The 213,151-nt window shown below is 45.8% G+C and overlaps 2 protein-coding genes, 1 long non-coding RNA gene and 4 other non-coding genes across 15 annotated transcripts; 1 reads left to right on the forward strand and 6 right to left on the reverse strand.

Moving 5' to 3' along the window:
• Positions 1 to 33,572: 33,572 nt before the first annotated feature.
• On the reverse strand, positions 33,573 to 79,217 carry NR1H2 (nuclear receptor subfamily 1 group H member 2). Of its 4 annotated transcripts, none has more exons than XM_077259688.1 (10): positions 79,088 to 79,217; positions 62,654 to 62,745; positions 53,859 to 53,937; positions 53,533 to 53,694; positions 51,875 to 52,141; positions 51,490 to 51,710; positions 42,697 to 42,876; positions 42,226 to 42,325; positions 40,620 to 40,828; positions 33,573 to 37,601 (listed from the first exon to the last, which is right to left on the reverse strand). In XM_077259688.1, the coding sequence occupies exons 3-10, from the start codon at positions 53,896 to 53,898 to the stop codon at positions 37,455 to 37,457; spliced, it is 1,326 nt and encodes a 441-aa protein (XP_077115803.1). In that variant the 5' UTR covers positions 53,899 to 53,937; positions 62,654 to 62,745; positions 79,088 to 79,217; the 3' UTR covers positions 33,573 to 37,454. The 4 variants fall into 4 exon arrangements, with proteins under 4 accessions (XP_077115803.1, XP_077115804.1, XP_077115801.1 ...); XM_077259689.1 differs by lacking the exon at positions 79,088 to 79,217 and adding an exon at positions 65,057 to 65,297; XM_077259686.1 differs by lacking the exon at positions 33,573 to 37,601 and adding an exon at positions 37,679 to 37,957.
• Positions 79,218 to 79,271: 54 nt separating this feature from the next.
• LOC143770245 (testicular acid phosphatase homolog) lies at positions 79,272 to 191,797 on the forward strand. Of its 6 annotated transcripts, none has more exons than XM_077259695.1 (12): positions 79,272 to 79,393; positions 136,427 to 136,522; positions 138,072 to 138,158; positions 156,394 to 156,546; positions 160,013 to 160,111; positions 177,184 to 177,279; positions 178,015 to 178,147; positions 178,989 to 179,071; positions 179,760 to 179,866; positions 182,525 to 182,700; positions 185,234 to 185,306; positions 191,539 to 191,793. In XM_077259695.1, the coding sequence occupies exons 3-12, from the start codon at positions 138,114 to 138,116 to the stop codon at positions 191,657 to 191,659; spliced, it is 1,086 nt and encodes a 361-aa protein (XP_077115810.1). In that variant the 5' UTR covers positions 79,272 to 79,393; positions 136,427 to 136,522; positions 138,072 to 138,113; the 3' UTR covers positions 191,660 to 191,793. The 6 variants fall into 6 exon arrangements, with proteins under 6 accessions (XP_077115810.1, XP_077115807.1, XP_077115806.1 ...); XM_077259691.1 differs by lacking the exon at positions 79,272 to 79,393 and adding an exon at positions 82,882 to 83,039 and having other exon boundaries at positions 182,528 to 182,700; positions 191,539 to 191,796; XM_077259690.1 differs by lacking the exon at positions 79,272 to 79,393 and adding an exon at positions 82,882 to 83,039 and having other exon boundaries at positions 191,539 to 191,794.
• Positions 191,786 to 196,988, reverse strand: LOC143770247 (uncharacterized). Its single transcript, XR_013214581.1, has 6 exons — positions 196,838 to 196,988; positions 195,456 to 195,530; positions 193,651 to 193,696; positions 193,148 to 193,191; positions 192,812 to 192,846; positions 191,786 to 191,856 (listed from the first exon to the last, which is right to left on the reverse strand). It is a non-coding gene; the product is annotated as an uncharacterized LOC143770247 (long non-coding RNA).
• LOC143770882 (small nucleolar RNA SNORD88) lies at positions 192,683 to 192,773 on the reverse strand. The gene has a single exon (XR_013214789.1). It is a non-coding gene; the product is annotated as a small nucleolar RNA SNORD88 (small nucleolar RNA).
• Positions 193,024 to 193,109, reverse strand: LOC143770881 (small nucleolar RNA SNORD88). The gene has a single exon (XR_013214788.1). It is a non-coding gene; the product is annotated as a small nucleolar RNA SNORD88 (small nucleolar RNA).
• Positions 193,532 to 193,622, reverse strand: LOC143770883 (small nucleolar RNA SNORD88). The gene has a single exon (XR_013214790.1). It is a non-coding gene; the product is annotated as a small nucleolar RNA SNORD88 (small nucleolar RNA).
• On the reverse strand, positions 195,231 to 195,320 carry LOC143770880 (small nucleolar RNA SNORD88). Its single transcript, XR_013214787.1, has one exon. It is a non-coding gene; the product is annotated as a small nucleolar RNA SNORD88 (small nucleolar RNA).
• Positions 196,989 to 213,151: the final 16,163 nt, after the last annotated feature.

Below are 213,151 nucleotides of genomic sequence, written 5' to 3' on the forward strand. Positions count from 1 at the left end.
ATATTTTTTTTTTATGTTTTATGCCTTTTTTTATAGTTTTCATTGGTCCCATTCTTGACTTATGTACAACTCTTTGACCACTTTTTGTTTTGGAGCCCGGATGAATTTTGTGGGGTTTTGTTTTTTAACAGCGTTGCCTTTGTGTCTTATCTTTACGTCAGTACATTTATGGCGATCTTAGAATTTTATAGGTTTTTTTCCATTTTACCATTTTTGCACAATAAAAATTTTGAAAAAATAATAGTTGTGTAACTTTTTTCTATTTTTCTGTCCATGGAGATGATTTGGGGGCTTGTAGTCTTTACTGATACCAATGAATACATCAAGGGCACAGTAATTGACGTCTACCAGTGTTGGGTGCGGTCTCACCAATTAATGCAATGGGGGCCACATGTATTTATTTGCCAAATGTATTTATTTATTTTTTATTAATGAACAGGAAATAAGTTCAGAAAGTGCTGGAAGTTCCTCTTTTCGTACCACAGCATTAATTACAGTGCACCAAAAAAGTGACGTAGGATATAAATGATAACAAAAAGCAGAAAGATTTGATTGTGGCTTAAAAAAGTACCACAATTATATATGCAAATCAGGCATTAACGGGGAGAATGGGCAGGAGGGAAATTCAGGGAAGAGGAGAGGAGCTGCCATGCCAAAGAGATCAGATGCCTCCACATGTACAGGGGCTTCTCACAAAATTAGAATATCATCACAAAGTTACTTTATTTAAGTTCTTCAATTCAAAAAGTGAAACTCATATTATATAGAGTCATTACAGAGTGATCTATTTCACGTGTTTATTTCTGTTAATGTTGATGATTATGGCTTACAGCCAATGAAAACCCAAAAGTCATTGTAGCGTCCCCACTGCCGCAGGGCCGAGGGGTACCCGGTACCGGGCCTCTGAGTCTCTGCTCTGGGGTTGTCACGGTGGCTAGACCCGGTCCGTGACCCTGCTGAGGGGTGTACAGTAATAGATGTGGATGGTGGTGGTGGTGCGGTGCAGTAAATAACGAGGACACCAGGTTGCAGTCTCTTTACCTCTTTACTGAAGGCTTCTGGGTCCTCAGTCCGGAATACGGTTAGCCGGGCTGCGCAAGTCCGGCCGGTCCGATGGCACTTCCAGAGTTCCCTTCGCAGGTGGAAATCTGTGCCTTCCTTCTAGCGCTTATGTGTTGTGGTCCTCCCCTGCTGTGCTTACGGGATAGTCCCCACAACTGTTGTGTCTGTTTCTCGTGTTCCCTCACAACTCGATTCTGATGTTCTTCTTAATCTCGTCCCCCAGATCTTATGGTAGGACGCACCCGTATGACGGGAAGGCTCGGAGCTCTTCTGGGACCCTAGAGTCGCCCCTCTCCACAAGTTGCCCCCTATGTCTGCGTAGGTGATGTAGGTGAGACAGCCAGCCTATAGCTCTCTGTCCTGCCGTTGGTTTGAAGTAATGCTTAGAGCTCTGTACTTCCTCGGCGTTCCGGCCACCGGTTAGTTACGCCTCAGTAGGATGTTGCCTCGGTCTAACAGCACGACTCCTACTGGTATTTCTCCCTGTTGCATTGATCTCGTTTCTCACTCAGCACAATAAATCTCGCTTCTTGTCCTTTCTTAGGGCACCGCCGCTATGAAGTGCAGGCGCGGTCCCGTAGCTTTCTCTCCGTTTGCCAGGCCTCTGTCAGGATCCCACCCCTGACAGGGACCCTACCGAATCTTCCCCAACAACACCCTCTGCCACAAGGTGTTGCCTGGTTCCAACCCAGTCAGCGTTCTCTCTAACTTCCTGCCTAACCCCCAGTTTTACCAGACTGTGAGGAGTGGCCTAATGAATAGTACCCTTAGCTCCCCCTGGAGGCCAGACCGTGAAATGTATTGGTGTATGTGATACCTGGTCAGATGAACTCCTTCAGTGCCATCAGACGTACCATAGCCCCCCTTAGTGGCGGAGCCACAGTACTGCAACGACCAGGACTCTGGGGCGCTGCACCCCCCCCCCCCCCCCGGTTAAATCCAGTACTCCTGGACTGGGAAGAAAACAACAATACATGTCAGCAAAAAGACATACAATTTTGAAAATGCAAGTACAAGTCAACTTTTTAACAGAGCTTCCCTTTATGGGAGGTGAGGACACTTGAACGTTACGAACATGGTTAAACACTTTTAAATAACTTTACTATGAATAACTTTTCTTATCCAACCGGGTATTCTACTGAGTGCAAATTCTGAACAATAATCCAACTTTGCCTTTAAGGACGTACTCGCTAAATCCACTAAAAACCTTCTTATATCACATATAAGGCTAATTAACTTTTATGCATTCTCCTACTTTACGTCTGCAGGACCGCCTGTCCTAACTGCTCCAGACCTACTGCCTCTCCTTTCTGTTACAGGACCGCTCCTTTCCGCCCGAGCCTACTGTCCTTCCACTACTATACACAGTATAGAACATATTTTTGTTTCAGTTCAAGATCACTGAGCCATCCCTATATGGCTCCTAGGAGGACTCACTACTAACCCCTACGGGTTCACTTCCTGTCCTCATTCTTCTATTAACATTATCAAACATTTCTTACAATCAACTAGTTAGTTACATTTAACTTTCACATATCAACATCATCAATACTTTCTTTTCAAGACATTATTGCCATTCAACCATCTTAAGGCAACACCGTTCATAAGTGCAGGATATGAACATCCCCTTTAAGAGGGGACCAAGTCTCTACGTGGTAGTGCAACTTCTCAAGCCGCAAGTCCGTATGCAGCAAGGACTCCAGTGCAGGTTCCAAGAACCGTATCTTCGCAAAGAGTCCGTCTTTTATGTAAAACCAGTAGAGAGCACCTTTAAGAAGGTGCAAACTATATACAAGGAGTTTGTATCATGCATTGTTCATGATTCAGCAGTTCTTTGATAACGTGCAAACGTAGAAAACAAACAAAAACAAGAGGGATCCCGGGTCAACAAAGGGATCCCTTTAAGAGTAAAGGCCCCGTCTCACATAGCGAGATCGCTAGCGAGATCGCTGCTGAGTCACAAGTTTTGTGACGCAACAGCGACCTCAGTAGCGATCTCGCTATGTGTGACACGTACCAGCGACCAGGCCCCTGCTGCGAGATCGCTGGTCGTGTCGGAATGGCCTGGACCTTTTTTTGGTCGTTGAGGTCCCGCTGACATCGCTGAATCGGTGTGTGTGACACCGATCCAGCGATGTCTTCACTGGTAACCAGGGTAAACATCGGGTTACTAAGCGCAGGGCCGCGCTTAGTAACCCGATGTTTACCCTGGTTACCAGTGTAAATGTAAAAAAACCAAACAGTACATACTCACCATCTGATGTCCGTCAGGTCCCTTGCCGTCTGCTTCCTGCTCTGAGTGCGGCCGTACAGTGAGAGCAGAGCGCAGCGGTGACGTCACTGCTGTGCTGTGCTCTCACTGTACGGCGGCAGTCAGTCAGAGCAGGAAGCAGACGGCAAGGGACCTGACGGACATCAGATGGTGAGTATGTACTGTTTGTTTTTTTTGGTAGCCAGGGTAAACATCGGGTTACTAAGCGCGGCCCTGCGCTTAGTAACCCGATGTTTACCCTGGTTACCCGGGTGCTGCAGGGGGACTTCGGCATCGTTGAAGACAGTTTCAACGATGCCGAAGTCGTTCCCCTGATCGTTGGTCGCTGGAGAGAGCTGTCTGTGTGACAGCTCCCCAGCGACCACACAACGACTTGCCAACGATCAAGGCCAGGTCGTATCGCTGGTCGTGATCGTTGGTAAATCGCTATGTGAGACGGGGCCTTTAACCCTGGACGGGTTTTAGCAGCAAAATAGCAGAGAAAAACAATGAACTATTTACAGTCATTAACCCCTTTCTGTCATTAGACGTACTATTCCGTCCATGTGGGGTGGGCCCTACTTCCCAAGGACGGAATAGTACGTCCAGCACGATCGGCCGCGCTCACGGGGGGAGCGCGGCCGATCGCGGCCGGGTGTCAGCTGACTATCGCAGCTGACATCCGGCACTATGTGCCAGGAGCGGTCACGGACCGCTCCCGGCACATTAACCCCCGGCACACCGCGATCAAACATGATCGCGATGTGCCGGCGGTGCAGGGAAGCATCGCGCAGGGAGGGGGCTCCCTGCGGGCTTCCCTGAGCCCCCCGCAGCAACGCGATGTGATCGCGTTGCTGCGAGGGTCTTACCTCCCTCCCTGCCTGCTCCAGACCCGGATCCAAGATGGCCGCGGATCCGGGTCCTGCAGGGAGGGAGGTGGCTTCACAGAAGCCTGCTCAGAGCAGGCACTGTGAAGCAGCCTGCACTTCTCTCAGATCGGTGATCTGTCAGAGTGCTATGCAAACTGGCAGATCACTGATCTGTATTGTCCCCCCCGGGGCAAAGTAAAAAAGTAAAAAAAAAAATTTCAAAATGTGTAAAAAAAAATAAAAAAAAATATTCCAAAATAATGAAAAAAAAAATATATATTATTCCCATAAATACATTTCTTTATCTAAATAATAAAAAAAACAATAAAAGTACACATATTTAGTATCGCCGCGTCCGTAACGACCCGACCTATAAAACTGGCCCACTAGTTAACCCCTTCAGTAAACACCGTAAGAAAAAAAAAAAAAAAACGAGGCAAAAAACAACGCTTTATTATCATACCGCCGAACAAAAAGTGGAATAACACGCGATCAAAAAGACAGATATAAATAACCATGGTACCGCTGAAAGCGACATCTTGTCCCGCAAATAACGAGCCACCATACAGCATGATCAGCAAAAAAATAAAAAAGTTATAGTCCTGAGAATAAAGCGATGCAAAAATAATTATTTTTTCCATAAAATAGTTTTTATCGTATAAAAGCGCCAAAACATAAAAAAATAATATAAATGAGGTATCGCTGTAATCGTACGGACCCGAAGAATAAAACTGCTTTATCAATTTTACCAAACGCGGAACGGTATAAACGCCTCCCCCAAAAGAAATTCATGAATAGCTGGTTTTTGGTCATTCTGCCTCACAAAAATCGGAATAAAAAGCGATCAAAAAATGTGACGTGCCCAAAAATGTTACCAATAAAAACGACAACTCGTCCCGCAAAAAACAAGACCTCACATGACTCTGTGGACCAAAATATGGAAAATGTATAGCTCTCAAAATGTGGTAACGCAAAAAATATTTTTTGCAATAAAAAGCGTCTTTCAGTGTGTGACGTCTGCCAATCATAAAAATCCGCTAAAAAACTCGCTATAAAAGTAAATCAAACCCCCCTTCATCACCCCCTTAGTTAGGTAAAAATAAAAAAAATGTATTTATTTCCATTTTCCCATTAGGGCTAGGGTTAGGGCAAGGGTTGGGGCTAGGGTTAAGGCTACAGTTAGGGTTGGGGCTAAAGTTAGGGTTAGGGTTGGGGCTAAAGTTACGGTTAGGGTTTAGATTACATTTACGGTTGGGAATAGGGTTGGGATTAGGGTTAGGGGTGTGTCAAGGTTAGAGGCGTGGTTAGGGTTACTGTTGGGATTAGGGTTAGGGGTGTGTTTGGATTAGGGTTTCAGTTATAATTGGGGGTTTTCCACTGTTTCGGCACATCAGGGGCTCTCCAAACGCGACATGGCGTCCGATCTCAATTCCAGCCAATTCTGCGTTGAAAAAGTAAAACAGTGCTCCTTCCCTTCCGAGCTCTCCCGTGTGCCCAAACAGGGGTTTACCCCAACATATGGGGTATCAGCGTACTCAGGACAAATAGGACAACAACCTTTGGGGTCCAATTTCTCCTGTTACCCCTGGGAAAATACATAACGGGGCTAAAAAATAATTTTTGTGGGGGAAAAAAAAAAGATTTTTTATTTTCACGGCTCTGCGTTATAAACTGTAGTGAAACACTTGGGGGTTCAAAGTTCTTACAACACATCTAGATAAGTTCCTTGGGGGGTCTAATTTCCAAAATGGGGTCACTTGTGCGGGGCTTCTACTGTTTAGGTACATTAGGGGCTCTGCAAATGCAATGTGACGCCTGCAGACCATTCCATCTAAGTCTGCATTCCAAATGGCGCTCCTTCCCTTCCGAGCCCTTCCATGCATCCAAACGGTGGTTCCCCCCCACATATGGGGTATCAGCGCACTCAGGACAAATTGGACAACAACTTTTGGGGTCCAATTTCTCCTGTTACCCTCGGGAAAATACAAAACTGGGGGCTAAAAAATAATTTTTGTGGGAAAAAATTTTTGTTTTATTTTTACGGCTCTGCATTATAAACTTCTGTGAAGCCCTTGGTGGGTCAAAGCGCTCACCACACATCTAGATAAGTTCCTTAGGGGGTCTACTTTCCAACATGGTGTCACTTGTGGGGGGTTTCTACTGTTTAGGTACATTAGGGGCTCTGCAAACGCAATGTGACGCCTGCAGACCGTTCCATCTAAGTCTGCATTCCAAATGGCGCTCCTTCCCTTCCGAGCCCTTCCATGCGTCCAAACGGTGGTTCCCCCCCACATATGGAGTATCAGCGCACTCAGGACAAATTGGACAACAACTTTTGGGGTCCAATTTCTCCTGTTACCCTCGGGAAAATACAAAACTGGGGGCTAAAAAATAATTTTTGTGGGAAAAAATTTTTGTTTTATTTTTACGGCTCTGCATTATAAACTTCTGTGAAGCCCTTGGTGGGTCAAAGCGCTCACCACACATCTAGATAAGTTCCTTAGGGGGTCTACTTTCCAACATGGTGTCACTTGTGGGGGGTTTCTACTGTTTAGGTACATTAGGGGCTCTGCAAACGCAATGTGACGCCTGCAGACCATTCCATCTAAGTCTGCATTCCAAATGGCGCTCCTTCCCTTCCGAGCCCTTCTATGCATCCAAACGGTGGTTCCCCCCCCACATATGGGGTATCAGCGCACTCAGGACACATTGGACAACAACTTTTGGGGTCCAATTTCTCCTGTTACCCTCGGGAAAATACAAAACTGGGGGCTAAAAAATAAATTTTGTGGGAAAAAATTTTTGTTTTATTTTTACGGCTCTGCATTATAAACTTCTGTGAAGCCCTTGGTGGGTCAAAGCGCTCAAAACACATATAGATAAGTTCCTTAGGGGGTCTACTTTCCAAAATGGTGTCACTTGTGGGGGGTTTCAATGTTTAGGCACATCAGTGGCTCTCCAAACGCAACATGGCGTCCCATCTCAATTCCTGTCAATTTTGCATTGAAAAGTCAAATGGCGCTCCTTCCCTTCCGAGGTCTCCCATGCGCCCAAACAGTGGTTTACCCCCACATATGGGGTATCAGCGTACTCAGGACAAATTGTAAAACAACTTTTGGGGTCCAATTTCTTCTCTTACCCTTGGGAAAATAAAAAATTGGGGGTGAAAAGATAATTTTTGTGAAAAAATATGATTTTTTATTTTTACGGTTCTGCATTATAAACTTCTGTGAAGCACTTGGTGGGTCAAAGTGCTCACCACACCTCTAGATAAGTTCCTTAGGGGGTCTACTTTCCAAAATGGTGTCACTTGTGGGGGGTTTCAATGTTTAGGCACATCAGGGGCTCCCCAAACGCAACATGGCGTCCCATCTCAATTCCAGTCAATTTTGCATTGAAAAGTCAAATGGCGCGCCTTCGCTTCCGAGCTCTGTCATGCGCCCAAACAGTGGTTTACCCCCACATATGGGGTATCGGCGTACTCAGGACAAATTGTACAACAACGTTTGGGGTCCATTTTCTCCTGTTACCCTTGGTAAAATAAAACAAATTGGAGCTGAAGTAAATTTTTTGTGAAAAAAAGTTAAATGTTCATTTTTATTTAAACATTCCAAAAATTCCTGTGAAGCACCAGAATGGTTAATAAACTTCTTGAATATGGTTTTGAGCACCTTGAGGGGTGCAGTTTTTAGAATGGTGTCACACTTGGGTATTTTCTATCATATAGACCCCTCAAAATGACTTCAAATGAGATGTGGTCCCTAAAAAAAAATGGTGTTGTAAAAATGAGAAATTGCTGGTCAACTTTTAACCCTTATAACTCCCTAACAAAAAAAAATTTTGGTTCCAAAATTGTGCTGATATAAAGTAGACATGTGGGAAATGTTACTTATTAAGTATTTTGTGTGACATATCTCTGTGATTTAATTGCATAAAAATTCAAAGTTGGAAAATTGCGAAATTTTCAAAATTTTCGCCAAATTTCCGTTTTTTCACAAATAAACGCAGGTACTATCACAGAATTTTTACCACTATCATGAAGTACAATGTGTCACGAGAAAACAATGTCAGAATCACCAGGATCCGTTGAAGCGTTCCAGAGTTATAACCTCATAAAGGGACAGTGGTCAGAATTGTAAAAATTGGCCCGGTCCATAACGTGCAAACCACCCTTGGGGGTGAAGGGGTTAAAGCATTTTTGCTTACTCTGATGGTGGCTGTGCAGGGGGTGGTCTTTGGTCCCCGGCCGATGCAATGTCTGTGCTGGTGGTTGGTCTCTCAGGTGCCATCAGATCAGCCGGTGTCTGGATTTGAAGGCTAATCCTGCTTGCAAGCTCGGCGGCTGCTACAAGGCGGACGGTGGTGATAGTAACGAGACCTGTCAACTCTGGATCAATCGGGGTCGCGGCAACAGGTGACGCTCCCTCAGGCTCACACCGGGGGACGTTCCGAGCGCACCATCCTTGTGCATTCCGGCGGCGAGTGTAGGTCACCTGATCCCCCCTTTGCAATGGGTCACCATCTCGACTGCAGCAAGGAGTTTTTACGTTGTAGCTAGTAACGAAGACGTCAGTTGGTAGTCCCGGTTCCTGTATGGAGCCCCAACCTCTCTTCGGGTGAAAGGCTAGCACAGTCCCCCGCTTTACCACGTCGTTCCTGTTGTGCGCAGGCTTCCTGCGTTGCGTCTTCGGCATATCAGATTGCTCTGTTTAGTCTCGTTTTTTCCAGTGTTGGATCAGACATTGCTTATACTGTTCCCAAGTGAGCACAGCAAGGGTGAGGCTCTCCCCCGGAGCTCCATACGGCTCGTTCCAGGGGGTGTCCCACCGGAGGATCACTCCATCTGGGCCCACATCTATGGGTTCCCCCATCTTGGTCGGTAGGGGAGGTACCAGCTTCCCCATCACGTCGGGGGTGAGGACCACCCGTTCTACCGTAAAGGCGCGGTTATTGTTGCTGAGGTGAGGAGCGGTCACAGGAGCGGGATCGGTCAGGGGAACCGGATCGGTCGGGAGAGCAGAATCGGCCGGGGGAGTAGGGGTGCCGTCCATACCTGCGCCTGATGTGATTCCACCGATGTCGATCTGTTCCGTTGATGAGGGCACTGGAATCGTCTGCAGCCCGGACTGCGGCTCTTCCGGAGTGGCCTCTTGATGTGGTTCCGCCCTCCATGGCTCCGTGGCTTGGATAGGTAGGCTCAGCTCCTCCACTGGCGGCTCCAAGGAGTTCAGGTCCTTCACCGGCGGTGGACGCGAGTCCGCCTCTGATGGGTGAGGGCAAGCCGGGATCACCTCGCCGTTGCTCGGGCACTTGCTGCTCATCGTCGCTGTCTGGCATTCGGCGGCAACGCATGCACCTGGCTCCGCCATTTCTCCGAGGTCGAGCTCCTTCTTCCCCTCGTTCCCGCCGTTGCAAATCAGGGGGCGGTTCTCCTCTGCTGCTGGGCAAGTCGTCATCCCACAGCAGAAGTCGGAAGGGGCGGTCGCTACTTCTGGCGCCGCTTTGGTAGTCTCCTCCCATGACACGCCCTTCTGCTTCCGCTGCACTCCCTGTGGCGCTGCAATGGCGGCGACTTTTGGCGGGAACTTTTGGCGGTAAATGGCAGCACACAGTCTTTGCAATAAATGACAGTCCAAGTACAATAAATCAAAGTTCCAAGGCACACATGACCCGATTTTTCAGGCTTAAGTAGATCCTGTTCGTGACGCCAAGTTGTAGCGCCCCCACTGCCGCAGGGCCGAGGGGTACCCGGTACCGGGCCTCTGAGTCTCTGCTCTGGGGTTGTCACGGTGGCTAGACCCGGACCGTGACCCTGCTGAGGGGCGTACAGTAATAGATGTGGATGGTGGTGGTGGTGCGGTGCAGTAAATAACGAGGACACCAGGTTGCAGTCTCTTTACCTCTTTACTGAAGGCTTCTGGGTCCTCAGTCCGGAATACGGTTAGCCGGGCTGCGCAAGTTCGGCTGGTCCGATGGCACCTCCAGAGTTCCCTTCGCAGGTGGAAATCTGTGCCTTCCTTCTAGCGCTTATGTGTTGTGGTCCTCCCCTGCTGTGCTTAAGGGATAGTCCCCACAACTGTTGTGTCTGTTTCTCGTGTTCCCTCACAACTCGATTCTGATGTTCTTCTTAATCTTGTCCCCCAGATCTCATGGTAGGACGCACCCGTATGACGGGAAGGCTCGGAGCTCTTCCGGGACCCTAGAGTCGCCCCTCTCCACAAGTTGCCCCCTATGTCTGCGTAGGTGATGTAGGTGAGACAGCCAGCCTATAGCTCTCTGTCCTGCCGTTGGTTTGAAGTAATGCTTAGAGCTCTGTACTTCCTCGGCGTTCCGGCCACCGGTTAGTTACGCCTCAGTAGGATGTTGCCTCGGTCTAACAGCACGACTCCTACTGGTATTTCTCCCTGTTGCATTGATCTCGTTTCTCACTCAGCACAATAAATCTCGCTTCTTGTCCTTTCTTAGGGCACCGCCGCTATGAAGTGCAGGCGCAGTCCCGTAGCTTTCTCTCCGTTTGCCAGGCCTCTGTCAGGATCCCACCCCTGACAGGGACCCTACCGAATCTTCCCCAACAACACCCTCTGCCACAAGGTGTTGCCTGGTTCCAACCCAGTCAGCGTTCTCTCTAACTTCCTGCCTAACCCCCAGTTTTACCAGACTGTGAGGAGTGGCCTAATGAATAGTACCCTTAGCTCCCCCTGGAGGCCAGACCGTGAAATGTATTGGTGTATGTGATACCTGGTCAGATGAACTCCTTCAGTGCCATCAGACTTACCATAGCCCCCCTTAGCGGCGGAGCCACAGTACTGCAACGACCAGGACTCTGGGGCGCTGCATCATTATCTCAGTAAATTAGAATAATTAACAAAAAAACACCTGCAAAGGTTTCCTAAGCGTTTATAAAGGTCCCTTAGTCTGTTTCAGTAGCTCCACAATCATGGGGAAGACTACTGACTTGACAGATGTCCAGAAGGCAGTCATTGACACACTCCACAAGGAGGGTGAGACACAAAAGGTCATTGCTAAAGAAGCTGGCTGTTCACAGAGTGCTGTATCCAAGCATATTAATGGAAAGTGGAGTGGAAGGAAAAAGTGTTGGAGAAAAAGGTGCACAAGCAACCGGGATAACCACAGCCTGAAAAGGATTGTTCAGAAAAGGACATTCAAAAATTTGGGGGAGATTTACAAGGAGTGGACTGCTGCTGGAGTCATTGCTTCAAGAGCCACCACCCACAGATTTATTATTATTATTTATTATTATAGCGCCATTTATTCCATGGCGCTTTACATGTGAGGAGGGGTATACATAATAAAAACAAGTACAATAATCTTGAACAATACAAGTCAAAACTGGTACAGGAGGAGAGAGGACCCTGCCTGCGAGAGCTCACAATCTACAAGGGATGGGTGAGGATACAATAGGTGAGGGTAGAGCTGGTCGTGCAGCGGTTTGGTCGATCGGTGGTTACTGCAGGTTGCAGGCTTGTCGGAAGAGGTGGGTCTTCAGGCTCTTTTTGAAGATTTTGATGTTAGGCGAGAGTCTGATGTGTTGTGGTAGAGGGTTCCAGAGTAGGGGTGATATGCGAGAGAAATCTTGTATGCGATTGTGGGAAGAGGAGATGAGAGGGGAGTAGAGCAGGAGATCTTGTGAGGATCGGAGGTTACGTGCAGGAAAGTACCGGGAGACGAGGTCACAGATGTATGGAGGAGACAGGTTGTGGATGGCTTTGTATGTCATGGTTAGGGTTTTGTACTGGAGTCTCTGGGTAATGGGGAGCCAGTGAAGGAATTGACAGAGGGGAGAGGCTGGGGAATAGCGGGAGGACAGGTGTATTAGTCGGGCAGCTGAGTTTAGAATAGATTGGAGGGGTGCGAGAGTGTAAGAGGGGAGGCCACAGAGCAGGAGGTTACAGTAGTCGAGGCTGGAGATGATGAGGGCATGGACTAGAGTTTTTGCAGATTCTTGGTTTTGGAATGTACGGATCCGTGAAATATTTTTGAGTAGAAGGCGGCAGGAAGTGGAAAGGGCTTGGATATGTGGTTTGAAGGAGAGATCAGTGTCAAGGATTACCCCGAGGCAGCGAGCTTGTGGGACTGGGGAGAGTGGGCAGCCGTTTACTGTAATGGATAGGTCCGTTGGGGGGGGTCGCGTGAGATGGGGGAAAGACAATGAATTCTGTTTTGTCCATGTTAAGTTTTAGAAATCTAGCAGAGAAGAAGGATGAAATAGCGGACAGACATTGAGGGATTCTGGTTAGGAGAGTGGTGATATCTGGTCCAGAGATGTAGATCTGTGTGTCGTCAGCATAGATATGATACTGAAAGCCGTGAGATTCTATGAGCTGTCCCAGGACAAAAGTGTAAATGGAGCAGGGGCCCAAGGACTGAACCTTGTGGGACTCCGACAGATAGGGGGCGAGGTGAGGAGGTGGTGTCTGTGAATGGGAGACGTATCCAGTACATGGGCTACAAGTGTCACATTCCTTGTGTCAGCCACTCATGACCAATAGACAATGACAGAAGCGTCTTCTCTGGGCCAAGGAGAAGAACTGGACTGTTGCTCAGTGGTCCAAGGTGTTGTTTTCAGATGAAAGTAAATTTTGCATTTCATTTGGAATTCAAGGTCCCAGAGTCTAGAGGAAGAGAGGAGAGGCCACAATCCAAGCTGCTGGAGGTCTAGTGTGAAGCATCCACCATCAGTGATGGTTTGGGGAGCCATGTCATCTGCTGGTGTAGGTCCACTGTGTTCTATCAAGACCAAGGTTAGCGCAGCCATCTACCAGGAAATTTTAGAGCACTTCATGCTTCCCTCTGCCGACAAGCTTTTTTGAGATGAAAATTTCATTGTCCAGCAGGACTTGGCACCTGTCCACACTGTCAAAAGTACCAATACCTGGTTTACACACAACAGTATCACTTTGCTTGATTGGCAGCAAACTCACCTGATATTAACCCCATAGAGAATATATGGAGTATTATCAAGAGAAAGGTGAGAGACACCAGACCCAACAATGCAGATGAGGTGAAGGCTGCTATCACAGCAACCTGGGCTTCCATAAACCCTCAGCAGTAATTGATGCAAAAGGAGCCCCGACCAAGTATTGAGTGCATTTACTGATCACACATTTCAGTAGGCCAACATTTCAGATTTTAAAATCATTTTTCAAGCCGGTGTTATAAAGTATTCTAATTTACTGACATAATGACTTTTGGGTTTTCATTGGCTGTAAGCCATAATCATCAACATTAACAGAAATATACACTTGAAATACATCACTCTGTTTGCAATGGCTATAATATGAGTTTCACTTTTTGTATTGAAGAACTGAAATAAATGAACTTTTTGATGATATTCTAATTTAGTGAGAAGCACCTGTACTTTTTCTTGAATTTGGTTAAAAGCATATCCTCGCTGATCACAGTATGGGTTCCCTGTGTGAATGGAGCAGTTGTCAAAAACCTGTCCCATAAAAGTGAATTAAGTGGTGGTCCTGCATGCTCATTACCCCTCCAGTCATACAGGGGGCACTCTGATTAGTGGGGGAGGTCCCAACAATCATACATTTGTCACCTATCCTGTGGTTAGCAAAACCCTCTTGCATTCTACAATTCACATATAGCATATACAGGTCCTTCTCAAAAAATTAGCATATAGTGTTAAATTTCATTATTTACCATAATGTAATGATTACAATTAAACTTTCATATATTATAGATTCATTATCCACCAACTGAAATTTGTCAGGTCTTTTATTGTTTTAATACTGATGATTTTGGCCTACAACTCCTGATAACCCAAAAAACCTGTCTCAATAAATTAGCATATCAAGAAAAGGTTCTCTAAACGACCTATTACCCTAATCTTCTGAATCAACTAATTAACTCTAAACACAAGCAAAAGATACCTGAGGCTTTTAAAAACTCCCTGCCTGGTTCATTACTCAAAACCCCCATCATGGGTAAGACTAGCGACCTGACAGATGTCAAGAAGGCCATCATTGACACCCTCAAGCAAGAGGGTAAGACCCAGAAAGAAATTTCTCAACAAATAGGCTGTTCCCAGACTGCTGTATCAAGGCACCTCAATGGTAAGTCTGTTGGAAGGAAACAATGTGGCAGAAAACGCTGTACAACGAGAAGAGGTGACCGGACCCTGAGGAAGATTGTGGAGAAGGACCGATTCCAGACCTTGGGGAACCTGAGGGAGCAGTGGACTGAGTCTGGTGTGGAAACATCCAGAGCCACCGTGCACAGGCGTGTGCAGGAAATGGGCTACAGGTGCCGCATTCCCCAGGTAAAGCCACTTTTGAACCATAAACAGCGGCAGAAGCGCCTGACCTGGGCTACAGAGAAGCAGCACTGGACTGTTGCTAAGTGGTCCCAAGTACTTTTTTCTGATGAAAGCAAATTTTGCATGTCATTCGGAAATCAAGGTGCCAGAGTCTGGAGGAAGACTGGGGAGAAGGAAATGCCAAAATGCCTGAAGTCCAGTGTCAAGTACCCACAGTCAGTGGTGTGGGGTGCCATGTCAGCTGCTGGTGTTGGTCCACTGTGTTTCATCAAGGGCAGGGTCAATGCAGCTAGCTATCAGGAGATTTTGGAGCACTTCATGCTTCCTGGCACCTGCTCACAGTGCCAAAACCACTGGTAAATGGTTTACTGACCATGGTATTACTGTGCTCAATTGGCCTGCCAACTCTCCTGACCTGAACCCCATAGAGAATCTGTGGGATATTGTGAAGAGAAAGTTGAGAGACGCAAGACCCAACACTCTGGATGAGCTTAAGGCCGCTATTGAAGCATCCTGGGCCTCCATAACATCTCAGCAGTGTCACAGGCTGATTGCCTCCATGCCACGCCGCATTGAAGCAGTCATTTCTGCCAAAGGATTCCCGACCAAGTATTGAGTGCATAACTGAACATTATTATTTGATGGTTTTTTTGTTTGTTATTAAAAAACACTTTTATTTGATTGGACGGGTGAAATATGCTAATTTATTGAGACAGTTTTTTTGGGTTATCAGGAGTTGTATGCCAAAATCATCAGTATTAAAACAATAAAAGACCTGACAAATTTCAGTTGGTGGATAATGAATCTATAATATATGAAACTTTAATTGTAATCATTACATTATGGTAAATAATGAAATTTAACACTATATGCAAATTTTTTGAGAAGGACCTGTACATCTCCCGATAGAGGATCACAAAATTGCATTTTTTCGAAAGCTGCTCATTAGTGATTAGCGCAAGGGCTTGATACTCGAGTTTGGACCAAGTATCGCATGTGACCTGTTCGAGTCCCTGTGGCCGAATGTTTCAAGTTTGTTAGACAGCCACGAAACATGCGGCTATTGCCCATGTTTGTCCGGCAAATCCCCAAATGTTTTGTGGTTGTCTAACAAACTCGAAACATTCGACCGCAGGGACTTGAACAGGTCGCTGGAGCACCCGCGATACTAGGTGCAAACTTGAGTATCGAGCAGACCGGTTGATATCGGCGGGCTCGACAGACATTAGTCCAATTTGTATGGGGGGCTTTAATCCCCTCCTCAGATATTGGATGAACGTGCTTGTTCTTGTAGCATTGTAACGTTTCACCATACCATGAGAAGAAGCAGTAAATTATGTAGATATGGCACTTAGTGACCAGATAGGGCGGTATGTTTGTTTGTACGTAGTTGTGCTCCCCATCCGCATTGACTGGGCAATTACACAGGTATCCAGAGAGATAACCGCGACTTTCCCTTCAAATTATTACTGCAATAAATCAAAAGAAAAATCTATGCTAGGCTCATCTCTAAGGTGTACACACTTTTTTTTTCTAGGTTGCTTTGGGAAAACTGATGCGTTTTTGCAAACTGCAGCATGTCACTTCTTTCAGCGTTTTTTCACCCATAGAAAAAAAATGGGTAAGTGGAAAAATTCAGGTTTTGCTGCATTTTTGGTGCAGTTGTATCATGCTTTTTTTAGGGGAGCACTAAACTTTATGAGCATGCACAAGAGACAATAAAAAAGCAGCAAATACAGAGCAAAAAAAACACAGAAAAACCTGATTTTTCTAAGCCGCTTCTTTACTGCCAAGAGAGCAGGTTTTGCCCACGGGAAAAGGAAAAAAACCGCAACGTGCGAACATAGCCTTAGGTTACTTTACACAAAGCATAACAATCTACACATATGCATGAGGATTTCATTCCAGATTTAGATACGAAGTCCTTTTTTCTCTTTTTAGCGTTGTCGGCCTAGTGGTCCACTCCTCCCTATGTAGACCCACAGGTCTCTCGCCTCTCTAGATCCACCACTTTGCTTTTATTCTGTGGAGCTTTCATCAGTGAACTATGGAATGAAAAGACTATCTCCAAAGCGGCTTTTCTAGTGGCAAGAAGCGCAATGTGTCCCGTACAGCCTGGTCTAAGTAGTTTCATCATGGCCTTTCATCTAGCGTACAGGTGCAACAACTCCAGTCCTCAAGAGCCACCAATAGGTCAGGTTTTCCTTAGTATTTCACAGGTGATAATCATCTGCACAGGGAATAATTCCATCACTTTGTGCAATACTAAAGAAATCCTGAAAACCTGATCTGTTGGTGGCTCTTGAGGACTGAAGTTCAGGAACACTGATCTAGAGCCTCCAAAGGACCTCCTGGATGTCTCCTCTCAGTAGCTCTATGCCCTAAAAGTTCTCTCCAGTCTGCACAACTTAGTTATAGACGGGATAACAACTAGTTCCAATCATGGATGGCTGATCTTGCATCCAAGAAGGTTCTCCACCATCCTCTTTGTAGAACGTAGACTGGAAGATCTATCTGCCAAGGTTTACCCCCATTCTTAGAAGTTTTACAACTGATGGTGTAAACAACAGGGGCTTTTCATCCCTTGGGGTTTTCACTACTTCTCCAGTCCAGTTTGGATTAACATTAAGCCTTTCCACCTTTAAGCGATAGGTTTCTGTACTTTTCATACTCCTTCAGCACACCTTGGTCTGCAGCTAAGACAATCCTCTCTGGGGGGAGTTTCATGTGCACTTCCTTCTAAGAATCAAGTTAAATCTTGGAATCTCAACTTCAAGATTTTTCTTTTGTTCCTCTCTGGGGCATCTCTCCCGGGTTCTTTCCTTGGAAAGTCACCGTTATGGTCGCCATCATTTTCAGTTGCAGAGTTTCTGAGTTAGCTATGCTCTCCTGCGAGTCCATTTTCCTTATTCACTGTCAAGACGAGGTTGTTTTATGTCCTACACCGTACTTTCTCCCAAAGTTAGATTCTTTCATTCATCTCAGTGAGGTCATTGTTGATATCGGTTGGGTTCTCCTCGGCGATCAGGCTTCCATTGCACCAGTTCTTCAAGACTGCCACCTGGGCTTCGGTTCACACCTACAAACATTAATTTCATGGCCTCTGCCGATGGCCGCTATAGACATGAGGTTCTGCAAACCACTTTAAGCTAGGTGGTCAACGTTTTCTCTTCTCCCCATGCTGGGACTACTTTAGGACATCCCATGGTACTATGTCCTTAAGTGTCATTTAGAAAAGTAAAATTTTGCACTTACCATAAAACTATTTTCTCTTGAAATACAACGGGGGACACAAATCCAAACTAGATTTATGTTCTTCCCACTTGGGGAGAGTTCTGGTTGCTTTTAGGAATTTTCTTCCATGGGGTCAGATCTTGTTGGTTTCTGGTTGCTAGTTTGATACATTTTTGGGTTTGCCTTCTACTTTTGGCACAAATCTGAGCTGCCTAGTGTCTGAGAAGAGGGTACAGGCCACCAGAGGTAGATATTTTTTTTCTTCTGCCTATCGTTAGCCTTCAAGTCGCAGTACCTGTAATCACGTTGCTGCAACCCCCCAATGTATTTGACAAGAATGAGATTTTACATCAAGTGCTGTTACGCACCGGTCCTGGGTACACCAGGTCCCGCTTCCCTCTCCTGGGTCCGCTGCCCTCTGCTGTGGTCCTTGTCCCACAGTGAATTAATGACATCATCTTCCTAGACCTATTTAAGTTAATACAAAACCTGTACCATATCCCCCACTACCCTTCCCAAATATTACATGCCATTTATATCACCAGTTTCTTCTTAAGTGGCCATTGGTAGTCTTAAGGCACCAGTTCCCACTACTACTTTTGTCCCTGACTGTCTGCATTGATCTGCATATTTGGGCCATGATGGGCTACAACAACTGCAAAAGAGCCCCTAACCATGTAAAAACTAGAGGCCAAATTTATGATTTTAGTGATGGATGACCTAGCCGTTACATTTAATCACTATATGTAAATTTATAGTAAAACTATTCTCCAGGCTCTAAATGTTGCAATCCTTTTTTTTTGCATTTATGTTTCGCTTCTCATTATGAATTTCCATGTATTATCTGTAGATGTATAATTAGAATATGTCCAAAGTGTCCATTACTTCATCATGATAAAGTTTAGAAATAGAGAAAATAAATGCTATTCTTCTTGAAAGTATGATGGTTGTGATCCAACATGGTGTTTGGAGACAGAATTTGTGTCCTTCCTGATCAATATGATGGTTGCGAGCTCCCATGGTGGTTGGAGATGGACTATGTCTCCTTCCAGAACAGTGAGATGGTTGCGAGCGCTGATGGTGGTTGGAAATGGACTGTTTCTCCTTCCTGAACAATGTGATGGTTGCAATCACCGATGGTGTTTGAAGACAGAATGGGTCTTCTTCTGGACAAGGATAATGGTTACAAACACCCATGGTTCTAGGAGATGGGCTATGTCTCCTTCGAGAACAGTATGATGGTTGCGAGCACCAATGCTGATTGGAGATGGAATGTGTCTCCTTCCAGAACAGTGTGATGGTTGGGAGAACCAATGGTGGTTGGAAATGGAATGTGTCTCCGTCCAGAACAGTGTGATGGTTGTGAACACTGATGGTGTTTGCAGATGGGATGCGTTTCCTTCCAGAACAGTATGACGGTTGCGAGCACCGATGGTGGTTGGAGATGGGATATGTCTCCTTCCAGAATAGTGTGATGGTGGTGAGCACCAATGGTGATTGGAGATGGACAGTGTCTCCTTCCAGAACAGTGTGATGGTTGGGAGCACCAATGGTGGTTGGAGATGGACTGTGTTTCGTTCCAGAACAGTGTGATGGTTGGGAGCACCAATGGTGGTTGTAGATGGACTGTGTCTCCTTCCAGAATAGTGTGATGGTTGGGAGAACCAATGGTGGTTGGAAATGGAATGTGTCTCCTTCCAGAACAGTGTGATGGTTGTGAACACTGATGGTGTTTGCAGATGGGATGCGTTTCCTTCCAGAACAGTATGACGGTTGCGAGCACCGATGGTGGTTGGAGATGGGATATGTCTCCTTCCAGAATAGTGTGATGGTGGCGAGCACCGATGGTGATTGGAGATGGACAGTGTCTCCTTCCAGAACAGTGTGATGGTTGGGAGCACCAATGGTGGTTGGAGATGGACTGCGTTTCGTTCCAGAACAGTGTGATGGTTGGGAGCACCAATGGTGGTTGTAGATAGACTGTGTCTCCTTCCAGAATAGTGTGATGGTTGCGAGCACCAAGGGTGGTTGGAGATGGAATCTATTTCCTTCCAGAACAGTATGATGGTTGGCGATGGACTGTGTCTCCTTCCAGAACAGTGTGATGGTTGCGAGCACCGATAGTGGTTGGAGATGTAATGTGTCTCCTTCCAGACCAGTTTGATGGTTGCGAGCACTGATGGTGGTTGGAGATGTAATGTGTCTCCTTCCAGAATATTGTGATGGTTGCGAGCACCCATGGACTGTGTGTCTCCTTCCTGACTAGTACAATACTTGTATGATTAGCCTATTTGAAACTTCTACAGCAGTAACTGCGTTTTCTGAAAATGTCCAAGCACCTGGAGTTGGGATATAATTATAATGAATTATAAATAAAATGTATGATTTAAACTGTATATGTCTCTGGTGATTGTTCTACCTGTGTATAAAAGCAGTTTTTATGCAAATATCATTAGTACAATGGGAGTTCTTGGTGCAGATGGTCACATATCTGGTTAAGCTAAATCTCCCATACGAGATAACCAAACACCCCAGACAATATAAAATAGTCATATACCCAGACACGAGCCCTGCCTTTATTTAATCTCAATTAGGACTCAAAGAGCATCCAACAGAAAAGACCAGTGTAGGAAATACCCCATTGTATTTGCCAGTTTCCGAGATCTGTCATTCTTCTCTAATATATGGTGAGATGATAAGTACCAATGTACGTGTGCAAAATGCATCTCCACCGAGGAAGAGAACAGGGATCTAGTGCCACCTATTGGAGGTAACAAACCCAAAAGTAATATCGGCTACATAACGACCCCTGACAAATGATTTAGGAGATACAACTTAAGCAGAACATTTATTTGCAGACACGTTTAGGGGGTTTTGCCCCTCATCAGTGCAAAGCAAGAGAACTGGTTGACTGGGTGAGTGACCTCTGATAGGCTCTGTTGAACCTTGTGGACAGAGATAAGCTACCCTAGAGAAGCAATACTACCTTATACCTTAGTATATGAGGAATTTTTACTAATCCTTTCCATATAAAGAGGCTGAAAATGCACCAAATTTATCATAGTGACTCATTCTGGAGGAGAAACGTGGAGCGTCTTTAGCTACTTTTCTCTAACACTATAGCACCTCTTGTTTGGCTTTTTTTGGAGCACGTTGTTCAATTTTAAACTATTCGTGTCATGAAATGAACCCTAAAGAGTGTCCACCACAGAAAATAAAAAAGGTCTTAAACATCATGTACCAAAATTAGCCAAAATTTGAACTCTCTTTGCCGTTATTGCAGAGTAAAAACGTTTGTAATTCTGCCTCACAAAAGACCAAATGGACACGGAGTAGCTTTATGTTATCTCTTGCGTTTGAACAGAATCTGAAAAAAATACTCTGCATGAAATCAAGGGTTTTTAAATGGCTCATATAAGTCTATAGAAGCCTAATTACTCCTCAGTATTAATGATATCCGTTTTACTAAAGACCTGTCACATGGTCAATAGTGCCAAACAATTTTGCTTCTTTTATTCCCATTGCTCCCCTAAATTTTTTTTTTTTTAATCTGACATACGGTTCCAGGGATCTGGGCCTTTAAATACGCAAATTTTGATAGTCTTCACAAGCGGGTGTGGCTTAAAATGTAGCATAAAGACGCCCCCGAGGAGCCTGTGAGCAATGCACCTTTGTGAAGACCATAAAAATTAACATGAGAATGTGGGGTCCTAAAGTCTGTATATGAAACTGAGTGGTTGCACTCTAAGTGATATTTTTATAACCACACGGTCACACCCGGATGCAGTTTTATCACATTTTGTGGACATAATATTTTCACAGATGGAATTTTTATTTGCTTTGACTGGAAAAACCATTGGGCTGAGCGTGGCATCACAAAATCATGGCAATTCGTTGTAATGCAGTGTGTAGTTTTGACTCTAAAAAAAAAAAAAGTACACATTCACTCATGGAGCTGAAGGAGGCTGACCCATTAGTGAGACCGCTATGTATACATGCATGATTAAATAATAAAGGGATTGTCTAGTACTTGGACAATCACTTCTTAAATACTACACTGCTCAAAAAAATAAAGGGAACACTAAAATACCACATCCTAGATATCTCTGAATGAAATATTCCAGTTGCAAATCTTTATTCATTACATAGTGGAATGTGTTGAGAACTATAAAACCTAAAAATTATCAACGTAAATCACAGCTAATATCCCATGGAGGTCTGGAGTTGCAATGATGCTCAAAATCAAAGCGGACAATCAAATTACAGGCTGATCCAACTTCAGTGGAAATGCCTCAAGACAAGGAAATGATGCTCAGTTATAGTATGTGTGTGGCCTCCACGTGCCTGTATGATCTCCCTGCAACGCTTGGGCATGCGCCTGATGAGGAGGCGGATGGTCTCCTGAGGGATCTCCTCCTAGACCTGAACTAAAGCATCCGCCAACTCCTGGACAGTCTGTGGTGCAATGTGACATTGGTGGATGGTGCGAGACATGATGTCCCAGATGTGTTCAATCGGATTCAGGTCTGGGAAACGGGCGGGCCAGTCCATAGCTTCAATGCCTTCATCTTGCAGGAACTGCTGACACACTCCAGCCACATGAGGTCTGGCATTGTCTACATTAGGAGGAACCCAGGACCAACCGCACCAGCATATGGTCTCACAAGGTGTCAGAGGATCTCATCTCAGTACCAATGGCAGTCAGGCTACCTCTGGCGAGCACATGGAGGGCTGTGCGGCCGTCCAAAGAAATGCCACCTCACACCATTACTGACCCACTGCCAAACCGGTCATGCTGAAGGATGTTGCAGGCAGCAATCGCTCTCCACTGCGTCTCCAGACTCTGTCACATGTGCTCAGTGTGACCCTGCTTTCGTCTGTGAAGAGCACAGGGCACCAGTGGCGAATTTGCCAATCCTGGTGTTCTGTGGCAAATGCCAAGCATCCTGCACTGTGTTGGGCTGTGAGAACAACCCCCATCTGTGGACGTCAGGCACTCAGACCATCCTCATGTAGTCGGTTTCTAACCGTTTGTGCAGACACATGCACATTTGTGGCCTGCTGGCGGTCATTTTGCAGGGCTCTGGCAGTGCTCTTTCTGCTCCTCCTTGCACAAAGGCAGAGGTCACGGTCCTGCTGCTGGGTTGTTGCCCTCCTATGGCCCCCTCCCCATCTCCTGGTGTACTGGCCTGTCTCCTGGTAGCGATTCCAGCCTCTGGACACTACGCTGACAGACACAACCTTCTTTCCACAGCTCGCATTCATGTGCCATCCTGGATGAGCTGCACTTCCTGAGCCACTTGTGTGGGTTGTGGAGTCCGTTTCATGCTACCACGAGTGTGAAAGCACAATCAACATTCAAAAGTGACCAAAACATCAGCCAGAAAGCATTGGTACAGAGATGTGGTCTGTGGTCCCCACCTGCAGAACCTCTCCTTTATAGGAGGGTGTCTTGATAATTGCCAATAATTTCCATTTGTTGTCTATTCTATTTGCACAACAGCATGTGAAATTGATTGTCAATCAGTGTTGCTTCCTAAGTGGACAGTTTGATTTCACAGAAGTTTGATTTACTTGGAGTTATATTCTGTTGCTTAAGTGTTCCCTTTATTTTTTGAGCAGTGTATATTGTCCACTGAAACGAAAAAATAAATAAATAAATGAATAAATAAATAAACCAGATACTGCCCTCCTGCACCAGCACCCCTCCAGCATTGTTGGTACTGGGTCTCCTAAGGCTCCTATGATATTGCTATGATTAGCGGCAGCAGTTCTCACTTATTTCGGACGTCTGCACTGCATCAGAAAGGAGTGAGCGCATCAGCCTATTAGCAACTCAGGAGTTCCGGCACCAAAAATGCTGGAGATGAACACATCTTAAATATCATAATCTGCAATTAAAATTAAGGTGTAGAAGAATAGCAGACAGCCTCTGTACGTAGCCAATGCGATTGAATAGGCACCATATAATACAAAATTTAGATGTAGCAAGGGTCACGCCATAATGGCCCTATGAGACCGAAAACGAATATGTCTCCACATCGTTCTCAGAAAAAAGAATTAAATGATGGGAGAGTAATACAAAGAAAAATTATTTTCACTAGTAAAGTAATCAATCCCACATCGGGGGAATTCCAGCACTGATCCCAACCGCGGAGATGTCACCATCTGCTGATCTGGCGTATGATTCCTTTATATCAACCAGGAACACTATTTTCTGCACAGACAGTTTGGCTACTAGCACCCCTATTTCTACGTTTTATGATCACTCAGCATGGTCAGGATTGGGACTTACCCAGATTATCTGTATTCATACTTCCCCTTTAAGTGTGTGTGGGAGGTAAACCCACTCTTAGGGAAAGGTCACGTAATATGCTTCGATTGTTCAGCTGTCAGACATGTCGGATTTTATTTGATTTTCACACAAAGAACAACACAGACAATAAAAACTGAAGGTAATGTAGAGGACAAAGTTGGTGTAAGCACTACGCCTATGGAAGACTTTCTCCAGACTGCAATTATGGGAGGGATCCAACCCAATTTTGCCACCCCCAATTCTTTACCTGCACCACTGATAGACCCCAAGTAAAAAAAAACGTCCCATACATCTAGTCCGATACCCTGGACCTGAGTAGAAGATTCAGTGCAACATGTAATTTAAATCCCTACTTATTCTAAGATGGAGTCCAATGGGTGGAGTTTGCATAATTAGTTACTCCTCCCCTTGGACTCTTAGCTTGTAGTGAGCAGGGATTTAAAGAAATAAAAGACAATTTACAGTGAATGTTTTCTTCTGCTCTGTATCTAAGCCACTGAAACCACCCATCAGATCAGTTGCTGAACCTCGTTAGGTCTTGTATTGTTCATATACATTAACAGATCTTTTGGACTTGATGAGGACGGTGTAGTTATAAACATATGGTTCTAGAGATATGGGCCTTTTAATATGCTAATTTTCATAGTCTTAAGGGTGTGTGGCACAGAATGTAGTGTAGCCTAAAGACACGCCCCTGAGGATCCTGTGACCACTGCACCATTGCGAAGACCATAAAAATTAACACTAAATATGAGAATGGGGAGTCCCAAACACCCCTGTATGAATTGAGCGATTGTAGTCCAAGCGTACATTTACATGGGATTTTTTTTTAACCACAAGGTCACACTCAGATGCAGTGTTGCCACATTTAACTAATTATATATGTACTAGATGGTGGCCCGATTCTAACGCATCGGGTATTCTAGAATATGTATGTCCACGTAGTATATTGCACAGCCCACGTAGTATATTGCCCAGCCACGTAGTATATTGCCCAGTGACGTAGTATACAGCACAGAGCCACATAGTATATTGCCCAGTTACGTAGTATATTGGCCAGTGACATAGTATATTGCCAAGTGACGTAGTATACAGCACAGAGCCACGTAGTATATTGCACAGCCCACGTAGTATATTGCACAGCCCACGTAGTATATTGCACAGCCCACGTAGTATATTGCTCAGCCACGTAGTATATTGCCCAGTGACGTAGTATATTGGCCAGTTACGTAGTATATTGCCCAGTGACGTAGTATACAGCACAGAGCCACGTAGTATATTGCCCAGCCATGTATGACACAGGCTAAAAAATAAACATATACTCACCTTCCGCAGGCGCGTTGTAGCTCTGTCGCCTGTGTGGGGTGCAGGCGGCAGCTTCCGGTCCCAGGGTGTGATGACGTCGCGGTCACGTGACGACGTTGCGGTCACATGACCGTGACGTCACGGCAGGTCCTTGTCGCGCAGGACCTGTGATGACGTCGCGGTCACATGACCGTGTTGCGGTCACATGACCGTGACGTCACTGCAGGTCCTTTCCGCGCAGGACTTGTGATGACGCATTCCTTTCATTAACTGCTCAAACAGATCTGAGTAGTGAGGTCTCGGTAGCATAACTTTTCCTTTTTGGCAGCATTGAGTAAACTGATTGTCAGATGGTTTTTCATCAATAAAATTCAGAGAGTCGCATTTAGAGCAAACTGCATTCATATTCCCACAGTAGTGTTCATGAATTGTACTTTCATTGTCTGTTACGTAATGTGCAAGTTGTTGAATATTGTCCTGGTCGTATCTTAGTTGGTAGAGCATTCGTTTTTTATGAATTTGGCGATCATGTTGTTCCTGTCGTACAACAGTTTGTTGTGGGGTCTCCGGTTGGCGACGGTGTCTGTGAGATTCCGCATCCTGGGCTTGTCTGGCGGCAGTTTGTTGTGGTGTCTCCTGTTGGCGACGTTGTCTGTGAGATTCCACATCCTGGGCTTGTCGGGCGGCAGTTTGTTGTGGTGTCTCCTGTTCCCGATGTTGTCGTTTTCTTGGTGCTGCTGCTGCTTTTCTGTCATCCTCATTGGCGTATTTTCGTTTACGACCCATTCTAAGATAGAAACACAGGGAGATGCCGCCCATACAGGGAGACGCAGGCACACACCTTACACAATGGCGGCACTTGACAGCAGTGGAGGACAATGATGATTCCAGAATTTGTGGCAGTCTGTGCCCGTCGCTGATTGGTCGAGGCCGGCTGGCCTCGACCAATCAGAAAGGCGGGATTTCCAAGACAGACAGACAATTAGACCCTTAGACAACACAATGGCGGCACTTGACAGCAGTGGAGGACAATGCCCGTCGCTGATTGGTCGAGGCCCAGGCGGCCTCGACCAATCAGAGACGCGGGATTTCCAGGACAGACAGAAAATCAACTTTTATAATTAGTTGCTCCTATGAACACCTGCCTTTGGTTGGCATTTATAGGTTTGTGCACACACTGTCTATTTCAAGTGGGCAAATCTGTCGAGTGTTGCAAGAAGACGACTTTTTTTTTCTTGGAGAGTCATTACCAGAGCACTTTTTTTTTGGCCACTGGCAGTTTTTTTTTTTTTTTTTAAATCATTTTTCAACTGCATTGAACAATTAAAAAAAAACCTTTTTACGTAGAAATGCAAGTTCATTTTTTGGAGGTTAGAGTGGAATTTGTCTGAAAAAGACAGTTGTGTGCAAATACCAATAGGAGAGTGTGATTTTTAAAAAAAAAAACAGGGCATATAGTATAAGGCTATGTGCGCACGTTGAAGATTTGCCTGCGGATTTTTCCGCACCGAATCCGCATCTCTTGGCAGAAAACGCAGATGCGGTTTTGATGCGGATTTGTATGCGTTTTTGAAAGCTAAATAAAGAGTATTATTGAAAAAAAAAAAGATTTGTGATGTCATTTCTTGTCCAACCTCCTCTTTTACACTTGTCCAACCCACACAGATAGATAATAGATTGATATAAATATAGATAGATGATAGAAATAGTAATAGATAGATAGAAGGAATGAGCTAGATGATATAGATCTATAGATATATAATATCTATCGATCTATGTATAGATCTATCATCTATTTCATTCCTTCTATCTATAGATAGATAGAAGGAATGGGATAGATATATCTATTCATATATGTATCTATAGATATATAGATAGATGTAGATACATATATCTATCTATCCATATATCTAACTATCCATGTATCTATTATGGATAATAGATCTGCAATAAAATCTGCAATTTTCTGTGCCAGGGGGGGGAAAGCCGACGGCGTTATAGTTGTAGCCTGGGAATGGGGTAATACCCATGGCCCCTTCCCAGTCTATGAATATCAGCCCACAGCTGTCTGCGTAGCCTTTACTAGTTATTAAAATAGTGGGACCCCCCCAAAAAAAATGTGGTGGGGTCCCCCTATATTTTATAGCCAGAAAAGCTACGCAGACAGCTGTGGGCTGATATTCATAGCCTAGGAAGGGACCATGGATATTCCCCCCCCCCCCCCGGCTACAAATACCAGCACTCAGCCACCCCAGAAATGGAGCTGTAAGATGCGCCAATTCTAGCACTTAGCCCCTCTCTTCCCACTCCCGTGTAATGGTGGGATATGGGGTAATAAGGAGTTAATGTCACCTTGCTATTGTAAGGTGACATTAAGCCCGGTTAGTAATGGAGAGGTGTCACTAAGACACCTATCCATTACTAATCCTATAGTAGTTTAAGGGTATGTGCGGTATGTGCACACGTCCGGATTTCTTGCAGAAATTTCCTGAAGAAAACCGGAAATTTTCTGCAAGAAATCCGTTTTTTTTTTTTTTGCGTTTTTTTTCCCGTTTTTTCGCGGTTTTTTTAGCATTCTGCAAGCGTAATTAGCTTGCAGAATGCTAAAGTTTTCCAAGCGATCTGTAGCATCGCTTGGAAAACTGACTGACAGGTTGGTCACACTTGTCAAACATACTGTTTGACAAGTGTGACCAACTTTTTACTATAGATGCTGCTTATGCAGCATCTATAGTAAAAGATAGAATGTTTAAAAATAATAAAAAAAAAAAAAAAAATGCTTATAATTACCTGCAGACCTCAGCGGCGTCCGTTCCTATAGATGCTGTGTGTGCGCGCAGGACCTTCCATGACGTCGCGGTCACGTGAGCGGTCACATGACCGGTCTCGACCAATCACAGGACTGTGACGTCATCGCAGGTCCTTCACCGCACACCAGCTACAGGAACCGAAGCGGCAGCATGCACCTGAGAGGCGGGAAGACATCGAAGGTGAGTATAGGACTATTTTTTATTTTAATTCTTTTTTTTTTACCACTTATATGGTGCCCAGTCCGTGGAGGCGAGTCTCCTCTCCTCCACCCTGGGTACCAACCGCACATAATCTGCTTACTTCCCGCATGATGTGCACAGCCCCGTGCGGGAAGTAAGCAGATCAATGCACTCCTAGGTGTGCGGAATCCCCGCAATTCCGCATTTTTAATGAACATGTTGCTTTTTTTTCCGCGATGCGATTTTTTCGCGGAAAAAAATCGCAACATTTGCACAAAAAATGCGGAATACACTGTAAATAATAGGAGGCATAGGTTAGCGGTTTTTTTCACGTTTTTATAGCGAAAAAACGCGAAAAAAACGCGAAAAATCCTGAACGTGTGCACATGGCCTTAGAGTTAAAAAAATACACAGCCAGAAAAAAGTATTTTAATAGTCTTTGTTTCACCATATTTACAACTACGCCTAATTCCTGCGATGCCCTCGATTGCATACAAAAAATAAAACAACTGTATACTCCCTTTCCGACGCAGTCCAATTAATAACGAGTGTCCCACAACGATCTCCCCCATAGAACAGTGACATCGGGTGATGTCACCTCTCTATAGGGCCTCCAGTGACACACTGACAGGAGATAATGGCTCCTGCAGTGCATCACTGAAGAGGTTTCTTCAGTTCATTGCTCTCACTTTATGGCAATGCTGTGTGGGAATTTTCCCACGCAGCAGTGCCGCAAGTGAGAGTATGAACTATACTCACAGTGGCGGAGGGATACAGTGCGGAAGGATACCTTCCGTCATTGTATCCCGGAGCCCCTGGAGAGCGGTTGCATCTGCTGATGTGGCAGCTCTCCATGGGAGATTGTCGTGAGACACTCGTATTAATTGGATTTCTGCGGATTAGGAAGTATATTGTTGGTTTATTATTTTAATATTTTTTTTACAGGTGATCAATGGCTTCAAGATCAAGGTGATTGGGGAGTATGTACTGTATGATGTACTGCATATGCTGTATGTGCTGTATGATGTATGTGCTGTATCTTGTATGTATGTATGTATGTATGTATGTATGTATGTATGTGTTTGTTTTTTTGTTTCTTTTTTACATTCAACACATTAGCTGGATGATGGGACTACCACTGTCCCATCATTGGCTAGTGTGTCAATCAGTCACTGTAGCAGGCATAGCCGGATGGGACTTGTAGTCCCATCGGACGATGCCTGCACACACAGCACCGCAGACCCCCGGACAGCCACGGCAGACTCCCAGCACATCCCCGGACAGCCCCTGGCAGACACCTGCACACCCACGGATAGCCCGCACATCCACGGCCACCACCGTCGACCACACACACACACGCACATAGCTCCACCCACACACTCCCTCCTCCCGATCTGCAGAGTTTCATCCGTAGCTAAACCGCAGATCTTTTTTACAACTGCGGTTTTGCTGTGGATGTGTCTGACTCAAAGTAAGTCAATGGGTGCAGAAACACTGCAGATCCGCACAAAGAATTGACATGCTGCGGAAAAAACACCACTGCGTTTCCGTGAATTTTTTTCCGCAGCATGTGCACAACGGATTTTGTTTTCCATAGGTTAACATGCTACTGTAAAACGCATGGAAAACTGCTGCAGATCAACAGCGTCAAAAATGCTGCGGATCCGCGGGAAAATCCGCAATGTGTGCACATAGCCTAAGTGATCGGACAATTGCAGATTCAAAACCCCTAAGAGATCACAAAAAAGGGCAAAAAAAACTAAACTAAACTATAAAAGTAAAAGTAAATAAAACTCAATCCATGTGCAAAAAGTATATGGCAAATTAGCCTACAAAAAATATAAAAAATAATTAAAATTGTGTTTTTTTGGTCACAACTGTGTAAAAAAATGCAATAAAAAAGTAATATCTACCCCAAAATAGTAGCAATAAAAATGTCAACTCATCATGCAAAAAATATAAGCCCTAATACAGCGTCATCGACCGAAAAATGAAAACTATACAGGATTCGTAAATGGACTTATAGAATTCTTCCTCTTTTGGATTGCCTGGATACTGGCAGAAAGAGGGAAGGACGATCTCTTGAGACCGGTGAAATTCAGAGACAACCTTAGGGAGGAAGGATGGATCAAGATGAAGGACTATAGAGTCATCCCTTATTATTAAATAAGGCTCTCTTACTGAAAGAGCCTGTAATTCTCCTACACGCCTTGCTGTGGTAATAGCGACAAGAAATTACAGCTTTGTATGCCAGAAATTGGAGTACAGGAAGACAGAGGTTCAAATGGAGGTTGTGTAAGCCCTTTGAGGAGTATATTTAAGTCCCAAGGAGGGACAACAGTCCGCCTTCTGGGATGTGATCTGAGGGCTGAAGATATGAATCTCTTAATCCAACGGTGGTCGGCCAAATCCTGATCGAACATAGAGTTAAGGGCAGAAACCTGAACTTTCATGGTACTAGGTTTAAGGCCAAGGTCTAGCCCTTTTTGTAAGAAATTCAATACTTGTGGAATATTTGGATGGAATGGATCAGGTAGATTCGGTAGACAGAAGGATGAAAACTTTTTCCATATCTTATTATATATAGCATTTGTAACTGGCTTCCTAGATCTCTGTAGGGTAGCAATTACCATGTCTGAAAGCCCTCTAGATCTCAGCACCTGGGCCTCAGTAACCAGGCTGCTAGATTCAATTTTTGAGGTTCTGGATGAAGGGGTTCTTGAACGAGAAGGCCGGGGTCTTCCGGTAGGTGAACTGGGCAGTCTATATGCAGCTCTACAATGAGATTGAACCAACTTCTCTTCGGCCACACTGGAGCCACCAGGATGGTTGGGACCCGTTCCTCCCGGACCTTCCGAAGAGTCTTTGCTAACATCGGGATTGGTGGGAAGGTGTAAGCCAATCGAAAACGCCATTTCTCGCCATTTCTGAGCAAAGGCATCCGCTGCCCTGGCATTATCCCTGGGATTCAGGGAGAAAAAGGCCTCGACCTGAGTGTTTTGACCTGAAGCCAGTAAGTCAATTTCGGGTAGGTCCATCTGTTTACAAACATCCTGAAGACCCTCCTGCTCAGGCTCCATTCCCCTGGTTGTATGTCCCGACGGCTTAGGGTACCGTCACACAGTGCAATTTTGATCGCTACAACGGCACGATTCGTGACGTTCCAGCGATGCATTTACGATATCGTTGTGTCTGACACGCTACTGCGATCCGGATCCCCGCTGAGAATCGTACGTCGTAGCAGATCGTTTGAAACTTTCTTTCGTCGTCTAGTGTCCCGCTGTGGCGGCATGATTGCATTGTGTGACACAGGTTGTATACGATGTGCGCACAGTAACCAACGGCTTCTACATCGCAAATACGTCATGAAATTATCGCTCCAGCGCCGTGTATTGCAACGTGTGACCGCAGTATACGACGCTGGAGCGATACTTATACGACGCTGCAACGTCACGAATCGTGCCGTCGTAGCGATGAAAATGGCACTGTGTGACGGTACCCTTAGGAAATCCACCTGACAATTGGAGGATCCCTTCAGATGAACCGCTGTCAGGGATAAAAGGTGTTTTTCGGCCCAGCAAAATATTCGACCTGAAATGCCCTTTAAACTGTTGAACCTTGAGCTCCCCTGATGTTTGAGGTGGGCTACCGTAGTCGTGTTGTCCGAATAAATTCTGACATGACATCCGAGCACTAGGTCGCTTGCGGCCCAGAGAGTGTCCTCCACTGCTTTCAGTTCCCGGAAGTTTGTACTGTCTACCATTCCACATTTTGAGGATGTGGGCTTGGAGATCTCTGGGTCTGAGCCCAGGACACAGACTGAATGCAGGCTGTCATGGAGCCCAGTACTGATATGGCTTCCCGAAGACTAGGGGGATCTTTGTTTTCTGAAATCTGTGACCTTGGTCATTATAGTCAGGCGATGGTCTTCCGGAAGAAAAGACATCTGCTTCCCAGAATCTAACAGAACCCCAGAAACTTCCTTATTTTGGAGGGCTGAAGCTGGGATTTTTTCAGATTGGGCAGCAACCCCAGTGATCGCAGGATGTCGAGAGTTTTTGACACGTGGTTCCTGAGAATCTGAGCAGAGGAACCTTCAACTAGCAAATTGTCCAGATAAGGAACTATGCAGACTACTTGTTTCCGGATATAAGAAACTGCCTCTGCTATTACTTTGGAAAAAAACTGCCGGCGCGAAGAGATGCCAAAGGGGAGCACGTTGAACTGGAAGTGCTTCACCTGCTGATTTTGCTGTACCGCAAACTTCAGGTACTTCCTGTGCCGTGGATGGACTGGAATATGGATGTAGGCATCCTTGAGATCTATGGTTGCCATGAAGAAGTGTGGGCATATCAGGGGAATGGCCGACCTTACCGATTCCATGTTGAATCTGCGATAGAAGATGTGCTGATTGAGATTTTTTTGTTTTATAATTATGCGCGCCTCCCCTGAAGGTTTCTTTACTAAGAAAAGATGGGAATAGTGGCCTGTTCCCCACTGTTCCTGAGGTACCGGGATGTTTCTACCTTTCCCCTTCGCATAACTCCATCTTCCAGTTTTACCTTTTCGTCTTGTCTGGGGGGTCTGGGACTGTGGGGCACGAAAAAAACGCTTTTTGATAGGTTTTTGTTCTGGAAGGGCTTTTTTCTTGGCAGCGGCCTTCTCTAAAATTTCATCCAGAGCAGGGCCAAAAACGTATTCGCCCTTAAAGGGGATTGAGCACAATTTAACTTTTGAGGCGACGTCCCCGCTCCACATTTTGAGCCAGAGGGCTCTTCTGGCTGAGTTAGATTGAACTAGGGACCTGGAGGCAATCCGGATTGATTCCATAGACGCATCAGCCAGAAAGCATGAAGCTCTTTGGAGAATAGGAAGAGAATCCAGTAGCTCACCCCTTGAGGTACCCTGGGATAGTAATAATAAAGGTGTAATGCTTTACTTCCCCTGCGGGAGTGCTACAGGGCAATGGAACACTTACTGTTAGTTCCATCTGATCACTGACATTCCTAGGTGTAGGACAGCTCCATATCCTGTTTAGTGGCCACTCCCGATACTGCAGCTCAAGTACTATTTCAATGAATTACTGTGACTGTTCCATACATCAAAGTGGACATTTCTAAAATTTATTTCCTTGCTGCCGAAAACAACACAATTTAGAAGAATACTCTCTAACAAAAAGGGATTGTCCAGAGCAGACAGCTCCTTTAAGAAGCATGAAAACCTTTCTGGTTGGTATCAAGGCAAGGAAACGTAATATCTTTCAACATGATTTATTTTTAACAGTCCATTTAAGAGGGGAAACCACCAATGTCTCATATTCTCCAATGTAATGCAAAAATATTATGTTAAAAAGGTGTTAAAAGAGTCAAACTGGCATTCTGAGCTTTGAGGAACCTGTATCCAATTCTTACATTTCGGAGGTAAGCATTAATTATTGAATTCTTTCTGTATGGATAGATCAGACAGATGCTATCACAATGGTATAGGGCCACCCTTCAGAAAACAAATAAGAAAAAAAAAGATCAAATGAAAATTAGAATTATTAAAGTGACATGTAATAAGTCATCAGTAACGATGACAAACTTGCTCCTCCAAAAAAGGATATTGCAGGCGTAATAAAGACACTAAAATGCATTTCTGCAGTTTTAAAGGGGTTCTTCCCATCTTCATAGATGGATATTTTCAGATAGTGCGTAAAAAAACGAGAAAGTTTGCAATTTACTGCTTCTTAAAATTTGCAGCCGTTCTTGAGATATTAACACTTATTTTGTTAACAGCACGTTGCCTAGGAGACAGACTTGGTCGGTCTCCTAGGCAACATCTTGCAAACAGAAGAAAAGTGTGAATATCTCAAGAATGAATGAAAATTGTAAGAAGCAATAAATTGCGAACTTGCTTGATTTTAAAAGCTCTATTCGAAAATACTTATTTATGACGATATGAAAAATCTCTTTAAAACTCGGAAAGAACCTTGATTTTCCTTATTAATAAATAAAGTATGATGCAGGTGGTCCTGGGAAGCACAGTGGGATTTTGGGACAGTTTGTACAGAAGTAACCAGATACTGTACATGAGCAGGCATGTGTTAACACCGAATCACACATTGCAGTTTTCAAGGCTTTTCTCCTTTAAATATTGCAGCATCCGTATCCCTGGAGGTTTTTGCATATTTTTCTTCAATGGGGAAACATTAATAATGAAGCCACAAAGCTGGTTTGTCAGCCTGGAAACCTCAAAGCAAAAAGGAGATGTGGACATCCACCTGGGATGGGACTGAAGATCATATTATACATAGAAATATATACTGTATATCTCTGTAAAGTCAGCGTAGACATTTTGGAAAGTCCATAAGGGCTTTTTGTCTTTAAACAAATAAAAATCCTTTTTTAGTTTACAAACAGGTATTCCCATCTCCAAGATCCTATCCCAATATGTAAGAAGGGCAATAATAATAATATTAGTAAATATCTCCAATTAGAAATGTAGCATAGTTCTTCTGATAAGCCATGTCACTTACCCCATGTGCAGGGCATTGCAGTAGATTAGGTATCTATGGTTACGACCAGTAACAACTAGCTGTCACTATTCGTGTGGTCGTAACCATGGATACCTAAGCTACTGCAATGCCCTGCACATGGGGCAAGGGACATAGCTAACCAGAAGAACTACACATTTCTAATTTGAGTTATTTGCTAATATTACGGTATTATTACACCTACTACATATTAGATAACGAATACCTCTATAAGTACAAACATTTATTTCTCATAAAATATAAATTTACGCCATTCTTTTCTTAAAAGGTTGCATTCTATCATTCCTCTGTTATTCCTCCTGGAAACGCATATAACAAAAACTGGGTGTCCATACACAGTCCAGTAAAGTCCAGTCACAGACTATGTCGGGACGCCCTCTACTGACCAAGTTATCAATTTTTTTTCCATTCATTTCCAGGAGGAATAACAGAGGAATGTCAATAAAAAGTGAAAAAACTAAAAATAAAAAGCTGCGGCCTTGTAATTTAATGAGGGAACAAGAGTATGCACTAAATCTGACTTGTCAGTAGTAATGACAGGTGCTATGCCCTTGTGCTATTACTTAAAGGGACGGCATCTGATCACATGTGAAGAACAGGAAACCTTTTTTGCGTTACAGTAGTGCTTTAATAAAAAACAACATTTTTAAATCAAGTGGCAGATGGGATGATGTTCTGTAGAAGACGGGGCGAGCGTTACTTGCAGGGACAATTCGTCTTCCAGGAATACGATGCCCATCATACTCTGTGGCCATCTATGGGTCATGTGACCCAACAAAGTAATTAATAAGACATAATTAAGCCTATTTATGGGGAAGGCTCACTCCCAAGCTGTATCAGCCAGGAAAATTAATATTCATTTTAAGGGAACTGACTTCTAATATAATCAGCAGAATATATACAGGAGACAATATCAGTATTTCAATGTCTGTGGGTAAAAGACGAGCTATTGTATTGCAACTGGTTACATCAAGCCCCCATCATTTAGGTGCTAAATCCCAAGACTGATTGTCGAAATGTAGTAGAAAAAAAATCTGCTGCTTTAAATGGGTGTGCTCCTCTTCACAAGCATGCCGCTCCCTTGCCTCCTGCTTGCAGAGGAGCGATGTGCTACTGAAGATCGACAAGTCTCTCTTCCTTGTTGCAAGCAGAGGCAGAGCAGCACTTGCAAGTTCTATAGCAAAGAGCTTGTAATCGCTGCACTTCTTGCCTTGGAAACAAGCCACACAGAAGGCCAGTAACGTAGGCCAGAATGTGCTCCTGAAAGATGATAATTCAAACCAGTAGTATGGTCTGAACTGTGCACTCTCTTTGTTGCAAGCAGAGGGAGAGCAGCACTTGCAAGTTCTATAGCAAAAAGCTTGTAAGCGCTGCACTTCTTGCCTTGGAAACCAGCTACACAGGAGGCCAGCAACACAGGCCAGGATGTGCTCCTGAAAGTTGATCATTCGGACCAGTGGTATTGTCTGAACGGTTCTCTCTCTTCCTTGTTGCAAGCAGAGGCAGAGCAGCACTTGCAAGTTCTATAGCAAAGAGCTTGTAAGCGCTGCACTTCTTGCCTTGGAAACCAGCTACCGAGGTGGCCAGTAACTTAAGCCAGGACCTATAAAAATACTTATTTTTAATAAGAGGAAATTACAAAGTTGCTCGTTTTTAGCAACCCTTTTAAGGGCAGAGAGGAACATGCCAGTACATGTTCTTTGTTTTCTGTGCTATAGCAGTGGACAAAATTTTTTTTTCCACTGCATCAAAGTAATAGTCCAAACTATAATAAACTCAGACTAATATAGGCCTGACTCTGATCCAGCTTAAGTGCCCAAAAAAAGATATATATTTATAAAAAAAATGTAGAAGTGCAAACTAGGATGGCGAAAAAGTCCATTTAAGTGCAAGATCTGATGAAGGGAAGGCTTAAGTAGTTTCTAGCTGGTGGACGATAATTATGCATGGGGGGTAGGAGGGATATCCCAATCCATGAAGCTTTGCAAAACCGAACATAGGGATACCTGATTCACTACCATGACAGCACTAGGGAGGCTGCGGACCTCATAGCACAACGTTTCGCTGCCTCTAGTATTAGAAAATGCTACGTTCCACAACAGCAGGATTAGTGCGAAGTCCAGTGGCTCAGTCACTGCTTCACAAAACTAAAACTATCTCTGTACATTTACACCTAAGCACAAGACTGGCTTGGAAGAATCTGAAGGTCTTGCAGGGGAGTTACTTTATAAAAGTTATCATCCCAGGAGGGAGAAAGGGGGTTAAAAATCCCCCGTTTCTAACCTTGTCACCAATCTAAGGTTCACCTAAACCAAACCAGCCCCAGGTAAGACAAGAATGGTAGAAGCCCCAAGAAAAGGAGACGCATCCATTCCTACCGATACGGCCAGCTATAAATAAAGCTGTTTATAGTCCAACCAGACCCAAGACATTCAGGTCAAGAAAACCTCCTTAAGGTTAGTTGAAAAGTTTCTGTGGGGACATCAGAAAGGTCTCTGAAGAAGGTCTGGCATTCGGGTCCATATGCGGTGCCTGTATCATCCATTGCTCAGAGCAATGAGGAGGTTCTCCGACCTCAGGTACGCACTTGTCCTTTAACCCCTACTCGTGAACGTCCCAGATCTCGGACAGTAGAGGCGGCAGTTTCTTGTCCTGAAGTCGGAGGGCAAACACCTGCTCCGAGTGCACGCTGCTGAGGGTGCGGAGGCTGACCAGCTTCATCAACATGCGGGGAAACATCAGGTGATCCTGGGGAAGTACAGTAAAAGATCAAGATCAGATTAAAAAATATTATAGGTAATTATATGAGAGAAACCCCTGATAAAGCTTGAGGCGAAACGTCAGGTGCATTTTTCTTTTGACAGCAACGTGTACTCTATGCCACTGTGCGAGGTGAACCTCCATGTGAAGTCTATGTCTGACTTTTGTATGTCTATATTTATGTTTTTAATTATGCTATCCAATAAAGAATATATTTTGTATTGATTTGGAGCCTTGCATATTTCTACACACCCTTTCTGAACGGTCAGAGAAAAGTATACACACTGTATGTCTAAAGAAGCACTCAGAACATCTCTTACCTTTTCCTCTAAATTTGTCCACTCCTAAAAGGAGAGAAAAGGCTCATTAGGCCTTTAACTCCCATGCAATTTTTCATTTTTGTGCGTTCATTTTTTTTTCTTCCTCCTTTTTCGCCGGAGAGTCATAACTTTTACATATTATCCAGTCAACATAGCTGTATAGAGGCCTGTTTATTTGCAGGACGAGTTGTAGATTTAAATAAAACGTTTTTTAAAATTTTTACCAGACTTGTAACGAAGACTACGAGAAAAAGATTTTACATGGCAGGCACCAAAAAGCCTTTTTGTATTTAGGTCGAACAGATGATGTGCGGGTTATTTTTGTGCGCAGTGTGGTAACAGTTTTATCAATAGTATTTTGGGGTAGGTATAATTTTTTGATCGCTTCTTAGTGTGTGTGTGTGTGTGTGTGTGTGTGTGTGTGTGTGTGTGTGTGTGTGTGTGTGTGTGTGTGTGTGTGTGTGTGTGTGTGTGTGTGTGTGTGTGTATATATATATATATATATATATATATATATATATATATATATATATATATATATATATATATATATATATATATATATATATATATAGTCTAAGGTCCACTTCCGTCTTTTTGTAACGGAAATCCCGCGTCGTGAGTTGGCGCCTCCCCTACTCCCCTCCAGTCAGTGCCCACATAGCATTTCAGAAGTCCGTTAAACGGATTGCGTTACAGCGCGGCATAATGCGGTGTAACGCAGTCTGTTAACGCTGCCATTAACCCTGTAAGTGTGACCAACTTTAACGATGCCTATGCAGCATCGATAGTAAAAACATATAATTTTAAAAATAATAATAATAATAAAAAATTATTATATTCTCACCTTCCGGCATCCGCGTTAGCCTTTCCCGCTCCTCACGATGCTCCGGTCCCAAGAATGCATTGCGGCAACGAGCCGTGATGAAGCCGCGGTCTCGCGAGACCGCTACATGATCACGGGTTATTGCCGCAAGGCATTACTGGGAACGGAGCGTCGCGAGGAGCATCGCTAAAGGCCTGGGCTGGATCCGGGGGCCGCCGGAGGGTGAGTATATAACTATTTTTTATTTTATTTCTTTTTTTTTTTCTAACAGGGATATGGTGCCCACACTGCTATATACTGCGTGGGCTGTGCTATATACTGCGTGGGCTGTGCTATATACTGCGTGGGCTGTGCTATATACTGCGTGGGCTGTGCTATATACTGCGTGGGCTGTGCTATATACTGCGTGGGCTGTGCTATATACTGCGTGGGCTGTGCTATATACTGCGTGGGCTGTGCTATATACTGCGTGGGCTGTGCTATATACTGCGTGGGCTGTGCTATATACTGCGTGGGCTGTGCTATATACTGCGTGGGCTGTGCTATATACTGCGTGGGCTGTGCTATATACTGCGTGGGCTGTGCTATATACTGCGTGGGCTGTGCTATATACTGCGTGGGCTGTGCTATATACTGCGTGGGCTGTGCTATATACTGCGTGGGCTGTGCTATATACTGCGTGGGCTGTGCTATATACTGCGTGGGCTGTGCTATATACTGCGTGGGCTGTGCTATATTTCTGTTGCTGTTATACCATAGTATTGCAGTATATATAGTGTAAATTTCGGTCTATGAAGCTCGGCCTTTTTTTATGTGTTATGCCATTACTGCTACTTTTGGTTCTCTTTTCTGAAACCTTGAAATAATCCACTATTGCCATACATTGACGGAACTGGACTAAAACAACTTCAGACTTATACATGCAAGAATAGAAAAGCCAAGATGATGCACGTATTTATAGACATGCTGCTCTGAATTCTAATTATATAAGTCTAAAAAAAAATAAAATAAAAAAAATAATCCGAACAAAATAAAGTTTGTCACTTTTGGAAAATAATCGCACTGTACTGTATGGCCTGCACTATGTGGCCCACTGTTCATGCATGCAAATTATTTCTAGGTGCAGTAATACTTGCCGGATATAGGCAAGAATCCACATATAATATGTATCTGGGCCCTATCCTGCAATACAGTCACCTGTTTTGGAGCTCATGCAGAAAAATAAATATTTCAAAGAACACTACTGCCACCTGAAGGCACTGAGGGGTACAACACTTCCTAAATATTGAAAAAAAAAAAGGTTTTCCCGTTTCAAAAACACTTCTATCCCCTGGCTGCAGTTTTTTTTTATACAAAAAAAAAAAATTTTTTTTAGTTCTTCATTCAACCCTCCCAGGGTCCAGCGCTGAATCTCTGCCATTGTTCCAGGTGTCAATAGAAAAACAAACTGAACGTAGCAATACCTGTATCCTTAAAATTAGTATTAAAATAATTAAATCAAAGTATGCATCCATAAAAAAGGGTATAGTTGCTAGATGGAAGAATGGCAGACCATTCGGAATATACAGGTGTGTAGCACTGACATCCTGTCGACAGCACCGCAGCCAAACACTGCAGACAACAACAGATGCCGGTGACGGACCTGTGGAGGGGGAGAAAAGCTCAGATAATTTATGGGGGAAAAAAAAAAAACTGCAGTCGGGGAACAGTATTTTCCGATACTGAGAAACCCTTGTAAAGAGACTGGCTTCCTGCCGCCTTCCTCTACAGCTTGGCGCGAGTCCTGCAGTGACCGTTACAAGTTTGCGGTGGTCTAGCATATTCTCCCGTATGTGGGGGTCCCCGATGCTCCGTACCCACCTGAGGTCGCTTGATACGAGTATAGGAATGCAGCGCTTCCACGTACGGTAACTGTAGGGTCTCCACGAGCTGGTGGTTCTGCACATTTGGTCGGTCGGCGGAGAAGATATTTATCGCTATGAGGAGGGCGTACTCGGCATCGTCCAGCTGCATCTGCCTCATGCCGCGAGAGAACTCAAATATGGGGTTTATAAACTCCACCTGTAACCCTGGGGACACAAGACAGCAAGAAGTGAAGGGGTACAGTCATGGGGCTCACAGTTATGGGGCGCACAGCCATGGAGCTCGCTATGCCTCGGCTTAGTGGCAATGCACATCCACAACATCCATGATGGTGCAACGGGCCTTGGGGCCACAAATCAGAAACAGGGATGTCTCATTTAACCCCTTTAAAGGACACAGCCAATTTTTGTTTGAGGTTTATTTTTTTCCTCTCCTTCTAAAAGCCATTTTTTCCTTAATTTTTCCATCGAAAAAGCTGTATGAGGACTTGGTTTTTCTTTTGCAGAAGGAGTTGTAATTCTGATTGACACCATTCATTTTACCATATAAAGTACTTAGAAATGGGGGAGGGAACCCAAATGCGGTGAAATGGTGACCTGTGATTGTTTGGCCATGTGTTCTACATACTGCAATGGACGCCCGGGGAGGATCACGCAGTTTAAATGCCACCGTCAATGACTGGTAGCAGCATATATGTCAATAGCAGTTGTACTTTTGAATGACACCATTCATATTACCACATAATGCACTGGAAAACGGGGACAAAAAATTCCAAGTGGGGAGAAGTGGTGAAAAAAATAAAATTCTAACATTGTTTTATGGGAATGGTTTTTACAGTGTACATTTTGTGGTAAATATGATCTTGGGATAGGATTCTGCTCATCAGTACAATTGCGGCGATACCAAACATGTCCAGTTTTATTTTTAATATATTTTAGTGGTAAAGAAAATAAATAAATCAGGAGTTTGTAAAAAAAAAAAAAAACAACAAAAAAAAAACCACTTTTGGGTTGTGTCGCCACTTTCCCCAAGATCTGAAGTTTTCATTTTTCGGGCAATGGAGCTGTGTGATGTCTTACGGTTCGTGGGGCGAGACGACAATTTTATTAATACCATTTTGGAATAGATGTGATGTTTTGATTGGTTGTTACAGCATTTTTAGTGGAATTGCAGAGACCAAAAAGACCCCCAAAAAACTAATTTGGGCATTATTGATTTTTTTTTTTGTTTACCAATCAGGTTAAATATTTTTATATGTTGATATATTAGAATTTTCTGATACCATATGTGTGTATTTTTTTTATATATATATATATATATATATATATATATATATATATATATATATATATATATATATATATATATATATATATATATTTATTTTTAAATGGGGAATTTTTTTTAATTTGTTTTTTTAATTTTTCCTTTTCACTTTACTAGTTAGTCCCCTTAGGGGACTGGAAGCGGTGACTGTCTGATCGGCTTGTGCTGTATACAGTGATGCCAAGGCATAGCAGAAATCACGGTCTCCTTTGAAGCCCGGCCACAGGCAAAGTTTCAAAGGAGCTCCGTAATGGCAGGAGCACAGTACAGAACTCACCTGCTCGGTGGAAGTCGTCTTTGCTGTACGTAAAGTCTTTCAGGAAGGTTATACATTCAGTTTCGTGATTGTAACGCCTCGCCGTCTCCAACAACATGATCTGTGGAGGAATCAAAGTAGGATGCTGAAAGCAGGGGTCTGCAACATGTCTCACCAGCTACTAAGAAACTACAGGTCTCAGCACAACCTTGCCCTTGTCCTACCATTTGATAATTTGGAATATTGCATTTTTCTATTTGCACATATTGTTACGTTTTTACGCACCAGGGGTGGGATCTAAGGTGGTCCACTAGGATAACAATGGTATAGAGTAATGGAGTATTGGCCCAATAAATGGGGACTGTAGGTTACAAATGTTCGGTGATGGATGTCAGTGCCGCCATGTAATTTTCATACTGGGCAACATCAATGACGGGTGGTCGTCTCAATGTTTCCCGGTATACAGTAGTCAGCCCGACGGCGAGCATTTACCTCGATGGTGGATGCTTTAAGAAGCGCAATCTGATCCTCTCGAGACAGCTCCAAAAAACCTGGGACCTGTTTGGCAAAATCCACAATCTCCTGCACGGAGATGATGGCAAGCTCTGTAAAGTGTGCAAAGCGTTGCTGGCGGGCTTCCCTGCTGTTGGGGTCGTTTGCAAGAGGCCACGGCTGAAAAGGAAGAACAAAAAAAAAAAAAAAAGGAGAGAATATAAGGATAAAGCTCTGAGAAAGAACACGGCGCATAAGCTAAATTTGAGAGAGAGGAAAAGAAAGTGCAGAGTCAGCAGCGAGAAAAGAGGACATGAAAGTGATGTGGCCAAGATGACAACAAGGCGACATCCACGGCAGCAAAGTTTCCCCGTCATTTTATCAGTATACTGTAGATACCTGTAGCGAGATATATAGATATATGGGCCTAAAGCGTGGGCACCCTTGAAATTGTTTCAGAAAATAGGGATTTTTGCGTACTCACCGTAAAATCCTTTTCTCCGAGCCACTCATTGGGGGACACAGGACCGTGGGTGTATGCTGCTGCCACTAGGAGGCTGACACTAAGTAAGTACAAAAAGGGTTAGCTCCTCCTCTGCAGTATACACCGCCCACTGGCTGCAGATAATACCAGTTCGTAGCCATTAGGTAGGAGATTAACAATATTTAACTGTAGTAACAACATGTCAAAGACTAAAACACTCATCATAGGCAACAAGCCAAAAACAAGGGTGGGAGCTATGGCTCGGAGAAAAGGATTTTACGGTGAGTACACAAAAATACCTATTTCTCCATTGCCACATTGGGGGACACAGGACCGTGGGACGTCCAAAAGCAGTCCATGGGTGGGGAATAACAACCCAACAGTGTAAACTTATGGCACCTGTTGACTACCGGTGCGCAACCGCTGCCTGCAGAATCCGCCTACCCAGACTTGCATCTGAGGATGCCTGAGTATGGACATTGTAATGCTTTGAAAAGGTGTGCAGGCTAGACCAGGTCGCAACTTTGCAAACCTGCTCTGCAGACACCCGATTCCGAATAACCATTGAAGCACCCCTCAGACGCGGTAAGCCTCTTGAATGGTCGACCGAATCCATCTGGCGATTGTCGACTTAGAAAGCGGCCAGTCCCTTTCGGTGTCCCGCCGGGAGCACGAACAAAGCATCTGTCTGATGAAAGGATGCCATCCTGGACACGTACTTCCTGAGAGCTCTGACAAGATCCAAAAAGTGAAGAGCCTTCTCCACACAGTGCGTTGGAGCAGGGCAAAGAGACGGAAGTACGATATCTTCATTGAGGTGGAAGGAAGACACCACCTACGGGAGGAAAGTAGGGGACGGTCTGAGGACCACCTTGTCTTGGTGAAACGTAAGGAACGGCATCCGACAGGAAAGAGCAGCCAACTCTGAGACTCATCTGATCGAGGTAATAGCGACGAGGAAGGTTACCTTCCATGAAAGAAGAGATAGAGGGATGTACTGCAATGGCTCGAAGGGAGATTCCTGCAGGTCACCTAGGACCAGATTAAGGTCCCAAGCCTCTAGAGGTGCTCTGTAGGGAGGCACCATGTGAGACTCCCTGAAAAAAAAACGTTCTGACCTGAGGCTTGGAAGCGATTTTTCGTTGATAAAGGACTGACAAGGCCGAGACCTGCCCTTTAAGGGAACTCGGCAAAAGCCCCAAGTCCAGACCGGATTGGAGAAAATCCAGGATGGTAGGGATGTTGAAAACCATCAGAGGGCGACCTCTGCTTCAGCACCAATCGAAGAAGATCCTCCATATCCGATCGTAGATGCGCGATGACACCGGCTTTCGGGCATTTATCAAGGTGGAAACTACCTCACGGGAAAAAGCCACTTGAGTCAGAACCCAGGATTCAACAGCCATGCCGTCAAACACAGGGCCCCTGAGTTCTGGTGGTAAATCGGGCCCTGAGAAAGTAGTTCTGGACGATCTGGTAGGCGCCAAGGAACGTCTGCGAGGAGATGGACCAGCTCTGCATACCACGCACTGCGAGGCCAAGGCGATGAGAATCACCGGGACACCCTCTGCCCTGATCTTCCTGATTACTCTGGGAAGCAGGGGCAGGGGAGGAAACCGGTAAGGGAGGCGAAACTGACTCCAAGGAAGGACTAGCGCGTCCGCCCCGATTACTCTGAGGTCCCGGGACCGGGCTACAAACTGAGGCACCTTGGCATTGAACCAGGAAGCCATGAAGTCTACGTCCGGAGTACGCCAACGAAGGCAAATCTGTTGGAATATGTCCTGATGGAGAGACCACTCTCCTGAGGCAAGACCTTGCCGGCTGAGGAAATCCGCGGCCCAATTCTCCACTCCTGGAATGTGAACAGCCGATATGACACAGTGGTTGTTTTCGGCCCAGCGAAGGATGTGCTCTACCTCGCGCATTGCAGCTCTACTGCGGGTTCCCCCTTTATGGTTTATATAAGCCACAGCCGTGGCATTGTCCGACTGTATACGGATGGGGCGGCCTGCTAGGAGATGATTGAACCGCTTTAGGGATAGCCGAATCGCACATATCTCCAGGATATTGATGGGAGACGAGACTCGTGATGAGTCCAAGTTCCCTACGCAGTGTGATGGTGAAAAACCACACCCCAGCCTAGGAGGCTGGCGTCGGTAGTGACTACCAGTCAATGGACTGGGAGGAAGGACCTCCCTTGGAGGAGAGAGGATCGGACCATCCACCATTGGAGTCACTGCTTGACCCAAGGAGAGAGAGGACAAAGTCGGTCGAGGGAAAAGGGACTTCCGTCCCATGCGTCCAGCAGAGCATGCTGTAGGGGACGGAGGTGCAGTTGCGCAAATGGAATTGCCTCCATTGCGGCCACCATCTTCCCGAGAATCCTCATGCCGAAACGGACGGAACAAGGGGATGGCTGAAGAAGCTTCCAGACCCCCTGTTGAAGAGCCAGGACCTTGTCCCGAGGAAGAAGCACCAACCCTAGGGAGGTGTCCAGGGTCATGCCCAGGAAGGAGATCCGTTGAGCTGGAACAGGAGATGACTTTAGATTGATCAACCAGCCCAACCGAGAAAGAGTAAAGGAAATGCAGACGCCCTCCTCGCAGGCTCGGAAAGATGGGCCTTTGACCAGTAAGTCGCCTAGGTAGGGAAGCAAGACTAGACCCGGAGAATGCAGAATGGCCATGACCGCCGCCATGACCTCTGTGAAAACTCTGGGGGCGGTGGCGAGGCCGAAAGGCAAGGCCGTGAACTGAAAATGTTCTTCTCCGACGGCGAAGCGAAGAAACCTTTGGTGAGGTGGGAAGATTGGGATGTGGAGGTACGCATCCCGGATGTCGATGGATGCTAAGAATTCGCCTTGTTCCATCGAGGCAATGACGGAACAGAGGGATTCCATCCTGAAATGATGGACTTTGACAAATCTGTTCAAGAGCTTTAGGTTCAGGATGGGCCTTACTGTTCCACCCTTTTTGGGGACCATAAACAGATTTGAATAAAAACCGCAGAACCTCTCATCCTCTGGGACAGGGACAATCACTCCGTCTTGTCGGAGCGACTGAATGGCCTTGGAAAAAGCCCGAGCGCGCATTCCCGTTTCGGGAGGGAAGCAAAAAACCGGTTTTGTAACCGGAGGACACCAGATCCCTGACCCACTCGTCGTGAACGAGCGGGCCAGACATGACGAAACAAGAGAAGGTGTCCGACTACTTTGCTGTTGTCGTCCGGAAGAGATTGCGAGTCATTTAGAGGAAGACGGTTGGGGTCTGGATCCCCTGGACCTAGACTGTGTGGAGAGGCCCCTCCAGGAATGGTTGGGCCTGTATGGAGCCTGAGGGCTTTTGTCTCTGCCGGCGCGGTGCCCCGAGCCAGGGAAATTGGCTGAGGAATGCCATGCGTAAGATTCGCGAAAGGACTGAAAACGAGCCTGCGGCTGTCGTCAGAACGGTTGTTTGAACCTCTGCTGGGGAAGGGAAGTACTTTTTCCCCCCGTAGTGTCTGAAATCAGTTTGTCCAGCTTTTCGCCAAATAGACGGCCACCGAGATATGGCAGAGACGTGAGGGACTTTTTAGAGACGTGGTCCGCTCGCCAGTTCCTCAGGCATAGCGCTCTCCTAATCGCCACAGCGTTTGAAGCCGTAAAAGCAGAGCAGTTCGCCGCGTCCAGGGAAGCGTTTACTAAGTAATCACCCGCCAGGGAAATTTGATTTGCTAGCTCCGCTAAGTCAGAAGGAAGATCACTGCTTTGTAAGGCCTTGTGCAGGGAGTCTGCCCAAGAAGTCACGGCTTTGGCTACCCAGGTAGCAGCGAAGGAGGGAAAGAGTGCAGAGCCTGAAGCCTCGAAAGCTGAGCGGGCGAGACTGTCAACTAGGCGGTCTGTGGGATCTTTGATAGAAGATCCGTCCGGCACGGATAGGATAGTTTTAGAAGACAAACGTGAGACAGGAGGATCCACAGGAGGGGATTCTGTCCATTGTTTGCGGACATCAGGAGAAAAGGGGTATTTGGACTACAGAGATTTCTGGCCCTGAAAGCGTTTGTATGGACGCTCCCTATGTCGCTGGACTGTGTCCTGGAACTCTGGGTGACTGGCAAACACCCTGTGAGTACGTTTGGTCCTTTTGAAAGAGACCAAATTATCTGTACTGTAGGTCGCCAGTTCCTCATCAACCTGAAGGGACTGGTTGACGGCCTCGATAAGACTATCTATAGTGCTCTGATACCCTGGCGACTCCAGATCTAGAGGCCCATCAGACTCAGGATCAGAGTCCTGGTCGGAAGAGGTGCCTGGGGAGCGAGAGCGGGGAGCAGAGCTAACGGACGCCGAGGCACCGAAGGACCTGGGGGACGAGCTACGGACGCGCTTCCTAGATGACCACTTGTGCTTAGAATGAGAGCGGCCCCTGTAGGCTGAAGATTCCGCAGCCGTAGGGGAAACATCCTGAATAGGCGGATTAGTGGTCCTGGTTGGATCCCGGAGGGACTCGATAGCTTTGGTCAAAGAAGCCATAGATTGCGAAAGTGACAAAGCCCACTCAGGGGGACTGGTCACCACGGGCTCGTTTGCCGCGGGGGGCTACAGAGCGCATTTAAGGTCACAAGCATTACAGAGCAGAGCAGTATGCCTGCTTGGTAGGGCAGCCTGGCAGGAGGTGCAAGAAGTGAAGAACACTGTTTTTGCAGACTTTTTGGGTTTATGCAGAGACATGTTGCCAGTTAACCTCCATGCAGGGATGTGGGGCACCAGTGCAGCTAGTGAGCAGATCACTGTGTGCAAGAGTAGGAGGGCCTGTGTCAGTGTGCAGCGCACCTACCCAGATCCTGTGTCCTGATGCCGCACTGAGACCGGAGAGGGACGCACTCCTTGATTTGGTGGCGTTCTGAGGCTCCTGAGAGACACCGGGAGCTCTATCTTCCATCCAAGATGGCCGCCGAGAGTTGAGAGACGCTTCTCGCAGTGTGCGAGAAGCGCTGAAGCGGTGGGCGGGACCTCGCGCTTGACGCACGTTGTGGGCGGAACGCGGCCTAGCTGAGGCCGAAGCCGGGGACTAAATTAGCGGTGCCCGGCCCGCAAAATGCAGCAGAGCCCGCGGTGCGCTCGGGAGCCCCCACCTACCCTATCAGACTCACCGCTTGTGGTCCTCTTCAGGTGAGGTATGAGGGGAAGGTGCAGTCAACAATCCAGCACAAAGAGCTAGAAAAATCTATTCTGCTACTAATTGACCAATCAGCGAAAATTCAAACTACAGCATGGTCTACCCCAATATATGCTAAAACATAACATTTATTAAACCTTTAAAATGCAAAAACAGCATAAATAAATCATCAATTAATACATGTGCTCATAAACACCAGTGCCCAAGTAAAAAAGGGTTTTGGTTCAATCTCACCCATATGAGTATTTCTCTATCGTTTCTCACAGCTTATTCCATGGGGATAAACCGCACCAGCAGGATGGAACAAATATACAGTTATAGAGGGGGACCTTGGGGTCTATATCTCCTTGTCGTGCCGCTGTATGTCTCCTGCCCTAACAAGGGCAGTACCCAAGTGTCATCCTGCTTTAAAGGATACCCATGAATCATGTAGCCTCCCTATATGATGTATCTTCCCAACACGTTTCCTCCCCTGTTACGGGAATTCATCAGGGGAAGTTTAAAGTAGGCTTAAACAGTTGCCTGCAGTAGCATTTACAACTCGGGATATACCGACTAGTGTTGCCGGTGCCCCTCAATGGGGAAAGTGCTCTCTTTCCCCATTGAGGGGCACCGGCAACACTAGTCGGTATATCCAAGTTGTAAATGCTACTGCAGGCAACTGTTTAAGCCTACTTTAAACTTCCCCTGATGAATTCCCGTAACAGGGGAGGAAACGTGTTGGGAAGATACATCATATAGGGAGGCTACATGATTCATGGGTATCCTTTAAAGCAGGATGACACTTGGGTACTGCCCTTGTTAGGGCAGGAGACATACAGCGGCACGACAAGGAGATATAGACCCCAAGGTCCCCCTCTATAACTGTATATTTGTTCCATCCTGCTGGTGCGGTTTATCCCCATTGAATAAGCTGTGAGAAACGATAGAGAAATACTCATATGGGTGAGATTGAACCAAAACCCTTTTTTACTTGGGCACTGGTGTTTATGAGCACATGTATTAATTGATGATTTATTTATGCTGTTTTTGCATTTTAAAGGTTTAATAAATGTTATGTTTTAGCATATATTGGGGTTGACCATGCTGTAGTTTGAAGGTGCAGTCAACCTCGATCCGCCGCCCTCTTGATGAGGGGGTGGAGAGGGACTAAGGAGCTCCATGCAGCATCGCTGCTTCCACAGTGGTGGTGCAGAGGGAGGGCGGCCGGACTGTGCCCAGGAAAAGTGCCTTAAGTGTGTATCCTAAGGGTTCGCTCTCCTAGGATTTCACAGGGCTAGTTCACGGCCGAACATCCCACGTCGCAGGAAAGGATACGGGGAGTAAACTCGCCGTGCTCGCCTGTTGGTGTTTCGGGGGAGATCGGCCTCCTTAAAAGGGTCCGTCACCCCTTCGTCCTCTTGCGCAAAGATAAAAATAAAAATTAAAAAATAAAACGTCTGGAAAAAAAAAAATCAGACGCAGTGTGCCTCTTACGGACACTAAGCAAGAACTGGTATTATCCGGAGCCAGTGGGCGGTGTATACTGCAGAGGAGGAGCTAACCCTTTTGTATTTACTTAGTGTCAGCCTCCTAGTGGCAGCAGCATACACCCACGGTCCTGTGTCACACAATGTGGCGATGGAGAAATTAAGTATTTCTCCCGAAAAAATTACTTCTTCAAATGCACCTATGGCAAGTAACAGGTGTGGGCAATATGAAAATCACACCTGAAACCAGATAAAAAAGGGAGAAGCTGACTCAATCTTTGCATTGTGTCTGCCACACTAAGCATGGAGAACAGAAAGAGGAGAAGAGAACTGTCTGAGGACTTGAGAACCATAACTGTTGAACAACATCAATAATCGCAAGTAATACAAGTTCATCTCCAGAGATCTTGATGTTCCTTTGTCCATGGTGAGCAACAGAATCAATAAGTTTACAACCCATGGCACTGTAGCTAATGTCCCTGGATGTGGACAGCAGAGAAAAATTGATGAAAGGTTGCAACGCAGGATAGTCTGGAGGGCGGATAAGGAGTCCCAATCAAGTTCCAAAGAAATTCAATGTTGTCCTGCAGGCTCAGGGTGAATTAGTGAAAGGGCAAACGATCCATCCACATGTGACTGAAATGAAACGCTATGGCAGGAGATCAAGGAGGACCCACTGCTGACACAGAGACACAATAAAATTAGACTGCAGTTTGCCAATATGTACGCTAGTAAGCCAAAATCCTTCTGGGAAAGTGTCTTGTGGACAGAGGAGACCAAGACAGAGCTTTTTGGTAAAGCACATCATTCAACTATTAAGGAAAACAGAATAAAGCCTACAAAGAAAAGAACACAGTACCTACAGTCAAATATGGTGGAGGTTCAAAGAGGTTTGGGGGTTGTTTTGCCGCCTCTGGCATTGGGTGCCTTGACTGTGTGCAAGGCATCATGAAATCTGAAGATTACCAAAGGATGTTGGGATGGAATGTAGTGCCCAGTGTCAGAAAGCTGGGTGTGTCCTAGGTCATGGTTCTTCCAGAAGGACAATGACCCCAAACAGACTTCTAGATGCACTCGGAAATGGATGAATACAAAGCACTGGAGAGTTCTGAGGTGGCCAGCAATGAGTCTGGATCTAAATCACATTAATCACCTGTGGAGAGACTTGGAGCAGTTTGCAAAAGAAGAAGAGTGCTCCAAAATTCCAGCTGAGAGGTGTAAGAAGCTTGTTGATTGTTATAGGAAGCGACTGATTGCAGTTATATATTCCAAAGGGACCAAATATTAACCTGAGGGTGGCAACAATTTTGTCCAGCCTATTTTTGGGGTTTTGCGTGAAATTTTGTCCAATTTCCATTTTTTCCTCTGTTCTTTTTGTGTTACTCCAATACACAAAAACGAAATAAACATGCATATAACAAGACATCTGTAATTGCCATAATTTTCTGGGAGAAATACATCATTTTCTGAAACAATTTCAAGGGTGCCAACACTTTCAGCCATGACATGTATGTGTGTGTGTGTAAACTTTGGGTGTCCATACATTTCAGCCCTTGTCCGACTGACCGTTCTCTCTTCTGACCACCCTTACAACTATGCTACATTCGGCAGTAACTAATCGCCCAATCCTTCCGTAATTTACTGACGGAAAACCCAGCGGGCTGCTCGGCGGGGCACCTACCGTTACTTTGGGCTGGTCACTAAAGGAGCGCTTGTTGCACTGCTGCTGCGCCGAGACGAGCTGCTGGATCATTTCTTCTTGCTGGGGCGTCAGCTGTAGGACTTCCTGCGCGAGCACGCAAGGACTGGGTGGAATGAATACCGCAGAGGACCGCACCACGTCTTCCTCTTGCTGCTGTTTCCTGATCTTTTTGCTTCGGATTTGCTCTTCTGAAAGAACACCTAACAAATTCAATGAAATTAATGGCAAAATATGGCAAAACCCAGCATAAAAATGACAACATATCCAGAGGCTAAAAACTAGCACAGACATAACGCTCCACCGATGGCTCCCGCCAGACATAACACAGTGAAGCCTCCGGGCCACCAGGGCTGCCGCCACTTACACTGCTCCCGCATGCCGGCCTCTTTGCATTTCCGTAGCCGGCATTCCTGGCACTTGCGACGCATGTACATGTCCATCTGGCATTTTCCGTTGTTCTTGCAGGTATACTTGGCATTCTTGATGACGCTGCGCCTGAAGAAGCCCTTACAGCCCTCGCAGCTCAGCACGTTGTAATGGAAGCCAGAGGCCTTGTCTCCGCACACGCTGCACACCTCATTGCCCAGCATCTTGGGCGCAGGACCCTTCTTTCTTTTACGCTCGGGCTCCTCTGTGGAAGAATGAAAAATACTCTATTATGAGCTAGAACAGGTTATTTCTGTCAAAACTTTCATCTTCAGAACATAAAAATAAAAAAAAGACAGGGCGACTTCAACCATAGAGAACATCCACACGGTAAAATGTAACTCTGAACAATCGTTTTACCAGAGCGAATCATCCAACCATCCATTCTCCATCACATCCCCCATACCATCCATCCATCCATCCCACATCCATCTACCCCCATACCATCCATCCATCCACCCCCACAGCATCCATCCATCCATATCCATCAACTCACATCCATCCATTCACTCACATAGACTAATGGCCTAATATAAATATGTAATAACAAAGGATAAAAAAACTTGAATTAGTACAGGTAAAGTATGATGCCAACAAATGTGCCCCCCCAAACATAGTATGATACCCCCCACAGTGAATTCCTCCACACGAATGGTGTGATGACCCTACTGTACCCCTCAGCAAAGTATGGTGACCCCCAACACAGTAGGATGCTGCAATAGTCATCCCCACAGCCCTCCTTACAGTATAATGGTCCTCCACATATAGTCCACCATACAGTATAATGGGCCACCACATAGTCCGCCAATCAGTATAATGGGCCACCACATAGTCCGCCATACAGTATAATGGGCCACCACATAGCACTCCATACAGTATAATGGGCCACCACATAGCACTCCATACAGTATAATGGGCCACCATAGTCCTCCTTACAATATAATGGGCCACCACATAGCACTCCATACAGTATAACGGCCCACCATAGTCCTCCTTACAGTATAATGGGCCACCACAGTCCTCCTTACAGTATAATGGTCTTCCATACAGTATAATGGCCCACCACATAGACCTCTTTACAGTATAACGACCCACAACATAGTTCTCCATACAGTTTACTGGCCCAACATAGTCCCCATTGTCACAGGTCAAATATAAATCACCCTGAGGTCCAGATTTTGCTCACAGGCCAAAGTTTGACATGTGTGGTCTATGGAGTCCATTACTAGTATTGAGGCAGATCATCATTTTATTGAGTGTTGTCCTGCAAAGACTTGGAGAGAAACATCCATGACATGCTGTCACAGTCTCCTGACCACTGCGGCGGTCCTGTGACATCCAGACTGTGCAGTCATTGGTGCCTACCACCAGAGTGGCCAGCACTGGGTCCGGAGGATGTTGAGAGTACCTTTTCTGCCTCATTCAACACACCCAAATGTTAGCCACACACCCAGGAGGTGATGGCCCATGCTTAACAAAAAAAATAAAATTAGTAAATTGGACCCCCAACACATAAAAAGCTCCATCATGTAAAGCTTCACTGCCTTCCGCAGCAACCTTATGCTTAAACTTGACCTCATCTTCTGGGACACTTACCAGCGCTGTGCGAGGAGCCTTCTCCATCTGTGCCCAGGATTTCATTTTCGTTGGGTGCCGAGGAACTTTCTTGAGATTCTGGCCTTTCCTCTTTTATGTGCACCTTAATGGAGCTTGCAGAATCAAACAGTAACGTATCGGCGGGGTGAAAGGACTCTCCATCTGTTTAGAGAAAAGACCATTAAAATGTCTCCTTTACCTTCAGACCAGGTTTTGGCTCCACAGTTATGGCAGAAAATACCATTGCCCATAAATAAGTCCCTACCAAACCTAAATATTCGAGTTAAACCCCCTTTAACCCACTGGAGGTCAACCAGGTCACTTACCGAGTGAAACATCAGAGCCATTGACAGCCGTGGCTGACATATTTGGTCAGGCGTCTCCAGGCATCTTCCAGGCCAAACACTATAGAAAACACAAGCCACCAGAAAAACATTACTCACTTTCTACCGCTATGCTGCAAATGACCTCCTCTGCCCAACTATTTTAACTCCTTTCCTCCTGGGTGATTTTTCATTTTTGAGCTTCCACTCCACCAGTCTTTCAAGGGCTGCAATATTTGTAATAATTGGGTTGACATAGCTGAACGAGGGTTCATTACCCAGCACCGCAATTCTCCAGGTAAGTATGATCACAGCAATGCCAAACCTATTTTTATTCAGTGGTTGATAAAAAATATAAAATACAATATATATATATATATATATATACGGTATATATATATATATATTTGTCCAAGGTCCTCTTCCATCTGTTTGTCTGTCTGTCGCGGAAATCCCGTGTCCAGCAGAGTCCGGCCGCGAATCGGCCCCTCCCTACTCCCCTCCTGTCAGCGCCCACATGGCGCTTTAGAAGTCCGTTAAACGCACTGCGTTACACCGCGGCATAACATGGTGTAACGCACTTCGTTAACGCTGCCATTAACCCTGTGTGACCAACCTTTTACTATTGATGCTGCCTATGCAGCATCAATAGTAAAAACATATGTTTAAAATAATAAAACAAAAAATTCATTATATTCTCACCTTCCGGCGTCCGCGCCGTGACCAATCAGCGACAGGCACAGTCCGGCCGCAAATTGGCCCCTCCCTACTCCCCTCCAGTCAGTGCCCCTCCATACTCCCCTCCAGTCAGCGGCCACATAGGGTTTTAGCAGTCCATTAAAAGGACTGCTAAACACCGCAGCATAACGCGGTGTAACGCAGTCCGTTATCGCAGCTATTAACCCTGTGTGACCAACTTTTTACTATTGATGCTGCCTATGCAGCATCAATAATAAAAACTTTTTAATGTTAAAAATAATAAAAAAATCATTATAATCTCACCTTCCGGACCCTTTCCCGTTCCTCGCAAGGCTCCGATCCCAAGAATGCATTGCAACAATGACCGGAAATGACGTAGCGGTCTCGCGAGACCGCTACATCATCACATGTTATTGACGCAAGGCATTACTGGGAACAGAGCGTCGCAAGGAGCATCACTAAAGGCCTGCGCTGGATTCGGGGACCGCCGGAAGGTGAGTATATAACTAATTTTTATTTTAGCTCTTTTTTTTTTTTTTTTAAACAGGGATATGGTGTCCACACTGCTATATACCGCGTGGGCTGTGCTCTATACCGCGTGGGCTGTGCTCTATACCGCGTGGGCTGTGCTCTATACCGCGTGGGCTGTGCTCTATACCGCGTGGGCTGTGCTCTATACCGCGTGGATGGCCGCGAACAATCAGCGACAGGCGCAGTCCGGCCGCGAATTGCCGTGGGATTTGAACTACGCTTCGCTAATTGGTCCTGTGTATTCATTGCATTAATCTGAAATCTTCATAAATAAACTACATACATATTCTAGAATACCCGATGCGTTAGAATCAGGCCACAATCTAGTATGGAATTCTCTTGATGAGCTTCAAGAGGTAGTCACCGGGAATGGTCTTCCAACAATCTTGAAGGAGTTCCCAGAGATGCTTAGCACTTGTTGGCCCTTTTGCCTTCACTCTGCGGTCCAGCACACCCCAAAGCATCTCAAATGGGTTCAGGTCTGGTGACTGTGGAGGCCAGGTCATCTGGCGTAGCACCCCATCACTCTCCTTCTTAATCAAATAGCACTTACACAGCCTGGAGGTGTGTTTGGGGTCATTGTCCTGTTGAAAAATAAATAATGGTCCAACTAAACGCAAACCGGATGGAATAGCATGCCGCTGCAAGATGCTGTGGTAGCCATGCTGGTTCAGTGTGCCTTCAATTTAGAATAAATCCCCAACAGTGTCACCAGTAAAGCACCATCACACCTCCTCCATGCTTCACGGTGGGAACCAGGCATGTAGAGTCCATCCGTTCACCTTTTCTGCGTCGCACAAAGACACGGTGGTTGGGACCAAAGATCTCAAATTTTGACTCATCAGACGAAAGCACAGATTTCCACTGGTCTAATGTCCATTCCTTGTGTTCTTTAGCCCAAACAAGTCTCTTCTGCTTGTTGCCTGTCCTTAGCAGAGATTTCCTAGCAGCTATTTTACCATGAAGGCCTGCTGCACAAAGTCTCCTCTTAACAGTTGTTGTAGAGATGTGTCTGCTACTAGATCTCTGTGTGGCATTGACCTGGTCTCTAATCTGAGCTGCTGTTAACCTTCAATTTCTGAGGCTGGTGACTCGGATAAACTTATCCTCAGAAGCAGAGGTGACTCTTGGTCTTCCTTTCCTGGGGCGGTCCTCATGTGAGCCAGTTTCTTTGTAGCGCTTGATGGTTTTTGCCACTGCACTTGGGGACACTTTCAAAGTTTTTCCAACTTTTCGGACTGACTGACCTGACTGACCTTCATTTCTTAAAGTAATGATGACCACTCGTTTTTCTTTACTTAGAATTTGTTTTATGGCAAGAAAAAAGCAGCTAACAGTCTATTCAGTAGGGCTATCAGCTGTGTATTCACCAAACTTCTGCACAACACAACTGATGGTCCCAACACCATTTATAAGGCAAGAAATCCCACTTATTAAACCAGACAGGGCACACCTGTGAAGTGAAAACCATTCCCAGTGACTACCTCTTGAAGCTCATCAAGAGAATGCCAAGAGTGTGCAAAGCAGTCATCAAAGCAAAAGCTGGCTACTTTGAAGAACCTAGAATATAAGACATGATTTCAGGTGTTTCACACTTTTATGTTAAGTATACAATTCCACATGTGTGAATTCATAGTTTTGATGCCTTCAGTGTGAATGTACAATTTCCATAGTCATGAAAATACAGAAAAATCTTTAAATGAGAAGGTGCGTCCAAACTTTTGGTCTGTACACTAATATATATATATATATATATATATATATATATATATATATATATATATATATATATATATATATATATATATATATACATACACACACACATACATACATACATACATACAGGCTCGGACTGGCCCAACGGGGAACCGGAGGATTCTCCGGTGGGCCCAGGCACTGACACCTGCTGGCATACTGGCCAGCAGCTGCCTAGAACCCCCACTGCTCCAGGCCCCAAGGCCGCCCGCCTCCCACCCTCCTTGGGGACGATACTCACCCTGCTCCAGCGATGGTCTCGGCTTCTGCAGCTCGTCCTGAATGAGCAGGCACGTGGTACCGCTCATTAAGGTCATGAATATGTGCATATTCATGACCTTAATGAGCGGTATCACATGACCGCTCACGCAGGAAGAAGGAGATGCGCCGGGAGTCGGGACAGAGCAAGAGGGACGTCGGCGCGGCCGTGCAGTGTGGGACAGGTGAGTATGAGGGACGGAAGGATGAAGGAGGACATAAGCCGACGCGCCATGCAAGATGGGAGCAGGAGCAGGAGCGGGGGGCGGAGAGATAAGCCATGCATATGGGGGGGGATATATGAGCCATGCATACAGGAGGGGGAATATGAGCCATGCATGCAGGGGGGGAATATGAGCCAAGCATACAGGGGGGGAATATGAGCCAAGCATACAGGGGGGGGGGGGGGGGAGAGATATGAGCCAAGCATACAAGGGGGGGGGGGGGGGAATATGAGCCATGCATACAGGGGGGGGGGGGGGAGAATATGAGCCAAGCATACAAGGGGGGAGGGGGGGAATATGAGCCATGCATACAGGGGGGGGGGGGGAATATGAGCCAAGCATACAAGGGGGGGGGAATATGAGCCATGCATACAGGGAGGGGGGGGGGAATTTGGGCCATGCATACAGGGGGGGAATATGAGCCATGCATACAGGAGGGGGAATATGAGCCATGCATACAGGGGGGAATATGAGCCATGCATACAGGGGGGGGGGGGGGGGAATATGAGCCATGCATACAGGGGGGGGGGGGGGGAATATGAGCCATGCATACAGGGGGGGGGGGAATATGAGCCAAGCATACAGGAGGGGGAATATGAGCCATGCATACAGGAGGGGGAATATGAGCCATGCATACAGGAGGGGGAATATGAGCCATGCATACAGGAGGGGGAATATGAGCCATGCATACAGGAGGGGGAATATGAGCCATGCATACAGGGGGGGGGAATATGAGCCATGCATACAGGGGGGGGGGAAATATGAGCCATGCATACAGGGGGGGGGGGAAATATGAGCCATGCATACAGGGGGGGGAATATGAGCCATGCATACAGGAGGGGGAATATGAGCCATGCATACAGGGGGAATATGAGCCATGCATACAAGGGGGGGGGGATAAGGGCCATGCATACAAGGGGGGGATATGAGCCATGCATACAGGGGGGGGGAATATGAGCCATGCATACAGGGGGGGGGGAATATGAGCCATGCATACAGGGGGGGGGGAATATGAGCCATGCATACAGGAGGGGGGATATGAGCCATGCATACAGGGGGGGGGGATATGAGCCAAGCATACAGGGAGGGGGGATATGAGCCATGCATTCAGGAAGGGGAATATGAGCCATGCATACAGGAGGGGGAATATGAGCCATGCATACAGGAGGGGGAATATGAGCCATGCATACAGGAGGGGGAATATGAGCCATGCATACAGGAGGGGGAATATGAGCCATGCATACAGGAGGGGGAATATGAGCCATGCATACAGGAGGGGGAATATGAGCCATGCATACAGGAGGGGGAATATGAGCCATGCATACAGGAGGGGGAATATGAGCCATGCATACGGGGTGGAATATGAGCCATGCATACAGGGGGGGGGGATATGAGCCATGCATACAGGGGGGGAATATGAGCCATGCATACAGGAGGGGGAATATGAGCCATGCATACTGGAGGGGGAATATGAGCCATGCATACAGGGAGGGGAATATGAGCCATGCATACAGGAGGGGGAATATGAGCCATGCATACAGGGGGGAATATGAGCCATGCATACAAGGGGGGGGGATATGAGCCATGCATACAAGGGGGGGGATATGAGCCATGCATACAGGGGGGGGAATATGAGCCATGCATACGGGGGGGGGGGGAATATGAGCCATGCATCCAGGGGGGGGGATATGAGCCATGTATACGGGGGGGGGGTTATGAGCCATGCATACAGGGGGGGGGGGGATGTGAGCCAAGGACACAGGGAGGGGGGATATGAGCCATGCATACAGGGGGGGGGGGAATATGAGCCATACATACAGGGGGGGGGAATATGATCCATGCATACAGGGGGGGGGGAATATGAGCCATGCATACAGGGGGGGGGGGAATATGAGCAATGCATACAGGGGGGAATATGAGCCATGCATACAGGGGGGAATATGAGCCATGCATACAGGGGGGAATATGAGCCATGCATGCAGGGGGAATATGAGCCATGCATACGGGGGGGGGGGGGGGGGTGAAATGAGCCATGCATACAGGAGGGGGACTATGAGCCATGCATACGGGAGGGGGGAATATGAGCCATGCATTCGGGGGGGGGGGGGAAATATGAGCCATGCATACAGGGGGGGATATGAGCCATGCATACGTGGGGGGGGGATATGAGTCATGCATACAGGAGGGGGAATATGAGCCGTGCATACAGGGGGGTATGAGCCATGCATACAGGGGGGGGGGGGGGGGATATGAGCCATGCATACAGGGGGGGGGGAATATTTTTGTCATGCATACAGGGGGGGGGGAATATGAGCCATGCATACAGGGGGGGATATGAGCCATGCATACAGGAGGGTGAATATGAGCCATGCATACAGGGGGGGGGGGGGATATGAGCCATGCATATGGGATGGGAGGGAGATGAGCCATGCATACGGGAGGGGGGGTCATTATACAGTATTGAGCATCATGTGGGATTATTATACAGTATGGAGAACTGTGTGTGGCCATTATACAGTATTGAGCATCATGTGTGGCCGTTATACAGTATGGAGTATCATGTGTGGCCAATGGACATTATACAGTATGGAGCATCATGTGCGGCCGTTATACAGTATGGAGCATCATTTGTGGCCATTATACAGTATTGAGCATCATGTGGGATTATTATACAGTATGGAGAACTGTGTGTGGCCATTATACAGTATTGAGCATCATGTGTGGCCGTTATACAGTATGGAGCATCATTTGTGGCCATTATACAGTATTGAGCATCATGTGGGATCATTATACAGTATGGAGAACTGTGTGTGGCCGTTATACAGTATGGAGCACTATGTGTGGCCATTATACAGTATGGAGCACTGTGTGGCCATTATACAGTATGGAGCATCATGTGTGGCCATTATACACTATGGAGCATCATGTGTGGCCATTATACACTATGGAGCATCATGTGTGGCCATTATACAGTATTGAGCATCATGTGTGGCCATTATACAGTATGGAAAACTGTGTGTGGCCATTATACAGTATGGAGCATCATGTGTGGTGGCCGTTATACAGTATTGAGCATCATGTGTGGCCATTATACAGTATTGAGCATCATGTGTGGCCGTTATACAGTATGGAGCATCATTTGTGGCCATTATACAGTATTGAGCATCATGTGGGATCATTATACAGTATGGAGAACTGTGTGTGGCCGTTATACAGTATGGAGCACTATGTGTGGCCATTATACAGTATGGAGCACTGTGTGGCCATTATACAGTATGGAGCATCATGTGTGGCCATTATACACTATGGAGCATCATGTGTGGCCATTATACACTATGGAGCATCATGTGTGGCCATTATACAGTATTGAGCATCATGTGTGGCCATTATACAGTATGGAAAACTGTGTGTGGCCATTATACAGTATGGAGCATCATGTGTGGTGGCCGTTATACAGTATTGAGCATCATGTGTGGCCATTATACAGTATGGAGCACTGTGTGGCCATATTTTTGTTTGCTTATAATTATTGTATATAAAACAGTGTGATCATCAGTGCTAAATGGCTGCGGTTGGGACGTGGATATGGGTGTGACTAGTTGTGGAATGGGTGTGGTCAGAGGCGTGGCCTAAAATTTGCAAACTTTATACCTCCTTCCCTTCTTCAAAAGTTGGGAGGTATGGTACCACATTTGCCAGATCACGGCAAGTGCCGCAAATCCCATAGGGAATGAATGAGGCCGAACGCAGTGTTGCTGTAAGTGATCCGTTACGCGGCAGATGCAGAAAAACTGCCGGATCTGCTGCAAAAGGCGACTTTCACATCAGCGATTCTTGACAAAGTCACTGCCGATAGTGTCATACTCACCAAAGGGGGAGGCAGCACTAAAAGTGCCTAGGGCAGCAGAAACTCTAAATACGGCCCTGGGGGGCTACATTATATTCTGTGGGGGGACTGCATTATACTCAGAGTACTACATTATATTATGGGGGGGCTACATTATACTATATGAGGGGTTACAGTATACTCTATGGGGGGCGGCATTATATTCTGTGGTGGAACTGCATTCTCTCAGGGGACTACATTATATTCTGTGGTGGGTTGCATTATACTATATGAGGGGGGCTGCATTATATTCTATGGTGGGGACTGCGTCATACCTGAGGGGGTTGCATTATATTTTGTGGGGTGCTACATTATATTCTATGAGAGGGGACCGCATTATATTTTATGAGGGGGCTACCCCAACCCTTGCTACATAATTAAGACGTGAACTACTTTATATTATACCCTGATATTAGCGCTTTTTACCACACAATTGGTGGTCTTGTATCTATTTCTATATAGCTACACAGTGGGCCCCAAGAACTATTTTCTCTGGTGGGCCCAAGGTGCTCCAGTTGGACGCTGTATACATACATACACACACCCATATTTTTTATTTTTTTTAATTATTTCTTTACTTTTAAAGATTGAATTGCCTCTGCTTTTATCAATCTTCTATTTTTAAGTAATAAAAAAAATTAAAGTCCCCATAGGGGACTACAACTCTTAAATTGTTTGATGTGGGGATGGCAGAAACTGGGAAAGCGTAGCCACCCGACTGCCATGATAAGTCATTGGCACCCAGTGATCTTGTCCCCGGGAAGGGCAGTTAGTGGTGGTGTCCGACCACGTACCAGCAACAGACATTTAACTGTGGCACCTAAGTGGTTAAACAGCAGCAATGTTAACTAGCGCCAATCGTGGTGGTTAGAGGCAAGTGCTGGCCGCCTGCACCCACTATGTATGGAGCACACTCCATATTCCCGCATACACGTCCTACGTCAGGAAGGTGTTAAAGAGATGTTACTCTGTACATAAATGATCAACTGGATCGGTCACGATCACTAAATCACTGTGGGTCCTACTCGCAATCCCCATTATTTTCCCGGCAGCGGTAGTCAAAACGGAGCATCACAGTCCTGCAGCCAGGGTAAATCAGGGAACTCAAGTCCCAAACCTAACAATTTTTAACTTCTACATTGAGAGACTTTATATAGTTTGGAAATTGGAACACCTCTTTTAGATCTTCCTCAACTCCATTCCTCCTGCTTACTGCTGTTGGACAACTGGCTGCAGCAGGAGCCTCTCCCTAAAACAGGACAAAAATATTCTTAATCCCGCCCCGACCGCTCTACTGCTCCAGAACCAGAAATGGAACGTCCAGGAGGAAATAATGGCGCTCTCTACTTTCATCATACATTTCTAAGCTTAAGTGTCTCCTTTGAGTCAAAATCCACTAAATGCAAAAAGTTATTAAAAAAAAAAAATGTCCATGTACATACCACCAATGTTCAGCGGGGGAGCGTTATAAGCCAGTAGAAGTCTTATTCCGCCAGAGCTGTCAGATACTTGCTCTTGTCTTCAGCTCTCGAATCTACAAACAAAAAAGTATATAAAAGTATTTAAAACACTTAGAAAAAAAATAAATAAAAAAAGTTAGTACACGAGCCACAAGGGTCTTGTCTGGCATCCGAAAATAAATGGAGTGTTTCCCAACCAAGTTCCTCAAATCTAAAAAGGGAAGATGACGGCGCCTGGCACATGATGCAAAACAGCAAACACCCCAAATTTTACAAAAGACTTCTTATCGAAAAATAAATATAGACAATAATTAAAGATGTATAGCTGCGGCCTTGGAACTACGAGGTCTGGCCTAATGTGTCCTTGGCCTCACCAAGAAAAAATCCAATTAAACAGCGAGTTAATCTGAATTGAAAAAAAAAAAAAATCCCCCATTGGGAAGCGGCCACGTCTCGTTATATGGACGCACTCGCTACTCTTATCAGAGGGGGTTGAGGAAAAACAAAAATACGCCCAAACCTAAAACATCTGCAGTGTTATCGTGTGCACCACTACTGTAGGAAAGTGCCCGAAGACGGGAGGATTTTGCAGAACTGATTTCTCATTCTCGCATAGTTATAAGAAACTACTACCACCATCCTCCTCTATAAAGCGGGCTTTGACAGGTGACTGCTGTCCAAATTTTTTGGGGATGGAACCTGATGCTTATAACCCGATTGCAGTCATTTTTCCTTTTCAAACAAACTTCATTGCCAAAAAAATGACGCCCTTCTTTCCCAAATCTGTCAATCATATGACAAGGAGGCTGACTCCCCCGAGGATTCCCCCCCATTAAGTGCGGCCAACCTCCATGAGGCCCACAGCCACAGAAGCGGAGGAACAATGCGATTGCATTTAGGACACCGTTTATTGAAGCCATTTACAGATCTGCAGAATGGAAATATCAACCGTGCACATCGCGTATAGAAAGTAGCAGCAGGAGGTCATTTTCACTCTCAAAATTCTCATTTTATGGAGATAATATGTGAATACAGACTTTCCCATTAATAAAATAGATGACAGTTGGTGCCCATGAAGTTCTATGGAGAAGTATAACTGTCATTTCAGGAACTTGCAGCAGAATGTCTATCTGCCTCCAGCTCCATAGAATATTAATGGAACCAACTGTCATCTCTCTCAGTAATGGGAAAATCTGTTGCCCCGGAATCCAGATTTTACTCAAAATGGACAAAGAAAGCTCAGTCCATGGGTGAAAGACGCAGATTTCTCAGATAACATAAATTACACAGTTTGTCCACGTGTACTATTGCTTTAAGAAATAAAAATTAAAACGATGCTCACTCTTTAAAGGGATTGTCATGTTGTACCAGTACTATCTATGGGCAGCCGATTATAGAGCAGGAAGAGCTGGGCGGCTTGTTACATATGGTCGGTCAGTACGGGAAGATTCTGTATAACGTGTATTTTAGTCATTGAAATCCCTGCTTATGATGGCTTTAGGAGTCCAGTGGGCGGTCCTGTCAGTATGTAGAGAAGACTGTCAATCATACATTAGGACTGCCCACTTGACTTGAGCCAAGAATGGGAAGGCACAATAAATGAATGAATGTATGAGTATTTATATAATCAATCATAACAAAAATAATATTTATATAATCAATCATAACAAAAATAATATTTATATAATCAATCATAACAAAAATAATATTTATATAATCAATCATAACAAAAATAATATTTATATAATCAATCATAACAAAAATAATATTTATATAATCAATGATGACGATGACGATGATGATTGGCAACTCAAGCATCCTCATCACAAAAAATAAAATTAGAAAAAAATTTATATATATATATTATTTTTTTCCTATAGCCGCTTACTGTACAGTTCCTGATATATACAGACTAGCTACACAAAGACACTGGGTTAGTAAGGAATAATGGAAGACTGCAGATACACAACCAGCAGAATTGTGATTGCAGCTCTAGACTAAAGTTACATTTCTACAATGAGTTTTTGACATTGAATATTTTCTTTGTGCAAAAAAAAGGCAGCTTCTTACAGTTCCAATAAAGTGGATGGGATTTTTAGAAATCTCCAGCACACGCTGAGTAGACAGACCTACGGTGCATGGTTCAAATCCACACCATGCCAATTTCTCATGCGGGTACGCCGAGATTTCTGCGCAGGTTTTCAACATAGACTTACATTAGATGAGAAAATTCCACAGGTATAAAATACACATAATAAGCAGCGTGTGCAGGAGATTTCAGAACTCTCACTCACTTTCCTAATTCCGTAAAAATTCAAAGTGTGAATTATAAATCTGAGTGCAAACTATAATAAAAAGGTAAAAGCCAGGCTACCCTCCATATACCTTATTGATTCACATGGCTGTAGTAAGCCACATGAAGGCTTGGAGCAAGTCACTGTCCTCTGGTGATGACTGCAGATCGCCATTTGCTCCACCATCTCTGTGCTATTCCTCCCCGATACACAGATGACCGGCAGTAACCCCTGAAGGCTTCCTGAAATCATCCACTACACGAGCTGATCCGGCAGTCCGGGTTATGCTATGCACCAGCCTCTGATTCACAATATCTGTTAGACAAAGACAATGACCAAAGTCCAAGAGACACGAGGACTACGGGATTGTTTCTCAGCTGCGATGTGCAGAGGGTGGCGTCTGTTGCGTTGCACAATGTGTATGTGAACTTTTGTGACCGTGTGGTCTATAAGAGGTGACAAGTGAGCAAAACTCTGCACCCTGGAAGACGAGACCCACAACAAATCACTGCTGACGAACGTCACTCTTATCATTACCGGCTGTGGGAAGCGTTCGCTTTTCTTGTGGTCGATGAAGGATCAACCAGGTCCATTCAGAAAGTCCTATTGTCTTTGGATTGGTTTTACGGCGTGTTTGCAATGTCAAATTCCACAGACTTGGTCAACGTACGTTGTGGGTTTTCTCCTCCATTCTTATTATCTCCTGCACAAAGCTGGTACTGGTTTCCTAAATCAAATCTACTCTATTTTTCACTCCATGGAAAGTTCCCCCAAAAGTCTACAAAATGTGACTTTTGTCTTCGATGGGGCACAAAAAACAGGATATCAAAAACACTCATACTGACAACCATCAACATGATGGCCATTACTGCCCCGTACCACAAAATAAATGATCTAGTGACCCTGCACACATCCTAATGTTTCATTTGACACATGGAAAGGCGGCCCCCCTCACCAGACGCGCCCAAGAGGCGGCCGCCCTCACGAGACGTGTCCAAGAGGCTGCCCCCTCACAACATGCGCCCAAGAGGCGTAGAGGCTCTACACACCTTCAGAACAGAGGGGGATGGCATTTGATCTAGGGTGACTCTCCAAAATATTAAGATCTACTTGTACTGTATAGAAAGAGTACATACGCGGCTCCTTTTGATGTGACGCACACATGGCGTCGCTCCAGCCCTGGCTAATAATTCCGATATACTGGAAGGTTAAAGATTTGCGGGCCTTCCATCTAGCAGTCAGGTACCACTGACCTGGACCAGAGTCCCTTGGATTTATCTGCTCATCTTTACGCCTTAATGGTGCTGGATTTATACAGCGTACCCCAGTACGTATATTTAATAATTTATCCCATCTTGGCAAAGTAATGAGATTGGATCACAAGAGATAAGTTACGACTATTAGCAAAGACTGCACCTCCTCCAAAGCAACAAGGTCTCCTCATTTACTCAAGTGTGCACTTATAGTTACCAGCAGATCAATGGGGTCCGAGTCAAGAGTCCCCCCACTGATTTCTCAAAACTCCCTTGAAAAGGTGCACAGCTAAGAAAACGGGACCACACAACTTTTGCCAGAGAGCCCACACAGATCGAGGGGCAGATTCAATAGAGAGCATAGAAGCCCACAGCCTGCTGCACTCCACTCTTCTGAACACCTCTCGGGAGGGTTAAGGTACCTTCACAGGAAACGACTTTGTAACGATATCGCTAGCGATCCGTGACGTTGCAGCGTCCTCGCTAGCGATATCGTTTAGTTTGACAAGCAGCAGCGATCAGGATCCTGCTGTGATGTCGCTGGTCGCTGAATAAAGTCCAGAACTTTATTTGGTCGTCCGATCGCCGTGTATTGTTGTGTTTGAAAGCAAAAGCAACGATACCAGCGATGTTTTACACTGGTAACCAGGGTAAACATCGGGTTACCAAGCGCAGGGCCGCGCTTAGTAACCCGATGTTTACCCTGGTTACCAGCGTAAAAGTAAAAAAAACAAACAGTACATACTCACCTGCGCGTCCCCCAGCGTCTGCTTCCTGACACTTACTGAGCGCCGGCCCTAAAGTGAAAGTACAGCGGTGACGTCACCGCTGTGCTGTTAGGGCCGGAGCTCAGTCAGTGTCAGGAAGCGGACGCCGGGGGACGCGCAGGTGAGTATGTACTGTTTGTTTTTTTTACTTTTACGCTGGTAACCAGGGTAAACATCGGGTTACTAAGCGCGGCCCTGCGCTTAGCAACCCGATGTTTACCCTGGTTACCCGGGGACCTCGGCATCGTTGGTCGCTGGAGAGCGGTCTGTGTGACAGCTCCCCAGCGATCAAACAGCGACGCTGCAGCGATCGTCATCGTTGTCGCTATCGCTGCAGCGTCGCTTCGTGTGAAGGTACCTTTAGAGTGAGGTTCGATCGGTGGGGGTCTCAGGATCCAGACCACCACCAATTTGCTTGTACAGATACGTAAACGTTCAAACATTCATCTATCCGTCAGCATTAGGAATCATGCGATGTTTCCCCAAAATCAACTTCTCGGCCATTTACCAAAACTTTGGGTCACAAATAACCTAAGAGGAAATGGAAGTGAGCTCTCTGTGTGCGTCTATGGGTCTGAGTCTCCAAAATGCCCTCTGACACAGATTCTGATTGCAAAACATGTGAACTCTGACCTGCATCTACTGACACCCTCATAAACCACAAGGACGACTTTCATTATTTTATGCGTCTGTAGGTCGGTGGCCTCCTTCTTACAAAGTCAACCAAAGGATCACAACATCAAGGAAGCCCCCCACACCACCACCACCAGATCCTCATCTGCATGGTTGTCACTAGTCTGACTGTATAATTTTGCGTTTTTCTTTCTACTTCTCGTGTGCAGGGACCTTCATCTATCATCACATATGTTATAAGCAGTAAGATGCAGATCTGTTAAAATCCAATCGAAGCAAAAAGCGTGAGTGTCATACTTAATGTCCCAAAGGTCTCAGATTCAACATTTCTGTAGGGCGGCGACCATGAAGATTTTTGCTTTCGATCAGTATGGTCTTAATATTGTACAGATTTTGTGTGTAAATGACTTCCTAATTCTTATTAGTGATGTCGCTCTTTTCTCCTGGGTCCAGCGTCGGGCTCCTCATCTTTCTCCAGCCGAGGCTGGCTTCATTGTTCTTCTGTTCATTCAGTGACTTCAAGCTCCTTGGACTTATAGAGTGGCTCAGGCCGCTAGATGTCCCCTGAGCATTCAGGTACTTGGCATCCACGCCTCTACTCCAGACTTCTGCCAAACTGTTCCGCGTTGCATACATATATCTGCTTTGTTCCCGGGTTCGGCTGCACTGCAACTGTGTGCCTTCTGACATACTGAGCTCTGCTACCTTCCTCGTCTATATGGCCACTATGTGCCTTCTGACACACCGGGCTCTGCTACCTTGCTGGTCTATATGGCCACGGTGTGCCTTCTGACATACCGGACTCTGCTACCTAGCTGGTCTATATGGCCACTATGAGCCTTCTGACATACTGAGCTCTGCTACCTTCCTCGTCTATATGGCCACTATGTGCCTTCTGACATACTGAGCTCTGCTACCTTGCTGGTCTATATGGCCACGGTGTGCCTTCTGACATACCGGACTCTGCTACCTTGCTGGTCTATATCGCCACTATGAGCCTTCTGACACACCTGGCTCTGCTACCTAGCTGGTCTATATGGCCACTATGAGCCTCCTGACATACCGGGCTAGGCTACCTTGCTGGTCTATATGGCCACTAGCTCTGCTACCATACCGGCTCCTGTATGCTTCCTAGCATATCTAGCTCTGCTAACTTACTAGCCACTGTGTGCTTCCTGGCATACTAAGCTCTGCTACCTTACTAAGCTATGCTACACAGCCACTGTATGCTTCCTGACATACCGAGCTCTGCTACCTTGCTGGTGTATGCTACATGGCCACTATCTGCCTCCCGACATACCAAGCTCTGCTACCTTATTGGCCACTGTATGCTTCCTGGCATATCGAGCTCTGCTACCTTACTGGGCTATGCTACTTAGCCACTGAGCGTTCTGACACACGCAGCTCTGTACACTGTCACATTGTGCTTCCTGACATACCAAGCTCTGCTACCTTACTGGGCTATACTGCATGGCTGTGTTCTTCCCGAGAAGCAATGGAATGAAACTGAAAGGGAGAAGACACAGATTAGATATTGACTTTTTGACAGTGAGGGTGATCAATGAGTGGAACAGGCTGCCACGAGAGGTGGCGAGTTCTCCTTCATTGGAAGTCTTCAAACAGAGGCTGGACAGATATGAGATGGTTTAGTAAGTCCTGCGTTGGATCAGAGGGCCCAGGAGGTCCCTTCCAACTCTAACATTCTAGGATTCCCAGCACTTCTATATTGTCTTCTTCCTGTCATTCCGAGCTCTGCTACCTCACTGGGCTATGCTACATGGCCACTGTGAGCCTCCTGACATCCGAGCTCTGCGACACTGCTTCCTGACATACTGGACAATACCTACACAGCTTTTCAGCAGTACACGTGGGACCACGACGATGATACTGACGAGTTGTGTTTGGAGCGACAGAGGCTTCAATTCTATACAATTTCCTTGCACTCCTCCATCAGGATGCCTGCTGCCGTTTACGGCAGACGCCGCCTTACATTTGCATTCAGATGGAAAACCAATGACTGCAATAAAGATCCCGGAGATTCTACGACGGAGTAACAGACATCATGATGTAAGGAGCGGTGCTTTCCATGGCACAGCCTGAAGATACACTCCCAAGTCACATTATATCCAGAGAGAACATAGAAGTGAGTCGTGCGATGAAAGCTCCAGCGCAGATGTGAACCTCGCCTTCGAGGCATCATCTCACAAATCAAGGTGTCATCTGGATGTCAGAACGTTCAATTACGAACATTTTTCACATGTTTTAAGTCATCGCCCTAATAATGTAAGGCTGCTGCAACGAGTTATATGCAGGAGAAAAAGCACTACCTCCTCACCGGCAGCAAAAGCACCAGTAACGCAAAGATTAAAGGGAACCCGTCGTTAGATTCATGCTGCCCGAACCACATGCAGCCATGAGTCTGGCTGCACAATCACAGCCAGGTATGCTGCAACGCTGCGGCAATTCAATGGAACTATAAGGCGAGATCTAATTTGCCTACTGACGCCCCCATCCGGTTACTTCCTGCCCTGCCCGGGTTGACTGACAGGTCTCTCCCATGTGTGTACCTAGGTCAGGCAGGACGCCGGCTTGTCAAACTGCTTTTTCAGAAACACGTCAACGTTTCATAGTAAAACATACCCGGCTCAAATCGCCCCCAGCCAGGGTCCAATTCACGGCAGCATGAATCTAATGACAGGTTCCCTTTAAAAGGAATCTGTCAGCAGGTTTTTGCTACCTCATCCGAGAGCAGCCAAAAAAAGACCCCGAATCCAACGACGTATCACTTAGTTTACTAGGTGCAGCCGTTCTGACACAGAATTCTGTGTACACAGTCTATAGACAGTGAGCTACTTATCACAGTAGGAGGCAGAGGCGGACCAACATGCACGGGTTGCTTAGTCCGGACAATCAATCACCGGGTGATAAAACCTTCAGTGTAAGTAAACAATAACGCACAGCCTGACATATGATATATTGTTAAAATCCGTCATTTAACCCCTACCTTACGCTTTCCTCAGATTGTATAGCAAAAACCTGCTGACAAATTCCTTTAAAAAGACTCTTTCCCACCTTCTATAATGGATAGATATATGTATGGTAAAAACAAGCAACTTTGCGCATCACTTTAAGAAAATTTGATCCGTTTTCCCACTAGCTGTAATGTTGTTTTTATTGGATATTTGTAGTTTACAAGCTCGTTCCTACTGAGCTTGTAAGCACTGCACTAAAGCTGGGCAGGACTTGTGGAGAGAGCTGCTCCTAATCCAGGGCCAATACAGCCTCATTTAGCAGTCGTGGGAGCGCACGGTTCAGACTCGTAGGGGTCAATCATTCAGGCGCGACCCCTGATGACAAGCGGTTCCACTGCCGATCGCTGGGATACTGCTCGGCAGCTGTAGACAAGGAGGCTCAGATAAGGGAACCGCATTAACACCATGGCCCAGATTCAGCAAGACTGGCATTTTCTACTCCCGCCTTCATGAAAAGTGCGCTGGCGCAAGACGTGCCAACATTAATTTTTGGCAATATGGAGATGATCAAGATGTGGGGGGCTGAAAGGAGGAGATCCGGAGACTGTAAAGTTTATTTTATTCACTCCAACGAGTAAAGGTAAAAAAAAATAAGAAATAAAAAAAATAAAAATGAACAATTATGTAGGCGTTGTAGTTGGCGCTCGCCCACGCTCCTTGCAACATTTTTAAAAAGTGGGCAGAGCCACAGAGCTGCAAATTTTTTTTGCAAAAATTTTGCAAGATTGCGTGTTTGGCGCCGCATTAAAAATCTGCAAAAAATTTTGGGGATAAAAAAAAATTAAAAAAATAAAAAAAATAAAAAGGAGGGAGGGCAATGAGAAACCATATAAAAATGAAACATGTAGGAGATCGGTCACAAACATGAGCATTTAGCAGTGGAAAATGTGAGATAGGGGCTGAGTGTGTGGGGGAGAGGGATCTGAGTCACCGCGGCATCCAGCGCACAATCATGAGCGGCTGCTATTCACATCCAGGACGAAGGATACACTGAGCCTCTGTCTTTATTGCTTAGATACACAGTTTGATTAATAAAAGAACATTTCAATGAGTAATCAGCATATTTCACACAACTGTGCCAATTGTGCGGCAAAAGAAAAATGTCACGTGCAGTTCTGGAAATACGAGGAAAACCTCCCTATAAATAATGCAAAGAGACTTTATGTCATTGTACATATGCACAAACTAAACGCCAATTCCTCTATCCTCTTAAACTGATTTCGGTTTGCAGCCGATTCATCAACTGACACTTTGCAAAAAGTCACAATTTTTTTTATTTTGCCTCTCATACAAGCAAATCAGATATCATGCTTTGTACTGAGGAGAAGCAAATACCCTGAAACACGTGTCTGCAAATTGAGATTCTGGTTTGGCTTTTATCCTAAGTCATATTGCCAGTCTTGTAAGAGGGTCAATATTGATTTTTAGGATTACTATTACAAAAGGTGGCAGTTTAGTTTGCATATTTAATTTCCCAGATGTGCATTGCATGGCCTATAAGTCTCCTTATAAAGGCATGTCACTCTTTACAAGGAGAAACATTACCCCTTAGATCCCAGATGGTAAACTGAAATACATCTCCTGGCTCTGGCCAAATCTCATGAAACAGAACCAAAAGGGTTCCACTTTATAGATTGGTTTTGTAGAAATTTGGAAGACGTGAGAATTGATTACCATGAAAAGTGACGTCAGAATCCTAAAAGGATTTTTCAAAACAAAGTAAATATAAATATGAACCCCTTGGGGGGGCACAGTCCATCTTCTATATATATTTTCAAAAAAAGGAGAGCAGCACAAAAAAGGTTTGAAAAAAATAAGTGGACTTTAATGTCTGAATGGCGTGGCAACGTTTCGGATGTAATATCCTTTCTCAAGAGATATATATATATATATATATATATATATATATATATATATATATATATATATATACACACTCACCGGCCACTTTATTAGGTACACCTGTCCAACTTCTTGTTAACACTTAATTTCTAATCAGCCAATCACATGGCGGCAACTCAGTGCATTTAGGCATGTAGACATGGTCAAGACAATCTCCTGCAGTTCAAACCGAGCATCAGTATGGGGAAGAAAGGTGCTTTGAGTGCCTTTGAACGTGGCATGGTTGTTGGTGCCAGAAGGGCTGGTCTGAGTATTTCAGAAACTGCTGATCTACTGGGATTTTCACGCACAACCATCTCTAGGGTTTACAGAGAATGGTCCGAAAAAGAAAAAAAATCCAGTGAGCGGCAGTTCTGTGGGCGGAAATGTCTTGTTGATGCCAGAGGTCAGAGGAGAATGGGCAGACTGGTTCGAGCTGATAGAAAGGCAACAGTGACTCAAATCGCCACCCGTTACAACCAAGGTAGGCCTAAGAGCATCTCTGAACGCACAGTGCGTCGAACTTTGAGGCAGATGGGCTACAGCAGCAGAAGACCACACCGGGTACCACTCCTTTCAGCTAAGAACAGGAAACTGAGGCTACAATTTGTACAAGCTCATCGAAATTGGACAGTAGAAGATTGGAAAAACGTTGCTTGGTCTGATGAGTCTCGATTTCTGCTGCGACATTCGGATGGTAGGGTCAGAATTTGGCGTAAACAACATGAAAGCATGGATCCATCCTGCCTTGTATGGAGCATCTTTGGGATGTGCAGCCGACAAATCTGCGGCAACTGTGTGATGCCATCATGTCAATATGGACCAAAATCTCTGAGGAATGCTTCCAGCACCTTGTTGAATCTATGCCACGAAGAATTGAGGCAGTTCTGAAGGCAAAAGGGGGTCCAACCCGTTACTAGCATGTTGTACCTAATAAAGTGGCCGGTGAGTATATGAGTATATGAGTATATATATATATATATATATATATATATATATATATATATATATATATATATATATATATATATATATATATATATATATATATATATATATATATATATATATATATATATATATATATATATATATATATATATATCTCATATCAATACCACAGTAAAATAAACTGGGTATTTAAAGAAGTTTGACACCAATATATAAAACTACAAATCTTTATTACAAATAATTAAAATAAATATATATATATATATATATATATATATATATACACACACACATATATATATATATATATATATATATATATATATATATATATATATATATATATATATATATATATATATATATATATATATATATATATATATATACACATATACATACATACATACACAGTACAGAACAAAAGTTTGGACACACCTTCTCATTTAAAGATTTTTCTGTATTTTCATGACTATGGAAATTGTACATTCACACTGAAGGCATTAAAACTATGAATTAACACATGTGGAATTATATACTTAACAAAAAAGTGTGAAACAGCTAAAATTATGTTATATATTCTAGGTTCTTCAAAGTAGCCACCTTTTGCTTTGATGACTGCTTTGCACATAATTTAGTGCACTCCTTAAGGTGCAAAGGCAAAAGCTCAGCCAGGAACCTAAGCCATGGATCAATCAGACCTCAATGCACTCCATGGTTCACGCTAATTGCTGTGAGCACCAAACATTAAAATGATAGCATATCCTGCGCCCTGTACATATTACCTGGTCAGTGTCTCTCCCAATGTGCTCGGCCGAATGGCACGCTGAACCTTACAGCCCCGACGCGCGTTTCGCGTGTGCTTCTTCATTTTAATGCAATGCATTCTTGGGACCGGAGCGTCGCGAGGAGCATCGCTAACTCCTGGGCTGGATCCGTGGGGCCGACGGAAGGTGAGTATATAACTATTTTTTATTTTAAGTCTTTTTTAACAGGGATATGGTGCCCACATTGCTATATACTGCGTGGGCTGTGTTATATACTACGTCTCTGTGCTATATACTACGTGGCTGTGCTATATACTATGTATAGAATATGTATATATAGAATATGTATAGTAGTATATAACACAGCCCACGCAGTATATAGCACAGCCCACGCAGTATATAGCACAGCCCACGCAGTATATAGCACAGCCCACGCATGATCATGTAGCGGTCTCGCAAGACCGCTACGTCATCTCCGGTCATTGCCAAAATGCATTCTTGGGACCGGAGCGTCGCGAGGGGCGGGAAAGGCGCCGGAAGGTGAGAATATAATGATTTTTTTTTATTATTATTATTTTTAACATCAAAAAGTTTTTACTATTGATGCTGAATAGGCAGCATCAATAGTAAAATGTTGGTTACACAGGGTTAATAGCGTTAAAGGACTGCGTTACACCACATTATGCCGCAGTGTAATGTAAGTCCGTTTAACGGACTGCTAAAACCCTATGTGGCCGCTGACTGGAGGGGAGTATGGAGGGGGCACTGACTGGAGGGGATTAGGGAGGGGCCAATTCGCGACCTGGGATTTCCGTGATAGACAGACGGAAGTACCCCTTAGACAATTATATATATAGATTTTTTATTTTAAGTATTTTTTTAACAGGGATATACTGCGTGGCCAGTGTTATATACTGCGTGGCCAGTGTTATATACTGCGTGGCCAGTGTTATATACTGCGTGGCCAGTGTTATATACTGCGTGGCCAGTGTTATATACTGCGTGGCCAGTGTTATATACTGCGTGGCCAGTGTTATATACTGCGTGGCCAGTGTTATATACTGCGTGGCCAGTGTTATATACTGCGTGGCCAGTGTTATATACTGCGTGGCCAGTGTTATATACTGCGTGGCCAGTGTTATATACTGCGTGGCCAGTGTTATATACTGCGTGGCCAGTGTTATATACTGCGTGGCCAGTGTTATATACTGCGTGGCCAGTGTTATATACTGCGTGGCCAGTGTTATATACTGCGTGGCCAGTGTTATATACTGCGTGGCCAGTGTTATATACTGCGTGGCCAGTGTTATATACTGCGTGGCCAGTGTTATATACTGCGTGGCCAGTGTTATATACTGCGTGGCCAGTGTTATATACTGCGTGGCCAGTGTTATATACTGCGTGGCCAGTGTTATATACTGCGTGGCCAGTGTTATATACTGCGTGGCCAGTGTTATATACTGCGTGGCCAGTGTTATATACTGCGTGGCCAGTGTTATATACTGCGTGGCCAGTGTTATATACTGCGTGGCCAGTGTTATATACTGCGTGGCCAGTGTTATATACTGCGTGGCCAGTGTTATATACTGCGTGGCCAGTGTTATATACTGCGTGGCCAGTGTTATATACTGCGTGGCCAGTGTTATATACTGCGTGGCCAGTGTTATATACTGCGTGGCCAGTGTTATATACTGCGTGGCCAGTGTTATATACTGCGTGGCCAGTGTTATATACTGCGTGGCCAGTGTTATATACTGCGTGGCCAGTGTTATATACTGCGTGGCCAGTGTTATATACTGCGTGGCCAGTGTTATATACTGCGTGGCCAGTGTTATATACTGCGTGGCCAGTGTTATATACTGCGTGGCCAGTGTTATATACTGCGTGGCCAGTGTTATATACTGCGTGGCCAGTGTTATATACTGCGTGGCCAGTGTTATATACTGCGTGGCCAGTGTTATATACTGCGTGGCCAGTGTTATATACTGCGTGGCCAGTGTTATATACTGCGTGGCCAGTGTTATATACTGCGTGGCCAGTGTTATATACTGCGTGGCCAGTGTTATATACTGCGTGGCCAGTGTTATATACTGCGTGGCCAGTGTTATATACTGCGTGGCCAGTGTTATATACTGCGTGGCCAGTGTTATATACTGCGTGGCCAGTGTTATATACTGCTATACATATTCTAGAATACCCGATGCGTTAGAATCGGGCCACCATCTAGTATTTTAGATTTTTCCTTCTCGTTTTCCAAGAGCCATTACTTTTTTATTCTATTGATATTGCTGTACAATAATTTGTCTTTTGTGGGATTCCTTCAGCAATTGTGCCATTTATTTTATTTTTAGTTGTTTTTTCAGACATTCACTATATGGAAAAGCCAACGTCAACTTTTTTTTCCCCACAGGTCAGTATGCTTATAATGATGCCAAGTTGGGAGACAATTTTTTGTGTGCGTTTTACTTTTATATGTAAAAAAGTTTGAGGTTGAAGGCAACTTTTTAACCGCTTTTATTCAATTTTTTGTCAAGACCAAGTCAACAAAAAAAACAACAAAAACATCAATTCTGGCATTTCAACTTCTTTATGATAAAGTTTAAGATTTTCCAAAAACAAAATAAATAAAAAAAAAAAAAAAAACATAACATGGCAATTTAACTGCTCATTATTAAAATCACAAACAAAACACACAAGGAATGAATAGAGTCTTCAGGGCGTTTACTACGTGGAATAAATATTATATATTCGTTTGGACACAATACTAAATTGTTTTGTTTTTTTTCCAATGATTTTTATGTACTGAGGAAAAAAAGGCAATTTGAAGGATATTTAACTGTTAAACTTCTTTTTAATACACTTTTTGTTGTTGTTACAATACAGTGTTTTATCAGCAGGAGATTATAACAGGGATTCTATCAAAACGTCACTATTTAGCTCAGTAAGTGACTTATCACCGGAATCAGGGTGTCTGCCACTACATCATGCTGCTCTCAGAATATATAGGAAAAACCCGCTGACATACTCCATATAAGATGACTGGAAAGTCTTGCCATGGGCCGAGGGAAAAGGGCGCAGCGAGTCTCTCCATGGACCGAGGGAAAAGTGCTCAGCGAGTCTCTCCATGGGCCGAGGGAAAAGTGCTCAGCGAGCCTTGCCATGGGCCGAGGGAAAAGTGCTCAGCGAGTCTCACCATGGGCCGAGGGAAAAGTGCTCAGCGAGCCTTGCCATGGGCCGAGGGAAAAGTGCTCAGCGAGCCTTGCCATGGGCCGAGGGAAAAGTGCTCAGCGAGCCTTGCCATGGGCCGAGGGAAAAGTGCTCAGCGAGTCTCTCCATGGGCCGAGGGAAAAGTGCTCAGCGAGTCTCTCCATGGGCCGAGGGAAAAGTGCTCAGCGAGTCTCTCCATGGGCCGAGGGAAAAGTGCTCAGCGAGTCTCTCCATGGGCCGAGGGAAAAGTGCTCAGCGAGTCTCTCCATGGGCCGAGGGAAAAGTGCTCAGCGAGTCTCTCCATGGGCCGAGGGAAAAGTGCTCAGCGAGTCTCGCCATGGGCCGAGGGAAAAGTGCTCAGCGAGTCTCGCCATGGGCCGAGGGAAAAGTGCTCAGCGAGTCTCTCCATGGGCTGAGGGAAAAGTGCTCAGCGAGTCTCGCCATGCTGCGAGTTTTGCGTATTTTCATCCCTAGTGCGTTTTTGGTAAGAGGCAGTGTATCAATTCTTTCAGCGTTTTTCACCCATTCAATTGAATGGTTGAGAGGAAAAACAGAATGCAGAATGGTAGAACAACAATGTATGTTAAATCCCAGAAATCATTAGTGTAGCGTACCTGTCCTTACACGCAAAACCTGCAGAAAGACAAGGCATTGCTGCCCTCATCCCTCACAACAATCACACCAGGTGCCCGACCAGTCCAAATTGTACAGAAAGTGTCCCAGATCTTATTCTATATAGCTTGTGATACATTCTTTTGGAGTGGGCGACTGCTCTTCAAAATTCTGCCAGCACTATAGGCGCTGGAACTTCCTTTCCACCATTTCCCAGCATGCACTACTCTTGCCACTGTCCAATTACTTTACTGTCCTGACCTTAAAATCGTTTCTCTATTACAGCTGTTTGCAGTTTGATTGACTGTGGCGCTCATGTACAGTCTATCACTGGGGTCAGCAGTCACCGCTGATGACTGTACGTGAGCGCCGCAGACAATCACTGGGGTCAGCGGTCATCGCTGATGACTGTATGTGAGCGCCGCAGACAATCACTGGGGTCAGCAGTCACCACTGATGACTGTACGTGAGCGCCGCAGACAATCACTGGGGTCAGCAGTCACCACTGATGACTGTACGTGAGCGCCGCAGACAATCACTGGGGTCAGCAGTCACCGCTGATGACTGTACGTGAGCGCCGCAGACAATCACTGGGGTCAGCAGTCACCACTGATGACTGTACGTGAGCGCCGCAGACAATCACTGGGGTCAGCGGTCACCACTGATGACTGTATGTGAGCGCCGCAGACAATCACTGGGGTCAGCGGTCATCGCTGATGACTGTATGTGAGCGCCGCAGACAATCACTGGGGTCAGCAGTCAAAAAAAATACATTACATCATGTGATCCAAAATAGGTAAATAAATAATTTACATAATAACACAAGGTCATGTGATGAGCGACACCGTGACCTCCGACCGGAGAGAGGCCACATAATGTGACCCGGTGACAGCTTCCACCCTCCATGAGCACTGCTGTAGCTCCGCCCATCCAGGACTCCATGTCCTGCAGCTGAGAGGGTGACATGACCTGTCGTCAGGTGTCCCCAGCCCCGGGAGCCCGCTCCTCCCCGGTACTACCTGCCCTCCTCTCCCGCCGCTGCCGCCTCCTCCTCCGCGTCCTCCCATCCTCGGCTCCAAAACTCTTCTACAACAACTTCGACCTCTCTTCCGCGAACCAGCGAGACACTTCCGGCGTTAGCCCCGCCCACAGGCAGGGCGCTCAGAGTTTCCCAGGCCTCCGACAGCCAATCAGGAAATAGCAGGGCATTGACCTCGCACTAGAAGCGAAGGCGGGAGAAGTGGGCGGAGACGCCGGCAAGACTGACAGGCGACTCAGCCAATCAAACGGCGGGATGGGAGCCGTGTCGCTCTGTGGGTAACTAAGTGCGTCACTTTTCTATACTGGGGCTGTAGTCGGGGGCAGCGCTGTAATTCTGCGGTGCTGTAGTCGGGGGGCGCTGCTTCCTGACACTGGGGACTTTACAGCATTCTTTTTCTTCATTCTGGCTTAAAGGGGAGCTCCAGTTTTGGTTATGTTTCCCATTCACCAGACATATGTTGTTAAATGCTTCTATTTGGCTGAATTCTTCAGCTTCTAGCCGTTTCGATACCCAAAATTGGGACAGAGTCTAATTTCCCATTTTTTTAGGCTGCTTCTGGTTCGGATTATGGGATTGTGGCCAAATATTACAGTCCCTAGGTTAGGATTCATGTGGCGACTCTGCTCCAGGATCCCGGTGGGTGACGTGATATTGTTATGTCACGTGACAGCCGCAGCCAATCAGCGGCTGTTGATCGGCTGCAGCCTTTGATGAGCTGGCCATTGACAGACTGCAGCGGTCACTTGACACAACAATATCTGAATAGATTCCTCACTCCATTGAGGCATCCATAGCATAAGGCAAAAAAGGAAGCCCCCAACCAAGAGATCCCTTCACCATGATTAACAGGCACTGGTGGATACACCCAGAAGAGGGCCCCTATGCAAAAGCAGTATACGGGCCCAGTGGTGTACCACTAATAGCAGCAGGCCACATGGCTTCTATGAGTCAGTTGGGCCTGGTGCCAGGTCGGGCTCTCCCCCGCTGGGCATCACACTTTCCACTGTATCGGCATCCTGGATGACTGAAGACAGAGCCGCGTTCTCCTTCCTCCGTCATTCTCCCTGCGCATTTTAACTCCGAATTCTCAATGCAGTTGGTGTGATGATGTCATTACAGAACCGCCGCCATGCTAAGAAGTGCGAAGCTTCAGAACACACGCTGCCCTGAGACCAGAACAGCAGAGGAAAAGAAGAGAGGGATGTTTGTTTAATTTTTCTTGTAAATCCATGAGGTCCATTATACTGTTTGGGAGGCTATATGCGGGCAATTATACTGTTTGAAGGACTAGTGGGGCTCAGTATACTGTGTGGGCCATTATGAAATGTGGAAGGTTGTAAGGTCCATTATGCTGTATGGAGGTCTGTTTTGGGGCCATCATACTGGTGGAGGGGTAGAAGGTCCATTATACTGTATGGAGGGCTGTTTTGGGGCCATCATACTGGTGGAGGGGTAGAAGGTCCATTATACTGTATGGAGGGTTGCGTTGGGGCCATCATACTGTGTGGAGGGGTAGAAGGTCCATTATACTGTATGGAGGGTTGTGTTGGGACCATCATGCTGTGTGGAGGGGTAGAAGTTCCATTATACTGTATGGAGGGTTGTGTTGGGGCCATCATACTGTGTGGAGGGGTAGAAGGTCCATTATACTGTATGGAGGACTGTGTTGGGGCCATCATACTGTGTGGAGGGGTAGAAGATCCATTATACTGTATGGAGGGTTGTGTTGGGGCCATCATACTGTGTAGAGGGGTAGAAGGTCCATTATACTGTATGGATGACTGTTGAGGCCATCATACTGTGTGGAGAGATGTAAGGTCCATTATACTGTATGGAGGGTTGCGTTGGGGCCATGATACTATGTGGAAGGGTGTAAGGTCCATTATACTGTATGGAGGGCTGTGTTGAGGCCATTATACTGTATGGAGGGCTGTGTTAGGGCCATCATACTGTGTGGAGGGGTAGAAGGTCCATTATACTGTATGGAGGACTGTGTTGGGGCCATCATACTGTGTGGAGGGGTAGAAGGTCCATTATACTGTATGGAGGACTGTGTTGGGGCCATCATACTGTGTGGAGGGGTAGAAGGTCCATTATACTGGAGGACTGTGTTGGGGCCATCATACTGTGTGGAGGGATGTAAGGTCCATTATACTGTATGGAGGGTTGCGTTGGGGCCATGATACTGTGTGGAAGGGTGTAAGGTCCATTATACTGTATGCGGGGCTGTGTTGAGGCGATAATACTGTATAGAGGGATGTAAGGTCCATTATACTGTATGGAGGGCGGCTGTGTTGAGGCCATTATACTGTATGGAGGACTGTGTTGAGGCCATTATACTGTATGGGGGGCTGTGTTGAGGCCTTTATATTGTATGGAGGGCTATGTCGGGGCCATTACATTGTATGGAGGGCTGTGTCGGAGCCTTCATACTATGTTGTGGTCATTGTGGGGGATTATACTTTGCAAGGTGGTGGGGAATGTAGGGTCATCAAGCTATGCATCTGGAGGATGGTGGGTAGGAATTCACTGTGGGTTATTATACTGTTTTGGGGGGCACTTTTGTTGGCATCATACTTTATGGGGTCCATGAATGGGTATTTTAATGTGTGGGAACACTAAGGGGCTTTAATAGGAGGAATGTTACTTTGTAAAGAGTGAACAGTTGTGAGATAGACTTTTCTGTGACTTTGCCGATTATTAATTATTTTCTTTTTTTGTAGGGGTGGGAAGGGCAAATGGGACTTCTTCTATGGGGCCTCATGATTTCTATGTACTTCCCTGTATGCTGATTGATAGCCAGGTTCTCACAGTTAGTCAGCGGGCACCCGGCAGTCAATCAGCATGACGTCTGCAGTCATAACCCATCAACAGAGCTAAGTGGAAGCGAAGCCGCTGCTCTGTCAATGCAACATCAGCGGAAGCCACTAAATTGCCGGCAGGAGCAGCCTGTGACTGCTATGTGCCAGCAGAGGTCGGCGCCGGGCACAACAGGCAGGTAGTTCACAACTACCTGCCTGTTATTTCTTAGGCCTTTACAATTTACATGATATTAGTTTAATTAGTATGTGATGTTTATAAAGATCACATTTATATTAGCAATCATTGCAAAAATATAGGTAACTCAAAAGGGTTCACTTACTTTTTTTTGCAATTGTATAGTGTGTCCTTATTTGGATATCACTATTTTGAAGTCCAATGGAGATTTGGATGCTAGCATGACTCCAGGAGGATGGACACCAGAGGTGGAATTATTAAATAGGATCCTTCACCCACCAAAATTAAAGGGATTGTCCACCTTGAATACAAGTCTGCACTCACTCAATGTGACACAGATTCGCCGTGAGCGGTCAGTCATGTGACCTCTAGTTTGCGATTTCCATACTTCTGGCCACATGCCGACTAGACGTGTCCAGCCTCGCTCAATACGCTTGCATTGGGCAAGGCTGTGCACGTCTTGTTGGCACATGACCGCATGTATTCAGATTGTACCGAACAATCCTCACAGTGTTCAGTGTGCGCACTGTGAGGGTTCACAAGTCTGTTGTCATATAGAGTGACTTCAGACTTGTACCCTAAGGCCGGACAACCCCTTTAATTTTTTTTTGTCTTCGTTTTGGTTTAGATAGATGGCTTATATAATGCACTAGAAGAAGCCCTAAGGAGACCGTAAACATAAGGCATCACTTCCTATAACAGGATATGGCTTCTATTGAGCTAGGGAGGGATTGGTGCATACTTCCTAAAGTAAAATAAACAGAGGGATTGGACTGTCCAAGTGTCAGCAAAGTCACCTTCTGTCCGCACTCTCTCACGTTCCTCGCAGTATGCCAGCTGAACTACTATCACGTTTTCTCCTGGTCTGTTCCTGCACTCTGATATTAGGAGACTCCTCTTTGAGAATAGGTGATCTGACCTTTGTGGTTGTGGTAAGTACCTCTGTACGGCTTTTTGGCAAACTTGGGAAGACAGAGTAAGGGGGTTTCACACCATGCGTATTTTTGTGCCGTTTTGAGAGTTAGTAAGTTTGTGATGGAGTACAGGGTTGACCCTGCCAAGGAGAGTAGTGATCCTAAGATCCTATGAGGTTGTTGTAGACCTCTACCGGTGCCCTGAAGCTACTGAAGAGGGTGGCTTTGGTTAAAAAAGGTAACGGCTCCTTGACGGTCACCATACAAAACTTGTGGCCGTTAGGGCTAGTATAGTTTAGCGAGCTGCATCCTGGTGAAGTGACTTGCAAGTGTTGGCCAGGCCAGCGAGCCTGCCCTGTAGCCCCCTGAGGCACATTAGACAGTGGTCTGCACTGAAGAGGGCCCCTGTGCAAAAACAATATATGGGCCCTTTGCAGTCAAATAGCTCCTCATAATGCACAATTTCACCTGCTTTGGAGGTGAAAATGGGCCCCAGGGTGCACCAATAGTATTTCCAGCCCTTGAGGTCTGTAACCATGAGTGAGATGGTGACGTGCACCATTGTGAGTGTAAGTTTGGACTGTACCTAGTGTGCTGTGACTTGTGCCTAGTAGACGTCACTGAGGTTTGCCTTTTCGGTGACTCCCCAGTGTGAATTTTACTAAGAGACTGATCCTGTTGATAATAACCACCCAGCGAATTGACTCTACTCTGATGTGCAACCACCAAGCCTGGTGCCTCATGAATGAAGTGGAGCACTAAGCTTAGCTCCATATGTTCATCGGACACAGTGTTAGGTGGCTCATAGCAGACTGTAAAGTTTTTACCCGAAGAAATATCTCAAATTTTTACGCCATTGTTTCTTGTAAAATGATCGGCACAATGGAAACCTGATGAACATCATCGGCACCAGACAGATCCCATTGACTTACAGTATGGGTCAAGTGATGGATCTGTCCTTAATTTCATTTCTTTGTTCCAAAACCAAACAATTGTGGAGTTGATCACACATTCTATCATCTTATGTAGTGTAACCACCAAGCTAAGTGCCACTATTGTGTGTGTAACCATCAAGTTTGTGGCCTCTTGAAGAAAATATTGCTTCTCAGTTTCTGGAGCCTAAGGGTATGTCACACGTAGGAAATGTGGTGCAGAATTTTCTGCACAAAATCCGCATCTCCTGGCAGAATCCGCAGCTGCGGATTTGCCGCGGATTTTATGTGGATTTTGTGCGGAATTGCCTCAGAATTTATGCGGATTTTGCCCGGATTTTCGGCAGTTTTTACCACTGCGGATTTCTATCATGGAGGGGTGCAGAAACGCTGCAGATTTGCACAAAAGAAGTGACATGCACTTCTTTGAAATCCGCAGCCATTCCGCACCATCTGCACACCTTTTTTTTTTTACCCATTGATTTACATTGTACTATAAATCACAGTGTGGGTCTACAGCGTTTCTGCGGATCCGCAGCAAATCCGCATCGTGTGCACATAGCCTTACACTAAAAGTGACCATCTCATAAGCTGTTCTGTGAGGTGCGTTAAAGGGAGAAAGGAGCAGGCAGATCTCCTAAATTGCCTTTAATTTGACATATAATAACATCTTTTCATGTTATTCTGCACTGTGCCATTTCTCTGTTACTCCTCCTGGACATGTATAAGTACATTGACAAATAGGTGTCAAGAAGTTGTATCCCTACACGGTCTGGCATTGTCAGCATTGATTGTATTCTTGCAAAACTGTCAATGTGTTGTCATGCTTGCAAGTGGCGCTCGTGGTTTGTGGACACACTGTGCCATGGGGCCAGGCTTGCCTAGGAGGGACATAGCTAGGCGGTTACCTGGTTTTCAATGGAGGTCTTGATGGTGGAGTTAGGCTTGAACTGCAGGTAGCTACCCAGTACCATTCTTAGGCAGTCCCCAGAACTGCAGCTGCTGACCCCTGGCAGGGTACGCAGACATGGATTAGGACTCGGGCACTGTTCAGACTACTAGGTTCACAATCCTCGGGTCGAACGGCTTCTGACAGAGTTTTAGACTGGGCTGATTCGAAGACTGGTTTTAGCAGTCTGGATACATGGAATACTCGGATAGGCACAAGTTCAGACACACGGGTCTTGGATATAGGTTCAGGTACCGCCATAGTGGCTTCAGGGTTCAGGACTGGCCACACAAGGACCAGGGACTACAGGTTCAGAACTGGCTGCACAAGGACCTTGGACTTCAGGGTTCAGGACTGGCCGCACAAGGACAAGGGACTACAGGTTCAGGACTGACCACACAAAGACAAGTGACTACAGGTTTAGGACTGGCTGCACAAGGACCAGATACCAGGGCTGCCACTAGAAATTTCGGGGACCCATACTGGCAAATTTTTCGGGGCCCCCTTAAAACTCCGCCCAGGCTCCACCCCAGCCCCACCTCCACGCTCCACCCCTCGAACTGTCCACAGTCCCACTGCTCTCTCTTGGAAAAACTCCACTTCTCACCTATCACACATTAACAGTTCCCAACACCAGATCACACATATAGCCGGCAGCTTTTGTTTTGGCCAAAAGATTTTTTAAGCCGCTACCATAACACGGTATACACTTTTGGACGGGCCCTACTCTGCTGTAACCTACTAAATATTTGTTAAAATATGCAATACAATTTAGTTATATTTTTATTTATTTTTCAATTTTTAAAATGACCAATAATATCACATACAAGGAACAAATACCGCTACACCATGTCAAGACCACATATTACCGCCACAGTGATCGAATAACATCACATACAAGGAAAAAATACCACAACACCATGACCAGACACCATATTATTACCACATAGTGACCAAATAGCACATACAAGGGACAAATACCACCGCACCATGACCAGACCACATATTACCACCACAAAGTGACCGAATACTACAATACTGATCAGTAATAAAAAAAAAAAACACAATACTAATATCATCAGTGCCATTATACACAGGAGATCTGTACTTAGTATGCAGTGTCTGTGTACAGGTAATAGTGATCACTAGGGTTGAGCGAAACAGATCGGACAATTTCAAAAGTCGCTGACTTTTGGCAAAGTCGGGTTTCTTGAAACCCGACCCGATCCCAGCGTGGGATCGGCCATGCTGTCGGCGATCTTCGCGCCAAAGTCGCATTTCGTATGACGCTATCAGCGCCATTTCTCAGCCAATGAAGGTGGACGCAGAGTGTGGGCAGTATGATGACATAGGTCTCTGTCCCCACCATCTTAGAGAAGGGCATGACAGTGATTGGCTTGCTTTCTGCAGCGTCACAGGGGCTATAAAGGGGCGTGCACGCCGACCGCCATCTTACTGCTGCCGATCTGAGCATAGGGAGAGGTTGCTGCAGCTTCGTCAGAAGCAGGGATATTGTTAGGGAGGAAAGATTAACCCCCCAAACCGCTTGTGCTGTAGCGATTTCCACTGTCCAACACCACCTTTTCTTTGCAGGGACAGTGGAGGCTAGATTTCTGTGCATCAGCTCTGTAGCTTCTAAGGCTCCCTGATAGCTGCATTGCTGTTTATACACCGCTGTGCAAACCAACTGCTTTTTTGAAAGCAAAAATCCTGTTGCTTCTTTCTGCACAGTTCTCTTGTTTCTTTGTCCACATTCTTGTGTGCAGCAGTCCTTTTTATTGCTGCCATACTTGTTCTTTGATCATTGTAGGGAGATTGAAATTCTACTACAGCCCATGTATTTTTTGATATATCTGCCAGTCACTTTCTGCCAATCAAACTGTGTAGTGTAATACAGTGGGCCTGATTTTTTTCCTGCATTCTCCCACACATAAAAAGGGAGATTTATATTGCCACTGAGTGCATCTGCGTCAGTCCTGTTTGTGGCATATCTGCCAGCCACTTTCTGCCACTCAAACTGTGTAGTTTAATACAGTGGGCCTGATTTTTTCTGCTGTCTCCCACACATAAAATGGGAGATTTATATTGCCACTAAGTGTATCTGCGGCAGTCCTGTTTGTGGCATATCTGCCAGCCACTTTCTGCCACTCAAACTGTGTAGTGTAATAGAGTGGGCCTGATTTTTTTATATTGCCACTGAGTGCATCTGCGTCAGTCCTGTTTGTGGTATATCTGCCAGCCACTTTCTGCCACTCAAACTGTGTAGTGTAATACAGTGGGCCTGATTGCTTTCTGCATTCTCCCACACATAAAAAGGGAGATTTCTATTGCCACTGAGTACATCTGCGTCAGTCCTGCTTGTGGCATATCTGCCAGACACTTTCTGCCACTCAAACTGTGTAGTGTAATACAGTGGGCCTGATTGCTTTCTGCATTCTCCCACACATAAAAAGGGAGATTTATATTGCCAGTGTGTGCATCTGCGTCAGTTCTGTTTGGCGTATATCTGCCAGCCACTTTCTGCCACGTACACTGTGTAGTGTAATACAGTGGGCCTGAATTTTGCAAAAGTCCCCCACACATATAGAAAGGTAAATTTAAATTCACAACAAGTTTACATACACCTTCTACCTTGTTTTACTGTACCATATAACGGTTGTTAGTTTGGTTACATTTTCCTAAGAATGAGGAAATCTAGTGGAAGAGGTCGTGGCCGTGGGTGGTCATTGCCAGCTGGTAATGGTGGTGGTGGTGGAGCATCTGGTGGTAGTGGGAAAAGCAAAATAGCACCTAAGGCTCGAGTTGTTAAGCCAGCGTCATCGTCTGGCTACACAAGGCCTCGAAGGCTCCCTTTTCTGGGAGTAGGAAAACCGCTTTTAAAGCCGGAGCAGCAGGAAAAAGTTTTGTCTTTCCTTGCTGACTCAGCCTCTAGCTCTTTCGCCTCCTCTTCCGAAAGTTCCAAATTTAAAAGCAGCGAGTCGTCAGTGGATGCTCACGGTCAGGAACAAGTCGCTTCCTTGTGTCCTTCACCCAAAGCAAAAGTGAAGGATGCGGCAGGCGACACTACAGTTTACTCCATGGAGCTCTTTACACATTCCGTGCCAGGGTTAGAAAGGGAAATAGTTCACAGCCCATTACAAGATGAATCGGACATGGAGTGCACAGATGCACAGCCACAGCTAGATTATTATGCTGTTCCATTGACTCAGATCACAACATTGCCCTCGCAGTGTACTCAGCCAGAATCTGACCCTGATGAGACTATGGTGCCCCGTCCCGAACGCTATAGCACCTTACACGGTGACACAGAGGAAGGTGCACAGGACATTGAAGAGGAGGTGATAGATGACCCAGTTGTTGACCCCGATTGGCAGCCATTGGGGGAACAGGGTGCCGCTGGCAGTAGCTCTGAAGCAGAGGAGGATGAGCCGCAGCAGGCATCAACATCGCAACAGCTTTCATCTGGCGGGCCTGCATCAGGCCCAACACGTGTGTCAAAAACCACAACAGGTGTAGGACAGCGTTGCAATCCGATGACAGTAGCACGGCGTGCAAAGCCTGAAAAGGTATTCCATAGTAGGACGAGTGCAGTGTGGCAATTTTTGAACCAAGATCCGAATGATCAGTCCAAAGTTATATGTAAGAAATGCTCCAAGACCTTTAGCAGAGGGAAGAATCTACAAAGTTTAAATACAACGTGCATGCGTAGACATCTAACCAGCAGGCACTTGGAAGCATGGACTAACTACCAAACTTCCCGTACCGTTGATGCAGCTGCTCAAATTGAAGTTAGTCAGCAACGCAACATTGCTTCCCTCACTGGAAGCCCACCGGTTATGACACCACCAGTAACAAATGTGGAGGTATTGTCGCAAAGCCAAAGCAGTCAGGGAATCACAAGGTTCTTGGTTGGAAACACTGTAGGTAGGCCCACATCAAGAATACCATCACCAAGCCTCTCTCAATCTGCCATGTCCACCACCACCCCCGCTAGTTCCACCATATGCAGCTCTCCAGTCCAGCTCAGCCTACAAGAGACTCTCGATAGGAAAAGAAAGTACTCTTCCTCTCATCCGCGTACACAGGGTTTGAACGGCTACATTGCTCGACTAATCTCGTTAGAGATGATGCCCTACCGGTTGGTTGAAAGCGAAGCCTTCAAAGCCCTGATGGCCTACGCAGTACCACGCTATGGCCTACCCAGTCGACACTTCTTTGCGAGAAAAGCCGTCCCAGCACTCCACCAACATGTCAAAGAACGCATTGTCCATGCACTGAGGCAATCGGTCAGTAGAAAGGCGCACCTCACAACTGATGCATGGACCAGTAGGCATGGCCAGGGACGTTACATGTCCATCACGGCACACTGGGTTAATGTGGTGGATGCAGGGTCCACGGGGACAGCCATAGTGGCACAGTTCTGCCTAGCCCACGGTCTAGGAAACAGTTGGCTGTAGGCGTTTGCACCTCCTCCTCCTCCTCCAGAAGCGAAAGCTCGTCCACAGAGCTCAGTCGCACGAACACTCCATCCGCAGCTGCCAGTGTTGCACCCGTGGTGTCCCATTATGGAACAGCTAGTAGAAAGCGTCAGCAGGCTGTGCTGCAAATGAAATGTTTGGGCGACAACAGACACACCGCGGAAGTACTGGCCGAGTACTTGCAGCAAGAAACTCAGTCATAGCTGGGCAGTGTACATCTTGAGGCAGGCAAGGTAGTCAGTGATAACGGAAGGAATTTTATGGCTGCCATAGCCCTTTCCGAAATAAAACACATACCTTGCCTGGCTCACACCTTGAACCTTGTGGTGCAGTGCTTCCTCAAGAATTACCCTGATTTACCAGCCTTGCTCCTGAAGGTGGGCAGACTTTGCTCGCACATCTGCCGGTCGCCCGTCCACTCCAGCCGTATGCTTAACCATCAGCGATCGCTGAATCTTCCCCAGCACCGCCTAATAATAGACGTTGCAACAAGGTGGAACTCTACACTGCTCATGCTTCAGAGGCTTTGCGAGCAGAGGCGTGCTGTCATGTATTTGTGGGAGGATACACATACACGGGCAGGCAGTTGGATGGCAGACATGGAGTTGTCTGGTGTGCAGTGGTCGAAGCTCAAAGACCTCTGTCAAGTCCTTCAGTGTTTTGAGGAATACACACGACTGGTCAGTGCGGACGACGCCATCATAAGCATGAGCATCCCACTAATGCGTCTGCTGATGCAAAGTTTGATGCACATCAAGGAGCAGGCGTCTGCAGCCGAGGAGGAGGGAAGCCTTGATGACAGTTAGCCATTGTCTGGTCAGGGAAGTCTCCGGGATGAGGTGGCGGATGAAGAGGAGGAGGAGGAGGATGATGGGGCTTAATATTTATGGGAGGAGGATGCTTCTCAGGGGGCAATAGAAACTGGTGGCATTGCAAGGTCAGGTACAGGGTTTTTGCGGGCCACAAGTGAGGTAGATTTTCAAGAAAGTGCTCCTCAACCCAGCACAAGCAGTGAATTGACACCTGGAACTTTGGCCCACATGGCAGAGTATGCCTTGCGTATCCTAAAACGCGACCCCCGCATTATCAAAATGATGACTGATGACGATTACTGGTTGGCCTGCCTCCTGGATCCACGATACAAAGGCAAATTACAAAATATCATGCCACATGAGAACCTTGAGCAAATATTAGCTACCAAACAAGCAACTCTTGTAGACCGTTTGGTTCAGGCATTCCCAGCACACAGCGGCGCTGATGGTTCTCACACGAGCTGTAGGGGGCAACATGGCAGAGGTGCTAGAGGTGCACAAAGCCGAAGTGGCATTGGACTGAGGGGATTTCTCACCAGGTTGTGGAGTGATTTTGCAATGACCGCAGACCCGGCAGGTACTGCTGCATCGATTCAAAGTGACAGGAGATAGCATTTGTCCAGTATGGTTACCAACTATTTTTCCGCCGCCATTATCGATGTTCTCCCTCACAGGTCATTCCCCTTTGATTACTGGGCATCTAAACTAGACACCTGGCCCGAATTGGCAGAATATGCATTACAGGAGCTCGCTTGCCCAGCTGCTAGTGTGCTCTCAGAAAGAGTCTTCAGTGCTGCTGGTTCAATACTGACCGAAAAAAGGACACGCCTGGCTCCCCGAAATGTTGATGATCTAACCTTCATTAAAATGAACCAATCATGGATTTCAAATTATTTTGCCCCACCTTCCCCTGCTGACACGTAGCTTGCCAGAAAAATTTCTTATTTTTGGCCTCCTCTTACTGACTGCTCCAATTCCGCCATTTGCAGGTGCCGAATGTCCACCATAGGCCATTTGTATACCTCCCTAAATGGGCTGACTCCCCCCACAGGGCCGTGGTCACAACATGGCGCAAGCACCCGTGCGAGTGCCGTTTGCCTGGACAGGTGGGTGTGCCCACTCTTGGGCCACGGCACTGGCACAGGGTCCCTCATAGTACAATGAAGTGTCTCTGACGGTGGTGGTGCACAACCAACGTCAGACACACCGTCGTAATATGAGGGGCCATGGGCCAGTACCGCCGCCCACGAGAGAGTGTTCCCCCCCAGCTCGAACTGTGCTCTACCACTTGAAAAACTTACCTCTCCCTGCCCCACCACTGTGTAGTCTGTGCTGTTAAATCCTTAAATGGCACTGCCATAACAAATTTGTTGCAATGATAGATGATAGTAAAAATATACAGGGGCCCTGGCCTCCATTTAGACCCCTTAATACTTTGCGCCAACTACCCCTGTCTGCAACTCTGCAGAGGAGCCCACCCCTGTACCTCGCTATGCCACCAGTTTATTTATGTCCAATTCCTTGGCTGACATTTAGCCCACTTTAGTATTTTGGCCTACTAACTGTGTCAGCCACTTCTAACAGTTGTCCTCCGCTGAACAAAGCTATGCCACCTCTGTACTCCTGTTACCAATTGTGAACTGCATGTAGCCTACTTACTTATTTGTGCCTAGTAACTGTGTCAGCCTCTCATAACAGTTATCCTCCCACGCTGAAACAAGCTAGGCCGCCTGGTTAGTCCTGTTAGCAGTTTTGAACTGCATTTAGACACCTTTTTTTAGGTTAGGCCTCTGTCTGTCTTTCTGTCTGTCGGCACCACACATTACAACTGTCCCCCCCCTGAAACAAGCTAGGCCGCCTGGTTAGTCCTGCTAGCAGTTTTGAACTGCATTTAGACACCTTTTTTTAGGTTAGGCCTCTGTCTGTCTGTCTGTCTGTCTGTCGGCGCCACACATTACAACTGTCCCCCCCCCTGAAACAAGCTAGGCCGCCTGGTTAGTCCTGCTAGCAGTTTTGAACTGCATTTAGACACCTTTTTTTAGGTTAGGCCTCTGTCTGTCTGTCGGCGCCACACATTACAACTGTCCCCCCCCCTGAAACAAGCTAGGCCGCCTGGTTAGTCTTGCTAGCAGTTTTGAACTGCATTTAGACACCTTTTTTTAGGTTAGGCCTCTGTCTGTCTGTCTGTCGGCGTCACACATTACAACTGTCCCCCCCCCCCCCCCGAAACATGCTAGGCCGCCTGGTTAGTCCTGCTAGCAGTTTTGAACTGCATTTAGACACCTTTTTTTAGGTTAGGCCTCTGTCTGTCTGTCTGTCGTCGCCACACATTACAACTGTCCCCCCCCTGAAACAAGCTAGGCCGCCTGTGTACTCCTCTTACCAATGTAGAACAGCATTTAGCCTACTTATTTATTTTGTCCTAGTAACTGTGTCAGACTCTCACAACAGTTGTCCTCCACCGCTGAACCCAGCAAGGCCGCCTGTGTACTCCTCTTACCAATTGTGAACTGCATATATCGTTCTTTTTTATTTTACGCCTACTCAGTGTGTCAGAGCCACTAATTACACTTGTCCTCCTCCGCTGAACCACGCTATGCTGACTGTGTACTCCTATTACAAATTTTGAACTGCAATTAGCCACCTTTTTTAATTGTAGGCCTACTCTGTCTGTCTGAGCCACTTATTACAGTTGTCCTCCGCTGAACAAAGCTATGCCGACTGTATACTCCACTAACCAATTTTGAACTGCATTTTGCCTACTTTCTTATTTATGCCTACTAACTGTGTCTGCCTCCCATTACAGTTGTCCTCCACTCAACAAAGCTGAGCCTCAGTTTTCATCCGATGTCAGATATTAAACTGCATTTGGCCTACTTGTTTGGTTGGGCCTACTAACGGTGTCTGCCGCTCCTTGCTTGTCTCCTCCACTGAACAAAGCTGAGATTCAATCTTCAGGCTTTCGGCCTAGATCAGTTATTAAACTGCATTTGGCCTACTTGTTTGGTTGGGCCCTAGTAACGGTGTCTGCCACTCCTTGCTTGTCTCCTCCACTGAACAAAGCTGAGCTTCAATCTTCAGGCTTTCGGCCTATAGGAAATTTTAAACGGCATTTGACCTACTTGTTTGTTTGGGCCTACTAACGGTGTCTGCCGCTGCTTGGTGTTCTCCTCCACTGAACAAAGCTGAGCTTCAATCTTCAGGCTTTCGGCCTATATCAGATATTAAACGGCATTTGGCCTACTTGTTTGGTTGGGCCCTAGTAACGGTGTCTGCCGCTCCTTGCTTGTCTCCTCCACTGAACAAAGCTGAGCTTCAATCTTCAGGCTTTCGGCCTATAGGAAATTTTAAACGGCATTTGGCCTACTTGTTTGTTTGGGCCTACTAACGGTGTCTGCCGCTGCTTGGTGTTCTCCTCCACTGAACAAAGCTGAGCTTCAATCTTCAGGCTTTCGGCCTATATCAGATATTAAACGGCATTTGGCCTACTAGTTTGGTTGGGCCCTACTATCGGTGTCTGCTGCTCCTTGCTTGTCTCCTCCACTGAACAAAGCTGAGCTTCAATCTTCAGGCTTTCGGCCTATATCAGATATTAATCTGCATTTGGCCTACTTGTTTGGTTGGGCCCTAGTAACGGTGTCTGCCGCTCCTTGCTTGTCTCCTCCACTGAACAAAGCTGAGCTTCAATCTTCAGTCTTTTGGCCTATAGGAAATTTTAAACTGCATTTGGCCTACTTGTTTGGTTGGGCCCTAGTAACGGTGTCTGCCGCTCCTTGCTTGTCTCCTCCACTGAATATAGCTGAGCTTCAATTTTCAGGCTTTATCAGATATTAACCTGCATTTGGCCTACTTGTTTGGTTGGGCCTACTAACGATGTCTGCCGCTGCTTGGTGTTCTCCAATGAACAAAGCAGTGCCGCCTGTTTACTCCTGTTACCAATTTTGAACTGCATTTAGCCTACTTTATTCTTTGGAACTATATCTGTGTTTCCTCCTCATCCTGCCCATTGCCCAGCCACTGCTAGATGAGTCTGCTGGTACATTGACCCAGACCAATACATTCCCCTTGCACTCTACACAGCCAGAATCTGACCCTGCTGAAAGTCAGGTTCCCCTTCCCGCATACTATACCACCTTACACGGGGACAAAGAGGAAGGTGCAGATGAAAGTGCAGGTTTCTTCATCAGGTGGGGGAGCATACTCGTTGGCGAGGTCACTGGCACAGGGCCCCTCATAGTACGCAAAAGTGTCTCTGCCGGTGGGAGGCGCCCCCGCCGTCAAACACACCGCCGTACTTAGAGGGGCCCTGTACCAGTGCCAATGTGAACACGTGGGCCCCTCCTGCTTGCTCGGGATCACAGCACTTGCAAAGTTGAAATACTTACCTCTCCCGGCTCCACCGCCGTGACGTAGTCCGCGTTTCCTGGGTCCACAAAAAACTTGAGCCAGCCCTACCCCCCTTCCCCACAACTTTAGCCAAATGACCCTCAATTTTCAATGCCTAACTATTGTTATAAGGTAAATTAAGATTCACAAGCTTAAGTGACAAGAATTGATGTTTTTGACGTTAAAATGGGCACTGTTGGTGTTTTCCTGTCCTCCACTCACTGCCGACTTTGATTCCCCATTGACTTACATTGGGTTTCGGGTTTCGGTCGATCCCCGACTTTTCGCGATAATCGGCCGATTTCACTCGACCTAACTTTTGACAAAGTCGGGTTTCGCGAAACCCGACTCGATCCTAAAAAAGTAAAAGTCGCTCAACCCTAGTGATCACTGGTGATATTATACACAGGAGCTCTGTATATAATGTATAGGTAACACAGTGATCACTGGTGACATTATACACAGGACCTATGTATATAGTATACAGTGTATAGTGTCAGTGTATAGGTAACACTGACTCACCAGTGACGTCTCTAGGTGAAGTCCTTCATCTTTCATCCAGCACAGACCGCCATCACTTCATCCAGCCAGGGCTCCTCTTTGCAGGAAATAACAGTTATCTCGAGCTCCGCTTGCAGAACACATTACTTAATTTTTCCCAACTTCTACATTACACCACATGAAGAAAAAGAGGCGACATAGTGTCACTCTACACAGTAACAGGACCGCCCCCCCATTTAATACAGTATACTCAAAAAATAAAATAAATACATCACTGCAGTAATAATGTCCCTTAATTAGCCCCTATGGTAATAATATCCCCCATCCTGGCCCCGTGTGTCTCATTCCTGGCTCCAGCCATATGTTCTCACATCCTTCCCTCATGAGTATCCATCCTACCCCATATGATCTCCCCATCCTGCCCCATATGATCGCCATCGTATCCATCCTGCCCCATGATCCAATCCTGCCCCCATGTCTTTCATTATGCCCCGTGTCTCCAATCATGCCCGTATCTCCATTCTGCCCCAGTGTCTCCAGCATTACTGCCCCCCATGTCTCAGGCATCTCTGCCCCATGTGTCCAGCATCTCTGCCCCCAGTGTGTCCAGCATTTCTGCCCCCAGTGTGTCCAGCATTTCTGCCCCAGTGTCTCCAGCATTTCTGCTCCCAGTGTGTCCAGCATCTCTGCCCCAGTGTGTCTAGCATCTCTGCCCCAGCGTGTCCAGCATCTCTGCCCCAGTGTGCCCAGCATTTCTGCCCCAGTGTGTCCAGCATTCTGCCCCCAATGTCCAGCATCTCTGCCCCAGTGTCTCCAGCATTTCTGCCCCCAGTGTGTCCAGCATCTCTGCCCCAGTCTGTCCAGCATCTCTGCCCCAGTGTCTCCAGCATTTCTGCCCCCAGTGTGTCCAGCATCTCTGCCCCAGTGTGTCCAGCATCTCTGCCCCAGTGTCTCCAGCATTTCTGCCCCCAGTGTGTCCAGCATCTCTGTCCCAGTGTGTCCAGCATCTCTGCCCCAGTGTCTCCAGCATTTCTGCCCCCAGTGTGTCCAGCATCTCTGCCCCAGTGTGTCCAGCATCTCTGCCCCTGTGTGTCCAGCATCTCTGCCCCCAGTGTCCAGCATCTCTGCCCCCAGTGTCCAGCATCTCTGCCCCAGCGTGTCTAGCATCTCTGCCCCAGCGTGTCCAGCATCTCTGCCCCAGTGTGTCCAGCATCTCTGCCCCTGTGTGTCCAGCATCTCTGCCCCCAGTGTCCAGCATCTCTGCCCCAGTGTGTCCAGCATCTCTGCCCCTGTGTGTCCAGCATCTCTGCCCCCAGTGTCCAGCATCTCTGCCCCCAGTGTCCAGCATCTCTGCCCTAGTGTGTCCAGCATCTCTGCCCAAGTGTGTCCAGCATTTCTGCCCCAGGGTTTCCAGCATTTCTGCCTCAAGTTTGTCCAGCGTCTCTGCCCCCAGTGTGTCCAGCATGTCTACCCCCAGTGTGTCCAGCATCTCTGCCCCAGTGTGTCCAGCATTTCTGCCCCAGGGTTTCCAGCATCTCTGCCCCAGTGTGTCCAGCATCTCTGCCCCCAATGTCCAGCATCTCTACCCCCAGTGTGTCCACCATCTCTGCCCCAGTGTGTCCAGCATTTCTGCCCCAGGGTTTCCAGCATCTCTGCCCCAGTGTGTCCAGCATCTCTGCCCCCCAATGTCCAGCATCTCTACCCCCAATGTCCAGCATCTCTGCCCCAGTGTGTCCAGCATTTCTGCCCCTGGGTTTCCAGCATCTCTGCCCCAGTGTGTCCAGCATCTCTGCCCCCAATGTCCAGCATCTCTACCCCCAGTGTGTCCAGCATCTCTGCCCCAGTGTGTCCAGCATTTCTGCCCCAGGGTTTCCAGCATCTCTGCCCCAGTGTGTCCAGCATCTCTGCCCCCCAATGTCCAGCATCTCTACCCCCAATGTCCAGCATCTCTGCCCCAGTGTCTCCAGCATTTCTACTCCAGTGTGTCCAGCATCTCTGCCCCAGTGTGTCCAGCATCTCTGCCCCAGCGAGTCCAGCATCTCTGCCCCAGGGCCCACTGGATCGCCACTCTCAAAAAAAAAAAAACTACCTGGCTGCACTCCTGCAGCAAAGCTCACTCCCTCCACGCAGGTGAAGCGTGCACTCGCCGGCGGCTGACAATGACGTCAGATGCCGGCGTAGTGCGCGCTGCGGCTCAAGTCAGCTGCCAGCCTCCGATTGGCTGGCGGCTGTTAACTATTGACGTGCGGGCCCGCACGTCAATAGCGTGCCGCAGCGCCTGTAGGGGGGCCCGGTGAGCAGATGGGACGGGGCCTGATGCAGGCCCCCTCTGCCCACCGGGCCCCATACGCCTGTCAGGGCAGTAATGCCCTGATAGCGGGCCTGCCAGAGACTACAGGTTTAGGACACTGGCCACACTAGGACCAGGGGACCTCACAACTCACTAGTAGACTACCTAATGATTTAATGTTGATTCGGCATGTGGGGAGGGTGCCCTTTATACTAAATGCCTCCCAACCATTGGCTGGGGGCATTTTACTATGTGCACACACTTCCCCTTTAAGAGCAGTGGAGCCCGCATGCACTAGGCAGTCTGCCAGGAAAAGCAGTGCACATAACACAATGTAGCAGGGAGCACGCTGGGAACTACACCGCACGGCCGGGACGGTGAGTATGCCGGCATCCCTGCACGGAGGTGGGAGGAGAACTGTGCAGGGACACCGGCAAGTGTGTTACATCTATTCATACATTTTCAGGAGCAATAACAGTGGAATTGCAGCACGTTCCATGAACGCTAGAAGAACTGTCTTCTTCAGGGTGAATGCCAGTGTTTAGCAAAACAGACGTCAACGTGCAGGCAGGTCATTATAAAAGTGCTGTAGTACATGGCACAGTGAGGACACACCACATCCAGCACAAATGATGTGCTGCTATGGAGGGCGCATCTGATGCACATGCTATGTTATATTAATGCTAGTGTGTACATAACCCAATAACAGCCTCCAACATTTGCAAAAAATAATCATGTGCACTGCGAAAGTGTGTACATGCTCCTGGCTGCAGGCCATCATATATTACAACACAGAGGAACATACTGAGCCAAAGAGAAACCCATGTGATTAGACATGACAGCCATGTGATCATCATGTATATTGTCATACTACTGTATTTTACCTGCTATGTATGGAGTCCAGTTAGCAATGTTCCATGGGAAAAAAGTATGCAAATGAGCTATCACCCAGAAAGAAAGAACATCTCACCAGCGCCACCTAGTGGAGGGAGCTAGCCTATACGCCATTAGCCAGCCCTTTAGTGAACCTTAGAACATGATGAGGAATATAAGACTGGGTTGGATTTGGCTTTACTTAACCCCTTTCCAACATGTGATGTGATAATATACCACATGTCGAGAGCTGATGAATGGAGCAGGCTCAGGAACTGAGCCTGACCTATACCTTGCAGATACTGACTGTGTTAGACAGCCGGCATCCTCCTATAGCTGTAGCGACTGGAGCTAGCTCGAATTGCTGCTGTTTAACACTGGCTCCAGTTAGTGGTGCGATCGTGGGATGCCGATGGGTTGACATCCTTCAGATGTCCCCCATGGGTGCCATCTTAAGCTTTTCTGTTTTTTGTTTTCCTTTTTACATAGGAAAACGTCAGTTTGAGTAGATACGGTATAAATCAAGGTTCAAGTCTTTTCAGGGCTTAATTTTTTTTTACAAAAGTATAAAAACAAAAAAATAATAATTTTAGATCACCCCTCTTTTTCCCCTTTTAAATGGAAATAATTACATTATTTTTTATGTAATTAATAACAGAATTCTTTTAATCACTTAAAAGAAAGTATACAACTTTGGTATTGATGTAATGATACCGAACTGGAGAATCACGTTACCAGGTAATTTTACCTTGTTACATTCAGGGGCACAGTGATCTGTGCAGCAAACTCTGCAGAGATAAGCCTTGACTGAAAGATGTTGACATGAAGGTCTGACCAGATGGAGAAGAAATGAAAGAAAATGACTCTAATCATATGAGACGACAGCGGTAAATTACTGGGTGTAAATATTTTTTCTATATCTACATTGTATAACTTGCAGAGAAATGGTGACAGTAATGCTCTCTTTTTACGTATAGTGCTGTCCCTTATTACATAGTGTCCTCTCTTATTATGTAGAGTCCCATACATTATTACATAGTGCCCTCTCTTATTTTCTGTAGCTCAAAAAAATGTTACATAGTGTCTTCTCTTATACATATCTCCATACATTAATACATGGTGTCCTCTCTTAGGCATAGCCCCATACATTATTACAGTGTCCTCTCTTATTTTGCAAATCTCCATACATTATTACAGTGTTATCTCTTATCATGCATAGCCCCATACGATATTACATAGTGCCCTCTCTTATAATGTATAGCCTTATTCCTTATTACTACAGGCAATCTCTGGCTACATTGGTGGTACTTTGGTCACTGCTGTGGCTACTGATTGGCTGCAAATCATGTGATTTCTTCAGCTTTGGGAACTACAACTACAAGCATTTTTCGACATATATATGTATACACACACACAGTCATTGCCGAAAGTCGTGGGTATTGGCACCCTTGAAATTGTTCCAAAAAATAACATAATTTTCTCACAAAATTATTGCAATTACACATTTTTTAAGCACACGTTTATTGCCTTGTGTTTGCGTATTGGAACAACACAAAGAAAAAGGAAATTGGACATAAATTCACACAAAACCACCAAAAATGGGCAGGACAAAAGAGCACACCAGTCTGACCAAAGAACTGAGGCGAGCTTCCAGGGCTGCTGAGCGCAGATGGAAAAGATCCCACTCCAACGAGCACTTCATCGTATTCAAACAGTCCCTCACTACTTTCAAGACCACACTCGCCACAGCTAAACAAACCTTCTTCTCATCTCTCATCTCCTCCCTGTCTCACAACCCTAAACAGTTATTCAACACCTTCAATTCTCTCCTCCGTCCCCCAGCACCTCCTCCCTCCCCCTTATCTCCGCTGAAGACTTTGCCTCATTTTTCAAGCATAAGATTAATAGCATCAGAGACAGTTTTGGTCAACAACCCCCAGAGCCCTTCCTCCCGACTTCCCAGCCCTCCACCTCCAAAACCAACTTCTCCACCATTACAGAAGATCAACTCTCCACTCTACTCTCAAGATCACATCTCACACCTGTGCACTTGACCCGCTCAAATCCCACCTCATCCCAAACCTCACCACAGTCTTCATCCCAACCCTAACCCATCTCTTCAACCTATCACTAACAACTGGTGTTTTCCCCTCAAGCTTTAAACATGCCTCCATCACACCTATCCTCAAAAAGCCCTCTCTTGACCCATCCTCTGTATCTAGCTATCGCCCTATATCACTTCTCCCTTATGCCTCCAAACTACTGGAACAACATGTTTACCTTGAACTGTCCTCCCATCTCTCTTCTTGCTCCCTCTTTGACCGCTTACAATCTGGCTTCCGGTCACACCATTCCACTGAAACTGCCCTAACTAAGGTCACCAACGACCTCTTAACCGCCAAGAGCAAGCAACACTACTCTGTCCTCCTCCTCGACCTGTCGGCTGCCTTTGACACAGTGGACCATTCCCTATTATTACAGACCCTCTCATCCCTTGGCATCACAGACTTGGCCTTATCCTGGATCTCATCATACCTAACAGACCAGACATTCAGCGTCTCCCACTCACACACCACCTCCTCACCTCGTCCCCTGTTGTGAATTAGACTTTTTGGCTCCCTCTTGTGGTCACTAGTGGTATGACTCTGGGATTGTCTTTTTTCTGTTTGGCACTCACCTGGGTCGTTAGTCCAGGGGTGTCGCTATATTAACTTCCTGGTTCCTTAGTCCAGTGCCTGGCATCGTTGTAATCAGATCCTTCTGTTGCTCCTGTCTGCTGGTCCTGTCTCTTGCAAAATTAAGCTAAGTCTTGCTTCTTTGTTTTTTTAGTTACTTGCTTTGCTACTATTTTTGTCCAGCTTGTACTAAATGTGATTTCTGACCTTGCTGGAAGCTCTAGGGGGCTGGTGTTCTCCCCCCGACCGTTAGACGGTTCGGGGGTTCTTGAATATCCAGCGTGGATATTTTAATAGGGTTTTTGCTGACCATATAAGTCACCTTACTATATTCTGCTATTAGCTAGTGGGCCTCTCTTTGCTAAATACCTAGCTCATTCTTATGTTTGTCTTTTCCTCTTACCTCACCGTTATTATTTGTTGGGGGCTTGTATCCAACTTTTGGGGTCTTTTCTCTGGAGGCAAGAAAGGTCTTTCTTTTCCCTTCTAGGGTTAGTTAGTTCTCCGGCTGGCGCGAGACGTCTAGAACCAACGTAGGCACGTTCCCCGGCTACTTCTATTTGTGGTGCTAGGATTAGATATATGGTCAGCCCAGTTACCACTGCCCTATGAGCTGGTTTTTTGTGTTTGCAGACTTGGTATTTATTCCTGAGACCCTCTGCCATTGGGGTCATAACAGTATGCCAGGCCAACATTGAATGTTTAATGCATTGCAGAAGTGGGATATAAGAAAGGAAATTCTGAATTTTTTTTTTCTTTTCCTCTCTTCCTCCCCTTTACCTCTGAGTGGCTTGAGCTTGCTGCAGACATGAATGTCCAGACCTTGATTACAAGTGTGGACCAGCTTGCTGCTCGTGTGCAAAGCATACAAGATTTTGTTACCAGTAGTCCTATGTCTGAACCTAAAATACCTATTCCTGAACTGTTTTCTGGAGACCGATTTAAGTTTAGGAATTTCAGGGATAATTGTAAATTGTTTCTATCTCTGAGACCCCGTTCATCTGGAGACTCAGTTCAGCAAGTTAAAATTGTTATCTCTTTTTTACGGGGCGACCCTCAGGATTGGGCCTTCTCGCTAGCGCCAGGAGATCCGGCATTGGCAAATATTGATGCGTTTTTTCTGGCGCTCGGATTGCTTTACGAGGAACCCAATCTTGAGGTTCAGGCAGAAAAAGCCTTGCTGGCTATTTCTCAGGGCCAGGATGAAGCTGAAGTGTATTGCCAAAAATTTCGGAAATGGTCCGTGCTTACTCAGTGGAATGAGTGTGCTCTGGCCGCAAACTTCAGAAATGGCCTTTCTGAAGCCATTAAGAATGTGATGGTGGGTTTCTCCATTCCTACAAGTCTGAATGATTCCATGGCGCTGGCTATTCAAATTGACCGGCGTTTGCGGGAGCGCAAAACCGCTAATCCTCTGGTGGTGTTGTCTAAACAAACACCTGATTTGATGCAATGTGATAGAATTCAGACCAGAAATGAGCGGAAAAATCATAGACATCAGAATGTGTTGTGTTTTTACTGTGGTGATTCTACACATGTTATATCAGCATGCTCTAAACGCCTAACAAGGGTTGTTAGTCCTGTCGCCATTGGTAATTTGCAACCTAAATTTATTTTGTCTGTGACTTTAATTTGCTCATTGTCCTCTTACCCTGTTATGGCGTTTGTGGATTCAGGTGCTGCCCTGAGTCTTATGGATCTGTCATTTGCCAAGCGCTGTGGTTTTGTTCTTGAGCCGTTGGTTAATCCTATCCCTCTGAGGGGTATTGATGCTACGCCATTGGCGGAAAATAAACCGCAGTTTTGGACGCAGGTAACCATGTGCATGACTCCTGAACATCGGGAGGTGATTCGTTTTCTTGTTCTGCATAAAATGCATGATTTGGTCGTTTTGGGGTTGCCATGGTTACAGACTCATAATCCAGTCTTGGATTGGAAGGCAATGTCTGTGTCAAGTTGGGGCTGTCAGGGTATTCATGGTGATTCCCCGCCGGTGTCTATTGCTTCCTCTACTCCTTCGGAAGTTCCTGAGTATTTGTCTGATTATCAGGATGTGTTCAGCGAGTCCAGGTCCAGTGTTCTGCCTCCTCATAGGGACTGTGACTGTGCCATAGATTTGATTCCAGGTAGCAAATTTCCTAAGGGAAGACTATTTAATCTGTCTGTACCTGAGCATACCGCAATGCGTTCGTATATCAAGGAATCTCTGGAGAAGGGGCATATCCGTCCTTCCTCTTCCCCTCTTGGTGCGGGATTTTTTTTTGTGGCCAAGAAGGACGGATCTTTGAGACCTTGTATTGACTATCGGCTTTTGAATAAAATCACTGTTAAATTTCAGTATCCTTTGCCTCTGTTGTCAGACTTGTTTGCCCGAATTAAAGGTGCCAAGTGGTTCACCAAGATACATCTTCGTGGTGCGTACAACCTTGTGCGCATTAAGCGAGGAGATGAATGGAAAACCGCGTTTAATACGCCCGAAGGTCATTTTGAGTACTTGGTGATGCCTTTTGGACTCTCTAATGCTCCTTCAGTGTTTCAGTCCTTTATGCATGATATTTTCCGGAAGTATCTGGATAAATTTATGATCGTTTATCTGGATGATATTCTGGTTTTTTCTGATGACTGGGACTCGCATGTAGAGCAGGTCAGGATGGTGTTTCAGGTTTTGCGTGAGAATGCTTTATTTGTTAAGGGCTCAAAGTGTCTCTTTGGAGTACAGAAGGTTCCCTTTTTGGGGTTTATTTTTTACCCTTCTGCGGTGGAGATGGACCCAGTCAAGGTCCGTGCTATTCATGATTGGACTCAACCCACGTCAGTTAAGAGTCTTCAGAAGTTCTTGGGTTTTGCTAACTTCTACCGTCATTTTATTGCTAATTTTTCTAGCATTGCTAAACCTTTGACGGATATGACCAAGAAAGGTTCTGATGTTGCTAACTGGGCTCCTGCAGCCGTGGAGGCTTTCCAGGAGTTGAAGCGCCGGTTTACTTCGGCGCCTGTTTTGTGCCAGCCTGATGTCTCACTTCCCTTTCAGGTTGAAGTGGATGCTTCTGAGATTGGGGCAGGGGCCGTTTTGTCGCAGAGAGGCCCTGGTTGCTCTGTGATGAGACCTTGTGCCTTTTTCTCGAGGAAGTTTTCGCCTGCTGAGCGGAATTATGATGTTGACAATCGGGAGTTGTTGGCCATGAAGTGGGCATTTGAGGAGTGGCGTCATTGGCTCGAGGGTGCTAAGCATCGTGTGGTGGTCTTGACTGATCACAAAAATCTGATGTATCTCGAGTCTGCTAAACGCCTGAATCCTAGACAGGCCCGCTGGTCATTGTTTTTCTCCCGTTTTGACTTTGTGGTCTCGTTTTAACCAGGTTCAAAGAATGTGAAGGCTGATGCTCTTTCAAGGAGCTTTGTGCCTGACTCTCCGGGAGTCGCAGAACCAGTTGGTATTCTTAAAGAGGGAGTTATCTTGTCAGCCATTTCTCCGGATTTGCGACGTGTGTTGCAGAGATTTCAGGCTGGTAGACCTGACTCTTGTCCACCTGACAGACTGTTTGTTCCTGATAAGTGGACCAGCAGAGTCATTTCCGAGGTTCATTCCTCGGTGTCGGCAGGGCATCCGGGAATTTTTGGCACCAGGGATCTGGTGGCTAGGTCCTTTTGGTGGCCTTCCTTGTCACGGGATGTGCGGTCGTTTGTGCAGTCCTGTGGGACTTGTGCTCGAGCTAAGCCTTGCTGTTCTCGTGCCAGTGGGTTGCTCTTGCCCTTGCCTGTCCCGAAGAGGCCTTGGACACACATTTCCATGGATTTCATTTCAGATCTCCCGGTGTCTCAGGGCATGTCTGTCATCTGGGTGGTATGTGATCGCTTTTCTAAGATGGTCCATTTGGTACCTTTGCCTAAGCTGCCTTCCTCTTCCGATCTGGTTCCTGTGTTCTTTCAGAATGTGGTTCGTTTACACGGCATTCCTGAGAATATTGTGTCTGACAGAGGATCCCAGTTTGTTTCCAGGTTCTGGCGATCCTTTTGTGCTAGGATGGGCATTGAGTTGTCGTTTTCGTCTGCCTTTCATCCTCAGACTAATGGACAAACAGAGCGAACTAATCAGACTCTGGAGGCTTATTTGAGGTGTTTTGTTTCTGCGGATCAGGATGATTGGGTGACCTTCTTGCCGTTGGCTGAGTTTGCCCTTAATAATCGGGCTAGTTCCGCTACATTGGTTTCGCCATTTTTCTGCAACTCTGGTTTCCATCCTCGTTTTTCCTCGGGACATGTGGAGCCTTCTGACTGTCCTGGGGTAGATTCTGTGGTGGATAGGTTGCAGCAGATCTGGAATCATGTGGTGGACAACTTAAAGTTGTCACAAGAGAAGGCTCAGCGTTTTGCCAACCACCGCCGCGGTGTGGGTCCCCGACTTCGTGTTGGGGATTTGGTATGGCTGTCTTCTCGATTTGTTCCTATGAAGGTCTCCTCTCCTAAATTTAAGCCTCGCTTCATCGGTCCTTACAAGATATTGGAAATCCTTAATCCTGTGTCCTTTCGCTTGGATCTTCCTGTGTCGTTTGCCATTCACAACGTGTTCCATAGGTCTTTGTTGCGGCGGTACGTTGTACCTGTGGTTCCTTCTGTTGAGCCTCCTGCTCCGGTGTTGGTTGAGGGCGAGTTGGAGTACGTGGTGGAGAAGATCTTGGATTCTCGTCTCTCCAGGCGGAGGCTTCAGTATCTGGTCAAGTGGAAGGGCTATGGTCAGGAGGATAATTCCTGGGTGGTTGCCTCTGATGTGCATGCGGCCGATTTAGTTTGTGCCTTTCACGCTGCTCATCCTGATTGCCCTGGTGGTCTTGGTGAGGGTTCGGTGACCCCTCCTTAAGGGGGGGGTACTGTTGTGAATTAGACTTTTTGGCTCCCTCTTGTGGTCACTAGTGGTATGACTCTGGGATTGTCTTTTTTCTGTTTGGCACTCACCTGGGTCGTTAGTCCAGGGGTGTCGCTATATTAACTTCCTGGTTCCTTAGTCCAGTGCCTGGCATCGTTGTAATCAGATCCTTCTGTTGCTCCTGTCTGCTGGTCCTGGCTCTTGCAAAATTAAGCTAAGTCTTCTTTGTTTTTTTTAGTTACTTGCTTTGCTACTATTTTTGTCCAGCTTGTACTAAATGTGATTTCTGACCTTGCTGGAAGCTCTAGGGGGCTGGTGTTCTCCCCCCGGCCGTTAGACGGTTCGGGGGTTCTTGAATATCCAGCGTGGATATTTTAATAGGGTTTTTGCTGACCATATAAGTCACCTTACTATATTCTGCTATTAGCTAGTGGGCCTCTCTTTGCTAAATACCTAGCTCATTCTTATGTTTGTCTTTTCCTCTTACCTCACCGTTATTATTTGTTGGGGGCTTTTCTCTGGAGGCAAGAAAGGTCTTTCTTTTCCCTTCTAGGGTTAGTTAGTTCTCCGGCTGGCGCGAGACGTCTAGAACCAACGTAGGCACGTTCCCCGGCTACTTCTATTTGTGGTGCTAGGATTAGATATATGGTCAGCCCAGTTACCACTGCCCTATGAGCTGGTTTTTTGTGTTTGCAGACTTGGTATTTATTCCTGAGACCCTCTGCCATTGGGGTCATAACAGTCCCCTATCTGTCGGAGTCCCGCAAGGTTCAGACCTTGGGCCCCTGCTCTTCACCATTTACACCTTTGGCCTGGGACAGCCCATAGAATCTCATGGCTTTCAGTATCACCTCTATGCTGATGACACACACGCAGATCTACATCTCTGGACTAGATATCACCTCCCTACTAACCAGAATCCCTCAATGTCTGTCCACTATTTCATCCTTCTTCTCCGCTAGATTTCTGAAACTTAACATGGACAAAACATAATTCATCATCTTTCCCCCATCTCACGCGACCCCCCCAACGAACCTAACGATTACAGTAAATGGCTGCCCACTCTCCCCAGTCCCACAAGCTCGCTGCCTCGGGGTAATCCTTGACGCTGATCTCTCCTTCAAACCACATATCCAAGCCCTTTCCACTTCCTGCCGACTTCAACTCAAAAATATTTCACGAATCCGTACATTCCTCAACCAAGAATCTGCAAAAACCCTAGTCCATGCCCTCATCATCTCTCGCCTTGACTACTGCAACCTCCTGCTCTGTGGCCTCCCCTCGAACACTCGCACCCCTCCAATCTATTCTAAACTCTGCTGCCCGACTAATCCACCTGTCCCCCCGCTATTCCCCGGCCTCTCCCCTCTGTCAATCCCTTCACTGGCTCCCTATTGCCCAGAGACTCCAGTACAAAACCCTAACCGTGACGTACAAAGCCATCCACAACCTGTCTCCTCCATACATCTGTGACCTCGTCTCCCGGTACTTACCTACACGCAACCTCCGATCCTCACAAGATCTCCTTCTCTACTCCCCTCTTATCTCCTCTTCCCACAATCGTATACAAGATTTCTCTCGCGTATCACCCCTACTCTGGAACCCTCTACCACAACACATCAGACTCTCGCCTACCATCGAAACCTTCAAAAAGAGCCTGAAGACCCACCTCTTCCGACAAGCCTACAAACTGCAGTAACCACCGATCGACCAAACCGCTGCATGACCAGCTCTATCCTCACCTACTGTATTCTCACCCATCCCTTGTAGGCCGGTTTCACACGTCAGTGGCTCCGGTACGTGAGGTGACAGTTTCCTCACGTACCGGAGACACTGACACACGTAGACACATAAAAATCAATGCATCTGTTCAGATGTCATTGATTTTTTGCGGACCGTGTCTCCGTGTGCCAAACACGGAGACATGTCAGTGTTCGTGGGAGCGCACGTTTTACACGGACCCAATAGAGTCAATGGGTCCGCGTAAAACACGGACCTCACACGGACATTCTCCGTCTGGGGTCCGTGTGCGTGCCGGAGACAGCGCTACAGTAAGCGCTGTCCCCCCCACATGGTGCTGAAGCCGGTATTCATATCTTCCCTGTAGCAGCGTTTGCTATAGAGAAAATATGAAGAATAGTGTTAAAAATAAAGATCCATGTGTCCGCCGCCCCCCCACCCCCTGTGCGCCCCCCCCGCTGGTCAGAAAATACTTATCCGCTCCCTCGCTCCTTCCTGGTCTGGCCGCGCCTCCTACTGTATGCGGTCACGTGGGGCCGATCATTTACAATCATGAATAGTCGGCTCCGCCCCTATGGGAGGTGGAGCCACATATTCATGACTGTAAATGATCGGGCCCACGTGACCGCATGCAGGAGAAGCCGCGGCCAGACCAGGAAGGAGCGACAGCCGACGGGGGACCCGGGTAAGTATTTTCTGACCAGCGGGGGGGGCGCACAGGGGGTGGGGGGGCGGCGGACACATAGATCTTTATTTTAAACACTATTCTTCATATTTTCTCTACAGCAAACGTTGCTGCAGGGATGATATGAATCGCAGCTTCAGCACCATGCAGAGTGGGTACCACACGCTCCGTGTGGTACCCACTCGCCATACGGGCGGCACACGTGTCCCGCTCGTATGGCCTCCGTGAGTTCCCAGGCACACGGACACGGATAACTCCGGTACCGATTTATTCCGGTACCGGAATTATCTGGACGTGTGGGACAGCCCGTAGATTGTGAGCCTTCGCAGGCAGGGTCCTCACTCCTCCTGTTCCAGTTATGACTTGTATTGTTTAAAGATTATTGTACTTGTTTTTATTATGTATACCCCTCCTCACATGTAAAGCGCCATGGAATAAATGGCGCTATAACAATAAATAATAATATCTATTATCCTGGCTGTTTAACCCCTCAGATGCCAGTGTAATATTTTTCGTGTACAATAGGTACAGTAGGTCGGGTCCCCAAAATCCATTCCACCTGCTTTGCCCCAGTCTGACACTGCCGAAACCATTAAGCAGTTTTCCTAATAAGATTTCTAAGCCAGGTCTCCGAGGACGGGGTTTGGGTGCGAGGACACAGCTGTGTTTGCTTACACCGTATACGCCTTGTCCATATTCTGTGCAGCTCCTGGGAGAAGATCCAGACGCGGAGATCAATGTGCACAGCTTGTCCCAACAGCTACAAGCACTAACAAAAACCGAGCCATCTTCAGCCACAGCCCTCGTGTTCTGCTCCGAAGCCTCACTATGATTATTTCATATTTTATTAGGACTTGTCTATGTAGTAAATCCTACAGTCTACTGAATAATGTTACATAATAAACCTAAAAACATCAGCAATATTATCATCAATAATATTATTTTTTATACCCTAAACATTAAGCATTGTTTTCATCTTTATTTGATAATCAATAATACACGTGAAAATAATCAGTATTATAATATATGTTAGATCAATCTGCTTCTTTCTCCTCCTGGACTGATCTTTTTGTCTGAATTCAGGGGTAAAAGCAGTAAAATCTGGATTACGGATTTTTCCCATTGCTGAGATAGGAGATGACAGTTGGTGATTTTAAAGTTCTATGGAGGAAGGAGGAGCTAAAAAGGAGCATCAGCCAATAGCACCAAAGATGGATCTATCCTGACTTGTGATAAATCACAAAAGTTATTAGCGAGTAACAGGCAGCCTCTATCTCCTCTCCAGGGAAAGCTTTCCTGTAGGAAGACACAGACATTCTCTCCTGAAATGAAGGTTCTCTCCATAGAACTTTATGAGCACCAACTGTCATCTCCTATCTCAGTAATGGGAAAATCTGTGTTCACAGAAGACAGATTTTACCCATGAATGGAGAATTTTGAGAATGAAAGATCAGTCCAGGAGGAGAAAGAAGATACATTATTTTGATGTCTTTGACATCTTGGCTGGATCTTTTCACCAGCTGAGTGGTACTTGTTCCTATGTTTATGAACCCACTATTTATATATGTTAAATCTCCACTGTAGACAACATCGTCAACTATTCGTATATTTATGACCTCTGACCTGCGGCTCCGGTGTAGTTGTCACCTCAGATTATCCCCTTTGTTAGGTATTATTGTGTATGTATTTTAATCAATAAAATTATGGCTTTTGGTATGGTTCCCAGTTTGTGCAGTAGTTTCTTGTAGGATTTATTCTGGTAATTGCATGGGATTTTGTAGCTCATCAATCCCCTATAGGGCACAGGTGTAATTTTTTACAGACTGTGTATTGTGGTTCTATCTTTGGTTTTCATTATTTTGACGTGTACACAGGCTCGGACTGGCCCACAGGGGATCCGGAGAATCCTCCGGTGGGCCCCTCTGAAGGAGTGCAAATGAGCAGTGCTATTATACTTGATTCACAATTTGCAGAAAAAGGTATCATCTAATCAATCATTAAACAAGCTAGCCAAATTAATATTACATAGAAGGAAAAGTACATTTGTGTACTAGGGTCTGGTTATGTTTGCATGTAGCTGAACAGTGGGCCCTAAGAATCAATATTACCTGCGGACCTCCGCCGACCCATTCCGGCACAGTACTGTGCTATTGATTTATTGGGAGGGGGGAATTAAATAAGGATGACTGTTTAAATGAGTTTTTATTAAAAACTTTTAAACTTGCTTTTTTACGCCCAACAGTGGTGCATGTGGATTTGTTGACCCACCAAAGGGGGCCTGCATAAAAAGGAGCATAGCTGAGCAGCTACCTGGTGTTCGGTGGAGCTCCTGATGGTGGAGACAGACTGGCATGCAGGTAGCCACCAGGTACCGCTCCTGGGCAGATCCCGGTACTGCGACTGCTGACCACAGGGGTCAGGTTCGCTGACACAGAATAGGGCTAAGTTTAGGCCTACCAGTCTAGGATACCGGATCAGGATCTGGCAGCACATGGACCGGGGGACAATATTCAAGCCTTGGTCGTACTGGGACCAGGGGACTTCGGGAACAGGACTGGCCGCACCAGGACCACGGGATAACGTTTAAGCTCATGTCACACATGGACCAGGAGACTTTTGGAACAGGATAGGCCGCTCCAGGACTAGGGGACAACATTCAGGACTCTGACAGCATCGGGACCAGGTATTCGGGTTTAGGACATTGGCACCGCCAGAACCATGGATTCGGGTTCAGGACACTGGCCGCAATGGTACCAGGGATTCGATTTCAGGACACTGCCGTATCAGGACCAGAGGACCTCAATACTGCACTGGTAGAACACCAACTACCTAATGACTCAACTCGTTGCTTGGCAGGAGCATGCCGCAGGGCTGGGGTAGTGAGGAATCCAGCTTCCCTGCATGAAACACCTCGCATCTTTGTGTTCCGAGTATGGGAGGCATCATAGCAGCTCTTCTTCATCCACTAGGGTCTCGAGGCCCAGACCCCCATTGGTCTTCTTGTAACTATCAGTACAATAAAATATGAACATACATTAGAAAAGTTTAGTTACTCTTTAGGAAGCATTCACCACTTTAATCAATTTGGCACCTTTTTCTGTGCAAACATGAGAAAGTTACAACAGCCAGGGGCTTAAATGTATAATGAATTTGTCAGATGCACATTTGCGCCGCCCACATTATAAAACCTGTCGAAACTGGACAGACCTGGTGTAAAAATGCTAATAGTCACAAAAAATTGTGTGCAACTTTTTAAAAAATATAAATGGCGCTATAATAATAATAATTATTGTTCTCAGAAACGTTTCAGACAAAATATACTTTGTAGATCTGGTAGGAAACCATAATCAGAGATGATACCGGACCCTGGCCGGCTCTTCCCAGCGCTGCTCTAGGTGATTGACTGTTCCCTATGTACATACATGTGTGAGACCATTCATGAATTGCAGCAGCGTTGGGCAGAGCCGGCCAGGGATGGTGCTGATCTAGCTTTAAAGTCTCTGGCTGGCTCTTCCCAGCTCTACTCTAGGTGATTGACTGTTCCCTATATACACACATATGTGAGACCATTCATTAACTGCAGAGGTGCTGGGAAGAGCCGGCCAGGGACGGTCCTGAACTAGCTTTATAGTCTCTGGCCGGCTCTTCCCAGCGCTGCTCTAGGTGATTGACTGTTCCTTATTTACACACATGTGTGAGACCATTCATCAACTGCAGTGGCGCTGGGAAGAGCTGGCCAAGAACAGTGCTGAACTAGTTTTATAGTCTCTGGCCGGCTCTTCCCAGCGCTGCTCCAGGTGATTGACTGTTCCTTATGTCCACACATGTGTGAGACAATTCATCAACTGCAGCGGTGCTGGGTAGAGCCGGCCAGGGATGGTGATGAACTAGCTTTATACTCTCTGGCCGACTCTTCCCAGCGCTGCTCTAGGTGATTGACTGTTCCCTATGTACACACATGTGTGAGACCATTTAACAACTGCAGCGGTGCTAGGAAGAGCCGGCCAGGGATGGTGCTGAACTAGTTTTATAGTCTCTGGCCGGCTCTTCCCAGTGCTGCTCTAGGTGATTGACTGTTCCCTATGTACAAACATGTGTGAGACCATTCACCAACTGCAGTGGGGCTTGGAAGAGCCAGCCCGGGATGGTGCTGAACTAGTTTTACAGTCTCTGGCCGGCTCTTCCCAGCGCTGTTCCAGGTGATTGACTGTTCCCTATGTACACACGTGTGAGATCATTCAAGACCTGCAGCGGCGCTGGGAAGAGCCGGCCAGGGAGGGCGTTGAACTAGTTTCAGATGTCCACATCTGAGTCTTCTGTATTATGAAGATCTGAAATATGAGGATGCATTGGACTTAAATGGCAAAGTGGTCCGAACGTACCATTCCTTCATAGCGCAGGATATCTGTGACACATTTCCTGGACTTGTACAAAAAAAAATCTGATCGCACAGCTGAGGATGATTGATAATACAGAACAGACTGGGGAGACTGAGTCATGAGGAGTTATGCAAGCAGTCATGCTTTGTGTATCTGCACGGCTTCCTCCTGACATATTACTCCAGTTATCTTCTGTGTATACTCAGGAATTTCCTGTTCACTGCAGTGAAAATATCCGCCTTGGCCCAGGATCAGCGCGCGTCCAATGGTTTGTGCAACTGGCCTATCACTTTCCACATTCTTTGTTCTGTCAATCCTCTTAGGGTATGTGCACACGCTGCGGATTTTGCTGCGGATCCGCAGCGGATTTGACGCTGCGGATCCGCAACAGTTTTCCCAAAGTTTACATTACCATGTAAACCTATGGGAAAAAAAACCCGCTGTGCACATGCTGCGGAAAATTCCACTCAGAAACGCAGCGGATTATTTTCCTCAGCATGACAATTCTTTCTGCGGATTCCGCGGCAGTTTTCAACATGCACCAATAGGAAAGTGCAGTTGAAAACCCGCAGAGGAATCCGCAGAAGAAACCGCGATGAAATCTGCAGTGAAAACCGCAGTGGTTTTGCACTGTGGATTTTCCAAATCCGCTGCGGAAAAATCCGCAGCAGAATCCGCAACGTGTGCACATACCCTTATTGTACCTTCACTTATTTACTGACGCTCATGATGTAATGTCGGCGGCAGGACAAAGCTAATGGCCCTGCTGATATAGAGTGTGGAGTTGGGAAGAAACGTAATCCCACCATTCTTTGTTTTTGGGTATTGTCAAAATCCATTAGTGCTGCTGTGTTCTCCTTTTTCTATATAATACAGTCTGGCAGCTTGCACATGTTCACACTCAGGAGGTGCTGGTCAGGTTTTTTCTGTATATTTAACTATTGGATGTTGGCTGCCTCCAGCCTGACTCTGCACTCCTCCTATTGACCTGCAGGTGGCCGTAATCAGTTCTACCTGCCCATAAATTGTAGGCTAAACCCAGGAGAGACCTGAGTGTCCATAATTGTAGGTTGATAGCCCGAGAGTGACATATACAGTAGAGCAGGGACCCATCAGAGGGAGGTCTCCTTGCCGTGGTTGATGGGCATACATGAATTGCCCAATTTATGTGCTAAAAACCTTCATTCTTCTAAGTCCTTTCTTTTTGAGTAGTAAAATCTCGATTTAATATTTTTTATGTTTTTCTGTTTTCACATGGCCTAAACTTATACATAGTGCTGCTGTGTTTTCCTTTTTCTATATAATGCAGTCTCGCAGCTTGCACATGTTCACACATACGAGGTGCTGGTCAGGGTTTTTTTTTTTTCTATCTATCTATCTATCTATCTATCTATCTATCTATCTATCTATCTATCTATCTATCTATCTATCTATCTATCTACTGTGGAGTGCCGGCCCCATTTGTTGGTTTCTATTTCTTTCTTTTTTTTCTCTTTTTTCCTCTTTCTTTCCTCTTCTTTCTTCATTTTTTCGTTCTTTCTTCTTCTCTGTCTATCTATCTACACTGTGTTCCAAATTATTATGCAAATTGGATTTAAGTGTCATAAAGATTTAATTCTTTTGTTTTTCAAATAAACTCGTGGATGGTATTGTGTCTCAGAGCTCAATGGATCATGAAATCAATCTTAAACACGTGATAATCAGTTTTCCAGGTGATTCTAATTAAAGGAAAACTACTGAAAAATGATATTCCACATTATTAAGCAGGCCACAGGTTTCAAGAAATATGGGAAATAAAAAGGATCTCTCCGCTGCTGAAAAGCGTTAAATAGTGCAATGCCTTGGACAAGGTATGAAAACATTATATACAGTTATATGAAAAAGTTTGGGCACCCCTATTAATCTTAAGCTTAATGTTTTATAAAAATTGTTTTTTTTTGCAACAGCTGTTTCAGTTTCATATATCTAATAACTGTTGGACACAGTAATGTTTCTGGCCTTGAAATGAGGTTTATTGTACTAACAGAAAATGTGCAATCTGCTTTCAAACAAAATTTGACAGGTGCATAAGTATGGGCACCTCACCAGAAAAGTGACATTAATATTTAGTAGATCCTCGTTTTGCAAAAATAACAGCCTCTAGTCGCTTCCTGTAGCTTTTAATGACTTCCTGGATACTGGATGAAGGTATTTTTGACCATTCCTCTTTACAAAACAATTTCAGTTCAGTTAAGTTTTATGGTCGCTGAGCATGGACAGCCCTCTTCAAATGATCCCTCAGATGTTCAATGATATTCAGGTCTGGGGACTGGGATGGCCATTCCAGAACAGTGTAATTGTTCCTCTGCATGAATGCCTGAGTAGATTTGGAGCGGTGTTTTGGATCATTGTCTTGCTGAAAGATCCATCCCCTGCGTAACTTCAACTTTGTCACTGATTCATGAACATTATTGTCAAGAATCTGCTGATACTGAGAAGAATCCATGCGTCCCTCAACTTTAACAAGATTCCCGGTGCCGGCATTGGCCACACAGCCCCAAAGCATGATGGAACCTCCACCAAATTTTACTGTGGGTAGCAAGTGTTTTTCTTGGAATGCTGTGTTTTTTGGCCGCCATGCATAACGCCTTTTTATATGACCAAACAACTCAATCTTGGTTTCATCAGTCTACAGGACCTTCTTCCAAATTGAAATTGGCTTCTCCAAATGTGCTTTTGCAAACCTCAGCCGACTCTGTTTGTGGCGTGCTTGCAGAAATGGCTTCTTTCGCATCATACAGCTTCTCCTTGTGCAAAGTGCGTTGTATAGTTGACCGATGCACAGTGACACCATCTGCAGCAAGTTGATGCTGCAGCTCTCTGGAGGTGGTCTGAGGATTGTCCTTGACTGATCTCACCATTCTTCTCTGCCTTTCTGATGTTTTTCTTGGCCTGCCACTTCTGGCCTTAACAAGAACTGTACCTGTGTTCTTCCCTTTCCTTACTATGTTCCTCACAGTGGAAATTGTCAGGTTAAATCTCTGAGACAGCTTTTTGTATCCTTCCCCTGAACAACTATGTTGAATAATCTTTGTTTTCAGATCATTTGACAGTTGTTTTGAGGAGCCCATGATGCCACTCTTCAGAGGAGATTCAAACAGGAGAACAACTTGCAAGTGGCCACTTTAAGTAGCTTTTCTCATGATTGCATACACCTGGCTATGAAATTCAAAGCTCAATGAGGTTACAAAACCAAAAAAGTGCTTTAGAAGGTCAGTAAAAAGTAGGTAGGAGTATTTAAAACAAGAAAATGATAAGGGTGCCAATACTTATGCACCTGTCAAATTTTGTTTGACTGCAGATTGCACATTTTCTGTTAGTACAATAAACCTCATTTCAAGGCAGAGACATTGCTGTGTCCAACAGTTATTAGATATATGAAACTGAAACAGCTGTTGCAAAATTTTTTTATAAAATATTAAGCTTAAGATTAATAGCGGTGCCCAAACTTTTTCATATAACTGTATTTCACGAAAACTTAAGAGTGATCATCATACTGTGAAGAGATTTGTGACTGAAACAGAGCACAGACAGAGTTCATGCAGATAAAGGCACAATGAGGAAGGTTTCAGCCAGACAAATTCATTGGATTAAGAGATCAGCTGCCAAAATACCATTACAAAGCAGCAAACAGTTATTTGAAACTGCTGGTGCCTCTGGAGTCCCTCGAACCTCAAGGTGTTGGATCCTTCAAAGGCTTGCTGTGGTGCATAAACCTAATATTCACCCACCCCTAAACAGTGTTCACAAGCAGAAACGGTTGCAGTGGGCCCAGACATACAGGAAGACTAATTTCCAAAAAGTCTTGTTTACTGATGAGTGTCGAGTGTTATGGTTCTCAATGGCAAGAGAACATAGCCCAGCAAACATAAGAACTAGCTCTTGGAAGGATGGAAACTAAACTGACCATGAACTAAACCTGCCGCACAACTAACAGTAGCCGGGTAGCGTAGCCTGCGTTTTATCCCTAGACGCCCAGCGCCGGCCGGAGGACTAACTAATCCTGGCAGAGGAAAATATAGTCCTGGCTCACCTCTAGAGAAATTTCCCCGAAAGGCAGACAGAGGCCCCCACAAATATTGGCGGTGATTTTAGATGAAATGACAAACGTAGTATGAAAATAGGTTTAGCAAAATTGAGGTCCGCTTACTAGATAGCAGGAAGACAGAAAGGGCACTTTCATGGTCAGCTGAAAACCCTATCAAAACATCATCCTGAAATTACTTTAAGACTCTAGTGTTAACTCATAACATCAGAGTGGCAATTTCAGATCACAAGAGCTTTCCAGACACAGAAACGAAACTACAGCTGTGAACTGGAACAAAATGCAAAAACAAACAAGGACTAAAGTCCAACTTAGCTGGGAGTTGTCTAGCAGCAGGAACATGCACAGAAAGGCTTCTGATTACAATGTTGACCGGCATGGAAGTGACAGAGGAGCAAGGCTAAATAGCGACTCCCACATCCTGATGGAAACAGGTGAACAGAGAGGATGATGCACACCAGTTCAATTCCACCAGTGGCCACCGGGGGAGCCCAAAATCCAATTTCACAACAGTACCCCCCCCTCAAGGAGGGGGCACCGAACCCTCACCAGAACCACCAGGGCGATCAGGATGAGCCCTATGAAAGGCACGGACCAAATCGGAGGCATGAACATCAGAGGCAGTCACCCAAGAATTATCCTCCTGACCGTATCCCTTCCATTTGACCAGATACTGGAGTTTCCGTCTGGAAACACGGGAGTCCAAGATTTTTTCCACAACGTACTCCAACTCGCCCTCAACCAACACCGGAGCAGGAGGCTCAACGGAAGGCACAACCGGTACCTCATACCTGCGCAATAATGACCGATGAAAAACATTATGAATAGAAAAAGATGCAGGGAGGTCCAAACGGAAGGACACAGGGTTAAGAATCTCCAATATCTTGTACGGGCCGATGAACCGAGGCTTAAACTTGGGAGAAGAAACCCTCATAGGGACAAAACGAGAAGACAACCACACCAAGTCCCCAACACAAAGCCGAGGACCAACCCGACGCCGGCGGTTGGCAAAAAGCTGAGTCTTCTCCTGGGACAACTTCAAATTGTCCACTACCTGCCCCCAAATCTGATGCAACCTCTCCACCACAGCATCCACTCCAGGACAATCCGAAGATTCCACCTGACCAGAAGAAAATCGAGGATGAAACCCTGAATTACAGAAAAAGGGAGATACCAAGGTGGCAGAGCTGGCCCGATTATTGAGGGCAAACTACGCTAAAGGCAAAAAAGCAACCCAATCATCCTGATCTGCAGACACAAAACACCTCAAATATGTCTCCAAGGTCTGATTCGTCCGCTCGGTCTGGCCATTAGTCTGAGGATGGAAAGCAGACGAGAAAGACAAATCTATGCCCATCCTAGCACAGAATGCTCGCCAAAATCTAGACACGAATTGGGTACCTCTGTCAGAAACTATATTCTCCGGAATACCATGCAAACGGACCACATTTTGAAAAAACAGAGGAACCAACTCGGAAGAAGAAGGCAACTTAGGCAGGGGAACCAAATGGACCATCTTAGAGAAACGATCACACACCACCCAGATGACAGACATCTTCTGAGAAACAGGAAGATCCGAAATAAAATCCATCGAGATGTGCGTCCAGGGCCTCTTCGGGATAGGCAAGGGCAACAACAATCCACTAGCCCGAGAACAACAAGGCTTGGCCCGAGCACAAACGTCACAAGACTGCACGAAGCCTCGCACATCTCGAGACAGGGAAGGCCACCAGAAGGACCTTGCCACCAAATCCCTGGTACCAAAGATTCCAGGATGACCTGCCAACGCAGAAGAATGAACCTCAGAAATGACTTTACTGGTCCAATCATCAGGAACAAACAGTCTACCAGGTGGGCAACGATCAGGTCTATCCGCCTGAAACTCCTGCAAGGCCCGCCGCAGGTCTGGAGAAACGGCAGACAATATCACTCCATCCTTAAGGATACCTGTAGGTTCAGAATTACCAGGGGAGTCAGGCTCAAAACTCCTAGAAAGGGCATCCGCCTTAACATTCTTAGAACCCGGCAGGTAGGACACCACAAAATTAAACCGAGAGAAAAACAACGACCAGCGCGCCTGTCTAGGATTCAGGCGTCTGGCGGACTCAAGATAAATTAGATTTTTGTGGTCAGTCAATACCACCACCTGATGTCTAGCCCCCTCAAGCCAATGACGCCACTCCTCAAAAGCCCACTTCATGGCCAAAAGCTCCCGATTCCCAACATCATAATTCCGCTCGGCGGGCGAAAATTTACGTGAGAAAAAAGCACAAGGTCTCATCACGGAGCAATCGGAACTTCTCTGCGACAAAACCGCCCCAGCTCCGATTTCAGAAGCGTCGACCTCAACCTGAAAAGGAAGAGCAACATCAGGCTGACGCAACACAGGGGCGGAAGAAAAGCGGCGCTTAAGCTCCCGAAAGGCCTCCACAGCAGCAGGGGACCAATCAGCAACATCAGCACCCTTCCTAGTCAAATCAGTCAATGGTTTAACAACATCAGAAAAACCAGCAATAAATCGACGATAAAAGTTAGCAAAGCCCAAAAATTTCTGAAGACTCTTAAGAGAAGAGGGTTGCGTCCAATCACAAATAGCCTGAACCTTGACAGGATCCATCTCGATGGAAGAGGGGGAAAAAATATATCCCAAAAAGGAAATCTTTTGAACCCCAAAAACGCACTTAGAACCCTTCACACACAAGGAATTAGACCGCAAAACCTGAAAAACCCTCCTGACCTGCTGGACATGAGAGTCCCAGTCATCCGAAAAAATCAAAATATCATCCAGATACACAATCATAAATTTATCCAAATAATCACGGAAAATGTCATGCATAAAGGACTGAAAGACTGAAGGGGCATTTGAAAGACCAAAAGGCATCACCAAATACTCAAAGTGGCCCTCGGGCGTATTAAATGCGGTTTTCCACTCATCCCCCTGCTTAATTCGCACCAAATTATACGCCCCACGGAGATCTATCTTAGAGAACCACTTGGCCCCCTTTATGCGAGCAAACAAATCAGTCAGCAGTGGCAACGGATATTGATATTTAACCGTGATCTTATTCAAAAGCCGATAATCAATGCACGGCCTCAAAGAGCCATCTTTCTTAGCCACAAAGAAAAAACCGGCTCCTAAGGGAGATGACGAAGGACGAATATGTCCCTTTTCCAAGGACTCCTTTATATATTCTCGCATAGCAGCATGTTCAGGCACAGACAGATTAAATAAACGACCCTTAGGGTATTTACTACCCGGAATCAAATCTATGGCACAATCGCACTCCCGGTGCGGAGGTAATGAACCAAGCTTAGGTTCTTCAAAAACGTCACGATATTCAGTCAAGAATTCAGGAATCTCAGAGGGAATAGATGATGAAATGGAAACCACAGGTACGTCCCCATGCGTCCCCTTACATCCCCAGCTTAACACAGACATAGCTTTCCAGTCAAGGACTGGGTTATGAGATTGCAGCCATGGCAATCCAAGCACCAACACATCATGTAGGTTATACAGCACAAGAAAGCGAATAATCTCCTGGTGATCCGGATTAATTCGCATAGTTACTTGTGTCCAGTATTGTGGTTTATTGCTAGCCAATGGAGTGGAGTCAATCCCCTTCAGGGGTATAGGAGTTTCAAGAGGCTCCAAATCATACCCACAGCGTTTGGCAAAGGACCAATCCATAAGACTCAAAGCGGCGCCAGAGTCGACATAGGCATCCGCGGTAATAGATGATAAAGAACAAATCAGGGTCACAGATAGAATAAACTTAGACTGTAAAGTGCCAATTGAAACAGACTTATCAAGCTTCTTAGTACGCTTAGAGCATGCTGATATAACATGAGTTGAATCACCGCAATAGAAGCACAACCCATTTTTTCGTCTAAAATTCTGCCGTTCACTTCTGGACAGAATTCTATCACATTGCATATTCTCTGGCGTCTTCTCAGTAGACACCGCCAAATGGTGCACAGGTTTGCGCTCCCGCAGACGCCTATCGATCTGGATAGCCATTGTCATGGACTCATTCAGACCCGCAGGCACAGGGAACCCCACCATAACATCCTTAATGGCATCAGAGAGACCCTCTCTGAAATTCGCCGCCAGGGCGCACTCATTCCACTGAGTAAGCACAGCCCATTTACGGAATTTCTGGCAGTATATTTCAGCTTCGTCTTGCCCCTGAGATAGGGACATCAAGGCCTTTTCCGCCTGAAGTTCTAACTGAGGTTCCTCATAAAGCAACCCCAAGGCCAGAAAAAACGCATCCACATTGAGCAACGCAGGATCCCCTGGAGCCAATGCAAAAGCCCAATCCTGAGGGTCGCCCCGGAGCAAGGAAATCACAATCCTGACCTGCTGAGCAGGATCTCCAGCAGAGCGAGATTTCAGGGACAAAAACAACTTGCAGTTATTTTTGAAATTTTGAAAGCAAGATCTATTCCCCGAGAAAAATTCAGGCAAAGGAATTCTAGGTTCAGATATAGGAACATGAACAACAAAATCTTGTAAATTTTGAACTTTCGTGGTGAGATTATTCAAACCTGCAGCTAAACTCTGAATATCCATTTTAAACAGGTGAACACAGAGCCATTCCAAGATTAGAAGGAGAGAGAGAGAGAAAGGCTGCAATATAGGCAGACTTGCAAGAGATTCAATTACAAGCACACTCAGAACTGAAGGGAAAAAAAAAAAAAAAAAATATCTTCAGCAGACTTCTCTTTTCTCTCCTTTCTCGGTCAATTAATTTAACCCTTTTTGGCCGGTCAAACTGTTATGGTTCTCAATGGCAAGAGAACATAGCCCAGCAAACATAAGAACTAGCTCTTGGAAGGATGGAAACTAAACTGACCATGAACTAAACCTGCCGCACAACTAACAGTAGCCGGGTAGCGTAGCCTGCGTTTTATCCCTAGACGCCCAGCGCCGGCCGGAGGACTAACTAATCCTGGCAGAGGAAAATATAGTCCTGGCTCACCTCTAGAGAAATTTCCCCGAAAGGCAGACAGAGGCCCCCACAAATATTGGCGGTGATTTTAGATGAAATGACAAACGTAGTATGAAAATAGGTTTAGCAAAATTGAGGTCCGCTTACTAGATAGCAGGAAGACAGAAAGGGCACTTTCATGGTCAGCTGAAAACCCTATCAAAACATCATCCTGAAATTACTTTAAGACTCTAGTATTAACTCATAACATCAGAGTGGCAATTTCAGATCACAAGAGCTTTCCAGACACAGAAACGAAACTACAGCTGTGAACTGGAACAAAATGCAAAAACAAACAAGGACTAAAGTCCAACTTAGCTGGGAGTTGTCTAGCAGCAGGAACATGCACAGAAAGGCTTCTGATTACAATGTTGACCGGCATGGAAGTGACAGAGGAGCAAGGCTAAATAGCGACTCCCACATCCTGATGGAAACAGGTGAACAGAGAGGATGATGCACACCAGTTCAATTCCACCAGTGGCCACCGGGGGAGCCCAAAATCCAATTTCACAACAGTCGAGCAACCCTGGATGGTCCAGATGGATGGAGTAGTGGATGGTTGGTGGATAGCCACCATGTCCCAACAAGGCTGCGACGTCAGTAAGAAGGTGGAGGTGTCATGTTTTGGGCCGGAATCATGGAGAAACAGCTGGTAGGGCCCTTTAAGGTTCCTGAAGGTGTGAAAATTACCTCTGCAAAGTATATAGAGCTTCTGACTGACAACTTTCTTCCATGGTCTAAAAAGCAGAAACGTGCCTTCAGGAGCAAAATCATCTTCATGCTGACAATGCACCATCTCATGCTGCAAAGAATACCTATGAGTCATTGGCTGCTATGGGCATAAAAGAAGATAAACTCATGGGGTGGCCACCATCTTCCCCGATAAACTCACGGGGTGGCCACCATCTTCCCCTGACCTCAACCCTATAGAGAACCTTTGGAGTATCATCAAGCAAAAGATCTATGAGGGTGGGAGGCCGTTCACATCAAAACAGCAGCTCTGGGAGGCGATTCTGACTTCATGCAAAGAAATACAAGCAGAAACTCTCCAAAAACTCACAAGTTCAATAGATGCAAGAATTGTGAAGGTGATATCAAAGTAGGGTTCCTATGTTACATGTAACTTGGCCTGTTAGGATGTTTTGGAGTTAAATAGCTTTTTTGTTCAGTGAATGTGACCTCCTAATGCTGCAAATTCCACAAATTTCAGTTCTTTAACCCATTTCTGTCATTAGACGTACTATTCCGTCCATGTGGGGTGGGCCCTACTTCCCATGGATGGAATAGTACATCATAGGCGATCGGCCACGCTCACAGGGGAAGCGCGGCCGATCGCCGCCAGGTGTCAGCTGATTATTACAGCTGATATTTGGCACTATGTGCCAGGAGCGGTCACGGACCACTCCCAGCACATTAACCCCCGGCACACTGCGATCAAGGATGATCGCAGCATTCCGGCGGCATAGGGAAGCATCACGCAGGGAGAGGGCACCCTGCATGCTTCCCTGACACCCTCGGAGCAACGTGATGTGATCGCGTTGCTCCGAGGGTCTCCTACCTCCTCCTCCCTGCAGGCCCCAGATCCAAAATGGCTGCGGGGGGCCTTCCGGGTCCTGCAGGGAGGTGGCTTGCAAGCGCCTGCTCAGAGCAGGCGCCGGCAAGCCTCCTTCAGTGCCTGTGTGATCGCTGATCCAACACAGTGCACTGCAAAGTGTCAGATCAGCGATCTGTCACTGTAACATGATGTCCCCCCTGGGGCAATGTTACAAAGTAAAAAAATATATATTTACAAATATATATGTAAAAAAATGTATAATGTAAAAAAAAAATCCTAAATAAAGAAAAAATATTGTTCCAATAAATACATTTCTTTGTCTAAATAATAAAAAAACAATAAAAGTACACATATTTAGTATTGCCGCGTCTGTAACGAAGCGACCTATAAAACTGTCCCACTAGTTAACCCCTTCAGTGATCACCGTAAAAAAAAAAAAAAAAGAAACGAGGCAAAAAACAACACTTTATTATCATACCGCCAAAGTGTGTTTTGGGTCATTGTCCTGCTGGAAGACCCATGACCTCTGAGGGAGACCCAGCTTTCTCACACTGGGCCCTACATTATGCTGTAAATTTTGTTGGTAGTTTTCAGACTTCATAATCTCCGCCATGTTTGACTGTATGGACCGTGTTCTTTTCTTTGAATGCCTATTTTTTCTCCTGTAAACTCTTATGTTGATGCCTTTGCCCAAAAAGCTCTACTTTTGTCTCATCTACCAGAGAACATTCTTCCAAAACGTTTTAGGCTTTTTCAGGTGAGTTTTGGCAAACTCCAGCCTGGCTTTTTTATGTCTCGGGGTATGAAGTGGGGTCTTCCTGGGTCTCCTACCATACAGTCCCTTTTCATTCAGACGCCGACGGATAGTACGGGTAGACACTGTTGTACCCTCGGACTGCAGGGCAGCTTGAACTTGTTTGGATGTTAGTCGAGGTTCTTTATCCAACATCCGCACAATCTTGCACTGAAATCTCTTGTCAATTTTTCTTTTCTGTCCACATCTAGGGAGGTTAGCCACAGTGCCATGGGCTTTAAACTTCTTGATGACACTGCGCATGGTAGACACAGGAACATTCAGGTCTTTGGAGATGGACTTGTAGCCTTGAGATTGCTCATGCTTCCTCACAATTTGGTTTCTCAAGTCCTCAGACAGTTCTTTGGTCTTCTTTCTTTTCTCCATGCTCAATGTGGTACACACAAGGACACAGGACAGAGGTTGAGTCAACTTTAATCCATGTCAACTGGCTGCAAGTGTGATTTAGTTATTGCCAACACCTGTTAGGTGCCACAGGTAAGTTACAGGTGCTGTTAATTACACAAATTAGAGAAGCATCACATGATTTTTCCAACAGTGACAATACTTTTGTCCACCCCCTTTTTTATGTTTGGTGTGGAATTATATCCAATTTGGCTTTAGGACAATTATTTTTGTGTTTTTTCATTTAAGACAAATTAAATGAAGATAATAATAACAAAGAATTTGTGTTTGCAATCATTTTCAGGAAGAAACTGAGTATTATCTGACAGAATTACAGGGGTGTCAATACTTTTGGCCACATCTGTAAATATCCATGGTACCACTGAAAATGTCATCTTATCCCGCAAAAAACGAGCTGCCATACAGCATCATCAACGAAAAAATTAAAAAGTTATAGTCCTCAGAATAAAGCGATACGAAAATAATTATTTTTTATATAAAATAGATTTTATCATATAAAAGCGCCAAAACATAAAAAAGATAATAATAATAATAATAATTTTATTTATATAGCGCCAACATATTCCGCAGCGCTTTACAACTTATAGAGGGGACTTGTACAGACAATAGACATTACAGCATAACAGAAATCACAGTTCAAAACAGATACCAGGAGGAATGAGGGCCCTGCTCGCAAGCTTACAATCTATGAGGAAAAGGGGAGACACAAGAGGTGGATGGTAACAATTGCTTTAGTTATTTGGACCAGCCATAGTGTAAGGCTCGGGTGTTCATGTAAAGCTGCATGAACCAGTTAACTGCCTAAGTATGTAACAGTACAGACACAGAGGCTATTAACTGCATAAAGTGTATGAGAACATGATGGAGGAACGTGATTATGTTGTTGTTTTTTATTAATAGGCCACACAGGGATAATTAGGTTAATGCGTTGAGGCGGTAGGCCAATCTGAACAAATGAGTTTTTAGTGCACGCTTAAAACTGTGGGGATTGGGGATTAATTGTATTAACCTAGGTAGTGCATTCCAAAGAATCGGCGCCGCACGTGTAAAGTCTTGGAGACGGGAGTGGGAGGTTCTGATTATTGAGGATGCTAACCTGAGGTCATTAGCAGAGCGGAGGGCACGGGTAGGTTGGTAGACTGAGACCAGAGAGGAGATGTAGGGTGGTGCTGAGCCATGGAGTGCTTTGTGGATGAGGGTAGTAGTTTTGTACTGGATTCTGGATTGGATGGGTAGCCAGTGTAATGACTGGCACAAGGTAGAGGCATCGGTGTAACGGTTGGCGAGGAATATGATCCTGGCAGCAGCATTCAGGACAGATTGGAGCGGGGAGAGTCTGGTAAAAGGTAGGCCAATTAGTAGAGAGTTACAATAGTCCAGACGAGAATGAATAAGTGAGACAGTAAGAGTTTTTGCAGAGTCGAAAGTAAGAAAAGGGCGAATTCTGGAAATGTTTTTGAGATGCAGATAAGAAGAGCGAGCCAGTGATCGGATGTGGGGGGTGAATGAAAGCTCGGAATCAAGGATGACTCCAAGGCAGCGGGCATGTTGCTTTGGAGTAATGGTGGAACCGCACACAGAGATGGCAATGTCGGGCAAAGGTAGGTTTGTAGAGGGAGAGAACACGAGGAGTTCAGTTTTTGACAGGTTCAGTTTCAGATAGAGGGAGGACATGATGTTAGAGACAGCGGTAAGACAATCACTGGTGTTTTCTAAAAAGGTCGGCGTGATAACAGGAGAAGAGGTATATAATTGGGTGTCGTCAGCATAGAGATGGTACTGGAAACCAAATCTACTGATTGTTTGTCCAATAGGGGCAGTATACAAAGAGAAGAGGAGGGGGCCTAGGACTGATCCTTGAGGAACCCCAACAGTAAGGGGAAGGTGAGAGGAGGAGGAACCAGCAAAACAAACAGTGAAGGATCGGCCAGAGAGATAGGAGGAGAACCAAGAGAGAACGGTGTCCTTGAGGCCGATGGAGCGGAGCATAGTGAGGAGGAGCTGATGATCCACAGTGTCGAATGCTGCGGAGAGATCCAAGAGAATTAGCATGGAATAGTGACCATTAGATTTAGCTGTTAGTAGGTCATTAGAGACTTTAGTGAGGGCAGTTTCAGTAGAGTGTAAAGAGCGGAAACCAGATTGAAGAGGGTCGAGAAGAGAATTATCTGAGAGATAGCGGGTAAGACGGGAGTGGACCAGGCGTTCCAGGAGTTTAGAGATGAAGGGAAGATTAGAGACAGGTCTATAATTAGCGGCACAATTTTGATCGAGATATAAATGAGGTATCGCTGTAATCGTACTGACCCGAAGAATAAAACTGCTTTATCGATTTTACCAAACGTGGAACAGTATAAACGCCCCCCCAAAAAGAAATTCATGAATAGCTGGTTTTTGTTCATTCTGCCTCACAAAAATCGGAATAAAAAGCGATCAAAAATGTCATGTTCCCAAAAATGGTACCAATAAAGACGTCAACTCGTCCCGCAAAAAACCAAGACCTCATATTACTCTGTGGACCAAAATATGGAAAAATTATAGCTCTCAAAATGTGGAGACGCAAAAACTATTTTTTGCAATAAAAAACCTCTTTTAGTGGTTAACAGCTGCCAATCATAAAAATCCGCTAAAAAACCCGCTATAAAAGTAAATCAAACCCCCCTTCATCACCCCCTTAGTTAGGGAAAAATAATAAAATGTAAAAAATGTATTTATTTCCATTTTCCCATTAGGGTTAGGGCTAGGGTTGGGGCTAAAGTTAGGGTTGGGGCAACAGTTAGGGTTAAGGTTGGGGCTACAGTTAGGGTTGGGGCAACAGTTAGGGTTGGGGCTAGGGTTAGGGTTCGGGCTAAAGTAAGGGTTAGGGTTAGGGCTAAAGTTAGGGATAGGGCTACAGTTAGGGTTGGGGCTAAAGTTAGGGTTGGGGCTAAAGTTAGGGTTGGGGCTAAAGTTAGGGTTAGGATTACATTTAAGGTTGGGATTAGGGTTAGGGGTGTGTCAGGGTTAGGGGTGTGCTTGGGGTTATGGTTGGGATTAGGGGTGTGTTGGAGTTAGGGGTGTGGTTAGGGTTGGTATTAGGGTTAGGGGTGTGTTGGGGTTAGGGGTGTGGTTGGGATTAGGGTTAGGGGCATGTTCAGGTTAGGGGCGTGGTTAGGGCTGTGGTTAGGGTTGGGATTAGGGTTAGAGGTGTGTTTGGGTTAGGGTTTCAGTTAGAACTGGGGGGTTTCCACTGTTTAGGCACATCAGGGGCTCTCCAAGCTCGACATGGCATCCGATCTCAATTCCAGCCAACTCTGCTTTGAAACTGTAAAACAGTGCTCCTTCCCTTCTGAGCTCTCCCGTGAGCCAAAACAGGGGTTTTCCCCAACACATGGGATATCAGTGTACTCAGGATAAATTGGGCAACAACTTTTGGGGTCAATTTCTCTGGTTACTCTTCGGAAATTAAAAATTTTGGCTAAAAAATAATTTTTGTGGGAAAAAAATGATTTTTTTATTTTCACAGCTCTGGGTTATAAACTGCAGTGAAACACTTGGGGGTGCAAAGTTCTCACAACACATCTAGATAAGTTCCTTGGGGGTCTGGTTTCCAATATGGGGTCACTTGTGGGGGGATTCTACTGTTTAGGTACATCAGGGGCTCTGCAAATGAAAAGTGACGCCTGCAGACCAATCCATCTAAGTCTGCATTACAAATGTCGCGCCTTCGCTTCCGAGCTCTGCCATGCGCCCAAACGGTGGTTCTCCCCCACATATAGGGTATCAGCGTACTCAGGACAAATTGGACAACAACTTTTGGGGTCCAATTTCTCCTGTTACCCTTGGGAAAATACAAAACTGGGGGCTAAAAAATAATTTTTGTGGAAAACAAAAGAATTTTTATTTTCACGGCTCTGCATTATAAACTGTAGTGAAACACTTTGGGGTGCAAAGTTTTCACAACACATCTACATAAGTTCCTTGGGGGTCTAGTATCCATTATGGGGTCACTTGTGGGGGTTTCTACTGTTTAGGTACATCAGGGGCTCTGCAAATGCAACGTTACGCCTGCAGACCAATCCATCTAAGTCTGCAATCCAAACGCGCGCCTTCCTTTCCAAGCTCTGCTATGCGCCCAAACGGTGGTTCCCCCCCACATATGGGGTATCAGCATACTCAGAACAAATTGGGCAACAACTTTTGGGGTCCAATTTCTCATGTTACCCTTGGGAAAATACAAAACCGGGAGCAAAAAAATAATTTTTGTGGAGAAAAAAAAAGATGTTTTATTTTCACGGCTCTGTGTTATAAACTGTAGTGAAACAATTGGAGGTTCAAAGTTTTCACAACACATCTAAATAAGTTCCTTAGGGGGTCTACTTTCCAAAATGGTGTCACTTGTCGGGGGTTTCAATGTTTAGGCACATTAGGGGCTCTCCAAACGCGACATGGCGTCCTCTCTCAAATCCAGTCAATTTTGCATTGAAAAGTCAAATGGCGCTCCTTCCCTTCCGAGCTCTGCCATGCGCCCAAACAGTGGTTTATCCCCACATATGGGGTATCAGCCTACTCAGGACAAATTGCACTGTTACCCTTGGAAAAATAAAAAAATGGGGGCGAAAAGATAATTTTTGTGAAAAAATATGATTTTTCATTTTTACGGCTCTACGTTATAATCTTCTGTGAAGCACTTGGTGGGTCAAAGTGCTCGCCACACATCTAGATAAGTTATTTAGGGGGTCTACTTTCCAAAATGGTGTCACTTGTGGGGTGTTTCAATGTTTAGGCACATCAGGGGCTCTCCAAACGCGACATGGTGTCCCATCTCAATTCCAGTCAATTTTGCATTGAAAAGTCAAATGGCGCTCCTTCCCTTACGTGCTCTGGGGTATCAGCGTAATCAAATTGGACAACAACTTTTGGGGTCCAATTTCTCCTGTTACCCTTGGTAAAATAAACAAATTGGAGCTGAAGTAAATTTTTTGTGACAAAAAGTTAAATGTTCATTTTTTTAAAAAACATTCCAAAAATTCCTGTGAAACACCTGAAGGGTTAATAAACTTCTTAAATGTGGTTTTGAGTACCTTGAGGGGTGCAGTTTTTAGAATGGTGTCACACTTGGTTATTTTCTATCATATAGACCCCTCAAAATGACTTCAAATGTGATGTGGTCCCTAAAATAAAATGGTGTTGTAAAAATTAGAAATTGCTGGTCAAATTTTAACCCTTATAACTCCCTAACTAAAAGAAATGTTGGTTCCAAAATTGTGCTGATGTAAAGTAGACATGTGGTAAATGTTACTTATTAAGTATTTTGTGTGACATATCTCTGTGATTTAAGGGCATAAAAATTAAAAGTTGGAAAATTGCAAAATGTTCAAAATTTTCGCCAAATTTCCATTTTTTTCACAAGTAAACGCAGGTAATATCAAACAAATTTTACCACTATCATGAAGTACAATATGTCACGAGAAAACAATGTCAGAATCATCAGGATCCTTTGAAACGTTACAGAGTTATAACCTCATAAATGGACAGTGGTCAGAATTGTAAAAATTGGCCCGGTCATTAATGTGCAAACCACCCTTGGGGGTAAAGGGGTTAAAACATATCAAATGTTTAGAAATTCTAATGTGCCTAATAATTTGGAACAGTGCATTCTGAGGTTTTATTCATTTTGGAGATTATACTGTTATCATTGGGAGGTTTCTTCAATAAAATTCAATGTATAATCTAATGGGTGATAGTTTTTATTAGACTGACTGACATTTGCACCGACCATTTAGGAAAATCCGATAAAAATATCATTTGCATGATAATTTGGAACATGGTGTATGTATCTATCTACATTGCTACATGGGCTAATAAAAGTCCACTTTTGTATATTTTTTTAGGTGCTCCCTTTCTTTTTGTTCATTAACTATCATCCATCTTTCAATCAGATTTATTGTATCCTTTTGTTATATTTTTATGATCTTTATTTGCTGTTATCAGGCACTTCTGATTGTTAAAAAATTGTGCTTATAGGAAACAATCAGTAAGCTGCTGTTGGGTGATCTGTAAGTGATCGATCCAGTGAGAGATATTGATACGTTACTTTCTTACACGTGGGATTCAATCGTTGCATAATTCACATCCTTTATTCAATATTTTTCAAATGTTCCAGGATCCTTGACGACCTTGTACATTGTCATCAGCTTTTTATTATTGTAACATTTAGAGACAGAGGAAACATAAAGATATTGTCTATTATGTTTTTTTACTATTAGCTGTGCGGTTTTCTAGGGGACTTCTATGGGAAATACTATGACTCCAACGCTCAGCACTGGCCTTGTCATAGACACATTGTATAAATCCAACATCCTGACTTCTGAGATTCAAGAATTTAATGTTCATTAAGATCAAAACCATATCCCAGTGACAGCACTCAACGTCCGGAGCGCAACGCAGAAGTGTTATCATGGGGACAGCAGGTGAAAGGAGCTGTAGATATGTGGGAAATAAGTATTTGATCCTTTGCTGATTTTGTAACTTTGCCCACTGACAAAGACATGAACAGTCTATAATTTTATGGGTAGGTTAATTTTAACATTGAGAGATAGAATATCAAAAATAAAATCCAGAAAATCACATTGTATAAATTATATAACATTTTTTGCATTTTGCAGTGAGAAATACTTAATACAAGACTTAATACTTGGTGGCATTACCCTTGTTGGCAAGCTCAGCAGTCAGACATTCTGAGATTCAAGAATTTAATGTTCATTAAGATCAAAACCATATCCCAGTGACAGCACTCAACGTCCGGAGCGCAACGCAGAAGTGTTATCATGGGGACAGCAGGTGAAAGGAGCTGTAGATATGTGGGAAATAAGTATTTTATCCTTTGCTGATTTTGTAACTTTGCCCACTGACAAAGACATGAACAGTCTATAATTTTATGGGTAGGTTAATTTTAACATTGAGAGATAGAATATCAAAAATAAAATCCAGAAAATCACATTGTATAAATTATATAACATTTTTTGCATTTTGCAGTGAGAAATACTTAATACAAGACTTAATACTTGGTGGCATTACCCTTGTTGGCAAGCTCAGCAGTCAGACATTTTTGTAGTTGATGATGAGGTTTGCGCACATGTCAGGAGGAATTTTGCTCCACTCCCCTTTGCAGATCATCTCTAAATCATTAAGATTTTGAGGCTGTCGCTTGACAGCTCGGAGCTTCAACTTCAATAAGTTTTCTATGGGAATAAGGTCTGGAGACTGGCTAGGCCACTCCATGACTTTAATGGGCGTCTTTGTGAGCCACTGCTTTGTTGCCTTGGCTGTATGTTTTGGGTCATTGTCTTGCTGGAAGACCCAGCCACGACCCATTTTTAATGTCCTGGCGGAGAGAAGGAGGTTGTCACTCAGGATTTTATGGTACATGGCTCCATCCATTCTCCCATTGATGCGGTAGTCCTGTGCCCTTAGCAGAGAAACACCCCAAAAACATAATGTTTCCACCTCCATGCTTGACAGTGGGGATGGTGTTCTTTGGGTCATGGGCAGCATTTCTCTTCCTCGAAACACGGCGAGTTGAGATAATGCCAAAGACCTAAATTTTTGTCTCATCTGACCACAGCACCTTCTCACAATCACTCACAGAATCATCGGGCCTGCACATGTGCCTTCTTGAGCAGGGGGACCTTTTGGGCACAGCGGGGTTTTAAACCTTTATGGTGTAATGTGTTAGCAATGGTTTTCTTGGTGACTGTGGTCCCAGCTGCCTTGAGATCATTAACAAGTTCCCCCCGTGTAGTTTTAGGCTGATCTCTCACCTTCCTCATGATCAAGCATACCCCACGAGGTGAGATTTTGCATAGTGCCGCAGATTGATGTCGATTGACAGTCATTTTGTATTTCTTCTATTTTCTTACCATGGCACCAACAGTTGTCTCCTTCTCACCCAGCGTCTTACTTTTGGTTTTGTAGCCCCCAGCTTTGTACAGGTCTATGATCTTGTCCCTGACATTCTTAGAAAGCTCTTTGGTCTTGCCCATGTTGTAGAGGTTAGAGTCTGATTAATTGAGTCTGTGGACAGGAGTCTTTTATAAAGGTGACTATGTAAGACAGCTGTCTTTAATGCAGGTAACGAGTTGATCAGGAGCATCTAACTGGTCTGTAGGAGCAAGAATTCTTAATGGTTGTTAGGCGATCAAATACTTATTTCTCACTGCAAAATGCAAATAAATTTATATAATTTATACAATGTGATTTTCTGGATTTTGTTTTTGATATTCTATCTCTCAATGTTAAAATTAACCTATCCCTTAAAATTATAGACTGTTCATGTCTTTGTCAGTGGGCAAACTTACACAATCAGCAAGGGATCAAATACTTATTTCCCCCACTGTATAATCTCAAGAACTAATAACACGGTAAAATGGTATGCTAATATAAAAGCAGACAATATATACAGGCAGAGGGGTAGGTAGGGTTTGGTTCAGGGGGGCGAAGCTTCTCAGTGGACCCCTAACCAGGTAACCTTGATTACAACTCGGTGACGCCCCCTAATAGTGGAGGAGAACCTCAGCAGATGACCGCGCTGTTACTGAAGATAATCTCTATATAAAGACCAATATTGTTATTACCGCCATATGGTCAGTGGTAGATACAGAACCCTACAGAACATATAACTGATTACTGCACAGTTACAGATAATGACTTACCGCTGACTTTCTCTGATGAAATAGTTCATTTTTCCCGTCTTTTCCATCTGGCCCAGACCGACATGACGACTTCTCCAGCCAGGACTCGGCTGCAGAGATTACAACAAAGACTCATCTGACTTCTCACATTTCAGGCACCATCCCCATCTATTCCCAACCTGCACAAACCCCTCATCCTGCTGATACCCCAATGCTGCTGTATGTATCCCTATTACTGCACCTGCTGTGTGGTTCTGTGTGCCTATAAATGGTAAAACAAACCCCATATAGTATAATGTATTCCCCATATGCAAACTCTATATAGTATTATGCACTCCCTATAGACCTCTATACTTTAATGCACTCCCCATAGGCCTCGATATAGTATAATGCACTCCCCATAAGCAGATTCTATATAGTATAATGCACTCCTCATAGGCAGAATCTATATAGTATAATGTACTCTGTTATGATCCCAGTGGCTTAGGATCACAAATCTAACCAGCTAAGTCTGAGACAATAGGACGAGCTCTGGGGATGTGGTAACTGGACTGACTGCAAAGCTGATCCTAACCAAACACACTAAAGGTAGCCGTGGAACGTTTCCTGAAATCCTAGACGTCTCTTCACGGCCTGAGAAACTGACTACCCCTAGAGATAAAGTAAGACCTCACTTGCCTCAGAGAAATAACCCCAAAGAAATAGAACAGCCCCCCACAAATAATAACGGTGAGTTAAGAGGAAAAGACAAACGCAGAGATGAAACAGGTTAAGCAAATGAGGCCCGCTAACACTAGATAGCAGAAAATAGCAAGGGATCTGTGCGGTCAGTAAAAAACCCTATACAAAAATATCCACGCAGAGAATGCGAGAACCCCCACACCAACTAACGATGTGGGGGGAGCAACTCAGCACCCCAGAGCTACCAGCAAGCAGAGAAATCACATATTAGCAAGCTGGACAAAACTCATAATATTCTAGGAACATATTGAACACAGATGAGCAAGAATAAGCAAACAGAACTTAGCTTCTCTTGAAGAGACTGGTAACGGATGTAGACAGGAGCAAACAGAATAGCACTGAATACAACGACAGCAGGCATAGACTGAGATTCCAATTGAGCTTAAATAGAAAACCAGCCCACAGATAACGAGACAGCTGATGCTAGTCACACACCTGCAGAAAGACAGCACTCACACAGTACCACTTGTGACCACAAGAGGGAGCCCAGAAATAGAGTTCACAACAGTACTCCCCATAGGCCTCTATATAGTATAATGCACCCCCCATAGGCAGACTCTATATAGTATAATGCACTCTCCATAGGCCTCTATACAGTATAGTATAATGTACTCCCCATAGGCAGACTCTATATAGTATAAACCACTCCCCATAGGCGTCTATATAGTATCTTGTGCTTCCTATAGGCAGACTATACAGTAAAATGCACTCCCCATAGGCCTTTATATAATATAATGCACTCCCCATAGGGAGACTCTATATAGAATAATGCACTCTTCATTAAAAAAATACAATGCTCACCTTTCCTCCTCATTGCCCAGCTGTTCCGAGACCCTGCACATCTCAGGTTGCTGCTGTTATTCAGTAAGAACTGTTACCCTCAGGGGAAAACAATGTCTCCTGATCATGAGATGGATTCACAGCTCAATACAAAACTCAGCCCTGATATGAAATGTTTCATAATATTCAGAATGCTTTCTGTATTAATTACTTTCAAATTTTGAAATCTCTCCTTGCTGTTTTTCAATAGGAACTGTTAACCTCTGGTGAAAACAATGTATCCTGATCGTGAGATGTATTCACAGTTGCACAGCTTGATACAGGATACAGCCCTGATATGAAACATTTCAGAATATTCAGTATGCTTTCTATAACAATTCTTCCCAGATTTTGAAATCTCTCCTTGCTGTCATTCGGTAGGAACTGTTACCCTCAAGGGAAAACAATGTATCCTAATCATGAGATGTATTCACAGTTGCACAGCTCGATACAGGACACAGCCCTGATATGAAACATTTCAGAATATTCAGTATGCTTTCTATATGAATTCTTCCCAGATTTTGAAATTTCTCCTCGCTGTTATTTAGTAAGAACTGTTACCCTCAAGGGAAAACAATGTATCATAATCATGAGATGTATTCACAGTTGCACAGCTCGATACAGGACACATCCCTCATATGAAACATTTCAGAATATTCAGTATGATTTCTATATGAATTCTTCCCAGATTTTGAAATTTCTCCTCGCTGTTATTTAGTAAGAACTGTTACCCTCAAGGGAAAACAATGTATCATAATCATGAGATGTATTCACAGTTGCACAGCTCGATACAGGACACAGCCCTGATATGAAACATTTCAGAATATTCAGTATGCTTTCTATATGAATTCTAACCAGATTTTGAAATTTCTCCTCGCTGTTATTTAGTAAGAACTGTTAGCCTCAAGGGAAAACAATGTATCCTAATCATGAGATGTATTCACAGTTGCACAGCTCGATACAGGACACAGCCCTGATATGAAACATTTCAGAATATTCAGTATGCTTTCTATATGAATTCTTCCCATATTTTCACATTTCTCCTCGCTGTTATTTAGTGAGAACTGTTACCCTCAGGGGAATACAATGTCTTCTGATCATGAGCTGGATTCACAGGTGCACAGCTCAATACATGGCACAGCTGTGATACATGTACATGAATGTAACCAGTCCTGCACTAGTATAACCATCACATGTTTCTATCAGATTGATTTTGCATTATAGGTTTTTATTAAATAAAAACAGGCAGAAATCTAGAAAGTTTATCGGAAAGATGGATAGCTTTACATTATGCAAGAAATAACACTTATTTGCTAAAATGTAACTGATGGGTAATAAGATATTTGTCCTCGGTTCAACTTAAACAGGATATGGAATAGGTTACCACAAAAAACTCTCCTGTCAGCGGTTCTATCGACATAGTGATCAGCGTGCTATCTTCTGAAGAGCATTTCTCAATTATGTGTATTTAGAGAGGACACACAGCTGCCGTCCACTGTACATGAACCTCTGTTCTAAGCTGGAAAATTTTCTGTTAATGACGTCAATATCTGGGGTTATTAAAGGTCATATAAAAACTAATTATCCACATATCAAAATAAGACGGGCCCCCACCACCTAATGACAAGAAACTGAAACAGCAACATAATTAATACTGACTGTCACTAAATGCCAAAATAATACTGCCATACTGTGCACCGAGTAAATTAATGCTCTTGATTCATGGTTAAGTTGGTAAATAGTTTTTTTTGTCTTTGTAGGTCTATCGACATGGAGATCGTTCCCCACTTGATACATACCCAACTGATCCCTACAAAGATACAGTTTGGGATAATGGACTCCAACAACTGACACAGGTACATGCTAGTGTAGGGATCAGATTACAGTGGCCTATTGAAGTCTAAGAGGAGGGCAGGAGGGTGGAGGAGCACAGTGAGAAAACCAGTAGAGGGAGAAATAGGAGCTGCAACTGCCTTGTACTTATCTCACCCCAGTGCTGGATTCACAACTACACTGCTCAGTAATTGAATTGACAAAATCCTCATAGAAACCTGGCTCAGCGGCCAGGTCAGTATTCCATGTACGCTAGATGAAAGCACTGGGAACTGACTCCTGCCTGCTTATATCCCTGACTCCTCTTTTTTTATAAAACCAACTGATGGAGAAACAGATCCTGCCTTGTGCTTATCTCACCCTGGAGCTGGATTCACAACTACACTGCTCAGTAATTGAAATGTCAGAATCCTCACAGGACCCTGGTCTAACGGCCGGGTCAGTATTCCATGGACACTAGACGAAAGCACTGGGAACTGACTTCTGCCTCATTATATCCCTGACTTCTCATTTTTTATAAAACCAGCTGACAGGGAAACAGGTCCTGTAACTACCTTGTGCTTATCTCACCCTGGAGCTGGATTCACAACTACACTGCTCAGTAATTGAAGTGACAAAATACTCACAGTACCCTGGTCTATTGGCCAGGTCAGTATTCCACGGGTGCTAAATGGCAGCCCTGGGAACCGACTCCTGCCTGTCTGCATCAATGACTGCTCTTTTGATTAGCCGTCCTGGCGCAATGTCATTGTGAACCATACATGACATCTCAGTTGGCCAACTGGTCAAAAGAATAGGTAGGAGGTTAGCAGGGCTCCTTATCAGAGGTCCTGGCTACTGGACCAGGGACCTACAAATGTATTTGCTCGCTTCTTCTCTGTAATTTCTGGAGGGCTCATATAATAATAATCAATAAAGCAGCTGTCCGAGATCCTGAGTGTAAAATGCTGAATACAGGCAGCAGTAACACAAAACTAATTAAATAATACTTACCCTCTGATCTAATGTAACATCCCCACTGTTCCCCAATATACTGTGCTGATTGGCTGCCGACGTCACAGTCCGTATACGCCACGGGATGTCTGCAGCCAATCACTGGCCTCAGCAGTACATGGCTTTAGACCGCGGAGTCCGGTAGCTTACCCCTACATCAAATGGATCTTTGGTCTGAAATTGGACTTGCCTGATCAATACCCTACCATCACTATAGCGCTGCACCCCCCCATACTTACAGGACCGACGTACAAACGGGATCTAGTCAATTAGGTCATCTGTCATATGACTTAGAGGGAAACTCCACATTTTATAAAAATAAAATCTTTAAAAAAAAATACAAAATGTGCTTGTAAAAATTGAAATTACCCAATAAATTAATAGAAAAATATCTAATCTCATTTTTTTTATTTGTGTTAATATATAATTCTGTTCATTGACATTCTCTTATAACTGTATTGGCTTGAGAGTCATTTTTAGGCTATTGCGAAATTATTGGGGCTGTCGAGTGCTTGTGTTTTGCAGTTGGGATCTAGTATGGTTCTTGTGGTCCAATAAGCTCTTCTAACGCACTTCCAGGTGGGCATCAGACAGCAGTATGAGCTGGGGAAATATCTAAGGATGAGATATGAGCAGTTCCTCAGCCCGACGTACAAAAAAGAGGAGGTAAGTGGCACTAAATGGTGAAACTTGTATTGGATGGGCTGAGCTGTAATACCAGACATCACCCACAGACAAGGGTGGCGCTGTACTTGGAAAACAAGCAGATTCTTACTTCACTCCTCAGAGAGTCCCCATTAATGATTGGGAAGCGAACAGATTATAATTGTCCTTTTCCCATAAACTAAACAGGTTCATTACCCTGTATCACATGTTATCTGTATACGACCTGAAGTGAACTGGAGTCTATGGTGTGAAGTCAGGTATGTCTAGGCCCAACTCCAAAATGTCTGCCTTCAGGCATGGTTTCTTTAGGACACAGGTTTAACTCTTAACCCTCTGCTAGATATATTGTAGTGAGAGTAAAAGATCCACAAGCTGAACTAAAGGGGTATACTTACTATTATTAGTATTATTATTAGTAGTAGTAGTAGTAGTAATACTGATAATAATAGTAATAATAGTAATATTAATAATACTAATAATTTTAATAATAGTAATACTAGTAATAGTAGTGATAGTAATAGTAGTATTAATAGTAATAATAGTAATAGTAATAATAGTAATATTAACTAGATGTTTCCAGCCAGCTAACGCTCAGCACGCTCATTGCTATCTAATTAACGCTGCTGGTGATTAAACTAAAGTAAATAATGACAACATTCAATAGCGCTTACACAGGTGGTAAATTAACTTAAAATGAAATTAATAACAATAGTGTGGTGATGTGTTGGGGGCGGGATTATGTGTGGTAATGTGGTGGGGGCGGGATTATGTGTGGTGATGTGCTGGGGGCGGGATTATGTGTGGTGATGTGGTAGGGGGCGGGATTATGTGTGGTAATGTAGTGGGGGCGGGATTATGTGTGGTAATGTGGTGGGGGGGCGGGATTATGTGTGGTGATGTGGTGGGGGGCGGTATTATGTGTGGTGATGTGGTGGGGGGTGGGATTATGTGTGGTGATGTGCTGGGGGCGGGATTATGTGTGGTGATGTGGTGGGGGGCGGGATTATGTGTGGTAATGTAGTGGGGGCGGGATTATGTGTGGTAATGTGGTGGGGGGGCGGGATTATGTGTGGTGATGTGGTGGGGGGCGGTATTATGTGTGGTGATGTGGTGGGGGGTGGGATTATGTGTGGTGATGGGGTGGGGGGTGGGATTGTGTGTGGTGATGGGGTGGTGTGGGATTGTGTGTGGTGATGTGGTGGGGGGTGGGATTGTGTGTGGTGATGTGTTGGGGGGCGGGATTATGTGTGGTGATGTGGTGGGGGTCGGGATTATGTGTGGTAATGTGGTGGGGGGCTGGATTGTGTGTGGTAAAGGGGGGGTGGGATTATCTGTAGTAATGTGGTGGGGGGCTGGATTGTGTGTGGTAATGTGGTGGGGGGCAGGATTATGTGTGGTAATGTGGTGGGGGGGCGGGATTATGTGTGGTAATGTGGCGGGGGGCGGGATTATCTGTGGTAATGTGGTGGGGGGCGGGATTATCTGTAGTAAAGTGGTGGGGGGCAGGATTATGTGTGGTAATGTGGTGGGGGGCGGGATTATGTGTGGTAATGTGGTGGGGGGGCGGGATTATGTGTGGTAATGTGGTGGGAGGTGGGATTATCTGTGGTAATGTGGTGGGGGGGCGGGATTATGTGTGGTAATGTGGTGGGGGGCCGGGATTATGTGTAGTAATGTGGTGGGGTGGCAGGATTATGTGTGGTGATATGGTGGGGGGTGGGATTATGTGTGGTAATGTGATGGGGGTGGGATTATGTGTGGAAATGTGGTGGGGGGTGGGATTATGTGTGGTAATGTGGTGGGGGGCGGGATTATCTGTGGTAATGTTGTGGGGGCGGGATTATGTGTGGTAATGTGGTGGGGGCGGGATCATGTGTGGTAATGTGGTGGGGGGCGGGATTATGTGTGGTGATGTGATGGGGGCGGGATTATGTGTGGTGATGTGGTGGGGGGCGGGATTATGTGTGGAAGTGTGGTGGGGGCGGGATTATGTGTGGTAATGTGGTGGGGGCGGGATTATCTGTGGTAATGTGGTGGGGGGCGGGATTATGTGTAGTAATGTGGTGGGGGGCGGGATTATGTGTAGCAATGTGGTGGGGGGGCGGGATTGTGTGTGGTAATGTGGGGGGCAAGATTATGTGTGGTAATGTGGTGGGAGATTACCTGTGGTAATGTGGTGGGGGGTGGGATTACAGTTAGGTCCATATATATTTGGACAGAGACAACATTTTTCTAATTTTGGTTATAGACATTGCCACAATGAATTTTAAACAAAACAATTCAGATGCAGTTGAAGTTCAGACTTTCAGCTTTCATTTGAGGGTATTCACATTAAAATTGGATGAAGGGTTTAGGAGTTTCAGCTCCTTAACATGTGCCACCCTGTTTTTAAAGGGACCAAAAGTAATTGGACAGATTCAATAATTTTAAATAAAATGTTCATTTCTAGTACTTGGTTGAAAACCCTTTGTTGGCAATGACTGCCTGAAGTCTTGAACTCATGGACATCACCAGACGCTGTGTTTCCTCCTTTTTGATGCTCTGCCAGGCCTTCACTGCGGTGGTTTTCAGTTGCTGTTTGTTTGTGGGCCTTTCTGTCTGAAGTTTAGTCTTTAACAAGTGAAATGCATGCTCAATTGGGTTGAGATCAGGTGACTGACTTGGCCATTCAAGAATATTCCACTTCTTTGCTTTAATAAACTCCTGGGTTGCTTTGGCTTTATGTTTTGGGTCATTGTCCATCTGTAGTATGAAACGAGGACCAATCAGTTTTGCTGCATTTGGCTGGATCTGAGCACACAGTATGGCTCTGAATACCTCAGAATTCATTCGGCTGCTTCTGTCCTGTGTCACATCATCAATAAACACTAGTGACCCAGTGCCACTGGCAGCCATGCATGCCCAAGCCATCACACTGCCTCCGCCGTGTTTTACAGATGATGTGGTATGCTTTGGATCATTAGCTGTACCACGCCTTCGCCATACTTTTCTCTTTCCATCATTCTGGTAGAGGTTGATCTTGGTTTCATCTGTCCATAGAATGTTCTTCCAGAACTGTGCTGGCTTTTTTAGATGTTTTTTAGCAAAGTCCAGTCTAGCCTTTTTATTCTTGGTGCTTATGAGTGGCTTGCACCGTGCAGTGAACCCTCTGTATTTACTTTCATGCAGTCTTCTCTTTATGGTAGATTTGGATATTGATACGCCGACCTTCTGGAGAGTGTTGGTCACTTGGTTGGCTGTTGTGAAGGGGTTTGTCTCCACCATGGAGATTATTCTGCGATCATCCACCCCTGTTGTCTTCCGTGAGCGCCCAGGTCTTTTTGCATTGATGAGTTCACCAGTGCTTTCTTTCTTTCTCAGGATGTACCAAACTGTAGATTTTGCCACTCCTAATATTGTAGCAATTTCTCGGATGGGTTTTTTCTGTGTTCGCAGCTTAAGGATGGCTTGTTTCACCTGCATGGAGAGCTCCTTTGACCGCATGTTTACTTCACAGCAAAACCTTCCAAATGCAATTACCACACCTCAAATCAACTCCAGGCCTTTTATCTGCTTAATTGAGAATGACATAACGAAGGGATTGCCCACACCTGTCCATGAAATAGCCTTGGAGTCAATTGTCCAATTACTTTTGGTCCCTTTAAAAACAGGGTGGCACAGGTTAAGGAGCTGAAACTCCTAAACCCTTCATCCAGTTTTAATGTGGATACCATCACATTAAAGCTGAAAGTCTGAACTTCAACTGCATCTGAATTGTTTTGTTTAAAATTCATTGTGGTAATGTCTATAACCAAAATTAGAAAAATGTTGTCTCTGTCCAAATATATATGGACTTAACTGTATGTGTGCTAATGTGGTGGGGGGCAGGATTATCTGTGGTAATGTGGTGGGGGGCGGGATTATGTGTGGTGATGTGGTGGGGGGCAGGATTATGTGTGGTAATGGGGTGGGGGGCGGGATTATGTGTGGTAATGGGGTGGGGGGGCAGGATTATGTGTGGTAATGGGGTGGGGTGGCGGGATTATGTGTGGTAATGGGGTGGGGGGCGGGATTATGTGTGGTAATGGGGTGGGGGGGGCAGGATTATGTGTGGTAATGTGGTGGGGTGGCGGGATTATGTGTGGTGATGTGGGGGGGCGGGATTATGTGTGGTAATGGGGTGGGGTGGTAATTATTATGTGAGGTAATGGGGTGGGGGGCGGGATTATGTGTGGTAATGGGGTGGGGGGGCGGGATTATGTGTGGTAATGGGGTGGGGTGGCGGGATTATGTGTGGTAATGGGGTGGGGGGCGGGATTATGTGTGGTAATGGGGTGGGGGGGGCAGGATTATGTGTGGTAATGTGGTGGGGTGGCGGGATTATGTGTGGTGATGTGGGGGGGCGGGATTATGTGTGGTAATGGGGTGGGGTGGTAATTATTATGTGAGGTAATGGGGTGGGGGGCGGGATTATGTGTGGTAATGGGGTGGGGGGGCGGGATTATGTGTGGTAATGGGGTGGGGGGGCGGGATTATGTGTGGTAATGGGGTGGGGGGGGGCGGGATTATGTGTGGTAATGGGGTGGGGGGGCGGGATTATGTGTGGTAATGGGGTGGGGGGCGGGATTATGTGTGGTAATGGGGTGGGGGGCGGGATTATGTGTGGTACTGGGGTGGGGGGGCGGGATTATGTGTGGTGATGTGGTGGGGTGGCGGGATTATGTGTGGTGATGGGGCGGGATTATGTGTGGTAATGGGGTGGGGGGGTGGGATTATGTGTGGTAATGGGGTGGGGGGGCGGGATTATGTGTGGTATTGGGGTGGGGGGGCGGGATTATGTGTGGTGATGTGGTGGGGTGGCGGGATTATGTGTGGTGATGTGGTGGGGGGGCGGGATTATGTGTGGTAATGGGGTGGGGGGTGGGATTATGTGTGGTAATGGGGTGGGGGGGCGGGATTATGTGTGGTAATGGGGTGGGGTGGCGGGATTATGTGTGGTAATGGGGTGGGGGGCGGGATTATGTGTGGTAATGGGGTGGGGGGGGCAGGATTATGTGTGGTAATGTGGTGGGGTGGCGGGATTATGTGTGGTGATGTGGGGGGGCGGGATTATGTGTGGTAATGGGGTGGGGTGGTAATTATTATGTGAGGTAATGGGGTGGGGGGCGGGATTATGTGTGGTAATGGGGTGGGGGGGCGGGATTATGTGTGGTAATGGGGTGGGGGGGCGGGATTATGTGTGGTAATGGGGTGGGGGGGCGGGATTATGTGTGGTAATGGGGTGGGGGGGCGGGATTATGTGTGGTAATGGGGTGGGGGGCGGGATTATGTGTGGTACTGGGGTGGGGGGGCGGGATTATGTGTGGTGATGTGGTGGGGTGGCGGGATTATGTGTGGTGATGGGGCGGGATTATGTGTGGTAATGGGGTGGGGGGGTGGGATTATGTGTGGTAATGGGGTGGGGGGGCGGGATTATGTGTGGTATTGGGGTGGGGGGGCGGGATTATGTGTGGTGATGTGGTGGGGTGGCGGGATTATGTGTGGTGATGTGGTGGGGGGGCGGGATTATGTGTGGTAATGGGGTGGGGGGTGGGATTATGTGTGGTAATGGGGTGGGGGGGCGGGATTATGTGTGGTAATGGGGTGGGGGGGCGGGATTATGTGTGGTGATGTGTTGGGGCGGGATTATGAGTGATGATGTGGTGGGGGGGCGGGATTATGTGTGGTGATGTGGTGGGGGCGGGATTATGTGTGGTGATGTGGTGGGGGGCGGGATTATGTGTGGTGATGTGGTGGGCGGCAGGATTTGTGGGGGCGGGATTGTATGTGGTGATGTGGTGCGGATTGTGTGTGGTAATGTGGTGGGGCGGAGCTACTGTGCAGGGGGCGGGATTAGCGATAATAATAGTAATAGTAGTAATGATAATAGTAATAGTAATAACAGTAAAAGTAATATTAATAGTTATAATAGTAATAATAATCATAATAGTAATAATATAATAGTAATAATAACAGTAATAGTAATAATAATAATAATTATATAAGTAATAGTAGTAATGGTAATAATAGTAATAGTAATTATAGTAATAATAACAGTAATAGTAGTAGTAATAATGATAATACTAATAATTTAATAGTAATAATAACATTAATAGTAGTAATAGTAATAATAGTAATAATAATAATGATATCAGTAATAGTAATAGTAGTAATGGTAATAATAGCAATAATAGTAATAGTAATTATAGTAATAATAACAGTAATAGTAGTAATATTAACAGGAATAGTAATAATAATAAAAATCCATTATTATTATCGGCTGAATATATTCCGGGTACGTCTATCTATCGCAAACCAACGGCCACGAATAGCCTTTTGAGATGGGAGAGCCATCACCCGTTTCCGTTGAAACGTGGTATCCCTAAAGGACAGTTCCTCCGTTTACGCAGGAACTGTTCCTCCCTGAGTTATTTCAGGACTAAATCTACTGAACTTAAATATCGCTTCAGAGACAGGGGATACCCCGATGATGTGATCGCCTCCGCCTTTGATACTGCCTTAGATAGAAATAGGACATCACTCCTGCTACCAAAGTCCGAGACTGACTTAACATCTATCACACGTCTGATTGGCACTTTTGACGATCAGTCTAGGAGAGTTTTTGACATCTTCAGGAGGCATTGGCAGATATTGAGATCTGATCCAGATATAGGCGGATTTATTTCCTCACACCCATCGATCACATACAGAAGGGGAAGGTCGATCAGGGATACTATTGTCCAGAGCCACTTTGTGTCCCCGAAAAAACAGGGTACCTGGTTGGACAATAGGTCCACTGGTACATTTAAGTGCGGACACTGTTCTTTCTGTAAGCATATTTGTGTCTCCAGTACCTTTAGAAGTTCGGCCACAAACAGGACATTCTCTATGAGACAGTTTGCTAACTGCAGAACTGTAGGCGTAGTATATCTCTGCACATGTTCTTGTCCCTAGGATTATGTGGGTAAAACCAAACGTGAACTTCGGGTTCGTATAAGTGAACACCTTGGTGACATACGACATTGCAGAGATACACCAATTGCGCGACACGTCATCAATGAACATGGAGGTGACCCAGGTTAATTAAATTTCAGAGTTATTGAGGTTATCCCCCCCTCGGTGAGACGAGGTGATTGGGATAAAAAAATAATACAGCGCAAAACAAGATGGATTTATCTTTTGAGGTCCATGAGCCCCGTGGGCCTCAATGAACGATTGACCTTCACCAGCTCTATTTAGTCATCTGTCAGGCTCTGGGTTATCTTAGCTATAGCCATGTACCGTATATACTCGAGTATAAGCCAACCCGAGTATAAGCCGACCCCCCTAAGGCTACGTTCACATTTGCGTTGTGCGCCGCAGCGTCGGCGCCGCAACGCACAATGCAAACAAAAACGCAGCAAAACGCATGCACAACGCTGCGTTTTGCGCCGCATGCGTCCTTTTTTTCATTGATTTTGGATGCAGCAAAAATGCAACTTGCTGCGTCCTCTGCGCCCGGACGCGGGCGCCGCAGGGACGCATGCGATGCAAAACGCAAGTGCGACGCATGTCCATGCGCCCCCATGTTAAATATAGGGGCGCATGACGCATGCGGCGATGCTGTGGCGCCCGACGCTGTTTTGCCACAAAAAACTGGGAAAACTTATTGACTCGAGTATAAGCCTAGGGTGGAAAATGCAGCAGCTACCGGTGAATTTCAAAATTAAAAATAGATGCTCCATACCGGTCATTATGGCCCCATAGATGCTCCACATAAAGCTGTGCCACATATAATGCTCTGCACTGTTCATTATGGCCCCATAGATGCTCCACATAAAGCTGTGCCATATATAATGCTCTGCACAGTTCGTTATGGCCCCATAGATGCTCCATAGAAAGCTGTGCCATGTATAATGCTCTGCACCTTTGATTATGGCCCCATAGATAGCTGTGCCATATACAATGCTCTGCACCTTTGATTATGGCCCCATGGATAGCTGTGCCATATACAATGCTCTGCACCTTTGATTATGGCCCCATAGATAGCTGTGCCATATATAATGCTCTGCACCTTTGATTATGGCCCCATAGATAGCTGTGCCATATACAATGCTCTGCACCTTTGATTATGGCCCCATAGAAAGCTGTGCCATATACAATGCTCTGCACCTTTGATTATGGCCCCATAGATGCTCCATAGAAAGCTGTGCTATATACAATGCTCTGCACCTTTGATTATGGCCCCATAGATGCTCCATAGAAAGCTGTGCCATATACAATGCTCTGCACCTTTGATTATGGCCCCATAGATGCTCCATAGAAAGCTGTGCCATATACAATGCTCTGCACCTTTGATTATGGCCCCATAGATGCTCCATAGAAAGCTGTGCCATATACAATGCTCTGCACCTTTGATTATGGCCCCATAGATGCTCCATAGAAAGCTGTGCCATATACAATGCTCTGCACCTTTGATTATGGCCCCATAGATGCTCCATAGAAAGCTGTGCCATATACAATGCTCTGCACCTTTGATTATGGCCCCATAGATAGCTGTGCCATAAATAATGCTCTGCACCTTTGATTATGGCCCCATAGATAGCTGTGCCATATATAATGCTCTGCACCTTTGACCTTTGATTATGGCCCCATAGATGCTCCACATAAAGCTGTGCCTTATATATACTGCTCTGCACCGTTGCCCCATAGATACTCCGCATAAATCTGTGCCATTGCTACTGCTGCAATAAAAAAAAAAAAACACATACTCACCTTTCTTGCTTGCAGCTCCTCAGCGTCCCGTCCCGGCGTCTCTCCGCACTGACTGATCATGCAGAGGGCGGCGCGCACACTATATGCGTCATCGCGCCCTCTGACCTGAACAGTCAGAACAAGAGGACGCGAAAACTGAGCGGCGCCCGGCGGGTGGAACGAGGGAAGGTAAATATGTAATACTTACCTGCTCCCGGCGTCCCGCTCCTTCCCCCGGACAGCTGGTCTTCGGTGCCGCAGCCTCTTCCTCTGTCAGCGGTCACCGGCACCGCTGATTAGAGAAATGAATAGGCGGCTCCGCCCCTATGGGAGGTGGAGCAGCCTATTCATTTCTCTAATGAGCGGTCCCATGTGACCGCTGAACAGGGGAAGAGCTGCGGCACCGAAGACCGTGGGACGGGCAGGGGGAGCGTCAGGAGCGCTGGGACTAGGTGAGTATGCCTCAGCCCCCTCACCCGCCGACCGTGACTCGAGTATAAGCCGAGGGGGCACTTTCAGCCCAAAAATTTGGGCTGAAAATCTCGGCTTATACTCGAGTATATACGGTATATTAATACAGTGTTCATTATTTTTTATCTCATTCATGAGATATATTATTACTCTTCATTTCTCTTTTCTTATTTATTCTTTTTTTCTTTATTGTTCATTTAACTTAATTAGCTGTGGATTTTACCTTGTTCATGGTTAGTAACTTTATTTTATTATTTCTGTGTGATTATTTGATTTCTCTAATATACGTGGTAATCTGGAGAAGCGCAGTTTTTCATTTTGTATCTCCCTGTACATATCTGCGCATGCGCTATTTATTTGCGCTTCCCCCTTTGGGTGTCTATTTTCGGAGGCGGCCCTCATTTGGTGTGCCTTTGCATCCCTGCACATCTGCGTTTATCTGCGCACGCGCCTCCCCCGTGGCTGTTTATAACGGGGGTGGCTCTTATTTGGCGTGCTTTTGCATCCCCGCACACCGTTGTGGACTGCGCATGCGCCTGTCGCCATTTCTCTTTTTCAGAGTGGAATGCATCTTGCGCTCCACATGTAGACACGGCGCTTGTGATGATACAGATGACGTCACTTCCGGGGGCCGCCCTGACTTAGCGTGCTCCTTAGTTTCCACGGCCCTCATTTGGTGTGCCTTTGTATCCCTGCACACCTGCGTTTATCTGCGCACGCGCCTCCCCTGTGGTTGTTTATAACGGGGGCGGCTCTTATTTGGCGTGCTTTTGCATCCCCGCACACCGTTGTGGACTGCGCATGCGCCTATCGCCATTTCTCTTTTTCAGAGTGGAACGCATCTTGCGCTCCACATGCTGACACGGCGCTTGTGATGATGCAGATGACGTCACTTCCGGGGGCCGCCCTGACTTAGCGTGCTCCTTAGTTTCCACGTGCATTTATAGGTGAACACAGGGTGAGTCCACCACAGCTTCTATCTCTGTTACAGCCACATAACCCCTGATGAACCCCCGTTACATAAATGGGGGGGAAACGCGTTGGGTATTGCTTGGGGAGATGGATGTCCAGCGCTCGATGTGATATCTGAGTTTTTTCAGCAGTGCCTAAAGTTTTCCAGAAGCCTGCAGATGAGTATCAATGCTGTGATATTAACTTTATGGCAATGGGGATGATTGTGTCCTTATCTGGGAAGTATTGTCTTTCTGGGGACTCCAGGCTTGAGGGATGTACTGGACATATTCTTGTACTATGTGTTTTTGAGCAGTATTAGTATTATCTGCTGCTCTATAGATATGTCATGAGCACGTGCTGACTGTAATTAATATTGTATACTGATTAAGTGCTGGTTCCATCCAGTTTTTGTTTCCTTGTTTGTTCAGGAGTGGATATTCCAACTGCTATTTTTGGTATTTCACTATCGTTAGAGTGATGTCCCTATATTATTGAGACATCTGCTATTCTTACACTCCTTTATCCAGGAAACTGAATATTTGTTATATCTTGAACAATATTGGTATCAATACATCTCATTCACCTACTCATTTTGTTTTTTGGGGGCTAATGAGGATATATCCCGTTTCATCTCAGATGCCCAATGTCTAAGGAAAGGATTTTTCTGTACAAGAGTTGAGACATTGCCTGATTTTTTTCTTTGTTTTTGTTTTTTGTCTTTTACGTTATTTTTGAATTTTTGGTGTTTGGGTGTTTGCGGGACACTTCTTTATTTTTCTTCCCTATTTAGGGACTTTGTAGGGTCCTTAGGGTCAGTCGACGGTGAGTGGGGGCGTCTACCGCTTCACATTAGGGCGCCTACCGCTTCACATTAGGGCACCAACCCCCACTGCTAGGCAGAGTCTTTTCCTATAGGGTTTTTTCTAGGGCTCTTCTAGGGTTCCGTAACTAGGGAATCCTAGGGATTTTTTGAGGGTGAGTCGACGTTGAGTGGGGGCACCTACCGCAGTAAATTAGGGTGCCTACCCCCACTGCTAGGTAGAACTAAGTGTAGTTGCTCCTTAGGACTCTTTAGATACATAAATTATTGCCTTTATTATTTTCTTATTTGTCTATGAAAAGAGTTTTTATTGCTGTTTAATAAAAGTTATATTTTAGGGATCCTTGTTGTTTTGGTTTTGTAATAATGATAATAGTAATAATAGTAATATTAACAGGAATAGTAATAATAATAAAAATCCATTATTATTATCAGCTGAATATATTCTCCTATTTCACATATGTTGGTATTAGAGGGGTTCCCAGTACTCTAATGCTGATGACCTGTAATATCTGATCGGTTTGGGCTGACTTCTGTCACTCCTGCAGAGGAGAAATCCCTGCAATGTTTTCCCAGGTACGGAGCTACACACTTAGTCTTGGCTTTGTTTGGGATTATAGCTCCCAGCAGCTCTAAGCTGATCATGGAGATGACCTTGTGTCAATGCAAATATAACAATCTTGGAAAAGCCCTTTTAATTAATTTAAATGGTCAACTATCATTTAAAGAAACGTATGCATATTAGATTTCTGATCTAGCCACTAACCTCAAAAGTGTAATGTTCTTTCTTTACCAAATATGCTCCTTTCTTTTCCTGAAAGATTACTCTAACCGTTATGGCCGCTAACGTCTCACTTCTTTTCAACTCAACTTTATGTCCACTGCCTGTTGCGAAGGCTAATCAGTCTATAGTTCAGACAAGCAAGAAGGGTTACAGGACGTGGGGACCTGTCCTTACAAGCCTGCGCTGTCAGCTCTATAGAGTTCAGAACAGCACGCAGTAGTGAGCTGCTGGTCTTTTGTCTTGTTAGTGTCTGCATTTCTTATGTTTTTGTTTTACTTGATCATTAAATAATATTAGCACTTTTATTCTCCCTTCTCTCCTCCCTCCAGCTTTTTTTTGCAGTGTCTGCTCTCCACTAGTATTCCACTTGCCTCCTTGTTTCTAATAGCACATTAGCTCTTCTATTCTCCACTTAACTACTTCTCATATAGGTGGCATGGAAAGCCCATCCCTGCATGGCGGCCCACCAGAGGATCCTCCTCTCCTGCTGTGGGCCAGTCCGAGCCTGCCTAGTGGACTAGATGCACGTTTATGCTGTTTTGAGTATGGATGTCGTTCTCCAGCACAAGACATTGACAGAAAACGATTGTGCATGTGGAATTTCAATATGCCTGATCCTTTTTTTCCCCACTGGAGATTAGCCAATATCAGAGGAGTCTGTCAGTGGCTTATTCTCCTTTATCCATTGCTTGCTGCAGGGTTAGATGACGGCATCAAGTTTCCCAATGGAGGTGTCACTTTGACCCCCTCTACTGTGATGTCCATATGTAGAGGAGTCTTGTCCACATGGGTGGTTTCGTCATCTATATAAAGCTATTGTACTTTTCCTAGTTCTCTCAAGACTTTATTACTAGGTTTTGGTTCCATGGTTTTTCTGTTTTGTCTTTTCTCAGAAACCTCAATGTCTGGATGTAAGTACACAACCTTTTTCTCCGAACTTTTGAGTAATACATTTCCAGGCATTGTTGCGACCACTGATCGATCCCCATGCACTAATATAGATTTATGAAGTGATAGTTCCTCATTTAGAGTATTCATTATTACTATTAATTAAACACTAAATCACTGAACTCCAACTGTAGCTCTCTAGTCATTCTGAAACTACAACCCTCGGGGTGCCCCGATATATGGAAAGCTAGGAGTCAGTTTCACTCCAGCTACCTCTGAGTTACACCAAGGTATTAGACTTGTGGTGTGGACATGGTAGTGTGAAGATCTGGGGTTGTGGGTTGTAATAATCACCTAGGCAGGTTAACGATGCAAATATTTTTCATTCCTTACCTTCATGGTCTTACAACAACAACTATGGGTAGATGCTCAAAATACGTTGCCCACAGACCACAAGATCTCAACCTGGGACCGGTAGTTTGACTGCCCCCATACCAGGAGATTCTCCCTATCTCCTAACTTTTGGTTGGCCCACAACCAAATCTCCCACCAGTATAGTCCACGCTCCTCCAGAAGATCGAGAACACCTCTGTGGTGTGAATCCTCACCTTTTTCTCCGTAATTGCAGCTTTCTCATCACACTTATCATGCTCGGGAGTTATCTAAGTATGTTGGGCGTGCTCGTATATAATGTTCGAGTCCCTGTGGCTCAACACATGCCAATCCTTGCATGTGTCTGTCTATCAGCCCGGAATCATGCAGCCCCAGGGAATGGACCATAATATACGAGCACAACTAAGATACTCGGATAACACCCGAGCATGCTCGGATAAGACGTTATCTGAGCACGTTCGCTCATCAATAGTACCAAGTTATTGATAGGGTCTTATATGGATATCTAGGGTCAGTGCCATATCACGAACCCTAGGGTGCCAACCTCTGTGTTCAGGCAGGGCTACCTTAAGCTATAGCTAGGGAAAACTAGATCCATACCCCTGCCTTTCCTTTGGACCTACCTATTTTGAAGTCACTATGTGTGTTGCTGTGTTTTGTCTTTTTCCTCCATTATTTTAATATTTACTCAATAAAGATAAACAATTTATAGGGGTTTCTCGAGTTTGTAAGTTATTATCATTATTTTTCATAAAGCACAGTAAATGCATACTTATTGTTATTATGCAGACTAAGACAAACATATGTCTTTCTTGTACCTTTGTGTTTTTTTTCCATTTCTATCTACCCCTGTGTGCATCCTCTGTGTGTTCCTGATTTGCCCCACCTCTCCAAAGTTATCATCAAGCTAATCTAAGTGTAGTATTTACCTTATGCTTTTGTGCACTCTCCTCTCTTGCACAGTACCCTGCCTGACTGATTTCATTTTCACCCATCTATACCAGTATAGTTGCTTATGTAGTTTTACACCATTGCCAGCTGGTTGTAGCAGAGCTCAACTCTCCTGCACTCTTCAACTACAGTGGTGTAGATCTGTGTCTGATGCCTGCAGCAGACAGATTAGCTTGTGAAACTTCATACTGCTCTTTTGATGCATATGGCAGAAGATACTCCTCTGTCATATGCATCAACAGAGCAGCATTTGCAATTTCACATCACTAGATTCTCAGCAGCAAGCAACAAACATAACTACTCAGCCCCTGTATACAGCCCCATCCTGAAGTATATCCTTTCAGCCCCTCTATACAGAGCCGTATCCTGCAGTACAGCTCTCCTTTGAGCCCTCTGTAAACAGCCCCATCCTGCTATCACAAAGGTGTCTCGTCCCCCTGGAAGACGTGTAGTTAGAAGGTCACACCGGGTAATGAATTGCAGTTCTTCTTTAGAGATGGTGTGATTCATGTCCTATTTGAAATGGATTTCCTTTCCTTCATTGTTGAGAGGTTTGACTCCTTCCATGCTGGCAGAGACCACACAGCCTGGTTGTTCTCAGCTGCAACTGCTTATCATTTACTCCCTCTATGTAGTCTGGCTTTGGGCATTTAGTTCTTGCCGGTGAAAGATTCATTTTCCTGTGCTGAGTGCTAAAGCTGAGTAGTTGTAGTTGTAGTGATCTGTAGTTTGTTGAAGTACATGTGTGTTTATCTCCTGATCCCTATTCCCATTTAGTTTACTCCTCCCTGTCCCTATCCTCCTCCCAATTGTTGGTTAGTGCTTTTGTATGATAGAGATTTTATCCCTGATTTGTCTTTGTGTCTTGTTTACCTTACATTTCTGTCCCATGCCTCATGGGGTGTGGGATGGAACAGATTAGGGTTTAACAGGAGCATAGAAAGGTCAGAGACCCAAACCTCTCTACCTTCAAGAGTACCCCCAGGACATGGATAGTTAAGGTCCCAGTTGCAGGGACATTTTGAGGCCCCTCTTCCTTACCGAACACCGTCACAGCGTGACACCTGCATTATATCTTGAAACTTCAAATGCTGCTCTTTTGATGTATATGGCAGAAGATAATCATCTGCCATAACCATCAACAAAGCAATATTTGTACTTTCACATAACTGATTTCTCAGCAGCAGGCAACAAACACAGCTTAAATACTCAGCCCCTGTATACAGCCCCATCACAAAGTTTATCAGCCCTTCTAAATAGAGCCCCATCCTGCAGTATGTCTCTTTTTTCTGCCCTATGTATACGGCCCCATTGTGCATTATATCCTCTCAGCCCTTCTATGCAGAGCCCTATCCTGCAGTATATCCTTTTAGCCCCTATATACAGAGCTCCATCCTGCAGTATATCTCTCCTCTCAGCTCCTCTACTATTCAGCCCCATCCTGCAGTACAGTGCTCTTCTTAGTTTCCAGCACACACTGCCTTCTTGGAATGAGCACCTGCACTGTTATGACATTGTGTGCATATACCCTTACTATTTATGCACACTACACCAATCCCATGCATGACAGACGTGGCACTTCCTACATATAAACTCATGGAATAGTATAAAACATTGCATTACATAAAACAACATATCCTAACATCAGCATAGCATTAGCAAAGTAATGAATGATTCATCAGGTAGCAACAGGGGGTTAACAAAGCAATGGCCTGTGATAGGGGTGCAGACCCATTTAATCCCTTTTATATGCTTTATACATTGGTAGCAGATTACTCCAAAGTGCGTGAGGTTTAGATTGCTAAACGAAGGATGATTCATTAATGTCGCTGAGTGTGGTTTGAGTCCGTGACAGTATGCACTCGCCGACCCATGTAATGCTCAGAAGCAGCCGTCATACTCCGCGCTCACTTGACCACAGTCTGAAAATTAATGAAGTGTTTAAATGCAATATCTCCTTCTAATTCCATAAAAAAAAAACTTGTTTGGTTGGGTTTATTTCACACGTGAATAATGTCGCTTCATGGAAACAGATGAAAAAAAAGCCTAAAACTGTCCTCATAATTGTACAAACAACCATCCTGAATCCAACGTGATAGTCCCGACTCCCGAATGTGGGGAGCTGTTCCCGGGTGGTCAGGGGTACGTTCCGACTTCAGCTGCATCTATGTCCACAGAAAACAGATATAGATGAATACCATGGTGGCACATGGAGTCGGCAAGTCCTTGCTTCACCATTCTTTCCAGGTAGAACCTGAAGGTCCAGCAGGGACCTTCAAGTATTCTTGCATTCTCACGTGATATGAAGAGTTCGGAAAGTTTTCAGACACTACTTAGACTGGAAGCAGCGGCAAGTAAAATAGGAGATGCAATTAGGGATGTGAAAGGCAAGTGGGATGCTTGTGTAGGGACATCATACAGTGTTGGGGTTCCTGTGGACACATTATACTGTGTGGGGAGCCTGTGGGCACATTATACTGTGTGGGGAGCCTGTGGGCACATTATACTGTGTGAGGGGCCTGTGGGCACATTATACTGTGTGAGGGGCCTGTGGGCACTTTATACCGTGTGGGGGGCCTGTGGGCACATTATACTGTGTCGGGGGTCTGTGGGCATATTATACTGTGTAGGGAGTCTGTGGGCACATTATACTGTGTGGGAGGCCTGTGGCCACATTATACTGTGTGTGGGGGGAGGTGTGTGGTCATCATACTGAGTTTGGGGCGCTTGGCGGACATTATACTATATTTGTGGGAGACCTGTGAGGGCATCATATTGTGTTTGGGGGGATCTAGGGACATCAACATCATACTGTTTGTGGGGTCCTGTGGGGATATCAAACTGTGTGTATGGGAGTATACTTTGGGGCATCACACTGTGTTCTGCGGGACTGTGAGCACATTATATTGTGTGGGGGGGGTAGTGGGGTCATCATACTATGTGAGGGAGAATGTACTGCGGTGCATCACACTGTGTGCGGGGGTCCTGTGGGCATATTATACTGTGTGTGGGGGGTCATGAGGTCATCATATTGTGTGTGGGGTGCTGTTGTGACATCATATTGTGTTTGTGGGTACCTGTGAGGGAATCGTACTGTGCGGCTGGGCTGTGGGATTATCATACTGAGTGTGGGGGGATGAGGGGACATCAACATCATACTGTTTGTGGGATGCTGTGGGGACATGTGTGTGAGAGGAGCCTGTGGGGTCATCATACTGTGTGTGGGGGCCATGAAAGCTGTACCATCCTATGTGGGAACACTAATAGATCTCACTATGAGCAATATTTTTGTGTAGGTGCATATAAAGGACTGGGTGAGGTTAGGAAATGGCTTAGTGTAAAATAGAAATTGCTGGACAGGACAGTGCTTGTCCCTCTTTCCAAGTTGGGAGGTTTGTATATACTGTGCTGCACATGTCACGTGTATGAGGAATCCGTGTTGATCTTGGTACTCTGCTATTCCTATGTTCATCGTCCATGTACATGTATGCCATGTATACCTGATAGGTGTGAGTTCTGCCTCTAGACACTTAGTAAATATGAGGGAAAAAGTAGTATTCTGGAGTTTGGCTCATTCCGTCCACGTACAAACACTTCTCTATTCACTTCTATAAGGAAAAAAAATTGGCTTTTCTTTCAGAAACAGCGCCACTTCTGTTGATGGTCTGTGCCAGGTATTGCAGTTAAGCCCCATTGTTTTAAATGCAGAAGAGTTGTAATACCAGACACGGCCTGTGGTCAGACGTGCCCATGTTTGTTTTTTTAAGGAGAACCTTTATCCTAATCCTGGATAACCTCTATAGTAAAAATGTTGATATTTAAAGGTTTTTTTTCCCCATTATATAACCAATCCACAGAATAATTGATGAATTAATTACCACTTGGGGTCTGACCAATGGACCAGTTGTCCTAAAGTCCCCTGTGGGAATTATGGAATTAGTCCTGCACATGGGACTTTGGGATGCTGGATCTTTGGGTTAGTAGCTGTTCCTTGGGCCCGGTACATACTGTATCTGTGCATATGCTCGGCAAGCATGTGCCCGACAGTGGCCACCATAGGGACCCATTTCCTGCGCTTTCTTATACAATAAAACAAATGCAGCAGCCCACCACAAACTCACCAGGACATCAGTTTTAAAAAAAAAATAACAATGTAATTGCAAATTTTAAAATGTCCAGTGCGGAACGAAAGTGATTTAGAAAACTTTGCTTTTCAATCTTAGATCTATGTGCGCAGCACTGACTATGACCGGACCTTGATGAGCGCTCAGGCAAACCTGGCGGGATTGTATCCTCCAAACGGAACCCAACAGTGGCATCCGGATATTCCGTGGCAGCCAATTCCAGTCCATACTGTGCCTGTATCCCAAGACAGGGTAAGATATAGCGCATTTCTTGTTGTCGAGTACATCCTGTACATGATAAAACAAGTTCTCCGGGAAAGTGGCGCCAACATCGTTGGAATGGCACAGCTGCAAGAGGTGAATATAGATTGTTTGAAGTTATATGGGGTCCTGAATTGATTACGTAATGGACAACCCCTTTAAATTTACTATACAGTGCCTGGATTGGGAAACCATTCCAAGGAAGGCTCTTGACATTACGAGATTGAATGATTGTTGAGGTTAACAGAAGGTGAGGAGGAGATCGGAGAGTTCTGTGCTGTCAACAACCTCTACGAGTACGAGTGACCTTGCATTCCTCAGATAAGAACATTTCTTTAGTTGGACTAATACAGATCAGACATCAAGGAACAAGATGTTGCCAAATGCCAAAGTCGAGCTTTACGGTACATAACATCCTCACGAGCTGGGATATGAAAAGCAGGCAATATTGGGTTGGGGAATGGGGCAGCGTCGCACAGTTACAGGGATGACAAGGTGAGGACACAGGCTTGGCTCTCTCACTTCAGGAATATTGGAGCCTCCAAAATTGCCAGGTGCGCTGGTTTTGTAATTATTGGAGCCTTCTGAAATATATATGAAGCCAACCGTACATTCGCTGACATGTCTCCGTTTCTGATATGAATGATATCCACATACCACTTTCCATGAGCTAAAGACTTAGAACGCTTATCGATAGCGGTCGGCTTGTTTATCCTCAAGTTCTCCACATTGAAAGGGGAAATGTGTTGGGACAGAATGGGACGATGGAATGAAACTGGATCCTCAGAGGAGAATATTCTACTCTTTTTTTTTTAAAAAAAGGTCAAAAACGAGTTTTCTAGAGCAGGGGTGTCAAACTGCATTCCTCGAGGGCCTCAAACCATGCGTGTTTTCAAGATTTCCTTCTCATTGCACAAGGTGCTGGAATCATTCTGTGCAGGTGATTAAATGATCACCTGTGCAATACAAGGAAATCCTGAAAACATGACCTGTTTGCAGCCCTTGAGGAATGCAGTTTGACACCCCTGTTCTAGAGGACACCACTTCAGGAAACGCTCCTTCTCTGGGAGAGTTTTTGGAGCAATTTTTCATTCCCTAAAGTGTTTGCAGAAGATGTTTTGAGTTTTTCAAGCATTTTCAGAGATTTTTCAGAGTGTTTTCTTGCAACTTTTGGATTGGGCAGTGCATTGTTTGGAGCGAGTATGCATTTTCCTTTTTCCACCAAGTGTTTTTCAAAACCTGAAATGGAATAAAAATGCTTAAAAGACTCGATATGCAAGCACCAAAGTGGTTTTACAATAAGTGTAGGTAAGAGTACATGTGCACAATGTGTTTTTCAAGCAGAATCTGTCTGAAAACCGCCTGAAAGAGTGCTGCGACACCACTTGAAAACGTGTTGCAAAACCACCAAAAAGAGCACAGCAAAGTCACCTGAAAGAGCAACACAAAGCAACCTATAAGATTGCTGCAAAACCACCTAAAAGAGCACCACAAAACCACTTGAAAGAGCATTGCAAAACCTCCTGAAAGAGCGTTGCAGTGCCACCCGAAAGAGCGCCTCAAAATCACCTGAAAAAGCGCCACAAAATCACCTGAAAGAGTTTTGCAATACAACCTGAAAGAGTGCCGCAAAAACACCTGAAAGAATGACGAAAAACTACCTGGAAGACTGCTACAAAATCATCTGAAATAGCGCCGCAATGCCACCTGAATGAGTGCTGCAAAACCACTTGAAAGAGCACCAAAAAGCAACCTATAAGAGCGCTGCAAAACCACCTGAAAGAGTGCTTCAAAGCCACCTGAAAGAGTGCCACAAAACCACCTGAAAGAGCGACACAAAATCACCTAAAAGAACGCCTCAAAACCACCTGAAAGAGTGCCTCAAAACCACCTGAAAGGTCGCCACAAAACCACCTGAAAGAGCAACACAAAATCACCTGAAAGAGTGCCTCAAAACCACCTGAAAGGTCGCCATAAAACTACCTGAAAGAGCGGTGCAAAACCACCTGAAAGAGCGGTGCAAAACCACCTGAAAGAGCAGCACAAAACCACCTGAAAGAGCGGCGCAAAACCACCTGAAAGAGCGGCACACAACCACCTGAAAGAGTGCCTCAAAACCACCTGAAAGAGTGCCGCAAAACCACCTGAAAGAGTGGCGCAAAACCACCTGAAAGAGCACCTCAAAACCACCTGAAAGAGTGCCTCAAAACCACCTGAAAGAGCGCCTCAAAACCACCTGAAAGAGCGGCGCAAAACCACCTGAAAGAGTGGCGCAAAACCACCTGAAAGAGCGGCACAAAACCACATGAAAGAGTGGCACAAAACCACCTGAAAGAGAGCTACAAACATTACATTTTTCACTTTACACTTGTGATCCAGTTCTTTTTGCCCACGTTCCTGACTCCCATATGTGTCTATTAGCTTTATTTGAAACACTGTGCTTCGTTTCTACGAGCCACCCTTGACCTAATATTTGCTAACCTCAGTTACCTATGGGTGTTTGCACCATTATTTTACTTTTGTGTGAATAAATTTAATGTGTATCTAATATATTTGTATTTGTAGTGGGGTTTTTCATTTGCTACGTAATTGCTAGCCCACAACACAGACCCAATTTTTAGACATATGCAGATCCCAGCTGTGGGGTCTATCGGACATGCTGTCATGCCATAGGTATCCCGGATGGGAATACCCTTTTAAGCCAGAAGGTTACCAACTCTTCCCAATATGCCAGGCTACTGTATGTGCTTGAGGCTGCCATGTGGATAACGATGAATACTGAATACAAAACTCCCAAATACATTTTGTGAGCGCACGAGGTCTGGCAGTAGAAAAAGACGCCAAAAGACCCCGACCTCACCAAATCAGCTCAAAACAAACCATGCCAAAAGGAGAAAAATTCAGAGCAATGATTTATAAAACAAACTTTAATTGCCATAAATAGTACAAAAATATATATCAAAACATTACATTATTTAATGACTAGAGCACAGGATGAATGTCCCAGGAATGCTGGAAAAGCGCCCATCCCCCCACTCCCCCAGATGTAAATACCCTTGTAATGGTATGCATAAGGAAAAGCACCTACACTATCCAACCAAGTTCACCCCAAAACAGTGGGATTCTATAGTAATGCCATTAAGTATGGTGGTGGAAAGACTGAGGGTGCTAGCACTTACCACTTACACAGAGGTAGGAGGGCGCGGTTGGGCGATGGTCCCCAACGCACGTTTCGTGGCCACCAGTGCCACTTCCTCAGGGGGATGAATACTGTATACTCAAATCTGTGTGCAGCCATCTTCCCAGAGCCACGGCTAGGATTTCCTTCTCATGGGCAAATGTTCAGTTCACTACTCTAGCCCTGCATCAAAATACACTGGCCATGGAGAAGTGGCTTGTAATATAGAATAACACTATCCCGTGTAACGTCATGTTTTTTGTTTGCTTTGTTCTGTAGCTACTAAAATTTCCTTCTAAAGATTGCCCCCGATTCTATGAGCTAATGAAGGAGACCATTCAGCTGCTGGAGTATCGGAACAGGATGAAGGCTTGGAAGGTACGATACAGCGGTGCGGAATGCGCATTCTCACCATGTTTGATTCCAGTACAATAACTAGAATCCAATGGGCCCCAATGCAAAATGTGGACCTGGGCCCCCTGCTTGTTGGGCAGACGTACGGGCCCTTGTATCTTTCAAAATCCTATAAGGACATACGTGTTTTCCCCCATCCTGTACTAATGTCCCCCATCCTAGTACATATGTTCCCCATCTTGGGTTACCTTCCTGGTATATAGGTATATATGTCTTCTATCCTGGTTTCATCCTGGTATATATGTCCCACATCCTAGTATATATGTCTCCTATCCTAGTATATATATCTCCCATCCTGGTATATATGTCGACCATCCTGGTTTATGTCGACCATCCTGGGACCATCCTGGTATATATGTCTCCCATCCTGGTATATATGTCGGCCATCCTGGTATACAGTGGGGGAAATAAGTTTGGTATTTGATCCCTTGTTGATTTTGTAAATTTACCCACTGACAAAGACATGAACAGTCTATAATTTTAAGGGTAGGTTAATTTTAACATTGAGCGATAGAATATCAAATATCAAAAACTAAATACAGAAAATCACATTGTATAAACTATATAAATTTCTTTGCATTTTTGCAGTGAGAAATAAGTATTTGATCCCTCTGGCAACAAGACTTAATACTTGGTGGTAAAACCCTTGTTGGCAAGCACAGCAGTCAGACATTTTTTGTAGTTGATGATGAGGTTTGTGTGGTGCCCCTGAGGTCTGGTTGCCACAGAGGTACTGCACCTCATCCAGAGGTGTGGGACTCCGCTCTCGGGTAAGGACGGGGCACTAACCGGGACTCCACACCAGCATCCAACACAACACTCCAGTCAGGGCATCTGGGTGTACCCTAAGGGGGGATGGCCTCATTCCAGTCTGGAGAGGGTTACTAGGTAGAGGTTGTGGATTGAGAGAATAGAGATGTCATGGAAACAGTAGAAGGAGTCAAAAAAGATCTAGAAAGTTAGTCGTCTGTGAGAGGAAAGAGATGGAGTGAGTTGTGCAGAAGAGAGCTCCCTGTCAGAGGGAGTTAGAGAAAGAAAGAAGAGAGAAGCTCCTGACAGAAATGAGAGAAAGAAGGGGTCCTAGGAGCACGGGTAGTGAGCAATCCACCCGTGGGACCCGCATCCACGCTAACCATCGCAAGGTGAAGGGACCAGGTCACAGTGGGGGAACCGGCCCCTCAAGACTAGTGGAGGACTATAAGACTCAGCTAGCAAGCCAGAGGCTGCAGCATCTGCATGTGCTCTAGCCACATCCAACACATTTGCTGAAAAGGCAGCTACATAGGATCCAGGGGACCAACAGAGATTGTTGCCCGACAAGATCCGAGGCTGCTGGATTGGGACACTGTGTGTGAAGGCGCAGAGCAGAAGGGTGAGAGCCAGCGCAGCGAGACGTCCAGGAAAGGAGCAGAGAAAGGGGGTTCTGGAAGGTGCACCCAATTTACTTTAGAGCTGGCTGGACCACAGACCCGAAGGACACAGCACCCTGGCTGGGGACTACATCTTAGAACTGTGAGTAAACGTGTGGAAACTGTACCCTGCTGTGTCCTTTGAATTATTACTGCGTCACCTGCCCTTCACTACAACCACCATCAGCACCTTTAACACCATCACTGCCCTGGGGTGTAGCTCTACCTGTCCAGGACCCATTGAAGTGAGTGGTCGCATAACGGCTGTCGTCCTCTCTCCCCCGCACGCCTCTGTAATCCTGCATGTCCGTCTTTTCATCTAAAGTACTGATAGTGTATTAATTGGATATATTCCAGCTGGTGAGTGCTGCAATTTTTCTTTCTCCATGTCACTCCATGACCATAATGTGCTTCTTTTTGAGCCACTTCTTTGTTGCCTTGGTTGTATGTTTTGGGTCATTGTCTCGCTGGAAGACCCAGCCACGACCCATTTTTAATGTCCTGGCGGAGGAAGTAGGTTGTCACTCAGAGTTTTACAGTGCATGGCTCCATCCATTCTCCCATTGATGCGGTGAAGATGTCCTGTGCCCTTAGCAGAGAAACACCCCCAAAACATAATGTTTCCACCTCCATGCTTGACAGTGGGGATGGTGTTCTTTGGGTCATAGGCAGCATTTCTCTTCCTCCAAATACGACGAGTTGAGTTAATGCCAAAGAGCTAAATTTTTGCCTCATCTGACCACAGCACCTTCTCCCAATCACTCAGAGAATCATCCAGGTGTTCATTGGCAAACTTCAGATGGACCTGCACATGTGCCTTCTTGAGCAGTGGGACATTGCGGGCACTGCAGGATTTTAAACTTTTACAGCATAATGTGTTACCAATGGTTTTCTTGGTGACTGTAGTCCCAGCTGCCTTGAGATCATTATCAAGTTCCTCCATCTAGTTTTAGGCTTATTATTATTATTAGTTGTATAGCACCATTAATTCCATGGTGCTGTACATAAGAAGGGGTTACATACAATGTTATAGATATCGTTTACAGTAAACAAATTTACAATGACAGACTGGTACAGAGGGGAGAGGACCCTGTCCTTGCGGACTTACATTCTACGGGATAATGGGGAAGAGACAGAAGGTCGGGGGTGCAGCAGCTCTGGTGGTGGTGAGGCAGCATCTCGGGTGGTGGTGAGGCAGCAGAATGGTTATTGCAGGCTGTAGGCTTTCTTGAAGAGATGGGTTTTCAGGTTCCGTCTGAAGGATCTGAGGGTGGTGGATAATCGGACGTGTTGAGTCATGGAGTTCCAGAGGATGGGAGATATTCGGGAAAAATCTTGGTGGCGGTTGTGTGAGGAACGAATAAGTGTGGAGAAGAGTAGGAGTTCTTGGGAGAGTAGGAGTTCTTGGGAGGATCGAAGATTGCGTGAGGGAAGATACTGGGAGATTAGTTCAGAGATATAGGGAGGGAACAGGTTGTGGATGGCTTTGTAGATCAGTGTTAGTAGTTTGAACTGGATTCTTTGGGGAATTGGGAGCCAGTGGAGGGATTTGCAAAGAGGGGAAGCAGGGGAATAGCGAGGAGAGGTGGATTAGCCGGGCAGCAGAGTTGAGGACAGACTGGAGCGGTGCAACAGAGTTAGCGGGGAGGCCACAGAGGAGGGTGTTGCAGTAGTCAAGGGGGAAGATGATGAGAGCATGCACAAGAGTTTTACACCGTGTTCCAAATTATTATGCAAATTATATTTTTCTCGGATTTTCCTAAATGGTCGGTGCAAATGACAGTCAGTCTAATAAAGGTCATCACCCGTTAGAGTGTACATCAAATTTTATTGAAGAAACCTCCCAATATAATCTCCAAAATGAATAAAAACTCAAAATGCACTGTTCCAAATTATTAGGCACAGTAGAATTTCTAAAAATTTGATATGTTTTAAAGAACTGAAAATGCTCATTTGTGGAATTTGCAGCATTAGGAGGTCACATTCACTGAACAAAAAAGCTATTTAACTACAAAACCTCCTAACAGACTAAGTTACATGTTAACATAGGAACCCTTCTTTGATATCACCTTCACAATTCTTGCATCCATTGAACTTGTGAGTTTTTGGAAAGTTTCTGCTTGTATTTCTTTGCATGAAGTCAGAATAGTCTCCCAGAGCTGCTGTTTTGATGTGAACTGCCTCCCACCCTCATAGAGCTTTTGCTTAATGATACTCCAAAGGTTCTCTATAGGGTTGAGGTCAGGGGAAGATGGTGGCCACACCATGAGTTTATCTCCTTTTATGACCATAGCAGCCAATGACTCAGAGGTAGTCTTTGCAGCATGAGATGGTGCATTGTCATGCATGAATATGATTTTGCTTTTTAGAGCATGGAAGAAAGTTGTCAGTCAGAAACTCTATATACTTTGCAGAGGTCATTTTCACACCTTCAGGAACCTTAAAGGGTCATACCAGCTGTTTCCTCATGATTCTGGCCCAAAACATGACTCCTCCACCTCCTTGCTGACGTTGCAGCCTTGTTGGGACATGGTGGCCATCCACCAACCATCCACTACTCCATCCATCTGGACCATCCAGGGTTGCTCGACACTCATCAGTAAACAAGACTGTTTGGAAATTAGTATTCATGTATGTCTGGGCCCAATACAACCATTTCTGCTTGTGAACACTGTTTAGAGGTGGCCGAATAGTAGGTTTATGCACCACAGCAAGCCTTTGAAGGATCCTACACCTTGAGGTTCGAGGGACTCCAGAGGCACCAGCAGCTTCAAATAACTGTTTGCTGCTTTGTAATGGTATTTTGGCAGCTGCTCTCTTAATCCAATGAATTTGTCTGGCAGAAACCTTCCTCATTATGCCTTTATCTGCATGAACTCTGTCTGTGCTCTGTTTCAGTCACAAATGTCTTCACACTATGATGGTCACTCTTAAGTTTTCTTGAAATATCTAATGTTTTCATACCTTGTCCTTTTCAGCAGCAGAGAGATCCTTTTTGGTTTCCATATGCTTGAAACCCGTGGCCTGCTTAATAATGTGGAACATCATTTTTAAGTAGTTTTCCTTTAATTAGAATCACCTGGAAAACTAATTATTACATGTGCTTAAGATTTATTTCAACGCGGTTCGTCCAGCATTCATGTACTGGATATATCAGGAGGCTATTGTTTATGTATCACTTGTTGTTGTAACACATAATGGAGCATATTTCAGTTGGCTAGAGCCCTTTATTATGTGTTTAGTCCTGGGTTCTAATCCCACCTTGGACAACATCTGCAAGAAGTTTGTATGTTCTCCCCATGTTTGCGTGGGTTTCCCCCGGGCACTCCGGTTTCCTCCCACATTCCAAAGACATAGGGAATTTAGATTGTGAGCCCCATTGGGGACAGCGATGATAATGTGTGCAAAACTGTAAAGCGCTGCGGAATATGTTAGCGTTATATAAAAATAAAGATTATTAATATTACTTGTCATCGCTATATGGCGGGACATTGTGCGCCACAAGAAATCTGCTCAGTAATGACAAAAGGTGTCTGACTTATTAATGGGCGAATGTTCAATAGATCTTGGCTGGGGTGGTTGATATCCTAACCCAGTGCAGATTAGATCTAGTGCAATATTATTGATATTAACCCCTTGTTGGGAAATTTGAGGATATGATATATGGCCCTAGTGCAATAATATTAAACACATATTCCTTTTCCCCCTTTCGGGTATGGATGATTTTTTCCTGATAGGAAGATAAAATCTCACCCATTCTGTTTTGTACTAGTGTCTCGGTATATTAATATCTACTATTGGTAATCAAAAGTGGATAGACTGTACACAATTATGGTGGTCACTTCTATTTATATTGCAAAATTATTAAAGGTTATATTTCAGCTTTATTGTTTGTCCACCACAGTCAGTTCATTTTTTGTTATTTTTGGTGGCTTCATATTGGTCTTTCAGGGGGAACTTTTTCAGTGATATTTATATGTCTCCCATCCTGGTATATATGTCACCCTTTCTGGATGCATCCTGGTATATATGTCCCCCATACTGGTATATATGTCACCCTTCCTGGGTGCATCCTGGTATATATGTCCCCCATCCTGGTATATATGTCACCCTTCCTGGATGCATCCTGGTATAGATGTCTCCTATCCTGGTATATATGTCTCCCTTCCTGGGTGCATCCTGGTATATATGTCCTCCATCCTGGACCCCATCCTGGTGAATATGTCCCCCATCCTGGACCCCATCCTGGTGAATATGTCCCTCATCCTGGTATATATGTCCCCCATCCTGGTATATATGTCCCGCCATGGGTTACTTTGCTGGTATATATGTCCGCCATCCTGGTATGTATGTGTCCTGTACTGGGCCCCATCCTGGTATATATTTCACCCTTCTTGGGTCTATCCTGGTATATGTCACCCTTCCTGGGTGCATCCTGGTATATATGTCCCCCAACCTGGGCCCCATTCAGGTATATATGTCCCTCATCCTGGTATGTACTGTATGTCCCCCATTCTGGTATATATGTCCCTTAACCTGGGCCCCATCATGGTATATGTCCCGCATCCTGGGCCCCATCCTGGTATATATGTTACCCTTCCTGGGTGCATCCTGGTATATATGTCCCCCATCCTGGTATATATGTTACCCTTCCTGGGTGCATCCTGGTATATATATATGTCCACCATCCTGGGCCCCATCCTGGTATATATGTCACCCTTCCTGGGTGCATCCTGGTATATATGTCCCCCATCCTGGTATATATGTCCCTCATCCTGGTATATATGTCACCCTTCCTGGGCCCCATCCTGGTATATATGTCCCTCATCCTGGTATATATGTCCCCCATCCTGGTATATTTGTCCACCAACCTGGAATATATGTCACCCTTCCTGGGTACATCCTGGTATATATGTCCCCCATCCTGGTATATATGTCCCTCATCCTGGTATATATGTGTCCTGTCCTTGGCCCCATCCTGGTATATATGTCCCCCAACCTGGGCCCCATCTTTGTATATATGGAGCGCCCCCACGTTAAGGGCAATGGAACACTCGGTACCGGGTCTGTCTCTCTCGGTTCTGGGGATGTCATGGTGGCCCGACCCGGTCCGTGGCCCTTCTGAGGGGCGTCCAATTAAAGGATTAAGTTACCGTATTTCGCGGACTATAAGACGCACCGGACTATAAGGCGCACCCAGGTTTTAGAGGTGGAAAATAGGGAAAAAAAATATTTGAAGCAAAAAAAATGTGGTAAAATATTTAATAACATAAATAACAACATACTATTATATGTGGTGTTATTATATATAATAGTATGTTATTATGTTGGAAGCTGCAGGACCAGTGCTATATGAAGACGCTGGAGGGTGAGTATAAGAATGGGGGCACAGGGCTTATAGTGAAAGCACCACTCCAGCACTGCAAAATAGCACTGGAGTGCTGCTTTAAAATCCCATGGGAGAACTATAACTCCCAGCATGTCCTGCAGATCCTATGACATGCTGGGAGTTATAGATAACCACAGGAGTGGCAGAGTGCTTTATTGTGTGTTGTAGACTAACCTCTTAATTGTGGCAGCCAGCCACTGTGGTGAGGTACAAGCATCCCATGGCTGCACACACACAGAACCCTCCCTCTTGTTGCCTCTCCACAGCACAGCACAGGTTATAAGAGGAAGCCTGCAGATTCTATTGGGGAGTCTGAAGGACCTATGATGATGTCAGGAAGAGGGAGGGCTCTGAGCTGCCATGTGATGCTCCAGCCCGCCCACTCCTGACATCATCACAGGTCCTGATTGTGCACAACACTCAGCGTCCAGGCAGGTAGGCAGCGATCTCCTGGCCCCTGCTACTGCCTCCTGCTCCCCAGGACACACAAATCTCCTTAGCTGCTGAAGGAATCAGCGCTGAGGAAGCCCTGTGTGTCCCTGATTAAGTGCAGTATTCATTTGCTGCTCCCGGCTCACCGCTCAGCTGATCGGTGGGCGGGGAGCCGCTCATAAATATTCACTGCACTTAATCAGCGGGGCCATGTGCTTTCCCCAGCAGCTGATTCCGGGCAGCGGGGACATCCTGAAGTGGGATAACAGTGCGATCCCACTCCCTGCTGCCCCCCTCCCCACATGCTATATCCGGACTATAAGACGCACCCACACTTTCCTCCCAAATTTGGAGGGAAAAAAGTGCGTCTTATAGTCCAAAAAATACGGTAGTTTGTACGGTGTTCGTGACGCCACCTGTGGTATTCGGTCAGGGTGATCGACGCTGCTTAGGGGTCCGCTGGGGTGATATTATGGCAGCCAGTTGGTATACCTTCCCACAGGTGAAGTATTTCCCCAGGGCTTCCCAGCGGTGTAGATGGTGATGGTGTAGGGTGCGGTAAATAACGAGGACCCAAGGTTGCAGTCTCTTTACCTTTTACTGAAGACTTCAGTGTCCACAGTCCAGAGCACAGATCACAGGGCTGGCTGAGTCAGGCCGGTCCGAAGGCAAATCCAGAGTCCCCTTGTGCAGGTGGAAATCAGTAGCCTTCCTACTAGCGCCTGTGTGTTGTAGTACCTCCCTGCTGAGCACCACGGGATAGTCCTCACAACTTTCGTGGATGTTTCTGATGTTCTCTCTCTCTCTGTCCCCCAGATGATATGGATAGGACAACCCGTATGACGGGCAGGGCCGGCGTTAGGGGCAGGCAGACCAGGCAGCTGCATGGGGCCCCCTCTCCCCCAGGGGCCCCCAGCTAACGGCAAGTCACGCAGCCGCTATGGGGCCCCTGTGAGGCAGGGGGGCCCGCCTGCCGCCAGCGCCGACTCCCCCGCCGCATTGAACTATACCGGCGTCTGCCGGTACAGTTCAATGCAATGATGGAGGAGAGAGCGTCACCTGACGCTCCCTCTCCCATCATTCCCCGCTCTGCCTCTGACACAGCGGGTGCGCGCGCACTCACTGTGTCCCAGGCAGATCAGCGGCAGCTGCCTAGACAGGAGCAGGGAGCAGCGCGGGCACGTGTGGAGAGGTGAGGAGCTTGTGTTTTTAATTTTAATTTACTGGACTGTGGAGCCATTCTCGGGAGGGGAGAGGAGGGGAGGGAAGGGGGGATGTGGGCTGTTCCTGTGCTGTTTACTACTGTGTGGGCAGTGCTGTATACTACTGCGTAGGCAGTGCTGTATACTACTGTGTAGGCAGTGCTGTATACTACTGTGTGGGCAGTGCTATATACTACTGTGTGGGCAGTGCTGTATACTACTGGGTAGGCTGTGCTTTATACTACTGTGTGGGCAGTGCTGTATACTACTGGGTAGGCTGTGCTGTATACTACTGTGTAGGCAGTGCTGTATACTACTGTGTGGGCAGTGCTATATACTACTGTGTAGGCTGTGCTGTATACTACTGTGTGGGCAGTGCTGTATACTACTGTGTGGGCAGTGCTGTATATCCTGAACACTTACCTATGGCTAATAAAATGGTAAAGCCTGTATTTATAGAGGAGGTTAGGCTTTACCATTTTATTAGCCATAGGTAAGTGTTCACACTAGGCAGACAGGTTAGTTACCCATTCGATCTGAGATTACCTTGACGTTTGGTGAATGGGCTCACAACATTTGTCCAAATTTTGTGCTAAAAATCTCATGTGTTTTTTTCATAAATTTCACAAGCCATTATGCTGTTCACATTTCATGTATTGCACATTTCCTTGCTTTAGCACAATAAACTTGAGTGCAGCCATTATCTATTTGCTATGTAAGACTTTTTGGTTATGCACCAGTTCAGACTAGATGGCTGTTCAGTCAGTTTTTCTATATTTACTAGTGATCACAGAGCTGGTGGATGTTAGAGACCTTGCGCTCCTTCACCTTCAATTTGAGGATGCCCCACAGATGTTCCATAGGGTTTAGGTCTGGAGACATGCTTGGCCAGTCCACCATCTTTACCCTCAGTTTCTGTAGCAAGGAAATGGTGGTCTTGGAGGTGTGTTTGGGGTCATCATGTTGGAATACTGCCCTGTGGCCCAGTAACTGAACGGAGAGGATCATGATCTGCTTCATTGTGTCACATTACATGGTGGCATTGAAGTTTCCATCAATGAACTATAGCTCCCCACAGCCGGTAGGTCTCATGCAGCCCCAAACCATGACACTCCCACCAGGATTCCAGACTGTAGGTGTATCGTCTGAGCAGTGACAGGCGGACCCCTCACCCCTGTATCCTCTGGAGTAATGTTTATGGTCTGAGCACTGACAGGCAGACCCCCCACCCCTGTATCCTCTGCAGCAATGTGTATGGTCTGAGCACGGGCAGGCGGACCCCCCACCACTGTAACCTGCAGCAATGTGTATGGTCTGATCACTGACAGGCGGACCCCCCACCCGTGTAACCTCTGCAGTAATGTGTATGGTCTGAGCACTGACAGGCGGACCCCCACCCCTGTATCCTCTTCAGCAATGTTTATGGTCTGAGCTCTGACAGGCGGACCCCCCACCCCTCTAACCTCTGCAGCAATGTGTATGGTCTGAGCACTGACAGGCGGACCCCCCACCCCTGTAACTTCTGCATTAATGTGTATGATCTGAGCACTGACAGGCGGACCCCTCACCCCTGTAACCTCTGCAGTAATGTGCATGGTCTGAGCACTGACAGGCGGACCCACCACCTCTGTAACCTCTGCAGTAATGTGTATGGTCTGAGCACTGACAGGCGGACCCCCCACCCCTGTAACCTCTGCAGCAATGTGTATGGTCTGAGCACTGACAGGCGGACCCCCCATCCCTGTAACCTCTGCAGTAATGTGTATGGTCTGAGCACTGACAGGCGGACCCCCCATCCCTGTAACCTCTGCAGCAATGTGTATGGTCTGAGCACTGACAGGCGGGCCCCCCCATCCCTGTAACCTCTGCAGCAATGTATGGTCTGAGCACTGACAGGCAGACCCCCCACCCCTGTATCCTCTGCAGCAATGTATGGTCTGAGCACTGACAAGCGGACCCCCCCACCCCTGTATCCTCTGCAGCAATGTGTATGGTCTGAGCACTGACAGGCGGGCCCCCCCACCCCTGTAACCTCTGCAGAAATGTGTATGGTCTGAGTACTGACAGGTGGGCACCCCACCCCTGTAACCTCTGCAGCAATGTGTATGGTTTGAGCACTGACAGACAGGCCCCCCACCCCTGTAACCTCTGCAGCAATGTGTATGGTCTGAGCACTGACAGGCGCACCCCCCACCCCTGTAACCTCTGCAGCAATGTGTATGGTTTGAGCACTGACAGGCGGGCCCCCCACCCCTGTAACCTCTGCAGCAATGTGTATGGTCTCAGCACTAACAGGCGGACCCCCCACCACTGTAACCTGCAGCAATGTGTATGGTCTGAGCACTGACAGGCGGACCCCCCACCCTTGTATCCTCTTCAGCAATGTGTATGGTCTGAGCACTGACAGGTGGACCCCCCACCCTTGTAACCTCTGCAGCAATGTGTATGGTCTGAGCATTGACAGGCGGACCCCCATCCCTGTATCCTCTGCAGCAATGTATGGTCTGAGCACTGACAGGCGGACCCCCCATCCCTGTAACCTCTGCAGTAATGTGTATGGTCTGAGCACTGACAGGCGGGCCCCCCACCCCTGTAACCTCTGCAGCAATGTGTATGGTCTGAGCACTGACAGGTGGACCCCCCACCCCTGTATCCTCTGCAGCAATGTGTATGGTCTGAGCACTGGCAGGCGGATCCCCACCCCTGTAACCTTTGCAGTAATGTGTATGGTCTGAGCACTGACAGGTGGACCCCTCACCCCTGTAACCTCTGCAGTAATGTGTATGGTCTGAGCACTGACAGACGGACCTCGCCACCCCTGTATCCTCTGCAGTAATGTATATGGTCTGAGCACTGACAGGCGGATCCCCACCCCTGTAACCTCTGCAGCAATGTGTATGGTCTGAGCACTGACAGGTGGGCCCCCCACCCCTGTAACCTCTGCAGCAATGTGTATGGTCTGAGCACTGACAGGCGGGCCCCCCACCCTTGTAACCTCTGCAGTAATGTGTATGGTCTGAGCACTGACAGGCGAATTCCCCACCCCTGTAACCTCAGCAGTAATGTGTATGGTCTGAGCACTGACAGGCGGACCCCCACCCCTGTATCCTCTGCAGCAATGTGTATGGTCTGAGCACTGACTGGTGGACCCCCCACCCCTGTATCCTCTGCAGCAATGTGTATGATCTGACCACTGACAGGCGGACCCCCCACCTCTGTAACCTCTGCAGCAATGTATGGTCTGAGCACTGACAGGCGGACCCCCCACCCCTGTATCCTCTGCAGCAATGTATGGTCTGAGCACTGACAGGCGGACCCCCCACCCCTGTATCCTCTGCAGCCATGTATGGTCTGAGCACTGACAAGCGGACCCCCCCACCCCTGTAACCTCTGCAGTAATGTGCATGGTCTGAGCACTGACAGGCGGACCCCCCCATCCCTGTAACCTCTGCAGTAATGCGCATAATCTGAGCCCTGACAGGCGGACCCCCCACCCCTGTAACCTCTGCAGCAATGTGTATGGTTTGAGCACTGACAGACGGGCCCCCCACCCCTGTAACCGCTGCAGCAATGTGTATGGTCTGAGCACAGACAGGCGGACCCCCCACCCCTGTAACCTCTGCAGCAATGTGTATGGTTTGAGCACTAACAGGCAGGCCCCCCACCCCTGTAACCTCTGCAGCAATGTGTATGGTCTGAGCACTAACAGGCGGACCCCCCACCCCTGTAACCTCTGCAGCAATGTGTATGGTCTGAGCACTGACAGGCGGACCCCGCCACCCCTGTATCCTCTGCAGCAATGTGAATGGTCTGAGCACTGACAGGCGGACCCCCCACCCCTGTATCCTCTGCAGCAATGTGCATGGTCTGAGCACTGACAGGCGGACCCCCCACCCTTGTATCCTCTTCAGCAATGTGTATGGTCTGAGCACTGACAGGCGGACACCCCACCCCTGTAACCTCTGCAGCAATGTGTATGGTCTGAGCACTGACAGGCGGACCCCCATCCCTGTATCCTCTGCAGCAATGTATGGTCTGAGCACTGACAGGTGGCCCCCCACCCCTGTATCCTCTGCAGCAATGTGTATGGTCTGAGCACTAACAGGCGGACCCCCCACCCCTGTAACCTGTGCAGTAATGTGTAAGGTCTGAGCACTGACAGGTGGACCCCTCACCCCTGTAACCTCTGCAGTAATGTGTATGGTCTGAGCACTGACAGACGGACCTCGCCACCCATGTATCCTCTGCAGTAATGTATATGGTCTGAGCACTGACAGGCAGACCCCCACCCCTGTAACCTCTGCAGCAATGTGTATGGTCTGAGCCCTGACAGGCGGGCCCCCCACCCCTGTAACCTCTGCAGCAATGTGTATGGTCTGAGCACTGACAGGCGGGACCCCCACCCTTGTAACCTCTGCAGTAATGTATATGGTCTGAGCACTGACAGGCGAACCCCCCACCCCTGTAACCTCTGCAGCAATGTATGGTCTAAGCACTGACAGGCGGACCCCCCACCCCTGTATCCTCTTCAGCAATGTATATGGTCTGAGCACTGACAGGCGAACCCCCCACCCCTGTACCCTCTGCAGCAATGTATGGTCTAAGCACTGACAGGCGGACCCCCCACCCCTGTATCCTCTTCAGCAATGTGTATGGTCTGAGCACTGACAGGCGGACCCCCCATCCCTGTAACCTCTGCATTAATGTGTATGGTCTGAGCACTGACTGGCGGACCCCCCACCCCTGTAACCTCTGCAGCAATGTGTATGGTCTGAGCACTAACAGGCTGACCCCCCACCACTGTAACCTGCAGCAATGTGTATGGTCTGAGCACTGACAGGCGGACCCCGCCACCCCTGTATCCTCTGCAGCAATGTGTATGGTCTGAGCACTGACAGGCCGACCCCCCACCACTGTAACCTGCAACAATGTGTATGGTCTGAGCACTGACAGGCGGAACCCCCACCCTTGTAACCTCTGCAGTAATGTGTATGGTCTGAGCACTGACAGGCGGACCCCTCACCCTTGTAACCTCTGCAGTAATGTGTATGGTCTGAGCACTGACAGGCGGACCCCCCACCCTTGTAACCTCTGCAGTAATGTGTAAGGTCTGAGCACTGACAGGCGGACCCCGCCACCCCTGTATCCTCTGCAGCAATGTGTATGGTCTGAGCACTGACAGGCGGACCCCGCCACCCCTGTATCCTCTGCAGCAATGTGTATGGTCTGAGCACTGACAGGCGGACCCCGCCACCAGGGCCGGACTGGGACTAAAATTCAGCCCTGGCATTTGAAGTCACACAGGCCCACTTGTCGCATGGTGACTGTATAATATCTTTGTACACTTGTAGGCTACAAGAAGTGAGGGGAGTGTAACACGACTATATAACATATAATTACAGCTGTATCCAGCATTACAGCTCAGTCCCCATAGAATGTAATACAGCACAGCCCCATAGACTGTAATACAGCACAGCCCCCATAGAATGTAATACAGCACAGCCCCCATAGACTATAATACAGCACAGCCCCCATAGACTATAATACAGCACAGCCCCCATAGACTATAATACAGCACAGCCCCCATAGACTATAATACAGCACAGCCCCCATAGACTATAATACAGCACAGCCCCCATAGACTATAATACAGCACAGCCCCCATAGAATGTAATACAGCACAGCCCCCATAGAATGTAATACAGCACAGCCCCCATAGAATGTAATACAGCACAGCCCCCATAGAATGTAATGCAGCCAGCCCCATAGAATGTAATACAGAACAGCCCCATAGAATTTAATGCAGCACAGTCCCCATAGAATGTAATGCAGCACAGCCCCCATAGAATGTAATGCAGCCAGCCCCATAGAATTAAATGCAGCACAGCCCCATAGAATGTAATACAGCACAGCCCCATAGAATATAATGCAGCACAGCCCCATAGAATATAATGCAGCACAGCCCCATAGAATATAATGCAGCACAGCCCCATAGAATATAATGCAGCACAGCCCCATACAATATAATGCAGCACAGCCACCATACAATGTAATGCAGCCAGCCCCATAGAATATAAAGCAGCACAGGCCCATAGAATGGAATGCAGCCAGCCCCATAGAATATAATGCAGCACAGGCCCATGGAATGGAATGCAGCCAGCCCCATAGAATATAATGCAGCACAGGCCCATGGAATGGAATGCAGCCAGCCCCATAGAATGTAATGCAGGCAGCCACCATACAATATAATGCAGCACAGCCCCCATAGAATGTAATGCAGGCAGCCCCCATAGAATGTAATGCAGGCAGCCCCCATAGAATGTAATGCAGCACAGCCCCATAGAATGTAATGCAGCACAGCCCCATAGAATGTAATGCAGCACAGCCCCATAGAATATAATGCAGCACAGGCCCATAGAATGGAATGCAGGCAGGCAGCCCCCATAGAATGTAATGCAGGAAGGCAGCCCCCATAGAATGTAATGCAGGCAGGCAGCCCCCCCATAGAATGTAGTGCAGGCAGGCAGCCCCCATAGAATGTAATGCAGGCAGGCAGCCCCCATAGAATGTAATGCAGGCAGGCAGCCCCCATAGAATGTAATGCAGGCAGGCAGCCCCCATAGAATGTAATGCAGGCAGGCAGCCCCCATAGAATGTAATGCAGGCAGGCAGCCCCCATAGAATGTAATGCAGGCAGGCAGCCCCCATAGAATGTAATGCAGGCAGGCAGCCCCCCCCAATAGCTCCACAATCCAGTCATCACTCATTGATAAAAAAAAACAAACACTCTACTCACCTCTCTCCTCGTGTCCCGTGCTGCTCCTGGCTCCGGCCTCAGCAGTCGCAGTCTGCCCGCCCGGTCACACAGCAGGTGCGCGATGATATGACGTCATCGCGCATCCGCAGTGTCAGCAGCAGGCAGAGCGGGGAATGATGGGAGAGGGGGCGTCAGCAGACGCTCTCTCCTCCATCATTGCATTCAACTGTACCGGCGTCTATGACGCCGGTATAGTTGAATGCGGGGCCGGGAGTGTGCCGCGACAGCGTGGGGAGTGTGCCGACAGCGGCACATTCGAGCGGCCCACTACTGCCATCGGCCCTTCTGGCATTTGCCAGAACTGCCCTATGGCCAGTCCGGCCCTGCCCGCCACCCCTGTATCCTCAGCAGCAATGTGTATGATCTGAGCACTTGCAGGCGGACCCCCCACCCCTGTAACCTCTGCAGCAATGTGCATGGTCTCAGCACTGACTGGCCTCGGCAACAATTCTTTTTGTCAGATCCTCAGTGAGTTATTTGCTATGAGCAGCCATGCTGACTTCAGTGACCGGTATGAGAGAGTGTGAGAGGGATGACACCACATGTCCCACACCAGCTCACCATTCACACCTCAGACGTTGTAAGGCTGCCGTCACACTAGCAGTATTTGGTCAGTATTTTACCTCAGTATTTATGAGCCAAAACCAGGAGTGGAACAAATAGAGGAAAAGTATAATAGAAACATATGCACCACTTCTGCATTTATCACTCACTCCTGGTTTTGGCTTACAAATACTGAGGTAAAATACTGACCAAATACTGAGCGTGTGACGGCAGCCTATCACTAAGGAGTCACATGACACCGGGGAGGGAAAATGGATAACTGGGCACAATTTGGTCATTTTCACTTAGGGGTGTACTCACTTTTGTTGCCAGCGGTTTAGCCATTAATGGCTGTGTGTCGAGTTATTTAGAGGGAACACAAAATGTGCAGTGTTATACAAGCCATACTCTGACTACTGTACATTGTATCACAGGGTTAGATCCTCAGTGTGCGCCCATGGAAAGATATGTTTACAAAAATGTGAGGGGTGTACTCACTTCTGTGCTATAATGTATACGTGTCCTCAGCTGGGCCCCATCCTGGTATGTATGTCCCCATCATGGTGTGTATGTCCCCTGTTCTGTTGCTGTAACCCATAACCCCCCCATTCTACTCACCTGCTCCGCGTCCTCGGAATGTTAATGCCACTGGACCCTCTTTCCCGCTGTTGCACCCTCAGTGACCGCGATTGTTCCTGTTCTAATAACTCAGTTACATCGTCTTCAGTAATTGGAGTTGGAAGTAGAGTGAAAAATGGCTCCTCTCTCATCACAAGTCAGTCTGCTGCTTTGTCCCTCCTACATGCTTTACACTGCAGCCTGACTTATTTAGGGTAGATACTTTAAATAACAACTTGAACGCAACCTCACCAGGGAGACGGTGTATGACAAGTTGGATTTTACGATCATCTGCACCTATGGGATATATTTTAATTTTTTTCCTAACAGCCTGCAATGTGACCGCTACAGTCAGTGATTAGCTGCAGTGGTCACATGTCACTGCGACAAAAAAAAAATAGAGCCTGATGTGGGAATTAATTTTACATTTTTTTAATTAATCGTTTAATTTTTTTTAACCCGTTCTGTGTGGTTTGTAATAATTGTTTTACTCACAAGATAGCCCCCATCCAATTTATAAGCTGCATGCTTTGAGCGCCCCCTAGTGGTGGCTACAAAAAAGAAGAAAAGCTGAACATTTCTATCATTATGTTCGTAATTATATTCATAAAATTCTTTTTATTTAGGACTTCATTGCACGGATAGCAAACGTCACCGGTTATAGTGTAGGGCCAGCGGACCATCGATGGATGGGGAATGTGTATGATACGTTATTTTGTCAGGTAAGGACTGAATTATGTACTTTTTGGATGAGGGGTTCATTGCCCAAAATAAAATTAGTCTTACTGGTATTAGGTAAAAGAAAAAAAACATCAGCCAAACCCATACAATGAGTATGGGGACTTCCTACCTGTCCCCAAATCGGGAGAAAGAGGGATTGAGCAGTTGGATTTCAACATGCCCAATCCATTTGTATTGTGGGCAGATAAGTCCACTGGCAAAATTGTCTAACAGAGCCTTACTCCCCTCTGCTCCGTCAGACATATGAACGCTCAGCTGAGACAACTGCGCATTTGTCTGGAGGAGTCAGGAGGGATAGTCATCAGATTAACAAGTGTTAGATTTTACTATTCAGCATGGCTGTATAGGTCATAAAGCGACAATAAAAATTACACCTCTCTTGTACAAATCCGATGTACCAGTGCTGAGAAATCAAGCTTTGAAGTTGCATGTAAATTAGGCAGTAAGTGCATTGGGGGTGTGTCTGAGTACATCGACCTGCCCTCAATGCACTTCCAGGCTAATTTGCATGTGGCTTCAAAGCTTGATTTCTCAGCATCAGTAAGTCGGATTTCTACAAGAGAGGTGCCATTTTTCTTATTATTCCAGGACCTATACAGCCAGATCATTTGTTTATTTGTGTAAATCTAACACTATCATTTTATGAGATATTTACAAAGCGGTATACAATTCTTTATTTTAATGTTTTGCTCTATATATTACTGTCTGGATTGCAGAAGTCTCACAATTTTAGTCTTCCCACATGGGCCACACCAGACGTGCTGGAAACTTTGGAGGACATCATCGCTTTTGATATTAAGGCCCATATGGCTCTCCACAAACCCACAGAGAAGGCCAGACTCACTGGAGGTAGGGGCCCTTTAATACATTTAATTCCTTCATCAATCAGGAACATTTTACTGACCCCTAGTGGTCATTAAGTATATTCTGCTCATTAGTAAAGACCAGAATCTGTCCTCAGGGCAGGAGACAACATCTTAATGAGGAGCAGTGTTCTCCAACCTCTGGTGCTCCAGCACTACAAATCCCAATATTCTTTGTCTGCCTGCACCAGAGTTTTCTGATATTTATAATCTGTCAACAGTTTTTTGCTATGTAACCTGAGAGCAGCCTTATGTTGAGGCAGAGACCATGATTCCAGCGATGTATCACTTACTAGGCTGTTTGTTGCTGTTTCAATAAAATCAGTGTTTTATCAGCAGGAGATTATCACTACAAGACTAGTTGCCTTATGCCTCCTGGTCCAACAACGCCCCCAGCACTGATTGGTAGCTTTCTGCCTTTGCACATTGTACACAGAAAGCAGCCAATCAGTGGTGTGGGCGGGGTTATACACAGCTCAGCATTTAGAGCTCTGCTAGATCTGCAAAACAGTGATTGTATCAAAATGACAGCAAGCAGACTATCAAGTGACACATCGCTGGAATCAGGGTCTCAGCCCCTACATCATGTTGCTCTCAGATTACATAGCAAAAACCTGCCGACAGAGTCACCAGACAGCCAAGGATTAGTCTGGAGAGACACCCCAGTGCTAGAAAGTGACAAATTCTGATAGAGAATATCCATTTTTTTGGTCAGACCTCAGTTGTGATTAGAAATGTGCTAGATTGTTAAAAAAAAAAATAATGAAAGCAAAATGTATTTATTTAAATTATTACATTTAGCGTTGATTAATTTTTATTTTTTAAAGGGATTCTTGTCGATGCCGTTCTTCGGAATTTCACAGAAGCCGTTAAAAAATCTTCACTGCTAAAAATGGTGATGTACTCAGCGGTAAGGGATGGCCGGGCTTACACTATAAATGTGTGATATAATTATATATGGTCCTTATGTTACACACATAACATGGACTGCTACAATGCACGCATGTAAGCATTGGATGCGAATCGCCAACCATTAGGATTCATTGGGATTGATTTTTGTTTAATTTATGAGAATCATTGGCAAAATCATAGATATGATACATTGAGACTGCTGTATATACATCACATAGGATATACCGAGACTGCTGGATATACATCACAGAGGATACAGAGACTGCTGTACCTACATCACTTCGGACACACTGAGACTGCTGTCTACACATCACATAGGACACACAGACTGCTGTGTACACATCGCATAGGACACACAGACTGCTGTATATACATCACATAAGATATAAATTGTATATTATGGACTGCTGAATCGGTGACTAGGGAAATAAGATTAGCTCATTCCTGACTGCTATATACGGAGATGCCTGGTACTGGTATACATCGATTTGCTATGTGCTATACCTTGTATGATTTTTTTAATTTAATCATTCCTTAGTATACTAAAGAAAAATGCCTCTTTTCGAATTATCCAAGTTTCATATAATCAGTTGTGCTAGTTATAAAAAAAAGCTGTTTAGAGTCACGTTGTGATAAAAATCCTTTTGTTAGTTTTTGAATACTGACACTAGGATCTTTATTTTAAGCATGACAGCACCATCCAAGCATTGCAAGGAGCACTGGGCATTTACAGTGGAATCCACCCACCATATGCATCATGTCACATCTTTGAATTTTACAAGGAAAGTGATGGGTAAGTTGCAAAATATTTCCTCTATATTGGTACCGAATCACAAACTGCAAATGCAGATCTAATATTTGCACAAACGAATGTCACAGCTAAGGTGTAATGAGGTATCACAGTGCAAAAATAGTACACAGAATAATGTCCGAGCACACAGTGATGTCCCAGCACAGGAAGAGCACAAAGTGATGTCCCAGCACAGGAAGAGCACACGGTGATGTCCCAGCACAGGAAGAGCACACGGTGATGTCCCAGCACAGGGAGGGCACACAGTGTTGTCCCAGCACAGGGAGAGCACACAGTGTTGTCCCAGCACAGGGAGAGCACACAGTGTTGTCCCAGCACAGGGAGAGCACACAGTGTTGTCCCAGCACAGGGAGAGCACACGGTGTTGTCCCAGCACAGGAAGAGCACACGGTGATGTGCCAGCACAGGGAGGGCACACGGTGTTGTCCCAGCACAGGGAGAGCACAGTGTTGTCCCAGCACAGGGAGGGCACACAGTGTTGTCCCAGCACAGGGAGAGCACAGTGTTGTCCCAGCACAGGGAGAGCACAGTGTTGTCCCAGCACAGGGAGAGCACAGTGTTGTCCCAGCACAGGGAGAGCACACAGTGTTGTCCCAGCACAGGGAGAGCACACAGTGTTGTCCCAGCACAGGGAGAGCGCACAGTGTTGTCCCAGCACAGGGAGAGCGCACAGTGTTGTCCCAGCACAGGGAGAGCGCACAGTGTTGTCCCAGCACAGGGAGAGCGCACAGTGTTGTCCCAGCACAGGGAGAGCACACAGTGTTGTCCCAGCACAGGGAGAGCACACAGTGTTGTCCCAGCACAGGGAGAGCACACGGTGTTGTCCCAGCACAGGAAGAGCACACGGTGATGTGCCAGCACAGGGAGGGCACACGGTGTTGTCCCAGCACAGGGAGAGCACAGTGTTGTCCCAGCACAGGGAGGGCACACAGTGTTGTCCCAGCACAGGGAGAGCACAGTGTTGTCCCAGCACAGGGAGAGCACAGTGTTGTCCCAGCACAGGGAGAGCACACAGTGTTGTCCCAGCACAGGGAGAGCACACAGTGTTGTCCCAGCACAGGGAGAGCGCACAGTGTTGTCCCAGCACAGGGAGAGCGCAGTGTTGTCCCAGCACAGGGAGAGCGCACAGTGTTGTCCCAGCACAGGGAGAGCGCACAGTGTTGTCCCAGCACAGGGAGAGCGCACAGTGTTGTCCCAGCACAGGGAGAGCGCACAGTGTTGTCCCAGCACAGGGAGAGCGCACAGTGTTGTCCCAGCACAGGGAGAGCACACAGTGTTGTCCCAGCACAGGGAAAGCACACAGTAATGTCACAGTAAAGAGATCATACACAGTGATGTCACAGTACAAGGATATTGCACACAGTGATGTCACAGTACTGAGTTAGTGTTGTCATAGCATAGGGATAACGTTATTCCAGTTTAGGAATAATGCACATAGTGATGTTACATTAGGCTTTGCTTTTATTTCCAATCTTCTGTTCCGTTACAGTGGCCATCAATCTTACCAGACATAATAGTGTAACATGCTGCTCTATTTTGTCCTGAAGTTTTGGTGGAATCTGTGACAGGAGACTCCAAACTGAGCCCCCCAATACAGATGTCAAGAAGAATAATGCACAAAGTGATGCCGCTTTATTAGGAGAGTGCGCACAGTACATGAGCAAGGCACACAGCGAGGAGAGTGCGCATTGCCGTGTGCGTTGCTCTTGTACTGTGCGCGCTTTTCTACTACAGCGACATCAGTGTGCATTACTCCTATACTGTGCACTCTAGTAACATCACCGTGTGCGTTACTCCTGTACTGTGCGCTCTTCTAGCGACATCACCGTGTGCTTTACTCCTGTACTGTGCGCACTCTTCTAGCGACATCACTGTGTGCATTGCTCCTGTGCTGTGCGCACTCTTCTAGCGACATCACCGTGTGCTTTACTCCTGTACTGTGCGCACTCTTCTAGCAACATCACCGTGTGCGTTGCTCCTGTACTGTGCGCTCTTCTAGCGACATCACCGTGTGCTTTACTCCTGTACTGTGCGCACTCTTCTAGCGACATCACTGTGTGCATTGCTCCTGTGCTGTGCGCACTCTTCTAGCGACATCACCGTGTGCTTTACTCCTGTACTGTGCGCACTCTTCTAGCAACATCACCGTGTGCGTTGCTCCTGTACTGTGCGCACTCTTCTAGCGACATCACCGTGTGCTTTACTCCTGTACTGTGCGCACTCTTCTAGCGACATCACCGTGTGCATTGCTCCTGTACTGTGCACTCTTCTAGCGACATCACCGTGTGCATTGCTCCTGTACTGTGCACTCTTCTAGCGACATCACCGTGTGCATTGCTCCTGTACTGTGCACTCTTCTAGCGACATCATCGTGTGCATTGCTCCTGTACTGTGTACACTCTCCTGTACTAGAAGAGTGGACACAGTATAGAATCGATGCACACAGTGATGTCATTAGAATCTAACACAAAGTAGTGCAGTTGGGATATTTTGGTGGCTCAGGCAAGAACGTACCTCCTCATCCACACACTTTTCCAGGTCATCTTTAGCAGTTAGTGGGACCAATCATGTAAGGTGGGTACAAGTTCATTGTGTTCACTGCCATGTCTGATGGGAAGACTGTCCATTATTTCCTCCCAGCAGTTCCAGTGTTGGAATGTTCTATCGGAACGAGACACGTGAGGAGCCATACGAGTTAGCGTTGCCAGGATGTACATCCCCTTGCCCGTTGGAGCTCTTCTCTCAGCTTTTGGCACCGATCCTCCCACAAGACTGGTGGAAGGAATGCCAAATTCAGGACCGACAGCAAAAATCAGGTAACTGAACGGAGCTTCCAGCTATAAAATCTGGCGCCTAAAAGGTCCCAGAAACTGGAAGCAACTGCTGACAATGCAGGACTAAAGCGACAACTCTGTACCTGTGTATCAGACAGACACCAGTCAATTTTTTAATTTCCAGGAGGAACAACACAGGAAGCAAAGATCTAAGGCTGCGTTCACATTTGCGTTGTTGTGTGTTGCGTCGGCGACGCATCGGCGACGCATCGGCGACGCAACGCACAACGCATGCAAAACGCATGCAAAAGGCATTGTTTTGTGACGCATGCGTCCTTTTTTTGCTTGATTTTGGACGCACAAAAAATGCAACTTGCTGCGTCCTCTGCGCCCTGACGCATGCGCCGCAGTACCGCCGCCACCACCCCTCTGTCTTGGTCGTATGGACACTGTTACAGTAGCTATCACTTTGAGGAGTAGTTTACAGAACAAAAGGAACAGAACTATTAATTTTTATATTTAATCCAAAAGGGAGGCAGTGTTCATGAAAAATATACAAAAGATTTTACAAGAGGGACAAAGCAATACAGCATAAACAGTTACATAAAATAAAAGGGATTAACAGGAGATCTTACTACACCGAAGGAGAGCGCTTCGATTTGGCTGTCAATAACGGGGTCCCTACCTACATGGCATGTAGCTCTCTGTGCGAACACTGATGATAAGTGGGATTAATCTTTTATCAAACCCCGAGTCCCAAGCACATACCCCTCTATGATGACCTCACAAGGGCCCGGTTGTGGGCTGGACTCAGCCCTTCATAATTTTAGGAAATCCCAATTTATGTAATAACACTCGATCACAGAAGGTCAAGACTGATGTAATCTTTTGCGCAATCCCACACTTGGTTTTTGTTTGGCTTTTTTGCTAGGTTCGCTACATGCTAAAACTGACCTGCCATTATGATTCTCCAGGTCATTACAAGTTCATAGACACCAAACATGTCTAAAGGCTGAGTCACACATAACGATATCGTTGCAACGTCACACTTTTGGTGACGTAAGCAACGATCCCGCTAACGATCTCCTTATGTGTGACAGCGACCAACGATCAGGCCCCTGCTGGGAGATCGTTGGTCAATGGGAATGATCAGGACCATTTTTTTGGTCGCTGATCACCCGCTGTCATCGCTGGATCGGCGTGTGTGACGCCGATCCAGCGATGTGTTCACTTGTAACCAGGGTAAATATCGGGTTACTAAGTGCAGGGCCGCGCTTAGTAACCCGATATTTACCCTGGTTACCATTGTAAAAGTTAAACAGTACATACTCACATTCTGATGTCTGCCACGTCCCCCGGCCTCCACAGGGTTGACTGTCAGCACCGGCCGTAAAGCAGAGCACAGCGGTGACGTCACCGCTGTGCTCTGCTTTACGGCCGGCGCTGACACATTCAGTGCAGGGAAGCTCTCGGCAGCAGCGTGTGCATTACCAGCGCTCCTGCAGAAAGCAGTTTTAACCCTGTGGATGCCGGGGGGACATGACAGACATCAGAATGTATGTACTTTTTTTTCTTAACTTTTACAATGGTAACCAGGGTAAATATTGGGTTACTAAGCGTGGCCCTGCACTTAGTAACCCGATGTTTACCCTGGTTACCCTCGTGCTGCAGGGGGACTTCGGCATCGTTGAAGACAGTTTCAACGATGCCGAAGTCGTTCCCCTGATCGTTGGTCGCTGGAGAGAGCTGTCTGTGTGACAGCTCCCCAGCGACCACACGACGACTTCCCAACGATCACAGCCAGGTCGTATCGCTGGTTGTGATCGTTGGCAAGTCGTTTAGTGTAACGGTACCTTAAGTTCTTTTTTATCCAAGTGGTGAAAAAAAATAGTAGTTACTCACCAATAACGGTGTTTCTCTGAGCCCATGACGGCATCACGGAGAGAGGGGATCCGCCCACCAAGGACAGGAAACCTACAGATAAAAAGGCGGTACCTCTCTCCCGCATCAGTTTGTTTACAGAGTATAAAGGGAACATCAGGTTAACGATCACAAATGTTTCAACATCACTAAACCTTAATAGAGATACCGCGTGCTTAATGATTATATACATAACTAAACATTGTAAGAGTGTGCACACCCACGCGTGAGGGAGGGAATGTACGGGTGCCGTCATGGGCTCAGAGAAACACCGTTATCGGTGAGTAACTACCAGCTACGGACTGAGGCTGAAATTCAGCCCTGGCATATGAAACCACACAGGCCCATGTTGTCCCCGTCCCCATGAACCAGATGGGATATATTACTAATATTACCCTGGATGGAGGAAAGAAAGATTTACTACAAGACCATTATATCAAATTATACCCATGGCCTGCTGGGGTAAGTGACGGAGTCAGTGACCTTGTGCTTTGTCACAACTGTTAACAGTATGGGTGTCCTGAGAACATCGATTCTGTTAACAATGTAGCAGACAAGGCAGCCCACAGGCAGACTGGCCCTTCTGGCATTTGCCAGAATTGCCCAATGGCCAGTCCGGCCCTGGTAACTACTATTTTCTCTGTCCCCCATGAAGGCACCACGGAGAGAATTGCAGAGACTGTCTACATTAGGGAGGGACTACCGCTTCCAGAACCCTTCTACCAAAGGTAAGGTCTGAAGAAGAATTTAAGTCCAACCGATAGTGCCTAAAGAAAGTTGAGGGTGAAGACCAAGTAGCAGCTCTACATATCTGGTCTATTGTTGCTCCGGCTCTCTCTGCCCAGGAAGCCGCCATTGCCCTAGTTCAATGAGCTTTAACTTCCCCTGGAGCTGGCATCCCGCTTGAGGTATACGCGAGGTTGATGGCATCTCTGATCCATCTTGCCAATGTACCCTTGGAGGCCTTTTTGCCTTTCCGAGGGCCCTGAAAACACACAAAGAGAGAACCTTCCTCTCTACACTCCCTAGTAGCCTCCAGGTAATGGATGAGACACCTTCTGACATCCAATGTGTGTAGTGATTTTTCCCCCTCGTTTTTAGGGTTAGGACAAAAGGAGGGAAGGGAGATCTCTTGGGACCTATGGAACCGGGAGGCCACCTTTGGTAAATATGCCGGATCAGTTTTTAATACCACCCTGTCCTCCAATATTAGTGTGAAGGGTGGCCCGGCTGACAAGGCTTGTATGTTGCTAATTCTTCGGGCTGAAGTGAGGGCTACCAAAAGGGAGGTTTTAAAGGATAGAATCTTTAAGGGAATTTCTTTTAAGGGCTCAAAGGGTGCTTTGGTAAGGGCCGTAAGAACTAGATTTAAGTCCCACTGTGGGGCTCTACGTGAGGGTAGAGGCCTAGATCTTTCTGCCGCCTTAATGAATCTGGAAACCCAACGATTCTTTGCTAGATTGTAATTAAACAGTGCCCCAAGTGCGGCAATGTGAACCTTCAGTGTATTAGTGGCTAGGCCTTTTTCCAGCCCATTTTGCAGAAATTCTAACACCAATTTGAGAGGGATTCCCTCGGAGACTTTAGCCCCCGAGGAAGAGAGGAATTTCTTCCAGACTTTACCATACTGCTTAGTAGTTGTTAATTTTCTACTTCTTAAGAGGGTTGACACTAGACCTTGAGAAAAGCCTTTCTCTATCAGTAACCCCCTCTCAAATTCCAAGCTGTCATGTGTAACCTCGCTACCTGCGGGTGTGATACTGGACCCTGGAACAGGAGATTGGGCAGGTCTGGGAGTATCCAAGGGTCTGTTATGGACATCCTTCTGGCCCAGGAAAACCAAGTTCTCTTCGGACAGAAAGGGGCAATCAATATCACCCGGGCGCTGTCCTCCCTTATTTTCCTCAGAACCGCTGGTATCAGAGTGATAGGGGGAAATGCATAACATAGTTTGTGCTTCCAAGGAACAAAAGGTGGTCACCTTCCGATTTAGGTTGTTTGCGAAGAGATCTATTGTCGGAGACCCCCACATCTCCGTTATCTGATTGAATATGGACTGGTTCAGTTCCCATTCCCCCTGTTTTAGGCAGACCCGACTCAGATAATCTGCCTTGAAATTGTCCACCCCTTTTATGTGAAGTGCCGTCAAGGATGCTAAATTTTCCTCGGCCATCTGTGAGATTGAATGTGTGACTTCCATCAGCGGTTGAGAGTGTGTTCCCCCTGATGGTTCATGTAGGCCACTACCACTCTGTTGTCTGAAAACAGTCTTACATGATGTGAGTGAAGGGGTTTTTGGAATTCTGTAAGAGCGAATTTTACTACCAGTAATTCCCTCATGTTGGAGGATGCTTCTTTTGTGTCGTCTGACCATGTCCCCTGAACCACTAGATCGTGTAGGTGAGCCCCCCAGCCGAAGGGACTTGCGTCTGTGGTTACCACCTTTGACACTGGGATCACCCATGGCAGACCGCGGCCCAAATTGCTGTCTTTTGTCCACCAATCTATTGAGAGGATTGTGTTTTAATGAGAAGGTGAACTGACTTTCTAAATTTCCCTTCAGGAAAATTTCCTCCGCTAATACCTGCCATTGCAGTTCCCTTGTATGTGACTGGGCCCATAGGACGGCAGAAATGCAGGCTGTCAAGGACCCGAGGAGAGACATTGCTTCTCGAAGCGATATAGAGGGGAGATCTCTTGCCCTGGACACTAACCCCACCATCTTTTGGATCTTTTCTTGGGGTAGGCGACATTCCTGAGAAATGGAATCCAACTTGATTCCCAGGTACTCCTGAATCTGATTTGGTATCAGTCTGGACTTCTTCAGATTCAGGAGCCACCCCAAGCTTTCCAAAGAGTCCATAACTAACTCTAGCTGGTTTTTGCAATGTTGGGGAGAGTTGCCTATTATCAGGAAGTCGTCCAGGTATGGGACGATTAGGGTGTTTTGTTTTCTCAGGTCTGCCATGACTTCTGCTATCAATTTGGTAAATACCCTTGGGGCTATTGCGAGACCGAATGGTAGGGCTGTAAACTGATAATGCTTTACCATCCCTCCTATTTCGATTGCCACCCTGAGGAATTTTTGGAAGTCTTTGTGAATGGGGACGTGGTAGTATGCGTCCTTTAAGTCGAGTACTACCATGAAACAATGCGGAAACAACATTTTGACTGCTGTCTTTATTGTTTCCATTTTGAAAGGTTCCACAATCAGGTGTTTGTTTAAGTTTTTTAAATTGATAATTGTCCTGAAAGACCCGTCTGGTTTTTTCCTGAGAAAAATTGGAGAGTAGAACCCTCTCCCTTTTTCCTGGAGGGGGACCTCCCGAAGAACCCCTTTGTTCACTAGTGTTGTGACTTCCTGTTCCAGAGCTATCCGCTCCTGTGGAGAAGCTCTCTGAGATGTCACCAGGAAGGACGGCTGAGGGAGCGTAAGAAATTTGAATTTCAGTCCCGATTGTACCAAGTCCAGAATCCAGGCACTGCTGGTTATCTTTTCCCAGGCTGAGAGGAAGAGGTACAATCTTCCTCCCACCTGGGGCGAAAGTTCATTGTGAAGGTTTTTTGGGATCGGTGGGGCTTTTGTTGAAAATAAACCCTTTATTCTTATTCTTTTTATCTTCCCATCTGTCCTGTGGCCTAGGGGGCTTCCTACGGAAGAATTTTTTACTCCGAAAAGGACGTTTGTAAGATGGGTATTGCAGAACGGGAAAGGACTTCTTTTTGTCCCCTGCCTTTTCCAAAATATCATCCAGAGTAGAGCCGAAAAGAAATTCTCCCTCACAAGGAATATCACAAAGTTTTGTCTTTGTTAGGAGGTCTCCGGGCCAACATTTGAGCCAGAGGGCTCTTCTGGCTGCATTGGAGAATACCGCTGATCTGGCCGAAAGCCTGATGGAGTCTGCTGACGCATCGGCCAGAAAAGCTGCTGCCCCTTTCATTACTGGTAGGGTATTTAGTATACTGTCTCTGGATGCCTTATCCTTGAGCTGGGATTCCAGCTGGTCAAGCCATACCATAAGGGAGCGGGAAGTGCAAGCTGCGGCCACCGCTGGTTTCAGGCCCCCCCCTGCTGCTTCCCAGGAACTTTTTAGAAAAGCATCCGCTTTTTTATCCATGGGATCCTTTAAGACCCCCATGTCTTCAAAAGGTAGGGCAAACTTTTTTGACGCTTTAGCGATTGCTACGTCTAATTTAGGTGCTTTTTCCCCAAAAGGAGCATGCAGGGTCTTCAAAAGGGTATTTCCTTTTGGGGGTAAGTAGGGCCTTTCTCAAAGGTTTTTTCCATTCTTTATTTATTAAGGCTTGTATTTTATCATTAAGGGGAAACACTCTTCTTTTTTTCTGCTCCAGTCCACCGAACATGATATCTTGGACTGATTTTTTAGTGTGGGATTCAGCAAGACCCATGGTACTTCTGACTGCTTTAATTAGGGAGTCTGTCTCTTCTAATGGGAAACAACCTCTCTGAGAAGAGGATGATGAAGAGGATGATGAGGAATCGGATGAATTTGAACTAATCTCCCCACTATCCGAGTCACTAGAGTCAGATATAGGGGTCTTTTGTAAAATTTTTTTACGTTTTTTACCCTCCTGGAGAGACTTAAAGGTATCTTCTACTTGAGTTTTAATTAATGTTTTGAGTTCTGTGGCGAACCCTGGAAGCCCTTCACAGAGAGTCTCTTCCATACAGGATTTACATAATCTTTTTTCCCAGGAGGCAGGTAAATCTTTACTTTACAAAGGGCGCAGATCCTATGTTTGGACTTCCCTGCGCTCTTCCTTCCCTAAAACAACAAGAGAAAGGTAGGCTCTATTAGCCGGAGCATTCACGGAGATCACTCACCACCTGGTGTACCCTCAGTACCGGCTGTGGATGGTCCGTATCGACAGTATGGTGCTCCTTTGATCCGGATGCAGCACTAGAATTTTTGCTGTGCTGAGATCCAGACCGTGCTCCAGCTCCACGCCGCTGGACATGAGAGGTCCCTTGCCCCTGCTGCCGGCGTTTCTGCTGCTGCTGCGGTGCCTGCGCTGGTGAGCCCTGCAATTCGGGGTCACTCATAGCTGCTGGGGAACGCTGGCTGTACTCCATTAGAGCAACTAGCCAGGGAGACAGCCCCCATTTAAATATCCTGCGCGCCGATTTCCGCGCACTCCGATACTAGATTGTGCGCATGCGCGAATCCCGGCATGCACCGCGCTTTCCCAGCAAGCCCTGCGCCGCCCAGAATGCCCTGCTTCGCCCAGCAGGCATTGCGGCACCCGCGCATGCGCGTTGTTACCCTGAAGTCCGACACCACGCTTGATGCTTCCTGGTGCGCTATTCAAGCGCGCATTGTCGCACCCTGCTCCACCTATGGAGGGACCCCTCCGGTGGTTTCTCGTGCGGGTGTGTGCCGTCTGGAATCCCCACGTAGTGAGGATTCCTGTAGGAGCCGCAGCGCTGCTGCTGCGGTCCCCGCTCACCCTAGAGACCTACTGATCCCAGCGGTGGCGCTTCGGGTGGCCCAGCCCAGCCGAGGCAGGGAACCCCCGCTGCCTGAACCGGTCTGACTGGCCCCGGAATCCAACGACGATCTGAGGTAAGATCTGCTGCAGGTCCCGTCAAGGACAGGAAACCAAACTGATACGGGAGAGAGGTACAGCCTTTTTATCTGTAGGTTTCCTGTCCTTGGTGGGCGGATCCCCTCTCTCCGTGGTGCTGTCATGGGGGACAGAGCAAAAAAAAAACCCCTCCAAACTTTAAAAAAATAAAATTGTGCCATTTTCCGATAGCCGTAGAATCTCCATTTTTCGTGATCTTGGGTCGGGTGAGGGCTTATTTTTTGCGCACCGAGCTGATGTTTCTATTGATACCGTTTTGGTGCAGATATGATCTTTTGATTACTCATTATTGCATTTTAATTGTGTCACAATGACCAAAAAAAAAAGTAATTTTGGCATTTTGACTTGCTTAGCGATCAGGTTATTTTTTTTTATTGATCGGGTGATTCTGAACACTGCAATACCAAATATGTGTAGGTTTGATTTCATTTTTGCTTATTTTGAATGGGGCGAGGGGGGTGAACTGAACTTTTTTTTTTTAATCTTTTACTTTTGGCATGCTTCAATAGTCTCCAGGGAGGCTAGAAGCTGCCACAACCCGGTCGCAACTGCCACATAGGTGATTATCAGATCGCCTCTGTATAGCAGAATTTCTCACTTGCTATGAGCGCCAACCACTGGGTGGCGCTCACAGCAAGCCAGCACTGACAACTATAGGTCTCCAGGAGACTTCTGGTTGTCATGCCAATACACTGGTGACCCACAATTATGTGACAGGTCACCAGTGGGTGGATTTCCAGAAGTGCTTGTTAAATGCCACAGCAACTATATGATTAAGACCCTATGAGGGTCAAAGTGTTATGATCTTGTTGCCTCACCATTTTCTCTATCCCTGCCCCAATTCCTTATTCATGAATTGTGTCATCGCTGCACCAACATCTGTATAATAAAGTCTTCACAAGAGTGTGTGTTGTGATTGAACATAACTCTGTAATGTCAGTATTGTCTTTTGATTCCTCCCCTGCCCAGGCGATGAGGTATGCTCTGTACACGGTCAGCCGAATACTCACATAAGTGCTTGCGTGTGTAGATCAGCGATTTATGTCATTTCAGAATATACTGTTTCAGAAAAAGTTCATATGAGCTTTCAATATTATAACAGATTATGTTTTGTATCATTTCTCAAAAAACCTTACATGATCGGATAAATCTAAAGTAATTTCTGAAATCAGAAAGAAAAAAAAAAAGTCACGAACACTCAAAATTGTCTGAGGGACAAAGCCTTGGTAAGTGTTACATAAAAACCTGCTGACAGATTGCCTTTTAGGAACACTGCAGACAATCTCCACGACTTTGTCATACCCAGAGTCACTAAATATCACAAAGAAAAGTAACAGCTTCTTCTCTTTGCAGATGGAACCATTTTAGCGTTGTCCATCGTAGTGGGAATTCTTTCCATCACCCTTGCTGCTGGTCTTTTTTGGATTTGGAGATCTCACCCAGGACAATCCCAGCCATTATTTCACTAATATAGATGATAAAAGTGGAATTGTAATACACTTGGGCAAACTGGCCCAATTACTGTTCTCAGATGATTTGCAAGAGTGATTTTAGACCCCAAAAACAGTCAAACTGTGCAGAAAGAATAAAGCCACCACCATTTACATGTAATGTTTTTTTTATTTAAGACATTCAAGATTATTGCAGACAAGGGCTTCAAGGATTACAAACCTGCAACAGAAAACGAAAAGTCAGACATTCACATTCTCAAGAGGTAGCGTCATGTATGAACAAGCAGATAAACTTCAATGTCAACTGCTCAGATTGGATTTATGCCCGAGATTCCCACTGATCCTTATGGATAAAAAGAGGGCGTCAAGACTAACCAACTTTATGTCCAGAATGAAGTTATGAAACTTTGCAAAACACGAAAGGATTGTTCTTCATTCCTGATGTACAACAACAAATTGTATTGTGGTACAGTGTTAGCCAGAAAAATTGATGTGAATACTTTTCTGCCCAATGATGACAGAAGTATTCTAGGAGTGATACCTTTAATTGGCTATACTTCTGTCATCATTGGGCAGAAAAGTATTCACATCGATTCTTCATTCCTGTAATAAATAAAAAGGGGCTTCCACACCTCTTTCCCCCCACCAATCTTTTGCTGCATTAATATCAGAATGTCTTCATTTGGAGTACAGATGATGGCAGTGACAAGAGCCAGCCCACCACTGCCATCAGTACTTCTGAATTTTAATGCAGCTTTAGACAGGGGGAAGAGAAAAAAAAAAAAAAAGTGAGAGCAAGGGTTTGGAAGGTAGTTTACAGAAATTAAGGCACCACCTCAGTGACATGTAAAGTTTCATAACTTTAAAAAGTTGTAGTCTTGAAGCCTGACGAATTCCCTATTGGCAAAAATTCAGCCTTCTACACTGGATTTAAAAAAAAAAAGTCTGCAACTTTACACCTTCCCCATAATCAGGGCAAGTGATAGTCATAATTAGTAATTCTATGTACAGTTGTCAATTAAGTAATTTATAGATTCTATGTACTAGCGTCCCTCAGACCCACTGCATGTCAAGTCACAGCGGGGCACAGTTTTCCATCACGGGTGTCAGAGCCCAGTGCTGCCATCATTGGGACAGAATACATTTAGTCACAGGAATAAAAAAAAAAAATATACCTGATCCGTAGACTCGATTCTCAAGATTCTGCCACCTAAAACACAGTAAATTATATTAGAAGACCGTAAAAAAAAAAATTCTGTACAAGGATAGAAATGTAAGATTAAAATTGGAGATTAAACCCAATTACAAAAGTGATTATTTTTGCCCCAAATCTACCAAAAAGAGTTGGCCAACCCCTTTATGTCCACATGGTGTATCCATATAGCACCTGTCCCTCAGACCCACTGCATGTCACAGCGGGGCACAGTTATCATACACAGGTTTCAGAGCCCAGTGCTGCCATCATTGGGACAGAACACACCCATTTATAAAGAGGAGAATGAAGTACACACCCGACACGTGGCCTGTAGTCCCATCATTCTCATTTGTTGGTGATCTGAAAAAAAAAAAAATAAATAAAGCATGAAACATTTAGGAATAGTTGAGTCAACTTTGCTGTCCGTTCCACATCATGTAGCTTTAGGGTAATGAGGTTGTACCCCTACTGTTCCGAAGATAACAGGTGGTGCTAGAACACAACAAGTTATTGTCAAAGACCACCCCTGTCCCCAGTGCCATTAGTGCTTATGGACTGATCTAGTCCCCTTTATGGGGACCTCCAGCATGTCCGTCAGTCAGAGCCAAGTCTACAGCTCTTGCAGACGTTGCCAGTGTATTCCTTCAGGGGCTGCACAGATAGGAGCCAGAACCAAGCTGAAATCCTCCCTGCTGCCATACTGTCCCTCAGACCCACTGCATGTCAAGTCACAGCAGGGCACAGTTATCATACACGGGTTTCAGAGCCCAGTGCTGCCATCATTGGGACCAGCAATCTATGGATTAGTGGACTGTATACCTGGTAAGTGGGATTCATACGTGCATCATCTTCCAGCCCCATTCACCTGGAAAAGGACAAATATAATTACTGCACAATAATCAGCAGTGCGAGGCTGGAAGCAAGCAGAGATCTGTTTACAATATCCATGACACTGATCTCTCCTTCAAACTGCATATCCAAGCCCTTTCCACTTCCTGCCACCTTCAACTCAAAAATATTTCACGGATCCGTACATTCCTCAACCAAGAATCTGCAAAAACCCTAGTCCATGCCCTCATCATCTCCCGCCTTGACTACTGTTAACCTCCTGCTCTGTAGCCTCCCCTCGAACACTCTTACACCCCTCCAATCTATTCTAAACTCTGCTGCCCGACTAATCCACCTGTCCCCCCGCTACTCACCGGCCTCTCCCCTCTGTCAATCCCTTCACTGACTCCCCATTACCCAGAGACTCCAGTACAAAACCCTAACCATGACATACAAAGCCATCCACAACCTGTCTCCTCCATACATCTGTGACCTCATCTCCCGGTACTTACCTACAAGCAACCTCCGATCCTCACAAGATCTCCTTCTCTACTCCCCTCTTATCTCCTCTTCCCACAATCGTATACAAGATTTCTCTCGCGCATCACCCCTACTCTGGAACCTTCTACCACAACACATCAAACCCTCGCCTACCATCGAAACCTTCAAAAAGAGCCTGAAGACCCACCTCTTCCGACAAGCCTACAACCTGCAGTAACCACCGATCGACCAAACCGCTGCACGACCAGCTCTATCCTCACCTACTGTATTCTCACCCATCCCTTGTAGACTGTGAGCCCTCGCAGGCAGGGTCCTCACTCCTCCTGTGCCAGTTGTGACTTGTATTGTTCAAGATTATTGTACTTACTATGTATACCCCTCCTCACATGTAAATAATAATATATATATAATAATAATAATAATAATAATAATAATAATATATCAGCACCAACCAATAAAGGAATTACCCACAACTCCAACCATAACCTAACATGTAAGATACCACCACTTTCCTACATAGGACTTAGGAGACTGCACAATGACAGTTCACAGGCATTAAGTGCACCCTTTGTGTGGCCGAACAGTTCCGTGTAACATTCCACCTACGGTATTTGCTTTTCTCCCTCATTTTCAAACTACTGACTGAAGGCAGAGCTGTCAATCAACAATGACCAGGAGATTGATGGACCACAAGGAGGTGGAAGGAGCACTGAATCAAGGGTGCAACAAGTGCCTGGATTGAATAGTTATTTTTTGCAGAAACACCCTTTAAGTGTGAAGGGGCGTTTAAGATAATATGGAGCGCACCGCTCCCAATGCCCTCCTGAAGATTGACAGGTCATGCCACTGACCCCATCTGTGCACCCCAATATGGGAGAAGAATGGGGGACAGGCTGAAGGGACCCAGCTAGCTTCAGGAGTGCAACCAGCTGTAAAGCAAAGGACCAACACTTGTACAGCATGCTCCTTGCCTGGGTGATCGGCCGCTCTAGGACTGCAGGGTAACCAGTTCACCAAATTCCCACTTTTTAGGAACCCTTTTAGTTTCTGTATCGGGGCTTGCGCTGCTGCTGTCCCTCAGGCCCCCTGCATGTCAGGACAGAGGGGCACAGGTATCCATCACAGTGATTCAGAGCCCAGTGCTGGCATCATAGGGACAGAGCGCACAATACATTCCACTTATCAAGTCATGCAAAGAAATTGCCAAAATCCATCAGGTTTCCCAGAGTAATGGCCATTATTACACAGCCAATGTCCAAGAAGCCTGGGAAGAACGTCTTCAAGGAAACACTTACTTGTCACACTGGAGGCATGGAAATCTTGGGAGACTTTACACCCTGCAGAGGCTCCTGCCACGTGGTCACATGGTCCTAGATGAGAGAGAACAATTAGAATCATCATCATTGGGGAGAGGATGTGGCATCAGATCCACACCCAATGCTCATCTGGCAGCAACTCACTTTAGAAACAAGCGTGCACTCAGCCAGTCTGGGCTATGTGTGCTTTATTCTTGTCCTTAAAGGGGATGTCTGGCCTTAGGATACAAGTCTGCAGAACTGTTAATCCTCACAGCATGCACAATGCGCACTGTTAGGATTCACTGGTGGCAGCAGTCATGTGACTCCAAGTATGCAGTTTGCACACATGCCAACTAGACATGTGGCTACACAATACAAGGGAACTGAGCAAAGGTGAACACATTTAGTCAGAATGTGGCCGTAAGCAACTGCAAGTCTGGAACATGCACACTTCCGGCCACATTCAGACTAAACGTGTCCGGCCTTGCTCAATTCCCTTGTATTGAGTGAAACTACATGTCTAGTTGGCATGTGTGCAAAATGCACCAGCCCATTACTGGAGAATCCTGACAGTTTGCACTATGAGGATTCACAAGCCTTGGACATTCCCTTTAACTATTACTGCATAGACCTGGCAGATCTTAAAGGGGATAGGAGGCTTTAAACACCTTACATGCAAAGTAACCACAACCTGCTTGACTTCACAGTACAGACGTGGTCAATAAAGCAGTAGGAAGGGGCAAGTAATTGAGACAGAACGAGAGGTGCTTCACCCTCATTTGCATAATAAAAATCTGATTTTTTTGGCAAGGGACTGGAAACGTAAAAGGGACATCTGGACTTGTCTATGAAAGACAGATGCAGTTTGTGAAGAGGGGCAACATCCTGCTGAAGAGATCCCTTTAAACAAGGCATTGCAGCCAACTTTCAGTATCTATAGGATTCTATATGCAAGGTGCGCCACCTAGTGGTGGCTGTGTGAACCAGGATTAAAGGGGCATGCACTGCATGTTACAACTAGCAAGGAGGCCAGCCTCTAAGACTAGGGGGATGCTGCAATGTGGTCACCGCATTAGCATCCACGTTAGTGCAGGCAACTCATTCTTAAAGGGGTCGGGGGGTTGTCAGATGGAGAAGTAGGTGACAACCCCTTTAAGAGCAGGAAGGTGACACATCAGACCCCCACTGATAATGAAGCTTATATCATACCCTAGTAATATGGTGGGGACATACAAATACCCCTTTAAATGATCAAGGGAGAAGATTAAACCTCTGCTTGCTTGGACGGAATAGACCTCATTATTATAGAGTCACTTGTCCATGGAGGAGAAACTGCACAAGTCACATATTGCAGGAAGCAGCCACACTACAGCCCTCACCTGCAGGCCATGGCGTCACCCGAGCTCCAGCATAACACGTCCATCCCTCCCGCTGCCTTCACCGAAGAGAAACACGTGCGGCACCCACAGGCCTTTATATACGCGGCGGCAGGCCCCCGCGGGCTGCCCGTGCTGCTGCCTGTGACAAAACTCCCGCACAGATGAAGAGGTTCCGTTAGTTTAAGACAAGACTGAATGATAAAGAGGATATTATACAAGAATACAAAAAAATACAGCAGAGAATAAACGGAGGATTTAGGTCAGGCATCTCCTGGAACAACCAGTATAGTAAGTGCTGCGGGTGCGGGTGGAGGAGTCGTCCTCGTGCTGAGACACTGCCCTCTGCAGGCTGATGGTGCCTCTGCAGCTGCTGCACTTTTTTTTTTTTTATCACATATTTATCACAATTCTGGTATTTAATGTTTTCTTTCCTCCTCTTTATAATTTTATATTGTAATAGGTTGGACTTTCAAGGACTTAGAGATACCAAATATGATTGTTTATTGTATTTATTTTAATATTTTCAAACTTTTAGGAACTTGTTGTAACATATATATATATATATATATATATATATATATATATATATATATATATATATATATATATATATATATATATATATATATATATATATATATATATATATCCTAAGAAATGCTATTAATTAATTAAATAATCCTCCATTTTTGAATTTTATATTTCTGCAAAAAAAAATAAAATATATATATATATATATATATATATATATATATATATATATATATATATATATATATATATATATATATATATATATATATATATATATATATATATATAAAAGCTAAATGGCAGCCATACAATAGACAAGGTGCACACATAGTTTTCATGTACTCCCAGCCATTAAAGGGAAGCCATCATCAGAAAATGTTTTTCATTTTCACAATCTGTATTAATTAAATAGCAAAATGATTAATCTTGCAAATTTTCACACTGGCCACTGGGGTAATTTTAGACACTTCCAATTAATTCAGGGAGAGTTTTCAGCACTCTCATTATCATCAGAGGCAGGTAATACCTTTATATACGCCTGATAATACACGATATCACAATCACAGTTCCTCCTCCTTTCACAATGACCTCTGCACACGCTCATTAGACGCCTCCATACAAAAGATAGGGTCGGAGTCTGTCTATTGCTGCTAATGTGCGTGTCAGACAGAAATTATTTTTTCTAGAATAGCATCAGTGACCGTTGTGAAAATGTCTAGATCATTTTTATTTTTAATAATAATGGAAAAAAATTGCAAAAATAAAAGAAATCTATTTTTTTATTTTTTTTCTGCGCTTTTTGAGTATTCTGAGTTTGCTGATGGGCTGCTCGCGTATTTCTTCAATGGCTTTTGCATTAGAAATATATTATATGCCGCCGATCCTTTAAGATCCCCTTCTAACTTTGTAAATAGGTCTTTTACACCTGATGAGGCTGGTGTACTTACCATTAAAAAGTCATATCACAATAGTTGTATTTATAATCCTTTTTTTGGACATGGAGTGTGATCAGCGAGGACGGAGGAGCACCGCGCCGTATTGCGCACCTCGTAAAACCTTGTTGACACTCCTGGCTTCATTTCGCGTCCGCTATGATGAAACAATCCGGTAAAGTAAAAAAAAAAAAGGTGTTACCACCCCAGGGTTTCCGTGTTTCACTGCGACCTGAATATTTGTTGGAACTTGAAAATAAAGCTGTCAGTAAGTTATATGGAATTTTTATTTTTTATTTTTTATTTTTTTTTTCTACCGCCTCCTCGTGAAAAAGTGATTTAAGTTTTTCTTTTTTTAAAGAAAACTTGGGTGGTGACGTGCCAAAAAAAAAAAGGGGGCACTGATCGGAGAAGGCAGAGGTGTAACCGAAAGATCCTGATCCCTAAGGCTACAGTCTGCTTCTCTCCGCTGATTTATGACCCCCTCAAAGTTGAATGTGCAGAGAAAAAAAAGCCTCTAAATGAAAAATGGTGCAACATTTTTAATGAAATCCAATTTTTTCAGGTACAAAAAAAAAATAAAAAAAAATTTGGCTCCAAAAGTGGACAACACCTTTAAAGGGGTTATCCGGGACTATTACATTTTTTTCACTATAGGCCAGAGAAATAGTAGGTAGGTAATTGCTAACTACCTGCATGTTGTGCCCGGCGTCGATCTCTGCTGTCACAGATCTCACCTGCAGCTTCCGCGGGTGTCCTGTCGACAGAGCAGCAGTTTCTCTTCCGCTGTGCTCTGTTGATGGTGAGTGATTGCAGACGTCATGCTGATTGATACCCGGCTCCCCACTGCCTCACTGTGGGGAGCCGGATGTCAATCAGCATGACATCGGCAGTCACGCCCTGTTGACAGAAAAAGAAAAGCTTTAATCTTGATGGGGAACTGCTGAATCGCCAGCAGGAGCGGTCGGTGACTGTTCAGAGTTGGCCCCGGTAAAACAGGCAGGTAATTAGCAATGGTCACAGACTTCTCCTGTGGCTTCCGCGGACGTCACATCGACAGAGCAGAGGCTTCTCTTCCAATCTGCTCTGTTGATGGGGAGTGATTGCTGACATCATGCTGATTGATAGCTGGCTCCCCACTGCCTCACTGCGGGGAGCCGGCTGTCAATTACCATGATGTCGGCAGTCATGCCCCGTCAACAGAAGAAAAGCTGCTTGATGTGGAGCTGCTGAATTTCCGGCAGGAGCGGTCGGTGCTGCTCATAGTCAGCATTGGTAAAACAGGCAGGTAATTAGCAATGGTCACAGACTGCTCTTGTGGTTTCCGTGGACGTCACGTCGACAGAGCAGTGACTTCTCTTCTGCTCTGCTCTGTTGATGGTGAATGATTGCAGATGTCATGCTGATTGATAGCCGGCTCCCCACTGCCTCACTGTGGGGAGCCGGCTGTCAATCAGCATGATGTCGGCAGTCACGCCCTGTTGACAGAAGAAGAAAAGCTGTTATCTTGACGTGGAGCTGCTGAGTCGCCGGCAGGAGTGGTCGGTGACTGCTCAGAGTCGGCACAGGTAAAACAAGCAGGTAATTAGCAATGATCACAGACTGCTCATGTGCTTCCGCAGACATCATGTCAACAGAGCAGCGGCTTCTCTTCCGCTCTGCTCTGTTGATGGGGAGTGATTATTGACATCATGCTGATTGATAGCCTGCTCCCCACTGCCTCACTGCGGGGAGCCGGCTGTCAATTAGCATGACGTCGGCAGTCATGCCCCGTCAACAGAAGAAAAGCTGCTTGATGTGGAGCTGCTGAATTGCCTGCAGGAGCAGTCGATGATTCCGCAGAGTCAGCACCGGTAGAACAGGCAGGTAATTAGCAACTATTATCTGCCTGTTAGTTTTTAGGTATGTAGAAAAAAAATATCCTGGACTCTGCCACTTTCGAAGCCCTGTTGCTCCCTTGAAGGGATGACAACCACTTCAAGGGGCGACAGAACTTTTAAAGTGGCAGAACGGTACGTTGCGTAGTGGCCGTGAATGGTACTGCAAGCTCTCTCCTATAGAAATGAATGGGAGACAGGACATAGTGGACATATATGTGCGGGTAATAAATACTGTAGCTACATAACAGTACCCTCGCGATACCACCCATCTGTTAAAAATAAAGAACAAAGGAAATACAACTATAAGAAATAAGGGATTTATTTGGTTTCCATTTCAAAGGAATTTCAGAAACAAAAGGAAAAAAATAACTTATCAGACTATTTGTCATAGAAAATAGTAATACAAATAAGTTATGTAGGAAATGTTGGAGAATAGGAAGATGGCAGGGGTGGAAAATCCGTGTACGTATGAGAAGAATAACCGTAAGACCACAAATAAGGAGGACATTTCATAGACATTTTTAGAATTTTTATTTTTTCCAAAAAATTTCAGATAATGTCAAAGCAAAGGAAAGGGTTAATTCTATCTTCACGGATAGTTCTAGTAAATACAAGCACTTTTCCAACTTAATGTTTTTTAAAATTTGCAACCGTTCCTGAGATAGTAACCTTTATGACTTTTGTTTATCGCTCGTTTCCTAGGAGACCGACCACCGCTGTTGTCTAGCTTTTAAGAACTGCACTAAAGCTGGTCTGGAATGGTAGTAACAGCGAGTACAAGCGATCCAGGTCAGCAGCAAAACTGTGCTATAAGGCTCAAAAGGAAAGAGCTTGTGAGCGGCGGTGGTTGGTCTCCGAGGCAACGAGCCATAAACAAAAGAAAAATAGTAATATCTGAAGAACGACTGAAAATTGTAATCACCTGTAAATAGCAAAATGGCTTGTATTTACAGTACGGGCTCCATCCGCAAATCTGCACTTTGGGAACACACCCTTAAAATTGGGCCTTTGTGACATGAATTCAGGGGGTGCGGGGAAAAGCGGATAAATAGTTCCCTGTTCACCTGCCTAGAGACTGTATGTGTGTAGGGGTCAATGTAAGTATCATATGGTTATAGCAGCCGATGACATTATGGAAAAAACACACAAAAAACATCCTTCTCCATCCCTTGCTGTAGGTCATAAAATTGCTTTGCAAGCACCAAATTTGATCTCATTCACACTGGAAAGTTTGAACATTGATTTGGAATAACTAATTGTCCACCGTTTGACCTTTTTTGTTATAATTTTTATATAGATATTTAAAAAATAATTGAACTCCAGAGCTCCACTCACTATTCTGCCGGTGCAGTCACTGTGTACATACATTACATTTCTGATTCTGCACTGATCCTGAGTTACATCCTGTATTATACTCCAGAGCTGCACTCACTATTCTGCTGGTGCAGTCACTGTGCACATACATTACATTACTGATCCTGAGTTACATCCTGTATTATACCCCAGAGCTGCACTCACTATTCTGCTGGGGCAGTCACTGTGTACATACATTACATTACTGATCCTGAGTTACATCCTGTATTATACTCCAGAGCTCCACTCACTATTCTGGTGGAGTCACTGTGTACATACATTATACACTGCTCAAAAAATTAAAGGGAACACTGAAACAACACAATGTAACTCCAAGTCAATCACACTTCTGTGAAATCAACCTGTCCAGTTATGAAGCAACACTGATTGCGAATCAATCTCTCCTGCTTTTGTGCAAATGGAGCAAACAAGTAGAAATGATCGGCAATTAGCAAGACAACCCCTATCAAAGAGTGGTTCTGCAGGGGTGACCAAGATCATTTCTCTATTCTCATCCTTTTTGGCTGTTGTTTTGGTCACTTTTGCAATTTGTCATTGCTCTCACCCCTAGACGTACAGTAGTATGAGGCAACACCCCGCAGAAGTTGCTGAGGTATTGCAGCTCATCCAGGATGGCACATCAATGCGAGCTATGGCAAGAAGGATAGCTGTGTCTGTCAGCACAGTGTCCAGAGGCTGGAGGCAAGGATAGCTGTGTCTGTCAGCACAGTGTCCATAGCATGGAGCAGATACCAGGAGAAAGGCCAGTACACCAGGAGATGTGGAGGGGGCCGTAGGAGGGCAACCTCTCAACAACAGGACCGCTACCTCCTCCTTTGTGCAAGGAGGACCAGTGCCAGAGCTATGAAAAATGACCTCCAGCAGGACACTAACATCCAGGGCCGGCGTCAGCACCTGGCGTACCCGGGCAAGTGCCAGGGCCCTGAGCAGGTGGGGGGCCCACTCGCCGTTGGGGACACCTGCGCACTATGTGGGCCCGGTGTCTGTGCTAGTGCAGACACCTGCGAGTGGGCTCATCCGCTTGATCAGGGTCCCGGCACTTGTGATACTTACCTCTCCCAGCTCCACCGCTGCAGCGTTTGATGACTGTTCATGTCAGAAGGCGCGATGACGTCACATCTGTGCGTCCTCTGCCTGAGCAGTCACAGTTCAGAGAACTGGAAGACGACGACACTGAGGAGTCCGGAGCAGAGCTGCAGCCAGCGATGAGAGGTGAGTATTTAATTTTTTTAATGTTTGGATCATTATACATGGGTATATGGGGACCATCATACACTGGAGCATCATATATGGGGCCCATCATGTATGGGGCTCATTATACACTGGAGCATCATATATGGGCCCATCATGTATGGGGCTCATTATACACTGGAGCATCATATATGGGCCCATCATACTCTGGAGCATCATATATGGGGCCAATTATATATGGAGCATGATATGGGCACATCATACACTGGAGCATTATATATGGGGCCCATTATATATGGAGCATTATATGGGAACTATTCTATATGGACCATTATATGGGGCCCATTAAATACTGTATGGAGCATTATGTGAGGCTTATTATACTATATGGACCATTATTTGGAGTTCATTATACTGTATGGAGCAATATATGGGGCTCATTGTACTCTATGGGGCCCATCCTATACTGTATGGAGCATTATATTGGGCCCGCTATATATGGAGCAATATATGGGACCCATAATATACTGGAGCATTATATGGAGCCCATCATATACTGTATGGAACATTATATGGGACCCATTATGTATGGAGCAATATATGGGGCCCATTATACATTATGGAGTAATACATGGGGCTCATTATACTGTATGGAGCAATATATGGGGTCTATTATATACTGTATGGAGCAATATATGGGGCTCATTATTCTGTATGGAGCAATATATGTGGCTCATTATACTGTATGGAGCACTATATGAGGTCTATTATTCTGTATGGATAAATATATGGGGCTCATTATTCTGTATGGAGCATTATATGGGGCCTATTATTCTGAATGGAACCATGTATGGTGCCGATAATACTGTACAGAGCAATATATGTGGCTCATTGTACTGTATGGAGCATTATATGTGGTTCATTATACTGTATGGAGCATTGCATGGGGTCCATTATTCTGTATGGAGCAATATGTGGGGCTCATTATTAAGTATGGAGCAATATGTGGGGCTCATTGTTCTGTATGGAGCATCATGTGGTGCCCATAATACTGTATGGAGCAATATATGGGGCACATTATTCTGCATGGAGCATTATGTGGTGCCCATAATACTGTATGGAGGACTATACTGTCTGCTTTCTGAACTATTGTAGAATTTACAATAGCTATCACTCATGTAATGTAAGAAGTGAAATCTGGCAGTGTACTATACCTATATTTCTCTGCTGTAACCGCTCAAGAACCAACAAGAAAAGATGAGAAAACATGGCGTGCTGTGTATTATCAGATAGTGAGATTTATACAGTAAGGACGATTACAAAGTGAAGGGCAGCAGTCGCCCTTAGCAACCAGTTAGAATTCAGCTCTTATATTTCAGACACCCTTCAGAAAATGAAAGCTGCAAGCTGATTGGTTGCTAAGGGCAACAACTCCACTTTTTTATTTTCTTTACCCTGTACTAGTTCGTTTTTTTTCTTAAATCTAACATTTTTTGTTTGGATTTGGGTCGCTTTTCCTAAGGCTATGTGCACACTTTGCGGATTCTGCTGCGGATTTTTCCACAGCGGATTTGATGAAATCCGCAGTGCAAAAAGTACTGCGGATTTATCGCGTTTTTGTGTGCGGTTTCCACTGCGGTTTTAGACACCTGTGGGTTTTTAACATGGAGCAGGTGCCAAACCGCTGCGGATTCCGCACAAAGAATTGACATGCTGCAGAATGAAAACCGCTGCGTTTCCGCGCGGTTTTTTCCGCAGCATGTGCACAGCGGTTTTTGTTTTCCATAGGTTAACAGAGTACTGTACACCACATGGAAAACTGCTGCGGATCCGCAGCGTCCAAAAATGCAGCGGATCCGCAACAAAAACCGCAAAGTGTGCACATAGCCTTATAGTATATCGATTGGGGCTCTGCAGCCTATCCTGAATGGAGCAAACATGAGCATGTGCTTCCTCCGCTCCCTTCATTGTCTATGGGACTGATGGTAATAGCTGAGCACCATACTCTGCTTTCCCATAGACAATGAATGGAGTAAACGCGGAGCATGTGCTTCCTCCACTCCATTCATTTTCTACGGGACTGATAGTTATAGCTTAGCACCATACGCTGCTTTCCCATAGACAATAAATGGTGTAAATGCCGAGCATGTGCTTCCTCCACTCCATTCATTGTCTATGGGAGTGATGGTAATAGCTGAGCACCATACACTGCTTTCCCATAGACAATGAATGGTGTAAATGCCGAGCATACACACCTCCACTCCATTCATTGTCTATGGGACTGATGGTAATAGCTGAGCGCCATACTCTGCTGTGCCATAAACAATGAATGGAGCGGAGGCCAAGCATGCACACTTCAACTCCGTTCCGGACAAGGCTCCCGAGACCCATTCTCAGGATCACTGGGGGTCCCAAAGGTTGGACCCCCAGCCAGGGTCGGACTGGCCCACCAGAGATTCTCCGGTGAGCCCAGGCACTGACACCTGCTGGCATACTGGCCAGCAACTGCCCAGGGCCCCCACTGCTCCAGGGGCCCCCAGCCAGTGGTGTGTCACTAATAGCGGCACACCTAGCAGCTATGGGGTCCCTGAGTCAGGGGGGCTCGCCCAGTGTCAGCTGAGGAGCAGCTGGAGTCAGGAGCCTGTCCCCGCTGCTAAAGAGAAATGAATATTCACGCTTCCCCACGCACTTTTAGCGCTGCCTCCCCCTTTGGGGAGTATAACACTATCGGCAGTGACTTTTGGCAAAAATCACTGATGTGAAAGTCGCCTTTTGCAGCAGATCCGGCAGTTTTTCCACATCTGCTGCGTAACGGATCACTTACGGCAACACTGCGTTTGGCCTCATTCATTCCCTATGGGATTTACGGCACTTGCTGTGATCCGGCAAATGCGGTACCATACCTCTCAACTTTTGAAGGAGGTGAAAGAGCGATAAATTTTGCGGCGTGCTATGCGGCAAATTTTAGGCCATGCCTCTGACCACACCCATTTCACAACTAGTCACACCCATATCCACGTCCCAACCACACCCATTTTGCACTGCTGATCACACTGTTTCATAAACAATATTTATAAACAAACAAAAAAAAGGCCACAAAGTGCTCAATACTGTATAATGGCCACACATGATGCTCCATACTGTATAATGGCCACACATAATGCTCAGTACTGTATAATGGCCACACATGTTGCTCCATACTGTATAATGGCCCTACATGATGCTCAATACTGTATAATGGCCACACATGTTGCTCCATACTGTATAATGGCCACACATGATGCGCCATACTGTATAATGGCCACACAGTGCTCCATACTGCATAATAATAATAATAATAATAATCTTTATTTTTATATAGCGCTAACATATTACGCAGCGCTTTACAGTTTGCACACATTATCATCGCTGTCCCCGATGGGGCTCACAATCTAAATGGCCACACATGATGCTCCATACTGTATAATGGCAACACATGATGCTCCATACTGTATAATGGCCACACATGATGCTCCATACTGTATAATGCCACACATGATGCTCAATACTGTATAATGGCCCCACATGTTGCTCCATACTGTATAATGGCCACACATGATGCTCCATACTGTATAATGGCCACACAGTGCTCCATACTGTATAATGGCCACACATGATGCTCCATACTTTATAATGGCCACACATGATGCTCCATACTGTATAATAGCCCCACATGATGCTCCATACTGTATAATGCCACAAATGATGCTCAATACTGTATAATGGCCACACATGATGCTCCATACTGTATAATGCCACACATGATGCTCAATACTGTATAATGGCCCCACATGTTGCTCCATACTGTATAATGGCCACACATGATGCTCCATACTGTATAATGGCCACACAGTGCTCCATACTGTATAATGGCCACACATGATGCTCCATACTGTATAATGGCCACATATGATGCTCCATACTGTTTAATGGCCCGACATTATGCTCCATACTGTATAATGGCCACACACGATGCTCCATACTGTATAATGGCCACACATGATGCTCCATACTGTATAATAGCCAAACATGATGCTCCATACTGTATAATGCCACACATGATGCTCAATACTGTATAATGGCCACACATGTTGATCCATACTGTATAATGGCCACACATGATGCTCCACACTGTATAATGGCCACACATGATGCTCCATACTGTATAATGGCCACATATGATGCTCCATACTGTTTAATGGCCCGACATTATGCTCCATACTGTATAATGGCCACACATGATGCTCCATACTGTATAATGGCCCCACATGATTCTCCATACTGTATAATGGCTACACATGATGCTCCATACTGTATAATGGCCACAAATGATGCTCCATACTGTATAATGGTCACACATGATGTTCCATACTGTATAATGGCCCCACATGATGTTCAATACTGTATAATGGCCCCACATGATGCTCCATACTGTGTAATGGCCACACATGATGCTCTATACTGTATAATGGCCACACATGATGCTCCATACTGTATAATGGCCACACAGTGCTCCATGCTGTATAATGACCCCACATGATGCTCAGTACTGTATAATGGCCCCACATGATGCTCAATACTGTATAATAGCCACACATGATGCTCCATACTGTATAATGGCCACACATGATGCTCCATACTGTATAATGGCCACACAGTGCTCCATACTGTATAATGGCCACACATGATGCTCCATACTGTACAATGGCCCCATATGATGCTCAATACTGTATAATGGCCACACATGAAGATCAATACTGTATAATGGCCCACATGATGCTCCATACCTTATAATGGCCACACAGTGCTCCATACTGTATAATGACCCCACATGATGCTCAGTACTGTATAACATAGTTAGTAAGGCCGAAAAAAGACATTTGTTCATCCAGTTCAGCCTATATTCCTATATTCCATCATAATAAATCCCCAGATCTACATCCTTCTACAGAACCTAATAATTGTATGATACAATATTGTTCTGCTCCAGGAAGACATCCAGGCCTCTCTTGAACCCCTCGACTGAGTTCGCCATCACCATCTTCTCAGGCAAGCAATTCCAGATTCTCACTGCCCTAACAGTAAAGAATCCTCTTCTATGTTGGTGGAAAAACCTTCTCTCCTCCAGACGCAAAGAATGCCCCCTTGTGCCCATCACCTTCCTTGGTATAAACAGATCCTCAGCGAGATATTTGTATTGTCCCCTTATATACTTATACATGGTTATTAGATCGCCCCTCAGTCGTCTTTTTTCTAGACTAAATAATCCTAATTTCACTAATCTATCTGGGTATTGTAGTTCTCCCATCCCCTTTATTAACTTTGTTGCCCTCCTTTGTACTCTCTCTAGTTCCATTATATCCTTCCTGAGCACCGGTGCCCAAAACTGGACACAGTACTCCATGTGAGTTCTAACTAGGGATTTGTACAGAGGCAGTATAATGCTCTCATCATGTGTATCCAAACCTCTTTTAATGCACCCCATGATCCTGTTTGCCTTGGCAGCTGCTGCCTGGCACTGGCTGCTCCAGGTAAGTTTATCATTAACTAGGATCCCCAAGTCCTTCTCCCTGTCAGATTTACCCAGTGGTTTCCCGTTCAGTGTGTAATGGTGATATTGATTCCTTCTTCCCATGTGTATAACCTTACATTTATCATTGTTAAACCTCATCTGCCACCTTTCAGCCCAAGTTTCCAACTTATCCAGATCCATCTGTAGCAGAATACTATCTTCTCTTGTATTAACTGCTTTACATAGTTTTGTATCATCTGCAAATATCAATATTTTACTGTGTAAACCTTCTACCAGATCATTAATGAATATGTTGAAGAGAACAGGTCCCAATACCGACCCCTGCGGTACCCCACTGGTCACAGCGACCCAGTTAGAGACTATACCATTTATAACCACCCTCTGCTTTCTATCACTGAGCCAGTTACTAACCCATTTACACACATTTTCCCCCAGACCAAGCATTCTCATTTTGTGTACCAACCTCTTGTGCGGCACGGTATCAAACGCTTTGGAAAAATCGAGATATACCACGTCCAATGACTCACCGTGGTCTAGCCTATAGCTTACCTCTTCATAAAAACTGATTAGATTGGTTTGACATGAGCGATTTCTCATAAACCCATGCTGATATGGAGTTAAACAGTTATTCTCATTGAGATAATCCAGAATAACATCCTTCAGAAACCCTTCAAATATTTTACCAACAGTAGAGGTTAGACTTACTGCCCCCACATGATGCTCAATACTGTATAATAGCCACACATGATGCTCCATACTGTATAATGGCCACACATGATGCTCCATACTGTATAATGGCCACATATGATGCTCCATACTGTATAATGGCCCACCCCCCATGTATGCATGGCTCATCTCCCCCCTCCTTGTATGCATGGCTAATCTCCCCCTTCCTGTATGCATGGCTCATCTCCCCCCTCCCTGTATGCATCGCTCATCTCTCCCTCCCTGTATGCATCGCTCATCTCCCCCCTCCCTGTATGCATGGCTCATCTCGCCCCCTCCCTGTATGCATGGCTCATCTCCACCCCCCTGTATGCATGGCCCATCTCCCCCTCCCTGTATGCATGGCTCATCTCCCCCCCTCCCTGTATGCATGGCTCATCTCCCTCCTCCCTGTATGCATGGCTCATCTCCCCCTCCCTGTGTGCATGGCTCATCTCCCCCCTCCTGTATGCATGGCTAATCTCCCCCTTCCTGTATGCATGGCTCATCTCCCCCCTCCCTGTATGCATCGCTCATCTCTCCCTCCCTGTATGCATCGCTCATCTCCCCCCTCCCTGTATGCATGGCTCATCTCGCCCCCTCCCTGTATGCATGGCTCATCTCCACCCCCCTGTATGCATGGCCCATCTCCCCCTCCCTGTATGCATGGCTCATCTCCCCCCCTCCCTGTATGCATGGCTCATCTCCCTCCTCCCTGTATGCATGGCTCATCTCCCCCTCCCTGTGTGCATGGCTCATCTCCCCCCTCCTTGTATGCATGGCTAATCTCCCCCTTCCTGTATGCATGGCTCATCTCCCCCTCCCTGTGTGCGGTCGGGAGGTGACCCCGGACTTTAAAAAAAAAGCAGGAAAAAAACTTGCTCAGGTGCCGCCCCCCGCATTGTCCTGCCCTAGGCACGTGCCCTCAAGTGCCTAGTGGCAAATACGGCCCTGGGAGTGGAGAGGAGTGAGTATTCATTTCACATAGCGGGCAGTGTTAGCTGCAGGCTATGGCTAACACTGCCCTCATGTAAATCCGTGGCGGCTGCATTGGGGCCCCGGAGGTGGGCCCCTGCAGAGCGGCTAATCCCTGCAGCTTGGCAGCGAAGCAGAGTGCAGGGATCCGATGACTTCCTGCTTCCTGTCCGCTGTCCGGTGTTTCCTGTCTGACACAGCGCGTCTGGATGACATCATCATCCAGTGCGCAGCTGTTTCAGAGAGAAAGCTGCCAGCGCTGAAGATGCTGCTTCCTGGATGTGCTGCAGCTGCGGGGAATGTGCGGATAGGTGAGTGTTGCTGTGTCTGTTTGCCTGCCTGCGTGAGTGTGTGTGTATATGTGTGTGGTGCTGTGTGTGTATTGAAGATTGACAATGATGTGGGTGATGGAGAGAGCAGTGATGGGAATGGTGGGGGAGAAGACAATGTTGGTGGTGGTGGAAAGGATGATAGGGATGGTGGGGGAGGAGGTAATGATGGAGGTGCTGGAATGGGCAATGATGGGGTGGTGGGGAAGAAGGCAATGATGGTTATGGTGGAAAGGACAATGATGGTGGTGGTGATGGGGAAGGCAATGATGGAGGTGTTGGAATGGGCAATGATGGGGTGGTGGGGGAGAAAGCAATGATGGGGTGGTGGAAAGGACAATGATGGTAGTGGTGGAAAGGACAATGGTGGTTGGACGGGAGGAGGCAATGATGGAGGTGGTGGAATGGGCAATGATGGGGGTGGTGGGGAAGAAAGCAATGATGGAGGTGGTGGAAAGGAAAATTATGGTAGTGGTGGAAAGGACAATGGCGGTGAGGGAGGAGGCAATTATGGAGGTGGTGGAATGGGCAATGATAGGGGTTGTGGATGAGAAGGCAATGATGGAGGTGATGATGAGGACAATGACGGAGGTGAAGGGGGGCTGCATTATACCCTATGAGGGGAGCTGCGTGATACTTTGTGGGAGCTACATTATATTCTGTGGAGGGGCTGCAATATATTCTGTGTGGGGGCTGTATTATTCTCTCAGGGGGCTACATTATATTCTGGGGCTACATAATACTATATGAGGGGGGTTGCATTATACTCTGAGGGGGCTACATTATATTCTGTGTGGAGGGGCTGCATTATACTGTATGAGGGGGCTGCATTATACTATATGAGGGTGCTACATTATATTCTATGGGGAGCTGCATTATACCTTATGAGGGGGTTGCATTATATTTTGTGGGGTGCTGCATTATACCCTATGAGGGGGGCTGCAGTATATTCTATGAGGGGCTGCATTATATTCTATAAGGGGGGCTGCATTATATTCCATGAGGTGGGCTGCATTATACTCTATGAGCGGGCTACATTAGATTCTATGAGGGGGCTACATTATATTCTATGAGGGGGTTACCCCAACCCTTGCTACATAATTAAGACGTGTACTACCTTATATTATACCCTGATATTAGCATGCTTTACCACACAATTGATGGTCTTGAATTTATTTCCATGTAGCTACATAGTGGGCCCCAAGAATGATTTTCTCTGGTGGGCCCAAGGTGCTCCAGTCCGATGCTGCCCCCAGCGATCAGCAAGATATCCTCTAGCCAAAGAATAGGGGATAGCCTGATTTTTTTAAAATAACTTTTTAATCGTGGTGTCAAATCAGCACTTCACTTTAAAGGGGTTGTCCAGTTAAAACTAGTTGTCACCTATTTACACTGGTGATAACTTTCTGATCTGTGGGGGTCCAATTCTGGGGCCTGCACCGATTTGAAGAACGGAATTTTTTTTAAGTTGGATACCTGACCGCAGTTCCATTCATTCTCTATGGATCCGATGGGAAAAAGCTGAGTGTAGTGCTTGGAAGCCCCATAAGAGATGAATGGAGGTGGTCGAGAATGTGCACTGACGCTCAATTCTAAGGCCTCGTGCATACAACCAATTTTCTCAGATGAGTGCTATCCGTAGTTTTCCGAGATAGAAAGGATAAAACGTATATGACATTCTATAGGGCTGTGCACATGTCCGATTATCTTCTTTTTTTCCATTTCAGGCAATGTTGACTTTAATCCACAAGGGGGCGTTAGAACCTTGCTATTAAGTATTTACGAGGACTAGTGTCCAGTTGCATCCAGTGCACTGGAACGTGTGTGGGGGGTTGTAGTCTGGGCATGCCAGGAGTAGTATTTTCACAACAGCTGAAGAACTAAAGGTTCCAGATAACACATAGAAAAATGTCAGGGGCTGTGTTTCGTAAATCGATATATAATATATACAGTACATGTGTTGAGTACAGCTGAGCAAAAAGATTCACACTGCTCCGGTATGGCATCCAATCCGGTCCTCCTTGACAGCCGGATCAGCGCAGTCTTCACTTCTGCGACCATTATCCTTGGCTCTTCTAGCGCTAACAAGGCTCTGCTGCACGATGCACATAATGAAATAACACGAAGCCTAGAATCTAGGCATCCTGCAATGTCAGGATATCACGGTGCCCAGGAATGAAGGATACCTTGGTCCAGCTACTACAAAGGACTGGACTGGACGCCAGACAGGGACAGGGCAACTTTTTGCTCAATTCTAGTTGTGATTAATTGATAAATTAAAATAACCAATTACAAAATTTGCATAATAATAATGTATTTTAAATTGCACCTTTGTTGTCCATGATATCATTTTTCAGTAATGCTGGGTATGTGCACATAGCATACACATTTTGCACAAGGGGTAGACTCCTGCTGGGAGACTTATCGGTAATTTACCCATTTATCTTACGGATCAAAGCCTACGACTTTCACCCACCATGTTGCTCTACAAACTCTGTGATACTAGGGGCTGTTTAGTGGGTCATAAATCTACTTTGGATAAGGCGGAAATGCTGCGGTCATTCTAATAATTGTCCTGAAGGGGTCAATGAGTGAAAAATAGATTTTTTTTTCCACCTGCAGCAGATATTTTGGTTTTCCGGCCAAAAAAAATTAAATGGAGTTAAAAAAAAATGATGCTGCAAAAACGATCAAGTAGACACTAGCAATGAGCGAAAGTGCTCGAATAAGGTGTTATCCTCTATGCTCGGGTGCTAACCGAGTGACTTCTGCGTGCTCGAAAACTATGTTCAAGACCCCACGGCTGCATGTCTCGCGGGTGT

The sequence above is a fragment of the Ranitomeya variabilis genome, chromosome 4, assembly GCF_051348905.1.
Source record: "Ranitomeya variabilis isolate aRanVar5 chromosome 4, aRanVar5.hap1, whole genome shotgun sequence".
Taxonomy (NCBI): Eukaryota; Metazoa; Chordata; class Amphibia; order Anura; family Dendrobatidae; genus Ranitomeya; species Ranitomeya variabilis.

Bases quoted from the DNA above. Each gene is read 5' to 3' on its own strand.
- LOC143770245 (XM_077259690.1), top strand. From the start codon at position 82,938: ATGCCAGCTGAACTACTATCACGTTTTCTCCTGGTCTGTTCCTGCACT. The intron at 136,523-138,071 runs GTACATGCTAGT...ACGCACTTCCAG, and splicing joins GACTCCAACAACTGACACAG to GTGGGCATCAGACAGCAGTA. The intron at 138,159-156,393 runs GTAAGTGGCACT...TTTCAATCTTAG, and splicing joins CGACGTACAAAAAAGAGGAG to ATCTATGTGCGCAGCACTGA.
- NR1H2 (XM_077259686.1), bottom strand. From the start codon at position 53,898: ATGTCAGCCACGGCTGTCAATGGCTCTGATGTTTCACTCG. The intron at 42,877-51,489 runs GTAGGTGCCCCG...CTTCCTTTTCAG, and splicing joins GTGACCAGCCCAAAGTAACG to CCGTGGCCTCTTGCAAACGA. The intron at 37,958-40,619 runs GTGGGTACGGAG...CTCTCCTTTTAG, and splicing joins CTCGTATCAAGCGACCTCAG to GAGTGGACAAATTTAGAGGA.